A 243,793-nucleotide genomic window follows, 5' to 3' on the forward strand; every position below is an offset into this window, starting at 1 on the left:
CTTTTGTACTCCTAATTTATTTCAGTTTTTGGCATCAGGATCCCCCTGTGTGGCTATCACTGCTTCAGACCCACCATCCCAGCTCCACAGGGCTTTTCCCACCCCTCAGAGTCCATGGGGTTGCATCCAGCCTTTGGTTTCCATCACCACTGTGCCTATCTCCCCCTGCCTGCTCCAGAGGCATTTCACAGCTTCTCCAGAGCCTCCCAGAGCACATTCCCCTCCATCCCCCCTCCCTGTCATCCTTCCACCAGCGCTGGACTTGGAGGGAAAGCCTTTCCCCCCTGTTTTTATCTGCATACCAGTCGTGGCACTCAGCCCTTGTGCTGTCATGCAAAACTGTGAGGAATGAAGAGGGTGATAAAGCAGAGGGAGCCAAAGCATGAAGGCTGTGAACCCCCTGGTTATATTTCGGAGCCATAAATTACACCCTTCAGCCGTGGGTTAAGCAGGTCATTAAAAAAGCAAAAAACACTGGGAAAATGCTCAAAAAGCAGCATGCCTTCAGCTCTCCCCTCCCTCACTGCAAAGGAGGGAGATCTCAGCCCCCTTACCTGTGCTCTGGGATGCAGCTGGCTATGCCAGGTATTTCTGGCATTGCCTCAGCCCTGGCTGTAAATCTTTATTACTCTGGCTGAGCTGACACCCTGCCAGAAAAGTTTGTTATGGGATAAACAGAGTGACCCTGGGGTGGGAATGTGGCAGGGGCTGTGTGTGGCACATTGGCTCGAGCTGGAAAATACCTGTGCAGTCCCAGGTCCATTCCCAGAGTTTTTTCTGAGCTAAGAACTGCCAGACTCAGGGAAGCACTGATCCCTGAGCAGGGATGTGGGAGGAAGAGGTGATGAGCAGAGTTAGCACCGGTAAGGACCAGAAAAGGCTGGTCTGTGGGTACAGCCCGGTACTTTCCAGCAAGTTAGAGCTTATAAATCACTTTGACAAAATAATTAAAGCATGTATATGCTGTGATTTATAACACTGCCTCTCACTGTAATACCCTAGACCAGAGTGATGCTGGATACAGGGATATATCAAACCAAGGGAAAACCAGTCAGAGGTACAGCTCAAAAAGCTGTTCTTGCCCCTGCAAAGGGAAACCCTGAGTCCAGAATGACTCCAGATCAAAGATACTGCCCGAAATCAACATTGCTCTGGGTTGGGTGACTCCACTTCAGCTGAGACCTGCTGAGATCCTTCTCCATCACAAGTCAAAAAGTGGGGCTTGGTTGCCTGGCTGCACCCTCTGTGCTGCCTGAGTGGGAATCCTGAGGGAGACAGAGTAAAAACTGAAGGCACACACAGCCACCTGCTTGAATCCATGTGGCATTAAAGCAGAGAGAAATGCTGTTGCAGAGGCAATTACACAAATGCACGTCGGGGTTGAGAGCTGAGCCTGACCTGCAGCTCTCAGTGATGGGCAGACGTTGTTATTAAAGCTCATCAGGACAGACCCCGTGCTGTGGAGGACAGCTGAAAACATCACAGAGATATTTACTGTTTGACTTTGCTCCACACCTTATAAAAGGGAGGAAAATATAACTGAGCATCAGGACAAGTCCTTTGGGTGGAAGTAGAGCGTTGGCACTGGGGGTTTAATGGGGAGGTGACCCAGATGGTTTGGACAGAAAGGAATGGCTCCTTCTTCATGTGCAGTGATGAAACACATCATGAGGTTTTATTTGTATTGTGGCTAGCCCCAAAAATTAATAATCCATATTTATTGTAGGAGATTATTTTACCAGGGGAGAAAGAAGTATGTGGGATTTAGACAAACTGTCAGATCTTCTCTAAGAGAAAAACATGTAATTTCTCAGCAGCTTAGTCTAGGCCACCCTTTGAGGATCTTGATTTTCAAAGTTTCCCTTTTTTTTTTTTTTTTTTTTGTCTAGGCTTGCAGTTCTGCAACATACACATTCATTTCCCTCTCCCCTTCCAAATCATCTGTTAGTGACTGACATTTCAGTGGAGTGCCATCTTACTGGCATATAAATGAAGCTTTTCAGCATTCTTAGAAGGGGTGGTCGTCTTCTGAGATTCTTGGAATTCAAGTTGAAGATGAAAAAAATAATTTATTTTTTTAAACCTGAAAAACTTGGGGTATTTTTTTTTTCCTAACAGATGCTCTATGCAAATGTTGAAATAAGTATATTAATATCAAGCTCAGCCATCTGCCTAAATAATTTCTCAGGGAAAGAAAAAAAAAATTGCAGCATAAGAACCATGAAAAATTAAAGCTGGGTAGCAGATTTAAACAGGGTGTGTCCTGTCAGGTTGCATGGACTAATGGATGAGGCCGTCAGGGAGAACTGGTGGATTTCCCACATTTTGCACCTCACAGGATCACCCTCTATCCCAGTAGTTTTAATTCCTGCAAGGCCAGGATGCTGCTTAGTCTTCCAGAGTTTAAAGGGGCTGATCCAGCACCCAAGGATCATCAGCTAAGCTGTCTATCTATCTATCTAGCTATTATCTATCTATCTACCTATCTATCTGTCTCTGTAGATGCTTAGAGGATGTGAATCATCTGCCCTGCTTTGGGATGGGCTGAATCACATCCTGGGCCCTTGGGAAGGAGTGGGGAGAAGCTTCAGGGCAAGGGAAGAGCCTCCCAAACATCCCAACCTTTCTGCTGAGCGTGAGGAAGCAGCTCAGAGCCCACCCAGTGGGTGCCATTGCAGTGGCCTGGAGGATCTGAGGGCAAACCTTCTCAGGAGTGAGGCTGTGCCACCTTTCTCTGTGCCAGGGGCCTGCCTTCCTGTAGGGGATCCTCCATCCTCGGGTGGGACATGGCAGTGATCAATCTACACCCTCCAGATTTTATTCCCAAACCAGCTGTGTCCCCAGCTCCTGGTACTGTGGAGACACAGGGTGAGCAGCCCTGCCTGGAGGGAGGGTGTAGAGCACTTCCCACACCAGCAAACCTCTCTAAAAACCATCCTCTGCCCTTCCCAGCTGCGGGGAGCAGAGCTGCTGATGGAAGGAGCCCAGGTGAGGGGATCAGCAGCAGAACCTGGGACTGTGAGCACCCGGGGGCTGCAGATCCCCAGGGCTGCTGCCTGCACTCCACAGGGCACCTTCTTCCCATCCTGTCTGGTGTGGTGTCTCCCCGTGGGAAGGGCTGTAGGAGTGGCATTGCACTCTCCAAGCACCACTTTCCTGTTCCCAGGAATTCCTGCACCCTCTACATCCCAGGGTTTGGCATCAGGCACTTGTCTCAACTCCTCCTCAAAGGGAGGATGGGGAGAAATTTATCAGCCAAGGCAAGGTCCTGCCCACATCTGGCTGACCATCACCTCAGGGAGCCCAAGGGAGATCTCACCCTCCAGAGGGGGGTGGCAGCTCCTCTCTCCCAAAAAGAGCAGAAGCAAAGAGGGTTTGAGGGATGAGAACCCACACAGGGGCCCCAATGCTGTGCCTTCAGATGGAAAATGAGTCCAGCCCTGCATTCCCACCCAGCCACATGTGCTGCCTTCCTGCATTGCATCTGTCCTGCAGAAAGCCCCATCCCACCTTCTTTGCTTGCAGCTGCAGAGCTCTGGGGTGAGACCAGGGCTGAGAAACACCAGAGATCAGAGAGGAGAGAGGAGCAGCTTTTATTTACTGCAAGCACAGGGAGTGGGGAAAGATGAAGCTTTCCTGCCCAAGGAAATTTTTTTATTAATTTTTGGGGGATGTGAGGTGGACGATTAAAGGATTTCCCACTTGGTCTGCAAAGGAGATGAGCACTTATGTCCCACCCTCTGGGCAAATCTCAATGCAGGCAATCACAGTTGCCATTCAAACCCATCCCTGGGGTTTCCCTTGCACCTGGAGCCCCTTCCCTCATCCCAAACCTTTTCTCATTTACCCCAGCATGGATGAGAGTGATTGCTCATGAGATAACAGCATGACCCAAGAGACTCAGGCTCTGTCTGCAAAGCCATGTAAGAAATCTCCCCTGTGCACTGGGGTTGAACCAAATCACCCTGGGCTGAGACAGAACTGGCTTTTATCAAATATTAAGCAAGTGAATATCAATTTTTTACCCCCTCATTTGGGGCTTTCTTGATCTCTGGCCACACAGGTCTGTTTCTCTTCCATCAGGGTAGGGAAGAAGATGCCTAAAATCAGTGGAAAAAGCACCTCCCAGGAGAGAAGTCCTGGGAAGGAGGATTGTTTCAGTGCCAAAGCTGTCACACAGTTTGTCCCACACTCCCCAGATCCTCACTGGGAAGCCCCTGGTGCTGCTCAATGGGTCGGCATTACTCCTAGGAGTCACCTTGACTCCTTTTTCCTGGAGGACAGGCAAGGGCTGCCAGGCTGGAAGCAGGAGAGGACACTCAGCAGCAACAGGACCAAAAATCTCTAACACCATCAGCAGGTGACAGATTTTTGGTTGCAGCCTTTCCTCTTTCTCCATCCCCCCTTTTCCAGCATGGCTCCAGTCCTTTCACTCTGTGTTTCATTGCATGTGGGGTTCCTTTAAAAGCAAAATAAAAAAGCATATTTTACACCACTCCACACATGTAAAAATAGAAAAGGGAGCCTTGAACAGAAGCTGCATTATGTTTGGAGCAGGTTCCTCCTGCCAGGCGTGACGTGATGCTCCTTTCCAAGCCTTGGCATGTTTCAGGAAGGATTCATCCTTCCTGCAGGCACTCAGGGTAGCTGGGGCCAGAAACCTGACAGCTCCACTCACAAATTCCTGTGCAAACCTCGTGGGCAGCCAGCCAGGGCGTGAATCACAACCCAGGTTCAGGCTTCCGGTGGGATTGAGGCTATTTTTGTCCCCTTTTGGCTAATCCAAAAGAGGAGGTGTCCTAGTGCCTCTGGTTTAGCCTCTTGAGGAAAGATCCCTTTGTCCAAAAAGCCTTTAGAGATTCGAATGGATGGTTTCATTATCCCAGTAAAGGATGGATTAAACCAGGCACGTTCAAACCCAGCCCATCACAAGGTGACCATGGAGACCAGAAACAGCATATTTTCTACCTTGGACTCACAGTCCCTAAAGTGCCCAAGTCCTGAGGGGTGTGACAACCTGTCTGGGTCTGACTGTGGACACCTGTGGATGCTCAGTGGGCAAAACCAGGTGTTTCTGGAGGTGTGATCCATCTGGCATCTTTTGGACACCCACCTCTTGGCACTCACTAGAGCTCCACAGCCTGGCAAAGGGAGCTGAGAGGGTGCAATCCCACCCAGGGCATCCCTCCCCCTGTGTCTGGGAGAAGCAGATGGAGGTGACAAGGAGACACCCTGACACCATCTGGAGAGCCTGTTCCCATCCCCGTGCAGAGCTGACTGACCCAGTGACAACACCTTTGCAGAGCCTGGAGCAAAGGAGAAAAGGAGGGAAAGGAGACACAGGCAGCAAAATATCTCAGCAAGCTCTGGACTTTTGAGCTCACGAGCTGTCAGGATATTCCCAAGCACTTGGGTGCATAAATATTAAATAAGCTGCAGTGAGGAGCAGAGATGTCTGTGCTGTTGGCAACCTGGGGCAGGGAGCAGGGATTTGATTCCACACATCCCACCACAGCCTGGGACCAGGCACAGAATGACCCAGGGCAGCACTGAGCATCCCTCGTGGGGCTCTGCTGTCAAACAGCAGCTCCCTGACAGAGGCTGGCCCTGAAGTTCCCTGCTTGTTGTCCGGACTGAGACACTTAGCAAATCCCATGTAGCTAATTACACTCTGGTTCAATGCCTCATAGCCTCTGGTACTGTTTCTTGTGTTAATTAGCAGTACCCAGCAGGGAGAACACATCCCCACCACATCTTGCCTCCCCCTTGGAGGGAGTGAGGGATGGAGAGTGCCGATGGGAGTCCCACAAAGATGACAGAGGGGGACACACTCCACCACACTGCCAGACTTGCTGCTGTCATTTTCTTGTGGCACCAGGAGCAGCCTGTAGAGAATGTCCCTTGTCAGGACCTTGCAACCAGCAGGAAAACTCTTGAGAGAGGATGTGGTGTGGGCTGAAGGAGGAACAGACATCCCTTCTCCTTGGGCCAAGCCTTCTGGCCTCATAGCAGCTTTAGGGACCTGTGTGTGCATTAATTTAGTCCAGATCGATCCTCTCCTGGCCCTGTGAAGGCTGGCAGCATCTGAAGCCCCTTGACAGCACATGAAATCTCAGCAGCACTTATGCAGGCACAGGTGGGGGACAAGCAGCCACCGAGTTTGCTTCAAAACCATTAAATCTTGGCTTGGGAGGAGGAGACTGGAGGCAGACAAATTCCAGCTGGCATGATCCCAGCTGTGCCTTGGCACTGAGCACACAGCTGGTGGCATGGGGAGGGTTTGCACACAACTGCAGCTGTGAAACAGAGGTGCCTGAAGCCCTGGTGGGATGAGGAGACAGCAGAGTGAGAGGGGTCTCAGCTGCAAGCCCACCTGCAGAGGTGTCTCCTGAACGGTCAGAAGGAGTTGGATGCACATCCTGGGGTACCTGCAGCTGACACAGCTCTGCTTTTGGCCAGGAGGTGGTCAGGAACCAGTGTTCAGACCCAGGTCACTGGGCTGATCACCTCAGGCTGCATTTCCAGGGGAGATGATGTGAGGGGAAGTGTGTGGCAATGGTACCTAACCCCAAAAAGGCCTGGGGAGGCAGAGGGGACCTGCAGAGGGCCAGAGTGGGGAGCAGTGCTGCACTGAAAGCTGGAGAGCAGCAGAGCAGAGAGCATTGTCAGGGAGCACTGGTCTGGAGCCCTCCTGTCCTCAGCAGAGCATTCCCCGTGTGTGATCACACAGAAACCTGTGTTTGTCCCCTCGCTGAGCAAAGGCCAGGCACAGTCGTTCCCTCCAGACCACTCTGCAGGGACCTGGCTATTCTATACCTGCTAAAATCCAGCCAAACAGCTCTTGTGGTCCTGCATGGTGAAAAAAAATCCCCAAACTGCAGCCTAAAACCCACTGACACCCCGAGGCACCCGGAACACAGGGAGCTGCTGGGACACCCCCTTGCTGGCAAAGGTGCCAGCTCCTGTGCTGGCTCCCCGTCTGTCTGGCTCAGAAAGCTGCTCTTGCTGCCTCCCTTCACCCCACCCCACCAATTCTTTCCCTTTTCTCCTTGGATTAAACAAACCCCGCGGTGTTTCCAGCATGACTAATTCCATAATGACAGCAATATCCCCTGCCTCCCGTGCAGCCCAGGAAGGTGCCAAGCGCCATTAACGTGCTGGTACACATTGCTATTGCATAATCAGCTGGATCTTCCTGGGGGAAAATGAGCTGAATTAGACACTCTCCTTTGCTGGAATAGCAGGGACCAATGGGGATTTCCACGAGAGAGATGGTTATAAAAGGAAAATCCATATGACGCTGCCTCGAAAAACTGCTGTTGTCTGACAAATGCCAAAAAGGAGCCTGTATCTCTCTCTGACACACATTCACATGGCTGTGAAAGTGAGAGGGCTCCTTTCTTCAGCTCTCCCATGCTCCATACGCTGCTGCTCTCACCCTCTGTGCAGTTCTGTTCATTTCTTCACTCGGGGGCTGAACCTAAGGCTGCAGCAGGGTTTCTCCAACACTGCTTGAACTGAACTGACATGTCCCCCATGCAGGTGTTCCTCAGCCTGGGATGCCAAAGGAAAGCTTGGAACCACACCTGGGGAGGCTGAGCACAGCCCCAGACTCCTGGTGAGATCTCAGCACAGTTCTCTGCCCCTCAGACACCCCAGCCCTGCGAGGAGGGGTGGTGATGTGATTTGATATGTGGCATTTGGTTGTCACATCCCAGAGGAAAGGACTGGCTTAGTCTCCATCCCATTATCCCAGAATGATTTTGGCCAAGCAACCAGGTAAAGAACTGAATTAATTATTCTGCTTTGGCAAGGAAGATGCTGCCCATGAAGTCTCATTACTGATGCATTGCCACGGAAATGTGTGGCAGGAGGGAGGAAATCTCACCTGCAGTACTTCCAATGCAATTCCCTCCTTTGTGCCCGAAATTAAAAGCCAATGACTGGAAATGCAGCCGAGGCAGGCTTTAACTTCCAGCCGTTAAGTGTTGAAAACTGACACACCTGATGATGGATAGTGAAACATCTCTTTAATTTCATTACGCTTGCCAGCAATAACAGCCTTTGTTGGCTCTGATCTCTGGGCTGGCTCTTCTGAATTAGGGGCAGGCAATTCCCCATCCCCTCCTCCAGGGATTCAAGCCTCTGGATGCAGCCCTATGCCAACATTCCCGTGTACCCTTGCAGTCCTTCTTTGCTCATCTGCTAGATTTCCCTGACTTGGAAGCACCAACCCCTGCATGGGATGTAGGAATCTTCCAGCTGACTCTGTTTATTATTAATAAGCTTCTATAAGTGTGTGAAAGTCCCTGCAGCTCCCTGTGAAATGAACCTCCAGAGGCAGATTTTGTACTGCTCCCCTTGGCTGCCTTTCCCCCTCTCTGCAGAGCACAACACAAAGGGATTTTCAGCAGCATGTAAGGGCTGATGAGAAAAGAGGAATGAAATCAGCTTTTGGGACCTTTGTTTGCTCGTGACCAAAGGTGTTTTTTAAGGGATGGCTGAGCAGTGAATTGGGACATTTCCCAATCATGCATTATTTCCTGCCCACCACAGCTATTGGATATAGCCTGGAGAATAGTTTGCTCACCTCAGTTTTGTTTGGGAGATGAATGTTGGTCGGGATATCATCCAAGTCAATCCAACACTCACATTTAATAAGATCATTCTGTGGTTGCCAAATGCTTGTTGAAGAACCCTGCAACAATTGTAAGTGTTATTCACAGAATCATAGAGTCATGGAATGGTTTGGGTTGGAAGGGACCTTAAAGACCATCTAATTCCACTCCCCTGCCATGGGCAGGGACACCTTCCACTATCCCAGGTTTATCCAAGACCTGTCCAGCCTGGCCTTGGGGCTTCATCAGCTTCCTTTGGCAATGTGTTCCAGAGCTTCACCACCCTCATAGGGAATAATTCCTTCCTCACACCCAATTTAAATCTACCCTCTTTCAGCTTAAAGCCATTAATGAATCTCCCCCTCTTACAGAGAGGAGCCAGTGACAGGCAGAACAAGTGGACCTAGCCCAGAACTGGGACCAGAGCTGAAATCACAGCTCCCAGCACGGTGCCTTTCCTGGGGATTAATGTAAAAAGCAGGGGGATGAGAAGGTTTTCAGCTGAATCTTTTGTTTTTCTGGGGAAACAGCAGCCTTCCCAGGTTATCACCAAGGCTTTTATTTTTCATTATGCTTCAGCCTAGCCAGGCTGGATGAATTGTCCTCCAGTGTAAGCACCAATGCTGCCTGTGCTGCTGTGCTGTCAGGCAGCTTTGATCTACAGCCCAGCAGTTACCCAGAAGTAAATAAGTGAAGAGTGCTTTGTTTCCTCTCCCACAAACAAGTTTTCCCCAGGTTTTGGCTTACACACATCCAGAGAGCCATCACCATGTGAGGCTCACAACCTCTGCCCCATGTTCCTGACATTCACTTCCACAGCTCCTGAGCTCGACTTGTCTTGTGGATGTAAAATCCCAGTTGGGTTTGGGTAGGGAGGTTTTACACCCTTACCTGCTGAAGAATGGGATGGTTAATAGGATTGTTGCCTGGACAGTGTCAGGTGGTTCTCACACAGACACACCCCTTCCCTCTCACAAATAGCCCATCACAGGAAATTGGATTGACCTCCACTTTATTTATCATCATCATCCTTTGGTCTGCTTTGTCAGAGACTGATGGCTGCTCCCAGTGTTTGCCATCCAGCCAGACCTCAAGGAACACTATAAGACTCTTTGGAGAGATGCAATCACAGAGCTGTGGGCAGCTGGCCAGATTAATTCCTGATTACAGTGTAGAATATATGGCCAGTGATTTCTCAAATCCCACAATCAGCTGTTTTAGGCAGCCATAAAATATAATACTGCTCGTGTTATGACTAAAATCCATCTACAACACCAGGAGGATTTAGTCCCTTCTCCAAGGGTTGGCTCTCCATTCCTCTGACCTTCCTCACAGACCTGTTCTGCACACTCCTCTGGGTTGAAATCCCCCTCATTCTACCCAGGGGACCCACATGCAGCACTCAGGATGAAAACTTCCAAGCACTCCATGAACATGATGGAAACACTCTCCTGATTTTAAAAGTCAGGGTAAATCCAGGGTTTTCTGGCATGTTTTCCCGTCACCTCTTGCTGCCTTTGTCACACTTTGTGGGCTTGCTTAGATGAGCAATTAATTGGTCGAGGCAGGATTGCCTGGGAAAAGTCAAGTGAGAAATACTTTTCATAGAACATCAGGCTGGATTCAGTATTCAAAATCACAGGAGCAGTGCTGTCACGGGACTTTTTACATGGTAAGACAAAGGAAAAAACAAGTGATGAACACTGAAGTGAACTGGTTTATACTGGCCAGCTCTGATGGTGGGAGAGCTTCACCAGAACCTGAAATGTCAATGCTAGGGCCACTCTGCAACCTGCCCTGTGCTGTTGGATCCCTCAGAGTCCTGAGAGAGTTAAATCCCTAAAATCCCCCTTGCTGACCTGTCCTAGGGGCTCCCTCCAGCAGGCAGACCTGTTCCCAAAGGACTACCTCCTGTATCATTCCCATATCTATCCCAACCCAACAGCTCCCCAGAGCAGGAGCTGTTATTGTTCTGAGCAGCCCATGCTCCTCTCACAGGAGTCCCCCAAAGCCCCTCTCAGCACCCTGGCACTGCCCCATGCCCCCCCTGCAGCCATGGTGGCACCCTGCCCACTATCAGGCATTATGCCCATGTCCCCAGCCTGCTCACTGGGGCACTGGTCCCTTTGTGGCACTTCCAGCAGGTCTGCATTCCATGCCAGTGGCCAGAGAGGCTTTCTGAGGTCTCTCCTTCCCTCTCTGCCCCTCTCTCAGCACGAAGGATGCTCGCAGGGAGAAGGAAGCATATGTGTGGTTTGGAGGGAAGCAGCATGGCACTGCTTTTGGACACCTCCCTTGCCCAACACCTTTCCTACCTTTCCTATCCTTTTATTCCTGTGTGTGGTGGAGAGCAAAAACTCTCTGCAAGCCTGGCTTATTTTTAGAAGGCTGCACAGCCAGAGCCACCCTTTTGCTAGCCAAAGGAAGAGGACACCAAATGGTCCTGACCTTTCTCTCCAAGGCCCCATGTGGGGCCTGAGCATTGAGCAGAGCTCAGGGTGGAAGGAGGCGAGGAAGGAATTTGTGTGTGTTTGCTTGGCCGACTGCCCTCGCCTGGGGCTTGAGTTTATATAAGGAAGATGAGGACACTGCACAGGGATGAAGATTTGTTGGCCATCACAGGGCTCAGAAGCTCAACTGACAAGGTCATGGGCTTGAAAATGCTTTCAAAATCCTCCCTGACAGATCTCTTGGAAATGCTTCTCCTCGTCTCTCCCAGGTGCCAACCTGAACATGCACAGTGACTCTGCCTAGAGCCTGTGATTATTTCCCTGTGTTCTTAGGACACCCCAGTGCTGCAGCAGGAGCTTGATGCAGTTCCTCATGCATCTGAGCCACTATTTGGAAAAAAATAGCAAAATAGCAAGGGGTAGATCCCTGCTTGCAGATGGAAGTCCTGAGAGGCAGAGAAAAGAAGTCCCAGATTTGCTCTGCCTTCTGTAGACCCTCAGATGTCTTTCCCTTTATTTAAATCCAGACTCATCAGGCTCGGTGCTGTGGCCATTTGCCTGGGGAGCCTGTTCCAGGGACCTGGGGATCACCCTCTGGATGAAAATTAGAAGAATCTTTTCCTAATATCCAACCTAAAGCTGCCCCCATTCAGCTTCAGGCTGTTGCCTCAGCTGTCACTGGTCACCAGAGAAGAGATCACTGCCTGCCCCTCCTCTTCTCCTCATCAGGAGACCCTGATGCTTACTGCCACACAAACATTAAAAAAGGGAAACTCTGGCTCCAACAAACCTGCAAGATGATTTTAAGACAGGAGTGAACACACAAGTGCAGATGAGCAGGGTAACAAGATGCCTGGTGAGACTTTTCCCCTGGCTTTGTAACCTCTTAACCCATCACAGCCCAGCAGCAAACACATACCACGGGCACAGCAAAGGGCTCAAACGTGTTCTGCAGCTCAGATAATTGATAGAAACAGCTCTCTCTCAGCCCCAGCCCTGGCTGGGATGTCACAGCCACGCCAAGGAGGCCTTTAACGTGCCTAGAACTGCTGCAGACAATGGGCAGGCTGGATTCCCGGGAGGGCAGCAGGAGAGGAGGAGGAGTTGCTGCTTCATGACCCATCAGCTCTCCAGAGCATAAGGACGCCTTTGTTTGCTTCTCCTTCAGCCTCCTGTTACCCAGAGTGGGAGAGGCAGGAGACGGCAGAAACCTGGGATTTTCAAACATTTTCTGAGTCAGATGCAGTGGGAGAGGAGGAGGAAAGCATTCCCACACCCAGCCAAGCTGAAACAAACAGGCAGCGCCTGGCTTGGCCCAGAGCAGACACCTCGCCTGATAAACACCAATGCCTGTGCAAACCCCAAGGGATTTGGGGGTCTGTTGGGTTATCTCCCCCAAAATCCACCTTGCCTGGAGGCAGCATCACCCACAGCCTCGTGTCAGCGAGGTATTGTGATGGGGGCTGCAGGTTTTCCTCCTCACAGCCAGGGATGTGTGAAATGCTTGGTTTCCACTCGCCCAGGCACAGCCTACCCCAAACCATCCCAAACCACCCCGACCTCAGGGTGCCCCCTGGTCATGCTGTCCCTTCCCCAGCTGGAAGGGTTTTCCAGCCCCAGGTTCTGCTCTGAAACAGAGCCTCCCCAATAGGTTTACTCAGAGGTTTGTCCACTTGGGGATTTTTTCTCAGATCTAAGTTTTAAGTTACAGCATCTGCCCCTCCCTCCTTTTCCTCCTGTGCCATTGTTGTATGGGACTGGAATTACCTGAAGGTTGGGGTTTCATCCAAACATCAGGAGGAAGAAGGCAGAAATGCCATTCATTATCTCCAACTGATTTAATTTATCAGGTATAAAGGAGCTACTGGAAGCTAAACAGACGTGTGGGCAAATAGGTTGAAAGGGGCTGCTATCATTTAATGGGTGAAATGATAAGGAGCTTTAGCATGAGGTGATGCTGGCAGAGAACTCCAGGACTCTTTTCCCAGATCAGAAGGAAAAGCTGAGGACAACTGCACTGACTTTGACTCAACCCAGTCAAATATCACAATGACTGTTTTTAACTTGCAGTCAGCTTGAAGGCAGCAAAAGCAGCTCCAAACCTGAAGGAAAGGATCACATGCCTGAAATCTTGCCTGATTTTTTTTTTCCCAACTATATCATCTAGTCTAATAAAAGACAATAACTCCTCCTCCCAAACTTGCCTTGCTTAGAGCATGAAAACACCAGAGCTCCAACAATTCTCCTGTAACAAAGGGAATGAGTCATTCATCAAAGCATGCGTTTGGGAAAAAAAAATTCTGCATATTCATTTATTCTGGTATTTAGGTAAAAAGATCTGGTTTACCTGTAGAAAATTACATTAAAAAATAATTTTAAAAATTCAACAAAACGCTCAAAAACCTAATCAATGGCTCTTGAAATTCAAAGTCTGTGTGCAAATGGCTAAAAGATATTTTTGGGCACTAATAACATAATTTTCCAGGCATAAGCAGAATAGTGGGAACAAAGGACTTGCTGAAGGATTGCAGCTAGAGCAAGCTCTGGGGAAATCATTTCAACAGACAGATGGATAGAAGGACACCCAAATGTCAGGAAATGGCACCCAAACACTGACAATATCCAGATTTCCTGAGCACCACGGGCCATGAGGAAGCTGCTGCCATTTCATACCACAAATACAGATTGTCTGCATACAAAAAAAGAAAGCCACGTGGCTTGAGACATTTTCTGGAGTGACAGAGATGTGGTGACCACAAGGTGGGCACATTGTCAGCTGCAGAAGTTTAACAACACTCCAAAACCCCTTTAAAAATGGCCTCTACTCTTCAAGACAAGCAGAATCTCTGCTTCAAAGACAATTCCCCGGATCTTCATAATGCTTTTATATTTTTTTTAAGTGAGATCTGTGCAGGTTTGTACCTCTAAACACCAGGAGGTGCTCCCAGGCCCAGCACAGCTTGGAATTGCAGCAGTGCAGAACATCCCTGCAGCAAGCTGAGGCTGCTGCTGTCTGAGTAAGGTGTCTTTGCCCCTGCACCTGAAGAATAGTGGGGTATTGGTAGCTTCAGTGAATCTTAATTGCACCCATCCAAAAGTAGTGACCTCAGCCCTGCCAACCATAAAACACTGCTTGCTGCTTGGGCTTAATGGTGTGTGGCCTGCCAAGGAATCTTTTTTTCTCCCTTTCAGAGACAATCTGTGGGAATTTATTGGCTTTTTAAAGCTGTCTGATCTTTCACTGAAGGAAACTAATGGAATATCAATGACACCAGGTATTTGTCACGAGTATCATTTCTGGAGGAAATATGGGCTTGGCTCAGGAGGGCTCTCCTGCACATGGTTAACCAATTCCACACACAGGTCCAGGCAGCAGCTGGGATCAAACCCAGGCTTCTCTGTGGCTGCAGGCTTATCAGCCACTACCAAACACAGAAAAGCAAAGAGCATTCCTAATTCAGTTGACTAATTCAATTTAAAACCCCGATGAGGACAAGGCAGCTTGAATTTTCATGGGAGCTTGAATTTAGGACGACACCTTTGCAGCTGGAAGGGAGAGCCTTTGGTTGATTTTAAACACCTTTTCAAAATAACAGGTGAAAAAAAATTAAAAAGATGAAAACATTCCTTTTCCTATTTTTTTATTAGCATCTCCATTTTTTTCCCCATCTCTGACTTTTCACTGAGCTACACCCTATTTGGAGAAAGGTCTGCTCTTTTTTCATCCCTTCTTCTGACAGGTTAATAGTTACCTAAAAGAAAATGATGTCTCAGAAGTGTTGTGATAGATGTGAGGCTTCAGTTTTCAACAGCAAAAAAAAAGCTTTATATACAGGCTGCATCCTTTTGGGGTCATCTAACCCTCGTGGAGGACTTGAGCCTGTTGTGTTGAGGTCTCACCCCACAGGGCAGCATCAGAGCTGTGATCAGTTCCCCAATACTGAGATGTGCAAACATCCCACGCTCAAACTCTGGTTTTTGGGACACAAATTTGCTTTCAGCCTTAAATCCAGCTCGGGTTCTCAAGAGCCTGCTAAGGGCTGTGCCCAGTGATGAGTCTTTTTCTGCAACATGGTGGAAAAACTGCTCTTAAAAACATGAAATGTGCCAGAAAGGAACAAGCAACATGGCTCATTCCTCAAATTTTTTGGAACAGGGTTTGAATAACAGAGGGGATGGTGTCAAAGGGAAAAAAGGCCACTTTTGTGCTCAGAGACTGGAGAAATGTTTAAGTACCCGAAGCTTCGTGTTAAATTAGTGCAAAACATGGTGATTTGCTGCAGGGTTTGAATTTCTGCTACTGCAAACCTGTCTCGGGGGAGAAGTGAAAGGGAAAGCGCAGGTCCCGGGTCTGAAAACAGTGAATAAATTAAGCCCGGGATCCTTTAACCCCAGGAGTGTGTCAGGGGAAGGCTCCGTCCGAGTGCAGAGGGAATTTCCCGCAGAGCTTTGACAGCACAATTAGCAGCGGGGCTTGATGGGGCAGGGAATGAGAGCAGGAGCCAGCATAGCCGGGGGGGGGATTGTTTGTCGGCTCATGTGCCACTGATTTCAAAAGCTTCTATTGCCTGTGTTCTCTTAGAGCTCGCTGAAACCGTGGTGCTCTGTCCCCCAAATCCAAGCGCTGGGCTTGTCCGCCTCCAGGGGGAACGGGGCTGGGATGGGAGCAGGGATGTCCCACCACCTCCGAGCCCTCCAGTTCCTCTGCTCCTTCAGTGCTTCTCAGAAATGAGCCGGAGACCCAAATTAGGGTGAAAGGAGGGTTCAGAATGTCATTTTTTTTCAAAAGGTGTGACGGCGTTCTGCAGGTTTTGTGGAGTGATCCCTAAATGTGAGCCCAGCGGTGCTGCAGGTTCTCATCTGAGCTGTCTCTGGGTCTGTGTGCAGAACGTGCTGGCAGCTCCTGGAACACAGAGTGAGAGAGAGGGAGGAAGAGAGAGAGCAAGAGAGAGACGTGCTGCAGATACTTGCACACCAGAACATCACATGAACATGTTTAGTATTTTTCCAGAGGAAAATATCATCCAGGAGGCATAATTATATCTTAGGTTCCCTTTTTTTTTTTTTTTTTTTTTTTTTTAACAGGGCTTTTTAAGCAGTTGTTTTGTTTCATTCTTCTCCTTTTTCTATTTTCGAATTACAGCGTTTGCAGAAACAGGAGGAGGATGACAGCTAACACAAGAGAGGAGCCACGGGTGCTGGAGAGGGAGAGAGATGCTGCTGTTCCTTGCCATCCCTGGAAGTGTTCAAAGCTAGGCTAGATGAGGCTCTGAGCAACCTGGTCTGCTGGAAGATGTCCCTGCTCATGGTAGATGAGTTGGAATGATGTGATCTTTAAGGTTCCTTCAAACCTTAATTGTTCCAGGATTCTGTGACTCAAAAGCAGCTAAATTTAGGCCTTATTCTGCAAGCTGGCTCTCCCATGGTAACTCACAGAGGGATTCTTGCTTGATGATCTCTCAAAGGACAAGACCTTGGGAAGAGGGAACCTCTCTGAGTTCCCACCATCCCACCATGTCCAGAGCTCAAATTTCTCTGGGAACATCCCCAAGAAGGAGGTTGAAGCAGCTCTGCCAAGCTGGATATTTCATACACCTCCATCCTGCCAGGAGAGATGCTCACCCACAGTGATGCTCACCCACTTCCCAGTCATCCCTTGGAATCCTTCTGTGCTGCTCCATTGGCTCAGGGCCACAGCTGGGTGCCAGGGGAGCTGGGAACTCAGCACATTTTCACAAACAGAAGTGCCCAAAGGCATTTGAGACAGCAAACTCACTCCTTCCAGGCTGTCACCACAGTAACAGGGGGCTTCCCAAAAATAATCAACAATACGATTCTGAGCCACCCACTTGTCATCTTGGAATTAGCAGCTAGTCACCATTTTGGCTGAGAAATGAAATACCTGACAGGCATTGGTTAGGAGGTGTTTCAGTGGGGAGTTTTACATGAGGCACACTGTCCTTGGTCACCCGTGGGGATCTGTGGCAGTGGAGGAGAGATCCCTTCCTGACACCAGGATTCTTTCTGTCCTAAAGATGAGAACCATGAGAGCTCTTATGGGTCATAAAGTCACTGAGGTATAAACCCTCTATTTGCTGCTTGAGATCCCAGCACTAGCCATTACCTGCTGTGGCACAGACACCTTCCAAGGAGGAATTTCTCACTGTTGATTCTCCAGGCACGGAGAGGGTGAGGTTTTCGGTGATGTTTTTATTGCTCAGCTAACAGTGTTAACCTCTTCAGTGAGGATGTGCACCCATCTAGCAATTGTAGAGGGGATGTCATTGACTGAAATTAGCTTTGCACTTCAGGATTTGTCAAGTTGCAATTGTACTAAATGCTTTACTGTCTGCAAAGTGACAGTCCTGACACAGCTAATGCCATGACCCTTTGGCCTGAAAGCAGTGTGAGCAGACCCCTTGGTCCCTTCCTCAGGATTTGCATCTCCCGAGATGTAGGTCACAGTCATTTTTGATTTCATTCTTTTAGCAGGATAATTGTTTTTCGCGTGTTCTGAGAATTTCAAGGTGCCCATGGATCACGTTTTCAAAACCTCTTCCATATTTACAAGGCTCAGAAGCCCTTTTTTTTGTCTACACTTATTTACTTCACCAAGCATCAGAGGCAGCACTGAGTTTGGGAGTGGGGAACACAGGACCAGGTATTTCAGGTCCCACAATAAAATCAGGTGAAACAGGGAAAAAGTAATTTTCAGGGCTGCAGCAAGGACAGGGACAAAGGTTTTCTCCTGCTGTTCTGTAGAGGAGAAAGAGCCCAATAAGTGTAGTGGTTTGGGGCCCAGTCCTAGCTGGACTGAGGGCTGAAAGGGCAAGATGCTAGTTGATCCAGAAAATATTTAGTAGAATCAGATCTCCTGGTCCTTCCTGTTCAGGCACCTTGTGCCATCACACAGGATGTGCTCAGTGCTTGGAGAAGCCGCCAGAAAAAAAATCCCACTGATCTTAGCTCAGAAGGTGTTTGATCCTATTCCTAAATCCATATGTCATTGTCAGGCACTGCAAATTGCTGGAAAAACCCAGCCCAGATGCCCAGCAAAGAGGTGCTGTTTTCTTGTACGATGGCAACTGTTCTCTAAGTGGCACCTGTGGGACGTGACACTGCTGAAGCTCACCTGCCTGATGAGCATTTGTGACGAATTAAACCCCCACTGCCCTCCTGTTTTCCCTACAAATGTCCCATTAGGATCCAAGCAACAGCCACAGCCAAGAACGCAAAGACAATTATGCACTGGGATTTAAACAAACCATTAATTACCAAGATGCTCTGGCAGATGATGCCTCCAACAATGCTTATTACAAGAACCTTCGTCAAGTTATCTGCTCTTTCATGTGAGCGGAGGTAACGATCTCCACTGAGATGGGAAAAATAATTAAAAACCATACAACAAGATGTTTTATTAATGACACACACATCTCCATCGCTCTAAGAAAATTGGGCAATCTGTTCCTACACCACAGCTTTCCATCAAGGGTTTATATTTACCATCGCTTTAATAATGGCTTGCTAAAGTGCTATCTAGTTCCCTTGAGTTGGCTTAAAGGAGGAGAGGACAAAAGGAGGATTTTTTTAATGAATGGCACCCATTGAAGAGCAGTTCTATGGCACAAAGTGGAAAAGAAAAGAGGACTTGCAAAGAGAGTCCCTGCTTAACCCATTGGTTTTAAAAGAAGGAGTTCAGCAACGCAGTAACAAAACACAAAGTGCTTGAAAAAACTATCTTTAGGAAAAACACTTCCTCAGACAAAAAAAACCACCTTGTTTTCCCTCTACAAACCTAGATCTGATCTCAGCTGAGCTGTGGTCAAAGGCATTCAGTGGGAGCAGGAGCAGATCCATCAGGGAACTTGCAAGGTTTGGATCACCTGAGTTCAGTGTTGGACCCACAGAGCACAACCCTGGGACATGAAACTTCTTTTCATCACCCTTCATAGAAAGCATGAGGTTGACGTGTCTGAAAATTGAAGGCCTCTCTTGATGTGTGACCAAACCCCCAACAGGACAAGCTTTTCCAGCCTGCTCTGCCAGCTCAGCCCGGTGCTGCCCGAGGACTGCACAAGGAGCATCCATCCGCTCCTCCCGCCCTCGGGCTGGCACCGCCGGCAGAGCCACCAAGGATGTGACTCACCACGGTGCTGAGCGCCTTCCTCTTCCCACTGAGCTCTAATTTACTTAATCACCGCAGATTAAAGCGTGTCTAATTAGGGACAGGCGTTAGATCTGATGGGGACCCGGCTCTTTTCCTGTTCACACACTGTTGGGCTGGGCAAGCCCTGTATCCCTCACCCGGTTTCAGGCTTTCAAACGGAAATGTTTTCTTCCTTTCCCGATGGAAGTTCAAAGTGTACATTTCACCTAAAAGAAGAGGGTGTAGAAGAACCTATACAAAATACTTTAGATCCTAAAAGTATTTTAGAGGAAACTTTTTTCTCTCTGTCACAGGTATTTACATGCGTGGGCTGGCTTCCAGCAGGGACTCTGAAGCTTAGACTGGGCTGAAAAAAGAATAAAATATTGTTTGAGGGATACAGAAGGAAGCTCACTGGCCACAGGCTCACTGCCCAGTATAACCACAGCTCTGCATGGAGACAAGAAAGGATCAGGACCTTCTCTGCAAGGGCTGCTTTGCTCTGCTGAGCTGATCTTTATTGCAGGCACAGCCTCCAGGGTTGAGGCACTGAAATCAGTCCTGCCTCTTCCACACATTGCTGGGTAGCCTGGAGTGAGTCACTCAGCCTCACTCAGATGCACACTGCATGGCTAGGGAGGCATGGATATTCCTTTTTACACCATGGATCTCCATCATTTGGCTGATGAATTGTCAGCTCTCTGTGGTGGCATCCATTGGCTACGAGGTGTGGACACATTTCTGACACTGGAATAAATAATAATAGCAGCATTTGACTTCTCTTAGATACTTAGCACAAGCAGATCTTGAAGTGCTTTCTAGAAGGTGTAAAATGTCATTATTCTTTGTTGGTAAATGGGGCCTTAGCCCTGGCAGGAGTGTCTGGAGCCTGCCAGAGAGCCTTTCATTCATGCTGTCTTTGAAATTCAGTCAGCAACTGAGTTGCCCCACAGGATCACCCACCAGTGGTTCCTGACTCTCATTCATCAGGGCACATTCACAGACATCTCCCTGACCTCCACCAGAGCCATGTGCCTGCTTAGGTTACAAACAGGCTTCAGAAGGCATCTGCTGGGCTGGTTCACTGCAGAAGCTCAAGTTTCGCTTCCCAAAATGACGAAACACTTGCTTAACACTTTTTTAGTTGGATGGTGCCATGAAGTTATTCAACCATGCTGAAGTTTCACTATGAGGAAAGACCAAAATAGTTGAGGACTAGGGCTTTTCTTTGATATTTAAACATAAATAATTGCAACAGAAGAAGCACTTGCCTAACGCTGAAGTGAAGCAGGGCATGCCCAGGAGTGTGCAGCACTGTGATCACCACAGCTGCCCACCCTGACACTGTCACCATGTGCCCAACACCGTGTTGAGGACCTGCAAAGGGCACAACTTGAGGTGCCAAGGGTTTCCCATGGGTCTCACAGCTCCTTCCAGCACAGGTGAGGTTTGTAGGAGGCAGAACAACCAGCAGTGTCATCTTTCTAGTTAGAGAAGAGATGGCTGTGAGGTCAGGCTGGGAAAGAAGGTGCTGCAGCACTGTCTGTGCTGCCAATGCAGCGATGCTGAGGGAGGGAGGAGCGGTCTGGCAGCCAGGGAGAACATGAGCCCAAGGCCAAAAGAAGGGATATCTGCCCAAGAAAAGCAGGAATTCTCTCCCACAGCAGAGCCTGTGGGCTCACAGCCCCCAACAGCTGGTGATGTGGATGATGCAGACGCCTGGTGCCAGCAGTGTCCTGAGCCAGGCACAGGAAGCCACACACAGGGATCACTGCAGATGCAGTGGGGACATTCGGGCTCACCAGGGGTGAAGTGGTGACTTTCACACCTCCCCAAAGGCCATCATCCCTCATGTGCCAGGGAGAGGCCCTGGATCTGTGGGTGCCTCACTGGGATGCCAAGTGCTGCCAGCCCACATCCTTTCAGAGCAGAGAAGGGAACAACAGGGAGTACACATCTGCCTGTGGCCTGAGTGACACGAGGCTGCAGGCACAAATTATACACTTTACAAGTGACATTTGCTGTCATGGGGGGAGGTTAGAATCAAGCTGTTTAAAATTCAACTAAACTCTGGCTGGAAACAGGACAGTAGTGTGGTCTTCTTTTCTTTTTCACCCCCAGGGTAACACTGTGATGTTTCTAGTGAGGAAGTCCCTCTCCTGCTCACAAATTTGGCAGTGGGTTTTGCTCCAGGGGTGGGATTCACATGTTGTGTGGGAATGTCTGGCTGCTTTGCAGGCTCCAGGCCAGAAAATCAGTAAGTACCAGGAACTGATTTACACCATCAGAGGTCTGAGTTTGACCAGGTAGAGCTAGAAAACTCAGGAGATGCTCAGTAGCATCCTACAGCTCCCCTGTGCAGATGGAGAAACTTAGGCACGGCAACTCCATGTTCCACCAGGAGAACTTATAGTAGGATCAAGACCTCTGCAGTGTGACTCTGTCCTTGGAGAAAGTCCTATTTTTTCTCTAGAAATGGTGAAAAAGAACTGAATGTTGTTTCTGTGTAGAGGGTCTAGACCTTGTTGCTGCCATCAATCAAGACGGGTCCACCCCCGAAGAACAGGACTCCTCCCGGTGGGAGGATTCAGAGGACGACACAGAAGTCTAGAGCCCTCCCCTCCTCCCGGAAAGTTCTCTTTGTTATAAGCCGTTATAGGCTGAAAGTTTTAATACCCTCCTCCCTTTCTAGAATGTTCTGTTCCCCCCAGGCTGTTATTGGTTACTAGTCTCGATACCCTCCCCTTTAAAAATTTTATTCGATATTAAGCTATTGGCCCCCATTGGTCCTAGTCTCATGCTCCTGCCCATTTTCCCTTCCCTCAAAACCCTTGGTCGCGGCTGCATCTGCAGGCTCTCTGCCATCCCACCTCATCGCTGTTGAGCTGCTGGCAGAGAAAAAGACCTGGGTTCTCAGTGTGGCAAGAAAAGAGAGCTTTATTATTTTGATTCCAATCTATATAGACTTTTCAGAGGTCACCCAGATTGGTCAGTCAGAAACCTCCCCCTAGGCCTGATTGGCCAGGCCTGAACTGTCCAAATCTCGAGACACTGTTTTCATAACATCCAAACTTTATCTTTGTTTATAAAACACAGGAGAAAGTTCTCATGGGAAAGACCTGTGCTAGCCACACCACCTCACCGACCTGATCCCTGTACCCTCGTTATTAAAGAGATTGCCAGGGAGATCCCCTCCTGCAACCTTTTGCCAAAGCGCAAAACCTTTTGCTGTCTTTCTCCCTTGTTATTTTCGTTTTTCCAAGCGCTGTGGGTGGATGTTCTTTTGCAACAGGGAAAAAGAGAATATGGGGGGAAAAACTTGCAAAAGAACAGCAGGACTTTTATGTTCTGGTTAAAAATTTCCTTTTAGAAAGTAAGTTCCCATTTTCTAAAGCTCTCTTGAAAAAAATTTGTTCAGTGGATTTTTAAAGAATATCCTAACACTACCACTGATGAAGTTTCCTCACCTCAGTTCTGGCAAAAAAATCATAATCGAATGACATTTCTACAAACAAAAGGTGATAAATCAGTTGAACAACTCTTTGCAATTCTTAATTTGATACTGAGTGTGAAGAAACCGAAAAAGAAAAGAGAGAAAACCCCAGTCTCGCCCTCCCCCTCGTCCCTATCCCGCCTTTCCCATTCCCCAGAACCTTCGAGAGGCAACAGAGGCAGTGTAGCAAGCCTGTGGGCACAGGGCTGTCATCTAACTGGCACTCCCTCTGCCTCTTCTAACCCCGCTCAGAAGTGACCTGGCCAGTCCTCCCCGAGCACTCCTAATCTATCTTCCCTCCGTCCCTCTACCCCAGTTACTAAACCCAAGGCTGAATCCCCTTGCAATCCCCCTGAAAAACCATTGTTCCCCATCTCCTAAACCTAAAATAACCCACCAAAAGTCACTTTCAAAAGTCCCCACGCCTCCCCTAACCTACCCCAAATGCCACAAAAGTCTCACGCTCCTCCCCATTTTCCCTTCCCTCAAAACCCTTCATCGCGGCTGCTCCCGTGGCCTCTCTCCCATCCCACCTCACCGACCCGATCCCCTCACCGACCCGTACCCTCGTTATTAAAGAGATTGCAAGGGAGATCCCCTCTGAAACCCTCTGCCTCCGTGCTGTTTCCTCCGTGCCGTGCGCTCTCTCAGCCCGAGGGATCCACGCAACCTCAGCAGTGCCTGCCGGCAGCCAAAGCCTGCAGCGGCACTCCCGGGTTTGCCAGCCGACTACATTTCTGAATTCACAGCTCCATTTCCCAGATAACTCAAGACACTCAAGACACGAAAGTAAAATGAATTGTTGCTCTCCTTCTCTCCATGTTTTCAGCAAATCCTAACAGCATTCGTGTGACTACATCCATTGGATAATCTCTCTCCAGCGTTCTGGTCTTTCTGACTTTCTTTTGACACACATACCTTGATATACTGTTGAACTCTCCCATTCACAAGTTGCTTGCATGTAGCTTTGCCTTGATTTGTCACAGATGGCTGTACCATGATGATGCTATTAAATCAGTTATCTCATAACATGGAATTACTTAATAATTTGCTCCATTTGTCCTCATTGACGGAAACAATGTGCTCAACCATATCTTATCTCAGTTCTCAAGGATTTTAAGCAATCCGTCAAAGCCTTGAGCAGCTCCAGCTCTTCATTTTATCAATGGGAAGATCAGAATATGTGACTCACTGCAGTACTGAAGGATCCTTCAATCTGCTGAAGAGAGGCAGGACATAAACTGAGCCGGGCAAATTCAGATGAGACAATTACCAGTCACAAGGAATATCTATCAAAGGAATTGGTGGACTGTCTGTGTCCTGAAGATGCAATTCTTCTGATTGATGTCTGTATCCACAGGGAAAAGCCAACACTGACTCCTGTCTTGCTGTGCACATGTAGAGATCTAGTCTATGGTCAGGAGAACCAAGGGATTATTATTATCTTTCTAGGGGACACTTCTAAAATTGGACAGATGAATCAAGCCCTTGAAATTCACATTTCCTACCACCTAAGGTAAAAGGAGCTGGGAGTGGCTACATTAGATATATCATAAATGTGGAGTTAGGAGAGGTAAACTCCAATTTTGGTGCTCAGCTCAGTTTCTAAACTGAGTGCCCAGTGCTCTTTGGATGTGCTGGGTATTTGCACACATATGTGCTGGCAGACATGATAAAAGACCTTTGGAGACCTTCATCTCTCTGGAATTTGATGTCATCCAGACTTTTGAGTCCTTTGCCATGTCTGCCACTGCAGATGCCAGAGGCATCCATGGTATGTGCTGTCTGGGACAGGCTGGAGCATCTCACAAATTAAAAGATGCCAATGGTTAGAAAATTGAGAGCCTCCTAATGCAGCCAACAGCACTGTTCTTCTGGCTGATAGAATCACTCCCTGGGGTCCATGGACTGGATCAACAGGCACCCCTTGCTCAAGTGGACACCATCCTGCAGACACTGTGATTCAGCTGTCTCCATCTCTGAGCTGAACTCTACCCTTTGTATCACACAGGGAGCTCAGCTCTGCTGCCAACACATTGCTATCTCACACTCCTTGAGGGTCTGGGGGCTATCTTGCTCAGCTTTCAGCAACTGCTCCAAGAGAGATGGAGCCTATAGGTCTGTATCATTTCCTGCCAGATTTGTGTGGATGCCTCAGATTCTCACAGCATCCCAAAAAACCCTATACACCTCCATGCAGACAAATGAGCAGTGCCCTGTATGTTTTCCAGGAACACACACACTACTCAAGAATGCATTGCTGGATACATTGCACAAATACAGGGGTGAGTTTTGTGGCGTGTATACACAAGTGCTCAGACTCAAAGAAGATTTTTTCTGGCCATAAAATTTCTAAATGGTCCTTACTTATTGTCTAGGATGTTTGCTTTGCTCAGTTCATTAGTGTAGGCAAGACACTTTTCCTGTGCTTTATCACCGGATCTCAAAGGGTAAATGATTTATATGAATACCAATGTTTATTCTATCAATGGGAACCCTCAGTGAGGTTAAAATACAATCAAACAAGATGCACTAGGACAGCAAACCACAAGCTGCGTTTCATGCATGGCCATAAACAAGCTCAGCTTATCAGAAAAACAGGTCCAAATGTGTCAGGAGCCAGAGAAAGCTCTTGATTACACAGCATCGAGCCCGTGGCCAATGTGACTGTTGGCCTCTTTTCAGAGGAGCAAGTTATAATCTATGTTGGCATGTGTGAAATAAGGAATTGGCGGCACTCATTAAGAAAGAAAAGAAACGGAAAACCGTGAAAAGGAAAGTAGCTTTACCAGTATTTCCAGTGTTGAATCATTGGCATTCAGGGCTGTGGCCTGGTTAGGGCGAGATGGCTTCTAATTTGGGTGCCCAACACTGACAAATCCTGCTAGGGAAAAATGCTAACCCTCTTCCCCTGGAAGCAGAGAGGGAGGAGGGTTAGAGCTCTGCTGCTGCTGCTGCAAGGGATTCCTTTTCTCCACTCTCCCCAGGAAAGTCATCCCCTTTTTGAGCTCCTCACTCCACCCTGGCCAGATCCAGCACTCTGTTCCCAGACCCACAGGCTGTCTTCAGCCCTATCCACAAAGACTCAACTCCTCGTTTCCCAGCAGAGAGGGAAAATCCTGGTTCCTTGAACACCAATGGCAATATTCTCAGAGAATGCAGGGAAAGCAGAAGAAGGCTTCAGTATTTTCACCATCTTCTGAGCTCTTACTGGTGCAGACAGGGAGCAAACCCTGGTCCCTCTCACCAACAATGCTTTCCCTATAAAAATAGGAGTTTCCAACAGAACAAGTTTTCCCTAATCATTCCTGGCAGGCATTTCACCGTCAGCCTCTCCGTGGGCAAACCTGCTACTGGTCCTTCCACTAAAACCACAGCAAACGAGGTCTGGAGAACAAAACTCGAGATGACAGGGAGAGACTTAAATAAAAAGGAAGGAAGAACAAAACCTACAGCATGTACATAATCAAGGGAACCAAAGGGCTTGTCCAAGCTACCAACAGCTGGGTGACAAATCTGCCCGTCTGTGATGCAAGAGCAGAGAAAGTGGCTCAGCAAACCATGTAGGAGCTGAATGTCAGCACCCCACAATGAGTCACTGGGGCCAGGACTTGAATTTTGGGTGTCTGGGAGTGAAGAGGACAACCCAGTGCTGCCTGGAGCACTGAGTTCTCCAGGGAGATGCCTGTCTCCCAGCTGGTCCAGCACTAGAGGGTAACAGTGAGTCAGGCTGCTGGGCCAGTTGTTGGCATAAGTCTTGTTGATAGAGATGGAAGGGTTGGAAGTGGTGATTCCAGGGAGGTCAGAGCAGGCAAGAGCAAATGAAGGGGTGGTTGAACTCCCCTCATTGCCCTTGTCTGGGGGCTTGTGGGGCTGGGCTGCCCCAAGGACAGAGCAGTGAGGGTGCTGGGAGGGGGAGAAGTGCACTGGTGGGAGAAGAAATGAGGTGGCATCAGAAATGGGTAACTGAGCATTGAGGGAGCACAGGGCCGTGGGGTGGAAGCCTAGGGAAGGGGATAAGGAGCCTGGTGGAAGGTGCTTTCTGCCCTCACAGGATGGTTTTGAGCCAGGAGGCAACTCACTGCTCTGCTTCTGCATTCAGAGCAGGAGATGCACTCACTGAACTCCATGTTTTACTCTCAAAGCCCTGCTTGCTCATCTTTAGCAGCTAAAATGCTTTTGAGCACATAACACAACCAAAGCCTAGTGCAAGGTGTAAACCCACAGCTTGCTGCCACTTCAGTTCAGGACCTCATCTTCTGGACATGGACAAGCAGAGCCCTGGCAGCCACCTGGGCTGTCTGTGACAGCAGGAGCCAGACCTGTGTCCGTGTCTGCTGGCACTGAGCCTGGGACCTCATGTGTATGCAGAGCATCGAGCAGAGCAGCTCTCCTTAAACAGTGCTTGTATTCCCAGAGGGGCTCTGCCCAGTCACACATCACTTGGTCAAGTTGTAGTGAATTATTTTTCCTTTAAAGCTTCAATACTTTTTGAATCTTTAATCAAAATTGTAAAGCCTAAGAGCAGGTGCTCTAGCAATTGAGGTAGGTATCTAGTGGTTAGAAAGGACCAGCAGTCAGGACTCCAGGGTCCCATTTTCAAATCTCCCACTGACTCTTTGAGCGACCTTGAAGAAGTCAATTAATTTCTGTGTCATTTTCCAGACAGGTAAAAATGAGGAAATAATTCTTCCCTAGTTCACTGGGGGATTTTGAGTGTTAATTGTTTGCAGGGCACTTTTCTCTCCCCAGATGAGAGGTAAAGGACTTTTACCACAGCATGGCTTCAGAAAGGCTGAAGCTTGGCATGGCAAGCCATGAACACTTCAGGACCACACTGCAGTGCTCAGAGGGCACATCTGGCTTTGCTGCAGGGAGGAGGAATGCTTGACCCTACATTCCATGCCCTGTTCACATGGATAGAAACCTTCCAGCAGTGCTCTGCACCCAGGGTCCAGCTCTCCCCACCACCTGCCCCAGCCTCGCATCAGCTCTGGAGGGTGATGTCTCCTTGCAGTTGTGTTCTGGAGGCAGAGGCAATGAGAGGGAACCATCTGTCTCCATCCAGAGCCTCTCACACGTGTCCATCTCTCATCCCCCCCAGGCTCCCAGCCCTGGCACGTTTGCTGATCCTCACCAATGACATGCTGATACCTCACCAACAGGGATGCATCACCAGCTGGCAGGCTCTCAGCAACCAACCACAGCTATGAATTCCCATCTGGGCTATCAGCTGCTTCGTGGAGCCTACCAAAAATCCTTTGGGGACTTGGCTTCATTCTAAAGTGGAATATTTTCACATCTAGAATGAGGTGATCTTTTTTCTGGGGTGCTCTGTTGAGGCCAGTGGAGCTGCGTCAGGCCACACCAGCCTGCCCTGGGGTGTAAATGACTCCTGCAGGGAAGGATCTCTGAGTTTATAAATGTGGAAGTTTATTTTTGCCTTGAAGGGATGCTTGTCACTGCCCTGTCTGCAGAGCTGATCACTGCACAGGTTTCCCCGGGCAGAAGAGAGGACGAGGAGCTGCCACCCGGGAACCCCATCCAAATTAACCTACTTACCAGGCTGCTCTGCTGGCTGCTCCAGGAGAGGGCTGTTTGTTTGCTTTAGGCCATTTCTGTGCAAGCAGTAACCAGAGATGAGCAAAATTCGGAAAATTTCCACTCCCATGGGAAATTTCAGCCTTTCAGAGGTGGTTTGCATCCCAAATCAGGCCAGTTCAGCAAAATGAAATTCTGGTTCAACTCATGCAGAGCAGTTGGATTCTCCCTGGTGAAGAAGTGCAATCTGGAGAAAGAAGGGAGGGGAGGAATGGGGGAGATTTTCTTTTACTTACAGGAAACTTCCCTTTATGAAAAATTGTATTTTTTCACTTGTTCCAGTCCCAAACTGCTCCAGAACTAATGCCAGGAATTCCCTCATCTATTTATATTGTTTTGCTGTCTGGGTCTTATTGTACCTGGCATTTGCTGTGACATATGAGTGTGTTGCAAAGAATACCAGGAACATTTACCTTGTGGAAGTATCATGGTGGGAAAGCATCCAAGGGCCCTCTGTCAGCCTGCTGTCACCAACCTGCAGGGATCATCCCAGCCCTGCCAGCAAGGGTCCAAAGCCCTGTGGATTTTAGAGCACTGCAGCTGCAACAGTGTGGGCGTGTTTTGTGGGGGATAAATGCTTTTTCTGGTGAAAGAAAGCAGCAACACTGTGGATTTCTGTCAGTTTTGCCAAGTGAATTCATTTAGAGTTAAAAAACATAAGTTGCTTGAGACAGATTTCACTATGAAATGTGTCTTTGTTCAGAGATTTCCTTTCGCTCTGTTTTTCTTCTTAACGTGAAAAATCCTTAAAGAGCGAACTGAAATGTTTTCTCTGGGATGGAGTGAAACTTTTTTATTAGATCAGGAACAATACAGACGTGTGTAATTATCTTTCAGCATCGCCAGCAAACCAAAACATCTCTTACTCACCTCGTTGTAATTGAAAGCGTCGTGGGACACCCTGTTAAAACTGAAGCCGCTCACAATTGGCTTGAATCCAAACAAATAACTCTTAACTGAAACTCTTGTTTTTACAAAAGGAGCCATGAAAACATTGCCATAATGAAGATCTGTCAGAGCTTACTTTGGGGGACAACTGCCAAGTGGTGGCTCTGTATCTAATCTCATCAACACTGCTGTAATTACAAGCAAAATCAGGTCTGTGGATTGCTGTTTTCTTGGTATTAAGTTAATGTCAGTGTGAGACAGAGCAGATCCGGGATGGAGTTTGGCTGATTGCATGTAAATGTCTAAATTTGAGTTCCTTTCACAGTCACAGAAATCTAGTTATGACAGTCCATGGTGTCTAGGGAACAACTCACTAAAGCAGGTGTCTAAAACAGTTTGGCTAAACCCTACCTTGAACAAACTTATGTCACTGCTGCAAAAACAGCCCAGCTCTGATGGAGGCAGAGGGTGTAGGTGTGCAGGAAGGAATACAGGTGCCTAAATACAGGGATTTCAAGCCCTGTGGGATGCCCTGGTGTATCTCACCTGGCTTCTGGTTGCCTCTCTAGAAGGACACAGGTCTCACACAGGTCCCATCTCCTACCTGAGGGCCTTGTGACTCTGCTAACATGGGGCATCCATGATCACTGATTCATCCCCCTGAAGTTGCATGAGGTGAAAACCATTCCCAGAGTCCTCAGGTCAACAGGACCTGGAAATGCACCATTTGGAAGCGCTCCTGATGTGCCTGGATTTCCAAAGATGGATCATGTAGCAGCAGTCTGCAGCGTGACAGCCCTGCCCAGAATTTCGGGAGGTTGCCCAGCTGAGCAGTCGGTCTCTTGTTACCTTGCATAAGGCACATGACGAGGGAGGAATTGCTGCGCAGACTGCATGGTGCTTTCTTGGAAAGCCCCTGCATTAACTTCCAACCTTTTGTCACCTCCTGTAGAACTGCTTCCATGATTTTCCTGCTGACAAGTCACACCTCTTGCTTTGTGGGGGGCAGGGCTGTGCCAAACTGCCCCCAATCCTTGCAGAGGCAGAGCTTGCTTGCATCACGTTAGGAAGCAGGAGATTTACACCAGTGGGATTGCACAATCACCCCAGATAAGGGGAATGTAACATGTCAGCAGTGTCCATGTCTTTATCTCTGCAGGAAAGACATACAGGAGCACTCAGATCTCTGCGGCATTGATAGAAAAAATACCCTTCCCCCGCATTTCATCTGAACATGAGCAGTGAAGAGTGAGCAGCACTGTTTGACCAACAGCCCCAGTGCTGCTTATCTGCTGCGAAACCAGAGCTGGCACTGCTTTAAATCACGCATTTCCCTTTCCCTGTCATTTATAATCAATGGAGATATTTTATGTTTATGCAGTTTCTTTCATCCTGAGGATCCCACAGTGTGTTTTGAGGCATGATCCAGATGCTGCCCTCCTGTTCTGCAAGTACATTGATTCATGAGGACATCACAGAATGGTTTGGGTTGGAAAAGACCTTAAAGATCATCTCTTTCCAACCCCTGCCATGGGCAGGGACACCTTCCACTATCCCAGGCTGCTCCAAGCCCTGTCCAGCCTGGTCTTGAACACTTCCAGGGATCCAGGAGCAGCCACAGCTTCTCTGGGAAACCTGTGTCAGGGCCTTCCCACCCTCACAGGGAAGAATTCCTTCCCAATACCTCCCCTAAACTTGACCTCTGCCAGTTTAAAGATATTCCCCCTTGTCCTATCAATGAATGCCCTGCCAAAAGCCCCTCTTACAGGGGTCTCTTGTAAGTTTAAGTAGTGGGGAAACCCATCTGGGCTTTCTGTCCTGGTGGCTTCTTTGCTCATGGATGTACTAGTCAGTGGTGGTGTCCCAAGCAATACTGGAATGAAGCAGAGCCATCCCATTTATATTTCCCAGTTACAAAATAAATCCTAGAGAATGGTTGGAAGGACAGGTGTGCCCCAGGGCAAGAAACTTGTGAAATCATGACTTCTGCAAAAGGCCATATGTGCAGGCCTTTCAGGGACTGAGTTCACATCATATCTTTGAAAGAGGGCAAATCCATCTCCAAAGGTGACTTACTGAAGAGAAAGTAGACTGGACAGAGGTTTGATTTTAAAATCCTGAGTTCCAGTAAAAACCAGACTGTGAATCTGAGGCTCTCTAACCAAATGTGAATACCTCAGCTGTAGATGTCTGTCTCTGAGCTTATCTGCTACACCCCACTAGAGTCCAGGAAGACAACCAAGTGTTTTTAGGGCATACCCCAACAAGGCATGTCTTGCAAATGACTTCTGGAGAATGAGGTACACTGCTGGATTGTAGAGGAAGTCCAGGATGACTATTCAGTCCACATTGCAGATGTCTGAAGTTAAGAGAGATGAATCTTACCTTGCAGCAGCATCTGTGAGCCCAAAATTACACAAGGGACCTAACCAGACAACAGGAGTCCTTCTTTCATCTTGGCCAACACCTTTGTGTTCTCTGCCCTACATGTTTCAGAGAAATGGAGAAGAGCACTGGGCTGTTTGTTGTTTTGGATCCAGGTGACAAGGCAGTGAAACAGGCCTTGCCAGAAAATCCTCTAAAGAAACTTTCTTAGTTTAGCCAAAAACTTGCTTAGTTTAATTACCAAGGCCAGAAGGGGGTATAGAAATCAGCGAGGGCAGAGTGAGGGAGTCACACCCAGAAATAACAGCCTTGATATTTAGTCCACTGAAATAAACAGAGTGGGCTGGAGGTGGGATGAGAAACGATAATCTTTAAAACCCATTTTAATGTTTCTCTGGAGATCATAATGAGAACTGTGGAATTACAGGTTGAGATGAAAGTTTCCTATTTAGCAAATTAAAGAGAGGTTTTGAGGCTTTCCAAGACCTTCACCCAGCTTCAAAACTAAGCATCAGCCAGACTAACCACAGTTCTGGTCAGAAGAGCAGATCCAAGAATACTCCGTCTGAGCACCTGAGTCACAGTTGGTGGGAGTCTTTCCACTGACTTCCCTGGGTTTTGGGCACATATGGAGCTTTTTCCCCTTAGACAGACGATCTTAGACCCTTGCCTAAAGCTGCTAATAGAGGCAGTGTTTGCCTGTCTGCATTCCAGAGCTAATGCACATTCCAGCCCTTGCGGAGGACTTTGCCTCACCTCCGATGCACAAGGTCACTTCACCTTTGATCCTCTGCGTTGGTGTCAGGCTATCCGAGGAGGGCTGAGCAATGACTCAGCAGCTCACCGCCCGCTCTGCTTCTCCCTTTAACCGGATTTTTTGCTCCAGTGGAGCTGTTCCCAGCCTGGCTGAAGCTCACATGCCCGATCTTGAAGTGAGCGAGAGCGCAATTATCCAGCAGGTGTAAAGCCAGCTAACGCCAGCACAGCACGGCTCGGGAGTGCGTCAGGCACGATGAGGTGGCAAATCCTCGCTGGCGTTGCCACGGGGACAACAACACAGGAGAAGAGCATCAGGTAACAACAAACCGTCACATGCCAGCAGGGCATCCACCTTCACCTGCTCCACCTCAGCAGGAGGAAGGGACAGTGAGCTGGGAACACTGGGGATGTGTGGGAGAAGTCTGATGAGTCCTATTTGTGTTGCTAAACTCCAGCAGTGACTGGTGCTCCTGAGATCACGAGATATGTACCAGAAACTTAAGATGGTCACAAGCCACAAGAGAAGCGACCAGTGGAATGACAGATTGAGGGTAAGGCTTAAGAAGTAGCACACAGACCAGGTTTGCCAGCTGCTTCCTGGCTTCCCAGTGCCCCTTGTGGGAAGGGGTCTGGCCTTCTGTTTTAGAATCACAGAATGGTTTGGGCTAGAAGGGACCTTAAAGACCATCTAAGTCCACCCCCCTGCCATGGGCAGGGACACCTTCCATTAGACCAGATTGCTCAAAGCCCTGTCCAAAGTGGCCTCAAACACTTCCTGGGGTGGGGAATTCATAGTTTCTCTGTGCCAGTACCTCACCACGCTCAGAGGGAAGAATTTCTTCCTAACAATTAAATCTCTCTTGGTTAAATTTAAAACACGCATGAGTCAACTCACAACTTGACAGCCCTAGGTGGTCCATGATAGAGAGTTTAGTAGGAATCTTGCCTGGACTCCTGCCTAGTTTTGCTTCACTCCATTTCACTGGCACTACCTCAATCACAACTCGCAAAGTGCCACCGATCACTGCCCCACATCCCATCACATCCCACTGCTCAATTCAAAGCCCTTTAGGACCTGGCTCTGAAGACACCACAAGTATCCCCAACACACCTGCTGCTGAAATTCTCCCTGAATTTCAGCCATCATTTATGTACACTAATTAGTACCGTTTGGAGCCCTTGAGAAAAGCATGGATAAATACTAAAAAACTACTTAATGCCCCAAAGCCTGAAATATCTTCGCTTCAGCTAGTTTATGCTGTATCATAGTATCCAACTTGCAGCACAGGGCACAAAAATAACTTCCAATGATATTATCACTTTGTTCTAATGGGCTAAATTCAGCCCTGCGGGGCTGTAGAAATTAATGGGGTTTGGCCCAACATGTAGTTAATGAGGATGGTCTATTTCAAACCCATAAGGTACCACATTCTGCCACTACAGATTGGCTGGGAATAACTCACCTCTTCAGAGACACTGTATTCACTTGCAGCCCTGGCTATGTTTGCTCTAAATAGAGGCAGCAAAAATAGACATCAAAACCAAAAACATTTCTTTCAGACTCCAAATGCCTCTGGCTCTGATTTTGATCTTGCATGCAGTAGAAGCTCAAGTGAGTGGAGAGGTTTATTTCTCATTTGTGTCAGTAAAAATTAAATGGGTCCACTATGTTTAACACTGGCTTAAGATGCAGAACATTTAAGACAGTATCTAACGACTTAGAAATTGTTCATCTTGGTTCAACAGGGCTAACCTGTACTTCTTCCAGTTTCTTCCTTTGGATGATCTCTTTGCATCTTTTGATTTCTGTACCCACTTAGTTTCTAACTTCCCTGCCCATACAGCCAGATTCACCTTGCTAGAAGTCCCTTCTCAGAAGCTTCAGAATCAAACTCATTCAGCATCAGATTTCCAGTTCTGCATAACTTTGTCCTCATCTCTGCAAAGCTTGTTCATCAAGCCAGACCAATATGTGTTTACCTGTTAGAAGAGGTGCATAAGGATGAATTCTTGTAGTGCTGCTCCCTCCTTTTGCATCTCAGTCTTAGCCCCCAGCTTGAACTTGACCTTTAAGTCTTTGCTGCTGTTTGTTTGTTTTGAAACAGGGCACAACCACAGAAGTTCAAAATATACCCTCAATTCCTGTATCCCAACTCTCCATCATGCCTTGTATTTTCCACAAACATTCTAAAAGAAGCAGAATGCTCCAGAAAGTACTAAACTGAAACTCAAGTGGTGTCAGATCTTCCAAAAAAAATGTCATTTTTAATGTGGATGATTTGTGTAAGAAATCTCCCATCTTCCTTCCCTTCTTACATCCTATCCCAGCTGTTCAAAGCTGAAGAGGAAACTGAGAAAGGATCTCCCTTTAATGTCTGTTTTGGCTTCCTCTTGGACTGGACTAGATTGGACCAAGGGACATTTTATGGTCCAGAAGCCAACTGCCACAGTCCATTTGTGTCCTTACTGTCCAAGTCCTCTAGCCTCCAGAAAAGAGTGACTCCATCCAAACTGCCTATGGGGAAAGATCCTTCATCCATATGAACTTCCAAACACTGACTGGAGACTGTTTGGGACAGCACTAGGCGGCCTGGGACAAAAATTGTGCCAGGGATAATTCTTACAATAGAAGTCAAATTCTAGGGGTTCAAAACCCTTTCATCACTGTAGATGTATACTTTAAAACCTTCCTATCAATATTAAAAAAAAACAAAAACAAAAAAACCAAAACTGTATCTCTTTTTTTTCCTGGATTACTTATTTTTATCTTAGGAGCTTTTCTCCTTTCCCCAGAAATAAAAAGAAGTGTTTACTGCTGATAAAAGCTGAGCTGAAGAGGAGCACATCCACCTCTTTCCTTTGGGGTAAGCTCCTGATTTCATTCCTATAGCTCATAAACTTTAAGTCCCCAAACTTGTTGACTTTCAGCAAGACAGACAAGGGTGGGACTTGGGACTTTGAGTGAGGGCTCACGTAGACTACAGCTTTGGAGTTGAGGACTTTGCAAGGAGGAGAAAGAACTCAGTGCCCTTCCAGCCCGAAGGCTCTACGTGGTTCTCCCCTGCTACAGACAGCACCTCCCGACACCACTCCACATTCCAGCAAAGATGAATGGGGTGATAACCAATTTATTATGTTTGGTCTTTTACCACATCCAAACATAGTCCATTAATTACTTGGATCTCAAAAAATAAAGAGCTGATTTGAGATTCTCTTCTACTTAGTCATTTGTTAACTTCTGATAAAACTGAGCTTTGTCTTCTTATCTCTCTTTGCCAAACAAAGAGGCCAAGGCCAGCAAGTGAACCTCATCTTTCACACTACCCTCCTGATTCAATCAGTCACATATTGTAGTTGATCATTACATTTTCAAGATAACTACTTGCCTTCTGTTCTAGGTTGTAAAAAATGTTTGGTGCACTAACCAGCTAATGGGAAAGAGGAGGAAATACAAAGCTCCACTGATATCAGATCTTTGTTATCAATTTATTTGGTGCAAAACTGGCAGTAATCTCACCATTTATTTGGTCCCTAATCAGATGGAATTGCTTGTCTCTCTGGAATGAAAACAGTCTTTATCCTCAATATACATTCATTAGACCTCAATCCCCAGGGACCATCATAATACAAGTTTCTCAACAAACAAACTTCCCCATCTCATCTTTTATCATTATGATTTCTGAATCATCAAAATATGAAGTTACTCTTTCTTCAGGGACTTCTGACCCCACTTACTCCATTTCACAGCACATGCTTAAGGTTTAGCCCTTACTCATGGATGCTCTGTCTTTCTTGGGAACTCTCAAATACAAGCATCATCAGGTCCATTTTCCTGGCTAGTGTATCTGCTCACATCTGTCAGGCCTCTCCTTTGGAAGATACTGGGACTTTCTTGGGAACAAGATGACATCTCTAGCCTTCACTCTTTAAAATCACAATTCCTAATTTGTCACCACATCTAGGGGAAAATGGGGATTTTGAAAATTTGGACTATCAGCTTTAGAAACTTCACCATCCATTCTAAAAAATCTCAGCTTTGGGCTAATGCCACCATGGTGGAAAGACCTGAGTTCATCTGAGTTCAGTGATAAAATTCTGCTCTCATTTTGATCAGTGTAATTCTGAAGGGGATTTAGTAATTCCCTACAACCTTTTCGTTTGGCTAAGCGTAGATTTACACATATGCAACAGATCATGACCTTTCTCCCACGTACCCCAAAGCTTTGGCACCATGTGTGTTTATGGCTTTGTGCACACAGCAATCACCCTGCAAGACAGGAAGGCAACTCTGGAGAGCGAGTTGCTGCCAATAGCAAAGATCTGGTTAGTTAAAAGGCTGGTTAATGTTCTGAAATGCTGAGTGGTTAACAACACGTCAAGTGGCTGTTGAGAGAATGCTCATATTTACTCAGAGGTCAATTATTCACTCATAAATTTATTGGTTCAATTTCCTTGTAGTCTATTTCCTCTATTACATATTCATAATCATCTTCTCATAAGTTCTCCTCCTACAGCTACTAATTATTCTCTATGTTCACCACACACCCTTTTGTGCCATATAGATGGGGAATATTAATTTCCATAGAGCTGAATTTTTTTAATTAAAGCAATGTTCTTTAGAAATAAATGCAACAGCCATCAATTAAATTCAACAAATAAGGAAAAGTCATTACACAAAAATGCCAATCAAGATGCTGAGCTGAAATTCAAATGACATCAATCACACTTCTGTTGTTCCAAAACGCTGATTTAATCAATGCAAAGTCCATGGGGTTTTAGTAAGGGAACCATTCTCACACATTACTTTTTATTTCTCTGGAAGATGCAGTCACCAGCTCTGTACTTAGGGCAATCAAACATCATCTCAGCTACTCTGGAAAAAGGTGTGCAGAAGGTCTGCTTCATGCTCTGGGCTTCTGAGAAATCAACACAGGGCACATCTCAGACTCTGTATTGTGTCTCACTCCTCTATGTGAACAAGAGCAGGTACAAGTAACCAAAGTATTTGAAATATTACACTGAAAATAAGGGCTTACATTCTCTGGGGACTCAGAACTATTTACTTCTATGGGAGACAATCAAGTATCACTGCTTTTTCAATAAGGATCTTCCAAGATGCATGAGCCTTTTAAGGTCTGCAAGGGAGTGTTTCTGCATCAACACTTCTCTGTTGTGTTTAATCAAAATAGTAAAGAGAGAAGAACATGGTCACCGAGAAACTAAAACTAGATTTGGAAAAGTAATCTGGTGGGTCTTAAAAAATTCAAGGGAACAGGGTAAGAAACTTGCAATTCAGTAACTGGTTATCATCAAGTATTTCTTTAACACAGCTATATGTTACATAGGACGGAGCAGTTACACACGGTCATTCATACCGTAGTTACACAGAACAACAAAAAAAACCCTAATGTGCTTCTTGCCAATTGTGTTTGGCCCCAAGCTAGAAAAACTTCTGCAGTAGAGCAGCCTCTTGGTCCAGAGCTTGGATTGTGTCCTGGAGCTATCTCATAGATCTGTTTTCCAGAATCGCGGCCAGACGCACACAACTCCCATTAAAGTAATTGATTGCTTTGTGAGCTTAATACTTCAATATCCCGGGATCTATAGATTACAGCACAATGCCTGCCTCGTAATATATGGCAAATTGCACTGAAGGCAGTTGGCACTGGCTAAGCAAAGCCCAAAGAGAAGATGGATATTAGAGTCCAGGAAGAGGCACGAGGGATATGTTAGAAGGCAGTAGCCAGCTGTGCAGACTTTAACCTGTCTACGATATTTCTGTGTGGGCTGCAAGCAGAAAATCCCATCCCATTATCTCCTGAGAGGGAAGAAGGATCGTGAAGAGAGAAGGGTGAATTATTAAAGGATAGGCCAAGTATGACTGAGAGCTTATTAAAAAGGGAGGAGGATGGGTAAGCAGAGAAACAGCTTGCTAGGCTGGTTCTATTAAAATCTAAGGCCAGATCCTCTGTGTAAATTAGCATAGCTCCATTGACTCGGGTCGACTGGTTGACTTCTCTGGCTTTATGGCAGTTTACCAGCTGACATTTTAGCCCATTAACTTGAAGCATTGCATGTTTTCCTGGGAGCTTGGTCTTTGTTCTGTCCCCCATTCCTTTTTTTTCTGCCAGAACTGACAAAATTCTTCAGCTGAAACATCTGAGGAGCGACATCTCATCAAAGATGGACGTTTCCATGGAAATATCTGTTTCAGATGAAATTTTTTGAGTCTTTCACAGATAAAATATAAATAACTGGTTGGACAAGTTTTCAATAAATCAAAATAGAAACTTTGCTGGAGAAGCTGAAATGTTGTTTGGGTTGCATTTTTCCTCTGTTTTCTCTAATAAAGAACATACAACGCCTGAAGAAAAGAAATGGCCAAAATGAAAATTTGCTGAAAACTTCTGAGAGGAGACAAAACCCTGTATTGGGTTATTCCCCCCACAGATGCCTACATTTATACCCCTGAGGGCAGAAAGAGATGATGAAGAGCTGATGGCAGTGAATGCAAGGCAGAGGAGGGAGAAGGAGAGATAAGCACTCTTGGTTTTTCTCTGGATGAGAGCCTTTTCTTTTTTCTGCCTCTTTTTCCTGCTCCTTCCCTTCCCACTCCTTGCAGCTAGTGCATCAAAACATAATCTGGTAGAAAAAAAAGCCCAGAGCAAGCTCTGCCTCCCCTGCACCAGACACTGCTGATAGAGAGATCCTCTGACATGGATCCAGAGGGTTTTTTCTTCCTCATTTTGAACCCTGATTTACCCACACAAAAGGACCAACACTCAATCATATGGGGAAATACATTCCAGGGGTGAAACTGCTGTGGTTGTTCCCCAGAATATGATCCCAAGGAAGAAGAACTGGTTATGGAAGATTATGCCCTGAAAACCATTTTAAAAATGTGTATGTAAAATAAAATAAAGAGCTCTGTTCAAACACACAAAGGAGTCTGACCACAATGGAAGTTGGTAACTACATCCTTGAGAGTCTCATGGGAGTTTCATCCTAAGAATATAAGAGGATTAAGAATGCATCAAGTATCCTGGACACATCCTAACACCTCCACATCTGCTGGTAGTCCCACACCACAAAACAGCACTGGGGAACCATTCTTGGGGTCTTACCTGATATGTGCAGTGACAGCCAAGGCTGTGCTCTACAATGCCAAGAGATTATTGGAGATACAAGACTCAGTTGAGTAGTTCTATGGCTTTACCTTACATCAACTGCCCAGAAAGCTCCCATTAATGGAGATTAATGAAATCATAGAGTCATAGAATCACAGAATGGTTTGGGTGGGAAGGGATCTTAAAGATAATATCATTCCAACCCCCTGCCATGGGCAGGGACACCTTCCACTATCCCAGGTTGCTCCAAGCCCTGTCCAGCCTGCCCTTGGACACTTGCAAGGATCCAGGGGCAGCCACAGCTTCTCTGGGCAACCAGGGCCTCCCCACCCTCACAGGGAAGAATTTTTTCCCAGTATCTAAACCTGTTCTCTTTTAGTTTCAAACCATTTCCCCTTGCCCCATCACTATCTGCCCATGTTAAAAATGTTCCAACTTGATCAATCCCTGGTTCTGGAAATGAAGTCCCATCTTCCTTGTTCAGAATTCCAAAAAAATTAAGAAGCCTCCTACGACTGGGGAAGAGAGCTTGAGCTACCAGCTGCTTTGAACATTTGTAGAGGAATACTTGGGTACTGGGTTGCAAATACACTGCTATATTCCACTTTGCAGCAGCCTGAAGTATGTTTGGCAATACACAGGACAACTGCTGTTGGTGTGAAACACCAACCAGGACAGGGCCTAATCCTACACATGGATGAATATGGCCATGCCATTTTACTGCTGTGCATTAGGTCCCATAAAGAATATGTCACTCGACTTACTTTTCCCTCATAAAGAACAAAAGATATGTTTAAGCCAGTGCTTAGCTTTAGGCAGAGCTTAGCTGCTGACCAGCATGGAAATCCCATCTGGAGAAGACATGAAGATTTGTCATCACTGCCAAAGTGTTTTTTTCTACAGCAAGTGCTAATGCAAAATGAGACAAGAACTACTTATTTTGGTGCAGACAAACTCCAGTTTTTTCCGTAAGCCTGTTAGGTGAGGTCAGCCAGATTTAAAAAAAAAAAAAAAAAAAAAAAAAAAGTAGTTTGCTAAACTCTAAATGCAATTAAAACCAAAGAGGGTGCACTGGGGGTAGGTGTTATTCAGAGTGTTTGAGGGGGTGCCAGAATCTGGCTCTGAATAGTTTTGATTAACAAACCTGGGTCTGAATTGCTAGAGAACTGTTCATTTCGTTAAGCCATTATTCATGGCCTGTGACTGGTCATAAGTAATGTTCTGCATCCTGATGAGAGGATTGAAGCTTACAGTGGCATGATGAATGCCTGACAGCAGATAATGAATAGTGTACTTCCCTCACAATTCACAAATGCTCCGGGGTTTCTGAATTGTAAACTACCAGGCCAACTCACTGAACAAGTACTTTGAAATAACTTTCCCAAAAGCAGCAGGATTTCAGCTCTTTCTCTATGGGGTAGAGTTTAATTTCCTTAAATCAAAGCAGTACAGGTCAAGCAGGTGTCCTAGAGCTGCTTGTTGGTTTTGTCTCGGGCCCAGGCATTCTGCAAATACAACCCAACCCTTGAGCCACAAATCCCTCCTAAGGGAGAGAGCAGGGGGTTCCCCACCAGGTCAAAACCCAACTCTCCCAAAAAGTACCATCCCTCCAGGACTCCACCACTTCCACTTGTAGCTGGAGCTGTTTAAATACTTGCAAACAACAACCCACATGGGCACATAAATAGCAGCCAACGGAAGCCCAAGTAATTCATTTATCAGTATCTTGGCCAACGGACTGTCTTAATTATTTAACTATTCTGGTAAAAGCTAATGCATAAAGAACTTAAATAGTGTGTGGATCTTGCACAGGGCCTTCAGCCAAGGGGAAAATTCAGGCTGTTCAAAGTCTTTCCTGCATGCAAATGGGATGGAGAATGTTCCTGCTGCATGGAGCTGCAGGATGACTGGCCAGAGGCAAAACATTACTTGGACCAACATAGTGCCATACTGTTTTCCAGTAGTCATAGTTTATCATTGTCTCTAAATACTAGTTTGGCTTGTACCCAGTCATAAATATATCCCCATCTGAGCTTAACAGAAGCATGCAAGGAAAATATTTCATTTACTGACCCAAGGGAAAGTGAAATGTAGGATAGCTGTCCAGTGAAGCCTGGAGAAAATCACCTGGGAACATCAAAATGCAGGTGCTGCAGCTGAACACTTGACAGACAACCACATGTAGAACACTTTACCCACAGCGGACAAGGAAAAAATTGTTTGGCTTGAGATATTTGTACTTCACAGGCTGATCTCTCAACCAAGCCGAAGAAGCAATTAATTGAATTAACAGGGCATATCAGTCTCTGGAGCACTTGACACTCTGTTGCTGTGGCAGTCCTGCTGCCCACACGTCTTCATCTGAGAGTGCTGCACCTCTTTGCTTCCGCTCCAGCCACGTCTTTGCTGTGCGTGACAGCCATGGCACTCATTAAGCTGGTGGCTTCAAGCGGGACAGGCTTCAAGTTGGGAATGGATTCTGTGAGAATCTCGGTTCAGCAGGATCCTGCTGGGATGGCGAATCCAAAAATAAACAAGCGGAGGCTTCCCACTGACCCACTGACCCAGCATCGGTTACATTTTCACACTTGGCACCTTTTTAACAAACGATTGCTCTGGGGTTGCATGAGGCGATCGTGCACGCTCCGTGAGCCCTTTGTGTCTGCTCACAGGGCTGAGCTCCCACATCCCACTGATCCACATGGGGCTTCTCTTCCTGATGGGTGGGGGATAGGACTGGGAAGCATGAACATTGCCTGTCTTCCAGGAGGAGAACACAATTCGTCACACCGAAGCCCTTCCTGTGTCTTCACCAGGTTGATTTTCAAGCTCTTAAAGTGCAGCTTCAACCTCAGACTGGAGAGGGAGCAGCCTGGGTAGTCCCAACCCTGCCAGAAATTGCCTCTGTAATTGCAGTTGAATTGCTCTTTCTATGCTTCAGTTTTCCACAGGAAATTATATTTCCTTTGACACTTAAAACTGTAGATCTTTATGCTGTGGGTCACTTCCTACTACTTTTTGTACAGAACCCAGCACAATGAGACTAGTTTTGACAAGATTACTGAATTATCTTGATCTCACAATCAAATATTTTTATTAAGCTCAGTTTCATCCTGGTTGTCCTACATAAGTGCTTCTTCCTGATGCTTAGACACTTCTGTTATTTGTAGATATTTATCAGGGAACATTTTCCATGACCTTTTTACTGGAATACAAATTCTGCAGTGAAAAGTGGAGGATATTACTCCAAATGGTGGGTGGCCAGTTTTGGGAATCATCAAGAACCAGTCAAGCCACAACACCTCCATAGCTTTACATATTCAGGAAAGCAAAGTTATATGGAGCTCCTGGTGTATTCAGAACCAGAATCTTTTTTATTACACACACAGCAAAAGAGACAATTTGAGAAAAGAAAAATACTTTTGCCAAGCACAGCCACAGAATGCCTTTAAATCATCTCTGCTTTTCCAATATCTAAAGCTCCTTTTTCCCAGCAAAGGTCACCAAGTTTCTTTGCAGCTCTCCAGCAACCAGGTACTGATGATCACCCCATAATTGAAATTCTGAGGGGAAAGGCACTAGGATTGAAATGTCAAGAGTTGTTAGGAACTTTTCTTCAAGGATTTCCTACTTCCTACCCTTTCTGTGGTCCATTTTCCTTTCCTCTGCCTCACCATTTCCTTCATCTACTCTTCCCCCTCATAATATGTGTACAGAATTCATGGGTGCCTTTTGTAAATCTATCCTCTTTCCCTCACACAAACCCCCTCACTTTGATTTCTCTACTTCTAGCCACATGGACCACACCACACCATGAGAAATGCTCTTTCACATTCCTCAGGTTCCACTAGCAGCTGTGTGAAAGAAATTTCAATCGAACGAATGGTCCGAGTGGAAGCATCATAGCTCCAAAGGCTTCAAAGAGTGCTTGTGGTTTCCATGCCAGCATTTTTTGTGGTAGTCACTCACTGCTAGCTGGGTCTAGTATCATCCTTAACCAACCAAGCCACTTCACTTTCCAAAGCCAGCCCATAATTAAAAAAGGCCAATAGACTCTCGATGATGATGCAATGATGTGTTCTCAGGTGCTTCTCCAGGCACGAGGCCAAAAGCTAAGTTACCATTTATGCAATTTGAAATGAAAGGAACAGAATTAGGCAGTGACTAGAATTTCTCATTGCAATTCTTAATCGTTTTGACTTTGTTTTTCTAACAGTCAGCAGGTTTTTCCTGTGAAGAGTCTTCTAAAAAATAAATTAGATGGCTACTTACCATGACTATCAGTTGACTCAGATGACAGGACATTGCACTTACAAGACCTTTTGTGTTCCTTGCTGCTCCTTTTCTGTTTCTCAATTAGGCCAGATTCTACTGCTTTTATTCATGCTATTGCTTTATTCCATAGCTCATACTAATGATTTCAGCAGTGACTCCTGGAATAAATTACCACTCCCGTGTGCCAAGATGACCTGAAGCCCTTGCTGAGGGCTGTTTCAGGCCTTTGTCATGACTTTCTTATCCCGTTTCATCCTCCACAAAGCCAGGACTTTCACACAGCTCATCAGCTGGTTCCCCCAGAATTGGTAGACAAATACCTTCCCATGTTTATGGTGCTTAGTGGGAAACCACAACTGTGTCACTAACGTGGCATGTATCGACTATTCCTCCTATTAACTCAGCAAACCCATCACATTCCTATCAGTAAGAAGGTGTTTGTTGTCCTGTTTTATATGTAACAATGGTTGTGTTGGTCGATGCCTCACTGAATCAGGTATTACGTTAACATTTCCCACATTTGGGGAATAAAACACACACTTTTAAGAATGGGCATCCACATTTGAAATAAGTCTGAACATTAACAAGCATTTTAGAAAATGAACCTCTAAGACTTATCAAAACATCATGGACCTATCCTATTTCCCTCCAGTGAAAGTCCAGCCAATCCCTTTCAAGTGCTGTGAAACCCTCACTGGAGCTGATGCACCAGGTAGAGCTTAGTTATGGAGCCTCTTGCAAACCAGTTGGAATCTTTGTAAGTATAAATCATAGAGCAAAATCAATTGCTTGCTAATCATGCCTCAGAAGGAATTACCAAGAGCAGGCACGATGTCAAATCCCCAAAAGATAAGGAATGCCAGAGTCAAGATGCTCATGACCTAGTCTGGAAAGGACAAGCTCTACGCTTGATGCTACGTAGCCTCAGGGGAATGTGCAGTAACTGGTTACCCCAGTGCCCTATAAAACCTACTCTCAGGCTTTCCACGGCTGCTATTAATAGGAGTTATAAACAGCCACGGAACCATAACACGAGATTAGCTGTCGTTATATCTGTTTCACAGATAAACTCTCCGACAACCAGTGAAACTGAAATGGAAACCAAGCCTCTAGAGCCATGTTGGCAGGAATGCTGCAGCAGGATACCGGAGAACAGAGTGCTCACAATGGGTAACCAGATAAGGGCAAAGCCAAGTTTTATCCTGTTCCACTCTTGTACTCAAGTGAAACAGCAGAACAATCAAAAGTGAAGCCCTGCTACTGTTCACATGTCCCACCTCTCATCTCTCACCAGCATCAAAAAGGTTGTAGAGTCATAGCATGGTTTGGGCTGCAAGAGATCTTTAAAAGTCACCTAGTCCAACCCACCTGCCATGGGCAGGGACATCTTCAACCGGATCAGGTTGCTCAGAGCCTCATCCAACCTGACCTGGAATGTTTCCAGGGATGGGGCATCCACCACCTCTCTGTAGCATGGATATGGTCTAAGGCTGCAGATAAACAAGCAATTGTACTGCTTGAAGTTGCTGTTGCCTCCTAAGTGGTTGGGTTTGGGCCCTGTGCTATTGCTTCTGGAGTTTGGAAGATTCAGAGTAAGCCCTGATCTGGTCCAGGACAAATTATTTGGGCTAAAGAATTTAACTAGTTGCCTTCAGTCCCTTGGGTTTGACTGAGAGGGAGCTTTCTTACAAAGGTCTCTGACAGCTGAATTCTGGCAGCAGCTTCCCTCCAGAGCTCTAAGATGTTGAGGAGCATCTTAGGGCAGCAGCAGACTCTTTAAACTTGACCAGATGAAGCAGAGGATGCAACAAGCACATGAATGGGAGATTTCACCAGTCTTTGGAAAGGCTGGAATGCGATTTAGTTGCTTGATTAAAAAAAAAAAAAAAAAAAAAAAAAAAAAAAAAAAAAAAAAAAAAAAAGAGCTGGCTGTCTTGCAAAGGTGCAGCATTTGCAGTTAGGGAGAACTGGATATGTCACTTGTAGGTCACCAAGTGATGAGCCCTCAGAGCCTTCCCACCATGGGTCACCAGCTAAATTCAACCCAGAACCAAAATTATGGCCAGGCATTTTAATGACATGTTTGCTTCACTCTGGGTCAAACACTTTTCAGGCATCATTTCTCATGTGGGTATCTGACATCAGACACAATCAGGCCTCAACTTAGTTGGGTTCCATAATCAAAATTACTGGATTAGGAGTCTACAGAAATCTGGAGTAAAAAATAGATTGTTATTGTTAGTAAAAAACCCATTCACCTTGTCTTCAGCACTGATTTAACCCAAGGTAAGGACCTACATTTTCTATAATGTGCACAGTAAAAATCCCAGAAAAATAAAAAACCAACAAGAACTCATAATTTGCAATATTACTTTTTCCCCAAAACCCTTTACTGGGGAGAAAGAAGAGAGACAAATTCTGTTATAGTGCTTGAAAGCCAGCTTCATGACTCTTTCTCAGATTGACAGTAATACTGATTTCACCCAAACAGCTGAGCCTGAAACAGACAACTCATAATGTTAAAGTTCGGGACAGTTACAGTTGACTGAAAAAGGGACTCAGAATGGAAATTGTTGTACAACTGCTATGTTATGACTTGCTGCCAGATCTGGAGATAAAACTAAAAGCAGCCATTTTCTCCTGATTGATTTGGTTCTCTCTTATCCTTCTGTGGAATGACAATAGTAACATCTAAATGATAGCACTGCTTGAAGTTTTCTCATTTTCTTTGCACAGGAATAAATACATCATATTCAAAGGCACAAAATCTTTGGAATTCACAGCACTCAGTGAAACCAAAAGTGATCAAACAAGCACTAGTTTAATAAATTCTGATATGCACATATATTCCGAGAGGGAATACACTGTGTTTTACTTGGGTAAAAGCAGAGTCCCAACACACTTAATGCTCAACTGTTTTCTCATCAGAATCTCTTCTGTATCATAGCAAATAGGTCACTACGTGGAAATCACAGCCACAGTTTGAGTAGATTGAGTTAACTTTATGAATGCATCATAAAATGGGAACTTCATAACTCCCTATTGACACTGTTTTACTGTTGCAATTTACTATTCTAATGGCACTATTTAGGAAACAATGACTGAACTGCAATGAGATAATTAAGGAATAATGTCTATTACTTCAAAGTATACAAAGCAGTAAACAGCTGCCAAAAGTGATTAATAGCTGAGGTGAAGTTAAGACATTTAATCAATCTAATAAACCATTTATTGCAAGAATATAGCCGCTTACACTAACTATGAGACATTTATCTTACTGATACAAACTGCAGTATTTTCCTTTCTTTAGGATGTAATATCACGAGACCTTGATTGTTCTCCCATTAAAGTCAAGGATAAAACTCCCATTGTGGGCCCAGGGTCAGGACTTCACAGAGCTGATACCAATGAAAATAAATGCTTCCTTTTAATGTAGAACAGTTCTGCTAAAAACACCTCCCCCCCCACACTATTATAAAACATCCTGTGGCATTGAGAGGGGGACACATTTTAGTAGCAAGGACAAATGTCAAAAGTCATGATGAAAACCTGGATCTCCTATTAGCTGGTATTGCAATTCCCTGCTAAGTATTGCTTTGTCTGTGCTTCCACCTCTGATCTGTGACACGGAGATGAAACCATTCCCTTGTTCCGTGGGATTATTTAGGATTTACCTCATGTAGCATACAAAGAAACATAGATAGAAGATACTGCACACACTTCAGAGTGTTCCTGAAGTTAAAATAAAAAGGATACAACATGGATTGCTCTTGATTCTCTAACATCTATCTCATAACTGGCACAGGAATGGGAGAGGCTGATCCAATGCCCAGGGAAGGGACCTGTTTCCGAGGTTACAACAGTGCTGCCAGGACAAGAACAGCTGGGCTGCCTCAACTTCCATTCTGCTTCCTGCTGCCCTGCAGGAGCATGGGCTTTCTACAGCTCCTCATTTGCAATCAGTGTCCTGCTTTTTTGCTCTCCACCTTAGGCTGGAGGGGTGATGAAGCTGCATGGCAGCAGCAAAGGGACAAGCACCAGGAGAGACAGTCCCGCCTGGCACATTCTCTCAGCCTTCTTCCCCCTTATATATCACCACAAATAGCTGTTCCCCCTTAAACTGAAGCAAACACCAAATTCCTGACTAAGATGAACACACAGTGAGCTGTTTGACCGGAGTTTTACCACATAAGTAGCAGAAACAATCTTAGCAACATTAAAATCATACGTACAACATTGGCTGGAGGTGAACATTGGATTTGTCAAGCCTTGCAAAACGTGCTTTTTATCAGACAAGACGTTTCCATCTCCTCATTCCTGCATAGAAAAGAGACATTGGAACTCATGTTCTCAAACCACATTACAATTTCCCTTTCCCTCCAAAGAAGTGGAAGGTGTTCTTTAGTGCTGGATGACTCCTGAACTTGCTCTGAAGCAGTTCTTTTGTCTTAATGGTAGCAGGAAGCTTCTTTGGTTTTACCAAAATATAAATATTGATACAGAAACTCATACCAGATAATAACAGAGGTATGAATTTATTGTTTCAGCAAAAGCTCCTATGCAAATTAACCCTCAGATAATTAAAAATGCCTCCAGTGCCTGGGCGGGTAAAAGATCAAGCACTTGCTGGGTTACAACACAACCAGTGCTGTGATAAAGCTGCATAATAGCTCAGGAGCAGGAGCTCCCAGCCTTCACAGGCAGCAGGGCTAATTCCATCAGCCAACATGTACCAACTCCTGCTCATCTGTGCCCGATCCAGCCTGCAAGGGACTGTTTGCAACTGCAAGACTCTTGTCTGGAGAAGCCAAAGCCACGGAGCAGGTTGGAACTTGCACAGTTGGATGCACTGCAAGCAGTGGCATCGCGCTCACTCCCCGTGCGAGTGTTTGTCATAAGAGTAGGACGGGAAAACCTAAAATACGAGTCCCAGGAACCTGCAATACAGGTATCTCCGCCTGTGCTGCTCTTTAGGGAGTGTTAGTTTTGGAGACAGAAAGCATAGGTAGATTTGGAATGACTTTTTCTACATTGAAAAAAATGCAGTGATTTGAAGACTCACAGCAAAATGTTTCAATCTGTTGACTGCAGGAACGAAACAAGGCCCCTGAGCTTTTAAGTAATTTTCTTCAGAAACTGGATGTGGCACTGCTGCAGAGCAGAAATTCCTCGAGGCTGGGCTCAGAGCTTTCCTTCATGGTGAGGAAGAGCTGCAACAAGAGCAGCTGCTTAAATTGCTGCATTTAAACACAATGGTCATTTCTGCAGCCCAGCTTGGCAGCTGAAATGAATCCCAGAATCCCAGAATGGCTTGGGTTGGAAGGAACCTTAAAGATCATCCAGTTCCAGCCCCTGCCATGGGCAGGGACACCTTCCACTCTGCCAGGGTGCTCCAAGCCCCATCCAGCCTGGCCTTGGACACTTGCAGGGTTGGGGAGTCAATGCCATGGTTTTATTACTGTTACATAAAACTATTCACTGATAAATTTATATTTTTTTAATGCAAATGGCCAATGGTTTCCACTTTTAGTGCACAAAGAAGATAGTTCTAACCAATATTACTAAAATTCATGTTGCCTGGGTATGTGCCAGCTACAGAAAAATTTTCTCCATTTATTTAATTAAATTTTAAATTATATCTATCCTTAGCATAGCAAGGTTACAATAGAGGCTTGAATATACATTAGAATTTTTTTCTAGGAGACAAAGGAGGTTACAATCCCTTATTTATGTTAAACACATCACCATGCTTTTTTAAAGGTTTTCCCTTGGTTTTACACACTAACATGCCCACAAAAGAGCCACAATTTGGGGTGGGTTTCCCACATATTTCCCCCAGCATCAGGCCCAAGGCCCTGGCTAATGGCAGGTACTGAGGAGGGAGGGAGGAGGACAGCCACAACACAGTTTATCTCCTCATGCACCAGCAAACAGCAGCACTGGGAATTCCTGGAGAGCCAGACATGCCTTTTAGGAAAAAGACAGAGGGTATTTGCTCTGAGAGATGCAGACAAGCCTGCCCTTGGTACCTTTGCAGGACAAGAGGGACATGGAGCTCCTGGAGTAAATCCAGTGGAGGTGACAAAGTTGATCAAGGGACTGGGACATTTCTCTTAGGAGGAAAGGCTGAAGAAGCTGGAGCTGTTTGGGCTGGAGAGGAGGCACTGAGAGGGTCCCCATCCCTGTCTGTCCCTGTCTGCAGGGAGGGTCACAGCAGGGCCCAGGCTCTGCTCCAGGAGCCCAGCTATGGAATGGGCAGGAACTGAGCCCAGAAAATGCCACCTGAACATGAGGAAGAACTTCTTTCCTGTGCAGCACCTGAGCCCTGAACAGATTGCCCAGAGAGGGTGTGGAGTCTGCCTTGCAGGGGATATTCCAGAACCCGCAGACACAATCCTGTGCCCTGTGCTCTGCGATGGCCCTGCTGGAACAGGGATGTGGGACCAGCTGAGACTCACTGTGCTCCCTTCCAACCTGAAGGATTCTGCAATTTGAGCTATGCACTTGCTTCTGAAAAAAAAAAGACACCATACAGTCTCCTGTTAAAATATTTTACTCCACACATCTTCAAATCAGACGGTTTATACCTGTTTGTGAACACATTGAGATTCAGGTCCAGAGAAGGCCAGCAGAGCTGGGGAAGGGTCTGGAATACCAGGAGGGGCTGAGGGAGCTGGGGAGGCTCAGCCTGGAGCAAAGGAGGCTCAGGGGAACCTTGTGGCTCTCCAGACCTCCCTTAAAGGAGGGGACAGCCCAGGGGGGTCTGGCTCTGCTCCCAGGGAACAGGGACAGGAGGAGAGGGAGCGACTTCACGTTGAGCCAGGGAAGCTTATGTTGGACATCAGGAAAAGTTTCTTCACAGAAAAGCTGATTAGACATTAGATATTAGAAATGATATGCGCCAGGGAGGTGGCAGAGTCACCGTGCCTGGAGGTGTTTAAGGAAAGCCTACACGTGGCGCTCCGTGGTTGGCACGGTGGGGCAGGGCTCGAACTCGCCGATCCCAGAGCTCTTTTCCCACCTAAACAATCCCGGCTCCGTGATTTAATTTTTCCCGCGCAGCCCGAGGCGGGAAATGGCGGCCGAGCCCGCCCCGCGCCCTCACGGCCCCGCCAGCCCCGCCTCCTCTGCAAACCCCGCCCCCCCGCCATAGCCCCGCCCCCTCGTGCCGTGCGCGCTGCCCACCGCCCCGCCCCGCGCTGGCCCCGCCCCGCCCGGCCCCGCCCCGTTGTTTACCGCGCACCGCCGGGCGCTGCCGCTCCCGCCCCTCGCTCCGGACCCGGCGCGGCGCGGGGCGGGCCGGGCGCGCTCACGGGCTCCGGGCGCGGCGGCGGCGGCGGCGGCGGCGGCGGCGGCGGCGGCGGCGGGCGGGTTGTGGCGCAGCGCGGGGAGCGGCTCGGCCCCTTTCCCCTCCCTTCCTCCCCTCGCGCCGCGCTTCCCTCCTCGCCCGCGACCCGGGAACGGGGGGAGGAGGAGGAGGAGGTGGAGGGGGCGGCCCGGCGTCGCTCCGCCGAGCGCTGCCCGCGGGAGGAAGGGGGGCGCGGGGATGAGATAAGCGCGGGGGCGGGCGGCGGGGGGGGGCATGCAGGGGCGGCTCAGGTGGATGCGGGGGGCGGCGTGAGGCCGCGGGGGGAGGCGCGGAGCGGAGCGGAGGGACGGGGGCTCTTCCCCCGCCTCGGGAGGCGGCGGCGGCGGGGGCTCGGGGGGAAGCGCTCGGAGGGCTTCCCGGAAGGGGGAATTGGATTAATTCGCTTTTTTTTAAAGGGGGGGGGCTGCGCTCCTTCCCCCCCCCTCCGCCGTGAAGAATTGGCGCCGGTAAGAGGCGGCGGTACCGGCGGGGTGTTCACTCTTCTCCCCCCCTTCCCTTCGCTTTCGCTCCTGGACGAGTTGGTTGTTGAGGTTTTGGTCGCTTCGGGTTTTTTGATTTTTTTTTTTTTTAAATACTTTTAATTTTTTTTTCTTCAAATACGAACCTGAGTCTTGATTTTTAAACAAACAAACAAACCCGCCGCCCCCCCACCAACCCCCCCCGCACACAAGCCTGCCTCTGAGAGGGAAATAGCCAAGTGGAATCTCACTCTGTTTCCATGGACAACCCGTCCATTATCACCCAGGTGACTAACCCCAAAGAGGAGGAGATCCTGTCCTGCACTCAGGATAAAGGTAAGCTGCTTTCTCCATGATTTCTTTTTTTTTTTTTTTTCGCTGTTTAAAAATGCACGTAGTAACAACTCACATTCTTCAGTGAGCTTATAATCCTCTCCAGGTTGCTGGAAATAGAGGAGGGCTTGTTGGGTTTGGGTTGGCTTTTTCTGTTTTTTTTTTTTTGGTGGGATGAAGGTATTTGCGTGAAGATCTCTGAGACGGCTTGCTGGATACAGCTGAGAACTTGTTAAAAGTGTTTAAATACCGAATTTAATCAGTCATTTAAATAAAATACTCTCGTTCCCCAGGATTCGGGGAGGTAACTTTGTAAGGTGGTCACTGTGCAGTGAGTGCCCTGCTCCAGGGAAGGGATACCTGTGCTGGGTGTGTTGGAAGGTTTTGAAATATTTGCTGGAAAGATTTAAAATTTTCGTCCTCCTGTTCTTTTTTTCCTTCTTTGTTTTTTCAAACTATTTCCAGTTTCTTTCCTATATTCCTCCCGCCTCCCATTTCAGAATCTGTGCAGCTTTCCAGGTTTGTTGGAGGTTACTTGTGCTTCTCAGAAAGAGACACAGGCTGCTTGTAAAAGCGGGCTCTATTTACTGCCTAGATAAATAGTTGTTGCTTGCGTAAGGCATCACGCCTGGATTGGGTTTTACTCCCAAATAAGATGAATCCAGGCTGGCCAGAGGAGCTGCTTCCCTCCAAAGTCTGGCTGTTGACGAGAGCCCTTGTTTGCTTTCGGAGGCTTGGAGCAGTCCTGGAGCTGTAAGTGGTTGTGTCCTTGTGTCTGGTGGTGAGCAGGAGGGTTCGGGTTCTGGGGGCTTCTTCGCGGTTTTAGGAATTTATTTGGATGTCAGTTTCATGTTTTGTTATGGGCAGTGCTGGTAAATAAGGGAGAAAGGGCAGAAATTAGAAATGAAGAGTATGTCCATGTTCCCTGGTAGGTACAGTCAGACCTCTGAGTGGTCATCTGAAATGGTAGATTGGTTTATCTCCCCCTGAAATGGTTGGGTTTATTGCCCAAAAAGCTTCCATTTTTGTGTGGCTCATCTTGGAAATGGTGAGGGGTCCCAGCTTGTTGGAGAAGTTGCTCCCAGTTACTTTTGACTGTGAGGCCATACCTGAAATCTCTGTCTTCTCAGCTCGCCAGTGCTGGCTGCCGAAGTGTGGAGGTAGATTTAAAACAAACCAAAAAAAGCCATCAGGTTTGGAGGGAGGGCGTTTGAACAAGAAATTATTTATTTTCACCATGGGAATGTTCATGTAACTCTTTAATTGATATTGCTTGTGAGGTGATACTTCCATCACAGGCCTGGTTTGGCTCGAGAGATATCAGAAGCTTTCCTCTGATTTGGCAATGTGGAGCATCTACAGTAAATAAGGAGCTGTGCCTACCATGTCTCCTAAGACCTGGTTTGGGGTAGACTTTGGTGCTTAGATGTTGTGGTTTTAATGGCCTATGTTATTGTATATGTTGGAAGGACTTCATTAATATCAGTAGCAGCTGGTTGAAATTTTAGAGTAAAAAAGCCAGTTGAGGCAAGCAGAGGAAGATCTGACAGCTCGGAATAAGAGCAGGCATCTGCATCAAACAAGTGGCTTCGGAGTCCTCGGCAGAGCGAGTGAAAATATGCATCTAACTTGCATAACTCTGCAGTAACTTGCATAATGTGCATTGTGTTCTTGCTATTGGTTTGTCTTTGGCACAAAATCATGATGGTCTTCATTGCAGAGAAGGAGCTTTTCAGGCTTCGTGTTAGCAGGGCTGGGCTGGGCGAGAGGGGAAGGAGGGGAGCTGCACTTGGAGATGAGGAAGCTCCAGCGTCATCTTCAAACAGGAGGTGAATTATCCCTTTTTCGGGGTTTGGGTGGGGTTTTTTTTAAGTGTGGTCACAGTGCATGCGTTGGATTGCCGGTGAGCTCTGTGGCGAGACTTTCAAATCACTCCAGAGCAACTTTGGCAGCAGGAGAACTGCAGGTCTGTCTGCGCTGGGCTCTGGAAGGAGACTGCTGAATGCTCCAACCTCCTCCACTACAGGTTTTCCCAGTGCTCGAGGTACGGAGCTCGTGAAAACCTTGCTCTGCCTTCCTCCCTGGCGTGGCTGCACATGGAGGCACCCAGGTTTCTGTCAGGTTTCTGAGCGGTTTGAGCAGAGCCTTGAGGTCCGCTGAGCTCAGAGGGAGAGAGCCCCGAGCAGAGATAGGGAATCCAGATAAGGTTCCTAGCAGGAGGCTGCTGGTGCTAAGTGAGTCCTCCCTGCTAGCTCAGGTTGAGCTCAGTGTATTGGTACAAAATGGCTCACAAATATGTTAAGGCATAATGAATTAACTCTTTGTTGCGTGGAATCCAGAATGAGCTGAGCCTGAATGCTGGAATTTTGGGATACAGTGAAATACAGCGGTGCTGTGCTGTGTGAGCCAAGGCTGTCCAGTTTAACGAAAACCTGCCTTTTTTTCTTTTTTTCTCTGAGTTTAGCATTTGGCTGCAGAAATAAATTCCAAGGTACTAAGTGGCGTGTGGTGGCATTTGGGAATCAGGGTTTTCTTAGGCTTTTTGGGACCGTGTGTTGGTGTTTCATGGGGGGAAAAAAAATTATTTTCCTGTTAAGCAGGAGAGAGGCAGTTCCACTGTAACTGAGCAGCTGCTAAATAATGCATGTGTATACCTTCAAGGTTTTGATTTTTCCTCAAGATTTTTTTTTAAGCTTTTAATCAGATGTGAGACCAGCATTTAGCCTGATTTATTTATTTTTTTAAAATGTATTTATGTTTTAAAAGGAATTCGATGTGCAGTGTAGGCTTATGCCAGATTTCTTCTGTGCGAGGGAGAGAGGTTGGCAGGAAACTGAGCTGGTTCTCTGGTCCTGGGGCAGTTATGTTTTTAGGTAAATACTCTGCTTTACAAATAAAAAAAGCTCAAGCGTTTTCTTGCTAGTCCAGATGTATTAAAAAATAGCTTTTGAGGTAAGGGAAGCTGTGGCAACTTTTAAAGGGGGAGCTTAGAAACACTTAATACGGATTTGTTAACGTTTCTTTTTTAACAAATAGCAAAAAATTTCGAAGGTGGAAAAAACCAGGTCTTGGTATGTGAACCATTCCCTAATATGTTGCCACATGGTGGTGCACTGGATTTAGTTGTCTGTCAAAATGAAAGCTGAGCATGGAAGGTTTGCTACAATCATATTTTATTATTGTTATTATTGTAATGTTCTCAAATGCCTGTGGTGCTCGTGCTGCTGGAGGATTTTGGTCCTTCTCTATGTTGTTAAATTAGTTCTGGGAAATAGAAACTGAAGTTCTCCCAACTGGAAGTGCTATGTAGGTGCCTGGAAATGTTTTGAACTCTAAATTCGTGGAGAATTCAATTCCCCTTTAGTTTTTTAAGTAACAGAAATAGTAATTCTTCACAGAAATATTTTATATTGTGGTCGTCTGGCACTTCTCAAAATTGGGAACATTAACAAACTTGAAACTAAAACGTAGGCCTAAGGATGTGAAAAGAGGTTTGTTTTATCAGGGGCAAATGGAAGCAACTAAGAAAAATATAAATAAAAAATACGAAGAAAAACGGAAAGTCTGGATCTCTGTAAGTCAGTACAGATAAAATCAACTGGTTAGCTTTTGTTTTTATTAATTCTTATTACTTAGAGACCTCTAATGTAAAATCTATATGGTTAAGTGTATAGAAAACTGAGAGTGCTGACAGAGCTGCTCTGAGTGTCAGCACGGTCACGGATGGGCAACAGGCATTCAGGCCAAAGAAGTGAATTTCCCTTTTTTACCTACCTGCATTAATTTGATCCTCATAAATGATGCAAATTCTTGGCTGTTTCCATGTGCCAAGTTAAATAGTAGTGAAAAATAGTCCAGTCCTTCAGGTACCTCCTTCAGGCTGTGGTGTTTTGTTTTTTTTCTCTTCAGATACATCTTTCCTGACTTTTATAAAACTTGCTGTCACTTGAGTGTCTGTTTTCAGTTATTCAGAGTAACAAAATGTTTTAGTTTTCCTACAGATGTGTATTGTCTTCTGCAGTAAATGATATGAAGAAGGTTCATAGTGGAACCTGAACCATTAGAGTTTTTTTTAAATCAGAGTGTGAGTCCCTGAGGACATTTTCACAAACTTTTTTGCCTTCGTTTCTTTCAAATAGAATTGGAAAAAACAGCAATGGGACCAGTGCTAATTATAATTTTAAATAAGGAGTTCTGAAGATTTCAAGTTAAAAGCCAAAATAAGTGTCTTTAATTGTGTCTTCAGTAAAAGAAACATTTTGAATATAGCTGAAAATACTTTGAATGTACTTTTTTGCCATTACATCACCAGGATTCAGAAGACTCAAACACTTGAACATATGTTAATGATCCTGAGACATTGTCTCAACAGATTTTTATAATATTGACTTCAGAATTGTAATGCTAAAGTAGCATTTAAAGGAGAAAAAAACAAAGTGGAAAGCACTCCAGTGGAATGCGAATTGCTCGCAGAGGGTAAAATTTTAAATCATTAACTAATGACATAGTTGTTATATGAAACCAGAGTAGCCATACAGTAGGTTTTATGTTCCAGGGAGACTGTAGTAACCTGTAGTAACCCAAGATTTGATTTAGGGTCGCAGCTAACAGGCTGAAGTGCTCTGGCAGTAATGGGGATGATAATTTGCCTGAATATCAAATACTCAGTGTCTGTAACCTGCAGTGGGATCATTTTTTCAGTGCTTGTTGTCACCTCAAATTCATATTGGTTTCAATGCAGCGATTTAACTGAAGTGTTCAGAAGTTTAACGTGCCTTAAAAAAAAAAAATAAACCCAACAAAGTTGACCTACATTTTGTTAATTCAGTATTCAGAAATGCAAATAGCATTTTCTGACATAATCAGTAAAATGCAGCGTGATCGATGCCACGCTTCAGCTTTCAGAGTTTTAGGCTGAGCATTGCAAATAAGCCTCTGGATAACAGGTCCCTTTTTGTTTCTTTAAAGGAATAGAAACTGAAATGCTGAGAAGGCAAAAGGCCAAGAGAAATGAAACTCCCTGACTTGGTCAGTGATGGGTACGGATGTTCCTGTTGGCCTGATGGATAGGTTTAAGAGTGGGAAGAGCATTTTCCCATCATGGAACACTTAACTTATGAGTTTTGCTGTCATGTAAAAGTTAGCATTCCGACATGAAAATGGTTGCAATTTCGATTTAGCTCACAATTTTTGTATATATGTCAAATCTTGGATATTCCCTCTGTCAGCAAGTGCACTTCTGTTTTCTGCAGAATTTTGAGTTGTTGGCAGTGACCACTGTGACTGGGACTCAATATTACATTTTCAATTAAAAATCCAGTTTCAGGCAATCCTAGATATGGAAATGATAACTTGGGGGTGAATTTGTCCATTACTCGTGTGCCCAGGCAACAGAGAATTAGAGAATTGTATTTGAAGTGTTTCTGTCCACTAGAGTTAACATTTTCTTTAAAAAAAAAAATTGGGAAAAGCGAAGGCAGGTCTAATTATCTACATTCTTCCTTAGGTTTTGCCCACTATGTGAATCAGTCAGGGAAAATGTGGCTCATCCCTCTTTCTCCTTCCTGCCTGGGGGATATATCTTGCTGGGAGAGCAGTGAGGAATGTGGATATATGTAGGACCAGGAAGGAGCAGAGAGCTGCCAGAGTGCTCCAGCCTGTTTGGGGGACAGCAGAGTATGAAATCCTGGCTCTTGAGGCTGTTGAGCCCAGGCAGAGGCTGGTGTGGGACAGCGAATAGTTTTGGGTCTGTGATGAGCTCCCAACCTGCCCTGACCATTCCTGGGCAGGGGGTGCTCCTGTGATGGATTCAGAGGGTCTCTGCCCACCCATTTGGGTGGTTTTGTGAGTTCCTTTATCCCAGCTCGGATGTATTTCCAGTAAAGAGGAGGAATCCTCCAAGCTGAAACAAGAGAAGGGCTGATAGAACTACAATGAGCCAAGCCTGTTTAGATGTGTAAAGATCACATCTGGATTGCTGGTAAGGATTGTAAACCATCCCATGCCTCTCAGCAGTGGAAGCCTGGCTGGAAAAATCTCCCAGAAATATTCAGCAACATCTCCTAAGTCTCCATGAGTTGTTTCTAGTGGATGTTGCTGATCCAAGCTGTATTTCTCATCTCAAACAGGGTGACATCTCACTGGGTTTAAATTCTCTGCCGAACTCCCAGAGCTGCAGGCAGGCACAGAGGAAAGAATTGTGCTGTAATGTCATCACAGACACTTCTAAGAGTTTCATGTTGGAAATGTTAATCTTCTATAAATTCTGCTTTTGCTGGAGTTTGATGGGAGCTTGCTTTATTTTTGCTTGGAGAGGTTGAGGCGTAAAATGGACATGGAGGGGACAGATATGGAAAGCATAAATAGTATCTAAATAGATCAGAGTAAAAATACGTTCCACGTGGTCTGCTGTGGTATCATTTCTGCCTTTTTTGTATTTCTAGAGTGTTTGCTGTAAGACAAGAAAAAAAAAATCCAAGAGAGTCTTATACAGTCCAGTCTTTTCAGTGCCAGCTGCTGCTGTGTGACACAGATATTAGCAGTAAAACATCAGCTTTAACCAAATGAGCAGGGAAAGTCCTGTTCCAAAGCGTGTAGCCTTTTTTCAGCTTGTTATCAAAATGATCACTTGCAAAGTGCCACTTCTTGTTTTCTTTGTACAAGATAATAAAGTATGATTTGTAAAAAGAAGAACCCAATTATTAGAAGTGATTGGCTGCACTAGAAATGAGAATTCTATTATCTAGAAAATTTATTGCGAGTTAAATCTGAGTAAATACATGGTAGACTTGGATTCTAAGGGTGTCAGGGGGTTTGAAATGAGATTTTTTTTTTTCCTTATTTATTTTTTCAAGAAACTATTCCTCTCTTCTGAATGTTTATTAATAAATTTAAAGCCTGACAGATGGGAAAGTAAGACACTGCAGAGCCTATTTTGTACAGGAGAGCAGCCCCAAACGATGGATGCCTGCTCTGTCAAAACCTAATGTGTGTGTATCTTTTGAAATGGTTCTAAAATTTCGGGACAGCTTTGTAGGAAACAAATATTTCATGAACCTCAGCCTGCAGTTACAGTTTGCATATTGATAATATTGTTTAAAGTCAAGTCCTCTCTGCTGTGTAGCTGGCCAGTTGTTTGCTGCCACTGCTGCAAACCTTATTTTCTTGGTAGCAAGGGAAGTATTGATTTTTATTCACTGCCATGCTCTCCCCCACCCCCGCAGCTCTCTGCTTCCTGACTTGTCCTCCAGGATTCCCAGCGGAATTGGCAGTAAAACTAATCTTGCTGTTTCCTGGCCTGCTGCAATCAGCAGTAAAATTCGAAACTTTCTTGTTTATTTGATGATTTGCAAAGCTTGGCCATCCCCTTGCAGTGTGGAACTCCTCCCCTGGCCTCCGGGAGCCAGAGGGAGAAATATGCTTCCAGCTATTGAGGATGAGCTCCTGCTCTTGAGAACACTTTGGAGTAGATAAATCAGTTTCTACCCTCATAATTATCAGGGAGGAATTCTGCCACAGCAGTGCTATTACAGTGGACAAATGTTTTTTCTGAAGTAATGTTAATAAATAATTTTTTTAAAGATAGGAATTGTATACAAAGTTGTTCTGAGAGTACATTTAACAATTGGCAGACAGCGCTGCTTTATTTCTGTCCACAAAAGCTGTCTTGTAGTTTTATGCCTGAATATTTACATACTTGCATTTGTTACCCACAGTGCACGTACATGTGGTTACCAGGGATCTGATTACAGAAAGCTTTCACAGGATCACAGAATGGTTTGGGTTGAAAGGAACTTTAAAAATCATCCAGCTCCACCCCTGCCATGGGCAGGGACACCTTCCACTGTCCCAGGTTGCTCCAAGCCCTGTCCAGCCTGGCCTTGGACACTTCCATGGATCCAGGGGCAGCCACAGCTTCTCTGGGCAGCCTGTGCCAAGGCCTCAGCACCCTCACAGGGAAGAATTTCTTCTTTATTTCCCATCTAACCCTGCCCTCTCTCAGTTTAAAGCCATTCCCCCTTGTCCTGTCATTCCACCCCTTGTCCAAAGTCCCTCCCCAGCTCTCCTAGAGTCCCTTTAGGCACTGGCAGGGGATCTCAGGTCTTCCTAGAGCCTTCTCCTGGCTGAACACCCCCAGCCTTTTGTCTGTCTCTGTACCAGACATTCTCTAGCTCTCAGAGCTTTTTCGTGGCCTCCTGGTGTTGCTGCAACAGATCCACCTTGGTAAAGCTCAAAAAGGTGGGTGTAGATTTTGAAGCTGGTTTGCAATGTGAGATTTGCCAGTTTTTCCTAGTGATAGTCAAATAGAGGCATTCTGCAGAGGAGAGGTCAGCAGTGACACATTCCTAGAAAATATTTCATCATTTATATACTTGCTTCAGCCAAGCACAAAGAAAGGTCTAACATTTACCACTTGGAGAGAAAGGTATAATTATAAAGTATCTCATTAAACCTTCACAAAACCCTTAAATTTTTTTTAAATGGGCTTTTTGGACTTATTTCAACTAAAATTGGTTAAGATACACATTAACAGTTTGATGAATGCAGTGTAAAGTGAAGCATTTCAGGGAGAACACAAGTATGTCTTTCACAGGGTTTTTTGGAATTAATCTTTGACCTTTTGGACTTTTTAAAAATTCTCTCCCTTGCCTTGTTTTGCTTTCTTAGCTTTTTATCTTCTCATCAGAAATTCTGGGCTGCAAGAGCTGCCTCTCTGTGGTGTGATGCTGTTGAAGCTCAGGGGACTTTGAGATGTTTGGCACTGCTGGCTGTGTCCAGGGGATCATTCTGGTGTGTCAGTGCTGGATTTATGGTTGGATTCTATCTCAGAGGTCTTTTCCAAGCTGTGTGATTCTGTGAGAAGCTGTAGTGGGTGTTTGGAGCTGAGGTGGTGCAGTGGTGAGGAATCCTGGACAATATTGTGTGGACAGATTGTCTCCTGGCAAGTTGGCCAGGGTGGGGTAGGAGCTGTCTTACGAGGAGAGATGTTCTGTGTGCTGAAATTTAGGAGAATAAAGGTCTGTTATCACCTCCAGTGAAGGCTGTGCTGTATTTAAAGAGAGGAGATCAATGAAAAATTAAAAAAAAAAAAAAAGTTAAGTGTGCCAGGGCTCTTCCCAGGGTACAGTGTGGCTTCAGAGTGAAAGGCAGACTATCTCATTTGGGTTAAAGGAAGTGTTTGCTCGTGCATCATGCAGGTGACCTGCATAACCCTGGAAGAAATGGTTTCCAGAATTGTTTATCAGGGAATTCCTAAACAGGATTAACTGGCAGCAATTTGCATTTGTTATAACTGATGTAATCTTATAAAGGTACTGAAAACCAGTATTATAAAGGTACGGATTGCATTTCAGCATATGAGTTGTATGTCATGAGTCACAGAATGATAGGTTGGTTTGGGCTGTAAATGACATTAAAGATCATCCAGTTCCAATCACCTCCATGGGCAGGGACACCTTCCACTGTCCCAGGTTGCTCCAAGCCCCATCCAGCCTGGCCTTGGGCACTTCCAGGGATGCAGGGGCAGTAGAGGAAGGAAGGGTAAAATTTCAGTACAGTGACTAAGTGAACATGTCAGGTGTTTGTGCTCATGTTTGTGCTGAACTGGGTTATGTGTGCTGGGAGATGATTACCTTTGCCAAGTCATTTGTTGGCCAGCTGCCAGTTCTCATTACTTTTTATGATGTGAAGCTGATTTTGTTGAGAATCCTCAAGTTGAAAGTGATTTTGAGAGTTTTGGAAGTGGAGGTGGGGAAGGTTATGTTAGTTGGAGAATTAAGAAAAGGAAAAGAATACTGAATGCAATCTGCAGAGCGATTCATTTGCTAATTACACATTGACATAAATTGGAAAGTCCCAGAAGGAGGGGGGTTTACAACATAACTGGAAAACAATTTGCATCTGTGTAGAGGTCCGTGCTTATCCACAAAGGAATGAGATTTTAACTGGATTTGTTTAATCGGGTTTATCGTGAGTGCATAGTTGTGGGATTCCTTTTTCCTCACATTGCAAAATCTCCTGTCTTTCTGGAAGATTCCCTCTTGTGTTGAGATTAAATATGTCAAAGAGGGATGTATGGTGAAGTTTAATGGAGACTCAGAGTGGAACCTGAGAAAAACCAGGAAATGTCCTTCTGAATTTTAGAGTGGATTGAAGACTCGAATGTTTCTGGCTCCAGATTACCATGATAAAACTGACAGCTTAATGCAAACTCTGCCCTGAAATTCAAATGCCTTTTTTTTTCCTGCCCTGTAAGAAATCTGAAACACTCCAGCAAACTCTTGCTGTCTCTACTGGGAAGGTTGCTAACAACTAATTGTACACACTAATTACATGCTAACTAGTATTGCTTCAAAGAGCATTCAGTGTTGGTATTATCATAGTTCGGGGATTTTTTCCCATAAATCTTTGAGACTTGTTGGTGCCCAGCATGTTACCCTGCAGTTGCCTCCACTTTCCCTTTGGTAAATATGTCATGATGGAAAAAAAGACAAAAATTCCACCAAAACTAGAAATCAAACTTGATGGTTTTGAAATAGGAATCTGTTCAGGTCTCATGCCTGTATTTACTTGTGCTGTTGCTGCTGCACATCATTATAAATTACCTGTTTAGCATCCTTCTGGCAGGCAAGGGAGCTGTGAGAGCAGAATGTTTTTTAAAATGTCGCTTGTGGCAGTGATGGATTCTTTTCCGTACCTTTTAATCAATCAGTTGTTTATCTTAAACATAAGAGCTAAATACTGTTACTATCTCATGTTACAAAACTGTAATGATATTAAAAGGAGAAAAATGAGCTTTCAGACCAAGCCTGCCCCAGATATAGATTCCTAAGGACCAGGTGTCCCTGGATCCCTCAGTCAGGTGCCATTTCCATGGGATGCAGAGTAGCATTCGGTGACTAAAAACAAGAGATCAGAAAGAGGTTTTGCTTTAGAATTTCTCTTCAAGGTAAAAGTCTTAAATAGAATGAAACTCCACCATTTCATTTTGCTGGATTGAGCCCTGAAGTGGAAAACTGTATGTTGACCTTGGGCTGTCGGGGTTCTGTTCAAATGCTGTTTCCACAGTGGTGAATCCCTGATGCCCCAGATGGTTCTGGTTCTTCCCTTTGTCACCCAACTCTCCTCAAATAACATGTGCAGTCTTCTTAAATGGTAAATATAAAAATATTGATTAGAGCTTTGCAACATTAAAAAAAAAATTGCCTGTCCTCCTAAAACGAAGAAAACAAAAAAACCCAACGCACACACCTCCCCAAGAACAAAATCAAGCAAACCAAAATGAAGCAAACAAAAAATTCATAGTAATATTTGCATGGATAGAAGCTGTAAGCATGGAACTGCTCATGGAAATCTCGAAGGTGACCTTGTGGTGGTGACCAGGAGGACACAGCAGTACAATTTTTAGCAAGGTGACTTGGCACTCAGCCTGTACAAACCACTCTCCAGCCCCTTGAGGAAGGGGCATGTTGGTGTACAAGGGTGTGCATTTGTTTGAGTAATGTTTGTACTAAAACATAGAAGTAACCCTGGTTTTGTTTTGGAAATGCCTTCAATGGGCACTAAAAGACAGATAAAAGTCTTTAAGTCTGGGCTGACTCGTTGCAGAATGTGCTGAGATAATCCTGAATTCCTGTTAATGTTAATATCTGTTTAGTTTAGCCTTTGTTTATCCTTGTGCTGTGGATAGGGGATGGTGGAATTCACTTGAAATAATTTTAGATATTCGTAGGTAAAATTCTTTATTTTCTCAGCAAACAATAATGCACATAGCAATTACCAAAAAACCCCCTGTTTTTTTCTGTTGCTGATGGGGAAAGGTTGAAGTAAAATGTTTTTACTGGCTTTAAATACCATTTGGAGTTAGGTGGAAAACAAAAATGTATGGTGCTGTTTTTAAACTGTTTTCCAGTAATTGCCAGTGCAATACATGGTGCTCTTTGAAAAAAAAAATATATATATACTCTGCAATTTTTGTTGTGAAGATGATTTCTTAAGTCCCACTGTAGGTGGTCTCTGTATGAAAGCCTTCAAGTAACAAATGGCTTTATCTTCTCTTCTGCTAATAAGGTCGGTAAAGGTTTCTCTTTCGGATAATAACAACACAGTTCCAAAGGCGTAAGAATCCCGAGTGGAAAGCAGGTTCACAGTTATCACCTTTTTAATAGCTGCTCAGCTGATTGGCAGCTGCTGCTGCTGCTAGGAAGTGTTTTACAGGAGTAAACTGGTTTTCTTGCTTTAATTGAGACCATGAGTGTATAGCAACTGTGATTGTCTGGGAAGCTGCATCCTGTATTTTCAGTTGAATAGCTGATAAAATGATGTAGTTGTGGAAATGAGTACCAAGTCCAGTGGGCAGATGTCTTTGAAAACAGTTTTGGTTTTGCTTTCTGTTTAGTCAGTCGAAGCAATCAAACATGGATTGAGGTTTGATGGTCTTGTGCTGTAACAAAACAAATACTGAATATTTTCCTAAGCTGATAAAGTAACTGTTTGGATCCAGTATCCAAAAACACATTTAAAAAACCCACCAAATTCCAAGTTTACTAAGCAACAAAACGCCTGTAAATTGTTTTCTTTGCAAAGTCTGCATGGAATAACTTCTGTGTAATCAGCCATGTGTTATAATATGGTAAATAATAGCAAAACATGTATTGAACATGTTAAATTCTTGATTTGTGTCCTTGTGAAAGGGAATATCAAGTATTTTCTAGAGAAGTCACTTTTTAATTCTTCTAGAAACAATCAAAACCTGTCAGCTGAAGGGAGGACTTGGATGCGTGACCTAAAGGTATTTCTTTGGCAACATTTGGGTAAAACTGACCACTAACACCCTTCCTTTTGCAAAACATCTCATCTATTTATATCACTTCCCAGAGGTTAAATGCAGTCCTTGGAACAGTCACAGGAAAAAATACAAATGTGCTTCTAAACCATGATCTGCCTTTCGGTCCATGTGGCCAAATATGCCACTTTTCTTGATTACTGAGGTGACCACATGTCATTATTCCTGCTCTGTGTGGAGCTGGCAGGTGCCAGGAGATGTCCCAGGGCACTCCCTGCCCATCTCTAACTCCCCTCTCTGCTGGCTGGTTTTTTTTTTTTTTTGGTTGGTTTGTTTTGGGCTCTTTTCTGTGTTTATTCACAAACATGACTGTGTATCCATTTCAGCCTTTTTGAGGAGAAGCTGAGCCAGATGTTCTGCTGTCCCTCAGCTGTGGATGTGTGACTGAAAGAGGCAGTGTCCTGCTCATCTCTGATCCTCTTAATTTGCCAATAATTGTCTTCTAAACAAGAAGACATCTTTCTGCCATTGTTGCTATTTTCAGTTCAGTCATTTGCCTTGCTTGGAGGGGTCCTAAATAATGCAGTACTTCAAAATCTGGTAGGACTTTTTCAGTCAAGTGCTTGAGGTGTTGCTGGAACTTTGAAAAAATGAAACATTGCTGTGCCTGTTCTTTACCAGGTGCTCAGGAGCAGGGGAATTTTCCTTTGGTTGAGAAAGTTTGAGGTCAGGGCATCTTCCATTTTGAATAGTTTTCAATTTGAGGATTTGGATGGGTTTTTTGATAAAATAATACTTGATAATAAAAACTAACGTGTGGCTTTGTCATGTGTGCACAAAAATGAAGTGGATTTGTCTTAAAAGCTGGTGGAGGAAACAGAGGTGCTGTAGGATGCAGTTGATCCCAATGTTGTCTGCCTTTAGGATGACGTGAACCTTGGAGACTCCATTAACAGCAAAGAAGCCTGTACAGATTTTTCACTGGCTTCTGTGCAAAGATAAGTTAAATGGAGTTCAAAATCCCAATTTGACAGCTTTGTCACCAGCTTTGTCACGCTGTGTGTCAGCACTGGGGTTTGGCTCCATCGCAGTGTAACCAGGGATACGGACTTGCAGAGTGCCACCATTTAGCTCCTCTTTGCAGGAGAAGGAGAAGAAGAGGGGAAAACTTGGCAGAAGAAATTCGGTGGTTGGTGGTGGTGTTCTGCTTCTCTAAGTTTAGCAGCCTTGGGGGTGGTTGTTAAAACAGGCTCTCGGATTTTGAAATTTTTCTGTATTGGGAGCAGCATTAGGTAATGTGGTGCTTCAGTGCGCTGGAAGTCCATCAGTGCTACCAAAGCCCCAACACCTGGGTCAATTTAACCAGTAATTCAATAAAAATGGAACAGATTTAAAAGCTCTCCCTGTTGAAGGCAAGAACTGTCGTTTGCTCATGGATAAACTCAAGGCAGAACGTTTAAATTGCGTTCTGTGGAAGTTTCATGTCACACTGAAGTCCCGTCGCTCTACTCCACAGAAGCAAACCTGATCTCAGCATCAGCAGGGACTTGTTTTGCCACTGTAGAGAAACTTCTTGTGTCTGTTACGCAGCCAGGAGAACAATATAGAGGGTTATGGAAAGGCTGCATTATTCCAGGGGCCTTTTGGATGGTTTTCAGGGTTTCTATAGGATGTTAGCAAATCGCCCATTGAAAAAAGCTGCGAGTGAATTCGGTAAAATATCACCTCTCCTAATTCTTTCTCTGATGGATTTTGTCAGCTGCCTTCCTGAGTGAGTACCACCAGCTTTTTTTTTAATGTTTATCCTTCAGCATCGCCACAAAACCTGTCTTAATTGCCTGTTTCTGAATTAAATAATTTTTTTTTGCAAGATCAGGATCCTTTGCATGATTGTTCAGAAAATATGTTTGTAAGAAACTTCTCATTTGCTACTTTTTTGAAGGAAGAGCATTTCCTGCTCTTTTTCTCCTGCACTGAAGGGAAATCAATACTCAGTTCTGGAAAGGGAAGGGGATTCATCTGGGATAATCACTTAACACTGGCTGTGGAGGGAAATGGGGTGCTGTTGTGAAGTGAGGGAAGAGATCACGTGAACGTTGAGTGTTTTTAGTGGGTTCTGACTGGATTTATCTTCTATGCATTTTGATAGTCCAGGGAGCTGCTAAGGGAAAATAAAAAAGTCCAAATTTGGCATCCCACTGGAAAAATTCTATACTGCACTAGTATAGCACATATAGTCCTTTTAACATATCCAGGACGCATAAATTTGCTGTGCTCACAGTAAAATTGAGTTTTCATAGCTGTTTGGAACTAAGACTTTATATTGTTTTTAATTAATTTCATTGAACTTTCAGTGATTTCAGTCTTCAAGGTGCTCTTGTCAATGGAGAGAAAGGTATAGCAATTGGCAGAGCTGTTCCCATGGCTTTTTTCTCCCTCATATCCATCCTTCTCCTCTGGGGAACTTCAAGCTATGATATTTTGGAATCTTGCCTCATGCTGCAGGTATTTGTGCCTGGGCCCTTGCACAGGACTTGGTGTGAGGTTAGCTCTGGTTCAAGGGGAGGCATTAACCCAGGTATTTGTGTTTTGGGCTGGGAGGGGGTTGAATTGACAGCCAGCTTTAAACTCCTGCCCTGAAATTCTCCCTTTGGACCAGATGAAATCATTGTGCAGACTCAGCTGTGAGCTCAGTGGTGTGATTTTTAGTGGGGCTGGTCTGTGGCACTAAGGATAACATTTAGCTCACTGCTGGAGCTTGACAGGGTGAGATTCATGATCAAGGTTTGCAATTTAGGAAATATTTACAGGGCATTTAGCAGTCAGTGAAACTCTAATGCTGTTCACCCTTTTTCTGTGATCACTGATTAGCAAAGTGGTATTTTAGTTCCTCTGGCAGACTATGAGATTACTTACTCTGCCTCTACTATTAATGTCCTTAATTAATTAATGGGAAGGAATTTGAAGGAATGAGGATTCCTAAATAGTTAGGATCTGGAAAAAGAAGATAGGCCAATATTTCTACAGTGAATAAGAACTAAGGAAAAGGAGAGTAAGGTAGCTAACAGAAAACTGGAGGAAAGCTTTTAAAGAATTCAGTGTGTTGTAAATGTCAGGTTTTTTTAAAAATCACCTTTCAGGTGTCACACGAGCCTTTTTTAGGGTTTCTTACTTGGCAGTATAGGTTTTCAAGATAAAAATACTATGCTTTAATTTTCTGCTGCAGAAAAGAATTTATAAGAAAAGGCTTATTGTTCATACAAGGCTGGCAGACTAATGTTAAAAATGGATTTTTTTTTAAAAGCAGTGAGTTTTTTTAACGCGTTAATGTTATTTCAGCCATTGCAAATACCTGTGTATCATTCTTTAAGTAACTGAGGGTTCCAGTAGACATGTGGAACAACTATAATTAAATAGCTGTTGCTCACCTTTGGGTTTGTTTTTGTGAGAGGAGGTTCCAGGCTCATGGCACTGTCCAGGAATTCAGGTTGGAAGGGACTTGTGGAGGTCCTTGCTCAAAGCAGGGCTGAGGATGCTCTGAGCATTCTTCAGTCAAGTTTTGAGTACCTCCAAGGATAGAGATTGCACTGCCATTCTGGAACCCTGTTTTGGTGTTTGACCACAGTAATTTCTATTTAGGAAGAATTTATCCTGCTGCAACTTGGATCTGTTGCCTCTTCTACTTTTGTACCTCCAAAAGTTTTATTTCATGTTCTCTGTAACCTTCTCAGTAGCTGTGTCTGCTTGAAATGTTAACCTGGATGTGCAAAGGAGTAATAAAATGTTTATTTGGCCAGTGTTTCCCTCTTATTTAGGCAGTTCTCTGTTCACTTAAATATAATTCAGCTGCAAAGATCCTTCTCTTCTACTGTTTGTAAAGATTTTCAGTTTAAAGCTGGTGCTTCATTCTGTCCTCATGCTTGCCTTGGCTGTATTTGTTTCCTGAAGACAGGAAGATATCATGGCTATAGATTCCTCTTTAAAAAATAATAATTTTGTCATGCTCTGATCTACTCTCCTAAGCCAATTTTTTTGGTTTAGCATAATCAGCTGTTGAAAGTACTTACCCTATTGTGCATGCACAGCTTTTAAAGTTTTCTAAAGTAAATAAAAATCCCACTTTCAACAAATTTATTTAGCATGTCAAAACCCCCTCAGAATTTTTCATTTGAAAGGGATGTTCCTCTTTTCCAGCACTCCCCTGATAAAGATTTAATGTGCTGGTTCTTGAGACACTGTACTCAAGCTACTGAGTGTATTTGTGTGAAGGTACTAGTGGTAGCAGCTCACATTTTCAAACATTGAAAGGGTGTGGTGGTTTTGATTGGCCCAAAACATCAGTGAAGTGTTTTTAACATCTAGGAGAAATTTAGACCCCTCAAAAGCTGTTCTAGTAAGCCTAGGGAGGTGTCTGAGGGGTGGGGTGTGGCACAAAGATGGCTCCTAATTAATGAGATGGAAGCAGCCTGGCCTCAGCTTGAGAGAGTCTGCACAGCACCCTGTGGACAAGAAGACTCATGTTGCAGCAGAATTTCGGGCGGGATGTTGCTCGTGAGATTAGACCCACGCCAAAGAAGTTCTCAGAGGACTGTCTCTCGTGAGAAAGACCCCTGGCTAAGTAGAGAACCTCTTTTCCTGATTGAACTAACCAGAGGACCCCTCAACCTGCCCCTGTCTGTGTTGCTAGTTTAGAAAGAGGGAAGGGGGGGGTGAGTGCAGAGACTGCTTCTTAAGAGAGTGAGAGTGAGAGCAGAAAACTGTCTGGAGAGAGAGAGAGAAACAAGTAGAAATAGAGTATTTGTAGTTGAAGAATTCTAGTAATAAATAAATTTGAGAATCTGCTCTGTAGACTAAAAAAAAAACCCCACACCCTGCCCCCCCCACCTAGCTTGTAGATTGTAAAAAAAGAAAGGGAGTGAATACTATAAGTTCATAAGAGAGAGGGGGGAGTGAACAAAATTATGTATAAAAAGTTTATTTTTGCCTTGCATTTATCCTCCAATTCTGTTAAGTAATTAAATCACCTTTTGCAACTTTAAGCTTGAAGCCTGTTTGCCCTTTTTCGTGCGTCCTCCTGGCAAAGGTCCTGTCTCAAACCCACGACAAAGGGAAATCACGAAATGATGTTGTTGTTATTATTATTAAATTCTGTGTGATTTCCAGTCCTTGACAGATGTGTGCTCTACGCAGTGCTCCTGAGTAGTTTGCTGTCATTAAACAGTGTATATTCATACTCAAATCTTGAATTCAGCTGAAGTTTGGATTTAAAATTTAGATGAGATTCTTTACTTCTGAAATTCTACTTTCTCTGCTTTAAAATTCACCACTTCTTAATATCCCGCAGCCATTTTGTGTGGCACTTTGATGTATTTTCTGTAAAGCACACAGAATCTGAGTCTTTATAATTTCAGTAAGGATGAGATGGGCTCTAATATATTGTGGAATGAATGTGAGGAAGCTTTGGGCAAAAGAGTTTCTGCTCTTCAGAAAATCAGAGTGAGGACTTTGATGGTATGAGATGGTTATGGACTCCTCCAGAAATGAGATGATGATCCACGAACAGCTCAGTGTTCCTGACCAAGAAGCCTAAATTATTTCTTCTAAATAAATTGACATCTGAGGACTTATTACATTTTTTTTAATGTGGGGTGTTTTTTTTTCCCTAAATGTATAATGATTTAAAATAGAATTGGAGGTTATGCTGTAAGGTTGTGCCTGTGGGGGTTTCATGTGGAGAAGGTTGGGTTTTGAGGGAATGGCAGCATAGAAGACCTTGGTGCTTTGGGTTTGGGGAGCATTTTCAACCCTATTCTTGTTCCTGTTCATATTTGCTGTGCCAGTCCCATCTTCCTTCTGAGGCTGAAAAAAACAACCCTTAAGTCAAAGTAGGGAATTTTTTGGTGATGTTAGTTCTGGGGGCTCTTTGTATTTCTTCTCCTTTTTTACAACAATATTCCAGGTACTACTTTTCACCCTAACTTCTTATTTTACCACAGGACCTGCAGAAATAAAATAATTTAATGCTTCATAAAACCTGCTGTTCACGCAGCCTCAAGAATAATTTATATACATTATTATTATTATTGTTTCATCAGAATACCATGAACATTAATTTTCAGTGCAGAAGATTCAAAAAAATTATGGGCTAGATACCCCTGTAGAAAATCTGTACCTCATTTAAAAAATCCCTGTGAATCCTGTCTTCAAAGAAAAAACACATATATAAAATTCCCTTTGTATCTCTCAATGAAATTCTGACATCTCCTTTTTTTAGCTTCAGCTTTACATTTTGCAGTGCCCTTTGCTGTAACACCAGCTAGTCCATAAGAAGCCAACTCTAAACTGCATCATGATAGCAGGTTGCTTATATTCTTTTAATTCTCTGAAATAAAACAATTCGTGTTAATTACTGCTTGGATTTCTCACATTATTTGGGCAAACAGCTTTGTTACACTCAATAGCACATTTTCTGATTGTTTGTTTGTTTGTTTGGGGAGAGTATTAGTGTTTCCTTTCAGTGTTTGGCTTTTAAGATTAACATATCATTAAGCTGCATAATAAGACACAGTCTATTCTCGTGCAGTGAAATGGCAGGGGAAGGCAGGGCATAGTTTTGCAGTTTATTCAAGAGATGTAAAAAGAAAAAAAATTTAAAAATCTCTGAAAGTGGATTAGTCATTGACTTGGGGCTCTCAGTTATGGGATAGCAAGGCCCAAATTGAAGCATCTAAAGTAAAACTCTTGTTTATCAAGGTGGATAATTAATCTATTTTTGCCAAAAGTTTCATAACATGGGAAAAGTACCAAATTAATCCATGTAGCCAGTTTTTGCGTAATTTGGGGAAAAGTACTTTCTGATTTATCAACACTATTTGATATATTTTATAATTTATTGTGCTCTATGTATGTCTCAGGTATGGATTAATCAAGGTCTCTATAATAACTGCACTTTGGGAGATTACCAGTTAAAAGAGTCTTCACATTTGGAGGCAAGAAGTTAATCTTCGGCAGTGCATTTTTGACATGTTACTGGAAATCATTCTGTGCACTCACTCTGCTGCTATTTCCAGCATTTGTTGAGGGGCTCTTTTCAGCAAAACTGCTGCCGGTGAAGCCTCATGTAGCAAAAAAAAAAACCCAGCAGCTGATCCATGTGTGTTGTATCCATGCAGTTAAGCATCTCACCTAAGTGGAATAAAGAATTGAATACAAAAAAATCGTTTTAATGGGGTGCTGCACCTTGAATCCTGTGTTCAGTTTTGGGTCTGTTGATGCAAGAAACACTTTGAGGGGCTGGAGTGTGTCCAGAGAAGGGCAGTGGAGCTGGGGAAGGGTCTGGAACACCAGGAGCAGCTGGGGGGGGCTCAGCCTGGGGCAGAGGAGGCTCAGGGGGCATTTTCTTCCTCTCTGGCTATACCATAGAGAGGATGCAGCAAGGTGCTGTTGGCCTGTTCTCCCAGGGAAAAAGTGACAGGACCAAAAGAAACGGCCTCAAGTTGCACCAGGGAAAGTTGAAATTGGATATTAGGAGAAACTCCTTCACCAAAAGGGTATCAGGCATTAGAACAGGCTGCCCAGGGCAGTGGTGGAGTCACCAGCCCTGGAGGGATTTAAAAGATGTGTGGATGTGGCCCTTGGGGACAGGGTTTAGTGGTGGCCTTGGCCATGCTGGGTTAATGGTTGGACTTGGTGATCTTGGAGGGCTTTTCCAACCAAAATGATTCTGTGATGTGACAGCCTCCTGCAACCTCATCTGTTCCTTCATGTGTGTTTGGCTCTTTCCAACCCAAATTGAAATAGGAGTTGTGTTAGGTGGAAGAATGTTGTAGACGCCGAGCGGCCCACTGGAAGGGGGCAAGAGGCAGAGGAGGGCAGGCAGCGGAAGAATGCATGGCAGGCAGTTTGTGGTCATCCACTAATTTATTTAGGTTCACAGGTGAGGGTCCGGGGAAGGCAAAGCAGGCTGGAGAGAAGGGGACAGGTGAAGGGTCTGGATGTCCAGAGGCTGCAAGCCCCGAACAACCAGTTGCACAGGTTTATATGGGGAGGGAAATGGGGGGTGGTTTGGCTCACAGAACCAACCGGGACAGTCAGAGGGGAGAGGGACAGGGATACAGATCAATAATAACATAACAGGGGAGGGTACAAAATTCAGATGAACCAATGATATACAACTCAAGGGGGAACACAGGAGAAGTCTCTAGAAATCAGTCCATAAGGGAGACAAGGCGGGGGAGAGCTCCGGGCGCATGATCTTCTTTGCTGGTGCACAATCTGCTGCAGGGGCTCACTGTCTGCTCCTCTTGTCACCGTGACCGAGACAGCACAGGCTGTTTAACCCCCCTGCAGTCGGCCCCGTAGCTACTGTAACTTGCAGGCATAGCCTGCCATATCTCCCCCCATTTTTATTTATTAACGAAAAAGAAAGGGACAAACAAACCCATAACAATCAACAAGCAATTTGAACATTTTACTCTGAAATCTCAGTTTTTAAATGTAAATGCCAATTACGAAAGAAAACTGCACAATATGTGCTTAAAGCAATTTACAGGGTTTCAGAGTAAAAGTTCGGCAGCTCTTAATAAATGAAATAATACAAACACAACCAATTTTATTGATCTGGATCTCTGGGGGTAAGCATTGATTGGGGGGGGTTTAACTTAAAGAACACAAGATTTCAAAGTCTTTATTTCATGGCAAGAGTGTCTCTGTCCATCAGCAGACTTTTCTTGAGGTAGATTGTTTTCGGTGCTGTACAGTTTCAAAGGTTGCTGCTTTCCTGGGGAGACACTACTTAACACTTGATTAGTTTGAATGGTGGTTGGCAGTGCTAGATGTTTCAGGGGGCTGGAAGTGGCACTGGGGGAAGGGATAGCATAACGCAGGGGAAAGAGGGTCTAAAAGGTGGGAAAGGAGAGCAGGAGGCAGGAAAGGCAAGGGATTGGGGGAAGGAGAAGCCGCTCCAGGAACCCGGGCACGCCATTTTAAGATGTTAAAGCTGTCTCCCACCACCATTTCGGAGACTTTTTTATCTTTACGAGAGAGGGGATTGGAAAAGGGGTGAGGACAGAGGGTTCCCTTGCCGTCGGCTGAGATAGGCAGATGTCATTTTCACAAAGCATGAGAGAGAAGTCAGTCAACCATCTTAGATTTGATTTTTTGTGTATATCTCAGTCAAAGGCAACAGGTTAGGGTAAGAATTTTGTTACTGTTGGCCGAGACAGTCAATCAGTACCTCAGTCAAGGGCTGCTAGTTTACTGTAGGCTGAGATAGGACATCAATGTCCCAGTCAAGGGCAACAGATTAGGAGCCTAAGTGGGGCGCAGAAAACGGAAACTTATCTAAGGGGGAAACATGCAAACCCTACCTAGACAATGGGACTCTCTAAGCGAGATGCCAAGGCAGGCTCCCAGTAAGGGGTTCTGGGAGCAAGAAGTCATGATGGCACTCTCTGACAGAGGGGGGCAAAGGGGCTAGCAAGAAGCTCAAGGCCATCTGCTGACTACCCTTTGTCAGGGGTAGAAGGGGGAGAGGGATGAAGGGAAAAGGAGAGTGGGAAAAGGGGAAGTTATAAATGGGGGTAAACTAAATATAATCAAAACTAAGGGAAAACAGGCTTGGAGAGGAGACTGTGAGAAGCACTTTCACTAAATAAACGACTTCTGTTAACTTCCTTTGGTTTAAGTAACAAAAATGCATGTACTTTTTGAGCTCTTCGATGCTGACCTAACAGACTATCTCCCAGCTCTGCAAGACACGCTTAAAATAACTTTTAAGTTGAAAAGGAAGGGGGTAACCAACAACAACAATGAACCTATCTTTCTCTTAACAGTCTCTTAAAAATTTAAATCATAAGCAAAAAGAAAGAGGGACTTTTCTAAATCAAACAAAAAGGGGAGTTAAAGTGCATTCTTTGGTATGTGCAGGCAGAGCATTCTTTGGGATGTGCAGGCAGAGGAGCCAATTAGGCTTCCAAATGCTGCAAATCCCCTAACCGTCCATGGGGGTTGGGGTTTTACTGGGGAGGGGAAAAGGGATTTCTGCCTCACCAACAAAGGGCTCCACACTGTGATGTTCCTTGGCGACGAGATCGGAGGCAGCCCAACCCGGCAGGCAGCTTGGCTTGGCTCAGTCCAGTTGCTGGTCCTGGTGCAGAGGAGCTGGAGAGAAGCCTGGGAGTAGGTGACAGCCTGGCATCTTCGTGGATGGGTTGCAATTCTCCAGCTATCCCACCTCCGTCCAGTCCGGTCTTCATTTCTGCACGATGATGGCTGAGTTGAGGTGACTCCAGCTTGCCAACTTCTCGGGAGCACCACCTTTCGCAAGGCGTGCTACAACCGGAAGATCTGTGGGACTTAGAGCCTCCAAGTTGGTGTGCCAATTGTTGTAGACACCTTCCAGCCCGGTGGAAGGGGGCAAGAGGCAGAGGAGAGCAGGCAGCGAGAGACTGCGTGGCAGGCAGTCTGCGGTCATCCAGTGATGTATTTAGGTTCAAGGGTGAAGGTCCAGGGAAGGCGAAGCAGGTCGGAGAAGAGGGGACAGGTGAGGGGTCTGGATGTCCGGAGGCTGCAAGCCCCGAACAGCCAGTTGCACAGGTTTATATGGGGAGGGAAATGGGCAGTGGTTTGGCTTACAGAACCAACCGGTACAGTGAGAGGGAAGAGGGACAGGGATACAGACCAACAGTAACATAATAGGGGAGGGTACAAATTCAAATGAACCAATGATATACAACTCAAGGGGGAACACAGGAGAAGTCTCTAGAAATCAGTCCATATAAGGGAGAAAACGTGGGGGAGAGCTCCAGGCTAATGATCTTCTTTGCTGGTGCATAATCTGCCACAGGTGCTCACTGTCTGCTCCTCTTGTCACTGTGGCCCCTTAGCAGTTGGCCCCTTAGCTACTGTAACTTGCAGGCATAGCCTGCCACAGAAGAAAGAACAACCTAAACCATACTACCTTTCTTTTTTTCTTTATGCTTCATAGGATTTTTCCTTTAAAATATGATTCCACGTGGAATCAGGGTTGTTCCTCTTCCAGCCTTTCATCAGTGGTGGATTCTCTTCAATTCCTGTATTGACTAGTACCAAAAATGGTAGGACACTGGGCTATCTACTAGCAATGATCCACATAAAGTTTAACGTAAAAAGCATTTGGAAATTTTAAAGCTTAAAGAAGGGGTCATCAGGCTGGCAGTTTATCAAGTCTGACCTCTTCACCATCATCTTTGCAATTGACATTGGTTTTCCTTAGGATTCATCCTTTTCTCCTCACTCTCTTGTTGACTTCACAACCCACCTGTAGAGCCAAGTGTGCCAAACAGGCTGTTAATTGTTGTGGTTGCTTAGCTGGAGTCTATAATAAGACATCTCATGATGGAAAGGTGGTTGCTCATGTTGAAAATCTGATAGATGAACATGTCACCAACGACACAGAGCATGACAAATGTGCCTCCAGTCATTTCATTCATCACTACCAATGTGATTCTCTTTATCTGCTTGGCATGAATAGATATGCAGAGCAGATTGGAGCATTCCTATGTCAAGTGATAGTGTAGATTGAGTGTAGTGGTAGAAACATTTGTTGTTACAAGAGCCCCTTTAAAATTTGGGGACCTCCTTTGGCAGCTCTGCTGTGTGGTGGCAGTGGTGTCGCTCTGAGTTAGCATCATTGGTCTTCAACCTTGTTTCTTCTTTATTTGCACTCATTGAATTCTGCACATCTTAATTTTTTAATGTTACGAACAGTTGAACATACACAATGCTCATCAGAAAAGCTGTGTTAAAAAAAGTTAGCCAGGGACATCCACAATATAACTTTTATCTGTTCTTCAGAGGGTGTTCAATGTTGATTAAAATGTTGGTGGCCAGTTTATCCTTCCTATAATGAAAACTTTAAGGAAGTGCATAGGTGTTGTACAGACCTGTGTATTTTACCAATGCACCACATTGTCTTCAAAAATTCTTTTAGAAACAGCACAAAATTGGACGAAGTTTGCTGTTTGTTGTTGTTACTGGGGTTTTTTTAATAATCTCTCACAGGCATTTGAGTTAGAATTAATTTTAAAAATGCTTAAACCAGCAAAAAAAGCTCTAAAACAACACCCACCAAACAAAACTAGTTGGGTTTGGTGTGGTTAGTCCCACAAGGGGAGCCTTGATCCCAATGACAGCTTTCTTGAAAGCAGCTGGGCAGAAGTGGCTGTGGTCAGGCCCATGTTGGATCAGAGGGGAAATACACCCTGTCAGGAAGTGCTTTTATGGGCACCTGAGCTGAATTGCAGATCACTGTTGTGTGCTGCTGCCTCTCTGGCAATTCTGAAACTCTGGAAATAAAACCTAAAGTTGTCTTGGTAGGAAAGTAAGATTCATCCCCTAAGGATTAATAAGCCCCTCTCAAAATGACTTTCCTATTTCATCTGGATATGAAGATTTGTTACAGCACTTTTTTTTTTTTTTTAATATCTGAGTTGTGCATTGGTGAGGAAGGATCAGTGTGAGCCACATGCTGTGGCAGATGTGGTAGAAGCTGTGGTTGTGAAAGGAGGGGATCTGCCAAGGGCAGGAACATGCAGGGTTTGTCACAGGAGGGGATTTCAGTGTGGACAGTGTCCTTCATCTGGGACAGATGACATCTCTTTAATCACAGACTCTCAGAACGGTTTGGGTTGAAAGGGACCTTGCAGACTATCCAGTTCCACCCCAGCCATGGGCAGGGACACCTTCCACTGTCCCAGGTTGCTCCAAGCCCTGTCCAGCCTGGCCTTGGACACTGCCAGGGATCCAGGGGCAGCCACAGCTTCTCTGGGCACCCTGTGCCAGGGCCTCTCCACCCTCACAGGGAAGAATTTCGTATTTATATTCCATTTAACCCTGCCCTCTGTCAGTTTGAAGCTATTCCCTATGTCCTGTCTCTCCATCCCTTGTCCAAAGTCCTTCTCCAGCTATCTTGGAGCCCCTTTAGGCACTGGAAGGGCTCTGAGGTCTTCACAGAACCTTTTCTTCCCCAGCTCTCCCAGCCTGTCTCTAGAGCAGAGGGGCTCCAGCCCTTGGAGCATCTTTGTAGCCTCTTCTGAACTCACTCCAAGGGGTTCTTGCCCTTCTTACATTGTTGATGTTTAAGCCACATAAGAACTTTGGAGATGCTGGAAGGTGCAGGAAGAGAGAGTCTGGTCTGTGCTCAGACTCCATGGGTGTGTTGTGGGGTGAACTGAGGTGTGCTTGGCAAGAATTGGAGCAGTGGTGATGATCCAGAGTGCATCAGTAACATTTGTGTTGGCTCTCTGAAGGCTGCTGCCCTAGTGCTGTCAGGACTGTGCTCTTGTTAAGCACTGGGGCACCCAGCAGCCCTGTGAAGGTCTCTGTGACACAGTAATTAACATTTGAACTTCATTAATGAAGTTATCAAGAGAGGAAGATTGAGATGAAATGTTACAAATACCAAAACTGACTGTAAAGTGGCAGCACCAGGAAGCTGCTGCAGTGGGCAAGTTTCATTAAAGCTCGTGTGTCCCTGCAGAACAGGTTGTAAAGTGAGCACTGCTGGTGTCAGCACAGTCACAGTGCAGTGGAGAGTTTTCCTTGGGAAACCTTACAAACCCTCGCTGTGCTTTCACTCAAGTACTTGCCCTTAGCATGTGCCCTGTGTTGGGTGAGTGCTGCAGGGATTCAAACCACAAAAAGTAATGGTGAGGTGATTTTTTTTGCAATAGACACTTGGGAAAGGAGTACAGCAGGGCATGATGTCCAGCACATCCTTCTCATGTTCCAGCAGGCTTTGATGCAGGAAAGGCAGCTCAGAGAGTTCCCTAAAGGCATTACAGGTAAGGAGACACCAGTGGTACAAAAGTGGAAGGTGGCTCAGAAAGGGTGGCTGAAATGGTGGCATTTATCTGAGGTTCAGAGAGAGAAAGAGCAAAAACATTAAAATCAGTGAGCTACAGGGAGGCAAACTTCAGTAAGCTCTGAGGAGCTGGAGACATGACTCAGTTCCTTCAGATGCTAACTGTAAAGAAAAAGAGGTTTTAAGATGATGTAGCAGTTTAACAGAATTTTTTATTGTGGAGACAGGCACAGGCTGTCCCAGTTCAAATGAAGCATAGAAAATATAGTAGTTCACTAACTTGATAAGTTTTTCCAGCACAAGAGGAAGGAAGGAAGGAAGGAAGGAAGGAAGGAAGCCTGCAAAAAGTCTGCCCTAGTTTCCAATAGGGATGGTTTGAGCAAGAATATTTTTGCTTCCCTGATATTTTTGGATGTTGTTTTAAATTTTTTTTAATTAATTTTTTGTGTTCTCTGTCTTGTGCTTGCCAGAACATGCACCTGGCAGTGGCTGTGGGGAAGGCAAAGGATTGGCAAAGTATTGTAGTAATGAAAGGAAGACAAAGGATTTGGTTTGGTGCTCAGCAGGAAGGGGAAGTCACCAACTTCATGCACTAAAATATTGTATTAAATTGGGGGAAGGGAAGCTTGTATCAGTTTTTGGCTAAGACTTTAATTGGGAGCAGATGGCAAATTAAATCACTGGATGCCTAGTGGCTGGTGTGAAACTGTACAACTTCAGAACTGTGAGCTGTTACCTTTGACACCTTGGGAAGAGTAAACAAGCTTCTAAAAAAACCCCATAAGAACTAAAATAGTGCTTAGGCTGCCTTATTCATAATTTCCAATTTCAGTTTTCAGAAAGGAACACGGAAACTTGAGAAATATTGCAAGAAACCAAGGAAGCCAATAATACCCAGCAGATTTTTCTTCTCAAAAATAAACCATGTCACAGAGACTGAACTTATTTCTGTAACTTGGTAACATGGAGAGGAAAAACTAGTAGATTGCCACGAGCTGAAAAGAAGCTTTTTAAGAATAAACTAGAAAGATGCGGTCTGCATGTAAGCTGCTATAAAATGGATGCAGAAATCTTTGCTGATGTATCAATAGTCCAGGGCATTCAGAGGAATGTGACAGTGTCCAGGTCTGGCACTGGTCAGTCATTAATGACCTGGGTGATGCAGAGGACACTCTGAATCTGCAGGTACTGAAACAGGAGCCGTACTTGGTGTTTCCACTAAAAATAGGAAGGGACTGGATGAGCGAAACATAAATCCTGTGTTTTTCTTAATGCTTAATCAGACTATTTCAAGATTTTGTGGAATAAATCACTGCAAAAACTGAGAAGAAAAGACAACTGGTGGTGTTGCTAGACCTTAGAAAATCGTGAGGTATTTGTAGTAGTCAGATCTGACACGTAGCAGTAAGAAAAAAAAGGAGATATATGTCTGTTTACACATTCCAGCGTGACAGCTGATTTGTAGGAATGGTGAAGTTGTCCTGCTGTACCCTGTTTTGGAAAGACTTCTCCTTCTCTGAGCTGCTGTGTAAAGCTTTGTCCTCTGGATTTGGTGTTGAGAGCTTTCCAAGGAGCTGGGAGAAAGCAGAGTAAAAAAGCTGACCTATAATAAAAGGCTGAACAAACTGAGAACTGGTTGGGTTTTTTTGTTGTTGTTGTTTTTTATCCTGGGGAAGGGTATCCTGATTTTTATTTATTTATATATCTGCCCCTGATTTCTGTGAGTGATGTGACCACAGCATTTCAACAGTGAGCCTGTCAGTAGAAATCACAGTAGTGCTGATAGTGGCATACAGGTTTTCATATAAAAAAGGTGTGTTGGTGTGGTTAATTCTGCACATAGTTAATCCATGTATGGTCACTTCTTTTCCTTTATTCCCACCTCTTGTTAGTATTGCATTATAAACCATTACATCTGTAGTTGAACACCAAACAAAGAATGAGTGTTTAAAACCATCAGGTTCATTCTTACCATTGGAAGCACCTTGAGTCAGCAAGTGAAATAAATCACTCCAGCTGGTGCTTTAAGCAGTGACCCTTCTTCCCTCCCTTTTCAGAAAGCACCTTTTCTCCTGGCCGTAATAAATGCTTTGTAAACAGCAATTTGCTGCTGTACATCTTAAATATTATGAAATTATTTAGTATAAATCCTGTAAAAGTTATGATGGAGTTGGCTGCTGATCCCAGTCAGCAGTTGAAGGAACAATGAGTCTGGGATCTGGGCAATCCTGCCCTTCCAAAGTGCCATGGATGCATTTAAGCAAATTGTAGATGTCACTCTGTGTGGTGTAGGAGTTTTTACCCACAGTCAGTAATTGAGGAAGCGCCAGAATAATTGGAAAGGATGACAGGAAGGGTTTTTGCTCTATTTTAGGCCACGAGGTTCAGGAAGAAGGAATTGAGGAAGCTGCTGGGAGGGGACACACACACACAAATAACATTACAAAATGCTGTGTTTCAGTATATGATGCTTTGTTAGTTAGGTTTTTTCCCCCTGGAATATACTGAAGTGGTCCTGGCAATCTTGTAGAGGCCAAGAGACAGGAAAAGAAGGTTCACCCTTTTAGGTTGAGAAGGAAACAGATTGTTCAGAGGTTGGAAGGGGCTGATGGTGCAGTCCAGAGGCTGGCATGGAGCGAGCCAGCAGAGAAACTTAACAGCTTTCAGAGCAAAAGGAGATGAATTAGAGTTGTAGACAATTCCTTCCTCATTTTACTTCCTTGATCTGATGCTCTGAGTTCCCAGGCTGCTGTGGCCAAGCTCAATCTTCTTTCAGCCACATCTTCCCTGTCTTCATCCCCAAATCCCCCAAGTGCTGTCCCTGCTGCTTCCCCAGCCCCACAGGAGCCAGTGAGAGTGCCTGATGTGTAACACTGAAACCTGTGAATAAAGATCTCGGGACATTCTGGGTTTTCTGGCCATGGTGGTGTTGCAGGGTTTGTTTGTACCTTTTAGATTTGGATTATCTGCTCTCTGTCTTGATGAATAATGTTCAGTGTGTTTGTTCAGCTGCAGGAATTCGTTAATCTTCCCTTCAGTTTTCTCGCAGAAAAAAAAAAAGAAAAAAACCAGAAATAATCTCACCGTGGAGAAGTTTAGCAGAGATTGGATTGCGAGAGCTTTCCATGCCTTTTTTTTTTTTTTTCTTTTTTTCTTTTTTCTGGGAGAGTACATTTGTAGTGGTAGCTGGAAGAGCAGAGAACTGAATGTGCAGGATTAAGCTTGAGGCCCCAGCTTCCTGTATAAGGGGAGAGGAGCTTGCAAAGCCAAGGCAGCAGCCAAAAGGAAAAGGGTAATGGACAAACATAGGCTGTGTGGATCAGGGTGCTGCCTGTCAGCTGCTGCTGGGGAGACTTCCTGCCCTGGGACACAGGGGACACTGGGGACAGTCACTGTCAGTGCAGAGCTGAGCGCAGGAGCTGGCTGGGGGAGCTCCTCATGGGTTTTACAGCTCAGAAGGCAAAAGGAAGTTATTTCTGAGAGAGTTTAGATGCAAGAGCTCCTCATGAATTTTGTGTTTAAGACTACAGAGAAGCAGAGAAGTAGGAAAATAGAAGTTCTTGGGAAAAAAGGAACATGAGGAATTTGCCGGTCTGTAGTAGAAGTGTCTCTTCTACACTTTGGTTTGTAGGAGCTTTTTCATGGACGCTGCAAAGCCAAGCAGCTTCACTGTGCCAATTCCAAACCTTGCTGGGAATTCACTTCCCTTTGAAAGATGGATTAAAAATGTGTTTGTGACAGGGTTTACAGCTCGATTCCACAGTCTGTGATCTGGGAACAGATCAACAAAATGTAGATAGTTCTCTATCTACTCTATCAGGCATGAGAGAGTCTCTGATTCTCATGTCTTGCACCTTAAATTTGCTTTTCTTTGGGGAATATGAAGAGCCTCCTAGAAGTCCAACCCAGAGTGAAATCTTTGAATGCTAATAACTTAATGATGATTTTAAAAGGATTTGTAATAAATTAGGTAAATAGAAAACTGTTTCTCACTGTCTTGCTGCACTAATGAGCAGAGTATCCCAGCTGATGCGGAGCATGATACCTTAAAGAGGCATGAGAATTTATTTTGAAAGGGTCATTGGGCTGATGGCTGAAACTCGTAGTTGCAGCCATACAGTCAAGTTCGCAACATTACTTCCAGCCATCTTAATAAAACTACTCTTTCACCCTTTATTCCTCTCTCATTTGCTCATCCTTCCACCAGAGGAAGTGCATGGAAATTCTGGAATCATTTAGGCTGGAAAAAAACCTTTAGGATCATTGAATCCCGGCATTAGTCCCTCTCTGTGCTGAGGCTGCACTGCTGACCCAGCCCTGAGCAGCAAAGGCAAAGGCTGTGTTGGTTATATTTGTCCTTCATGCTGCAGACTGCGTGCTCCTTTTTCAGAGGACACCTTGTCCAGTTCCTCAAAATGTCATGAACTTGCTGGTGGCTTCCTGGAGAAGATGCTTGAAGCCTCCAGGGAGCTGAGCCCCGGCGGTGCCGCATCCCAACACGCCAGACGCAAACACTTAAAAATACCTCTCCCAGAGCAGCACAATTGGACTCTTGCTTTCTGATTTCTGAAACATCTGGGTTTGTGCTCTGCAGTTTGTTTATTTTTGTGCAAGGCTGAGAAGGGATCAGAAGCCTGAGGGTGTGGTGGAGCCTTCAGCCTGCATGGTCAGGGCTTGAACAAGTGGCACAGGATCGATGGGACTGCTGTTCTTAGAAGGACTCTCCTCTTCCTAGAAGTTTTCATCCTTTCACCAGGCACTTACTTCCTTCCCTCTCCTCCCTTACATCATTTTTGCAGCTGTTTTTTCTTGTGGGTTTGGGTTTTATTTACATCTGCTGGTAGTAACGTGGACTATAGATGCCTCCTTGAAATTAGGATTGTCCTCTGTGTGAATAAACCGAGTTTTGTGAATGGCTGAAAAAGATCTGTTCCACTTCAGATTGTAACACTGGGTTATGGAACAAAAATGTCTTTCACTCCTTATTGTGGATACGGTAAGGGATTATCTTTTTTAATGGCAGTTACAAAGCTATACAGAATTGTTTCAGAATTGGTCTGATAAATGGTGAAATATTTTGTTGCAGCTTAATTATGGAGAACAGGAGCTTATGGTTTACCCTTATTTAAATATGTACATGAATCTCTTCAAAGTAATAGAGCAAATATAGTACTGTTTCTGGAGGCTTAAAAAGAAGATTTGTGCTCTAATATTAAATTTTTAATGTATTATTCATGAGGAAAGCCAAGCTGAAAGCTTTTTTTTTCCTCCCCTCAGTGGAAATGAGCTTGAAGCATACATTATCTACATAGAAAAAAGAAAGAACGTAAAGGATTCTAGCTCTTGCTAATAGTGGTGTGGTGCATGCAAGTACTGCTGGAATTTCCTCAGGGAAAAGAAAACAGAATTTGGTTGAAAATAAGCTGATACAATCATTGAATAATTCGTTCAACATTACTGGAATTCAACTCTTAAAATAAGTCAGGGTAATTCCACTTAGAATGTGCCTTTTAGAATGATGGAGTGATTGTTTATTGAAGTTGCTTTAAACTCCATGTCTAAGAATGATTGCCTCTGGTTTGGATACAGGGCTGGGCTGCATATTTTTGTTACTCCTGCCACCTTCAACCTGGCTTTATGCAGATGTGTGCATGTGCACACCATGTATTCCTGCAGATCTGGAGGTACTTTTGGGTTGTTAAGGCAGGAAAAACGTGTGTGAGCTTTGGAATTTGGAGAAACTGTATAGTATTATGTAATACAATGCATCTTTTCAATATGGGATATTTTATACCTGGTGCAAGCTGATGTTTATAATTATATTTCCTGCTGTGGTATCACTATAAACAAGATGTATGAGCCAAGTGACATCATTTATAGTGATATTTTTCCTTTGTACTTTCTCATTCCTAGATCATGCTTGGTTTTGTTGCCTGAAATGACTCCAGGAAAAAAAATAGCTAGTTGCATGTTTAGACAAGAGCTCCAGAGATAGATTTTTCCATTGCTTTACTAGAATCTTACACAACAATTAGGTTATGAATAAGAAAACTATCAGTAATTAGTAGTAGCCAAACACCACAATTATATTTTCTGGAAGGCATAACTTAAATTGTTACTTAAATGTTAAGACCTCACCTAACAGGATTTCCTAGATACAGCTAATGTAGTTTCTAGACATTGGATAAAACAGGAATATTTGCTACCTGTGATAAGGGAATAAAGCTAGGCTGTAACAAGTTAAATACTCCCCTAGAACCTAGTATTAAATTATATGAGCACCTCTCAATTTTTAATATATATTCAGCCCCCAGGTCCTACTGAAAGGCTGTGTCTGTGCCTTACCTAAGAATAAAACTGAAGCAGGAAATACTCTGCAGTTGGTTTTTATGCTGGGTTTAAAGAACGATTTTTATGGACAAGGAGCTGTTGCAGAAAACTCAGAAGCTTGTCAAAAAATGGAAATTTGGAGTGGAGCAGAAAAGTGGATCAGGTTCTCTTTAGGCTTGGACTTGTTTTCATGGGTGGGGTTGACCTTTTTCCCTGTGCTCTGCAGTACATACATCTTATTAAGAGTACAATGCAGTGTTTTATTTTGTCATTTGACCTAGAGTTTAGGAAACCCCAATTCCCTGTCCCCTGTTGTCGTTTGGAACACTTACTACCTTCTGTCATTTTTGTATTGTGTTTCCTTTTGATGGGAGTATCCAAAACTTGGGGCTGCTAGAGAAAATACCTTTTTGATATATCCTTGGCGCCACATTCCTTCATATTTGCCATGAAACTTCCAGTGGCATAAATCACAAACTGTTACAGGAGTTTGTACCATAAACAGAAGAACAGGACGAATGTTTCAGATTTATAGAACTTGCCATTTTTAATGTTATTCATTAGTACAGTTATATTGAAGAAGATGTGAGATAGTGGTGGGAAACTTAAAACCTGTGAGCAGAGAGCCAGTACAAAAGGTACAAACATCCCAGGAGTGTTATAATCACCTTGGGGTGTTATCAGGTGGTGGTGGAAGCATGTTTTGGCATGTGACTTTGTCACAGGTATTTGGAAATTATGCTTTATTAAAGGAAGGGCTGAAACAGCCTCTTTAGTGCTTGGGCTCAGCTCTATGCTGTACCAGCTGATTAAATAAGGCCTTTAAACAATTGAATTTCCTAAAATGAGAGAGGAAAAAAACCCAAGTTTTGTGGATAATATGTTTGCTTAAGTGCTCTGTGGCCAGGGCATCCTCTGCCTGAGAAAACTTTCCACTTTCACCTCTGGGCGAAAGGAGGAAGGAAGAGTGTTAAAAAAAAAACTGCTGTGAAAGGCCATCCAGAAGCTTTGCCCTGTTTGTGTAAGTCTTTCCCTTGGGAATTGTGTTGTGGACTTCCAGCTGGTACACAAAATATCTGGAGCAAATAGTCTTCTGTTAAATGTTCTGCCGTCAGAATTTTCTGTACGGTGGCATTTTCCTTGCAGCACCTCATGGAGAGCTCAGAGGATTCCCCAGGAATCCTGGAATTTGGGGTACACCTGAGAGGTGCAGGAGGCTGTGTTTGGTGTCCAGAATTCCCAGTTCAGCCTTGCTGAGGAACCTCATGTTAAACCCTAGTCTTATGTTTTGTTTTCCTTACGAACAACATTTTCCATTTGTGTTTTGGAGATGCAGATCAGTAGCGTGGAGTGGTCAGGAAATAGTAGCATTGGGTAGAGAAGCAGAAGAATTAAATGAAGGGGTTATTTTGCAGCATTTTTAGGATAAGCACGTTTTGCTGGACTGTTCCTGGTCTTGGCCAACTCCAGTGACTTACAGGAAGGACCAAAGCAGTGATGTGGGGGATGGTGATCTTTCCCTTAACTGTAAATGTTTGCAATCTAAACAGCTGAGCTGTTCATCAGGGGTTCCCAGGGGAGGGAAGAAAAACAATATTGGCATATTTAGGGTGGGTTCTAGCGTAGACAAATCAGATGCATTGTGTCCTACAAGTGCTTATCAGCTTGGCTTTGTGAGCTCTGCTGTGGTCAGCTGGGCTGGTGGCCGAGCTGCCAAGAGGGTGAGGAGAATCTCCACAGAAACTACTTGGGAGCCATAATGATGTGGTTAAAACAAGAAAATAAAACCCTTTTTTTTCACTGTTGGGACCCATTACTACCCAGAGACTTCCCCCCACCAGCTGGCTAGGTCTTGGCTGGAGGTTTTTGGCAGTGACTGTCTTAAACACTCTGGACCTTACTTTGTTTATTTTGTAGAGCTGAAATTCCTTGCGTGTGTGAGGACCGTGGGAGGGAGCTCAGGCCTTGGTTTGTGCTCATGTGTCACTGGAATACAGTTCTTCAGCAGAAAGGAGAATGTCCCTGCAGCATTGCAGGAGTTACATTCAGATTTGTACTCTTGATCTTTGTTGAATTTTGGTCTGGGAAATTCCCGGTGGGTTATGGATTTCACAGAGTCACAGAATGGTTTAGTTGGAAGGGATCTTAAAGAGGATCCAGCTCCACCTCACATGCCATGGGCAGGGACACCTCCCATTAGACCTGGTTGCTCCAAGGTCCATCCAACACTTCCAGGGCCTTGGACACTTCCATGCCTTGGACACTTCCATGCCTTGGACACTTCCATTCCTCGGACACTTCCAGGGATGCATTCACTTCTTCCTTGGGCAACCTATTCCAGTGTCTCGCTTGTCATGTTTTTCTATGTCACCAGGAGAAATAAGATCTAAGACAGGCCCTAATGAAGCCAATAATGCAGCTATTTGTCCTCCTTTTGGTTATGTAGGAGCGGGAGAGGTGCCAGATATTTATCTTGCTTTGCAGCAGGCGTGCCAGTGCATACAGAGCTTTCCTGCTGCAGCTTTGGGAGATCAATTCAAATGCAGAGTCTGTTTAGATTTTGAGTAATTCATTGAATGTGCTGGGGCTGGGCAGAAGGAGCCAAGTGGGCTCTGCCCAAACTGATAGCACTCAGCCAGTAGCTAGAAAAAAGCCTTTCAAATTGCTTGTGCCTTGGTATGGTGCAGAACATAACACTCATTATTTGGGCCAAAAGGGATTTTTAAAGCTATCAGGATAAAGAACCCACCCAGCTGGGCAGGTGTGGCTGTCTCAGGCGCTGCTTTTCTCAGTGCAGGTTTGCTGCACACAGCTGGCGGGTCCTGGAGGCACACCGAGGGTTTGCAGTTAGAAATTGTTGTTTCTGTGCCCCTCTTCCCCCCAGCCTGAGCTGCAGCCCACATGGCAGGGGGTTGTTGTGTGAACACCTGCTTGTGGGGTCAGGGCTGACACCTGAAGGGCACAGGGCAGAGGCTGAGGGGGTGAAGTACAGGGAGCAGGAAGAAGCTGAAGAAGAGCAGTGCTGGCTGGGGCTCCCTCAGCTTGGAGCTTCTTATTGCTGGGGAATAGAAGGGGCAAAACTCAGGATGGCTCTCTGAGTGCTTGAGTACATACGTAAGTATGGATTTAATATGATTTAGCATTTATGGGTCCTCATGCCTGGGGTTTCCCATCTGAGCTGAGTGCAGTGGATGTGCTGGATCTGTCATCTGGGCAGGGCTCCTGCCTGAGCTCCTCGGCTGCTCCTCTGTCCTGAGCCAAAGTGGGACCTCTGCTATTAAATCTGCTGGTGGTGAGGCAAGGCTCCTGCCTCCCTAGGAGATGAAAAGTGCCCTGAAAAACCTGATTTCTGGTACCTCTGAGAATAACAGGACTCTAAGGTCTCTCACCCCATCCTGGCAGTGTCCAAGGCCAGGTTGGATGGGGCTTGAAGCAACCTGGGGTAGTGGAAGGTGTCCCTGCCTATGTCCTGATCTTTAATGTTCCTTCTATTATCTGTTTAATGTAAATAGTGAAAATCTGGCTCTTTTATGCCAAGTAGAAAAAGGATGCAAAGCAGTGGGGATAGTATTGCATCATTATGTACTAAGTACACAGCTCACCCTTGCCACTCTATCAGTGCTGGAGGAAAACAGCTTTTTTTTTTTTTTTTTTTCTGCCAGATTGGTCAGAGACCAGCTGATCTGAAGTGTTCTGCATAAACAGCTTGGGCAGGAATGTAGGCTAAGAGAGGCTGGAGCTTGGGCAAGATGCAAAATTAGAATGATTTCTCTTGCCTCATGCTTGGGTTCTCTCTTAAAATTAGCACAAAGGCACATCGTGAAGAAGTAAGCTAGGGAAGAGTTTCAGTTTTGTTAATGGGCTCAGGTGCTACTTTTTTTTACCTCCTTTTAGTCTACCTTTGATAAGGTCAATATGTGGCCTTTCTTTGGGGATAACAGGAGTGGGGTTAGTAGATTGTATCCACATAGTTAAAATTACCACTATTTTTGCTCCAGTAAGCAACAAAAGATTACTGTACTGGTTTTGTTGGCGTTTTTTTTCCTGTAATATAATTAAGGAAAAAGTTTATTTTTAATGCTTCTAAACTTGTAGTCCCAAAGACACTGGTTATTTAATATCCCCAGTTATTCATGCTTTCTCATGACTCCTCTGTGAAATAGCAAGTGGGCTGCTCTCAGCATTCCAGGATTGTCAGGAGGTGAAGCATGAGCATTGAATCTTGTGCATTCCTTCAGTACAAAGTTTAGGATATTTCAAATAGGTCAGAAGTACTCGATGTTGTGGGTATTTGGAGAGGCAATTAAACGTGTCTGCAGCTGTTCCAACCTGCAGCTGAATTGTCAGCTTGGTGGAGGCATCTGACTGCTTGTTTAAGACACCAAAATGCTTTTTTAAAAATCACCTCCTGTTGATAATAATAAAAAAAAAATCTTATTAGCTGAATTTCTCAACGGGCAATAAACTGTGCCTTTGTTCTAGAAGGGAATTGCTGGAAGTTCATCAAGTTTCTCTGCCTTTTTTTCTTGTCAGAGCTGTAGTCACTTTATCATACAAAGCTTGCAGTTTCCTGTATCTTTTGTTTCATTCTTAATCTAGTTTTAGCTTTCTAAATATCATATTTCCAGGTGGGAATGTGCTGCTTTTAATGGTCTGGGAATGCTGAATGGATGAAATAGTCATGGCTCCAAAGTGCAAGGTCAGAAGAGCTGGGACTGAACATTTTCCAGCTTATTTCTTGGGATCAGTTGAAAACACAGTTAATATTAAAAAAAAGAAGGAGTTTGAAAAGGCAAGGAGAGATGCAGCACCAGGGCAATGCGAGGTATTTTAGCAAATTATTAATGAGACTTTGCAATGCACTTCTGTGGGGGATTTTTGCTCACTTCTTTACTTAGTGTGTAACAATAGATGCTCTGTTACAGCTTCAATTTTTTGTCAGAGATACCTGGCAGAGCTGCTGTTCTGCAGGTGACACTTCAATTGAACTGAAAACCCACAGTGGTTGATATTGTAATTACTTTAGATCTAAAATAGTTACAGAAGATGTGTAGGTTTTACTGAAAACGTAAATTGATCAAAATGCTTTCCAGCTTAACTGCTGAGGGTAGATTCAACAGCTTGGAGAAGAGAGCAGCAAATAAAATTACATTTTTCTCTCTGTAATAGGCATTTCTATTACATGTCTATAAATATTGTAATTGTTTTTTTAAAAGAATTTATGAAGAGTAATCCAAGATTGGGTAAAATCTGCTGCATGAAAGCTAAAGCTGGAGAAGAAATTGCCTTGGCAACAGTATTTCCAAGTGAGATTCTATCCCAGCAGATACACTCCAGTGTAACCCAGACCTCTTCTTGAGAAATTGAGAAATCCCTGCAATAAATAAGTTTGTAATCAAAATCTGATGTTTTTATTTTGCTCCCAGAAGGGCTGGATTCAAGGAACCTGCTAAGTAATACTGGCTGTATGATGCCTGTAAATTGATTTTATAAGAGCATTTTTAGTTGCTAGAAACAGCTGTTACTTTTAGATTGTATTAATAACTGAAGCACAGATAATACAGTGATGGAGAGAAAGTTTCCTCTTCCAAATGAGTGAGATTCCCTGTTTTTCCTTTGTATGTGGGTTTCATAATATAGAGGAATTTGAGGAGGGACAGGGAGGAATGGGCAAAAACAATAATCACACCAAATAACTACATCTCTGTTAAAGTCAGCGTATCTTGAAGCTAACCCACCTCTATTTTTCTTCCAGAGAAACAAGATAAATATTTCATAAATGGTCACACATTGTTCCCTACTCCATTAAGAATCTTCTCCAGAACTTACATGAAGTAAATGGCTTTGGTTCTGTAAAACATGTTTTACAGAAACAGAAGCAGCATCGTTTTGGATGTGGGTTTTCTCACAGGGTGAATGTTTTATGAGAAATGCATTCAATATCCACAAAGATATCCACAAAGATATCCACAAAGATATCCACAAAAATATCCACAAAATGCCAATGGGTTGGGAGAAATAAATGGGGTTTAGAAAGAGAAATCAAAGGAACTGCAGAAAAGAAGGTGCCCCAGTTTGATTTTTTGCTATTAGGGATGTATCTTCTGGGGAGCAAACTTTGGATGAGTGAATTTCCCTGGCAGGAGTTAGACTTGTAGCCTGTCCCAAAAATATCCCCAGGGAATGGATGAAAAATTCATAAGGCGAAATGGAGAAACAAAACTTTTCCTTGCAGAGGAGCACCCTTTAACATATTTTTTGCAAGATGAATTTGTTAGAGAAGAGCTGTTCCTAGGAAAGAGAGGAGAAAGCTTGCAAAAATAGACTAATGCTTGGGATTTGATGTCTTGCTGAAGTATTTGCTGCAAAAAGTACCGTAGGGAATGTTGCTGTCTCTATGGGAACATCTTTGGGCTATATTTAGGAAAATTAAATTAAGCTTATTCTCTCCAGATAAGCAAGGTTTTGGTAAGGCTTTGGTTGGAGGTGTAGTGGTATTTTTGGGGGGAAAGAGTAGAGGAGTTTCTTCTACCTTTGGGTTTGGTGAACCACTTGTCTCACACTTTTCAAGTCAAAAAAAAACCCCTTAAACTGTCACCTGTGTTTGAGTCAACTTGTGTGCAGCAAGAGGCAAGAAGAAGCACAGCCTAATTTTGCCAGCTCAGGTTGTGAGTTTAGTCATGGATGGGGGTAAGAAGACCCTATCAAAACCCTTAAAAAACCTGTTTATTAAACTGAACAATCTTGGTAAGGAAATGAGCTGATTATAGGTGTGGTGTTCAGCAATATTCTTTGGGTTTCTACTTCTCTTCGTCTTTAAAAACCAATGTATTGGGTAAATGCTGTGTGGCAGGTCAGTAGCTTGATGTTTTACACGCAGTGTGGTGCCTGTGGAGCACAGAAAAAGAGGTTTTTAGAGCTCTTCACTAACTTCATACTGATTTCATGGCATAACTTCTTCAGGAAAATGTGACCTGGGGCTACAGAGGCTGTGTGTGTGTCCATGCCACATGTGAGTGTCCGTCCGTCCGTCCGTCCGTCTGTTCACACCATGGGCAACAAGAAAACACTCCCAAAGGGCTTTCTCCAGCTTGTGTATCCCTCTTTCTTGTTCCATCAGCATTGGCTCCAAGACTTTTTTAAACGTTATTATGCCAGCTGTGAGTTCAATGAACGTGTGGGGGTAGCAGTTAGTGCCTGGGTTGTGTGACGGCTCCAGGTGCCGCCTTGTTCCTGCTGTTTCCCTGGCTTTGAGCTGCTGGGGATGGAGCAAGTTGTTCTTCCCTGCCTTTCCCACCATGTCCCATGTAAGCAGAACGTGGAGCAGAACGGATGCTGTACATATTTCTGCTCTATAAACACGTGCTTGTTTACATTTGCTTCGCTGCCGTTCTGACTCGGATCAGCCCTGACTGACAAACGCGGAGATCCGGCCATTCTGACCCCTTGTGCTCCCATTTGTTTGTTTCTCCTTTGTCTTCCTTCCCAAGTATTTAATGAATCATTATTAAATATTCTCCAGAGTTGTTTTTCTCAAAGAGGCCAACCTTGGAGCGATTCGAAATCAAGTCGAGATACGCAAACATCTGATCTTGTTGCTGCGTGTTGCTGATGGTGGAAAACAAACTCAAGTGCTGAGTAAAATGGAAATAAAACAATCCCCTGTATTGTAAGCTGCTGCTAGTATTTGGCAAACCCTTCTCAAGAGAAACCTTCTCTGCCATGGGTGCAGCAGCTCATGGAACCTCAGCAGTGCAGATTTTGCAGCTTTAAAACTTGCAGGTCTTTGCTGAACCAGCTTCACCAAACCGTGACATTACACCAACATTGCAAATACATCGAATTCTTTTTATCAGCAGAAAAGGCCGGGTTGGATTCACGGGGCACATCTGCTGGTGAACTTTGTGCAGTGTATTTTTTTTTTTTTTCATTCCCCTCTCTTTTACTAGAAGAAAGGTTTGTTTGTTGGCGGCTGCTCGGGGCGGGACAGGAATGTAATGCATGCACAGACTGCGCAGTATTTCCTGTTCAACTGCCGCCCCAAACCTCGGCGCTGGGAAAATATCCAGATCCAGCAGCTCCGGCAGCAGAGAAACGCTGCAGAGTCTGAAATGCTTTGTTTTTTACAGAAAATACCATTTTTAAAGGGAGCTGTCATGGTGTGCCTGTACTGTAAATGTATCAGTCTATGGCTGTTGCTCTGTAATATTTATAGATTATTGGGCTGAGATGAAACACTTGAAGTACTACAGGGGCAGGGAGATGGCTCCATAATGCCACTGCAGAAAGTTAATGTTTATTTTGTATCATAATACATCTCCATAGCATTGCTTGCATACTTCAGTTAGCTTGGTTTACCACCCAGTTACAGACCATGGCAATCTTGTGGCACTGGGGCCACTTTCTGATTATTTGCTGTATTTTATTTTGCCCTTAAACTGGTTTGAAGCATCGCTTTTGCATTGCATGAATTTTGTTCCAAGAGTGAAATATTTCAAGGGCAAAAAACCTTGGAGCTGAATCACTTCTGCCAAAACCAGCCCTGAACTCCAGTGCTGCAAACCTGGCCTCAAGTATAGTGTGAAAGTGAGATGAGGGAGTTACTTCTTTCAATTTTTTATCTTTTTTTTTCTTTTTCCCCAAGTGGTTCTTGTCCTTTGTACATGTTTCAGACTATCAGCTGATGGGAGGATGATTGTGGGGCGTGGCTGCATACTTATTTACTTCTTTTATTTAATCATTTACTTTTTTTTTAAGCAGATGTATGTTTTGAGCATGTGCATTCTCAGGCTCCCTTGGAACCTATGAACTGCTATCACTCTTCTCAAAAAAAAGTAAAAATGCAAGTACTAGGAGAAGATTTGACTGTGAATATGTGTATATGTGCATATATGCATTAAGAAATGTGTATCCTTTTAGCACCTTTTTAGTTCAGTAGTTATTTAACCCTGTGTGAAAAGGAAGTGAGTGTGCACAGGTCAGCCTTGAGGACTGGGGCACATCCAACCTGGATGCTCCAAGGAGAGCCCAGGCAAGGCTGGATGGGCACATTCAGCTTCTCTTCAAAAACTGTCCTCCTGTTTAAGTAGAAGGCAAAGATACAGCAGCTCCCTGGCTCATCTTGCTGGAAGAGTCACTGGAGGTGAGCATCTCCTGACTTCTCCTTGGTATTCTCATCCATCTTCTGTCCCAGTGGCAAGCAATACAGGCACAAAAATGAAAGTGCTGCTTGTTAATTAGTTCCTTCCTGGATTACAGGAGCCCTACTTTTGAGTCCTTTGGAGATACAGATCTACACGTGCTGCTTCTTGAAATTGGAAGTGGTCTCAGTGTAGCCCTGTCAGCTTGTCAGGCACTGGAGCAGGGGAGGAGGCAGCCAAAGTCTGTGCTGTTTAATTTGAGCTTGAAGGTATTTCACTCAGAACATGGTTCAGCAGGTTAATTGGGTTTTTAAAACAGTATTTAACTTTCCAGCTTCGCTCTGAAATGTAGATGCCCCTGGAGCCGTGGATCTGCCTTCAGTCTTTGGCTGAATAAATGCCAGAGTTGGGCTCTGACAGATGCATTTATTTTTACATGATCTTGCCTGCTAGCAGCCCTCCTCACTTGTGGAATACTGCAAAAGATGTTTAAATCATGGCTTAAATGAGAAGCTGACACACATGAAGGTTATACCATCATATATATGTGTCCAGCCAAGCCACAGTGTGCAGGCTGAAGTGTAGCAACAGCTTTAAGGTTTTGGAATTTGCCTTGAGATCCATCAGGTTCTTGTGCTGTTTTGAGCCTTTTCGTGGTTTCTTACCCTTCCTTGTCATTTAAGAGGCTTCTGTGTGCAGTTGGTGTTTTTAACATTTACTGGCTGCATTTCATGAAGCATCACAGCCTGTGCAGAGACAGCAGTGCTGAGTTCTCAGCCGTGTCTTTTACAAGTGACTTTAGAATTTCACTACCTTTGATCCTTAAAATATGAGCAGCCAATAACCAACAGCAGATACTTAATCCACCCAGATTTGAGGACTGTAATAAATAATTGACGTAGGGCAAAATAAGGGGTTTTTTTAGCTTTAAGCTGCTGCAACAGAAACACTTCCAAAGCTTGCTTTGGTTAGGTAGAGGTCTTTTTTCTTCTTAGGGCTTTAGCTATCTTGAATTAACATCCATCCCCATGGTTTTTGTCCTAGGTACTACGTGAAATTGTATTTTTAGAGGACCTTTGGAGGTATGGAAGAGAAGCTGTAGTGTTCTGATATCCACTGGATAGCTTCTGTTAGAATTAGCAGATACAAGGATAAGTTATAGGAAAACTATTTAATCATAGCGTACCGGTGTAACTCATGAGCTTGTTTTCCAAAACATCATGGAATGGTTTAATAAGAGTAATGTTTGGTTTTTCCTAAAATTCCCTAAAAGCTCCTAAATCATACTGACATTTTTTCAGATCCAAGTGCACTGACCTAAAGAAATTATTTCAGAAATCAAAAGAAGTTATTCAGTTATTTTTCCCTCATGTCCCCACCTGTCTTATGTACTCAAGCTTTTTTTCTTGCCCATAACTATGCAATCAGCTCCATCCAGAGCAAACTACTGATGGAATGCCTGGGAAACAAGTTGGTGGAGAGGGAGAGTTAAATGTTTGGGAAAATTTTTATTTCACTAAACTAGTCTGGGATCCTTCCCTTCAAAGTAATAATTTCAGTGGAAAACCCAAAACCTTACTTTTGCTTAATTATGCTGCTGGGGGGAGAAGGGCTGCCAGTTTCAGTAGAAATTAGGGTAATTCTGGGGTATATCATGCTGAATTGAAGCAGAGCAATTTGCTTGGGCTGTACGTGTTTGAAGGTTAAACCAGTTGTGGTTGGTTGTTTCAGGTGTGTGACAGTGATTTCATTGCTATATTTTCTGCAAAGTTTACATGGGGGATTAAACCTTTCAATGATAAACTGCAAGTGGTGTTTAAAACCAAAGTTATGAGAGCATCACATGCAGATTTGGCATCAAATGTTGTAAAACAATTTCTGTCCTGGTCAATACATCACAAAAAGAAGAGCTGTATCAGCAAGTTGATGGTTTTCTACTTAAATGTTTCTATCTTGAGGCATGTGGGGTATAAAATTTCATTTTTCTGATAAGAACAGATGCAGCCTCTTAAGAAGTTTGAGAAATTAGGCATTTCTAATCCTGTCTAGATTTTAAAACCTCTTCCTTTGAAGAAAGGCTTTGTTTAATATCGCTTAATTCTGACTCGTCTTTTTCCATCTTGTGTTATAAACAAACCTTTTTATGGTGAGAGCTCACCATACCCAGATGTTCATGTTATTGCATTTAGCAAGTTCATCTGTAACTGGAGAAGTCTCTTCATTACTCAGTTTATATTATTCGGGAGAACTGGATATTGCATTCATTTAATTAGGAAAAATTCAGCGGTAATTAGCTCAGTCCTGGCTGCAGAGGAGTTTGGAGCTTTCCTGTCATCCCGAGGTGGCTTCCTGCAGCAGCAAGGGCTTTGTGGTACTGTGGCTGTGCAGTAATCTGCTTTTGTAATTTCACACCACTACAGCAGAATCTGGTGGGGGAACCCCTCAACTAAACTTCTTTAGAGTACAGGGCACGAGGGGAAAATCTTTTTCTTTACTGTGGAACTTGTGCTGCTGCTGGAATTGTTCTGGTGGGAGAGCAGCACAACCAGAGGATGCTTTGTGAGAAAGGAGGGTGGAGATGGTGCTGTAGATTACTTCTGTTAGCATCTCTTGTATTAATTTCTATTACAACATTTGAGTTATTATACCTGTGTGTGTTAATACTTGGGGTTTGTTATTTTTTTTCTCCCTGTTCTCTTGTAAACCACCCAGTACGGCTCCGTACCTCCCTTTTAAGCTTGTGTGATTGCAGTAATTTATTTTAAAGCTTGCCTTTATCTTTCCTTGAAGCCCTCCCCAGTGCTGTGGGTTTGTTGGGACTTGCAGAAGACTTCCATGAGCACAGTTCTTGGACTGTCTTTGGATTCCAGACAAATCAGGGATTAACATTGCCTCCAACAGTGGGTGGCACACAGGTCATGAGCAGTGAGGCTTTTCCTTAGAAATGTCATCTAGAAATTACAGGTGAGACCCTAAACTGGGGGAAATCTGTGCCAGAGTTGCTTCCTTTCTAGACAGGAAGAAGTGTGCTCCTGTTTCTGACGCTGGCTGCAAATAATATTTTACAAATTTAGGTAATTTGACAAAGTGCTTCACTGAAGGCTCTTGCAGACCTCCAGGACTTCCTTGGTGAAGCAGTGGGGGAATCTCTGCACTCTGCTTTTCAGAGTGCCCTTAAACCATGTGGAAACAGAATAAGGTGATCAAGATTTGTGAGGGGAAAGGTTATTTATTTGTTAGTGCATGTATATAGATGTGTGTGTATATATGTGCATCTGTATATAGATTTAATACCCAACTGTGAAAAGTGGTAGGAAGGCAGCATGACTTTGAATGACTGGCCTTTAAAATAGCAGATGGAATTAAATGTAGATACATGTGACATTTTCTGCATGGGAAGATATAAGAATTCTTGATTTATATTTGCAGTGATGCCTGAAATCCCTACTAATGAAGAGATCTTTCTTGGTGGTGTTATAATCAGAGCTGAAAAATAACATTAGCCCAATGCTCACTCGGTGTAAAACTCAAGTCAGATATTAGGAATTATTAGAAAAGCAAGAGAACAAAGCATTGTGTGGGTGTGTAGGTTCATGGTGCTTTCCTTTCATCCTGAATATTGTGTGTGCTTCCAGCTCCTCTCTTCCTGCTCAAAAATATGAATTAGGGACTGTAGAAAGGTAAGGAACAAGGATGCTCAGAATTCTGAAGCAGCTGAACTCTTGGCTGAGCCGTGGACCTTCCACAGGATACTTTGGGCTCTACAAGTGGCTGTAGGTACAAAATGTGGTGGGGCAAAGCTGAGAAAGAGGAATTTGTTCTGGATTATTACCCACAGTTGGTGTGTTCAGGCGAGGAGGTCCTTAAACTGCACTTGGAGTGAACCTGGGGTGGTGGGAGGGGAAAGCATCTCTCCAGCCTCACCCTGCTCCTTTCTTCACCCCTCCTGCAGACACCTGCTGCTCTCAGTCTCCTCTGCTTTCACAGATAACATATTTTCATGTTGGGAAGTGGCTCTGCCTGGGCTTTTTTGGGACGCAGTGTTGACACGTTCCATGTGCAGAGTTTGAGATGTAACACGTCACTGGAAGTGTCCTCAGCGTTCAGTGTGGTGGGGTGGTGATGGTCTAGTGTGTCTGTGGAGGGTGTGGGAAATCAGCTCCAGAAATTCAGGTTGTAACTTCTAAAAGATGGAGGGGAGGGGGAAGAAAATGTCCCCTAAATTCCATATGCTGGATGCTGCTCAGACTTGGAGTTTAGACAACTCAGTTTACCCTTCAGTATCATTACTGCCTGTTCTCACCTATGAGCTTTTAAGAAGAAACAGGTTTTGTCCTCAGCAGTTTTTCTGTTTAAAATTTGCTGCCATCCAGAATACCTAAATTTGTGTTAGTCGTTCCACATTAATACTTCTTTGCACCTTTATGGTTGTTCTGTTTGTTCTGTCACTGCTTCAGGAAAAGCAAATCCAGCAAAGAGCGCTGGGATTGCAGGTGGCTCAGTGTAACTAAGGAAGGAGAAACTATTTTCCATGATGCACAACACTGTCAGGGTTGCTAAAAATGAGATGTGGTGCAAATATTTTCTGTGTGTGCAGTACTTGTATGCAGTACTTGTAGTTTAATGTAGCACAGCACATAAAGCCACTTGAGAACTTCTGTTCCTCGCTGCATCCAAAATTACCATTTATTAAGTTACTGTAAAGCCTCTATAATAAATTATTTTTAAAAATCCCTTTAAAATAACATCTAAATTAGTGGACAGACCTGTTTGAAACACCCCTGTGTTATGAATGGCAAAACTGTCAAGACTAAAAACCAACATCAAGGATTATTTTTCCTAGAAAAATGTTTCAGTAAGTGGAAGGGAGTGGCCAGATTTCAAATGGGTGATTGGATCCAAGTATTCTTAGAAGGTTTGGACCAATCAGTATTTTTTGTCTAGAGATTTTTGAATGTTTATTTAGACAGTTTACTGTCTCTTTCCATAGTAAGTGGAGCAGATACAAGCATTAGTTCTGAAATGGTTTTGGTGTTCCCATTGATCTGCAGTACCTCTGAGGCTGTAAGTTAGGAATTGAAACACCCTGCTGTAATTGATACCTGCATTCAAATGAGATCATTTGCCCTCATATTTTTCAGTAGAGGCTGAAAACAAACCAGAAATTATTAGGAGGGTTTCTGTGGCAGGAGCTGTAGGCAGCAGGACACACAGCATTGTTCTTCCCGTTCTAATTTCAGCATATTTCAATTTTTAATGTCGGAAAGGAGTTCTCCTTGCCAGGATTAGATTGCAACTAACTTGCTTGTGCTAGCAATACCATTTTTTCTGAGAAAATGTCCTTGCCAGCTGCCCAGGTGTCCTTTGGGGATTTCTAAAACCATGTTGCTGCAAACAGAATGTGACATTTTGAGAATGAGTCTTTTACTGTAACCTGTAGCACTGGTGGCCAGAGTTCAGCTCATGTTTTCTGCATAACTGGGGTATTGATAAGTGGTGCTAGATTCGTTTCAGTTTGCAGATGTCTTCCAAAGTAATGAAACTCTTCCTTAAGCAACAAATCTCTGCACAGTTCTGACTTTAATCTGTTACCTGAGCACTTTTTAAATTGGTGAAAGTCCATAAAACTCACTTAGTTTTTGATACTGGTATGCTTTGCTCTTAATAGAAATTCATAACTGAACCTGGGTGTTGCTCATTGCCTTAAAGTGAAAAAGTATTTTGGCAAATATGAAAATGACAGAATCCTAAAATATTTTAGGTTGGAAGGGACCTTAAAGCTCATCCAGTTCCACCCCTGCCATGGCAGGGACACCTTCCACTGTCCCAGGTTGCTCCAAACCCCGTCCAACCTGGCCTTGGACACTTCCAGGGATCTAAGGGCATTCCCTGCTTTTCTGTCCTTGTTGTCAAAGCACATGTGGGGACCTGCACACCTTCAGACTGTGATGGAATCCCTCAGGTTTTGCAGGGAGATCTGTTCCATTCCATACATAGCTCTTCTTCCACTGAATTTTTCTTTATCTATTAATAATAGTGTTATTTGTATTTCTGTGGCTGATTTCCTTGGTTGCACTGGATACATTTGTACTGCCAGGAGGAAGGTGGATGCATGTGGAAGTTCCCTAATAATCTGTGAGGGGAAGAAAGATGGGGAATTACATTTCGATGTGTGTGATGGGACTTACTAAGAATTTCACTTACCCTCTGGCTTTGGGATGGGGGACAATTTGGTTTCCTACCTGATGTGAGAAACAAATACTTCTAAGTATTATCTAGAACTATGATAATAGATCATTAAAATATTTGGTGAACAAATCAAGTATTACTTAAAATATTCTAAAACTTTTCTCCAGCTCTTTTATTTTATTCTCTTTTATTTTAATGTGTGTTTAAGATTTTTTTCTGAGGGAAGTCCCTAGATGTCACATGTGCATTTCTTTTCTCTAAACTATTGCTTTTAACTACAATTTTCAGTCTTTAAAAATGCTGCACTTGCTTTCATTCAGCTGTATGTAATATTTTTACCACTTAGGGATTTTTTTTTATCCTGGTAGACCAGCAAGTTGAAAATCAAGGCCAGAGCTCTTGTTTCTTTAGTATCACCCTTGTTCCTGCAGCCTCTGTGTCTTTTGTCCTCCAGCAAAGCTGTCAAACACTAGCAGAGGAAACATCTCAGAGCTTTTCCTGACCCTTGCAGGACTTTTAAATGTTCCACATGTGGTTGTGTAGTTGTCTAGAAACACCACAGTAGGCATTTAGTGTGTCTCTTTTGGTTCAGATCAGTCCTCTCTGCTTCCTCAGTCCAGGGACACATTTTAGCAGAGAGGTATTTTGTATAATTACATATCCACTTTGGATATTACCTTAAAAACTCTCTGTGCTGTCTGGGTGTGATTATGCAGAGTTCCAGGTTGGTTCCAAGATGTCACTGTATGAGTCTGACAAGGGAGAAAATGTGTTGAAACAGAAGAAAGGGCTCTCAATATGCTGGAAAAATCTCTGTAATCTTAAGACTTGATAAAGACTTCTGGGTATAACAACCATATATCTTCAGTTGAGTTATTGTGGTCTAGAAAACCAGGTCTGTGCTGCATGAATTTATTTTCCTGCTATTTGTTTTTTTTTTCCAGTGTCCCAATGTAATATCAGCTTGAAGAAGCAGAGGAGTCGAAGTATCTTTAGCACCTTATTCTGCTGCTTTCGTGACTACAATGTCGAGCCACCATCTACCAACAGCACCAGTGCTCTGCCTCCTTTGGTGGAGGAGAATGGAGGACTTCAGAAGGTCAGGATTTTCTCTTATTTTGCTGTTGTGTGCGTCTTTTGTAGGCAAGGCTTAATTCTGCTTCCAAAGTTTTGCCTTAACAGGTTTTCTTCAAGGGGAACAGCTGTGAGTTACAGGAAAAATTACTGGTTTGGTGGTGGATTGCTAATAACTGTCTATTCATCTGTAATATAAAGCTAATATTTCTGTTGAGGGTGTTGGCACTACACATTTTATAAGGAACCAGCATTTAAAATCTGACTAAGACACTAAAAAAAATGTAGACTTCTCATAAAATTTCAGCTGCTGAGTTGTCTCCAGCTTTGGTTCCCTTTCCTGTTTACAGGAAGGGTAAAATGTGTCCACTAGACCATAGTGGAACCTTCTGAATATCACTTTAAAGGGTTTTTGGTGACGTAAAAACAAATCAAAAGCACCATTATTATTTGGACCTTGTTTTTCTAAGCAATTCACTTATATTTAATACATTCTGAGCCCAGAGATTGCAGCTTTTGGCCATTTTTCCAGGTTATCAAGTTTTATTTAATGAGTCAGATGAATGGATAGACATTTTAGATGCAAATACAGATAGAATACATACATTGCAACACAAATTTATATATTCTTTTTACATCTGATAACACTGTGATCATTTGTGTTACAAACTGAAGAATTTCAGTTCAATATGGCAAACATAGGAATGGCATCTTTACCCTACAGTTTCCAGAGCTTTGAGATTGCAAGCACAGGTGAATCCATGGTGGGGAATAATAGCAGAAATGGAGATGTCTCTGTGGGTTTTTTTACCCTTCTGCTTTTCACCTAGTTTTTCTCGTCTGATGCAGCTGATTCCTTATTTACCTTGTCCAGTCCATTCTGTTCTGGTTTGAATGTTGCTGGTTGTGTTTGAATTCTGAAAGGCTCAGAGGAAAGAGCAAGGAGCTGTTTGGTGGGAGAGAGGGAGGGAAAGCAGATGAAAGTGATGGAGATTCAGAGTACATGTGGAGGTAAAGTCTGAACTGTAACAGCTCCTGCTGAAACTGCTCACACAGAGGTAAAATGCACTGAAAATCCTGCCAGGAGGAGGGATTGTACATGTATTTTTAGACTTCTTCTGCTAGCCAAGGTACATTTCGAGTGAAATGAGGGAAATCTAGCCTGGATGTGCTGAAGGGGAAGCTGAGGAGTGTGTAGCATGTGTGCACACATTCGTCTGAGAAACCAAAGGAAGCTACTAAAATTTCCTTTCCACTATGCTGGGGAATGGAAAAGAGGCAGAAGTGAGGCTAACTGGCAGAACTACAGCTGAGAGAAAATGGGAGTTCATGAGAAAGAAAGATCTATAGCAAAGATGGTTTTCTCTGTAGAAAAACATGAGTTAAAATGGTCTGGAGTCAGTGGTTTCCAGACTGCATTTTGCAAAACAATTATTTTCTAAATCAATCTTAAGCCTTGAGAGATTGCATGTGTGTTCACCCAAGTTTTCATCCTCACCCTGTGCTGCCTTAGTGAGCAGCTCTGGAGTTGTGCAATACTTGTACACAAGACCAGGACACAAATCACAGCATTCCTAAAACTACCAGATCAAAACTTAGGAGACTAAAAAAATTCAAAGAATATGTTGAAGGGAATTTAATTAAAGAGTGTGTTTTCTTCAATTGAATGAAAGGCACTCAGATATTCAGATCTTTGTAGAAGAAATCACTATAGCTAAACTTCTAGGTGGTTCTTGAGGTCAAATAAGTCTGTGACATTGCTATTTTACATGCAGTGTTAAAGACTAATAAACTTTATATGTGTTTCTTTATGCTGTTTTTATTTTGAGTGTTAGCATGCAAAGTAGAAAATTCTTTTTAAGAAATAAAAAGAGCATTGAAGACTTGGATATGTTTGAATAATGTTTCACTGCCAGGCTGGTGATTTTTACCAGGAGAGCTGTTTCAGAGCTGTGCAGGCTGCTTGAATTTGGTGGAGTTACACTGAGCATCTTGTCTAGATGCAGAAATAAGTAAGGTAGGGGAAGCAACAGTGGGCCTTGGATTCTAAATTGCTGAAATGAAATGTCCAGGAATGACAAAATTGCCTCTCAGGAAAGAAAATAAAACCTGACAACCCACTGCTTAAATTCCTCTGCTGTTTCAATAAAGCTCTTTTTTTGCATTAGTCTCACTGCCAGGTTAGAATTGTTAAAATTCTGTTAGGCTGCTGCTCAGATGGTCACTTAGTTAAATCTGCTCTCTCTTTTATGTTTTGTTAATTATTTATCACATCACAGTTCACTTCTGGCCAGGCCCAGTCAGTCCATGTGTTGTGACCCTTCCCTTAAAAATGGACAAGGAAAATTGCACAATAATGTCAGCAATTTACCACTAGAAATGAGTATAAAATGGCTTGGATGTACTTTCTTTATGTCTTTACTGTTCAGTGGAGTTGGTACATGAAAACTGGTGATAAAGACTTCAGAGGAAGGAAAGGAATGGGGGAAGCTTCTGCTGGTTTTACTGGAATTCAGTGTTCTGTGCTGCTTCTGGCATATTCTGAAGCTGATGTAATGAGCCAACTTCCTTCTAATTAGCAATCTTGATTTTTTAAAATGCTGATCTGTTCAAAAGGAGGGAACGTGGGGGAGAGTATTTTATAAAGTAATTGAGAACACAGTACTTAAATTTTGTTCAGAGTTACTGTGATGTGTGATGCAATTTTTATTGTTATTATTATTTGGCTCTATCAGAAAAACATGAAATTAGTGCTTCAGATTAATCAGTGCTTCATGATGTGACTTGATGATGTCAAGTGTCAAGTGATGATGACATGTCAAGTGTTCTGTCACTTCTTCATGGGATTGGAAGAAACACCAAACTGAGCATGGTTTTGATTAAACAGGTTTTTTTCAGTGCTGAATTCTATCCTGTAAGTGGGGGGGGAGGTGGTAAGCCCAAAAACTTCTTTAAAGTATTGAGTTCACTTTTACACCTTCTACTCACAGCAGCTGCTTGTCCAAGTGTGACTCTAATACTGGTAATGAATGGTCCATTCTGTCTCTTAAAGTTTCAATACAACATTTTTTTCAGTAATAACTTGTATTTACTGAAACTGTGGCTTGTTTGTTTTCCTTCAAATGCAGCAGCTATTCAGCACAGCATGAAGATGCATTGTAAGGTGTGATATCTGTGATAAATGGGTATATCAGCCTGCCTGCAGCTCGGATGCTGAGCCAGATGTGGCACTGGGAGCACACAGTGTTCATCCCTATTAAATCCTTGGGAATTTTTTCCTGCCTCCTCAGCAGCAGGCAGCTCCCCAACACCTTCCAGCCACTTTTTTGCTTAGGGTGTTGGGAGAGGAAGTTGTGCTTTGGTTTCTTCGGGATAAATTCTAATCTCAATTTCCGTTCTTCAGTTAGCAGCTCGACTCAATTTGTGTGTATTCTGGATGTAAGTTTTCTCTTTTGGGTAATTTTGTTACCTGTCTTTTGAGGTGTTTGTGGATATATATTTCATTCATACAAGGAGAGGTCTAGATAGAGAAAGGTGAGAAAATCTGGATGCAAACTTCACTCTTTTTTCCCTTTGCTTTCAGTCCTGGTGGGTGAAGGAGTTCTGACAAGTCTGTGGGCACTTTGCCATTTCACTCCCAAACCCACTTCCACTGGAGTCATCCTTGCTTTTGTTTCCCAGTGAGATCCAGAGCAGGCAGATGGCTCCTGTTAATGAGGTGAAGCATGAATAAGGAAAGGGATTTTGATACTTGCTGGGTTGTAGGAGAAGCTCTTGATCCACACTCAACAGGGAAGGAGACAGAATTAGGAGGAGTTTTTTTCTGGGGGCTGCAGCTGCTCCCTCTGCTTTCCCTGTCACTGAATTTCCACCTTATCCATCCTAACCACTACAAAATTTAGGGCTCCTCCCCACTGCATGATGCTATCATCTCCCAGGTGATGCTAGAAGGCTGTGTAGATGACCTGTGGTTGTGTCTGCAAAACTCTTGTCTGCATCAGGGATCTCTCTTTATAACACAGCACAGCAAAAAGGATCTTCTCTCTATCCCACATGAATATGGTCCAGCAAAATGAGAAAAACAGCTTTCAGGGAGCACGTTCTTGAGGTCAAAGTGGCATCTGCTTCGTGCTGGAGACCTGGAGGAGCAGCAGGAGCGTGGGCTCTTTGATGAGGACACCATTAGTGACAGGCTTTCTGAGCAGACATGGAAATCACTCTCACTCTCTCCAGTGTGGAGGAAGATAATTGAGATAAATGTAAATCACTGTGCTTTTTCTCCTGCTTAACCTTTGCTGATCAGAGCAAGAAAATTCCACGTTTTGTTTTGTTGGTCAACACCAGCATGTGATATGGAAGGTCTTCTTAGAAAATAAAACCCCCTCTCCGTAGTTATGTTTGTTGTCTCTTTGCTCACTCATTCTGACCCTCTTTGCCTCCCAAAAAGTCTTCTTTATTAAAAGACAAAGCTTGAGGGTTTGTTGAATCAGTGAAGAGTCAAATAATAACTGTACTACTGTTTTTAAAGAACCTGTCATGGTCTAGAATTAAGCTTTGTGCTGGCAAAGAAACTAATAGGATAAATCTGTTATTTTGATCAGCTGCTTCTCTAAAATGAAATAGCTCCTTATCTTTGAATACAGACTGTTCTGCAAAAAAAGCAAAATAGTGTGGCCTGTCACTTGGTGCTTATTGAGCCCACACATGACCACAGACAGTGCTAATGAACAGCACAGTGCTGGAAATGTTGTGTTTCAAACCAAAATTATGTAGCTGAAGGAAAAGATAGGATTTATCATTCCATCTGTATATAGTGTACCATGGAAAAAAAAAACTGATTTCAATGGCTGGACAAAAAAAACTGATTTCAATGGCTGGACAAATCAGTTCCTGGGTTGTCTTAGTGATACAATAGGGAAATTTTGGCATTCTAGGAACAGCTTTGTTCTGTGACCAACATCAGGAGCTCGTGGAAAGCCTTCAACAAATGCGCTCATCCGTCATCTCTTTCAAACCATGCCGGTATGACCCACTTCCCTTCCTGTTCCAAGGCAGTAGGAAATGAGGCAGGACACTTGGAAGAAGTTTCCCAGAGCAGGCTTGTTTTTTACAAAGCATTTGCCTGTTCATGAGCACTTTTGCTTTCCCTGCAGAATCTCACAGTTCTTTCTGCTTGTTTTTCCTGTTCTCATCATTACTGTTTGGATTTTTGCATAGGTACTTCTAGGGTTCCTCTTAAGAAATTTGCTTATGTGCCCTTTTTTTTTTTTAATTTAAGGAATTCTGTGAGAAAAATAAAGCAAATAGTAATGCAAGTCCTTTAGCAACTTTGGGTTTGGGTTCCTTTGAAAGTCAGTTCCACTAACGGGACATTAACATACTGAATTATATTTTTTTTCTCTTATTGCTATTACCCTGAGGAAAACTTGGATTCCTACTAGCTTTTGTGTGTGTATGTGTTTTTCTAGAAATCAGGTACTTTTTACTAGCACCAAGATTTTTTAAAAGTTCATGGTAGTTGCTGCTCTCTAGTTGCTCCTTCAGCTTCTCAGGATTCTGGTCAGACTTCAGTAAAAGTTTTTGCTGAGCAGCATTAAAAAAGAGCACTTTAAAAATAATACTGAATCATTTCTGTTTGTCAGTGATGTGTCAACACTGGTAGACTTGAGAACAAATAAGCAGGAGGTTTGTTCAGCTAGAAGAGGCTATTCTGGTGTTGAAAACAACTCTTTCAGTAGTTCCTCTGCTGGAGATCAGAGCCTGTGTTGTCCAAATATTAAAGAATAAAGTCATCTACCCAAGCAACATCTCTGGTAGAAGGATCAGCTTCCCCTTTTTATGTGCTCTGCCCACCAGAAAACAAAGTTGGTTTTGAAGGATTAGAAAGATGAGAAAATAGAGTTCCTGCTACAAAAATCTCAGACACATTTCAGTGGCCCTGTGGCCAGGCTTTGTCCATTTTGGAGCTGTCCTTGTTTCTGCATGTCTGAGGATGAGAAGGAAAGGTCAAGCTGGCCAAGACTTTTCTGCCTTCTCCCAAATGCAGTGCAAAAGTGAGACCATGGGAGCAGCACTGGTACTGCTGCTTCTTTCTTGGTGAAAAAAGTGGGATTCCTTGGATTAGTTTATCATCTTTATGTCCTTCTCAGACATTTTGCTGCTGCCTAAGTGAAAGTGCTGATTTTTCAAGTCAGTTGTCTCAAATGAAGTCGAGTTCAAGGAGTGAGGTTCTGCCCTGCTGCCAGGGTCTGGCTCAGCCTCTTGTTGCTGCAGTGAAAGAGGACAAATATACCCATTAGTAGATCTTAAAGCTGAAAAAGTTCCAGTAAATACAAGTACTTTCTTATTGCCATCTCTTATTAATCATAGCATGGGTTGTATCAGTCCAGTCTCCTAAAAATCATAAATGCCAGTATACTAACAGATCATTTCAGCAACTAAAATGCAAAATCCTGTTTTTATTTTTTTTTTACCCTGGTTTCTTGAATACTTTGAACTTTTGGTTTAAAATGTTTGAGTGCTACATTTACTGCTCCAGACCTTTGTTCTACCCTTTAAAAGCCATTACCCTTACAGTGATTTTTTGTTTTTCTTTTTCCCCAGGGTGACCAGATGCAGGTCATGCCTATACCAAGTGTATGTATTTTTATCCCTTTTTCTTTTAATAATTTTCATGACTTTTGCTTTGATTCATTTCATGTTGCAGTCTAACAGGTCTGTTTTGTGTTGCATGTTAACAAAAGGATTTTATGTTCTGTCTGTAATGTTGTATCCCCAGAGGTGAACTGAACTGCATGTGTTCTACAGGCACTGAAAGAAGAGTTTGGGTTTTTTCTGGGTTTCATCTGAATTTTTAGCATTTTGAAAACACATGAAGTAGTCTGAAATTTGCTTATTTCAAAGAGGCAAAAGGTGACTCATCATCACCATGTGAGACACAGTTACAAAGACCTTTTCCTCTCATTTTCCCCTGTATTCCAGTTCAAAAGAAGAGTTGGAAACGGCATAATTTATTTGAAATAAGTCACATTAAGAAAACAGTACACTGACTATTGCTCATTACTGCACTTGTTTGACATGATGCTCTTGGTATCAGCTGCTGCTTTATGGGCCTTGATATTTCTGTTTATCTTCCCTGGATTAAACTTGGAATGCTGTTTGGCATCTGAATTATTTTTCAAAGCTAAATAAAAGGAAGAAAAAAAAAAGAAGTCCTTCAAACTGAAGCTTTTAATTTAATTAGTTTTAACCTTTTTTGGTCAAAAAGCTGCCTTTTTTTTTTTTTTTTTTTTTACAAGGATGGAAGGCTTAGGCTTTGTAAAGCTGAAAATACTACTTTTTTTTAGCTCCTTTGCTGTTTACAATACTTTATCATCGCGGAGTTTCCCAGAAAACAGCAGTGCTGATGTGTGGAGATACTGACCCAGCCCTCTTGTTTGAGATATTTGGTAGCCTTTAAAGACCTGGATATTCCCTTAGATGCCATTCTTTTTCCTCTTTCCCTTCCTTCTCACGTAGCCCAGCATTACAAAACCTCCTGTCGGAAAACCCCTGCCTGTGCTGCAGTGCAACAGTGCCAGGAGATCACTGTGACTGTGCAGATCTTCCTTTTCCAACAGCTTTTCTTGCATTTAGGAACTGTTGGAAATTCCTCTTTATTGCTTCCCTGTGATTTCTGCTATGGCTCATGCATGTGTGTATGCAGACAGGCATGGACATGCATGTGATTTGGGTATATGCAAGTGTAGGAATAGAAAACCTCCGATGTAAATCAGAAAAATACTGATTTTCCAAACTACTTTTCTTTTTTACATACCTGCCAAATTCTATTAGGTGGCTGTAGTTGCTCCACTAGGAATTATTTGAACATGAAACGTGTTCTGGCTGTGCTCTGACCTGGAATAAAAAATCTTTCCCAAGAGTGGCTGTAGGTATTAACAGAATAAGAATTCAAAAGGAACAAAATTTTGGAAGGATAAATGAGTACAGCTTTGACAGGTACAGAAATGAAATGAGGTGCTTTGTTAGAACACTGTCTTTGCAATGTTAAAGCAGTGCTCTGCTAGATTTGGGTGGTTGTAGGAAAATGAATGATTCAAGAAGGGATACTTTTTTTTTCTCTTTTAAAGCTCAGCTGTAATTTTGCAGACATACATTCCCAGCACTAACAAGGCAGTAAAATTAACTTATCCCTGCCATCATGACAGAGAGTTCCCAGCAGGCAGGTGACTTTAAACACTCTCCTTCCCTTCTCCAGTGCCATCTGATGCTGCTTCTTGCAGCAGGACAGGGCAGTGTTGTCAGGCAACCACTGCCTGCAGGCACTGGGCTGACATTTACTGCCCAGTATCAAAGTGCTGCTGGCTCTGAGAAACCCGCCAGCAGCACTGTGTCATCATCTAAATAAAGGCACCAGGGAGCTGCCCATGCAGAGAGTGCTAGGAAAGAAAATGCAGCGTTCTGTTAGGAAAAACACCTAAAATTCAAGTGTTGCTCTGCCAGTCTTACGAGGGGTGTTGGTCCTGAGTGCTGGAGCCCAAAGGTTTGCTCCAGGACAGCTCTGAGCTGTGTTTCAGACCCATTAAAGCAGAAATTCCTGTTGCTCTGCTAAATAGGGAGGAGAACTGGGCTGTTTGAACTGCAGGTCTTGTACAAACCAGGAGAAAAATCTTCTAGGCAGACACAGAGTGAGCTTGGTCACAATTAAGCAGACATTTACTTTTCACAGAGCTCGTTGCAAATGTCATCACTTCAAGTGTTTGAGGAATTCCTAAGTGACTAAAAAGAGCTCTGCTCGTTCCCCACTTTCAAATTGAAGCCTCCAGTCAAAATATGAGGATTTCTGGGGCTTTCTCGTGTTTTTTTATCGTGTGTTAAACCTGGCAGTCTGCTGAGGTCACCTGTTTGAAAAGTTCCATTGCTTTCTGTGCGTTGTGCATTGCTTTTATTTGCATTTATGTGTGCAATTCAGTGAAATGGATCTGCTGCTCAATTGGATTTGTCCTGTATTAATTGCACTTAATTTAAAAGCTTGACTTAATATGAGTTTTCACTTGGTTATTGATAAAGTTGACTGCTAAATAAGAAATATTCCAGCTTCAAGTTAGGCTCTTCAGAAAACAGAGACAGCATTACTTTGTTTTTCAGATTTGAACTTTATCATGTTTGTAGCTCATATTTTGAAACTATTTCCAGATAAGGCATAGATTAAGCAACAGCATAATTGATTGTTTTCCTAATACTGGAAAATTATTTATTTTTAGCGCTGAAATAAACACAAAATTTAAAAAAAAAAAAAAAAACCAAAACATTACCAGCTGACACACTGTGATAGACCTAATTAAAAATCTGTTAAATGTAACTCAGGATGCCTGATTTTTCATTGATTTTTCTCAGATTTGTTTGGAAAGGAGTATGGTAGAGAAATCATAGAATCATACAATGGTTTGGGTTGGAATGAACTTTAAAAGATGATCTCATTCCAACCCCCAAATCAGAGTAGTCCCATAGCAACATCATTATTTTTTTATTCTTTTGAATAGGTAGATTGAAATACAAAGCCTCTCTCATTCAACATCTTAAATGAGATGTTGTTAAACTTCTCCTACTCTTTAATGAGTTGGAGTGTCCATTTATTTTATTCAGTTTAAAATTCCACTATTAACAAGTGGTATCAAAATTAACCCTCAGAATCCCTGCAGAAGTTAAATCTTAGCTCAGGGATATTGGGGTTTTTCCCCTTGTCCTCACCTACATTAGGTAATTCCTTGTTATAACTTTTTCTAGAAGAAATTTTGGCAACTGCCTGTAACACGAGAGGAGCTGGCATCTTCTGGCAGCTGTGCTTTAAGTAGGAATCATTCATCTCTGGAAGAGGATTTCTGCACATAACTGCTGGGAGAAGCTGTTAGCTCTGCAGAGTGCAGCCCATAGTGTGAGCTGAGGAGAACACGAACACTAAATTAATGTGCTGCACTTAGGCTTGACAACATTGCCAGTAGAGAGAGAAAAAAAAAGTGCTTATTAATTCTGATAACTTGTCTCTGTGGGAAATACAAGCCTACAGGGAGGAAAGCTGATAATTGTTCTATACAGTGATTTTCTGAAAGATTTGTGTTGACCAGCTGTTTATGCTTCAACCAAAAGTCCTGTTCTCTTGCCGCCACCATCCCCTTTTTTTTTTTTTTTTTCTTAGGGAATATACTATTTCCACGGGACTGAAGCAGTGCAGCAGTCGTTTCACTACAAGGTCTGTTGAGCTGAACAGCCACGAGACCTGGCTGGAATGCTTAAATCCCAAACAGTGACTAGTTTAACTTGTATGCAGTCTGTGTCTTGTTGCAATGGAAGACCAAGCCAGTGAGCAACCACGTGTTATTTTTCTGCTGAGTTCTGTGGAAGTCTGCAGCTTTTCGGGGAGTGTTGCATAGTAAATATGAGTTGCTGTTAGCCACAATTAAATATCCTTAACCATCTCAGATATCTTTAAAGCTGATATGTGTAAAAAGTAAAAGATACTATTGAAGTTCCATAACTATTCACTATTAACTGTGATGGAAATCTGGTATTTAGAACTCTTCTTGGGTATGTCTCTTCTAGTGAGAAAATTAAAGTACAATGTTGAGTAATGCTTGTTTCTGCCTAAAAGCTTTGCTACCCTTGACAGGTGGAAATTGCTTTGGATCAGAAAGCTTGAACAGCAAAACAAATGGGCTGATACTTTGCATACAAATGCTTTCAAGTTCCTAAAAGCCTCAAAAATGCCACCCTTGTTCCAAAGTCCTACACCAGCTATTTAGAAGCCTCACAACTTGTAGTGACTTCAGCTTCAGAACAATTTCCTTACCCCTGTTACGTTACCAGAGGGTGAATGTGTTTTCACAGTTGAGGGCAACAGAATTGCATGCTGTGAAATGAAAAATTCATTTATTCTGATCTCTAAACGTGTGAACTTCAGGAAACAAGATCAGATTGAACTCAGGATGCCAAAGCTTGTAGGAGGATTGGTGGTGCCCTTGTTAGATAAAGTTAGGTCAGTGATTGCACATGATCTCCTCAAGCAATCCTGAAAAGGGAGAGAAACTCTAGCAGTACCAAACATCTCTGTGTAGATCCACAGGTAAGCTTGTGCCTCTCCCAGCCACTGCTTTTGAGCAAGCAGAGGTGCAGGTGGGTGAAAAAAGTAGTCACAAGTTGCCTCGCTGTGCAGTCAAGGAATTTGGGTTCTTAGAGATGAAAATTCTTGCATTTTGTAGTCCTTGGTGAGTGTCCATCCTTTTCTTGATGACAAATGCAACAGTTTCCAGCTAAAAAACTAAAGATATCTGTGGTAAGACTGCTCATATTTTTCATATGCATATTTTATATGGAAAAATATCTGCTTCCATATATTTTTCATTTAGATATTTTCAGTTTGATAAAGAATTCACATAGCAGAAGGAATTTCTGGCTTTGAACTGCTTGTGCAGATTAATGGAGTCAAAAATTCAAACGAGATAAGAGTTTTCAGTACAACAATAAACTGAATTATTATTTTTTTTCTAAAGTATGTTTAAGGTTTCTTGGGATGTTCTTACCTATTTTTTTATCTTCAGACAAGAAGTATTGCAACATGTGTTCTGAAGCTTATTGTCTTTAAATGGGTTGGATTTTTCCTTCAATAAGCTTTTAGTTCGTTTAGGTTGCAAGTTTGGATCCTTCTTAATATGAAAAACTGAGGTGGGGTGCTAAATACCCTTTAGGCTTTGAATAAGAAACCAAAATCCCTTAGGTTTGGTCCCAGCTGCCAACAGGCAGAGTTGGAGCTGAAGCAGCTGTGGGAATGTCCATAACCTAGACAGGGTTTTGTATAAATTTCAGCCTGGTTGGGTGGCTGTGATGGAAGGAGCCTTTGCAGGCATTAGGCAGAAGCTGTTAGAATTTGAAGGTCATTTTTAGATGTGTGCTTAGAGGAAATGAGACAAGTGCTTTGTAGGCAGGGCAGCTTCCAGTTTGGTGGCTGAGGGAGCTGTTGTCAATGTTAATTGTAAGGAACTAAATCAATTTCAGTGAACACTCCTAAAAATGCCCCAAGAACTTGCACTTTAGCTAAAGACACTTAAATTAAGTCCAGAATCTCATTTGTTAGGTGCTTAAATTAAACAAGAGCTCATTAGGCCTCACTGGCCAATATATATCAAGTGATGCCTCCTTACCACAGCAACAGTGAACAGATAGAGATGGGAAAAGAATGAAGTTAGAGTTCTGTATCCAATTCTAAATTTATTTAAGTTCCTCTCAGTCTTGAGCTTTCCCTTACTGATGCTCTTCTCTAAAGCTAATCTTCTTCCTTCATCAAAAAATCCCTCTCTGAGTGGCAGCAGTGTTCCAGCTCCAAATGGAAGCATTCTCTCCCATTTCTGTTATTTCAGAAAATATCCAGTACCAAAATCTAAAGTAACATACTTTTATTGCAAACTGGGCTGTTGGAGTGGGAAATGATCTGAAGAATATGAGACTGTCTGCATTGCTTTCAGAAAAATTGTCAGTTCATGGAATTGGTGCCATTTTTAGCAAGGGCAGTGAGCTAGAAGAGCCCAGTTTAGGTTCTTCACTGCAGTTCTGATACCTTGACTGGGAGCATAATTCAAATGGAAGTTGATCACCACCCTCCTAAGTGGTAAAAACAAGAGTGAAGACATGTCCTGGGAGATAAAATTAGTAATGTTGTTTTCCATCAGGATGGATTGCTCCATTTCAGCATTTTTCATGGCAAGCAGAAATAATGATTTGTGTAAATGTCCATCAGCCTGATATGGCTGAAAATGGCATTGACTGGAAGTAGGATAACAACAGCAACCCAAACCTGGCATTAGGGAAAGGGCCACTGGGAAAACGTATTGTTGTATCAAATATCCTGGTTTTCTCTGCTTTTTTTTTAGCCAGTGGTGGTCTTCTACCATTTCAATTTCCAGTGCTTTTGGAGGTCATTCTAAACAAGTCTCTCTTCTAGAAAACAATTTAAAAAAGAAAAGTCGGTATGGGTATTGCAATTGCATGAGCCATTAATATCCATACATGCACTTGGGATGAGCCCAGCAAAGCATTTGATTTCAAGTCAAGTATTCCAACTCCCAGTAATTACTAGAATAGTAATGTTGACAGAAGGGTGCCCCTTCCATAGAGATTTTACTTTTTTTTGTTGTCTTCCTCTTTTCTTTATTTATAGCCACCAGCTAAATACCTCCTGCCAGAACTGACAGCATCAGACTATGGGAAGAAGTGTGTGGTCATTGATTTAGATGAGACTTTAGTGCACAGTTCATTTAAGGTAAGTAAATTCAAAAGGGATCTCTTGCAGCTTGAATCTGTCAGTGAATGCTGGAGGAACTGTTAAGCCTCTTAACACTTGAACTCCTCTTAGAGGCTCTCCCAGGATGCCTGGGAGTCCTCATGGCCTCTCCTGTGATTATTCATCCTAATTTAGCTCTCAGGGGAGTAACACCAGAGATGGCTGGGCTTTTTTATTTCATTTTTTTGAAAAAAATCATTCTGGCTGCTACAAGGCGTGCAATAGGTATTGACTTCATGGCTTTAAATATTCCAGCAAGGACATGTATTTTTAACAAGTACAAAATTTGTTGCTTTGTAAATAGGGCTTTGTTTTTGCAGTGTAAATGATGCCATAGTTCCTCTAGGAGATTGGAAAATGAGCACAGCTTTATGTTAGGTTAGATGTACCTTAAACCAGGAGATTTTGGGCACCAATGGTGGCTCTTCTCTCTTGCTGGAGAGTTGTTTTTGCTGGTCAGGTTTCTGCCCTGATCACAGCAAGTGTTCTTGAGTGTTTAGTTTTCAGAGCAGGAAAGCAAATACCATTTAGTTGCTGATGATGAGTCAGTCATCTTCAAGAAGCAGCTTCTGTAACCCTCCAGAGTTCAGCATGAGGTGAAAGTACTGGTATTTTTTTTATTGTGTAAGTACAGCTGAACTTAGGAGACTTCAGAAATACAAATAGTCTAAATTGGCTCAGCGTACTGATAGCATTTCTAATTAGCAAATCTGATGCATCATAAAGTGTCTGCTGGCTTTACACATTGATGGGAGAATTTATTAGAATTAATAATGTTACCTTACTACTACCAAACCAGATTAACCACCTTTGTAGTCTTCTAGGTGCTTGCACTCCATTTTTCACTGCAAGCATCAACTCCACTTTATAATCCTTCGCTTGTTAGTTGCCAGAATTAAAAATGCAAACTGCAATTCGTGTTGTGGTTAGAATTTGGCAGCAGCCTCTCTTTGTTGACTTAAAGCAAACCTTATATGGAGATATTAGGACAAATATCTCTGTGCCTCGAACTGAAATGAAGATTTATTTTTTTTCTCTCTGTCTTTATTGTGCCTGATGGTATAGAACAATTTATGGTGGTGTACGGGAACCTCTCAGCCTCAGTGCAAGATTCATCTCCTGTACCCAGACTGAGCTTGCACTGGAGAACTTTTCAGGGAGATAAAAACCACAGCTGGTTTGGGAAGGGAGGAGCCATGCCTTCCTACTTAAACAAAAGTCAAAAGTAGGATGGGAAAGCTGAACTTAAAAATCTAATTGTATATAATAAAATAGAAGTATCAGGCTTAGTGTCACCTGAAAGGTAAAAACACAAGTTTGCTTTCTGACTCCTGTGGGCAATGTTCTACTGTGATTTTTTTATTCCTGGTTTTTGAGACAAAATGAGATTTAATTTAGGTGGTTATTGATTCTTTTTTAGCCATTTAAAAGAAGTGCATGTTTAATGGTTGACACAGTTGTAAATCTCCCTTGTAGGACTGAGTGTTGCTTAGGGGGCTCCTTTTAATCCTTCCATTCATTCAAATGATATTTAATGGGTATTTAAATGATGTCAAGTAGATAATTAAGGAAAACCAGAAGATTATTCTACTTCATGACGAGCAGTGAATAATGTTTTGTTTGAGAGAAAGAAAACTGGTCCTTTTTTTGTGTAAGGTCAATAGAGCTGGGCAAATGTTGGACTTACTGCAGTATTTCAGTCTTAGGGCTACAGAGATATTATTTCAATATGAAACCCTTTGATTGGGGATGTGTAACAGAAAACAAAATGTTGGAGGAAATTAATTTAGTTGTCTGGTGGCTGGCACTGTCCAGTGGTGCTGTTTGGGTTTTGTTTCAGGAAGGGAAATTCTTCAGCTGAATTAAGATCATTGTCATCAAAAACAATGATACATTCCAGCAGAGCAGGGGTTTGAACACCTGTGTGCACCCTGCTCTGCCTGGATAGTCAAGTTACTTCTGCAGTTTCTTTTATTTTAGGGGTATTTTGGGGATTTTTCTTCCATTAAAACATGTCTGCTCTAACCAGGCAGGTTCCCCACTTAAAAGCTGGAAAAGCATCCATGAATTTGAGAGTTTCAGTACAAAAGGCTTTATTTAAAACACCTGATATTTTAGAATTCATAATTCTGTTATGAAATAGGCCTCATATTTCAAATGCAGATTACATGTTTTTTTGACACAACCGGAGAGGCAGAATATTTAAAGTGCTCTTTATGAAGGCAGCAACATCTGAAGGAGGGTAATTCTCATCTTTTTATGCCCCTGCATATTTGTGAAGCTTTAAGGAGGTACCAGTCTTTCATGTTAGATGCATATTAAAGGAATAAAGTTTGGGGTTCTTTGGCAAGGTAAAAAAGGAATAGATAGACGGGATAGTTATCATTCCCATCATAAAACAATAATAGAAGCAAAAAATAATAAATTATTAAATCAAGGAGATGTAAACATGGTTTTGTATAAAATTTATCAAACCACATGCAAGCGTGGAATGTAGTCCTATTCAAAACTGGCAGTGAAACACTTTTAAAACATTTTAAATGCTGAAGTTTTTTGTTTTTTTTTTTTTTTTAATTAACTAGAAACAGCTCTAACTGAACTGAAGGTTTTCAATGGAAATGCATGGCCTTCTCTCAGGCTCTGTCTCTGTGGTTCCCACTGGAGACACAGACATGCTTCATGTGCACAGCCCACCAACCTTTAGCCTGAAAATTGCTGCAGACTTTCCCCCTCTTTTCCCTCCCTGAGGAGCACAGAACCCCCAGTCCATGCTCCTTTCCTTATCTCTTGTGCCAGCAAGAAAGCAGTAGAATAGCTGAAGTGGGGGAAGAAAAAGTGTAGTTGGGAGTAGTTTGGTCAGTGTTAAAAACTCTGAGTTTTATTTGTTAGAAAAAAACAAAGTTGCTTAGACAGAATGTGGTTTTCTCTGGCTTCTGGTTGATGCTGCTGCTGGTAGGATTAAATTCTGTAAAAGCTGTAGTTTTATCAGTGGATTTCAAAACCTCAGCAGCTTGCAGTGACCTATTCTTTTTCTGCTGCTGCTGCAGAGTATTTCTCTTGCTGAAGGGAGTCATGCATATATATAAATCCTTCAAGTGTGTGCAAGCCTCTTCAAAGTCTGCAGGGAGCTGGCACCCACTGCAAAACTGGTGGCTGAGGCTTCTTCACAATTCATTTGGGTTTCTTTTTAAGGTGAAGCATCAGAACATTTTTGTGTACCTCTTCTGAGGCTGTTAGAGCTGCAGAGTGTCCTCTCTGTGTGAGGGGCTTCATGCATGGATCAGGTGGGAGCATCCCCTTTGTCTTTTTCCAAAGCAGAAAGGGGAGATTGCTCAGTGTCAGATAAGAAAAATCTAGATTGATCTGTGTGTGTTTGAGGAATTCTTCAGATCATACCAGCACAGGGGTCATCAAGAGAATGGAATTGTCCATCACCAGCTGCTCTTGGAGGTCTGGTTTCCAATCCTGGTTGGTCAGGAGGAGAGGATTCCTCTCCTGTGCCCTCAGATGCATCACCTGCAGGTGTCAGATCAAACCATCTTCCTTATTTCTTTGCTCCTGAGAGAGGGTGTTTCCCTCCACAGAAATTCTTGCAGTCATTTTGCTCTGCTGGCAGGAAGGTTGGTTGTCAGTGGAATTAGAATCTGGTTTCTCCAGGGAATGGGATCAAAGGGATCCTAGCAGGTTTATACTGCAGGATCCTCTTTTCCCACCATTTCTCACAGAGCACCTGTTTAGACTCACCAGTTTGTGATTTGCTTCTTGAGTCTCTATCATAGCTGCTTCTCTGCTTTTGTGGCACCCCTTTGACCTCCTGAATGGGCTTGAAGTCTGTTTCCAGTTCCACAGAGAATTCAGGGGCATCTTCTTGGTGGTTGCTGAGATCAGCCTGTTGACTGATCCAGAAAACCAGGTGGGAAAATCTAACAGAGCTGAATGAAGATGTTTTCCAGCCTTAGCTTGGCAATCCCAGTTACAGATTGCTCCCAGCCTTCATTCTAGGCTCTTACCCATGAAGGATACTGCCTGTTGAGCAGTCATGTTAAAACTGAATTTGGCAGCTGTGTCTCAGCCATTTCCAGGCTGCAGATGATGGAATGAGTTACAAGCTTCATCCAGGCATGTTTCCATGATTGCTTTTTTAGAATGGACATAGTGCATGAGCAATACCTAAGTGTGGTGTCCCCTTGAACCAGTAAACACTGTCAGCAGCCTGTTCCCAGCCACCACTGCTGGCCAGCCAGGTTTAGATTATGTACTCCTGAATGGTCTACAAGGACACTGTCCTGCTTTCCAAAGCAATTTTGCTTGACCAACAGTTTTTCACAGTAAATCTTGAGAATTAAGTTGTGTTTGACAAGCTGGAAGAATGGATTCAAGGACTTGGGCAGAGTGTGCCTGCTCTTCCCTTTGGAATTAAAATGCAATTTTACACGATTAAATTGATTGGTATTGGCATCTCTAGAACCCTTTAGCTATACAGCTTAAGTCTTGTTGCAGCTGCTGATTCAAATATGACCACTATGTGTTACTTTTACAACTGTACTTATTTTTAATTAATCACTAATTGATGACCCTGAGTAGAATATGTGGAGTGCAGAGCTGCTTTTCTTGATGGGCATGTATCCACAAAGACTTGATGGCAGAGTTAATCCAAAGAGATGTTTTCCTGGTGAGCACACTCAGTGGTAGTGGGGGTTATTCAAGCATTGTATGAAGCTTAAAAATAGGAGAGAAGAGGGAAGTGCAGCATGTGGAATTATAGCTGTGAGGCTTCTGACCTGTGTGTCTAAGAGCAGACACAGAAAGGATCTGTGTAGTCAGTAATGATTATTGATTATTAACTTGTTCCTCAGAAATAGGTACTTTTCCCTTTCATGCCCCCGAAATTTTCCCTCTAATAATCTTATTTTTAATGCTGATTATTTCCTTGTCATTCTTTCCAGCCAATTAGCAATGCTGATTTCATCGTTCCTGTTGAAATTGATGGAACCATACATCAGGTAAGTTCTGGTTTTCCTTCAGCATTGTGTCCTCCTGAGTGTCTCAGAACATTCCTTCATTTGCTGCTTTATATCCAATAATTTCTCCTTTTGCAAAACATGGAGCTGTGTATTCTGCAATGCAGACATCCCTGTGTGATCAGGTAGAATCTCTCTCTCAAGACTTCAATACTCTTTGTCAATTTTAAAACACTTTCAAACAGGAAATGATGTAAGGATAGGATTTCAAACATTGCTGGGCTCAGAAAAATCTGCTTGAATACTGCATTTCTCATTCCCTCCAGGATAAACAGGACATAAGGTGGCATCAATGTCTGTTGGCAGCTCATATGCTAAAGCTCATTTATGTTCTATAAAAGTATAAAGGAAGAATAGACATTTCTTCAGGTTTTGTGGCAATTTATGTTTCATTTCTGTCCTCTTTTATTCCTGTAAGTAATTCAAGTTCCTCTGATAGGCGATTTTATATACTTCAGCATATTTGAAAGGTCTGCACAGAATTGTGAGGAGACTAATTTCTATGTTCTATTCTTTGCAAACTTCACTTAAGGCTCTGAGAAATGGTTTTGAGTAAATGCAAAACGCCCATCATTTGAAAATCAGTCCCCTTCATGTATCTTAGCTTGATGTCTTTAATCAGCAGTCATTTCTGAAGGGTTGAATATAATAAATTACAGTGCTGTAACTTTTCAGACAGACATTGAAGTTCTTGCTGGAGATGAGTTAAACAGGTTAATGGGAAGTTGAGCCTTTCTGATACCTGAACTTTGCAAATTGTTTGAAACATCTTCTGTTGGATTTTGGATGTTGCAGTTACTGAGGAGCAAATCTTCCCTAGGTGTGATTTAACAGAGATTTTAAATAGTTTAAATTCTGAAATGTTATATGTGTTATTTTTATGGATTATTTTTACTTGGACAAAGAGGTTTGTGTTTTAATCTTGTATTAACTGGTGGATCATAAAGTTGATTTCCTGTGATGGAAACTATCCATGTGTTTGTCACTCTTAAAATGATTACTGAATATATCAGTCAGTGGACTGAAATGTGCTTTAAAGAAATAGATGTTTCGATAATTTCTGCACTGTGCCTGTTTTATGTAGAAAAATTCAATACCTAGGGTACTTCCACCTGTAATGTTCACCAGAGCTGATGGTTAAAAAATCTAAGTAATGTTTTGGGAGATTTGTGATTTTCAGTCCTGATTTGATGTGAGCTTTAGCTGTGTTTGATGCTGTAGAACAGACAGATTCTCTCTCCTAAAACTTTGCAGAATGCTTTTGAAAGTGAATTTTTTGAATGGCTTGGAGCTGTGATCACTTAGCTTGTCAAGATGACATATTTACATTTGGAAACAAATCCCAGTAGAAGACTATTGGGGCCTTATAGTCAAACACTTCCAAAGCCTGTTGCTTTTTCATTCCCTGCTGAAAACTCTCAGATCCTTCACCAAAAATGACGCAGTTTGGCACCTGAGATGACTCCATGTGGGGGAAAAGAGAAAACAACAACAACAACAAAAAACCCCAAAAAAACAGCAACAAAAAAACCAAAAACAAAAAAACCCCCAGCAAACCAAAAACCCCACAGCTGGGTCCAAAGGGAGTGGATTTGTGCATCTCCTTCTCCTTTGGCAGAGGTGGTCAAGTGGAATTGGTCTCTGTGCTTTGCTGGAGACTCCCTGCATAATTTTTAAGGAAATTGCTTAACCTCTAAAATAGGTAAATACCTCAGTCACAAAATGAAGGTAATTGTAAGGAATTCGTGATTCTTGAAATAAAGGTGATTTGAGTGGCACACAGAATAGGCAAAGCCTGTGTGTGTAATATCTCTGTAATATTGCTGACATTCAGGAATCTTTTTTTTTTTTATTTTACACTGTGATAAAGGGCAAAAATGGATATTCTGGCTGAGTGTGATGTGCATTAGCACAGGCTGTAGAGCTTTGACAACCTGTTCCCACTTCAAACCTGTAATTCAGTAGTCACTTAGAGCATAAATGAACTGATATGAGCAATTTCTGTCATTTATCAGAACTTGTCATCTGTATAATGCTTGTCCATTTTCTTAAGCAGTTTATACACTCCAAGATTAATCACTGACATTGGGAAATACTTCCACCTGTGCAAAATATCCCAGGATATGGGAAATGTTGTGGAACCACACTGTCCATAGTGCATATCCCTGCTCTACCAGTGAGCCTGGAACCTTATCAGGCAGGAGGTTGACAGATTTTTATTGTCCTTGAACTCTGCCTTAGGCAGAACCTCAGTGGAAACAAACTGAGAAACACCATTTTAGAAGTTCCCATTCACAGAGAAATTTGATTGTTCAGATCTCATATACCAAAAAATACAAGTTGTGGCAAATTGAATTGCTGTACTGCTGAAAGAGCTTTGAGATTGACTTACCAAAGAAGTTTTTTTCATGGTAAATGCTGTACTTTTTTTTTTCTTTGCTGTTCAGCAGAGGTCTTAAAAAAAATAATGTCTTTAGTTTGGGGAATTTGCTTTCCCTTATATAATTTATAATCCAAAGGTCAGAGAGACTCTTGGGGTTGTTTTTTTTTTATAGGGAGGACAATTCATCATCTTAAAGGGTGCTTGGGTAAACGAGCTTCCCTAGATTAAAAACCAGCTTTTCTTAACATCCCTTTCCCCTCTCCCATCTTTCTTTCTGCAGCCTAAATTACCTTATCTTGTGAAAGGATTTGTCATTTTATTTTAAGAAGGAAATAAATCAAGTGTGAAGGAACCTCCCTGTCTCTCTGCTGTGGCTCTTTGGAGGCCTGCAGAGGCTGTGGCCATCCAAGGGCAGCAGAAGTTTCAGGGAAGAATTGCACTCTTTGTGCTGGGAATGATGGCCCAGATGAAAAAGGAGGGTTCTGGTGCAAGCTGACCATTCTGGACACTTCTCTCATTTTCCTCTGGATGAAAGGAAATCAGAGCTGCTCTCCTGCTCTCCCAAATCACAAGGGAGAAACTGTGGGAAATCCAGTGAAATGTGTTGGAATTCAGAGGAAGCTCATTGAGGGTGAAATTAGCAGCTGGAGGAAGATGTTCAACCTGTTTGGCGCCTTGGTGTCACTTCTGCAGGGACACATCCTCTCCCTGGGGCCACTGAACAAGTGCAGAGTGACCACAGCCCCCAGGTCACAAACAAATACATCAAACACACTTTAATCCCCAATGAGTGAAGGCTTTTAGGGAATGGTTGTCCTTCATCTTTCATCCTGATTGACTTCCAGTGGCTTTGTGCCCTGCTCTTGATGTCGCAGGGTGAAGAGGGCAGCCAGGAAGAATTTGATTTGGTGTTGTGAGACACCAATCTGATTCTTATTTTTGCCTCAGCATATGCTATACATGAGGTAAAGAAGAGCTTCCTTAGGGTACATTCTGGAAGCTCTGCCCCCTGAGAGGCTTTGCCTGGCAGCCAGTCAGGAGAGAGAAAGCTTCCCCTGCTGATTTGCAGGCAACCCTCCTCCCCTTGCTGGTGGGACAGATCCCCGGATGCCCGGGAAAAAAGCGCGCGGAAAACTGAGCAGGAAAGCACGCTATTGGACAGCCAAGTGCGGGAAAGCACACTATTGGACAGCCAAGCGCACAAAAGCAGCTAGCTGCGTCACAACGCGGCCATTTTCTTTAGGTTTTTCGGAGGGAGCAGGGGTTCGACCGGAGGCTCAGCTCTGTCCCCCTCGCCCCCATCGCGTTTTTCTCCCTGCAATCCGCTCTCTCCCTGGCTGCTGTTGTGTGCCTGTGTCCTGCTTTGCTTTGCTGCTTGCCCGAGGCAGCTCCGTCACCGGAGGAACCTCATGCTCGCTGTTGCTCCGTGGACGGAACTGCTTGCCTGCACCCAGCCCAGAGCCACTGCTGCCTGCACCCTGCCTGCACCCAGCCCGGAGCCGCCGCCGCCTCTAGCCCTGTTCCTGCTCTCCGCCCGGGAGCCGCGGAGACTCTCGCCGCGCACACTCCATCTGCCAAACACCGACGGGACGGCCGATGTACAGCGGGAGCGATTTGTCCGGTATTCTCTGTGTCTCTCTCTGTCTCTCTTTCCCTCTTTGTTCCTTTTCCTGTCCCCCTTGGGTCGGAACGCTTACCCTTTCTTTATCGATAAACAGTTTTCGGATATAATATTGCCGCCTTGGCGCTTCATTTTTTTGTCCGAGAAATCCATTAAAAGAATCCTTCCCGAGTCCCCCTTTTAGAGTGGAACGGGACATTAAATTGGCGTCAGAAGTGGGTTTTCTCGGACAAGGAAATAATATATCTGCTCTAAACTGTTGGTTGTGTGTATTTTAGGGAGAGATTTACTTGGGCTTTGAAAAGAAAAAAAAAAAAAACGTTGACCGTCCCTAAATTCTAGTGCCTGTAACTGGTTCACAGTGTGTTCTCTCAGAGAGTGCTTTTGGCGTTGTTGGAGAATTGTGCGGTGTGACCCTCTCTTAGACTCCTTTTATATCCCTTTCTGCAGTTCTTTGTGTAATTACCTTCGTGGCTCACGGTGTGTTCTCTCGGGTGGTGCTTTCGGGGCGCTTGGGAGACTTTACAGTGGGACCCCACTCGAGAAGCGTTTTGCCTCCTTTTTGCAGTGCATTAAGTCGCGTCTGACCGTGTGTTCTCTTGGGGTGTGTTTCGGGGCAATCGGAGATCTCGTAGTGAGACCCTCCTCAAGAGTTGTTTTCCCCTTCTCGCAGTGTGCTGAGCTGCTTTTTGCAGAGTGTCAGGCTGGTTCTTGCAGCGTTTTTCCCCGAGGGTGAAGCAGTGTTACCTCTCCGGGCGGTGGTGCGCCGTTAAGTAGAATCGTTTGTGTGTGTTTACAGAGTGCGTGGTTCGGACATTGAGTGTGACACCTCCCAAAGGTTTTCTGCCTGAGGGGCAGTAAACAGTGGCAATGGATATCGTTGCCCACCAAGAGAAAGGGAGCGGAGATCCGTCCGCCCCCTTGCTTGAGTTTTTAGACGCTTTCAGAGGTAGATGCTCAGTCCCCGAATTGGAGTGGGCTGCAGAGCACTGGCACGGCGTGCAGGGCGTGGTAGATCGTATCTCGGCTTTGCGATGGAAGGCAAAATGTAAACCGAGGGAAGGCGAGGCGGTTGTCTGTGCTGTGTTGGGCGCGGCGCTCGCTTCAGCCGTGCGAGAGCGAGCTGCCCGGAGCCGAATTAGATTTTGCAGACACAGGTTCGGTCCCTGCAAACCCAAGTAAGAAACCTAGAGGGGCAGTTAGAACAGGAGGGGGCTCAGAGCAGCAGTTTGATACAAGTGTTGCAAAAGATGCTAGTCGGAGAGCCCGCGGTGCCGGCTGCTGGCGGGGCGCGGCCGGGGTCCCTGTGGCAGAGGCCGGGAGGGAGCAGCAAGGCTCGCAGAGCAGGGCTGACGGCGCGGTGCTGACGAAAATTGAGTTTTTGTATGAAAATGATCAGGAGCAAGCGCCCGTCATTACAACCAAAGAAGTCCCTTTTATTGCTACCGAATTAGCCAAGTTAAAAAGAGATTTTAGCCGACACCCCCGGGAATGTGAAACAGAATTTGTTTGGAGAGTCCCTTTGAGTGGAGGGGATCAAATCCTTCTTAGTGAAAAGGAAGCTCAAGGGTACTGGGGTCCCGGAGTTGTCCTTACTACTGGAGACCACCGGGCCCCATGGTCCCTAACCCAGAGAGCAGCTTTCTGGGCTGGAAGTTTAAATCCTTTGGATTTAAACCCTTTAATAGAGAGTGTCCAAAAGGCAGCTATGCATATGAAACAGAATGCACTAAAAATATCTCGGGGTGGACAAGGGAACTATATTAGTTACAGTAGGGTACCCCTTGAGAAGACTACTCCGGTAGTACAATGTGTTTGTTAAAGTGGGTTTGTTGCAATACTGTTAGTTTACTTACAGTTCCCTGAAATGTTGTCTTTCTTCTTTTAGCAGAAGCTTGATTTGCACTCACATGCTAAGGGGACTGTTTAAAGTAATAAGGCCAGTTTTAACAGGGACACCTCCCCCTGATGGGGCAGCCCAAAGAGCTTTAGTTAGGAAGTGGTATGTGCAAATAGAACATTATTGTAACATCTTCAAAGTGACAGAAGGAACCACTAAGTTAGCAACTATTCAAGAACAAAGCACCTCAGATCTAAAGAGTGGCACACTTTTCTCTCATTCTCTCCCATAGTGAAACATGAACACATGTCCTCTCCTGTCTTCATCTAATACTGATTTCTTTGCAGGGCTACACTGAAGGGCTTCTGTTCTGGGAACAGAATGAGTGGGAGGTCAGTGGGATTGCAGGGTAGCTGTTTCAGCCTGTGCAAAATGTTGAGTTCGACTTAAGAGAAACCCCTTAGAAGAGGCTCCACTGTATCTGAGAAAAGATGAGGATTATGAGAGACTTGGCAAGTTCGTCATATTGGACCCTTTAGGAGACCAGAAGGGAAAACAGTATGTGTTAGTAGGGGTGGAAATAATTCCAGGTGGATTATTCCTTCATTCTGATGTCATAGTTCTGTTTCCTGGCTCCAAAAGGACCAAGAACTCATTTGTTCATATTACAGAATAACTGTAGGCAGCATTAAGAATAGTTATTGTTGTTACTACTCTTGTGTTCTAGAAGTGAAACAGCTTACTAGACTAAAGTGTAAAGTCAATCCCTTGTATGGGTCTAGAGTTATCTGTGAATTGTGTAGTTCTGTTGTTACCCAGTGTTGAATATGTTAAGGAATTTAAGTTGTTCAGATGCCCCCATCTTTTCCCTCTCTGTCCCTCTGTCTTTCTTTTTCTCTGTCTTGCCCCTTTCTTCTGCCTCTGTCATTATCACTGTATGAACAATGTTGAGTCACGGGGTTGTGGGAGAGACCAATCTGATTCTTATTTATGTGTTAACGTAAGTTATATGTGAGGTAAAGAAGAGTTCCCTTAGGGTACATTCTAGAAGCTCTGCCCCCTGAGAGGCTTTGCCTGGCAGCCAGTCAGGAGAGAGAAAGCTTCCACTGCTGGTCTGCAGGCAACCCTCCTCCCCTCGCTGGTGGGGCAGATCCCCGCATGCCCGGGAAAAAAGCGCGCGGAAAAGTGCGCGGCAAGGCATGCGATAGTACTGCCAAGTGCATGAAAACAGCTAGCTGCGTCACAACGCGGCCATTTTCTTTAGGTTTTTCGGAGGGAGCAGGGGTTTGCCCGGAGGGTTAGCTCTGTCCCCCTTGCCCCCATCGCGTTTTTCTCCCTGCAGTCTTCTCTTTCCCTGGCTGTCGTGTGTGCCTGTGTCCTGCTTTGCTTTGCTGCTTGCCCGAGGCAGCTCCGTCACCGGAGTAACCTCATGCTCGCTGTTACTCCGAGAACGGAGCTGCCTTCTGCACCCAGCCCAGAGCCACTGCCGCCTGCACCCTGCCTGCACCCTGCCTGCACCCAGCCCAGAGCCACTGCTGCCTGCACCCTGCCTGCACCCAGCCCCGAGCTGCCGCCGCCTGCACCCTGTTTGCATGCAGTCCCGAGTTGCCTCTGCCTGCACCCAGCTCGGCGCTGCCTGCAACCACCGTGCTCCGACTCTGACCGCCTTGAGTCCCGTTCCTGCTCTCTGCCCCGGGAGCCACACAGACTCACAGCTCGCCGCGCACACTCTATCTGCCAAATGCTCACCGACGGGGCGCGCGGTGTTCGGCGGGAGAGATTTGTCCGGTATTCTGTCTCTCTTTCCCTCTTTGTTCCTTTTCCTGTCCCCCTTGGGTGTTCCTACACTTACCCTTTCTTTACCAATAAACAGTTTTCAGATATAATATTGTCGCCTTGGCACTTCATTTTTTTGTCCGAGAAATCCATTAAAAGAATCCTTCCCGAGTCCCCATTTAAGTGCGGAACAGGACAGGTGTTACTTTGAATTTAACTTTTAAATGTTACTTCTTATTGAGTAGAACTAGTTTCTAAGTGTTTGTTTGGGGTGAGGGAGAGTTAATTCAATTAATTGCTTATTTTAGTTGTTGCAAGCTGAAGGAACTTTTGGCATGTGTACTTTAAACATCATATGTAAAACGTTGGGGATTTTTAACAGTGGGGGGCAAAACACTGTTCAAATAACAAACTTCCTTCCTATAAAGCATAAAATTAATGGATTTTCTTGCAGAAGGCTGTGGCTTGGTTCAAGTAATCCAGGATAGGCTGTATCCATTCTAACTGGCCTATTCTTGGTTACTTGCACTGGGACACAGCCACAGCTGTGTGACCAGGACCACGAGGCTTCAGGACACGTGGGATTTTCTGCTCACTGCTCAGAAGAAGCACTCAACCCACGAAACAGGTGATTGCAGGAGTTGGAGTTGCCATGGGCAGATGTTTTTGGTCATTACTTGCAGATTTCCTCATTGTAAAGCTGGTTTTGAAGGCCAATTCTTTGTGTCCTGTTTAACTGATTGAAAATAAGCTGGGTTTGTCTTTTGGTTTCACGAATACTGAGTCTCTATAGGTTGAGGCTGCTTTTGAGGTATAGAAAATTCATGTGGAAGTACGAAATGCTGGAGAACAATTAAAGATAATTGCTTGGGTTCTGCCATTAGCAGCTGTAGGAATCTTGTGGAAACATGCCTAGTGCCTGATTTGTGCTTAAAATGTTGAGTGGTGTTCATTTTAAATAACAAAAAAAAGACTATATTTCTCTAAATTCTTGCTGTGATAAGGAAAAAATTAGTGAGATACAATTAAAAAAAAAAGATGGATTTTTTTTTTAAATGCCCTGAAGACAGTATATAAATCTCAGAAAAATGCCAGGAGCCAGTTAGTCTAGAGATCTAAACTGAAGACATCAGGCAATGGGGGAAAAAGCCAAGCCACAAATAACCATGCAGCATTGAGATTCAAGTCCAGCCACTAACAAAGTAAAGGGGAAAAAATTCCAAATGAGAAGGAAGAGGAGAAAAGAGCTGCACTGTCAGCTGAAGAAAGCTTTTTATGTGAACTAAACCAAAGAGATTTTGTAGCCCAGGATACCAGTACATTTTGGAGTTGCTTTCAGGGTCTAAGTAGGACTTCTCAAAGAAAACTTCAAGGAGAATAACTATCCAGAGTATTGAGATATGTTGTTCTGCCAAAAAAAAAAAGAGGCAAAGGAATTGGGGCTTTCTACAGAGGGAAATAATTAAGGGAAAAATTTGGTGAGACTTCTTCCTGAGAGATGACATTTATTATTAATTAGGCATTTAACATGAGAAGCAAATCTGTTGGCCAGATCCCAGCAGGGAAGATTTAAGGCAAAACAGCAAGGGAAGCTCAAGTGGAGGAGGTTGTAAGTGCTCTGTGGTGGATCAGGAGCCCTAACCTAGAGAAGGGAGACCATCCACCTTCAAATTCTATGTATTCACAGTTAATCCAGAATTAGGTGCAGAATTAGGGGCCCTAAAAACAGCCAAAAGAGTGTTTATTGCAAAGACTGGCAAATGCAGCCCAAGGCTGTGGCTCAGAGCTCTGGGGCTGTAGTTCCAGGGTTGATTTACTGTGTGTTCCTGATGGAGGAGGTGGGTTATGTTGCAAGCAGCAAAGTTCAGATCCTTGGCAGGGAGTTTGTAATTACATTCCAAGTGGAAATACTTCACCGACATGGGCAGAGATAGGGATGGAGAGCAGAGAGCAGACTTCTGCTGTGGCTGGGAATACTGGGCTTTAAAAGGGAAATTAATATTAAATTCCAGCTCTTACTCTACAAGTATGATGTTAAAACTCTGGGGTGCTCCTTTTGTGCCCTCAAAAATAAGTGTAGGAATAAAACTTAAGGCTAAGAGTCAATAACTTAATAATTAACTTGGATCCTGCTCTTTTTCCTCTTAATATCTGGGAAGCTGGATAGTCTCTGGATACCCAAATGCAGAGGGGCTGCAGCTGTCTTTATGTCTTTTAAAAAAAATCAAAGATGGAATTTGGAGAGGAAACACTACAGCAGAACTCCATGTAGTAAGAATTAAGTGGAAAATTAATTGTTGTAGGAGAGGAAATGACTTGGTTTATGCCTGGTGAAATACAGGAAACACTGCTTTAATTATCTGGAGAGTGGTGTTGAAGTACATCTGTTAACTGTCTCTAATCCATAAAATGTCACAATTATTTGATGGGTTAGGTGCTGCTGTGGTTGTTTAAAAAAAAATCTGGGTTATAAATTGTTATCAGTATCAAAGTTTGAATGTAGTGTTTATGGGGCTAGAAAGAGTTTAGATAAATTTCATAGAAATAACTTAAAAGAGATAAAGACTTCATGGTATGATCTGTATGCTGCATAAAGGGGAAAATTAACATTTCTGCTCTAGTCATTAAGGTGCAGCTCCATCATACATGTTTTTTAAAAAACTGCTTTCAAATTTAGGTTTTCAATTTCAATTACACAGCTTCTTTTTTCCTCCTTTTGCTGAAGGCTTGAATTGTTACACTTGAGTTCAAGCTGCTGTTTCCATATTTTTCTCCTTCAGGCTTTTTCTCTGGGTACCTTGATTTTTTTTTTTTACTTATATTAATATGGCTCTGGTAAAATACATACAATTAATCTAGTTTTACATATCAAAGAGTGAAATTCCTGAAATAGCATCAGTCTTGCAATTCCTCCTGAACTCAGCTCTGTGCCAGACTTCTCCACTTGAAATTTCCAGTATTAGGGATTATTTGCCAAACAAAAGAAGATAAAATGCTGCCAATGTTTTCTCTCAAACTTTTAATCTAACTGCAAACAAGACAGATAAATACTTTTCATGCAGACTCCCCTCTTCAGCTTTCCAGTATATTGTGAGCTGTTTCCAAGTTTTCTGAGCAGCAGTTGCCTTGTTTTGGGATCTCTGTGAACACAAAATCATCTTGTGTGCTCTGAAAAGAGCAGGGAGGTTTTAATATCTGCTAATCAGGTTGTTGAAAGTAGGCAGCCAAGCCAGGGCAAAAAGGGAGTAGAGCACTGAAGGCAGGATGCTGGAGAGGAGAGAAGTCCTGGGAATTTGCCATCTTTAGGGCAAGGTCCTTGTTAGAAGATGCTGTAGACTCCATCAGCAAGTTTCAAAACCAGCATTTTTAGACATTTTGCATGGTGCTGTGAAGATTTTTGTTGAGAAAAGCTCTCTGCAGAGCTGGAGGACTTTATCATTCATCATAGTGAGTTATGGTACTTAGCACCTGGAATTGAAGAAATGAAAGAATCAGCCACAGAACGAAAACAGGTCCCTATTGTGCAATTCCTGTCGTCATGGAGGCTTCATCAGATTTATTCATTCCTTCTGTGGAGCTCTTCAGCACTGAAGGCACCAGCACCAGGATGGGTTTGGTGGAGAGATCTGAATACTCACTTCTTGAGAAGCCCTCCTGTCTCCCTTTGCCTTTAATGAGATTTTTCAAGCAGCACCACTCCAGATGATGCTCAGTGTTTGCAGTTGCATAACCAGCAGGGGCTTGGCAGCCTGTGCATGCCAGTCTCATTATTGGATGTCTACTTTTATCTTGTATAGTTTCCTTTTTCCCCAGCATTTCATTTGAACTGCTTCCCTGTTAACTTTTGTTTCAGGTGCTGCGATTGCAGGAGTAGTTTGGTTTGTTGTTTTTTTTGTTTTTCTTTGCTGGACCACCATCTGACCTAAATGCCATTGTCGTTCCAGGTTTATGTATTGAAACGACCACATGTGGACGAGTTTCTTCAGAGGATGGGAGAGCTCTTTGAATGTGTACTCTTCACAGCCAGTCTAGCCAAGGTTAGTTCCTCCCTTCATCTCTTTAACCCTTTTGGTGCTGGTCAGTGGACTTTTGGTTGGGTTTTCTATGGATGATTATTTCCACAGTTGGTACTATCTTAATTTTTCCCCTTCTTTTCTGCTTCTTTGTCTGACAGTGTGTACTTTGTCTGCTAGTGTGTGGGTAAGTGTTTCCATGGTAACACCATCACATATGGGCTTGTCTCATAATGTAGCCTCCATGCATTGCTCATGATGCCAATATGAAAGGCTCCCAAGTTACCATGGTTATAGTGAGAAATTAGAACAAATAGCGTGCGAGTGAAGCAGCACTTTAAAGCTGGGCATGAAATAAAACACACCCAATCAAACCCTGGCTACACCATCAACCAGTGACTCAGAAACTCACTGGGAACTGGCAAACCACGGCTCTTGCCCTGTCAAGGTGCAATTGCAACCTGGAGGTAGAAAATGAGGCCTTTTTTGCAAAGCTTGAAACGTCCCCAGGAATATTTTGTGCCCTCTGGTCTGCAGTAGCAGTAGTGGCTCGTAGGTAGTTTTTGTGGTAGATGTTACAGTAGTAGACTGAACTTGAATTCTTCACTTCTTTCCGTGTATTGTATTTGTGATGTCTTGTTTGTAAAATGATATTGGTTATTTCTAAATAGTGCTCTAGCATGGCAAGCTTTTGCTCCAGCCTAGTGTAGAGATGGTGGAAGGGGGAAGGACCCTGATCTTCTGTAATGCCTTTTTCTCTGCATTCTCTTTACCACATACTGTTTGGTCATGTTGAAAAAACCCTAAATACTGCCCCAATTTCATTATGAGGTTAGGTGCCTTTATTTCATGAGCAACAGGTGATTGATTTCAACATCAATTTTGTTTCTCAGCTTAAAATACAGGAAAATGGTAACTCCTGTCATGCAATAATAAGGTATAACTACCATTTTCAAGTATGTGGTTATTGATGTTTGAGTTTATTTGGATACTTCTTGGTCAGTTTATATAAATAGTTGGATTCTAAGCTGTGCCTCACTTAAAGTATCATCTTACGTGTAAAATAAGAATTTCCCTGGTATTGTTCATAGGTGTTTTTATTGATAACATCACTGGCTAATCTTTCATGGCCCAGTTATGCAATTTGGTAATCTTAAGAGTCTTGCTAACCCAGTTGCTCCAAGGACATCATGTGGAAGAGCCATGTCAGGCTCAGATGTGTTCACTGCAGTTTATCTTTAGAGGCACATGGAAACAAATCAGCTGGGAAATGCTTGGTATTGATTTTCTATTAGCTTTGGCTGGTTTTATGGTAATGGTAGGTGAGATCTCTGGATCCATCAACCTCTAGAAAACTCTCAGGGTATCTCTGTGTTGGCCCTGAGAATAAAACCTAATCAATAAATCACAGAAAACATTAGACTACAAGTTAGCCTTCTATAGAAAGCTTATTGTCCTACTTTTGCCCTGTCTCTTTATTAATCACTTCAGGTTTGCAGGCGAGTGAGTTAATTAACAAGGAGCAGGGAAGAAAATGCAGAAAGGACTTTCTAGCTGAAATTCTTTGGTGTCCCTCCTTTGTGTGGCTCTGTGAATTAGCCTTACCTGCACGTTGCTAACTTGGTGTTTCTGCCTTCTATTTTTAAGTATGCAGACCCAGTAGCCGACTTACTGGATCGCTGGGGTGTGTTCAGGGCAAGGCTCTTTAGAGAATCCTGTGTTTTCCACCGAGGGAATTACGTGAAGGATCTGAGTCGACTGGGCCGCGAGCTGAGTAAAGTTATTATAGTAGATAATTCTCCTGCATCTTACATCTTCCATCCTGAAAATGCAGTAAGTATTCGAAGTACTCGAGCGTGACTTAATCCCTCTGGCCCTTGCCCAGGTTTTGTGAATCAGAAAATAGAGCTTTCAGAGGGCTGGCTTGTATCAGTTCAGGTGTTTTCTTAGGCTGCAGGTAGGTTCTGGGAGTCACTGCCAAATGGTGAAGGACATGGGCAAACTGATCCTGACAGCGTGTCAAAGCCATGAGTGCTCAGGTGCTGTCAGCTTGAGCTTTTGGCATGAGGTGCAGCAGTTTTGAGAAATGCCAAGTGGTGTGGAACCTGAATAACCAACCCAGCTCTAAGAAACAAAGCTGCCCTGCAGCACAGGTTTTGTTCTTTGGAGTAGTGATTGCAGAAAGAATGGTTTGCTTGAGCTTCTTTAGCTGCTCCCATCTTTTTTTTTTGATTGTGTGAGTGACAGTATTTTATTAGACAAGATAATGAATGCTTTACTGGTTGCTACTGAGGTCTGCATTTGCGGGTAAGGGAAAGAAAAAATGAAGATCCTACTGTGTTGTTATGCTTCTCCCTCAAGTATTTTTGTGATAATTCCATAATTAGAACTGCTAGTCAACAATTTCACCAAGGTTTAGGAATAAGGATAAAGGGCAGGCAGCAGTTCTTGGGGTGAGAATGATGGGGGAGCAATGTGCATTTTCCCTGGGTGTTTGAATCAGCTTCAGAAACTCTGATGGAGAGGACTGGGGTGCTCCATCCATGTTTGCAGCCAGTACAGATGCTCACATCTGCTTTAGCTGCCAGGGTAGAAGCTGGAACTCCTTAGATCTACTGACTTCTAGACAGCCAGGCTGTGCACTTTTCCTTTGATGTTTTAAGGCTGTCTTCTTTGTGAACTGTTAAAATCAGTGTAGGAAATCTTTTATTAAGAACATTGCTTTGCACAGTCCTGCCTCTCCAGAATAGCTTTTATTTTTTTTGTAACATGAGCTATTTATCTTCCAGCAGTCAGCTTTTAAGCTCAGATCCTAATATTGTGATGCCCTAAGTGATGTGGTGAAAACATTCTTCTGGTTGGTGCCACACATGGTTTAAAGCTGCCATTTATAATAACCAGGACCTCTAGCTCTAATTTATGTTCGTGGTTAAAATTAAAAACCTGATCCAGATCATCATTTGGTATCTCAGAAATCAGTGCCAAGAAAATAATGAGCTGTAGAAATTTGGGAGATGAAATTAAAGGCCTTGTCAGAGTGGTTTAATCATGTATAGAAAAGTGCTGCTGGCTGAGTGATACTCGAGTCTCTGCAGAAACCAGAGCTTGTAACAAGATCCAAGATAGTCTTGAAAGGACCTCAGTGCACTCCCGTAGTGAAGATAAACAGAACACCTTCCCCAAATCCAGCCCACATATTTAAGAGGCTTATTACATGCATTACTTTCTGAACTCACTCAAGATCTAACATTTTAACCTGAGCACTGTTCTGCACTCGCTGTTAAATGTTTCCTCCAAACCCCATGCCAGAAGGGGTTGTTGCTGCCTGCCTGTGCCTGGTGACTCACTCTGATCATTCTTAGAGGAAAAAAAAAAAAGATTTGCCTGTAAATAAAGCATTAGTGCAGCTTCATAACCTGTGTCCTCCTTCCAGTGAGTTCTGGGTATCAGGGAGGCAGAGCAAGGTGAGCTGCCCAGTGTGGGGTCACACCCAGGCATGCAGGTGAAGGTCAGCTGTCACTGGGTTTGGGGTTGAACCTGCTGCTCCACCTGAATGCTAATGAGTAGCTAATTGCCTTGACGATGATGATGATGATGATGGTGGTGGTTACAGAACACTCACACAGACAAAACTGACATGTCTCTTACATCATGAAACCCTCAGTGTCTGTTGGTTGCTTTGTTTCAGGTGCCTGTGCAGTCCTGGTTTGATGACATGACAGACACAGAGCTGCTAGATCTTATTCCTTTCTTTGAAGGACTAAGCAAAGAGGAAGAAGTTTACAGTATGCTTCATAAACTCTGCAACAGGTAGCCCTTAACTCTGACTTGACTCCTGCTCCTAGATTGCAGTTGCTAGAGGCTGTCTCCATCTCTTTCAGCTCTTTCAAGTAAGCTTTGGGGAGGTCACCCCTGTCAGAAGTGCTACTCTTGATCTTCCTGTTACATTGGACACGAAGGACAATCATGAGTGATGCTATTAAGCCTTCAGAAGCCTGACTCTTAAGGTCATGTGTTCAGACTACTTTTTTAAAGGAAAAAAAAAAACAAAAAAAAGAAGCTATTTTAAATGGGACTCTTTTAATTAATTTCATAAATGGACATCTTTTACTGGATCAGCTTTTCTTAAAACATGCCAAAAAAAGAAGCTTGTATTTCAGCAGTTGAATTTCTCTCCCTTTCTTCCCCTCCCACTATGCAGACAGTTTTACCCCCCTGCTTAGAGCAGTTGACCTGACTCTGAATTTTTTCTTACAGAATGAAGTGCCTTTTTGAATGTTATTTTAAGATAAAAAAGAAAATTCATTTTTGTATAAGACATATTTCCAGACATCTTTTAGTCTTGTATTGTCTAAATGCTTTAAAAGGAAAAAGGAAAAAAAATTTTATAGAGCACTGTAATATATAACAAAGGAAAAAGTTGAAACCAAGATGCTGGGTTCCTGTCTCCACGATGACATTGAGTTGTGTCACACTTTGTCATGCTCAGAAGGTTCAGGCAGTCGTGGGAGGGGTGAATTGGGTTCATTACATGGTTGTTTCACTGATGATGATGATTTTGGGCACAGTTTTTAAAAACATATCTGCAGTTGTTTGAGCATTTAGGGAGTGATGATGGAGTTGAGAACACAAGGTGGCTGATAGACCTAAAGCACCTTTAATTCTAGACAGATGAAGTTCTGCTGTCTCTGCTTACGCACAACTGCCATGCCTCTTCTTTTTTGGAAAATCATTATCTTGGGAGAACGGTGAGGAGATCTATTTATTAGTTTGAGATTCTTTCCTTAAAACAGCCCATCTGGGTAAGCTGGATCTGTAATTGAGGTGTTTGGAGTACTTTTTTTTTCTTTTAATTGCTGCTACTGTATACTCACCAAATGGAGTTGACCATCGGCTGTTATACTGTTTTTGCCACTGTGCCTGTGCTATGAGACATTTTCTGTAAGCTGCAAACTTGGGCAATAAATAAAAATGCAGGCTTCATAACCCCACCCCCATGGATTAATCCATTGGTATCTAATATACCAGAGAACCCAGTTAAAGGTGACCTGTAAAAAGGATTTTTTTTTTTCTCAATTAGGATGAAGCCCTCTCCTTTCTTTGATCTATCAAAATGCAGAAAGTATTTTGCCCGCACCTTTGATTTGTATTTCTTTTTTCCCAAGGTGTAAGGTGCAGATTAGGAGCTATCAAGTCTTGCTAGAAGGGCAGAAGTTACTAGCCTAGACTAAAGTCAGTCCTCTGGCTTTGGAGTTGATTTAGGCTCATCTCTGAATCTGAGAACCTGCTTAACATCTTCTGCACTGCCATGGGTATCCCTCCAGATGAATAATTTTTTAATATTTCATGCCTTTGAAGAACAAGGCACAGCTTTTTTTTTTCCCCCCTTTCCAGTGTCACCTTTCAGTTATTGTCCACAGCACAAATCTGCAAACATAAAAAATGCAGCTGTGTTTGGCTGTCATCAGAGAAGACTAAATGGAGTATTTGGTGCTTCTAATTAGCCTCGTGCTAAATTCTGAATTGTAGACCCCCTTTGCCTTTTCTCTTTTTCTCAAAAAGTCCTGATGACTTGGGGAAAAAAAAACAAACCAACAAATTTCTTTGCAATGGACTTGGCTTGTGCTCCTTGTCTCCAAAACATTGGTGAAGCAGCTTAAGAAATCCATCAGAGAAGGGCAGGCCAGTCTACACAGGCAGCGAGTGGGTTGTCGTGGGTGCAGTGTCAACCTGAGCCCCCCTTGCAGTGCAGCTGTGCTCCAGCTGTGCTCCAGCTGTGGCTGGGCCCAGGGGTGCTGCAGGCAGTCCTGTCACACCCGTCAGTCTGTCACACCATCACCCTTTTGTTTCCTAACCAGCTGGCATTACCTTAGTACTGTATGAATCTGTGCCACAACAAAAAGACAAACCGTCGAGTTTAGCATTTAAAAATCATTAAAAAATAAATAAATAAAAGCCTACTTTGTTTAAAAATATAAAGAAAAAGCAACAAAAAAAAAAAAAGGACGTATGGATTCTGGTTAGTCCATTAACGTTTACTTCCAGTTTAAGATTGTTTAATTTTGTATTTCACTCCAGAGTAATGAAACTGTAAGCTGCCAAAAAAAAAAAAGTTGTTCTCTGAGCAGTATTTTCAACTGTGCCTGTGGCTCCTGGGCCCCAGATGCAGTTTGCAGGGAAGTATTCAGGTTGTAGTTAGTCGTGCAGGTATGAGAGGAATGGCTGAGGAAATTCAAAGACTTTTTCTCGTTAGCATTAGACCAAACAATCAGACAATGAATAACCCACCGAGACAGGGCCGGGTGACAGCTGGGACCTGTTGGACGTGAGACAAACCATGTCACCAGTTTGCATCTCTGAAAGCAGCGTTTTCATGAACCAGTTGCCTTAAGTCTGTGAATGAATGTTGATTATATTATTAAAGTGTCTTGTATTGTTTTCAAATCCACATAGAATGGGCAACTGAACTTCTGCACCAGCCTCTGGAGGAACTGTTCTGATGATGTTCTGTACAACCATACTTGTATTATTTTGGCTCTTAAAATCCCCAAATCAAAAAAAAAAAAACCTGCTGTAACTTAGTACAGCATTAAAATGACACTTGGTGACAATACAAAGACAAAAAACTTAGCACAGCTTTGATCTCTGTTAGTATGAAGAGTATTTTCTATAAGTTCTGATCAATTCTATTTTTTTTAACTCACACATCTCCTAAGAAAGAAAACTTAAAAGTGCTCTGCAATCAGGTTTGGACTCCCCTGGGTATTCAGATTTGGCCAAAGGGATCAAACTGTCACTTTTTAAACTGGTTGTTTATTTTGACACTATCATCATACTTGAAGTTTCAAGTGTTGAGTTTGCGTGGATATACATACGCTATATGTATTTAGAGTTTCTAGATTCTAACAAAGCAATAGAGTTCTGTCCATAAAGTCGGAGAACGAGTGGAATGTTTGTAAAATTTGCAATACGGGTATTTGATTGTATTTTAAATACGAGATTTTTTAAAAATTCAAATAGGGAAAAAAAAAAAAATACTTGTTTCCTAAATCACTTGCATATTTTGAAGTGCAGTTAGTGCATGCAGGTCACCAGGGCTGTTAAAAACCCTGGGTTTCAATTCTATTTCTGGATACTACAGAAGTACTAAAAAGCCTTTCCCAGTTGGTCATTCTGAAGAGATGCTGCCTGGCCTGAAGTTCTGTTGCCCTTTTTATGTTGGGTTTAAAAAACGGTTTTTTGCCTGTATAGGTATTTTTCAATTAAGCTGTAAGGCAGAATGCCTTAGACCCTTGAAATCCAACTGAAGTGTTAACAATGAAATTGCCATTTGTAACCTTAGGGCTGTGCGCAGAATCCTTGCTCACCACCAGGAAGCGTGGCAGGCTCGGGATGGGAGATGGTAGCAAAATGTACAATATTGCTGTGTTCATTTAGGTAGCTTTGGAAGAATATTTTGTCTCTCTGTTTTGCCCTTTTTGATCTTTATTGAAACAGCAGAAGTTATACGTGGAAGAAACTCAACACCTGGAGATGTTTTGGTTGTTGGTGTACGCAGTCACTTTTCTTACAGCATGATTTTGATTAGACTGGTTGGGGACAATAAAGTATCTAAATGACACTGGTGTGTGCTGATGTTGCAGCTTTTGAAATTTCAGTGTTTTAAAAAAAAAAAACCAAGAGAAAGAATCTGTAGCTCTCTGACTTCTGAAGGAGTAACCCTCTGTTGGACAGATTGTTTTTAACCTAATAAACCACAGTTCCGCACAGCCCTATTTGTAAAACAAAAACAAGTTTGTGCCTCTGATTCCAAGGTGCTGTGATGATTTTTTTTTTTTGCCTTTGTGGGGAGAGGAGGGGCAGGTGAGACTGGCGTGGGGCAATTGCTTCAAAATCTCTGGGCTAACTATGCAAAACCAGCTGTCAGTTTTCTGTTTCACATGATGTTGTAAAGTCCCAGCTGACTCTCTTCTTTCTTGTTAAAGATCTATTGGGAACTCCTCAACAGAGAAGTAAGCAATGGAAATGTTTCTTTATTTTTTTTTTCTCCTTATAATGGAGCTGTTTACACTTTGATGCAATGAACAATCCAGCAATACTTGAGAAACACTACAGATACCATATGAGTGTTTGCAGGAGAGAGAAGTGTTGTCAATCAGGTATTGAATGGTTTCTTTACTGTCACAAATAAAAAAAATTTAACAGTATAGTTACTTGTGCATGTAATACTTCTCTGGGAAAAAGCATTTCTGCACTTCTCCTTCAGTAAGAGGCACTGCCCTAATTCAGCAGGGACTTCACTCCTGCTTATGCACATCCATGGTGGAGGATAAAAATCACCCATCTCTGTCCCACCCTCCTCCCCTTCTCCTCCTTTTTAGTCATGTGCAGGACTCCTCAGTGGCTGCCCTGGCACCTGCTTGTGCAAACAGAGCTGATGAACTACTGATGAACTCTGCTAAATAAATTGGTGGCGACTCTTGCAGATGTTCCAGCTATTTAGATCTCTTGGATGAGATCATACAATAATTTGTTCAAGTCTCAAAGCTGTGTGGCTTCTTTTGAAGGGCTTACTTCAGCTACTTGAATAGCTGTTCTTAACATCACTGCCATATCCACATGAATATCTGAATAAAACACTTTATTTGGTTGGAAAAATCTATTTTGGGACTTTTTATCTGACACAGTAAGACTTAGGCAGAGCCTTCCTTTCTAGGAAAAGGCACATATTATTGATGCTTTATGAGCAGAAAACCTCAGGCCTGTTGGAATAAGCAGCTGGCTGAAGATAGCACATTAGTTGCAATTAAAATTTTTTTTTAGTTAGTCCTATGATCATTTGGAATGACCTGGACTGCCTTTACTTTGTGCTGGTGGGTCAGGTTCTTGAGTTTCTTGATTTTTTTTTTTCTGTTTTTAGAAGTTTGGTTATGTTTTGTTTTTATTTTTAGTTTTACCAATCTCCTTAGCTGCTACTTAGGATAAAGATGCCTTTCTTTTTTTTTTTTCATTTGCTAAAACAAGTGTTTCAAAATACATAAAACAGCTCATTTATAGTGATGAGAAAGATCCTGTTGTTCTGTCCTGACAGAAACCAAGTGCGTGCAGAACTGAATACACAATAGTCTATACACCTATCGGCTTTCCAATGTTTTCTTCCCCCTTTTTTGTTGTCTCTTGACTCAGAAGGAAAGCCAACCACTGTGAAAATCCCCTGCAGGATGGGATGGGGCTGTTCCAGGTGGGATGCAGCCTCCAGCAGTTTTCCTGGAGGAAAAACTCATCACCATCCAGCCTTCCCAGCAGCCCAGCCACGCTGGGAGTTGCCCAGGCAAAGTTCTGAACTCCTCTGGTTGGAGCTGCTGGAGAATAACTGAGCTGTGGGTAACCCACTGGTTTGGACAGGTTGGCAAACAGCCTTGGAAAGCTTCCAGGTTGTTGGGAAGGAGCTGTGCTGGGAGCAGGGTGTCTGTGATCAGTAGTGGATTTTTGGGGCATTTCTGAGGCACAGCACACACCGGGATCAGTGTGGCTCTGCAGGTTTGGTTTGCCTGTGCTATGACACCCCAGTGTGAAAAGGTGAGGTTTGGTCATGGCTAAAACCAGCAGCAAACTGAATTTGGGAGGTGGTGGCTGTGTTTGTGTCCCCCGTGGTGCCTCCCAGTGCTCCTCAGGAAGCAGTGCTGCTCCCACCTTTGGATTTAAAGCCCTGGACACCCCTGGTGGGGATGGAATTTGCAGGAAAAGCTGGACAGAGCAGCACAGCACAGCTGCACCCATCAGCACCTCGGGCTGGACTCCAGCAAGGACAAGGCTGCTGCTGCCCAAACAGGAGTCACCACACGTGTCACCCCCTCAGGGAACCTCTGTCCCTCCCCACAACGAGGGGTGATCCTTTTGTCCCTACAAATGCAATGTCGCCACCTCTGCATTCCCAGCCTTTCAATAAATGTTGCACTCGAAAGCTCGGGGGTTGCTGGGGGAGTTGCTGGCTGACAATGGGTTGTTCTCTTTGATTTTAATGAGCTTTTGTGATGAAAACCAAATTTCTTTACAGTGTAACCTTGTAATTTTTTTTTTCCATGCTTTGATTCAGTTTGACAATAAACTATCTGTGTTATTTTTTTCATTCTCTTCATGTCTGATAATGCAAGTAGTTTAGGTCTGTTCCCAGAAATCCCCCTCTCTCCCCCCACATGCCATTCTCCATGGGGGGAAACATTGGGAGGGGGAAGCAAAGACTTCAGAGAATCAGGCCAGAAAGTTCATTCTTTTCCTCTCACAGCTCTTTGGAGTTGCTGGGCTTTTAATAAAGATGAAAGCCTTGACTGCTGAGCACCAAGGCCTCCTTCCTCTGGCAGCATATTTGGCAGAGGGGTTCAGCTCCCTATTCTTTTTGGTTAACCTGCTGAGGTTTGGATAAATCCATCTGGCTGCTTTCCAAAGCCACTGAAGCCTGTAAGCTGGAGCTGAGAAAGGACTGAGATCCTGGATTGTGGGATGGGGTAAGGGGGCAGGAGGAAATGTCGTGGCTTGTGGGGTTTCTGTACAAACCCTGTTCAGTCCCTGCATGCAGCACCCCTTGTGTGACATTCCCAGCACCCCTGAAGTTGTTTGATTCCTCACCTGCCTATTCCAGGCTTTTAGGGATGAACAGGGTGGGTTGGGATCACTGCCTTTCTCCCAGGCTGCAGTGTCACCTCTCTGTGCCTGTTGTGGGTGCTGACAGACCTGGCACAACCCCAAACATTGATCCCAAAGGAGCAGGAGAGGCTGGGAGAGCTGCTTTCTGCCCAGGCTGGGTTGGTGCAAGGTGCTCATGGGAAGCAGTTTCTCACCTGGGACATATCTCTGAGTTAGGTCTGCATGGAGGGATGAGCCTGAAGAAGGTGGTTGCAAGTTAAGGATTTGCTGGAAGACAAAACCCACAGAAAGATGAAAGTCTGACATTTTCATGTGTGTTTTTAATAGGAAAATAATTTTATAAATGCTGTTAGGATTTTTTTTCTAATCTCTACCTAATCCCCTGGTTAATACCTGCTCTACCTTCAGAGACTGAGAACCAGAGATTTGTGTAAAATTTATCAGTGGGTGTTTTTTATGCACCTGAAATGGGCTGTATTTTTCCTTCACAGTAAAATGCATTTAGAAGAGGGGAAGGAAGATTTTTGCTGAGACCTCAGCCCACTTAATCACAGAATTACAGAATCGTTTTTGTTGGGGAAAAAAGTGAGAGCTGAGAGGGACCAGGTGCTGTGTAGGAGTAGGGCTGAGGCTGAGCACATACAGGTCCTGCCCTTGGCTCTGCATCACAGGGCTGGAGCTCTGCAACCCTTAACTTTCCTCCTAATATTTCCTCTAAATAGGGACTGGAGCCTTGGTCTCACTGCAATCTTCTGTAACACATCTTAGTAACTCCAGAGCAGGTTCAGAGGAATAATCACCCCCTGGCCTGATCCCTAATCTGCTGGATAGATCTTGGAATAACAACCAGAGGGATCAGGCAAATACTTGGGATGGTGATGGCTGGAAAACATTTGGACTGCTGCATCCCGTAAAGGAGGATGAGGGGAGGAGGTCTGGAGGGGCTTTGTGGCTCTGGATTTTGGTGGTCCGGGCTGTGGCACGGTCTGGCACTGGGTGCTCTTGGATTTGCTGATGGAAACCTTGGAAAAACGAGGATTTTAAAGGCTCTGTCCATGCAGGGCTCGGTGACACCACGAGATGGTGCAGCCGCGCAGGGCTGCCTTTTAAAGGCACCGCAGAGGAAATTTAAAAGACATTATCACCACTGAAAGCATCACCACAGCTTTGAATGTCTGAGTCCCCTGACAGAATTGTGCTCCACACGTCCATGGATAACATCTTGCTTCAGGTAAAAAAATCTCTTTTGGTATTTCACAAGCAATTTCTTCGTTTGCCCAATGAATGCTGAATTTCCTTTGAGAAACAAACCGGTGGCTCCACACCTGAATTCAGGATAAGTACTCATGATCATTTTAGTCACTGATTATTTTTTTCTTCCATGAAAATGCACAAACATATGATCAGCACAGGCAAATGAAAGAGGGAGATCAGCATTTCTCAAATAGCTGAGTTCTAAATTGTGTCCTTACACCTCCCCTAGTGTGCTAAGCCTTTTCTTCTTCCAAAAGCTTTGCTGCTCGCCTTTTTTTTTTTTTTTTTTTTTTAAAGCACCATCATTTTAAATCGGGATTTGGTGAAGTACACGAGGAGAACTGTGGACAAATGTTGAGTCTCCAGGAGGGGGAGGGAAAAAAGAAGAAATCCATGCCGTGCCAAGCTGGCAGGTGTGTGACAAGGCACATTCCCTGTGCCAGTTCCGCTCCCTGCATGTCCAGTGTGTGGGGGCGAGGGGACAGGGCAGCCAGGGGACAGGGCAGCCTGGGGACAGGGCAGCCAGGGGGACAGGGAAAGAGGACCAGGCTGGACCAGGATTGGACCTTTCCAGGGAATGCACCCCACATCTGCAGGGCTGCCTCTCCCTGGTTGCACATTCCCAACACTTGGGAGTTTTTGGGAGACACTGGGGTTTCCAAGCCATCAGCCCATCTCCTTGGCTTTCTGCTCTCCTTCTGTGCTTCTCCCACCTGGAAGCTCTTGCCCTGTGATGAATTCTGGAGCAGTTCAGTCCCTGCTGCCTGGAGGTGAGAAGGCTCAGGAGTCTCTGATCACAGCATCCCAGAGCTGAGAAGGTGCCACAAAGAGGATGGAGGATCTCTCTACACACAGAGTCATGGAGAAAACAACAGGCAATGGGTACAAAGTGCCCCAGAAGAGGTTTTATCTTGACACAATAAACTTTTATAGTGAGAATCATGGAATCAACTTCCCCAGGGACACAGTGGAGTCCCCAGGCTGGAGGATTTCAAGGTGTGACTGGACAGTGATGGACAACCTCATCTATACTCCCTTTCTGTGACAGCCTGGAGCAGATGGTCTGTCAAGATCTCTTTCCACCTGGGCTGATCTTTGGTTCTGGGATTCCCATGTATCCTCCTCCACCTCCTGGCTGGCTGTCCCAGGAATGGGGGTAAAGCAGGAATGCTCTGCAGCTCCAGCAGCTGAGGAGGAGCCACCCAGCCTTGACCATTTCCTTCTGGCTTGGTTGGTCACCCCTCTTTTGCCTCTCTTCATTCATGAGGGGAAGACTGCCTTAAAGCTGAAATCCCATCTGGTATCCCTGCCTGGGTCCAATTCCTGCCTTTTCTAGGTGACAGCTTTGCCCATCACAGGCAGCTCCAGCCCACAAGGCCCTGGGGTGCTGGAGATGAAGGGAAGCTGCTGCAGGTAACACCTGCATCTCTGCTGGAAAACAAAGACATTCTCAGCTGCAAAAATCAGATTATCTGCAAATCCGTATTCCCCACGGGATGCAGGATGAAGGTGTAACTGGATTACTGTAACCCAGCCAATATGGAGAATTTAAATTAAAAGGGGAAAAATTCCTTGACAGGCATCTCCCAGCCTTTACAGTGTGCCAGGGAAAAGGTCAGGCTCCAGTTAATGACTTGATGTTAAATGTGGGTCTGATCTCTCCAAAATCCAGTTTCTCATTGAATTCTTTCAGTTCCTTGGATGCTATTGGGGATCAGGTACTTCTCACCTTCACTCCTGTGAAAGGGAAGGAAATTATCTACACCTCATTGTCCAAAGGCTAAAACCATTCCACAAATAATATATTATCTTATAAATTCTGTAAAGGTTGTGGCCTCATCTCACTTGATTCCACCTCACTCTGGTTCTCCTGAAAATTTTTGGGAGCTGGGGAATAAATGCTTTTTATCTGCCTGAGATGAGTCAGCTACAGGCAGCAAAGGGAACCAGATTTTCTGACTGCTTTAGATTTTCTAAATTTCAACTTTGCAGAAAAATCAAGTTCTTCTTTTAACTTCTTCATAACCAGGTTGTCAGCTGTGACACTTTGTTGTGATGTTTTTTAAAATAATGAATTTGATGTGCTTGCTGACAGGCTGGATCACATAGGCACTGGGTTTCTATGCTGTCACCCATTTTTAGGGATCTCACCACCAAAATAGGTATCAGCTCCATCCTGGAGACAGTTAGAAATGTCTCAGCAGAGCCACTAATTAGTCATAATGGTGGGTTCTTTTCCCTAATATCATTTTGAGCTTTGGAGCAGGTACCTCCTGAGAACTCACGTGTAATTATCAGTGAGGCAGAAATTAGATCATTAAGAACTTCTGTAAATAAAGAGAGTGGCAGCTCATCCTCCAGCAAGAGGAGCACATCCTGGGCTGCATCACAGGAATTGGGAGCAGCAGGTCGAAGAGAAGATTCAGATTGGATATTAGAATGAAATTCTTCCCTGATGGGGTGGGGAGGCTCTGGCACAGGGTGCCCAGAGAAGCTGTGGCTGCCCCTGGATCCCTGGAAGTCTCCAAGGCCAGGCTGGACAGGGCTTGGAGCAACCTGGGATAGTGGAAGGTGTCCCTGCCATGGCAGGGGGTGACACTGGATGATCTTTAATGTCCCTTCCATCCCAAACCATTCTGGGATTCTAACAGACTCCACCTGCTGAGAATGACAGCAATTAGAGGTGGGTGAAAGTGCTCTGAGTTGCTTTTTTAAATGCCAGTATTTTATCAAAGCAAACCTCAACACTGTTGATTCCTACAAACTCTCTGCTCCCCTCTCCTGCTCTATGGCAGCTCTGGAACAATGAAAAAAAATGTCATTTTTTCAACAGCATTTTCAAAATTCAGAACAGTTCTGTGATTATTATTTTATTTCCTTTTTTTTTTCCTTAAATGAGCAGCAGCTACAGCTTTACTGCTTCTATCAACTAACAGCCTTGAGGCTGTCATAAAAAAGCTGCGCTGCTGTAATGAAAGAAACAGAGAGCTGGGAAAACTAAGGCTGCTACAGTACCAGTGAGCTCTGTGTGGCCTCTGAACACTCAATTTTAGCTCACAGGTAGCCTAAACCACTATTCAAGGAAGCGAAGTGGAGAGAGAGGCTGAATTCTAAATGCTCTCAGTCCAGGTTTGTAAACTGTGTGAAGGCACAGCCCTGTTTTCCTGAATGCCTGCTCAGAGCTTACCCTGATGCTCTATTTAAAATTGCACAGAGCAGGGTGGGAGGGGAGAATGACTGTGTCAGGCTGAGGTAGGAGGGAGGATGGGAAGCACAAGCTGTCAGGTGCTGGAGCTGCGCTCAGATCTACAGCCCAGGCTGAGCTTCAAAGCACTTCATCAAACCTCGGCTGTCGGAGCTGGGAAACATGCAGGAGTGGGGAAAATAACATCAGGTGCCTGTTTGCTGGGGAAAACAGAGGTGGGAGAAGCTTTTTTCGTCTCAGGTCAGCCCGAGGTGGAAATGGCCAAAAGGTCATTCCTAGAATCACGGAATGGTTTGGGCTGGAAGGAACCTTAAAGACCATCCAGTTCCACCCCCTGTGAAAGGCAGGGACATCTCCCACCAGGCAGGTTGAGGTCAGTGCTTTCCTTGCTGTTACCTGCTCCAGAGGATGTCTGTCTCCATCACAGGTTTCTAAAGGAGTTTTGCTCCTCCTTCAGCTCCCCCAGCCCAATCAGAAGTGCCTCTTAGAGGAAATCTGAGCAAAAATGCTTCAGTCGTGCCCAAAGCCCCATGGAAAGAGCTAAACCCTCCTGTCTCAAGCTCAGCTGCTTAAGCTGGGTGGACTTGGAGGAGATTTCCAAGCATCATTTCTGAATTCATTTTCCTCAGGGAGAGAGCCCTTTCCTGAGTGGATTTGGTCACTGCCTGGTGTGAACTGAATTGTGATGCTGGGGGGAGATGAAAACAAGGCACTGTGGTAAACACTGCTGCTGTTTTAGGGATGCTCCATGCAAAATCACACTGCTGTCAGTGGGTCTGTGGATTCAGCCACACCTGACTGATGCTCCCCCAGCCAGAGCAGGGATGGCTCTGAAGCTCTGAAGCCATGGAAGGACAATCTGCAGTTCAAATTCCAGGAGAAGCAGAGGAGAGTTTTCCCTGGGGATGACTGAAATCAGAGATTCGAGCAGGGAGATCTCTTGGAGTGATAAATCTCCTTGAGTGATAAATCCAAGCAGATCAAATACATGAATAGAGAGCAGGGAGATAAAAGGAGGAGGTAATGAAGTGGGAGTCAGTCTCTTCTCCCAGGTAAGAAACCATAGGACAAGAGGAAATGGCCTCAGGTTGTGCCAGGGGAGGTTTAGTTTGGATATTAGGAAAATTTCCACACTGGAAGGGTGGTCAGGCATTGGAACAGACTGCCCAGGGCAGTGGCGGAGTCACTACCCCTGGAAATGTTCCAAAAACTTGTGGATGTGGCATTTGGGGATGTCAGTGGTGGGCTTGGCAGTGCTGAGTTAATGGATGGACACATAGATCTTAGAGCTCTTTTCCAAATTTAAAGATTGAATGATCCTATGCAATCAATGACAAGTCTGGATCACCTATGCTCTGCTTCAGAAGGAAAAACAACCACAAGTTTAAAAAAAACAAACCATTACCAAAAAATCCCCATCTCATTTGAGGAATATATTTTCAAAAGAGGAGTTATACAAAAACTGGGAAACAAGTGCTGCTGCTCTGCCGGATGCCAGAGAGGCTTCAACCAGAGTTGTGCTCAGTGCCAGTAGGCCCTGGGGCAAAAATTAGAGATAAATTGGGCTAGGAGTGCCATGGAATGGAGAGTGTGGAAAGCACTGCGGTGGGAAAACAGCACAGAGACTCTCCCTTCTCTGGTGACCCTGCCTATGGCAGGGGTCTGGGACTGGACAATCTTTAAGGTCCTTTCCAATCCAAACCACTGTAGGATTCCAGAAGAGGAAGGAAGTTGTTACCAGGATAAATGCCTGGCTTTCAGCAGGATGTGTGATTTGTGTCATATCAAAAAGAAGTATTAATTTTCAACACAAAAATAAGATTTCAGCAATGTATAAGGACAGCCATACAGCTACATCCTTGCTGCAAGGGCACATGAAGCAGTTGGAGGGGATGATTCCTGTAGATCCTTTCCAAATGAAAACTTCTCTTCTTCTCTTCTCTTCTCTTCTCTTCTCTTCTCTTCTCTTCTCTTCTCTTCTCCTCTCTTCTCCTCTCTTCTCCTCTCTTCTCCTCTCTTCTCCTCTCTTCTCCTCTCTTCTCTCTTCTCTCTTCTCTCTTCTCCTCTCTTCTCTCTTCTCTCTCCTGTCTCCTGTCTCCTGTCTCCTGTCTCCTGTCTCCTGTCTCCTGTCTCCTGTCTCCTGTCTCCTGTCTCCTCTCTCCTCTCTTCTCTCTTCTCTCTTTTCTCTCCTTTATCTTTTGTCCTCTATTCTCTTATCTCTTTCAGGGAGTGTGAGGTGCAAAACACCCCAGTGAAGAGCGTTAGAGGAAACTTTGGGAAGTGTAATCCAGCTGGGAAGGCTGATTGAGGAGAGAAGAAAAAGGATATAAGGAAATAACTTCAAGCCTGTGTCATCAGAGATTTGAAGCAGTTTGGATTTTGGCTGAAATGGTTGAGAGCTGGGGCGTGGGGTTTTATTGAATAATCACCACTTTCTGGGTAAAGTGCAGAAACGTTCCTGACAAATCTGATTTTTCAGTTGTTCAGAGTATGCACTCCCTGCGTGTAAAGTGTGGTCCTTCAGAAATGTCAGTTCCTGTGCTCCCTGGGCAGCATTTCTGAGCAGCAAGCAATCCCTGTGCTCCCTGCAGATCCCGCGGGGAAGCAAAGCTACAGCTGCCAGGACCTGCAGAGATGTGCAAACACACTCAGTGCTCAGTGCTAACTGCTCTCCTCACTTCCCTCAACTGCCTGAAACCTGGAAACCAGTCCAGCCTGTTCCAGTCCCCTCCCTCGGCTGGTTCCTGGCCTTCAGTGCATCAGAGATGGGCTCTTTCCTTGTGGGGCTGGAAAATGATTCATCCAGCAGCACAGGAATGCAACCCTGGAGGCATCGTTTGCTGGCCTCTCCCAAAATCCTCTTCTGGAGCTGGATTTCTGTGCAGAAGGAATGTGGTCTGGAAAAGTCCTCCCCAGCAAATCTTGGAGCAAAGAGGAGTCGAGTTCCAGTGTCATTCTGATCCTCTGTCTCATCCAGATCCTTGTGGGTGCTGTGGATCGAGCTGGTGTCCTTCTGTTCTGCTGGATAATGAGTTTAATCCTAATTAGCCCAGCCCTGGGCGTGAAGGGAGGTAAATTCTGCCCTTCTGATGCTTTGCCCTCATACCAAAAATAGGTGAGATAACCCTGCCCTGTGCAGGGCAAGCTCTTTGTGAGAGTGCTGCTGTTCAGAAAAGCCTGGAAAAGTAGGAAGGAGAAACAAGAAACAAGAAACCAATTCCTGCCGGGGTGTGGCCAGGGATGCCCCAAGCACAGCCTCTCGCTTGTATTAGAAAGAGTCCCAACCCACAAGGGAGTAACGTGAGTTTCTTGTTCGGTGTTCAAACGCAGTAACCAGAACTTCCTGGGAAAAGGCTCTCTGAGCTCGGAGCCAGCGCTGGGCAGTGCCAGTCTTCTCAGGAATAATCCCCAAAATTCCCCTTCTGGGAAGCACTGGGTGTATCAGCCTCATGGCAGTGTTCTACCTGAAAATTAGAGGGTTTCAGGCAGCAGTGCTGCTCCTCACCAGCCTGTCATGCACAGATTGGTGGTGGCTGGGGGACACCATTGCTTGGTGGCACCCAAGAGTGTGGCTGGGTTTTTGGCTTCAGGCTCAGCAGTGTGACCCAGAGGCGACAGGGAATACTGGGGCCTGGGGGCTCAGCTCTGGCTTGGGATCTCTGGAGATAATTTCAGATAAAGCAGCTGAACTCTACAGACTGTGATGTTGCCTTAAAAATGGCTGCTTGAATTCTTCACTCACTGAAAAGCTATGATAATTCAAATAATTTCCCTCAAATTGCCCTTGATCTTGGGGGTATGGTTTAGTGGTGAACACAGCAGTGCTGGTTTAATGTTGGACTTGATCCTAGAACTCTTTTCCAGCCTTTAACTATTCTGTCTTCACTTTTGAGAAGTTCTGTGGGTCCCAGCTGATCCAGCTTGCTCCAGCCCACCCAGTTTGTGATCCTTGAGCTGCTCCACAAGAAGGAGGTGGAGATGGCATGCAGAACTCCATGGAGAGGTGTGTGCAGCACCCAGGGAAGTGCCTGGTGCTCCTCCATCAGCTGAAGCCAGGCTGGGATGGGATCATCACCCCCCTGGTGCTTGCAGCAGTGCTGTCAGAGCTCTTCCAGCAGCCTGATGTGACCAACACCTGATCTGGGGGGTAATGGACCAAGGAAGGACATCAGGCACAGACAGTGACTGCACCCTTTGGGGACCGTGCACAGCAGGGAGGGGTGGCACTTTCCCAGCCTTTAGGGTGGTGGATTTTTGTTGCTCCTTCCTGGTTGGCACAGGCAGGGCTGCATTCCTGCAGACAATAGCTTGGCTGGGGTGGCCCCAGCGCTGGCCACCCGCTGTACCCTGGCCATGCAGGCACAACCTTGGCTCTTCCTGTAGCTTCCCAGGCTCAGGAGCTTGCAGGGTTTGTCCTCACACTCCTGCATCTCCCCAGAGTTGGATTCATGAGCTCTGTTTGGTGGGAACAACAGGAGATGGTGAACTCAACTCTGCTACCAGACCACCTGTCCTGGGGAAATCTTTGCTCTGTTTTGGGGAACAAACTCAAAAGTCCCAAATTAAAATGCAAATTCTCTCCCAGCGCACAATTCCCACCTGACACAGGAGAAGGACATCCCCTAAGCTCTTCATGTTGGGCACCACAGACTGGCAGCTGCCCTGATCCTAACAATTTCATGGGAGAGGCTGGTGGTGAGGGCAAAGCTTCAGGATTTCACCTCCCACCCCATCCCTGAGCACAGGGTGACTTTCTGCACTCACACGTGCAGCTTGGCCACTGAAATGAGACAGGTTAAGAATTCAGTTTGTAAGGGAGGGTGGAGTTATTTTGTGGGCACTGGGGTTTGGTCACCAACACGAGCAACCAGGTTTCCCACAGCTGTGAAAACCTCTAAAAAATGAAATAAACAGTGAGGGTGAGAGCTCCAGCTGCCTTCACCAATAAAACCATGTTTCACAGCTACCTCAGCATCCAGGGATCCTGACCCACAGTAGAACCATTGGGATTAAAACCCAGTTGGATTACTGAGTGCTAAAGGATCAGCCTTGTACCCTGCAGGAGAGAAACCCAGGCTACCTCTCCTGCAGGGTGGGGGTGAGCTGGGGGGAAACTGAGTCAACTTTCTGGTTCCTGCATGGACATCCCACGTTACCTTGTCCAAAAGGCATAAATAACCTCTGTTTGCCTCACACATGAGAAAAAGGCATTAATCCCTCACTCTGCTTTCTCGTGGTGTGAATCCCATGAAAGGACAGTCCCAAGGTCCCTGGGCTCCAGAGGGTGTCACCACCATGGCACAAGTGAGTTCCTCCTGCACGGGATGCCATGGGATGACCCCTGTCAGCTCACACACCCATTAACCAGCGCTGGGGCTGAGCCTCCCCTGCCTGGGGAATATCTCCTTTCTGCTGCATTCAGCTGAAGCTGGAAATGGCAGAGGCTCTGCTTGATGACCCTGACCAAAGCATGCTGGAATTTGCTGGGTTCCATAAGGTTTTCATTAGGGCTGTGAGAGAGCCCCTGAGGTTTTGTGAAACTCTTAAACCATGCGTACAGCGATTTGCAAACCTCTTTGCAGGGGTGTTCATTTTTACTGATCCTCTCTGCTGATTTTTCTTCCTCTCCTCACTGTCTCCCTCTTCAAGGTGCACATGTTGCTCTGTCTAAGGGAAACACCTCTCCATACTGTGGCTGACAGGCTGATCAGGCACTGGAACAGGCTGTCCAGGGAAGTGGTGGAGTCACCATCCCTGGAAGTGTTCCAAACCACGTAGATGTGGCACTTGTGGACATGGGTTAGTGGCAGACCTGGCAGTGTTGGGTGAATGGCTGAGCTCAGTGATCTGAGAGCTCTTTTCCAACCTTGACTCTGTGGCTGAGGCACAGGGTGGTGACAGGATGCTCAGGAGGAGGTTGGTTGCCATTACCAAGCTGCCAGGCTCGTGCTTGGGTGATTTGGGTTTATTTTTTGCCTTTATTACCCAGTTCCTGACAGTGATCCTGGCTGGGAAACCTCTGTGTGTATCCTGTGCTCCCTCCCTGCTCTCAGCCCTGTAAGAGCAACCAAAAATCCCTGCAACCTTCTTAAAACAGACATGAGACAGGAAAACATCTCAGTGCAAGGCTCCCACAATGCCTTACCCGGGATTAAATCTGAATCAGGATTTAAGATCTCTAGAAGGTGTTAATTTAATATCAGGGATGAGCAGCTGAAAGTCCAAGTGGCTCAGCTGGTTGTGGCTTGTGTGAAACAGAGAAAAACACTCAGGAACAGGAACACCACAGCTTTGTTTTCCTGCACATTGTTCCCCCATGGTTACTCTGTGAAGCTGCCATGAAATTCACCCCATTAGTCTCCATCTCTTTCCCTAAAAGTCAGCTCCTGCTGAGTCTTCACTGCCACTGAGCACTTCCCCAAATCTTCTCAGCATTCTGGAAAAAAAAGCTCATTTTCTGCAGCAGCAAACCTAAGTTATTCCAGCACAAACCTCATCCATCCTCACAGATAGTGAGTCAATAACCCAGAGAACATCCTGAGCCCATCAGGAGGAGGGTTTGGCAGCAACAAGGGGGTGACAACAAGGGGATTTGGGTGCTTCTGGAAGCTTCCCCAGATAAAACAACGGTCTGAACGCATCCAGATCTGCCCTGGGGCCTCTGTGCTGCATTCCTCCTGTGGCTGGAAGGCAGCCAGGGCTGCCTCGTCACTGTCCCACCTGGGCTATCCTGTTTTCTCAGTGCACCTGCTAACCCTTGGCAGCGGCAGGGAGAGGTGCAGAGGAGTCTACACCCACAGTGCACACAGGCACAGCCACCTGCCCCTCCTCTGTCACCTCCCCTGCACCCAGCCAGGTGCAGATTTACCTCCTGGAAGGGGAGGGCAGCTCTGCTGCTCCAAGGCAGGAGTTGTTCACCAGCAGTAGTCTGGAATAAACCTCCTCCCCGAGGGCTGGGAGAATGTAATTCTCCCAAATGTAATTTTGGAAAACACCCTGCCGTATATCCCTCTGCAAAAGCTGCAGCCAGAGCTCACACAGACAGACTGAGGGACATGGCAGGGCCATTGCCTGTGTCCCATCACTAGTCAGGGCAGTTGTACTCACTGATGTACTTCTCCTGGCTAGCAGAGACTTAGAGTTGTGCATCTCACCTTCATGGATGGATTATAGACACTTCAGGATGTAGAAGAGAGTTCAAGACTGACCAGAAGCCCTGCCAGACCTTGTCATGCTGCAAGATGTCATCACCTCTGGCCCTCTCTCATTTTCCTTGGCAGGGGAGTTCTTCTGCCCACAAACCTGAGGAAACACAAGCCTCACATCCCCAGTCCACAGCCCAACACAACTGGCTTAAAATGGGGTTTGGACCAACATTGCCAAGCAATACATTGGAGCAACAGGTCCAGGTTTGATCAGCCTCAGCGTTGTAACCCTCGTGTCAGAGACTGCTCCTGTCCTAATCTGTGAGCTGCTGGCTCTGGGAGGGTGAATTGCATCTCCAGAGCTCCTGCCAAAGCTACTCCTGCCCCAAAACAGCATTTACCCTCCTGCCCTCGGCTTGCCAAGGCCACACCTTTCCTCAGAACAGGGTCTGTCCTGCCTCTGCCTCTGCAGAATCTGCAGTTTCCAGGGCTCTGAGCACAGAGATGCCCCAGAGCTGTGCTGGGAAGGCTCCTTGGGAGGATTTGGGGTTTTCTGTGTGCAGGGAGCCACTGACTGACAGGAGCTGAGCAGAGGAGGATGCAATGACTCCTCATGGCTCAGGAGTGTGCCTGTGACAGAGCACAGCCAGGCTCCTCACCTGAATGCCCAGGCACCTTCTCCTGCCCCAAGACATTCCATCTGCTGTTAACCATTAACCATTGCCCTGCTGCCTGTCAGAGGCAGCTCTGTTCTGCCCTGTCAGCTGCTGCCCACAGAGCTCTAGAGCAGAATCACTGAACCATTTGGGTTGGAAAACACCCATAAAATCAAGTCCAGCTATAAATCCAGCACTGCACTAAACCCTGTCCCCAAATGCCACATCTACATGTCTTTTAAATCCCTCCAGGGATGGTGACTCCACCACTTCCCTGGGCAGCCTGTTCCAATGCCTGATAATGTGGTTAAGCAATTTTTCCTAATACCCAACCTAAACCTCCCTTAGTGCAACCTCAGGCCATTTCCTCTTTTCTTTTGTCACCTGGGAGAACAGACCAACCCCCACTTCCTTTCAGGTAGACAGTGATAAGGTCTCATCTGAGAGATGATCTTGCAGTCAACACACAAGCATTTGTATTGCCTTCTCAACTCTTCCCCCACACCCAGGAGCACAGCAGGTGAGGCAGCAGTGGGTTATAACCCAGTCCTCCTCTATCAGATCAGTAGTTACATACACTCTATGTAGATTTTCATTTGGACATCGTGAATTTTTAGGGCACAGAAGCTCCTGAGTGAGGCTCTGTGAGTTATTCAGTGAAATGTCACATGCTTGGGTTGTGGGTCAAGGAAAGCTCTCCTGAAAGCTTCCCAGAAATTCATGCAGTGCTTTGGCTGTTACAAATGAGGATCTTTAACCTCACACTTATGGGTCAAACATAAGTATCTTGAACAGCTTGTGGGTTTTTTTAACTCCTTCCCTTGCATTTCCAAGGCATGAGGCCCCTGCTGTGTTATCTCATCTTCAGGGTTTGGCCCTTCCCTCCTCCTCCCGGAGCTCCATACCCAAAAGCAGGGTGGAAATACCTTTGGAATGTGTCATTTTGCAAACACATCCTTGGCAGAGCCTGTTCCTCCATGCACAATGTCAACCTTGTCCACAGGCATGTGGGATTGTCAGGGCTGAGGCAGATGTTGGGCCATTCTGCTGCCAAAACTTGAGTTTGCAGCTCTGCACTCTTCCTCCCAGCAGCTTCTGATTTACCCCAGCATGGAGCTGTGACAATGTCTTCAGTGTCTTGGGCTCGCACTGGGACACTGAAAACAGCCTCATCTGCCACCTGGATGCATGGAAAGAATCTCAAACCACAAGATCTCTGAGCTCTGGGAATACCAGGTCAAGGCTTAGGACCAGGATATGAGCTGGACAGGAACATCTCAGATTGTGTTTCACTTCTGAAAGTCAGGCTATGCTGTTTTCCACCACTACTGAGTTAAACTGCTCGGAAATAATGTTTTCTGCTCTATAACCCCATGGCATGACCAGAATTAGCAGGAAGCAAAAGTGCCTACAGCTCAGCACTAAATGAGCCCATGTTTTCTGACAAACATCTTATTTTCCCTTGGCATTGACTGCTCTGAACTGCTTTACATGTATTTCTACAGAGCTGGGCTCCTTAAAAGCTCAACAGGATAATTTACTGCTTTTTTACTGTGGCACTAATGGAAGGGAGGAGAGGACTGGCAGCTCAGGCATCACCTGTGTGTGAGCCTGAAGTGCATTAGCAAAGATGTGGATATAGGAATGACAGGCTTCATCCCAGAGCTCAATTCCATGTAGCCACAGCCATGGAAGTGGCTTGATTTACATCAGCACCAAAAAGTATCTGGACACACAGCAGCTATTGATTAAACCCTGGGTGCTGGGGATAATGAGTTCATGTGGCAAAAGGGGAATGGGAATACACGATTTGGTGATGATCCTCTGAGATTCCAAGTGTCCTCATGCCACCTTCCAATGCCTCCCACCAGATCTGCTGGGCTGTGACCCTCACTGCTGGACCAGCAGTAGGCTTGGGGTGGATCTCCAAGGTGTTGCAGATCCCAATCATCTGTGGACTGGAGGAAAACCAAAACATGCTTCTTCTTTCCCCTGCAACAGAAGAAGACTCTCAGCATGGTGAAATGAGAAGAACAAAATGAAAAGGATGAAAGCTGAAGGCTGCTATGGGTTTATGAGCTGTAGCCTGCAGACATTAAGGGAGAAATCACTTGCTAAGAGTCACTTTTGCATCTTTAACCGTGAAACTCAGCTCTCTGCAGTGATCCTCTCAGAAATGGGCACACCCAGGCTGAACAAGCAGGTCCAGCCCTGGTTTGCAGCTCTCTGTGGTTAGTGGCACACCGGGCTGTAGGACACGTCACTGGTATTTTGGGCACTCTTCCCATGACAGGTCCCTGAGGTCTAAGTGTGGTCAGTGGATGAGACCTGTGGGGAACTGTGGTTTAAACCTATTCAGCCACCTGGTTTAGCTGGTGAGCTGATTCATATTTATTTCCAGCTCGTGGGGGCTAATCTAGAAAATTAAGGAAGTGACGAGAAAAATGTGTCTGAAGGGAAGGCTGTGGATGGTTCCTGAGACTTCCTTGGAAGTCCTGAGAGGCTGTGTAGTCTCCATCCTCAGAGATGTGCAAAACACAGCTGGACACAGCCCTGGGTCCCCAAAAGAGAGCTGGTGGCTGATGACAAGGTACCAAGAGGTGCTTTGCATCCAGAGAGGGATGTTCCCTGTGTTAGCAGTGAGCAGCACCATGCACAGGCCAGGCAGGAACAGCTGGGAATGCCAGGAGATGCTTTATCCTCTGGTTATCCACAGCCAGCCATCCATCCATCCATCCATCCATCCATCTATCCATCCATCAGTGGCCACAATACTACAGCCATCCTTCACAGGTAACTTTTTCTCAGCAGTAGGTGTCCACAGACACAGCTTTCTGCTGCTGAAGGTGACTCAGCAAGCACTGCTGGGGCTGTCTGGTTTATCATTACTCTTCTCCTGGCAGGACAGCCCAGTTAAACACTCCAGTGCTCTGTTACATCCCCATTCCAGTCACTAATCCTGAAGGCAATCCCCCCCCTGCTCCTCATCCTGTGAGCACAGGGAGACCCAGCTCAGCCTTGCAGGGAGCAGAGGTCTTCCCCGAACACTCTTCCCCTTGGAACAGCTTTGCCAAAATTCGGGACAGCCTGGAACTCTTTGGCCTCAAGAGTTAACTGAGCACAGGGCAGCACCACACCTTGCTTTGTCCAGCAGACACCGAGAAAAGGGAGGGAAAAAAATCCCTCCTGCGCCCTTTTAAACCTGGGCAAAACAGGTTTTTAATGAAAGCAACACTTAATCATTATTCTGTGAATTCAGCCCGGTGGATATTTGATGCAAGCAGAGAGTTGGTTGGAACTCTCCCGTACCGGCTCCCTCTTTGTCCCTCCTGAGCCTGGGAATGGGTGTGATCTCCGGGTAGGAGTGTCTCTGCGGTTAAGTAGAGGATTGAATTACCGAACACTGCTGTTCCCGAGCTGACAAGGTGCAGAACAGTGAGCAAAAGTGCCTTGAAACTCGGCGAAGAGGAGAGAAGGCGCTGGGCTTGGTGGAGAAAGGACAACCTGCGAGGACACCGTGCACTTTCCAGCCAGGTAAGCACCCTCCCTGCTTGTCCTCATAAGGCCAGGACTGATTAATGACTTTTGTTCTGTGGGATAGTAAGAAACAAACAAAAAATTAATCTGTTTCATGCTTTACAAAATTTTCTTTCCTGGTGTAAGGCGGGATATCTCTACTGAAATGAGCCCACCCTGATTTCCATCGTTTGGGGCTGGAACAAGCAGCTCTCAGCTTGCCAGGAACCCGTCCGAGCTCCATATCAGCTCCGAGGACACATCTTTTCCTTCAGCTCTCTGCACAGCCTGGCTTTGATTTCGTGCAGCGACCAATTAAGAGTGTTTGTTTGGGCCTGGATTGTTTTCTGTTTCGCTGCCGTGGGGATTTGGCAAAATCTCGCCTGCCTTTGGGACGCAGATATGTGTCCAGGCAGCCTCAGAAAGTCTTTGGAACTTCTCATCGATAGGTTTTACTGTCATCTGATCGACAGATTGCTAATAGCTGGGCTGCTGGGCTGCTCTGCTCTGTAAATAGGATGTTTTCTCATCCTCCTCGTTTGAGATGCGAGCTGCACGGAGGTAAAATCGAGTTATAATGGAGTTGAGCTGCAGGCTCACTTGCCAGTATTTTTCTTAGGCGTGCCTATTAGGAACATAAATATTTAACACAAAGGAGAGCTGATATGAATTAGCATCTGTGGGAGGTTCACGCTCATTCAAGGCTGCCCTAACGCAGATGTAAACAAGTGTTAGAGCAGCTGAAGCAAACTGGCCCCGCCAGAGCAGCACTTAGATGGTGAATCACCCAGGTGCTTTTCACACACCGCAGCTAAATGGGCTGATTAGAGCCTGCGAAGCAGAGATTAGACGATCACAGGACACTTGGCTTTCCTCTTCCGCGGGGTTTTACCGTTCCCCGGGGATGCCAGGTGGAAGGCAATGCGAGGACGGGCAGATCAGAAAAAAAAACCCATAACCGCCTTGCCTCACCTTCCTCCTGGCAGAGCCAGGTGAGCTTCCCCTCCCCTCCTCCTCCCTGCACAAACAGGATGCCTTTATCCTCCTCCAGCTCCCTTCTCACCGGCAGACACGGAGGTCTCATGATGTTTTTTTCCCAGGCAGGACTTTGAGGCAGCAGTTGCCAAGGTCTCCTGGATGGGAGCAAAGGTTTTGTGCCATGGCTGCAGTCGGTGTCACTCTGATCTCCTGCCTTCTCCTGTATCTTGGGGCTCCTGGTTAGGCTGAGTCAATAAATCCCTGCTCTTGCATGGCCAGGGATGCTGAAGATGTCTTCACAGTGTCTCCTGGTCTTTTCCATGGAGCTGTGTGAGTTTTTCTGGACTTTGAGCATGGAAGTTGTTACCTTTTCTGTTAGAACCCCGGGGGAGGTGTGGGACACAGGGGAGATGCCCCATGGGCTCTGTGCCTTCAGGCTGGCTCTGTCTGCAGCCTGGTTCTGCAGAGCCACCCATCCTGTGCTGATCCATCCCCAGCTGAGGAGGATGGCTCAGACACCTGCCCCATGCTTGGGGAGATGCTGGGCTCTGCTCTGTGCTGCACACATCCTGCTGGACCAAAAGCCTTCCCTGGGTTTCCACACAGTTAAATACATGTTGGCCCCACTTGGGAGCCTGAAATGCCCAGTGCAGTGGAGGACCTCACGGCACAGCCAAAGCCTTGTTGTTCCTGCCCCAGCTGCATTTTTGTCACCCCTGGGGAACACATGTGGCACCACTGACCCTCCTCAAGGTCCCTCCTCCATCCCACTTTCGTGTCAGCCTTCTGAGATTTGCTTTGGGCTGGCAGAAGCCACAGGCTGGGCTTTCCATGTGTGAAAGGTCCATGTGCACGAGGAAGGACTCCAGTGTGGCCACACCACACCCAAATATCTCTGCTCCAGCTCTGTTTATTCACGTGTGTTCTTCAGCTTCTGTTGTACCCTCAGAGGGACAATCCTCTGTCACAAGGGGAAACATTCTCCCATAACTCATTAAAACCTCTCCTCTCATGAGCTCTCTCTCCATTTAATACAACCCTGGAAATGGGCCTAATTATGGTTTATCCTTGATGATTATACATTTCTACTGTATTTCCACCCATTCTGGATGCAAAAGGAATGCAGAAAGGGGTGAATATTGTCACTTTAAGTCTTTGGCATCTTTCAATCTGACAAGTCCAGGCATCAGGTGATGTGCATCCAATTCAGTTGCCTTGATTTCCAAGGATTTCTGCTTGTAACAGAAACCCTGCCATTTGTTATCTGTCTCTATCTGAGCCTCTTCAGGCTTATCTGAGGCAGTGCAGAGTAGAGTAACAGTGGAAGTTGTTATTGCCTTATATCCACGTCAAAGATGTGGCACGTGGGGATGTTAAATTGCATGGTTGGGCTCCATCCTGGGCAGTTCCTGTGGAAGGAGCTATTCAGGGCAGTCAACCTCTTCTACCTAAAAATGTCCTGTTGCCATGCCCTGGGATAAAAGAATAGGTTTGTGCCTGGCCCTTTATTTAAAACTGCTCTTACAAACACAGCTGCACAGGGAGGGAAACAGGCAGTGCTAGAAATGGTGCTCTTTTTTGGGTTAGAGAGACTCTCTGGGTACCCATCTTTCCTTTGGGAGTGTGCTAGAGCCTGAATTACTGTCCTTTGTTGCTATCCCACCCATCCCAGCCTTTCAGATCCCTGGTTCCTTTCTTGGTGCTCAGACAAAACTGCTGTTGGCAGCTCCAGGTGAAAAAGTTTGTCCACAGTCAGTGACTCTCTGAAGCTGTTTTTTGCAGTGTTTTCAGGGATGTTTTATTCCTTGGGCTTTGTGCAGGTGATGTGCTGCTCTCTCTGCTTTCACTCCCTCCTGCTGGCTTTCATTTCTGCCCAGAGAAGCTGAGTGGCACCTCCAGAGTCCCAGGAGAGCCCAGAGCAGCCTCACATCCCTCTGGGGTGGGAAGGGCTGGGTGACACAGTGACAAACACACCACGAGTGTGGTGTGAGCACAAGCCTGGAGGATAACACTTGTATGGTGAGAAAGGTGTGTGGTGCTGCTGTTCCATGCAGAGATCCTGGGAAAGGCTGGCTGTGTTTCCAGAACCTTAAAGCTCAGAAAAGGTCAACTCCTAGCTCAGAAAAGCTCAAACTCCCAGCTTGGCTCAGCACCCATCCCAGTGGGAGCTCAGACTGGGTTGGTTGGTCCCTGTTTGTTTTGACACAGGTCAGGTGTCTTTCATGAGAGTTGTGACAGCCAACACTCAACAAGGGGTGAGCTTCCCTTTGCTGCTGGAGAAACAAAACCTCCCCGTGAATAACCTGTTTACACCTCACTGGGCCAGAGATGGAAGTGCAGAGTCACCCACAGAGCACCTGCTTAGGTCCAGGGCTCTTCATTTGCAATCCAAAATGCAAACCTGCTGGATTTTGGTGTTTTACAGAAGTCCTGGGTTTCTCTTCCCGAGTTTAATGTCGTTCTTGCAGGTCTGAACTGGGACAAAACTGAAACTGTCCCTTCCTTCTGCTAATTAATATTAATCTTGCCACTTTCCCCTGGGAAGCCAATGCTCTGGAACCAGTCAGTTCTCCAGCTGGTCTGAGTGGAGGCAGAGCAGCATCCCTGCTCCATCACCACAAAAAAAAATCAACTTATTCAACTGCACTCATTACATTTGGCACCAGGGAAAAGCTGCTCTTTATCTTGCACACATATGCATGTCTGAATTCTTGCAATAAATATAAAACTGTTTCGTGCAGCAGCAAAAATCACAACTCTCAGACTTGTTTTCTGAGAAGGATGGGCCAGGTGGGCACTGGCACTTGGGTTCAGTGGAGGTTTTCTTTGTGGAAATGCAGAGCTGGCAGGCAGGATCTTGGGGCACAGTGGGTGGGACTGAGCCCCCACACTCTGGGAGAGTTGGAGGGAAGTGAAGCAAACTGGGATTCCCATCCAGGAGTTTTCCTGTTAGGCTGAGGGGAAAGCAAGTCCTTCCTGTCCAAGAGTCACTGGATCCACCCTAGAGCAAACATCAGGATGAGGGGAAGCACCCCAAGGAAGCTCTCCTCAGACTTGTGCACCTGAAACTGAGACACCCAAGGGAAGGTGGATAAATCCCAACCTCTAACCCTCTCTCCTACACTTCCTCCAGGCTCTGCACAGGAAGCTGTGGTTTTTTCCCTCAGTTTCAGCTGGAAAAATGCATTTTTTGAGGTTTTTCTCCTTCCTTTAAGCTTTTGAAGAGCAGGTGCTCCCTAGGGCTCAGGAAGCTCTTGTACAGGTGAACAAACACATGTATTGTCCTTCCTGATGTCTTAGCTCTGGTTTTACTTAACCTGCAGCCATGAGGATTAAATAATGCTCTGTTAAAATGCTGATGGGGGAGAGGATGGTAGCTTTTTTCTTGGAAGTGGTGAGTAATTAGATGTTAGAACCTGAACCACTTCCCTGGAAGCCAGGAAGAGGAATTAAAATGGCTTCAGCTCTGTTTTCTTTCTGTATGTATCTCCTGCCCCTCCTGTGGCACAAAGCCCTGCCTTTGGATGCAGTGCTGGTCCTGAGCCAGGAATCTCTCCCTTTCACCAGGGAAGAAAGAGCTGAAAGAATGGAAAGATTTGTTCCTGGTGAATTGGCAAGCTACCTGCTCACCTTCCCCTTGGGAAGGCTCCGTGCTGTTGGTGACTCCAAAACCACACTGAGAGGAGCCAGAGGTGCAATGGATACTTCTGAAGTAGGTGTGCACCAAGCTGAAATTTATTATTTGACAAAAATGTACTGTGGGTTTGCACAGCAAGAGTTTGTTATCGGTCACAGGGGCTGATCTCAGGGAGAGGTTCCTGCAGCTCAACCTCTGCTGCTGCTTGGGAAAGATTTGGGTCTTTTAGAGCTGCCCTCACTCTGCAGAGACCCTGCCTGCCTGGAAGAGCCTCCTGCTTTCAAAGACATCCTGGGGAAGAAGGATTTCCTGGGAAAAATTCATTCAGGAGCTGCGTGGGTGCTCTGACCTTCTCTGTAGGACACCAAGGCAAGGTCTGCCAGCCCCACCTTCAGTCTCTGCCGAGCTCTGGCTCCTCATCCAGCCCAGTGAGGAATGTGGAAACTCAGCCAGCATGACTTGGGAGCTGTGGCTGAAGTTAAAGTTCTGATTTAATTGTCTTACATTGTTCTTACATTGTGGGAAGTTCGCTGGGACAATGCAGCTCCACCGTTCCCAGGACAAGTAGGCAGCTGGTAAAATTTTAGAGGGAGGACTCAGAAATAGCAGCAGTTTGGGGAAGAAAAAACACCAATCTGCTCTTACAAATCAGTTTCCCAAGACCATCTGCTCAAAGATCAGGCTGCTGGAATACTCCCCAGCAGTGAGATAAACCGAGGGGGACAAGGGGGATCGTGAAGAGAGGTGTGGAGAGATGAGCAGCATTCCCTGGATGGAGCAAGGTGTTGAGCTGGAATTTGAGTTGGGTGGAAACACAGCTGCAGGGAATGGTCAGAGTCACAGGAGATAAATCATCCCTTCGAAATCAGATGTCCTCTGAGGAATCTGAAGAGGCAGATGAGATACAGATTGAGGGCTGTTGTAACTGGGAAGGTGGTTATTTCCCAGTAACCTGGTATTTCCTTGGGCTCTTTGCTTTTATGTGAGGAACAATGGAAGGATTGGAGGATTAGTGCAAAGTCCATCTTCACAAGGAGCTGAAAGGTAAAGCTCACAGCTTCAGTGATTTCCTGGGAATGACCAAGTATCAGCTACAGTCAGAGGTGCCAGAAATGGCCAGGAGGTAAAGGTACAGGTTACAAGAAGTCACACCAAGCCAGAGGTCTGTTTCTTGTAATGCCTAGGATGGTGGTTGGAGATGGGGTAAATTTCCAGGGTTTGAGAGACAGAGCAGCTGGGTCCAGGGAACACTGGTCAGCTTTCTTCAGACAGGGAGAAAGGGTTATTGCTCTTTCAGAGCCTGAGAAATTGCTTGGCTAGGTGAATCTAGGTTTCTGCATCCTTTGAATTTACTGACTAGGGAATTCCAACCTCTCCCGGGCTGTAGAGCACTTACAGTTTGAGAGGCCATCATTAACATTAAACCATCTCTTCATCCCAGGCTCTTTTATCTTCACTCACATTAACCCTGAACAGACTCAGCATGCTCAGCACCCCAGCCCGTGAGCAAAGAACAGAAAACACCTGTGATGTCAGGTGGCTCTTGGTGTGGTGATCCCTGGCAGCCATTCATGGAAAAAGGGAAAACCTGCCCCTCTGAAAGGAGTGAAATCCCCTGTTATCTCCAGAGCCATTGACCCTGAGGAGATGAGCTCCATCTGAGTTCATCCCATCCAGTGCCCCTTCTCAGGTTTTGATCCAGCACTGCTTAAATCTGAAAAAGCCCTTCAAACCATGTCATGATCCATCCTGATGATTTTGAAGCATGGACAGGGGATCTTTTCAGACAGGAGGAGGTGGCTGAAGCACAAATGCCAGTCCATGTTTTTGCCTTGCTGCCAAACCCATGGGAAGGAGCATCTTGCTGGAAGTGCAGCACCTGAGCTCATGGCCCCAGAGCCCGAGGAGCTGAGCCCAGAGAGCACCTCCCAGCCATTCACCCATCTAATTTCACAGACATTGAGTAAAGCTGAGCCTGCCAGCTTCCCTAATAAGCTGTTCCAATGTTTAATTGCCCACCGTGATCTGAAATAGCATCTTATTTCAGGGCCTGCTTTACGTAATTTTAGCTGCCAGGCAACAGCTCTTTCCAAGAAGGCTGAAGTGCTCTCTGTGGTCACCCAGGCGTGTCTGGGCAGAGTCCTGTCCTTGGCTTGCTGGCCATGCTGGACCTGGACCTCACAGGACTTGGAGCAGGAGCAAGAGCTGAGCTGTGCTTTTTGCTCCTTTCCCATCCCCACAACACATATCCCATTCCCTGCCTCATCACCATCTAGCACAACCAGCATGGGTTGGAGGAAGGTCTTGTGGCTCTGAATGTGAGACAAGTCCCGTGGCTGGCCCTTCCCATCATTTTCCTGTGGGATAAAAGCTGCTTTTTTTCCTCTTGCAACAGAGAAATGAAAACCAGTCTACACAGGTTGAGTGCTGTACTTCTGGAGTCACTCACTAGAGACAGTCACTGATCCTGAGCTGCAGCTGATGAACCACACAAAGAAACTCCAACAAAGAATTCCATTCCTCTGGGCAAAACAAGAGTTAACCACTGTTGTCTCTGCAAACACAAAATGGCACCTACTTGGGCCCAGATGCCCAACTATGGCGCAGACAATGAAAGCAATTCAACAGCCCCTGGTTTACCTCATCTAATGCCAGTCCAAGTATTCCCAATAATTAGGCCTTTCAACCTGGAAAGGCTGGAGCCACAGCTGCTTCCTATTTTCCCAAAGCTGTACAGAGCATTAGTCATTTCGCTGGGGTTTTTTTATTACCGCGACTACAGCCCAGCGAGTGAGCGCCAAAGCCCAGACGAGCCAAAGCAGCCTGGATTCAGAGCGTGCTTCAGGAGTTTGAAATGTTCCCCTGTCCCCCTTCTGAGCCCTGCTTTTCCCTCCCCACCCAAACAGCCCAAGACTGCCTGGAGAAATGTCTTGCTACGTCTGGGCTCCCGACATGGACCAGGCTGACCAAAAGGGAGCAGTGATTGCTGGCACTTCCACCCCAGCTATTAATCATTAACCAGCCTTGGGAGTGACCTTGACACTTAATTAGTCATGTAGTCCTTCCTGAAGGCGAAGCTTTCCCCATGCTGTGCTGGTTGGAGAGGGGATGAGGGTTGGATTTAGCAAGCAAGAGCTCTGCTGTGATTTTGGCAGTGCAAGGGAGACCCATCTGCCTTCACCCACCAGCTTTGTTGCCTGGATTGTGACAGGGAAAGTTTGCTTGTAGCTCTGGAGGCTCCAGGTGTCCCTGGCTGACACATCCAGACAAGGGCCAGCCGTGTTAAGTTTCCAGGTTTTCTGCCCTCAGCCGACCCCAGCATTTGTTCTTTGCAATTTAATTTATAGCACCTTAACCAAGTGGTGATGACCCAGCAGAGCAGCTCCGAGCCAGAAATTCCCTTTGCTGTGCAGGGGTCACCTCTCAGCCCACATCCATGGGGGAACTTTTCTCCTCTTGCCATGGAGAGAATCCTTGGCAATGGTGGCAATAGGATAGCTGGTCCTGGAGGTGGAAATTGAGCATTACTAATGTGAGGGCAAAGAGACCAGCTAGAGCTGCTTCTCTCCTCCCTTCCCAGGTAAAGCTGTGTCTGTGCTCAAGGAGGCAAAAGTCCATCCCCATAACCAGTGATTTTCTCTGGTGAATTCCTGCCCCAGAGGCACTTGACTCACACTTTTTGCCAATTTGCATTTCACCTAATGCTGAGCAAAACTGGTTTGACTGAGATAAGGACTGCCCCAGACACTGCTGTTGAAACCCCACAGTGAACCCTCCAAGATTCTTAATATCCCCTTTTTTTCTTCTTCTTCTTCTTCTTCTTCTTCTTTTTAAATTATAGAAGTTTCTGCCCTTCATGCCTTCAACACAGATGGGAAGATTTCACTCCATAAATACTGGATTTCATGTCTGGACAGGAGCTGAATTATGGGATCATCTGATTAAAACCCCCACATTAAATCATTAATGAAATGAGCTGTCTGATTATATAAGCCATATTCCTATTATTTCTAGCTTGGCCACCAGCCGAAAGACGCTGGAAAGTCCAAAGAAAGAGCCAACCTTTTCTGTGATTCACACTCCCCCAGCTAAATCACTTAGGAGGAAGGGAGGGACACCATTTCTCAGAAAAGTGTGGGTTCAGCACTCATTGTGAGGTTTCAGATGGAGAAAGAACTCCCGGGAGCAGAGGAGATCCAAGATCCTCATTTTGAGTCAAGTAGGTTTGACTGGGAAGCTGTAGAGCACTGCTGGCTCTCAGAGGGTTTTGTCCAACATGACTGCCTGTGGTCAGAGGAATCTCAGCATCCTTTGGGTTAACTTTTCTGGGAGAGGTTGGGGTGCTGGGAGAAGCAGGGATCCATCCAGCTGTGTCTCACAGCTGGCCAGCTGCTGGTTTCCTGAGCTGTGAGCAGGAGAGCAAAACTGCTGCCTTCCTCGGGGAGAAGTGTCAGTGGTGCTAAAAAACTTCACTGCCCTCAAATAGAAATGTCTTTACTGGGGTTGTTTCCAGGTTTTTCCTGTTTTGGTGCTGGACTGAAAAACCCTAAATAAATTAAAAAGGTGGCTATGGGGAGGAGCTTCACTTGGGTTTTTCTTTGATAGGGAGGTTTTAAATGTGACATTAGAAGAAAGGAGAGATCTTTTGGTTAAATATCTGAACTGGGACTATGTTTTTGTATTCAGTTCTGATAGTCCTGTACTCCAGGGCTGTATGTGGGTCAGGATGCCATTTAGAACAGTGTCTGTCTCCTCTGTGGACACTGAAATACCCTCCTGGACCTTGCTTTTAATCTGTGTGGGTGTGAATCACTTTTATGGGAATTGAGGTGAAAAATGTCTTTTTTTTTTTTTTTTTTGTCTCTGCTGTTTGTCTTCTTGCCTGGAAACTCTCTGGAGGACCTGAGAGGGAGCTGAAGGTCACTGAGTGTACTCCTGAGGCCACATGGACTCAGTGTCCAACAGTCCCTCAGATCTGTCTGTGTTTAGGGAAGCATGAGCACGTCTGACTCCTGTGCTGAGCACTGCTCAGGTAGCAGATAGGTGATGGGGCTGTGCTCAAAGCACCCGTAGGAACACCTGCATCTCCCTCCTGCCTGTGCAAGGAGCCTGGGTCTGGCAGCTCTGGGCTGTGGGAGATCTGGATGGACCAATGTTCCTGTCTGTGGCAGCATTTTTTGTGCTCTTAGTGTACAAACTCTTGTACCTTATAAGTTCATGGTGCCACGTGCAGTTCATCCCACCTAACTGTCAACAGCAGCGAGACAAAGAGAGTTCAAAGTGTGTATTATCTGTATTAAACCTGCACTGATGATAACAGGAGCCCAGCTGACCAGCACACTCACTGATTATATAATTATTCTGGGTTTTCTTCTTCCTTTGCCTTCTAGCTCAGACTGCAGGATGACAGACGGTGACACAAACCTCCCAACCATCGAGAGAAAGCTGGGACTGCAGATATGGGGCATAGAGGTATGACAAGAGTGATGGCACATGTCCCCTGCACATCTATGTGTGTTTATGTTTGAAGAAAGATGAATTCTTGCAGCAATCTGTGTGGGAAAAGAGGGTCCTACAGATAAGATACAGTGGGAAACAGACTCAGTGTCTCCCCATGCAGCTTTCAACGTGTTATTGTTTTGGTTTCCTGCTCTGTAAAGCAGAGATGATAATATTTACTAAGGAAACAGGAATGTGGTGGGACTGAAACTGTCCCTCCAGCACTGGAGGCACTGGTTCCCCCTTTTGGAACCAGCACAAGGCTGCTTAACACACCAGAAATTCCCTGTTTCACCAAGATGAGTTATCCATAGGTAGCTCTAGTCCTACACCAGCAGCTGCCATGGGGAAGACACCTATTTTTGCAGCAAAGGCATTCCATGAAGTCTATTTGTATTTTTTCCTTGCTTTTCCTACTCTGTGTCACTGCAAGGAGAGATCCTGCAGCCTGTGAGGTCACCTTCTGCTGCTGGTGGTATCTGATTTTGGATTGGAGCCAAGCTGTGCTCAGTTCTGCCTTTTTCTGGCCCAATTCACCAGGAGCATTCCCCTGCAATGAGAGTGGTTTAGACTAAGGTGCAGAATCCTCTCAGCAGTGGGAAGGGGCTCCAACACGTCTCCAAGTGATATTCTTCAGGTCACAGCTCTGTTCCAAATCTCACAGGGTCTTCACCTTTCTGTTTCTCTCCAAAGCACTGCACTGAGCTGCACTGCAGAGGATCTGTAATTAGAGCTCTGTGGGTTCACAGGGGTCAAGCTGGTATGCTGGGAAACTAGTCAGGCCAGCAGAAGAATGCATGTCTCTAATTTCAGGGAACCACAGAGCCAGCTCCAGCCCAGGAGCTGCCTGTGGACTGGTGGGTGGCACATCCAGGCACCTGTGCTGGTTAATTATGCACTTTTGCCAGAGGAAGTCTGCAATTAGGGTCTGGGGTGAGGGACCCATCAGTATCCTCAGCTCTGTTTTTTCTCAGCTCTGTTTTTTGCCCTGAACCCCTGGCAGAGTGGATATCCTAACAAAGACCTGAAAGTTATCCTGAACTCATGGGCACTGAGTGAAAACTGTGCCCAAAACTAAACCTAGGGTGAGATGTGCTCACTTTCCTGGAAAATTCCCAACAAATGCAAGCTCTGGAGACTTCAGCCTGACTCCCAGGTCTAGATCTGCAGGATTGCAGAAAAGCAAGGAGTCTAAAACATCCTTGTCAGTCTGTCCAAGCAGCAGCATCATTTTCCCCTTCTCACCCCTTAGTATTTTGGAGATTCCCTCCAGAAGTGGCTTTTCCCAGCTCACAAACTCGGCCCTGATTCTTCCTTCTCCAAACCCTGATTGTCACCTCAGGGTTTTGTGCACCCCAGCTTGTCCTGTTTCATACACACCACCTTCTGGCTCTTTAGTTTTAGCAATGACCCAAACTCTGATTTCTTTACAGAATATGAAGATGGTTCCTGTACCTGAAAAAGCATATGGGACTTTTTTTGAAGGAGACTGTTACATCATTTTACATGTAAGTGAGACTAACAAAGACAGAACTAACAAAGACAAAACTAGCAAAGACAAAACTAACAAGACACACTGGTGTGTGTTGGGCAGCTGTTTCAACCCTTTTTATTTAGATCTGACTTGGTTCCTAGGTACCCTGTGCTGGGGAAAAAGCACTGTTAAAGTGGTTGTGCACGTGTGCTCACCATCTAATCGAGGATCTGAACTTCACGTGGCTGTTGCAGCAACACTGTCTGTATAGTCAATCAGAAGTTCAGAGAGACCATTAACTTAGTAATTCATTGAAAGTGTTTATCTTCCAGCCAACTGAGTCATGCCCAGGCATGGCAAAATGGCCAGTGCATACCTGGAAAACCCAGTCAAGGCCCACATTTAAATGATTTATGAGAGTCCTTGGGGGATGTGGGATGTGACCAGCTGGAGGGTCTCGTTTGTAGCAGGTGATGTGGGATATGAAGATGTCGTGTGTCACGTAAGCAGCAGAGGCTCTGCAGCCCAGCCCATGTCCTCATCAGGACACTCCATCAGCCCCACCCAAATTGGTCCAGACTGCCTGCAAGCAGCTGAACCCAGGCTGGCCAGAAGCATGAGGGACTGCTGGGAACCAGCTCTGCTCTGTGCAAGCTGCCTTGTGTTCCCCTCAAATCACTCCTGAACTCACCTCCTAAAATCCCTTCCGAATCTCTTCACTGCACAGAGCAACCCAGATCCCATTGTGCCAAAAACCATCCATGTGGTGGAAACCAGGAGCAATTCCCACTTCCTGGGTCAGACTGTGCCTCCTGCAAACATCTCTGTCAGTGGAGAGGCAGCAATGCCTCCACTGCCCCACAATAACCAAATGCTCATCTGCCACACTCCAGGATGGGAAAGCAGGTTGGAATAGCACACAGGTTGTGTCCTCTGCTCAAATTCACCACACACGTGCCTTTAGGATACCTTTTGAGTGCTGAAAGCCCACAAACACATGCTTGGAGCAGAATACTGGTGTTCTTGCAGGGAGCTGACAGTGTAAATATGGATTTTGATGCTCACAGGCTCAGCTTCTGCTGCAACAAGTTCCCCAGGCAGAAGAGCCCTTAATCAGCCCACAGCTCTCCTTTTCCCTGGAAGACAGGAGGGTAAAAACACTCATCTTTGCATTCTGCTTTTCACTGGAGTATATCCAAGTAAAGATTGTCCGTGGAACAATGGGACTTTGATGATCTTCAATAGCAATGTATTAAATTGAGCGATTTTTTCCACAAATTAATTATCTGTGCCTGAGGAGCTGAGCTGTATTTTATTCAACTCCTTCTGCTGTGTTCCTCTGTGGTGTCACTGCACAAAGCAAATAAACAGAACTTAGTGTCAAATCCAGCTTATAAAATGAGCTTTTATTACCTTTCCCAGGTGTCCACGATGGGATTTAACACAGTGGGCGCTGAAAAATAACTGGCACAGCTCACATAACTCTAAGCACACCTTCTTCTCAGCCTGCTTGCATCCTTTTTCTAGGCTGGTGGGGTTTTCTGTAATAAGATGAATCCCAGCATGCACACACTGGCTCAGCTTCATTTGGAGCTATGTCTGTTTTGCAAGTCGGCAGGAATTCCTAGGCAGTTCGTGCTGCTGTGTCATGTGGTATGAGAAAGACAAGGGGAAAGAAAGGGAAGCATCTCCAGGCAAATAAATAGCAGTGTGCATTGCATTTCAAAAGGTGGTCTACGAGAAGAATCTGCTTTAAAAGTCTTAATATCGAAATCTACAAGAGCAGGACAAGTTGAATACATTAATTTTTGTAATTGCACAGGTGCTCAGTTTTCCTTGAAAGCAGGAGTTATAAAAGAATACCGGACAGAAACATCCTTCAGCTCAGTTTTTAAGATCCATAAACGCTCTCCTGAATAAGGAGAGCTCCCAGGGAGTACCTGAGGCTCCATCCTCTCTCCCATTGCCCAGGAGAAAGGCAGAACCAGGGAAGGACCCAGTGGTCACTTGGTTTTGAGACACAAACACGAGCTGTGTCCTCATCCTGCCTTGTCCTTCCCACCTCTTCTAGGCCAAAAGGACCTCCCGTGGCTCGGCTGTGGATCTGCACTACTGGATTGGCAGGGATTCCTCCCAGGACGAGCAGGGTGCTGCGGCCATGTATGTCACCCAGCTGGACACGGCGCTGGGGGGCAGCCCGGTGCAGCACCGCGAGGTGCAGGGACACGAGTCCGAGACCTTCCAGAGCTACTTCCGCAACGGCATCATGTGAGTAGCTCACAGTGTCCTCCTGGAGGATCTTCCTGGGTGATAAACAGCCTGAGTGCCATGATTTTAAATGTTATCCAAGCAGTTTTCAGAGGAAAACCCTTTCCGACCCATCCTGGGTCAGCGCTGATGTTTCTCAGCACTGCTGGTTGCCCTGAACCCCTGGCAGAGTGGTTATCCTAACAAAGACCTGAAAGTTGTCCTGAACTTTCAGGATAGAAAAGAATTTCAGAGCGAAGAGTTCCCATTTTGAAGGAATTATTTATAGCCGTGGCATTGTGTTCCACCGGTCATTTTCCCAGATATTTGCAGTAATTGCATCTTAACCTTCATTTTGGTCACCTCAGGGTCTTCCTTCCTCTCCTCCACAGGCTTTTAAGTGCCCATTCAGGGCACTTCAGACTAATATCCACCTTGAAGTGAAGTGCTGATTTGGCTCATACTGGGAGTAATATTCCTGTAGTGGAAGGAAAGTTTGACTGAACTTCCGTCATCTAAAAGATACTGTTGAATATATAATATATTGATGTATTGAATCCAATCCTGAAGTCTTTGCTCACTCTGGGGTTTTGGGAAGGATTCCAATCACTGTCCTCCAGGAGGATATTCCTTGACAATAAACAGCCTGAGTGCCATGATTTTAAACAGCTGAAGAAAACTCAGATGAAAAGCCATCCTGGGTCAAACCCTCCATCCCAGTCTGGCTGGACATCTCTGTCTTGTCATGTCTACAATCTCTCATGAATATCCCCAGAATTTTTCTGAGACACAAAAGTGCTTTTAGCCTCATCTTAAAGATGGGTCGGGGACAATGAAGGACTGAAAATCAGACCTTCAAAACCAGTCTGTTAAGAAACCTATCTACCTCTGAAATGAGCATGAATTAGGATTCATCTTGGTCTAAACCACATCCCCATGGTCAGTCAGGAAGTCTGAGGCAGAATGAGAAGTTAAAGCAAGCTCTTGCCACATCTTGGCAAGTGGAATGATCACCAGAGCATCTTTCTGTGGATATCTTACACCAGGCCAAACAAGTCTAAAGTGCTGTGAATCACATTTCTGACCACTTTAGCCAGTACCTCTCCAGCTACAAAAAAATACATCTATTACCCACATGGCAAAAACTATAATCAATAATTGTCTCTTTTTTTCCCCTAAATGACAATTACCTTGTGTCAATTATTACTGCAGTATGAACAATGGTTCTGTTTTCTGAGATGGTCTAGGGACATGTAGGAGTGGGTTGCACTTGCCCAAAACACATTAAAAGGGCTCTGGGACTTCTGCAGGGGGTTGTGTCCTCTCCTGATGTGATTGTGCAAAAAACACAAAAAAGGAGGGGATGGCATTGTGGCATGAGGTGATAACAGTGCTGACAGTGGCTACTGCAAGGAATATGTTCAAGGATGGAAGAAAACAATTGTGAGGTAAAATCTGAAAGATATTATCCTGTACCTGTTTACAATTTTGTTCTACTTCTGAAGACAGTTCCCTGTCTAAGATACTTTTAATAGAATAACTGTTTTGAAGAAAACAAAATTTTAGCAAGAAGGTTTTTTTCTGCCAAGTCTGCTTCATATTTTAATTGAATACTTCTGGATTATTTCAACTGTGAGATGCCACTGCCAGGGTTAAATGGGATTTTCAGGTTGGCTGTGTTATACTTCCACTGCCATCCCAGACCTGCCTGTTCATCTTCTCCCAGGATGTTTAATGGCTGGAATTGATGATCTTTAAAGTCTTGTCTGACCTAAAGGGTTTTATGACTCTGTAACTGTGTGCACAGCAGCAGCACAACACCCATAAGAAGCAGACAGACACCATGACAAGGACCATGAACAGCACAGTGAGGCAACTCAGCATTTAACTTTGCATTTTTAAGGCTTTGAGGTTATTTTGCCTCTAGTTTTTTTAGTTGTCACCCAAAGCTTGGGACGTTCTCACAGGACAGAGGGGAAGGTATTTTCTAACCAGCTCTAACCCTTTACTCTCAGCTACAAGAAGGGAGGAGTGGCTTCAGGATTTAAGCACGTGGAGACCAACATGTACAACATCAAGCGTCTTCTTCATGTCAAGGGCAAGAAGCACGTGTCAGCCACAGAGGTAAGAGCAGCACCCTGCTTTTCTATGCCTCACCTCCCCTCTCCTCCTCTGCTCCTTTTTGAGCAGATTTGCCTGCTGGGTGTCTCATTGCTGCCCAAGGACTTCTATTTCAGTTTTCAAGTCCTCACTTGGGGGTTTGGTATTACTGTGAGAGAAGCCACTGAGCTCAGTGAAGAGAATGAGCAGTCACTGCAAACCTGTTCTTCCATCCCCAGGGACAGGTTTGCCATGGCTGTGACTTGTCACCTGCAGCTCTCCTCGTCCTCCCCACTTTGCCAAACTCTCTCACTCCCCTGTGACAGGTAGCGCTTTCCTGGGACAGTTTCAATAAGGGTGATGTTTTCTTGCTGGACCTTGGTAAAGTGCTGATCCAGTGGAATGGACCCAGCTGCAGCATTGCTGAGAAATCCAGGGTGAGTACAGGTGGAAGCTATTTGGTTTAAGGTGGTATTTTTTGATGCCTGGGGAAAAAAAAATATAACCACACAGTGTCTGCACAGTGAAAATCTGAAGAGCAACAACACAGAGATGAGCAGGGTAAATAATGATAAATTTTCTGCTTGCCCATCTGCTGGTTTCAGAGGCTCATGGAAGTGCTTTGCTCCAGTTCAGACCTGGCCTCAGGTTGGTTTTCACAGGCAACCAAGGGCACATCCCTAGTTCCAGCCCCAGAAAGTCATCCAGCTCCCTCTGGAGCTCATCTCCCCTCTGTGCCCTGTGGTTTGCATGGCATAGGATTAGAAAGTCAGCAGCTCCAGTAGGTTTAGCTGCATTAACCACCCCAGGGTAGATTAATTTTAATTTTTTGTTTACAGCATCAACAGGGAATTCCAGCTTGGGCAGTATGAGACAAACAGGAATACAGAACCCAGGTGCTGATAGGTCATATCTGTAGCTCTTAAGGCACTTGGCAAAGGGATCATTATCCTTATTCTACGGATAGGGGAACCAAGATACAGAGATATAATAAAGCAAGATACAGCAATGGGTCAGCAGCAAAGCTGGTGGCCAAGCTCGTGGTCATTATAATACTAATATTAAATATAATATTAAAATAATGCTAAATGATACTAAATTATATTTAATTGATAATTTATATTCAATTAATATTTTTATTTAATTAATTAATATGTTGACATTAAATATGATATTAAAAAGCAGGTGGGTCTGCTCTGTGCATGGTGTCCCCTGATGAGCTGGGAGAGGGGGAATGCCATTCTCCACAGGGAAAGCCATTTTCAGAGCACAGTGGAGATCCTGTAGATAATGAAGAAGACATAAAGCAATCCTCAGCACAGGAGGGGGAGCAAGTTTGTGGCTGCTGGGTTCATCTCAGGCCTCAGGCACTTCATTCCCTATGTCTAATAAAGAGAGAAATCTTCCAAAGCTGTTGCAGTAAGAGTTGGGGGCGGGGGGGGGGAGAAAAAATCCAATGGAAAACAGAGATTTCAGCCTAATTAGCTGCTTGACATTTCACGCTGCTTTTTTCACAGAAGACATCCACAGTTTTTGGGCACTTGAAACATTTAAATGTAAAATGCCACCGTGGGGCAGCTGGGGTCTCACAGCTCGGCTGCATCCTGCCTCGATGGCCTCAGCATGAGTGCATCTCTCCCCCAGACCATCCCAGAGAGCCCTGCACTGCCTTGGGGAGAGTCACACACAGTGCCTGCTGTGGCTCCCACATGCCTGTGCCCTGCAGGAGCAGCACCAGCAGCAGTGCAATTAACAATATTTCCTTACCAGTTAGTTAATACTCAGGCGTTACAGACAAATCTTTTTTAATAGCTAGATTTGGAGGACATGGGAAGCTTCAGTGGTGATGTGACTGGGCTGCTGGTGCTCGGTCACTGCTCGGGGTCTGGGGATTTGTTGTGGATGTCAGGACTCACCCTGCGGGTCATTCTGCAGGGTCTGGCTCTGGCTCGGAGCATCAGGGACAGCGAGAGGGGCGGCCGTGCCCAGATTGGCATCATTGACAGCGAGAGGGACTCGCCAGACCTGATGCAGATCATGAGGATGGTGCTGGGCGAGAGGTGCGGCGAGCTGCGCGACGCCATCCCCGACACCAAGGCGGACGAGCTGCAGAAAGCCAACGTCCGGCTCTACCAGTGAGTGCAGGGCTGTGCTCCTCACCCCAGCCCTTCTCTCAGCCTCTCTGGGGTCTGACTCAGCTCTCTGGCTCTGTCTTGCAGTGTCTACGAGAAGGACAATGACCTGGTGGTGCAGGAGGTCGCCACCCGGCCCCTGACGCAGGATCTGCTCCAGCACGAGGTGAGGCAAAGCCCCAGTGGCCTTTCCAGGGAGCAAAGGAGGCTGTGGCTCACTTTGTTTTCAGCTGAGCACCTGTTTCCTGAACATTATCAGGCCTTCCATCACTAGGACAGCCTAGCCCTGCTGTTAGGTTAGCACAGCTTAGCCCTGCTCCAATCTCAGCAGCCGGAGGTAGGTGGTGTGTTGAAGCTGTTCCAAGAAGAGATGGCAAATTGATGCTCTCAGCCAAGGATTATATTAGCTTGGCAATCACAGTGAGGGAGAGCTGCATACCAGGAATAAATTCCAGATGGAATGAAGGCTTCTTAATACCTGATGTTCAGGGGTAGCCTTCCCTCTGCTGACTCCAGAGCAAATAAATACCCTGCTCACGAAACCAGGGAGATTTGTTTTCCTGCTGTAGCAAGTGGCTGGTCTCAGTGACCCACCCTGGAAGGAGATTTCCTCACAGACCCTCTGTGCAAAGCCTTTTAGAAAACAGAGGCTTTTCTTCTGACTGAAATCTGGCAGAGAATTGCTCATCCTTAATTCTCTGCAGTGCAAACCAGCCTATTCCAAAGCAGCATTGTGCCGCAAGGCTCCTGCTCCCCTTTTCATCCTGATGGCAGCCTTGTTAAAACCTCAGCCTCCCTTTGCAGACATATGAAGCCTTTGTTTTTCCTTTCATAGATCAGTTTGAAAAGCAAGGAGCCTTTGCTCCTACAGTGTGTTTGGAGCTCTCTGTAGTGGGGATGGGCTCAGCACACACCTCATCCCCTTTGGATTTGGGATCCTGCTGCAATCAAAGCAATGCAACATTTCCGGCTCTGGATCAGGGATTGAAATGGGGACAAAATAATCATGCAGAAGATGTCTAACTTGGGCTTTTCCTGCTCCTTCAGTAGCAGATTTGGGCATAAATGAGCACCACCAGCAGCAGGCTCAGAGTGATATTTCAGCATACACTTCTCCTGGTCCCATTTAGAGCTAGTGGTGGTTTTGGTTTGAGAACGTCTACTATGAGATGGTAATAACCAGTTTTGAGCAATGCCTAAGAAAAACACATTAATTAATTACAATTAAAACTCAGCTGCCTGGGCCAGGTGTGCTCACAAAGCCAGAGTACCTGTGAACCCCTGCCCTGTAGGGTTGGTGGTTGTACTCTATTTATGAACCATGATAAATTCATCCTCTGTTAGCTCTGATAAAGGTTGCACCAGGGCTAGAGCTCTGCAAGGCAGAGAAATGAGCTAGATATACCTCTAACCTAAATCTTCAAGAAGGATCCCAGCTGATTAGGCTGCAAATGATGATCTTTGCCTGCACAGAGCTTTTCACATCTGTTTTTTTCTGTTTCCTGTTTTTTCCCTTTCATCTCAGGACTGCTACATTTTAGACCAAGGTGGCTTCAAAATTTATGTCTGGAGAGGAAAAGCCTCCAGCCCAGAAGAGAAAAAAGCAGCATTCACTCGGGCTGTGGTGAGTTGTAATATAATGCAAACAATGTCGTGGGCGGTTGATATGTGCTGATCTGACCACTAATTACAATTAAGTGTGGGTCCTGGGGAGCTGACCTGTGTAATAATAGAGAGAGAATCTGAATGTCTAGGGGAGGCATGATGACATAAACACAAAATTGTTAGTCATCAAATTGTGCTAGAACTAAGACCTGCCACTAAAAATAAGAAAAAAAAAATCGTTAAAGAAAATAAAGTGTAAAAGGAAATACTTTGGTACATGGTAAATAGTGGACTTCTGGAATTTGTTGGTTCAAGGGATGGTGGAGTCAGAGAAGATCAGCAGAGTCAAGATGGGATTAGACAAATTCATGGTCAAAAGGGTGCATAGACAGATATTAAAGGGGCTCTTACATCCATGTGTTATTTTCTGTCAGAGCATTCCTCAGCTCTTCCCCTCAGAAAAAAATAGCTACAAGGGAGCCTGAGCAAGTAAGGCATTTGGTATTTTTTACAAGTTGGCATGTTGAAGTGAAGGCTATGGGGGAACATAGTTTTGATTAGCCATTTACTTATGAGAAGACCATAAATTACTTCACCTTCCATGAGATCTAACGAGGAGGTATGAACTTCAGTGGTTCTACCTCCACTAGGGTCCCACCTGGAGACACTCAGCTTCAATAGGATTGCAACTATTGCCTCATAGAAGGAAAGTTAAAAAACTTCACCTTAAAACTTTACTCACTGTCCTCTGTGCTCCTTTCAAGAGCTTGATTCAGGCTCATTTTAGCAGGCAATCATCTCTGCAAATTCTGGCCCTGAGCTACACATGTAGAACAAAAGATACGTCTCTCTTTCAGTGTGGCAGGTGGGAGGGATGGGAGGACCATCTGCTCTGCTTTTCCCTGGGGACAGTGTGTGGCTGCAGTTTTTACAGCACAAGTTGGATGCTCAGAAAGCCACAATCAGGCGCCTTGCCTGAACCACGGCTGCCAGCACTGCACCTCGGGTCATCCTGGAGTGGAGCCTGCTGAGATAAACACAGCAGCAGCTCCCAAAACTGAGCCAGGATTTTGGCATTGTGGCAGAACAAGTTTTCTTCCCACTCGTATTGTATCAAGCACCTGTGTTGAAGTAGTCTTTTAACTCAATAGTAGCACTATTGCAAAGAAATAATGTGAGTTTAGGGGGGAAAAAAGGAACAAAAAAAGATTTGTGAGAATTTAGTCCCTTCAGAACACACCTCATGTTCTGGGTAGCTGAGCTGCCTCCACCCCTTCACTCCTGTGCATTCTGCCAGGCTACAGGCAGGACAGTCTTCCTGGCTTAGAGGGGGACAAAAAATTTGGAAAAAAGTTGGAGAAAATGAGTAGGGATATGGTTCAGTCCCCTAAACACAGAAATAAACATGGATGCTACAGCAAGAATTTGCTGTCATCTCTGTTAGTCTGAATGCAAGTCTTGGGGTGAATCCAGCCCTGTGTTCAGTTAGGGACACTCACTCTTCACACTGGTTCAGGTCCACATCCCTCTCCTCATGTCTGTAAAAAGCTCAGTGTCCCCACTAATCACCTTTCTGAACCCCACCAGGGTTTCATCCAAGCCAAAGGTTATCCTTCATCCACCAACGTTGAGGTGATCAATGATGGAGCAGAGTCAGCCATGTTCAAACAGCTCTTCCAGAGGTGGACAGAAAAGAATGAAACCCAAGGGCTGGGCAAAGTCTACACTACTGGCAAAATTGGTGAGCAGCTCGGTCCTGGGTTTGTCTTTCCTGCCTGTGCTAAGCAGCAGCTGAGGGAACATCATTCACATCAACCATCTCCTGCCTTCAGGATCTTGAAAATCCAATGCACAATCTCCTAGTGCCTTGTATTTTCCATCTTCTTCTGTAGATGGAAAGGATTTGTGAAGTCAGTAACACTCAGATCTGCTGAGGCTTCTTCTATGAACCAAACTGCCACTTACTCTAAATGTAAATGTAGGCAGAGAGTCACTCTCCTCTGAGCAATTGTATGCAAAATTTCTCACTTGCAGAACTTCCAGATTTTCTTTATAAAGGGCTGATGCTGAGCCTGATAAGGAATTCTGCTTTCATGTACACTGGCATCCATCCAACCCCCTCCTGACGTCAGTGGAATGATGCTGTATTTACACCAGGTATAAATGGTGTATTTATCATGCTGCTGAAGGGAATATTACAATGCATTAACCCCAAAGAGTAAACAATTCCAAGGAGGGAGAACTTGTTGATGAGTGATGGGAAGATGACAGAGATGCTGAATGTCTCCATCAATAACAGCTTGAGAGCCACAAATCTCTTTCCCTTGCAAGTTCTCTCTTTTCTTTCCACCTCTGTTTCTCCCTGTGCTGTCCATAAATACTCTCTTTCTTTGTCATGAGCTGGAGAAATGTAGGCACTTTATTTCTGAAACCAACATTTCAAAAGGAGGGAAATATTTACAGATTTGGAGAACAACTTTGAACTTTCAGTCAGGAAACTACTAATATTTTTACCAGCCAGCCACCACTGGAACATGCTGTATGGCCAGTTCCAGCCTGTAACAGGTCAGCACTGAAGTGTCTGAGCTCTTGCATATTCCAGAATGAACACTGATTTTCTGGGAGCTGGAGTGGCTTCTTGCAAACCCAGACCAGGTTTTTTCTTGCATGCACAATGCTGGTGTGTGAGGGTGGTGGGAAGGGCTTGTGTGTTGTTGTGCATTCACTGGGTTCTTGTTTTTGTTCTGCTGGCACGTGCAGCCAAGGTGGAGCAGGTGAAGTTTGACACCACCCAGCTCCATGCCAGACCAGAGCTTGCAGCTGAGCAGAGGATGGTCGACGATGCCTCTGGGGAGATCGAGGTGAGAGAGCTCCTTTGGCTGACAGAGGGTGCAGTAATCAGCATGTTTCCAAACATTGGTTTGTTCAGCCTGGAGGAGACCAAAGACAGACCTCCTGGTAGTTTACAGCTTCTTCATGAAGGGAAGTGGAGGGGCAGGCACTGACCTCTTCCCTCTGGTGACCAGGGACAGGAGCTGAGGGGACACCTGAAGCTTCAGTGGTGTGTTAGCAGAAGGGCTGTGCTCTGTCCTCACCTGGACTCCACTGCTGCTCACCTCACCAAGGTGTTTCTTTCCCTAGGTGTGGAGGATTGAGGACTTGCAGATGCAGCCGGTGAACCCCAGGACATATGGGCAGTTCTATGGGGGTGATTGCTACCTGGTCCTGTACACCTACCTCAGGTCAGGCAGACCCCACTACATCATCTACATGTGGCAGGTAGGTCAAAATGGAGCAGAAGGGACTGTGCTGTGTCTGCTGTACAAGCCTAAAGCTGAAGGAAGCAGCTACACCCAAAAATCCCAACCCAAACATCCAGAAAGACTCCGATTTTGCTCATCAAATATCCCAAGCTGTCCTTTGTAGGCAGCATGGACACTAATCCCAAACTGGCATCAGACTGAGCACCAGCAAAATCAGACAGAAAGAGTGAAAGATGATGATGCTTATTCTGCTCAGGTCAAATTCTGGAGTCAGACTGCCCCTTAAAGCCTCAGTTCCTTCAGTTTTGTGGGTATATGAACATCTCTGCTTTCCTTTTTAAAGTATATTTTCCTGCAGAGAGAAGCTTCAAAAATGGGACTCTGTGGCTAGCACAGGTCTTTCCCATGAGAATTCCTTTTGTGTTTTATAAATAAAGATAAAGTTTGGATGTTATTAAAAACAGTGTCCCAAGATCTGGACGGTGCAGGCCTGGCCAATCAGGCCTAGGGGGAGGTTTCTGACTGACCAATCTGGGTGACTTTTGAAAACTATATATATATGATGAAATCAAAACAATAAAGGTCTTTTTCCTTCTTGCCACTGAGAACTGGGTTCCTTTCTCTGCTAGCGGCTCAACAGCGACAGGACCCTAAAGTGTACAAAACCAGAATGCCAGTGAAATTTAAATATCTGGAAGCTTTAAGTCTGATCTCACGATATTACACCCCCGGGATTGGCAAGATGTTGAATTGTGCAGAGGTTTGTACCCTCGCTCTCATCACACTGTGTGTGTCACCTCTCTGTCCCCCAGGGCCTCCATGCCTCCGTGGATGAAATCACTGCCTGTGCCCTCAATGCCATTGAGCTGGACAAGAAGTATGGGGACGAGGCTGTGCAGGTGCGAGTGACAATGGGCAAGGAGCCCAGGCACTTCCTGGCCATCTTCAAGGGCAAGCTGGTCATCTACAAGGTAAGGTGGCTTTGGGAGGTGGGAGCAGCAATGATGGCTTGGCAGCTGCAGTGGAAATAGTCCAACAAGAATGGGCTGATATTCAGGGAAGGAGCTTGCCAGCTCTGCACGGGCTGGCAGAGAGGACATTTCTAGTACTTCCCAAGCAGTCTGAACAGTGTTTGTGTAAACACAACCCTGGACTGACCCAACTCAATTGTCTACCACTGCAGTCCAGCAGTGATGTGTGAGGTTCATTCCAACTCCATCCCAAAACATTTTTGCAGAGTTAGAATAAGGCAGTCATCCTGTGAATTGCCAGTGCTGCTGTCCAGAGAGGGTCCTCCAGAATATCCTACAAAAATGATTACAATTGTCCTTGCCTGAATTACTTCACTTAACTACCAACCCACTTCCCTTTCTGCCGTGGCTGCTGACATCTGTGGTGGAGATATTCCAAATGGCTATGGGAGAAGGGGATTGCCCTCAGCTCTCAGTGTTGGTCCCACCACTAAGTTGCCGTGCCAGATGTTCAGCTGAGCTGAGCACAGCTGGAAATTGGGGTCCAGCTGCATTGCAAATCCAGTTTGCATGGCAAATCCTTTATGAACACCAAGATGTGCTCACATGATCTTGAGGATCTTGACAGGAGCTGGTCAAGACTCAGTAATCAGGGAGCAATGTGGGAGTTGTGCCATGTGGGTTTCATTCTGACCTGGAAACAGCAGGTAATTCGATTTCCTCACCTGCTCAGTGCTGAGCCATGGTCCATCATCGCAGGAGTGGGGAGGGTTGCAAGCCCCAAAGCCTTCCTCAAATCAGTCACACCCTGGATCTGAGTGTCCTCCTCACCTGCCATTGCCACCTTTCCCTCTGTCCTTGCAGGGCGGCACGAGCCGGGCTCAGAACAGCACACCCGAGCCAGCCATCCGCCTCTTCCAGGTGAGGGGCACGGATGAGGTGAACACAAAGGCCACAGAGGTGCCAGCCCGAGCCTCCTCCCTCAACTCCAACGATGTCTTCCTGCTGACCACCAGCCAAGTCTGCTACCTGTGGTGTGGGAAGGTGAGTCTGCAGTGAGACGTGGGGAGACAGCCGAAGGAATCTGGAATTCTTGATGTGGGGCTTGAGTCTCCCACCTGCACTGAGTCATGGAGGTGAATCCTTGTGCAAATGGGTCATTAATTCAGTGAAGAAATGGCCTCAAGTTGCACCAGGAAAAGTTAATATTAAATATTAGGAAAAATTTTTTCACAGAAAGGCTTGTGAAGCATTGGAACAGGTTGCCCAGGGTAACAGTGGAGTCACCATCCCTGAAAGTCTGCAAAAACTGTGTGGATATGGGACTTGATGACGTGGTTTAATGGTGCTGGATTGATGGTTGGACTTCATGGTCTTAAAGGTCTTTTCCAGCCTTAATGATTTTGTGAGAAAAGTGCACCCAGGACAAGGCTCTGTCCGTGGAGGGTCAGCAGTAACAGCTCTCTCCACAAAGGTAACCCATGTTGGGGTTCCTCTCATCTCATCACAGATGTTCACACAGCTTTCAGATGAGTAACCCTCCCCAGATTTTCCAGCTGTAAGAAACCAGCCAGGGTGAGAGCAAATTCATTTGTTTCACTCCTGTGTGTCAGGATGAGGTGGTAGATCAAACAAAAGCAGAGAAGCTGTGGATGCCCATCCCTGGAAGTGTTCAAGGCCTGATTGGATGGGGCTTGGAGCACCCTGGTTGAGTGCAAGGTGTTCCTGATGATCTTTAAAATCCCTCCTAACCCAAATCATTCTGCCATTCTGTGAGTTTTGCTCTAGATGCCATTGGCTGCACTGAATGTCCCATCAAGGAGTAGAAATGGATTCTGAGTGATCAGCTCAGCAGCAATCAAGCTCTCCAGGGGACTTCTCCCCACAGATAAGTTTTCCCAGTCTGTCCCTGACTCCACCTCAATCTTTTATCCTGAACACAGGGATGCAGTGGAGATGAGAGGGAGATGGCAAAAATGGTGGCTGACATTGTTTCCAGACGGGACAGACAGACCATTCTGGAAGGGCAGGAGCCAGCAGAGTTCTGGGAAGCTCTGGGAGGCAAAGCACCTTATGCCAGTGAAAAGAGGTAATGGTGACCTGCTCGTTCCTCTGGGCCTGGCCAGGGGACATTAGGCAAGGGATCAGAACTTTTCCAGAAAGTGAATACTTTATATTGTATCCTCACTAAATGGAGCACGAGGCCAGAATATCACCAAAACTTTGGTCAGAAACCACACTGAGATGTCTCTTTCCAAGGTTTTGGGTCAGGTGCTCTGTGAAGGAGGAGCTACAGGTCCAAATGCTGCAGACCAGGGACAATCCTCCTTTTCCCCCAGTAAACCCATCCCATAGCTCATCCCAAAGGCTGCAGGAACCACATGCTCCATTTGCAGCCATTATCATCCTCAGCCCCAGAAGAATCATCACACTAAACCTGTAATTCAACAACATGGATTTCTCCATCCCTCTGGGCAGCTGATGAGTTCCTTTGCAAACAGGTGATCTGGTGTGGCTTTCACCTGACATCAGGCTCATCTCCACAATAAGAGAAAGGTTCCTCTTTTGCCCTCTTTGGGTGGAGAAAGAATTACCTGTAAAAACCACTTAAAGGGTCTGAGAATCCCCTGAAACCTGACATTGCTGACTTTCAGGCCTTTAGAAGAGCATTGCAATGTTCCACCTCTCCCTTCAAGGCCACAGCAAGTAACTTCAGGACTCTGCAGTAATCCAGGAGGGAAAGATTCCCACCTTTCTTGCTTTTTCCTCCCCTGCCATGCATGAGGCAGGTTCCAGGAGCAGATCACACACTACCAGCCTCGTCTCTTTGAGTGCTCCAACCAGACGGGTCGGTTCATCATGACGGAGGTGGTGGGCTTCTGCCAGGAGGACCTGGATGAAGATGATGTCATGCTGTTGGACACATGGGAGGAGGTGAGCAAAAGCCTCCTCTCCTTCTCCCCAGACATATTTTCAAACAGGCCGTGGCTTTAATTGGTGTTTATTGAGTTGGATCTCAGCCCATGACTGGCTTTAGATGCCTTGAAACGTGCAAGAGCTGTTACATGAAATATTTATTCTTTATGCCTGTCTCAAAAGCAAAGTCTTCCTTGGCTGGGGGTAAATCAGGGCTCAGAATCATGGAGCACAACTGAGAGAACACATTCCCAATTTATCCGTGCTCCCATTGGCAGGGAAGAACAAACAGCCATGTCTGCACAGCTCCTAATGACTCACTGATCTCCAACACCTTCTCTTCTCCCCTTGCAGATTTTCCTTTGGGTTGGCAAAGCCTCCAACGCACAGGAGAGGAACGAGGCAATCGCCTCTGCTAAGGAGTATCTCAAGACCCATCCGGCTGGGAGGGACTTAGCAACTCCCATAATCCTGGTGAAGCAGGGATATGAACCTCTCAACTTCACGGGGTGGTTCAACGCTTGGGATCCCTACAAATGGAGTGTAAGTTGGGGGAAAAGCCCCACGGTGTGCTCGTGTTCTCAGTGGTGCCTAGAGGGTGGTGTTGGTTGTAAATTTATGATGCATGGAGTGAAACATCACTAGGACATATCCTGAGCTTCACAGCATGGCTTGGGTTGGAATGACCTTAAAGATCATCCAGTTCCAACCCCCTGCCATGTGCCATGTGCCATGTTGAGTTCCTGGTGCTGTCTGAGCAGCTTCTGCTCCTTCACCAATAAAAAGTGCCTGTTTGGTCAAACTGAGGCTTTTGCAAATGTGCTTGAATTCACAATATTCATATTTTTATAAATAGGTTACAAATCAGATTTGTGATTTCAGCCAAAAAGAAATACTGGGGCTATGAGTAGTAAAATCAGCTTCAGAAGGAAAACAGACATCCCATGTCATAAAGGAAAAAAACCCAACCCAAACCAACAATTTTCGTTGTTGAAAATTCAGCCACGGAGACAAATTTATTACCCAGCTCTAAGGGCAAACTGGTGAAATGAAAGATGTGAGCAGACAGGTCTTGCGTTCAGGTGTGTGGAAAGCCCAGCAGAGCCCAGGAGCTCCTGAGCAAGGTCACCTTTGGTCCCTACACACCAGCCTTCAAAAGCAGAGTTAAAATACCAACTCCTGCCCATGTAGAAATGGAAACCTGCCCTAGGAGATGACTGAGAAAGAAAAATTCCTTTATCCCCTCTTTCCCCAGAACTTCTCACTGCAGGAAAGCTCTTACAGAGGTATTTTATTTCCTGGGTCTGGGTTTGCATTGTCTTTCTTCCCAGTCCGTGAGGTGGTAGAGAGCCTGTCTTGACAGCTGGATCTAGACAGATAAGACAGCAACTCGCAATGACCCTTAAAACAATGTTGATGCTTAGCACAAAGGTCAAAACTTGTGGGTTTGTTTTATTTTTTTTTTCTTGAGGAACTGCTGAAAAACAAGGATACAGCTCATAAAATATGTGCCTCTAAAAATATCCCCTGTAGGCAGCTTCAGCAACTACAGACAACCCATCGAAACTGTTGACATCCCAGAAACATCTGGTGTGTGTTCTTTGCTCAGTTTTGGGTCTAAATCTGTTTTCTCTGCAGTCCATGTGTTTATGTTGCTTGTTCTTGTTGGGAAACTTTGTTGGATGATTCTGTTAAGAACTGACATCTCCTGGCTGCTTAGGAAAACACAGTCATGAGCTTTGCCAATTTATCTAGTATATTTCTTTTTTTTTTTTTAATGAGGTATCTGCTAATACATGGTACCTAATTACAAGAAGTCAGGACTTGAGGCTTTGAAAAAATCTGTTGTTTTAGCTAAATGAATCAGGAAAGGGGAAAAAAGGAATATTACTTCAGGCATTGCAAGATTCATCTAAAATGTAAATTACTCAAATCCAGCAGTATTATTTATCTTCATTTGCCTTCTGCTCTAAAGTCTTTAAATTTCCTAGTTTCACCTGTTATTGTACAACTACAAAGGCTGAAGTCCACTTTTTTCTCTTGGTTTTCAAGTGAAAGCTCAGATCCTGACAGTCTCCTGATTCCAGGGGCTGAGGTTTGCAGGAGCTGCCACATCAGTGGGCTTTAAAATTCATGACCTCCTGACCCTGTTAGAGACCAGGGCTGTGGGCTAAAGGCAGCCTGTGGTTCTCACAACTCTTTCCCTTTAGGATGGGAAGTCCTACGAGGAAATGAAGAACAGCCTGGGAGACGTGTCAGCCATCTCTGAGATCAAAGTGGTGAGTTGTGTCTTGGCCTTCTGAGTAGGAAACACCTGGATTCAAACACCATCACTTCCCCCACCTGGTTCGCACAAAGGAGGGTGCAGTGATCCTACAGGATCAGAGCAGGGATGGGAACCTCAGGCTGCCAGGATCAGAGCTCTGCTCCTTTGTGAGACATGATGAATAACCCATAAACACACCCAGACCTCCTGGGCCTTTTCCAGTCCTGCCCAGGGGCATCTGTGAGCAGGACGTTGTCCAGCTGCTTTAATGCAGAACAAATTCAATTTCTGGAGCTCTGAGTGGGTGCAGTTAGTGTTTTGTGAGTAGTTTGCTGTGGTGGAGCCCCTGAGACCTCCAGCAAGGGTCCCCTGGCCAAGAAGGGCACTGCCCAGTGGGGGATCCTCCAAAGCACAGAGGAAATGAGTTCCCAAAAGTCCCAAATGCCATTGTCACACTGGTCAGTTCTGCCCTGGGCAGGGTCAGGGTGAAGGCTGGAAGGAAGTGGCAGGTTTGGATGAAGAGAGGTGGCACATCAGGGAGGGGTGTGCAGGTAATTTAGACATTTTAGACATGGTAGACATCTAACCTCCCCTTCTGTCATCCCACATGTGCCTTCCCCCGATGTTATCTTGAGAAGAATGAGACTCCTGTAAGTATCCTCAGTTATTTGTAAGAGCTCTCATTAGTGTGTGCTTTTAGCAGTCCTAACACCCAGGTGTAGCATTTTTGGAGGCTCTGCACTAACGCTTTAGTTGGGACTTTCCCCTTGCTGCTTTGGAGCTACAGATAATCTGTGCCAGAAATAGTTCCCCACAACCTCAGCAGAACAATCCTGGGATCATCCCCAACTTGCTCTGCCAGAGCATCTCATCTTCAACATGTTTTCCTCCACTTGGCAGGACCTGAACAACCTCAGCCTGAACAAGAGGACCCTCAGCACGTCCAGCCAGGCTGGATCAGGTCCAGCAAGTGCCTCCTCAGAGTACAAATCTCACCTCAGCCACAGTGACAGCAACAGCTACAGCAACAGCAGCAACTACAACAGCAACAACTACAACAGCAACAACTACAACAGCAACAGCCACAGCCACAGCAGCCCTGCCATGGTGCCCAACGGGGAAGGGATTTACTCCCGAGAGGTGCTGATGAACAGGACGGTGGATGAACTTCCAGAAGGCGTGGATCCCACTAAGAAAGAGGTGACAGATAGCTGGTTTGGTGCCTTCCTAGCTTAACCTGGAATTTACTCACTGGCTAAGTGTACTTTAGACTGTTGAGTGCTGCTCAGACTCAAGGGGACACTGGCTGGACACAGAGGTGTCACCAAAAGAAGGAGCTTCATGTGAGAGGAAATTCATAGAACCACAGAATGGGCTGGGTTTGAAGGGACCTTAAAATCATTTTGTTCCAACCCACTGCCATGGACAGGGACACTTTGTGGTAGTTTTACCCTAGTTGAAGTAATTATGGGGGTTTTATGGCAGAAAAAAAAGGATTTAAAGTAGTAATTTTGAAATATTTTTTCTTTTGGTAGTGTTGTGTTGCTCTGCCACCCAATCTCTGTCCTTGGAGGGGCAGGGGCACAAGGTGACACAGCTGAGAACAAAGCCAGAATTTGTGTTTTGCTTGAGCTGTAGGTTAATGTTTTCATTTGAAACTCCTCCCAGAAGGGATTTTTTTTTAATTGTCAGAAAGCTTGCATTTCAGCAATTTCCAGTTTCAGAAGAAATTACACATCCCACATTTCTGATCAGCCCTGGGATTTTTCAATGTCTGCAGCTGAGTCCCATCAAGCTGATGGGAGGGACACAGGGTTGATTCCCTCTGCTCCTGTAACCCATGTTTGACCAATGTCTTGCCCGATGGATCTGGCAAAGGCCAACACCCACAGCCAGAGTCACAATCCACAGCTGGGCTCTATATGAGTTCTTCTACCCAAAATGCCTGGAAAAACTCAACCTCCATTTCCCACAGGGCCTTTCTCAGTATCCCTGACAATCCTGCTCTCTGCAAACCATGTCTTTCCAGCAATGGGAGTGAACATTTCCAGTGAATATTTTAGGGGAAGGGACTGAGGGAGGGGGAGATGCTTTCCAGTGAATCACTACTGAAGGAACCACCCAAAACTCTGGCCAGCAGAGCTTCCCTGGTAGACCATAAATTGTCCTGGCCACAGTATGATTAGCAGAGACTAAATTCCAGCCAGAGCATCTCTTTGGGCTGGTGGGCTTTTATTGCCCTGCTGCTTTGGGAAGTGGGATGAGGAACAGTTGCTGGGACATTCCACTTCCCACCATGAGGACAGGGAGCTGGACAGGAGCTGTTGGCCTGGAGTCAAAGGGCATGGTGAGGAGGGGACACAGCCTGTGGAGGTGTCCCAGGCTCTGCAGAAGCCACAGCTGACCTGTCCTTGCTCTCTCCTCTCTGCAGTGCTATCTCTCTGATGCCGATTTCCACGACATCTTTGGGAAGTCCAAGGATGAGTTCTACCAGATGCCCAAATGGAAGCAGCAGAACGAGAAGAAACAATTTGGACTCTTCTGAGACCTCAGGGGGCATCCACTGACTCTGGGACCAACCCCTGCTCCCTTAGGAGCTGCAGGGAAGAAGTGCATGATCCCAACCCAGCATCTCAATCCAAAGCAGTTATTCCAGCAGCCACTGTTCAGGGGATGGCTCCTTTCTCCTGCAAACCCAGAGCCCCAGGAGGCAAAACCTCTTGCAGGAATAACTTGACAGGATGTTTTTGCCTCTTCCTGACACTTTATTGCTGATAGCCACGAAGATAAGAGTGTGCCACACAACTGTGTTGTAGCCTCATCTTTCCCCTCCCTTTTGCAAATTGCCACGTGCACAAGGCCACGATCTTCCTCTGTTTGTAGAAGTTTAAAATTAGCCAAGACAAAGGCCATTTGCAGCTGCTGTGTAAATTCTGGGTGGGGAGAGGAGGGGGAAGCCCTAAGAGGATGGAGGGGGAGCCTTGAGGTCAGGAAAAAGATAATGGAGTAGCTAGATGCCTGATGGGGTAGTCCTTGGAGTGACACCAGACAGTTCCGCCCCTTCTCTCCTTATAGAAAAAAATACTATTCTAAGAACACCAAGAATCAGTTGTAGATTAATGCATAGCCCAGGGCAGGTAAAACACACGAGAACCTGGTTTTGGGGGAAAAAGCACTTATTATGACCATATTTATTAGCTAATCTATTTCAAGAGCATGATGAGACTAAAGGCTAGACACAAATGTTGATTTTGACTGCCAGACAAGACTCTATCTACATTATTCTCATTCAGACAGCATCTACAAACTCACCCAGCCTCCCTGACCATGATCAGGTGAATGTCAGAGTCCACCTGCCCACAGAGCAGAGGCTGGAGGAAGCCAGGAGGGTTTTGGGTATGACCTGAGGCAGAGACTGTCCTACTGAGGGTTTTTTCAGGGCTCCATCCCTGTGATGTCTGTGGGGCTGAGAGTGCTCCTTCCACACTATGGGATCAGTCTGACTGGGGAGGGCAGTGGGAAGTGTGAGCAATCAGGGATTAAGGGATAAAACTGTAAACTAAAGGAAGAAAGACCTCCTTAAAAACTCAGACAATGTGAGTTTGCAGCTTTACTCCCTTTCTATCCTGATCAGTGATTTCAAATAAATATCCAGCAGCAGCAGCATTGTAAGTGTCCTTGATCACAATGGGGGGTGGGAATGACAGTAGATAAAAGCCCTGCAGGGCCACAGATCCTTCAAACACCTGGTCATCAATGGAATTTTGGATTTTTTTTTTAAAGAAAAGCACAAACTGAGGAGGTGGAGCCCCTTGTGTTCCCAAACTCCACATAGCTAGGACCATTTGTCACCCCATGCCCATGTACCCTGCTCCTGGAGCCCCCATTGCCAATGAGCAGCAGCACCTGTGGTTCAACAGCTGCCCTGACTGCTGCCCTGACTGCCCAGCCCTGCTGCAGGCATGTGGGGATGGAGCTGGGGAGCTCCAGGATGTTGACTGAGGGGCAAAGAGCTCTCACTCAACACTCAGGACCACATTATTGTGCTGAAGTGTCACCATCTGGCTGGGCTGGAGCAGGAACCTCCAGGTGATGGGGTCTTCTGGCCAGAACTTTGTGTTTAAGAACTGGTAGTTAAATAAGCCACATCCCCATTGTTATGTCCACATTCCTGACACCACTTCATCCCATTTCTGCTTGAGGGTCCAGCCCAAAACCTACTGAAACCCCCTGGGCAGATGAAGTTAAGCATCAAGCAGAGACACAAATCAGCTGAATTACCTGTGTGATTGCTCCTGTTGTGCTCACATGAGATGCAATCAGTGCACATTACCCACGTTTCAACCTCTCTTGGCACTGCTGGAATCAGCAATATTTGCCTTGCCCTTCTGGGGAGTGCTCCTGCCAGCTCCCAAATTAATGAATGTGCTCCTCAGTAAGATGCAGGAATGCCACCTACCTGTGGGCCTAACAAGCTTCACACAATCAAATGAAGACCAGCCAAAATACAGATTATGGAGATTAGGCCATTTTGCTACACATTGCTTTAATTCCTGTGGCCACCATGCTCACCAACACGAGTGGAGCACTCAGAAACCAGCCTGGGATTTCACAGACCATGGAGCCTCCTGGTGTTTGGGATTGATGGAAACTGCTGCTGCTCTCTTCTCATGGGAGAGTTGTTTTTACTCCCTGCTTCTGGTTTCTAAAGATTCTCTCCCAGAGCCTCTGTCGTGCCTTTTGCTGTGATGTTGGTGGGCTGTGTCCTGTTTCTGCTGCTCTTATCCCCAGAGCTCTTTCCTCCACTGAGGCTCCAGCACTTCCTAATCCACTCAGAGATGAGGTCACTTATAATATGGACCATGTCCCTTCCTTAAGGGAGAGAGGAGACCTTGCAGCATTGCTCATCATGCTCTGCCCATCCCATCTCCAGCCCAGCTCCTCTCCCACCTGGCTCTAGTAGTTTTCTCCCAACTGTTCCCACCTGATAAGGAATGTTTTCCCATGGATCTTGCCTGCCTTTATTTTAAGTGCTCAACAGGCAGAGGAAAACCCAGCCTCTCTCTGCAATCCATCTAAGCCTGACCCTAGCCTCCCAGTTCTCTAATGCTGGCCACAACAGGCAGGTGAGGGCTTTAGCTCAATGATCCAATTGAAATCAAATCCTGCCACCCCAAAAATGCAAATAATGTGTTCCCAGCCAACCCAGTGGGCTGATCTGACTTCACAGAACAACAGAATCACAGAGGTTTGAGTTGGGAGGAGCCTTAAAGAGCATCCAGTTCCAAACCCCTGTCACAGGCAGGGACACCTTCCATTAGACCAGGGCTGCTCAGAGCCCCAGCCAAAGTGACCCTGAGCATTTCCAAAGATGGGGACATCTGCAGCTTCTCTGGGAAACCTCTTCCAGTGCCTCACTGTCCTCAAAGGGAGGACTTTCTTCCTACCTTGCCCCACAGGAACTGGTGCTGACATTAGGGAGATGGCAGGACCACTTCTGACTCCCTTCACCTATGCTTTTCATCCCATGGCTCCCTAAAACAAAATTCTGAGAGCACAGGGGGAGCAGGGACCAAACTCAGGCTGTCCCTGGGTGGGAGTCAAGGGTGCTCCAGCCCTGGCACTGAAATGTGTCTCCAACGATGTGCCCCACCCCAGAGGTGAGCTGGGAGTACCCATGTCACTGTAGGGCACCCTGTTCTGCCCTGCTGGCCACTCCTGAGCTCTGCCACCCCCTGCTTGTTAATGCAATATCAGCCTTTGAGGTGTGGGTTTAATTCACATTTAATCCAGCAACAGTTTACATCACACAGGATTGTAGTGAAGAGGAAAAACCAATGTGTCCAGCAATGTTTACTGCAGCATAAACTCCAGGGAGGACTGAAAGAAGCCCAGCTTTGCAGTGAGCCCAAGGATCACTAAATCCAGGCTATCTTGGACTGAACAAATAAGCTGACTGGAGTATGTTTAAAAGGACATTAACATCTTTGGTATCAGCCCCTCATCTTCACCACCAGGGATTAAACCCCCAGTAAGCCTGACAATTTAAGAAATTAAGCAGATCTATCTCCAAATTCATGAATGTTGCATTCAAGTAGGACAAGGAAGGAAATAGTGACAATAATTGGACTCCTCAAGAATTTTCTTTAAACTTTTAATAGTCTAACCTACTGTTAGTAACACAGTTGGCACTTCAAAATATATATATTATTTTATTTCAACAACATTCCCTTAACTCTGTAGTTCTACTTGAAGACAGATCACTCGTTGCCATAAATACCATGTTGTTTTCAAAACACTCTTGTGCTGGGTTACCTCTACAGTGCAACTGGCACCTGCTAGCACTTACAACATCCACTTCCCCTCTGTTAAAAAATGACATTTTTCTGTAAAAACACTAAGTTTTACTGTATTTAAAAAAAAGAGAAAAAAAGCCCTACTGTCAGTTGAGTGTGTTTCCACTGTCTTTGGCAAAAGACATTCTCTGAGGTCCCTTTGAGTGGGTTTCACTTTGGGTCAGAGGGAAATCTGCTGCTCGGCAGCCTCTTTCTCCTTCCCAGGATGGGAGCCAGGCTTTGAATGCAAAGTGGCCTGGCTGGGAGCCAGGCACACAGGCGGAGTAGTGTTCATGTATTTTTTATTACAACACAAAAGGAAACTCGGGTTACATAACACGGGCCTTTGTAGTGCAGCTTTCTTTTTTAATCTGTAACAGCAACGAGGGGAATCGTGTCCCCGTTTTCATATGGTGAAAGATGGCTGACACCTGCAGTTGCAAGGAGTCACCTGGCACGTGGCCACTGATTTCAGGGCTGAGGGATACTTTTCCCTGCACAGATGTTGGGTGCTTTGCCCAGATGCCTGACCAAGCCCAACCCAAGAGCTGTACTTCACTAAAAAAGGAGTCCCTGTCCTCTCGCTAAAAGCAACATTAAAAAAACCTAAATAAAGTGAACTAAAACCACAGCTGGATTGGTGGAACAGGTACAAAAGGATTAATCTCAACAGCAGCATTAGGATGTTTCCAGCACGCAGCAGGGAGAAGGTCGATGGCTGTTTCACATCAGGGGTCCTACAGAGCAGCAGTGCTGCTCCAGGGAAGGTGCTGGGGACTGACCCTGGCTTTGGCAGAGTTCACACACTGAATTCCTTCCAGGTCTGCAAGGAGGCTCACCGTGGCCTGGAGGAGCCAGGCTGCTAATCACAGTCCTGGATATTGATGTACACAAAGAGGGTGGAGGAGGAGTACGGGTCTCCGTTCTTGGTCAGGAGATGGATGTGGCGATAACCTGGAAGCACAGACACAGATGGGAAGTGGCCTTTAGTCCAGTTGGAAAAGTGTTTGCTAATGCTTGCCAGGACCCTGCACAAATATCTCCCTGTCCCAGAGCATTCTGCTCCCAGTTTCCCACAGGATCCTGAACAGGCAGGTCCCAGAGGCACAGCTCTGAGCGTGGGGAACATAACCTGCCCAAAGCCTCTGGTGACAAGGGGACCCTCCCCTAGAGACAGTGTAAACAGCTGCCCAAAAAATCCATTCTGACCCAAGTGTGATGGACCAGGACCACTCATCCAGGGCACTGCAGCTTCCCAAGGACTCAGTGACTTACCTTGCTTCAGACTCGTGAAGGGAAGGGTGTATTGCCCAATGAAGTCATTTTTGGTTGACATGTCAAAATCTTCCACCACAAACCGGACCAGGGCAAGTGCAGGGATTTCTATGTCAAATGTAAACTCTTCATTCCAGTTAGGGTTAAAACCTGAAGAGCACAGACAAGGATGGAAGTCAGAGGTGTTGGCAGTAAGAATGGTGGTCTGAGGTGTTTGCAAATGGATGGAGACTTTGCCTGACTGTCAACCTAATGTGACCCAGACCAAGGCTCTCCAGAGGTGCCAACAGCCTTGTTACAAGCTCTGATACTGATTTGCTACCTGGAATTAATAAATATTTCAGCTTGGGCTGATCACTGCAGACCTGGGTCCTAGAAAGGAGTGAGGAGCAGGAGGGAGGAGGAACTCAGCTCTGCTCCACAGGCTCTTGCTGGTACATGGATGTCTTTGGTTGCCATTGGACCAGATGAAAACTTTTACAGCCCTAAACCAGGGAGGGCAGAGAGGAAAGCTGTGCCTTTGTGCTGTGACAGCCTTCTGGGGTCTTAAACATCTCCAACAGCTTGAGATACATCCGTCTAATCACCACTCTGTGCCCCAGTTTCCCTGTCTGCTAGAAAAGTTAATGAGGAGTGTCTGATTACAAAAAGCATCATCAAGTCTGGATAAGAATCATGTGGTCCAGCCTCACAAAGCAAACAGAACTGAGACCAACACACATGAGAGATGTAGAGCAAGCTCAGTGCTCTCTCTCCAGGTCATGGCAGGTACAGTGTCAATAAACCACTCCCCAGAAGCAAACAGGAGAGGACATCCTGCAGGAAACCCTGCTGCTGTGCAGAGCAGAGACCAAGCACAGCACAATGTCACCTGGAGCTCATGGAGGATGTGTGGGTGATTCAGCAGGATTCAGGGATCTTTCATCTGGCCCTGAAGGTGCTGAGATGGGCCTGTGGACTGTGACAGCACAAAATACCTGTGTGGCATTGATGCACTTTATTTGGACTTTTACAAGATTAAACCAACTGCACTGTTCACTGAGCACAATGACTGCCTTCATCCTTGGGAAAAACCGTGTTGCTGATTCCATGGGAGCAGAAATCATGGAAGTTAAGGGAAAGTCATGGGCCCTGGCACAGCAGGTTTCACTGTGCTGGCAGCTGAGAGGGATTCTCAGCCCATCTCAGAGGTGCAGAGCCAGCAGGATCCCACAGCCTCTCCAGCTGTACCATCTGTGACCTGACCTGTGCCACAGCCCCTGCTTCAGTGCCACCAACAGAGAATCACAGAACCATTCAGCTTGGAAAAGAGCCTCAAGTCCATTGAGTCCAACTGTTAAACACCAGACCAGGTGAGCTGCTGGAGCTTTGCCACACATGTGAAACCTCAGCCCATGAAATACAAACCTCTACCTGCAGCTGCCCCTTTCCAACAGGGGTGTTTTCATTGTTTGATTTGCTTTCCACAAGGCAGTGCTTATCACTCCAGCTTCATTCCAGCATTGCTCCAGCTAGGGAAGGGAGCTGGGAGTGCTCAGCAGCCCTGAGGAACAGGTCTGGCAGCTCTGAAATGTTCCCTACACAACTTTCACTTGACAGGCTATAAAAATTATCGTAGGTGACGGAAATGGCCATGAGTTTTAGGAGCCAGGCCAGATTTACTCCAACAGGAAAGAGGAAAAGGGAAACATTGTTAGCAGGCAGGAAAATATGCACCAGCTTTCCAGTGCTTGGCTCTTACTCCACACAGAAAAGCAGAGTGTGTGTGTTTGTGCAGAAGGCCATAATATTCAGAGCCTCCCTGCACAGAGGAAAGCCACAGCCATGTCTGACTGATAAGAAATGGTCCTCCAACTTTTGAGATATTCAGAATTCATCCAGGCAACACCCTGAGCAGCTTGAGTAAACTTTGTATGACCCTACTTTAGGCAGAGGCTAGAATAGACACTTCAGAAGTTCCCTGCAACCTCAATTTTTTTGTGAGTTTATGACACTTTCAGGATACAATCAGCCCCACAAGAAGCTTCCTCTGGGAAGATCCTGGTGAGAACCTCTGCACCCCAGGTCAAATCCAACAGCATGGAGGTAAAGAGCACTTCCAGAGCTCTAGTTCTGCAAATCTGGCAGCCAGCCCCAAACAACTCATGTGGCTGACGCTGTTTCACAGGGAATTTCTGTCTCAAACAAAAGAACACCTCATGTATCTGCTTAGTGTGGGCAGGCTTGGGTGCTCTGGGCAGGTCTGGCCACAGGACATCAGTCTTGCCAAGGAAGAGAAAAGGGTTCCTGCTGATGGAGCATAGCTTGTAGGAAACCCCCTCACCATTGTTTTCGATGACTTTGGTCTGCTTCTTGTTGTTGTCCTGCTGGACACCATGGATCTCTATTGTTACCTTGGGGTCCACAATGGAGTTTTTGCTTTTGTTCACCTTTGGCAGCTGCTGACCAGAGATTATCTGTGGAGGAAACAGAGGGAGAGGTCAGGACATCACTAGGAGATGGAAAATTCCCTCTCCTTCCCCAGGAGTGCAGGATCTGCTGTGAGAGGCTGGTGCTGCCCTTTCAGAGCTGCTGCTGTGACATCCTTCAGGAGAAGCTGTCATGAGCTAAAGCCCCTAGGGAACCCTGCTCCAGCCCAGGCAGCTTCTCTGACTGTCCCCACAGTGGTCAGGAGATACTTGGGAACACCAGAGGTGACTGCTGATTGCTGTCTGCCTGTGCAGTTCTGGAATGACAGCAAACATTGCCATTAACCTATTTGCCAACATTAAACATGTGAGTAGATCCCTGGAGGATCCAAGTCCATGAGAGACCCCAAATGTGAGAAATCAGTAGGGTTAGGGCAGCACTGAAGGTGGGACCAGAGGAAGGAGAAGGTACAACCTACACACCCCCCTGAAGGTAGATGTTACTGAGATGTTTTCCAACTTCTGTTCTTACTTTAAGCAGGAGCTTCTTCTTTGTCCCCCATGTTCCTTCTGTGATGGATTTTGGATTGAATTTGGTTTGCTCATCCCGGAGGAATTCTGGCTTTAAGACATACCCAGAAAACCCATTGTCCTGGAACCGACCCTGGTACACATCCATTTCTGTGCCTGCTGTCTGGAAATTTAGGGCAACTGCAACATAAATAAATAACTTCAGTCACTCAGATAAATCAATAGGAATCTTTTCATGCTAATTCTGTTCACATGAAACTGCACTTCATGGACATAAACATTGGCTTTTCCACGCTTCAAAGAGCAGTGGTAAACTCTGACCCTCACAGCCTGCTAGCCCTGAGGACTTCTTGCATTCAGAGATGACAGAGACAGGAGGAGCCATTAAAGCCATCCTGCTTTCCACAGGATCAAAAATTGTCCTGCATGGAATTTATGCTACCTAGAGCAACTGCATCTTTCAGATAAACCTTCATTTCTATGCTGAAGGAGTTCTCTCCTGCAGTGAAGCCAGCAAATCCCTCTCAGATAATTTCTCTGGCTACTTAGCCTCATTACAAAACCTCCTTTTCAGCCCAGATCTGCCTGTTTTCATTTGCCATCCCCAGGAGCATCGATGCCTCTGTTGTTTGGACTAGAGAGCTCCTCATTGTCTGAACTCCTCAGGTGGGAGCTGAGGAGAAGCTGTGATCAAATCACCTCTCTATTGTCTGTTGCCCAAAATAGATCAAGCATTGCTGGTGTCCTAACACCAGGCACATTCCTTGTATTCTTCCCAATTTGTCGATATCTTTTTTAAAAGCTCTGATGTTAAACCTGGAACAGTCTCTGAACAGCTTTGCTGGTACCACACAGGGAGTGCACATGGATCCCAGCAGCTCCTCAGTGCTCCCTTGGTTTCCTCAAGGATGATTTTAATCTCTTTAGCAACGTTCTAAGACATCTCTTAAGACACAGAAATTTATCCTGGTCCTCAGTCCTTCATACCCTGTCATACTTGAAGGCAGAGAGCATTTTAAGGCACTCCCCTATTTTTGCACCTGCAGCAAGACTTTGGTAACTGCAGTACACTGGTTTAACTGGGAGCTGCAAGTACTCAGGGCTTCTGAAAAATCCTATTTTGGATCCAATACTGAATTCAGGTCAAATAAGGCATGCAGGTCTGGCCTTTCTGTACCCCAAGGGAACTGATGCTGCCTCCCAAGGATTGTCCGGAGGTCTGACAGGGCAAGAGGTGCTACCGTGGGGGCTGCAGGACCCATGGAGTTCATGCTCCTTCCTCCTTTGTTAAATGGCAATAACTCTGCTGACAGTGAAATTGCAGGGATTTACACATTAATGTGCAGAAAAGCCTCTCCTAATGGATTTGTGGTGAGCCAGAAAATGGCCCATGAAAAGTCACTGGGCATTGGTTGGAAAGGTGGTTTCTCCCAGCGACTGCTGAGCCTCTGGCTGCAAAAGGCTTGAGATTGCACATCTACCTCAGCTGAAGCCCCACCAGAGCCAGGTCAGGTGTGACCCAGAAAGGTGACACCCAGTGACACCCACCAATCTGGCAGCCAACGTTCCACAAGTCCACAGGGCTGTAGTTGGAAGAATCTGTCCTCCAGCCGGCAGGGTAGATCCGGCTCAGGTGCCTGATGTTGTGGTGAATAAAACTGGTTCCTGCAGAGAAAGGAAAAAACAGGAGAAAATGGACTTTCAGTGATGGGGCTACTCTGATCTCTTCTTGCTGCTGCTGTGTGTTCCCCTCTGCCTGGCAGAATGGGAACTACCTCCAAAAATTCCCTTCTTGCTAACAGCCTTGAGGATATTCATTTCTTCCCACTGTTTCTCGGTGACATGCTTGACCACAGAGGTCATAACCCACATCTTTGGGGTGCCTTTTCCACCAGCAGCTGTCCCTTTTTGGGGAACAGGGACAGAGGAGGGCAGAACACACATACCAGACTCCTGGGCCAGCTTCAGAGCTTTGCTCTCCGAGAACGATGACATCTCGTAGAAGGCTCGAGGATGGTTGGGGTCATCAAAGCCTTCAAAGTGGACACTCTTGCAGTAGACAACTGTGTCTGACAGCTCCTTGGCCAGCTTCAAGGTGTCACTCTAAAAACAGGAGAGTGAGAGGTTTGTGGGGAGTTTTTGCAGTGGTGCTCAAAAGTGATTGTGTTTTCTCTAGGAGCCCTGGGGCTTCTCTTCTCCTCCTTTTCCCATGGAAAGGATGGCTTTGCCATCAGTGGGGTGAATGTGTCACCTGTGAACCCACTCTGTGAGGGATATGGGCTTCACAAGGACCTGCATGCTGGAAAAATCCACTTCCTCACATGATGGGGCTAAAAATTTGTGTATGGCCAACCTCTTCCTCCCAGAAATCATCATACAAATTGCTTTAGTAACTGGCCACCCCTTCCCCATAGATCATCCCTCCTTCCTCCAGGTCAGAAACAAACAGCCAGTGAGGGTGCAGGGCATCCCAAAATATCCCCAGCTGAGTAGCTGAAACCTAAACTGAGACCTGTCTTGGCTGGGAACACATGAAAAATTGTATTTCAACTGCTTTTCTTTTTTTATTTCTTTAGGCATGGTACAAAACCCACCTAAAAAGTGGCTTCCCAGTGGTTGCTTCTTTAACTTACCTTCCCCTTCTGCTCTACTTCAGTCTTCACAGATTCATCTTCAATTTCAGCTGCTTCATCTTCATCGGAGACATCCTCAGCCTCCAGGTTGTTGTTCCCATTTGTTGGGTCCTCCTGCCTGCTCAGCTTCTTGCCTTTCACCAGGATCTTCCCTTTCAATTGCTGCACAAGGAAAAGTGGACAAAATACCTGGTGGTTAGGAGAGGTTCTGGCCCACCCTGAAGAAGCTCCTCTGTGGCAATCAGGGCTTTTACAATGGCATCAGTGACTGGTTATATGCCATAGATACAGGTAAAATAAGTCTGTTTTTACACTGAGGCCCTGCCCTGCCTCTGAGATCACACACCACGAGTCTGAAAACCCCAGAAAACTCACTGATTCCCCTCTGCTATAAAGCTCTCCATCCCCTCACTCAGACAACTTAAACAGTTGTGCTGTTAAAAACTATTAAAATACACTTTCTTCTTTTTCCAAGACTGAAATGTGGCTCAGCAAACAAGACCAAGCAATGGAAGAAATTTGTGGCACCGTTTTTGCCTCTCTGTGTGGATTGTTACTTAACCCACCCCCTCTCTGCAATGTGTGGTTATAAACACTTGCAAACTCAGGAAACTCTGTGAGATCCAAGCAGGGACTGAAGCAGTGCAGCCTCTGCTCCACAGACATTTCAATGAGGAGAGAGGCTCACTAAGGTGCTTCATGCAGACATGGAATTTTATTATATTAATTAGCAGACGTGGAATTTTAATATGTAAGAGATTTTGCAGGTGAAGCCTTAGGGTGCTGACAGCCTCAGGAGGAGCTCCCAGACCCCTTTCCAAAGACACCTCCTCTTCTGGGAACAGCTTCTTCTGCCACAGCCCTGATGATACAACTCTGACCACAACCAGCAGCATGCGCCAGTGTAACACAGCTGAGTGCAGAGGGAATCAGGAGCACATTCCTTGTGATGAATCTGGTCTCTCCAGCCTCTTTCAAGGTTCACAGAAAACCCCTCAGCACTGATGTATCCCTTGTGCAAGCCCTGGCTGTGGGAGGAAGGCTGGAGCCTGCAGAGGGATGACTTTGAGCCCAAACAAGGCAGCAGCAATGCTGGGAATAGGGAGAAGTACAGAGAAAGGTGACTGGGGGCAATCTCAAGTGAGTGGGTTATGCCTTAAAATCAGGAGCACCATTAGACCTGGCAGCTTCCAAGAAGAGATTTGCTGCCACCTGGATGTGTTTGGTACTCCTGGCTTTGGAGGGTACGAGTTATTCCAGAAAAATGCCATTTTGGGATTAGTATAACCCCTCAGTCTGTGTAGCACATTCCCCTTTCCTCAGCAACACCCTGTATTTGCCTTTTTTGCAAAAGCAAAATCAACAAAACCCCACCACATTCAAATGACAGGACTGTGGAAAACCCATGAATCTTTTATAAAGCAACACAGGCATTTTCAAATGACACGATTTCCCCTTTGCACCCTTTGTGGGTTCAAGCAAATTGCATCACATCTTTACAGAGAGCAGCCCAAGTCCTCACCACCTGGCAAAGCTGTGGATGAAGCTGGGTGAGCAGAAATCCAACACTGGCACCTGAGGCAGCAGCCAAGAGCATTTTTATTCAGCTACCAGAAAGGATCTCTTTACAGTGGGGCACCTTCCCTGCCATTGAAAGAAGCAGTCAGAGCACATCAATATCCTCCTCCCCATCCCCAGAGCATCCTGCCAGCCCTCAGCTCTCTTCCTAGCAGAGCTGTGCTCTGCTTCTTCACACCCATGGCTGAGAGATGAGCCGGCTCATCTTCAGAGTCTCACTTCAGTCTGCTGCTCTCATGTCCCTTCCCACCCTCCTGCCTCAACATCCAGCTCTACACTCTTCTTGCACCTCAAAATCCAGTTCTGTGGGAGTTTTTAGGCTCTGGACAGCACTTGGGATGGACAAGCCTGGAAGGACTGCATTGGGGACAGTGAGGAGAGGCTGAGAGCAGCCTCTCTTGTCCTTTGCAGCCTGCAGATACCATCCTGGTATTTAATATATTATCTGCCTCTGCTTTCTAATGCCCCTAAGAAATGTTGCTGCCTCACCTCACAGCTCAGCAGTGGAGAGCTAAGGATAAGGTATTTGGGGCAGACTGCTTGATTCTTAATTACCAGCAGGTAATTAAGCTTCTTAAGCTTCTCCCATTCAGCCTGCCCAGCAAGTGGGAGGTACAATTCCTGGCACAGACAAATCCTTCATGGCTGAAGAACATCATCAGGGAAAGCACAACAACACAGCCTCCACTGTGTCTCCCCACCACAACCTGTTCCAGGGCTGCCAGCAGGCTCTCAGTACTGCTGTTATCCTGTCTAGCCTGTGGTTCCTCTGGGAAGCCTTGGGTATGGTGCAGATGCTCCCCATGGACACAGGACACTGCTCCTGTGCCCATGGTATCCCCCTGTGCCTACAAGGGACTGCCCTTGTGCCACCTAACTCAGAGGAGAACCATTTACTTATTGGTCCACAGCAAGGAGTGAGATTGACCCCAAACAATGCATTTTCATTCCCATGTCCTGTAAAAGATGTTATCCTATAGCAGCATTGCAGTGAATCCAGCCTGCAGAAGAAACAGAGTCCTAAATCTGAGAGTTTATCTTCTTTAGCCATGTTTTAAATAAGCTGCTAGGCTCAGACACAAACACACACATGCCCTTGTTCCATCTCTCTTGGTTCCACTCCATGTGATATTAAGTATTTCTAGCCTGAGGCAAAAGACACTCAGCTCATCAGTTCAGCTCTGTTGAGCAGATCCCTTGTCTTAGGAGGAAGCAATAGCTGAAATAATAAATATTCTCCAAGTAGACCATAAAGCCATTCCAACTGTCTGTGGCAAGCCCAAGGTGAAGTACAACCTCAGGAAAGGCTACAAGGACACTGAACTCCACTGAGAACACAGACTGGAGTCTGCTGGAATAGATGCAGCTCTTGCCCTTCCTCACATGCCCTACAAATGGCATTCCTTATCCCCCAGATGTACAGCTCCTCTGCTCTCCCACTTTTTCCACTGCACACTGAACAAGCTCAGCTCTGCAGGTGAAATGGTTCTGACACACTGGGACATGGAAACCACCCTAAAGGAAGGCATTCTGATTTTACCAGAAGCAGTAGAGCTGCAATGAGCAGAGGATTTTAAAACATCTGCATACACAGGTTTATCCTACCTGAAAGCTTCCTTCCCCTAAGAGCAACCTGAAAGCCAAGGCAAGGTCTGAATTCCAGTTTTCATCTCAGTGGGAATGAAAGATTTGTAAAGTGATCCACCTCAACAAACTTTCTGTGGCTTCAACACCTCCTTTAGAGTCAACAGAGAGAAGTAAACACTCCCAGGGTGTGATTCCTCCTCTATTTGGACAAACACTAAGAAAGAGGTGAACCACACCTCCAGCTCCTCTGACTGTTTCTCCTAAGGAGCTCACAGACATGGATATACAGGGTCAGAGCACTGCCACCTGACATCCCCCTCTCAGGATGTGGATATCTACCTCTCCAGGCTCCTGAGAAGCTGTGAGCAGCAAAATGTTCACATTCATGAGGAGATGTGCAGATCAGATGCACTAATTGATGTCACATCTCCCTCTCTGTGTGTCCTTCAGCTGCAAACCAAAGTGCTGCACCAGCAAAGAGTGGCACCAGAAAAAGGGGAGAAACACATTACTGCAGGAGCTTTGGGAGGATTGAAGGAAACTCAGCTCAAGAACCTCAGGCAAGAAGAAGGGGCCCTGGCAGACCCCTGTGCTGATCAGGGATGGGGCAGAAGGGCATCAGCAGCAGAGACTGGATCAGCTCTGCCCAGCAATCCTGGTGCTCCCTGGAGCTTTCATGTGGCTTTTGGACTTTCATCCTGCAGCTTTTAATTTACTATTGGGACCTAAAGACAGCAGCTTGGGGGAGATATTTAGATCATCTGTGCAGCCCAACACTGTTCCTGAATGGAGCCTAATAAATCAGATTCCTGCCCCGGGCTGTGGTATGAATCGTTAGCACAAATCCAAAGCGTATCAATCTTCATTTAATTACTGACGTTGCCCTGCTGACACAATCAGCAGCAATCCTTCGACTGTTTGTATTTACAGCCTTCAGCCCTTTTTCCCAGTGGCAGATCCCACCCTTTTCCTGATATAAAAAACTCCTTGTTGTCCTGGGCTTCCTCATGTCAACGTCACAAGGGAGTGGAAAAGCCAAGAGGTTCCTGGTTTGTTTGTTTGTTTGTTTTTCCTTCATGTTTCAGTTTCAATGCCTTTTACATCCAGAAAAAACAGCATTTCAGCCCTTTGCCCTCCCCTACTTCCCATAGCAGGAAAAGTACCAGAAGGAAAAGGACAGGTCTTGCAACATTGGCAATTTTTTTTCTGTTTAAACTAAATGGTTCAATCCCTCCAATGGAGCAGATCAGCCCAAATCCATTCCCTAAGGTAGATCTGAGCACTGTGCTCAGCTGGGGCCTTGTGTCTGTTTGGGCAATCAGAGCAGGAGGTTAGATGAGCACAGGAATGGAAAAAAACCAGCTTTTGGAAGTTGGGGTGATTCCCTTTCATACACAAATCACACATTGCTTTGCTTGGTGTTTCTCCTTTCTGTCATCATATCACTGCCATCAGCTGAAAAGCCATCAGCACTTTTCCTGATCCTGCACCAGGATAAACAGCAAGTCAGGAGGGGACATTAAAGACATATTTTTCCAACTCAGTAAGAGCTTGCAAAGACTGATCTCTGTGCTGGGTGTATCCTCACCCTGGGAGAGTCACTTCTCCCAGTGGAGGCACCTTGTCTATGCCAGAGCCAAGGTCCTGCTGAAGCAGCAGCAGTAAAATCACAATTCATGCTAATTTATTGCCCTGGCACTTAGGGACCAACCCAGAGCAGCCTCCCTCTGTGCTAGGCATTGTATCAAACGAGGCATGAGACTCCCAAATAACAGGGGAAAGTCAGAAAGGGAAAGGAGATAAAGGAAGAGGGAGAGCAAATATAGAAGGTATTTTGGGTGGATCGTTTTCCTCTCCTTTCTCCCCTGCTGACTGCCAGCTTTATCTCACTCACAAACTCCTTCCAGCTCTGACTAGGCATGTTCATCCAATTTTTAGTGAATGATTTTTCTAGCAAAGAAATGCAATTTAAAGGGAGCTGCAGCTATCCACCAACCCAGGCCATCCCCAATGTCCACCCAACGCCATTCTCAATGGGAGGACACTTTGAATTTATTTTACTTTCAGGCTGCTTGCAGTGGTTTTCCCCTTGAGTTTTGAGCTTTGCACTCAGCAAGAAGAAAAACTTCCCTCTTGTCCCACCCTTAAAAGGCAAAAAGTGTCCTTGCTTACCTCTGGGGATGGGAACTGGGATTTGTTTCCATCGACTGGGGCAACCAAGAGCATGTCCTGCAGGATGGTGGTCATGTGCTGAGCCATGACCTTCTGCTGGTCCACGCTGCAGTGATTCTCCAGGGAGATGATGACAGGGTATGGTGAGGTCTGGAACAAGACAGCAACACACAGCATCAGTGAACTCTGCACTATCACCAGCCTGGAGAAATTGGTGTAAACCCCAGTGCTGTTTTCTCTGGAAATGAGTGTGTCAACAGCAGCGTCTGATATTCTCCTAAAGCGAGGATTTAAAAATGGACAAATTTAATTTTACTCAGATCTGTGCTGATGATCTGATGATGATGATGCAATGGACAGAGCACCAGGATGGGTCAGGATGCCTCTCACAGACTTTCTGGGGCACTCCCTGTGCCTCCATTCTCCACCTGCACTGTGGTCAGAGCACCTTCTTACCCACCTTGAAGGGCTTTGAAGGGGCTTTGAAATCACAGTGTTTGCTCAAATCCTCAAGGGGTATCAATCCTTCCTGTATTCCTGCAGAGGCCTGATCTGGTTCCCTGTGCCCCCCCAGGTAACTCTGTGTGCTGAGGGCATTGCCATTATGGTCACTGTCACTTCTTTATGGCCCAAAAGGAAACTTGGCACCAGCTCCCAAGTGCACTGAAGGAAAACAGCACAAAGTGCAGTAAGTCTGGACAGACCCATGGTTTTTGTGAATTCTGCTGCTATACAAGACTCTAGCCCTGCTCATCCCTTTTAAAGCAGAATAGAAGCAGTCCTTCACAAGCAAAACAAGCACACAGGATCCTCTAAACTATAAACAGACCCTGAGACATAAATAATGGGCTTGTTGGTGTTTCCCACCAGGTATGCTCAAGATACTGGGCATCATTTTCACTGCAGTTGGGTCCAGGATGCAGCTGTGCTAGCACAGGTTCAAACTCATCCTCAGATGGTGCTCTCCCTGCCCAGCAACTCCCAGGAATGGATCTCTGCAGGAAGCAGAGCGTGGATGCTCAGACAGAGGGACACATCTTGTCCCCATGAGAAATGCTAAGGTGAAGCCTTCATTGCTTATGCTCTCTGCTGGGTGGGAAGAGATCTACTGTCAGTCCTGTGTGGTGCTACATGAGGAAAGTTCCCTCATCCTTACTTTGAATGCATAGTTCTTGATGGCCTTAATGACATCACTGAAGAGGATCTTGGAGGTGAGAGTGTAGCCGTGATAAATGACAGGCTCTGAGTTGGGGCCATCCCAGCAATCCAGCTCCACGCAGCGGCAGCCTTTGGTGAGGGCTCTGGAAACAAAGAAGGGACCTGGTTGGGTTCCACACCTTCTGCTTCACCTCCAAATGAGAGTACATCAGGCACAGGTGCTGCCTGGAAAGACTGACAGGAAGTTTTCAGGGAGCAAGGGAGAAGAAAGGGGCTTGGAAAAACAGGAAAGCAGATAAAGGATGGGATCAGGTGAGCTCAGTGTCAGCAAAGAGAGCTCAAGGTTGAGCAAGGAAAGCACAGAAGGATCTGAGAAATAAGGTAGTGAAAGTCCAAGGTATAATTATCCAAAGAATAAGACATAGTGAGTGCCAGATGAGAAAGGACACTCATGATTGTGCCCCAAGTCTTTCCCCAAAGACGGTGAAGAGAAAAGAAAATCAAGAGTGGCTGCACTGGAAGAATGACAGTCAGCCTTAGAAGACAGGTCACAAAGCTTGGATGATTTCTTCATCTAGATCTGATATGACATGAGAGATGAATCCTCAGAGCTGGAAGGAAGGGAGGGAGGGAGGGAGGGAGGGAGCTGTGGGAACTCCACCACAGCTAGGGAGACTGCTGAGTGCCAGTTTCCCAAACTGAGACTGAATTTCCACATGAAATTCCCACCTATACATATCCATACTTCCAATTTAACTTACTTTAAAATGTAGATTCCCCCCTTATCTGTCTGGAAGGTGATCTTGTCTTTTTTACAGTAATTCCCCTAAACATTTCCAATTACACAACTCCTTTAACTCATTGCAATAGAATCATAGAATCACAGAATGGTTTGGGTTGGAAGGGACCTTAAAGCTCATCCAGTTCCAACCCCTGCCATAGGCAGGGACACCTTCCATGAGACCAGGGTGCTCCAAGCCCTGTCCAACCTGGCCTAGGACACTTCCAGGGATGGGGCATCCATAGAATCTCTGGGAAGCCTATGCCAGAATCATGGGACTTATTTTTTAACAACCAAAACATACATCTATAATTTTAAGACACTGTAAGAGGAGTTCAAAATGCTACTGAAAAGCAATTTGTGCCAGATTTCACTCTCCACACTTTTGACCTTGTGACTCTAGACAGTCATTGTTCCTGAGAATAAGACAAGACATAAACAAAGACAGAATTGCAGTCATTGACTGGCTCATAAGGAAACACTGTCTCACCTGATGAAAACAAGGAGTAATGTAAGGAAGTTGTGTAAATTACTAAAGGTCACTGCACCCGTCTGGCCATGAGACATCAGACTTTGTTAAAGGCAGACACAGGCAACACCTAATGCTCTGTGCAGAAGTGCTGTGGCAATATCTGAGATGCTGAAGAGGGACTAGGTGTAAGTCTCCTGATCACTCAGCCTGCTCCATCAGCTCACACTCTATCTCTTTTTTTGAGATTGCTCCAAATAGGTCTCTCCAAAACAAACTCCAGCATGGTTGTAGGGACAGTCTCTGCCAAGGGCTACTCCCAAAAGGCAGTACAGAGCACAAGCATCATGACACTGTGCATCATTTTGGCTCCTTCCAGTCCCTATCCAGACCTGCAGCTCTATCCCAGGAATCTTTGCATCTTGCAAGCTCCTTGCACTCTCTTGTGCCTCATTTTGGGGAATGCAACACCTCCTCAGCATCATGCTTTTAAACACTGGGTTAGAGGGCTGCAATCCAGCCTCCATGTGACTGCAGATATTTTACACTGCTTCCAAATGATTATACACCTTATGTAGTGATTATACATCTTACACTCAGGTGAACACCAGATGAGACTCAGGTTGAAGTGCTGTGAAAAACAGGGCACAGCCAACCTGGTTTAGAAACAGCTCACCCTGAGAACCTGGGCCAGCCCATATTACCTGGTCTGGTGGAAGATTGCTTCTTGATCCTCTTGCATCCATCAGCACAGACAATTATGTCCTCTGAAAAAAAAGCAGGTTAAGCTCCCAAACACACACAAAGACACACATATTTACCTGATATAGGCCTCTGTGCTGCTTGGCCCTGTGATCTGGTCTTCCATGAGATAGGTGTTGTGTGAGGATGACACCAAGTAGTGACTGAGAGGTTGGGTCATGTCCTGGTAAACTTTCCGGTGGGAGGGGTTGAAGATGTTCCCCTCATCCGACAGCAGGTACATCAGGAAACCATCCTTGGTCATGGCATTGCCCCTCTTGGCTGCCAGGTAAACAGACAGAAAAGCCCACACTGAAAATGGGACACCACCATCACCTTCACCACAGTGCCTCTGCTCTCCTGGGGATCTCAGAGGCAAAACATGCTCCCCAGGCATTCAGTAATAGCAAAGACATCGATGCTCTGCAGACAAGGATGACACCTTCAGCTGCCTGAAAATGCTTTTAAAGCCTCTTCACTTTTTATGACACTTACCATCCTTGATAACATCTTAAAAGTGTCAGACAGTCCTTACCTCATCTGTCTCTAGAGATTTACAGCATAAAAATCTCCATCTGAGCATTTCAAGGTTTCTTTATGCCAACCCAGAGAAGCTGTCAGATGTCTAAACACAGCCAGAAAAATCCTGTCTAGATTATCCAATGAAATACATGATTTGCAAAGAGGAAACACAAAATTATCCCCAGCTTAGGGGAGAAATTGATTCTTCCCCATTTTGAGGGACTGAGCTAGAGCTCAGTCTAATCCTAAAGTCTGACAGTTGCAAAACCCTGTCCCTCTCCTGAAGCAATACCAGGACAGTGCAAAACCAGCCCATGATCCTGGGTTGGTTCCCTGAACACTCCAAGGTGCTCCAGACTAGTGATTCACCTACATTCTGAGCAGACAGACAGTTCTGGGATTGTCCTCCCAAACAGCTGTCACTTCCTTGGCCTCTGCTCAGAGATCTCATCACCTGATGGCTTTACAGGTGCCCACCATCAACATCTGCCTCCACTTCAGCTTCTGGAGAACACAAATATTGCTACATTCTTGACCTCAAAAAGCCACATGAGGTCTTGGCATTTGAAGAACCCATCTGAGTCTTTCCCTCAGGATTTTCATCATGCTCTAGCCAACCCTGTATCAGCCCCTCTCCCGCTGTTCCATGCACCCAAAATAAAACTGGAGAGAGATTTCCAGGCTCTCCTCTGCCCTCCTCTCCTAGAGCTGCTAATGTTCCCCTAGGAGAGTGGTGTTTTAGAAGCAGCTGTGGGGAGAAAATAATACACAGGACTGCAGAAAAAAAACCAGCAGCAAGGCAATTCATAGTTCATCAAAAAAGTAAGATTTTGAACCAAACCAGCCACGGTTTTCAACCTACCTCTTTCATTGGGCTCATATCTCTGAATTAAGGCAGGGGCAGCAACAACAGCATCTTCTTCCTGCTGCATCTCATAGAGAAACCTCACCAGGTTCTGGCAGGACATGAACCCTTCTGGGTCTGAGTACTTTTGGAAGATGCTGTCTATTTCCTTCCTCTCTGTCAGAATCTTGTAAAATTCCTCTATCTCATCATCCTCCAGAGCCTCTGTTTTGGACTTGTCACAGTGCTGTAAACGTAGAGGGGAGAAGGAGTGAAAACCTTCTTTCCTTCTGGCATAGGCCAGCCGTAATCTGCACCAGGGCTACACAACGCAGAACACAAAATAATTGGAAAGAGTTACTGGCCAGTGAGTGAGAAGCACTTGGTCAATGACAATGGTTCTCATTGACAAGGCCAATAGTCATAGAACAGTTACAATTATTAGTATTTTTATATTATCAGTGTGCTCAGAAGCACCAGGCATGGCCTTGAGTTCCACCTCTTGGTAGGCTTCAGTCAGGACAGCTCAAAATAATCTAAGCACAAATCAAGATTGAAAAGAAATGTAACCCTTGTTATCTCTGATTACATTACTGAAATGTAATCTCAGGAGGAATAAAGGGAAATAATTAACTCTTTTAAATAATGATAGATACTGAAGCCTAAAATCCAGTGAGTAAAGTGAAAAGAACCCTCCCCTTGGTGGCTCAGACCACAAGAGGCTGTCAAGACTCACAGTAGGTCTGTTTGTAAAGATGGCATCAAAACCAACTTTAAAAACCCACAACTGCTAAACATGTGCATGTTTAGGTATGAAAAAATCCACCTCTCTGTGGAAATTTTCCATTCTCATCCAAAACCTGCCAAGTAACAAAATCCCCACAGATTTCAAATCAGATCTAATCTTCTCAAGGAGCTGTAATTCAGAATCTCCATCTTCCTCTGGGGTTTGAACTTTTCCAGTAGATACCATCTTTGACAGAGCACCACAGCCAAGGACTTGATTGACCATGAAAGATTAGGAGCTTGAGATCTGCATGTTAATGTCTCCATGAAGGACAACAGCTTTTCCAATAACAAGTATTTCCAGTTTACTTAAAATACTCCCAGGTTCAATTTTTCATCAGAAACGTTTTCTTTTCCTGTAGCAAATCCCGATATTAATTTTGTTGTTTGTTCCTAGCAGAATTCTTCAACTTGTCAAACCAGAGGAATTAAATTGCTTTCCGTCTTTGATCCCTTGTGACAGATAGAGCTATTTTCCTGGCTTTTATGATGAAAATGCATGTCTTAGTTCAACCAGTCATACTAATCATCACACTAATCTCAACCTAGCTCTGCCAGTGATCTCAGTGATGGCCACGGTGGCTTTGGCAGTGTCCCAAGCAAGGTGATAATGAGGGATTTTCATCCCCTGCAAATCCTTCCCTATCTGCTTATGGAGCTCATATAAAACAAAGAACATTCTCATGATGCCCAGCGTTTCACAAACTGAAGCGACAGAAAAAAAGAGTTCAGCTTGTCCTGACTTCAGAATCTGCTGGGTAGAAGCTTTGGGTTCATCCTAGGGATGGGACAACCTGTGACATGCTCAGTACTACAAACACCTCCAAATTAGCTTTGGGAGTCCAGGATCTGCCTTTTCCTTGCTGCCTTCCATGCCCATGATCCTGCGCTGTGTCTCTGGCAGATCCCTCAAGCTAAGCTGAGCATGATGCTTAGCAGTAGCAAAAGGAATATAAAGAGGGAAAGCAGCTGGTGGAGACGGCAGGGATGTCATGAATTACAAATGTTCTTTTCTTTAAGACATGACAGGGAAAATGACATGATATTACTTCTGGAGAACTGGCATTTTAAGTGATGTGCCTCAGGAAATTTATTCATTAGTTGCCATTAAAGGCTGTGATGAAAACAGGACAATGGCACTGGCACCAAACTCCAGGACAGATCAGATGCACGGTATAAAAGTGAGTTCCTTCTGCTTTGGCTACAAGAGCTGCAAATTAGAAAGAGAATCTCAACCTAAAATCCCACGTTTTACCTCCCATGTATGTATCACAAATTGTGAGTCCTGGATGACCCTTGGCCTGTCAGGAAAAGCACCTTTCTGATGCCCCAGAATGAATATTCAGGTTGAAATGAAGTGAGCAATGAGAGGAGCTTTGCATAATTTCTGGCTGCATTGCACACATTTTACTCAGGTGTCTCAAACTTAAATGTGGACAGAGTCATGTGATGAAAGGCAAGAATAATGTGAGAATGTGCCCTGCAGCCCCTTCTTGAACCCCTGATCACCCTTCCTTCCTGTGACTAAATGAAGAAAAACTCACTGAGACAGAAAAGATCACCCTTTAATAGGTTGCAATGCCCCAGTCCATCTAAGCTGAGGCAGGATGCAAACTGAAAATGTAATTGCTTTAGGAGCAAGACAGAGCCTTCCTGGAGGCAAATCAGCCCTCAAGAGATCTGAATTAACCTCCAAAGAGCCTCTCTTTCCAGTGGCTATACAGGAAACTTAACAATTAACTTGCCTAATGATGGTACTTCAACTAATTCCCTGCATTTCCATGGGTTGAATCAAGGTTTAGCAATTACTCGAAGTCCTTAAGCAAAAAGGATTAACTTCATCAGGTTTCCTCTCCTAGAGCTCCCTTGTAACTATTGAGACAGCAAAAGAGGTCCATGAAATGGGAGGAGACTGTGCCTCTTAAAAAAAAAAGTTATAATATTAAAAAAAAATTAAAAAATAAACAAAGCAAGGGTGATTTCTTCAGGTTGTTGTTGTCTGAAGATGTAGGAGTGGTTAATCTCCTATATGTGAAATGTATCCTTTAGCATGAGGAGATTCACACCCTGCTCCCTATTGGCTTCACCTGCACAGACTGCAAAGGAAGTGTTGGCAACTTCTTCCCATGGAGACATACAACTCCATCAGTGGATTCCCAGCCTTATTTCCATTCCTCCAGGGTCTTCCTGGAAGGGAATAAAGGATGGGACACACCAGCCAGAGCAGGCAGTAGAACTGGAATATTTTGCAAGCTGAAATCCTTTAAGATCTGCTGATGATCTTCTCCCCAATTCTTGCAGTTACCAGTGAGATGTATATAAAGCAATGATTAGGAAACTTGGACCTCCTTTGGGAAAGGCTGCCTGCTCACAGGGAGGAGCAGGAGAACTCCTTCCCAGTGCCCAAAACCACCCACATTGTTTACCACTGATCTGAAAAAAACATTTCTGAAACTGCACACCCATTAATTCAAATCCTCCTTCAGACAGGATGGAAGTTTGGAAATTATCCAGATGTTTTATCTCACCTCAGCAGGATGGATTCTCTAGAGAGAAAGCAAAAGCTTAACAACTAAGAAATTTTCATTCCTTTCTTATCTTCTGATAGGCTTATCCAGCAAGCTGAATCTTTAGAATTTAGAAGTGTACATCCCTGACCAGATTAAATATGCCTTGGGAGTATTAAATCAATCAGACTAGTCCAGGCTTGGGTGCAATGTTATGTATCTATCGTGAATCTGGAAAGGTCTTTTTCTTAATTTGCACTTTATTTTTTCTTGTTTGTTTGTTTATCCCTGTCACCTGGCACCCTCCTCCTCTGAGAAGGCATCAAAATTGTAACCAAACAAATTTCAGCCAGACTCAGGCATTGACATGCAGTTGTGGCACACAAAACTCCTGAAACACCTGGGACTTGAGCTTTGCTTCCCTTTTTCTTGCATTATCCATATTTGCATCTCATTTTCTGCTTCATGGCAAAATTAGGCATCGATTATGAAGAAAGATCTTAACACATTCTCATCAAAAGCATTGTGCTGGCCCAACTTAGTGGGAATCTGCTGAGCACCAAAAACTGAGAGTCCATCTTTGGTCCAAGAAAAGAAGCCAGGAGCTCATCTTAGGTGAGCTCTCCATCCCAAGCTGAAAGCTGTGGCAGACCTTGACCTCAGTCAACAGCAAACCCTTTTTCTGCTTGCTCCCATTACCTGGAAAATCTTCTTGGCATGATAGTCATCGACTTCAATATTCACTTCTTTCAGGAAGTCTTTGAGCTCTTTCAGGCTCATCTTGTTGTCTTTGTTTTTATCAGCTTTCCGCAGGCAGGTGTGGATCCAGCTGCAGGGTGATGTAAGGAAATCTTTCCAGGTCAGTGCTTAGCCTAAACACCTAAATACCTTCTGGTGCACGTGGTGGGGGGGAAATCCTCTTCTAAAGGCTCTGATCCACCTCTCCAGCTGCTGTAAATCAGCGTGAGCCCCCTGAACAGCTGAGACCATCTCACCTTCTGCTCCCACAGAGCAAAATGGTGCTTTGGCAGAAGGGAAATGTGCTGTGATACAACTGATCATGACCCAGGAGAAGCTTTTCACCATCTGGCCAAGGCTGGAGCAGCTCTCTTTACCCTGTAGGAGTTTCTGGCCGCAGCCAGAAACAGTTTGATTTCTCTTTTATGACAGAAAGTACATTCTGCTCCAGATGGTGAAAAGGGGATAAAGGAAAAAATGAAAAGCACTCCCGAGAGAAGCTTGGTAAACTCATTGTCATGGATTTGTTCAATATTCAGGGCATCACAATGAACACTGAACTCCAAAAGAAGCACCAATAATAATTTTTGAACTCCCTTTCAGCATATTTTTAGGGATTTCTACCTACGTGTCCTAAGAACTTTGTTGTGAGCAGAATCAAACCAAACTTTGTGGGTCTTGGCCTCCCCTGATGAAATGCACAGGGTCTGTTACTGTGTTGTACTGTGTTCATATTTCATAAGAGCTTGGTTTTTAATCACTTTAGTATATCTATGGATCTGGAGTAATTGCTATGAGCTTTTTAATGTGATATCAGATAATTTGAACAGGGTCTCCCAATTTCTTTCAGCCTCTTGGGAAAATAAAGTTAGATATTTGAGACACACTGCAGTTTTAAAGACCAAAAACACCCCATGCTTTTTGCATCATGGAACTGACTAATTTGCTTTACTGTCAAATAAGAAAGGTCATCCAGAAAAAGATCTACTTTTCAATAGAAAAAAAAATGATCAAAGTAAGAATTTGATCTCCAAGAATAACCTTCCATGTCTCACATAGGAAACAATGCTTGAAACTCATTCCAGAAAAACTTTAAAAAAATGCCCAATTTGAATGTTAATCAGAGTAAAGCTCAGGATTAGCAAATACCATCTGAGGCATATAGTGCTGTAACATTTAAACTGGGCCTTTCAGAATGACCCCAAAAAAGGGCATTGACAGCCTTAGGGGTTGTAGACATAACCCTGAAACAGTGTTCACCAGAGCTACCCCTGCATTGAAATATTTCCTAGGGATGGAGATATGTGTAAACTGTTTGTGAGTATTGTTTGTCTCATGGAAAGTTGAACTTTCTGACTTTAAAAATCTTGGCAGGTGCTAAGCAATGACCTCACCCCACATCCGTCTCAGCCTGGTAATATTAATATTCCCCTTCTTTAGACATGGAAACCAAAATAAAGAGAGGCTGCATTTCCCAAGGACGCTCCAGAGCCATCAACCAAGGTCTGGCTTGGACTGATTCTTCCCAGAAAATCAAGTTTGAGTCATGAGGCTGCCATGAGCAGAGGATGCTGTGTTGGGAGCACATCAAACCCACCCTGGAGTGCAGAACATCCCCTCCAGCAGCTCTGCTCCAGAGAGCTCTGCTCAGACTGTCACCCTGGTGCCACCCATTCACACCTGACCCTGCACCTCTGCTCCCCTTCACAGCTTTCCCCAAAAACAAGAGGCAGGAGCAACACCCAACTCTGGTGAGCCAAGAGGAAATCTAATCTGCCACAGCCAGAGCCAAGCAATAGGGGTGGATAAAAATTACTCTTTTGTGCATAGAAACTATTGGGTTTGTGCTAACCACTGCAAAAAAACCGCATTTTTTTAAGTGTCTGCATCATTTCCTCTGATAATGAGCACCCAGAGGTCATGCACATACCCAGAGTCCTCTCTGGAAGGCAAAATGTGGGCAGTAAATGCATCTGCAAAAGAAGATGCCCAGGTCCTGTCTGTGAATGGAGAATGCTTTTCTTTTAGATCCCTTCCCAGGAGGGAAATCAGAGAGCCCAGGAAGAGTTCAGACACACACAGTGAGTCCTCTTGCTGCAAGGGCAACTGAGAGCTCAGCCTCTTGTTTCAGCAGTATTCTGACCCAAAAAAATCCAATCTCCCCATCCATCTGGATGCCCTCAGCTTTGGGAGAGCTTAGAGGATGAACTAAGCACTTCAACTGGAAGTACCCTCACCTGGTACAAACACCATTTCTCAGTCCTGCCTGCTGGTCTCCCTTTCACCTCATGCCCCTCTGTGGGCCTGGGTGGACTAGGAAAAAGCTGTTCCCATTTCTGTATACATCCAGGGAGCGCCTGCTTCCTGCCTCTTGTTTTTAAAGGATATGCCAGCTCCAGGGCTACCAGCCCTCTATTAGAAACCAAAGAGGAATGACTGAAACTGCCTGGCAGATATCCCATGAATGTGCTCAGAACAGAAATGCTGCAGAACTTCTGGTGAGTGCTTTCAAACCAGAAGAAAAGCTCACACATAAACCCCAGAACCAAAGCAGACGGTGCCACCTTGCTCAAATGAAAAGTCCTCTGTATTTCCTGGTTTAAAGTCTTCCCTGCACACATACCTGCAATATTTGCTAAACAACCTATGCCAGCTTGCTGCAAGGTTCAATCTGAGGCTTATTAAAGCAGAACTGTGTGTATAAGAACATCAGAAACGCTCATCAAGCATGTGGGAGTTTTATCAGTGTAGGAATATTGGACTGGAAAAATACATAAGACACTGAATCCAGTCCCTTTCTACCACAGGCAATTCCATTGTGCTACAAACTGAACAAGCCCCATCTGAAACTAACAGGGTTTTTGCTTTCAATCCTTGTTTTCAAAAATTTGCACATTCCTTACTTGTTTTGCAAGGCTTTGGGAGGCTGGAAAAGATACCCTGCAAGGCAATTCTGCAGTCAGGGGGGACAGGCAGGGGACACAACATTTCTCATCTCCTGACTCTTCCCCTTCTGTGCTCACAGATGCAGAGAGCACTCCTGAGGTTTAAGGAAGATCTGAGTAAGCCCACGCTGCCAAGCAAACCCAGTGAAGGCAGACTAAATTTAAAATCCCAGGCTTTAATTAAACATCATCAAATTTCAAATGAGAAATCATGCTGTTCTGTAATTCCAGGTTACGTTAAATGGCCTGAGACAAGCCCAGATTGGAAGCCAGCACTGCACAGTAATTACTCTTCCAGAAATATGGTTTGCCTACCCACCCTATTTAGCTTCGATTCTGCTTTCCAAAGACAGAGAGGCACTTTTCCATGCTGGAAATTTACAGCCTTCTTCCCTTGCAAATGTCATTGTTATTTTTCCCCCCTTAACAATCTTGCCTCTTCTTATGGGCAAGTTTTCCAGCAATATATTTAACTTGATATGCTCCAGGGACAATTTCTGTAGCCCAGATTTTCCCCTACACACTGTGGGGTGGCTGAGGAGTGACCTTACAGCCCAGAGCTTGAAAAACCACCCAAAAAAGACACTCAGAGTGCAGGAGATAAAAACAGGACATCCCAGGCACTCAGAACTAATGCAGCCTGGTTCCTTTTAAGTGAACAGCACTGTGGCTGTGAAAGTGCTTCTCAGACTTCAGAGAATCCACAGCAAAATAAAGCCTGATGAAAGCTCAGCATTTATGCACCATCTCCTTCTCTATCAGTACATCATTACCCAGCAGAGAACCCCCAGGGAATGAAGCCTTAGCTGAGGGCAAGAATTCCTGGTGCTCTCTCAGCCTCCAGCTTTGTGGTTTTCTCCAGCCGAGGATTTTGTCTCTCCTCTCTGATGTTGGGTGTCAAACAAGCCATGAAGCCCACCCAGCCTTCTCTCCCTGAGAGTGGTATCTGCTTTCCTTTCTGATAGCTGAATATCTACCTTTGGGAAGCTTAAAGGAACTTAATATTTCACTACTGCTGTGGCTCTGTGAATCAGGGTGAAGTCAGCCAACAGGTTCAGATGTCATGGTCAGAGTCTCAGACATACAGGAGCTGAAGAAAATCCCTCCAAAACTGCACCCACAGATATTTGCTCTTCATATACATGAAATCTCTGTTTGCAAAGCAACTTATTGAGTGAAATGAAGCCCCAGGGAAAACGCCCTGTGAATTCAGCAGAGCCAGGATTTCACCCAATACCCAATCCCTCTCCATTTCACAGTGAATTCTCCTTTCCTGCTCTGCTCCTTTTCCTTTCTGATCTCTGCATTGCCACTAGAGCAACTGCAAATTTTTTCAGGGCAAAACTTCCTCCCATGCTGAGGTAAATAAGGAGTAATTTCACTCAAGTCAGTGCAGCTACCCTGGAGTAAATTTGGCAGTGAGGAGAATCAGTTCCCTCTCCTTGTATTACCGAGAAACACAGTAAACAGTATGGGCTTTTCATGCCTTGCCAAGAAGTGTCTGTCCTGGAGTTTACTGCAATGCAAGTGAAACAGACCCCTGAAGAACACAAAAAAATAATGATTGTTTTATCTGGAGCTCCATGAAAGAGGGAATTCTTTGCTTAAGGAGCTACATTAATCCTGACTCCACTCTTGCTGGTATCATTGTAAAACAGGGAGAAAAAGCTCTGGAAACCAGGGAGTTTGCCTGGGTGCAAAATCAGTGCAAGAGAAAACCCAGTGCTCAGGGCCAATAGGGAAAAAAGGAGGTTAGTCTACTATCCCCACCCACAGGGAAAGACAAGTGCATCTTTGTCTGTGATTAATCACTTTATAAGGCAAAGGATACTGTTGGAGTTTCTGTTTCTGGTTCATGGAGTTGCTGTGGGCTATGATTTTCCCAAGGCCAGCGATCCAGTGGTTGGCATCATCCTCTGAACTCGCAATGAGGTCCAGGTTTTTCCGCTGGTCTTTGAAGATGATGGAAAAGCAGCGATACTCTGGGACATCCTTGGCGTATTTTTCCATACCTTCTGTTTTATGGCCTGACCTCACATCCCGAATATCTTCAATGGAGACTGTGGAAAGAAAGCAGAGCCTGCTGTCAGCATGGGTTCAGCCAGCCTTATCTCTTCTTGGTGAGGGATAAAAAAAAATTATCTTTCTATTTTCCCTGAAACCTCTGGAGGGTCCCCTTCGCTTTCCCCCCTTCCCTAAGCTTTGGTACTAAAGAAAACTCAAAAGCACAGAAAGAGCAAGAAATTTTAAAGGGAAAACCTCTTTCCCCACGTTCTTTACTTAACAAAGAAGCAGAATATGCCGTAGGTGCCATACTGTGATGTCCTGTTTATGAGACACAAATCACTGCCAAGAGTTTGGTTCCAAGTCCTTGGAGCATCTCTGACTTGAGCATCCCTTGACTCATCCCCCTGAGAATGGGGAGAGAGGAGCTGTGCCTCCCTGTGAACAACACCCCACAGGAAAATCCTAAAACCATAGAATGGTTTGGGTTGGAAGGGACCTTAAATATCATCCAGTTCCAGCCCCCTGCTGTGGGCAGGGACACCTTCCACTGTCCCAGGTTGCTCCAAGCCACATCCAGGTGGCCTTGAACAATTCCAGGGATGAGAAGTCCATAGTCTCTCCAAACAAAATGAGAGGTAATGTCAGTAAGAGGTGGGTAGGGAACAAAAGTGTCCTTCTTCAGGTTGTAAAAAAAAGTGAGAAGGTAAAATTTAAGATCCCCTCTGTTCCTCTCAGTCATGGTAGTGCAAATTAAGGAGACAATGATTAAACTTCAGAGCAGTCTGGTGTCACCCATACTCCATCCTAACCCCTGTCAAGGGTAGACTTTATCCTCTCTGCTGTAAGAAAGCAAAACGCTCTTTTCAAGACCATCCTTCCCTATTTCCATCTCTGCTCTTCAGCAGGTTGAAATGAACCCTGAAGTTGCTCCAGGTTTGCAAAATGTGCACACAAAGCAATCCAGAAAGGAAAGTGTATTAAGAGATTTTACTAAACAAATAAAAGTAACGGAGACAACCCTAAAATGCCCTTGAGAGCAGTCAGTGCCCTCCAACTGGGCTGAAATCAGGCAAGCTCCCAGCAGCACCCACAGCCTCTTTTTGTCTTTCATGGGTCACTTAATACATCTACAAAACACTGCGACAAGTTTCCCTGGGCAGCTGTGGACGCCAAATCCCTGGAAATACTCAAGGCCAGGTTGGATAGGGCTTGGAGCAACCTGGTGTGGAGCTTTATTGAAAAGCAGTGCATGAGTATAAAATATCTCCATGGTTTGTCTGAATAGGAGAAACATGCCTTTAAACATCCATTTCACTGTTAAAGCACCCAGTTCATTCAAAGTCAACACTGTAGAAAAACCCAGCTCAGTATCCACCTGCACATTTTTGGCATGGCTGCACTGGGATCATCCAAAATTCATGAGATGTTCATTAGAGTCTGAAAACTTTCCTTTTTTTTTCCCAGAGCAGTCATGATAATGCTAATCTGCTGGGGAAAAAAACAAACAGAAAACCACACAAAATTTCGGTCTTCAAAAATCAGCGACTCTCCAAAAGCAACACTTAACATCTGCTTCTCACCAGATGCTGGGGTGGTCAAACACCCTCCACAGCACTTTGCTGGTTTGGGTCTTAGAGAAGAACTCACCACGAGGAGCTCCCTGGAGCTGGCAAAGCTCCTCCCTGACAATGATGAGTCTTTATCTTTGTGTGGTCTTTGATTATCACTTCGCAGAGGCCAAGAGTTGATCAGCTGAAGGGAGGGGAGGAAAAGGTTGGATTGGGATGGGCTGCTGTGGAATTATGTTATCTGGCCAATTTACCTTTGAGTGAAAGTTTATGGGTTTGAGTGCTAAAAGCAGCTTGGAAAGAAAAGGGATTAAATTCCCTTACAGCTGGACCTTGCTGGTGATTTTGCCCTTTAACTAAGACATTAATCACATTATAGTGGTTGTGCCTCAGGTGGGACTTCACCTTTAATGTAAAGCATTCTATGGTGTTTGGCCAGATTCAATTCAATCAAAAAACCTAAAGTTTAGTTAGCCTTCTTTTATAGCCAGTGGGGGAAAAAAGCAGCTTTTGGAACATAAATGTTCAGCCATATTTAAACAAAAACTTCAGGGTAAGGTAAGTCATACCCTTAATCCATGGCTACAGTGGACCCTTGACCAGAAAGGAAGTGCAGGCTGAGCATCTCAGATGCTGATGTGTCCCTAAGTAGGGAAATCTCCTCCACTCTGGGTCTCTTCTGCTTATGGCAGTGAAGTGGAAGGATCATCCTGTTATTCCTCACCACCTGCCAACTGCTCACCACTGCTTGGCTCACAAGAGTTATTGTCCTTCAGAATGGCTAGTTAGTCTGCTTGTGCAATCAGTCCTAAACTTTGGGTTGGCAATGGCCTCATTTTCCAAGACCAGAAAATCTGATGTTAAATATTGGAAATTTAGAATGGATTCTTTGGAAACCATTACGTGGCTGCATGAATCCACTGGAAAAGAGAGCTGTGTGGGAGGGAAAAAAGATTGAAAACCTGTGTCTGGAAGGGCTGCCTTGATCTCTTCAGGGTGTGCTGAGAAGAGGATGATGGAGATAAAAGAGCTCCTCGATACAGAAAAGGTACAAGGAAGGCTGAAGAGCAGGACTGGTGTCTATTGTAGTCACACAAGAGACAAGGAGAGAAACTATCACCACAGGAGCTGTTAAAAAAGCAGGGCAAGGAAGGACACTTTTTATAGTGTTCCATAGCTTGGTTGTGTGTACTGTTTTCATCTATCAATAAAAAAGCTGAAGCCAAAGGACTCAGCCCAAGCCATCTGCTAAAGTTATCTCTTTTCTGGAAAATCTTAACCCACCATGAGTACTTTATCAGCTGCTCCCAGGCAGCGAGTGCACTCTATTAGCAGTCCCAAACTAACTGTGTGTTCAGCTGAGCTATCTGCAAGGAGAAATCAAAAACAACAGGGGGACAGGGACGTTTCACAGCAGAGGAACACTCACAGCAAACACCCATCAATCACATCTCCCTGCAGCCTCCCTGTTCCTTCCCCATCACGCCACAGCAGGGAGATAACCACAAGCAGAAGAGAATCTGGAAAGTTTGCATCTACTTCGGAGTGTTTGCGTCTGCTGAGGAGGTGGTTTGTACAGAGCCCAAAACATGACGCACAGCACAAGGAAGCCTGTGTGCCTCCTGGCCTCCAGACACGACTCACACAGGTTACATCCTGGTCAGCCTTCCTGGCTGCTGGGGATGCTGCTCGGACAGCCAAAGGCTCCCCACTGACACAGACATACAGCAGTGATATCCCTCCTGTCTGAACTACTCTCAGGGAGATGTTGAGAACTTTCTTTCTGACCCTCCTTTCAGTTTTCATCACTGGATGCTGCTCTTGTGCTTCTCCCTTGCTGATTTTCAGCCCAGTGCCCTTTTCCTCTTTCACCCACGGCATAGCAGGCAGGGATGACTCAGGCCCTCAGGATTCATGAGGCCACTTTGGACAGCTATGATGTTTTCAAGCAACCAAATGTATCTTTTGGGTGTCTCTTTTGATTTGGATTTCTCTCTTCACGGCTTTCAAGGAGCTTGCTGTTACACTCACAAGCTCATCTCCACATGCAGAAGGAACACTTCTTAAAGGAAATTAACTGGATGATCTTTAAGGTCTCTTCCAACCCAAGCCACTCTATGATTCTGGTGTAGAAGAGCCAAAAGGATGAGCCTGACAACATTCCCAATGATGAGAGCACTTGTCTGAGAGGAGAGCCCTGGCATCTCCTCTCTCATCACCGCTCCACAACTGACATGTCCAGACTGCGCTGGGAGTATGAACAGTAAACTCTTTAGTAATCCCAAAGAATACAGGGAAAGGAAGAACAGAGGCAGAGCACAATCCCTTTGTTTTCCTCCTGTTTGATAGGCAGCCCTTTGAGATGAGACATTTTGTCAAGAGTATTTGTCAAGAGAGAAAATAAGAAACTGAGCCTGCACCTCTTACAAAGTACTGAGCATGTGAAGGACAAGGACTGACAGGTGTTTCTCTTTCCTTGTGCCTTTGCTGATGGAGTGGGAGAGAAGGGTCACTGTATGGGCACTGCCAAAACAGCCTTCCTCGAGTAACTCATTAGGGAAGGGGGGCAGCTTTTCATTCTGGGGGAAGAACTCCTCAGATCCTTTCCTTATCCTACCCCCCGTCATTAGCAGGCGATCTGTGCAATGTGGCATTCAGTCACACTGAATTACTCCATCCCACTCTAATTGGCTCAGTAAGTCACTTCTGTTTACTGTCAAGAAATGCAGATGAGAAACGTGCTCAGCCATACAGAGCTTGCACACCATCCTGCATGTCTGCAGAGACGCCAGACCCTCACCAGCTGTACCTCAGCTCAGCATCTTGTCAGGAACAGATGAAAGCTGCTACCTGACCCCAGGACCATCCTGCAGAGACACGACACGGATTTCACAACACACTGAGCGTGCCCCGTGTGCTGCTTCTCGTTTTGGTTTCACCCCAGGAAGAGCCATTCAGCTGATTTCGGTTTCACAGGGGTGGCTGATGCTAATGGCCAAACGCAGTTGGGATCAGGACCTGTGTAATCAGCGGGAGCTGGAGCACTGTCAGCTCCCTGGGCTGGGAATACCAAAGGCTATCCATCACCCTCGTCCCTGAGGGATACTTGAACATAATGACTCACGAGTGGGTTCAGCATGAGCCCCGCTGTGCTGTGCCTCCTTAGCCCTGCCGGCTCTGCTCTTTCATCTCCCTGGGTGTGAATTACAGCAGGTCCCAGCTGCTGATTCCTCACCCATTCTCCTCTCCACTCCCCCTCCACCGACATGCTCAGCAGGTTGTTCTAACTCGAGATCTGCAGCACAGCACTCTGCCCTCATTGCCAGCGTGTGTTCACCAGCTGACAACCAGTGATACAATGCACATGCAATTTTACAGGTTGTTTGGAAATACCTTTTAATATAAAGTATTAAAACCTTTCAGTCTACCCATCACGGCTTGGGGCATCGATGCAAGTAGAGTGATCTCTATTTACATTCCTTCCACACAACCAGGGCCCTGCAAACTATTTTGGCGACCAGTTCCTACTTCTCCTGCCATCACAGCACCACTAAATTTGGATCTGAGGCTCTCAACACTTCTGCCTTTGCATTTAACATATGCTATGGAGAATAGGGTCAATATTTGTCAGCGCGCTGCCTGTGATGAAAACTGTCCCAGCAACGCCCGCGGTGGCCTGATTGAAAACTCAATCGAAGAAACAGGCAGCCCTGCAGATGAAATGACGTGTTTTATGGCTTGAGTGATTTTGATAAAAACTAACGAGACCCACAGACAGACGGTTTTGTTTTCACAGCTGACGGCCACCTTGCATAACGCATTCACATCAGCAAATATTTTTCCAGGGATAAATACATGTCTGACCACGAAAGCAATGATTCCTAAAGAAACTGCAGAAGGAAGCTGTTGGTGCAGCCAGCTACCTGCTGTGTGCACACAGGTTGCTGAGAGTTTCTGTTGACTTAAGACACTTATCAGGAACAATTTCAAGCTTTCACTTCTTGACTCGAGCAAGCGCAGAGCAATATTACATCCTTCCTGTTCTTCTGCAAGCAAGTTCAGGACAATAATTCAATGGAGACAATAATTTATTCTTCCACAATAGTGGTATGGTATGTTCATTGAATGCTGTTTTAAGGACAATCATAAATTTCACAGCAAGCCAAAAGCAAAGGAGAACGTTTTTTGCTGAACACTGGTACTAGGCTATAAACATCAAGCTTTTGTACTATGTTTAAACCAAACAAAAATATCCTACAACTGTGCCAGAAGTCAGAGGAGCTGGAACAAATTCTGTGCATCTTTAATAGTGAGAATAACTAATCATCAGATCAAAATATCAATTTCATGACTTTAAGTAATAATATAATCATCACTTGCAACACTCAGTAGTGCAACTGAATTTAGCTCGCCTCCCAAAACTGATCATTTGAATCAAAATACACTTAAAAAAAAATCCAACAATAGTAGTTTTACGTAAAGCTTTTGGCCAGAAATGGAAATATTTCAGCTACAACTCCTGAAGTTCTCTCTTGACTTCACTGCTAGTGACTCAACAACGCAGCCCCAGTGAGTCATCCCTGGCTTGGTGTGTGAAGCTCCTTCACAGCTGTCATGGAAAACGTCACTCCCTGAGCCTCTGGGAGAGGCAGAGTGCAGGAGGTACCAAAGCATCATCTCTGGGGCCCCACTGTAGCACCCCTAAACCTAATTGAATCGTTCAGCCTTTTCCTTCTGCCTTTGAATATTCTGTTTCTCCACCAACTGCTCAAAAGGATGATTCACTAGAAGGTTTTCAACCATTTCTACAAATCCCCAAGTTGAAAGAGTTTTTAAAGGGATTGATTCTGGCTTAAGTGAGCTCACACCAGGGATTACAGCTGGTTTAAGAAAATACTTTCAAAAATCAATTTCACTGAAAGCAGAAAATGCCTTTTTGCTCTTTTCTTTCACCTAGATGAGATCTGATATTTGACCACAGCTAAATGAGACAGTGCTACTGCCAGGCTGCTGCTCCTGCAACCCAGTCCCTCTGCCCTCTCTAGCCCTCCTCCCTCACACCACAGTGATGCTCAGCAGCGAACTGCCTCAGAATGAACTATTTTCCAGCTCCCTTGCACAAATCTTTTCTTGACCCCAAAACCATTAATCCTGCCACTTTAACTCTGATTTTGGAGCCCACGGAGAAAGTGCTGCAAAAGCCTCATGGGCCAAAGAAGCATCCAGCCTCTCATGGCCCTACACATCAGTTAAGACAATGAAAGCAGCAGTGTGTTTGTGGACCTGGTTGTAGCTCAGACACAGGGTGGAGCAGGCTGTGGTGAAAAACTGATTTTTAAAGGTGCTTTTGTGCAGCCCCTGGTGCCCAGCACCTCTGTGTTTCTGCTGGAGGCAACCAGAGTACACATAGGGCAGAACATGCTTGTTGGAAAACTGACTCAAGATGCTTCAAGGGCTTTTGAGGAAAAAAAAACATGTTCCCTTGGGCCTAAATGGAACATACTGAAAAATAAGGAATTACTGACAGTAAGGAAAAAATGGATTATGTTCTATCTGCGTAGAAACTATTTTAGAAGGACAGCTTATCCCCAAAGCCCTGTGGGTAATACAGCTATGACGAAAGCATCCAATCTAAACCCTCAGTTGTTTAAAATAAAGACAACAGAGGAAGGTACTGGTTGTATCCTGTGTATCTGATCCAGGCAACATCTGTTCCTGTGACAACCCTGATATGTGGGTTTTTTTGAACTTCAAACATCTGAGATTCTCCTGTCTAACCCTGGCAGTCTCAAGTTTTATCTACTAGGCTCCACCACACAATGGTTTACAAATAGCTTTTCCACATGGTCATAAGAACACCAACAGGAATAACAAGAAACTATCCAAACAAAAACATAACCCTTAGACTACCCAGACTTTGCTCCTTTGAGGTGCATCCATCGCTGTCAGCAATGCTGCAGATAAAGATTAGACCTGCTGCTAAACCTCCCAGTTTCCATTCTGTTCATTCTTTTTTCCATCCTCCAAAGGGAGTTTATCTGCAGCTTTAGAAAGGCTTTGTCCTGGAGAGCAAAGTTAGTGTCTGTTAACAAGGCAGGGTGACCCTTTGGAGAGACACGCCCTGAAGTCCCTGATTTTGGGTCTCAAATCATGACCCTGCACTCTCCCTCTGACAGCCTTCACACTGGAGCACAGAGAAGGCAGCTGTGGTGACAGAGCCTGCCAGAGGACACAACATGAGCCAGGGGTAGTCCTGTACCTGGACCCGAAGCAGCCTGGTGAAGTTAAAAGCTCCAGAATGAAACTCAAACACAGCAATCACTCTGAAAACTAGGGAATGGAAGGACTCAGAGGATCAATAAAAAAGAAAGACAAGCAGCACCTGTTGAAAGCAGCACCTGGTGTCCATCCAACCCTCCCAAGAGCTTGGCACCACAAGTGCAGGCACAGGCTCACATCTTCCCCAGAGCATGTGGGACACAGCCTGTCCCAGCAGCAGGCAGTTCCCACAGCCACACAGGTGTGCAGGTGCAAAGCCAGAGCCTGGCCAGAGTTTGCTTTCACAGAGCTGCAAGGACAAAGTCTGCCTCCATTTCTCGTCTCCATTGCTGTTATCCTGATGACAAAAACAAAAAAAAAAAAAATTCTTTCTCTGGTAAAGGTGTGCCTGCATGGAGTGTCCCAGGGCATGCACGTGCCTGTGATCCATGAGGCAAGATTATTCCCTCCCCACTGTCACTGAGGACACTCCCAGGGCACAGCAGGTTCTCCTGCCCACAGTGGCACTGCCAGTCTCCAGCAGTGTGGCAATGCTGGCTGTAAATCCATACCCACACAGACACACCCCCAGCCTGTGCCCAGTGCCCAGCTCAAAGCATTTCATCTCACTCTTTTTTATAAAATACTCACTGTTTTTTTTAAACAGTCACATTTATTTTTATCAAATAGCACCCCCTCTCCATGCCACTGCCACAGCCATGGAGCCACCAGGGCTCCTCCAGGCAAACATCAGGGTCCCTGGAGCCACAGTACAAGGATCCCTTCCCATTTACTTCCGAGCACTAGGCAGGGTCAGGACTGTTGCTGTAGGTGCTCTCAGACTCCATAATTTAGAAACTGCTGGCTCAGAGCACAGGAAAGGAAGCTCTGAAAGTCATTCTTCTCAACTCACGTTCTTATTTGTTTTAGAGCAAGATATATGACCAAGATATATTATATATAGCAAGATATATATTATATGGGAAAGGACTTGGGTTTTATTTGGGACAGAGCTCAGCAGAGCAGGCGTTCCCAGGGAGCAAACATTCACTGAGGACTCTGTGTTTGTTGTTGCTATGATGGGTTGTTGCACTGGGACACCTGAAGAGCCCAGCTGAGCTCAGACCCCCCCAGGCTGGGCATCCAAACACCCAGGAAAGCCTCCAACCCAAAGGCTCAATGGAGGTCTCACTGCAGCCTTCCCCTTTGATAAGGGGGCTTGTAAAAAAGGAGGGAGAGGGACTTTTTACATGGGCAGGTGGTGATAGACAAGGGGGAACAGTTTTAAACTAAAAAAGGAGATATTTAAATTAGATGTTAGAAAGATTTTTTTCACTCAGAGGGTGGCAAGACACTGGCAAAGGTTGCCTAGGGAAGCTGTGGATGCCCCATTCCTGGAAGTGTTCAAGGCCAGGCTGGATGGGGCTTGGAGCAACCTAGTGGAAGGTGTCCCTGTTCATGGCAGGGAGTAGGAACTGGATGATCTTTAATGACCCTTTCAGCCCAAACCATTTTATGATTCTACTATTCAAAGCCTTTTGTAGTTAGAGAAGAAAGAAAAGTGAAGGATGAACAAAGATGTGTGGAGAAGGATGAACAAAGAGATTAAATGAGGTGCCCAAGGTCATCTGAGAAGAGTGTGGCTGCCAGGGTTACAAAACAAACATATTTTACCCTTCTACTTTACTCCTCCTACTGAAAAACTTATCACTGCTTGTGGGAGGGGGAGCAGTAACTTGGAAGACACGCCCTTCATTTAGTTAATTGTGATCATTACCAAAGAAAAATTGTGTCATTAACACATTTCAACATGCCATAAAACATATTCCATGTTACTAATTTATCTCCTGGACTTATAAGACCATAATGATCAGTGAAAAAATGTCAGAAAAATACAAAATGAGAAGAAATAACAGATATAAACAGACACACCCTGCCTGATCTCATTTTGAGTGCACAATTGATTCAATTGGGGTCCCAATTACGGTGCCAAGCTGAGTGCTGCTGGCACAGAATGCTTTTTCCTGTGCCATATAATGGCGATTGTAATATCTGGAATTTTTGCAATAGGGCAGATCCTGGGTTTCCAAGATAAGGATGAGAACAGGCTTTCCTTCCCAGAGACATCTCCTGTCAGCCCTTGGATTTCCAGATCTCTGCAGTTCCCTTGGGAGGCTCAAATGCCAGTTTTCCCAGGGGCTGCAGGCAGGAAAGGAGCAACAGCCACACACCACACCACAGCTGCTCACACCATGTCTCACACCGAGTGACCTGAACAATTTGTGGAGGAAACAAGCCAGAAAAGGCTGCAGAGACCAGCACAGCCCACCCCACAACCATCTGAGGCAGCAGCTTGGGCAATGTGGCCATTCCTGACACGGCAGATTCCTCATGGTTGTCCCCAAGCTGACAGCATCACTCAGTCTGTGTGTCACAGCAGGTATGAAGGACCTGCTCTCTAATGATCCTGGTTCACTCCAGACACCTCTGATGAAGCAAACTCTACTCACAGATCTGTGACTCTGGAGATCTCAGCATCTTCTTTGACTCCTGCCATATGGTCTTGCAGTCTTCCTGGAGCTTATAGAAGCGCTCCTTTCTCCAGGAGTTTGACTTCACTTTCAGCAGGTGGCTGCCTTTCAGGAGGAACTTCAGGTCCTTGTCATCTTTGAGGCCTGTGGAGAAACAGAAGTGGTAATGTTTTAAGAGACAGCTGAGGAAATGATGCTCAAAGAGTTTTCCCTTCCACAGGACAAGAGTTACAGACAACTGCAGAGCAGACAGGTCTGGGGAGGAGAGGAGAGCAGAGCAGAGAGACCCAGAAATCCTCCACGCCACTTCATGATCACAGAAGAGGCTGAAGCCTTGTGTGTTTCTTAGACTGAGTCTGAAGACTTTGTGTCATAATTCTCAGGTGTTTCACAAAGATAAAATATCTCCTTCCCAGCAAATACACTCTACTGTTAGGATTCAAAAACTACAACAAAACCAACAATAGAACAGTAAAAGCAGAGAAAGGAAAGTTGCATAACTTGTAACTAGAATGCTGTCAGGAACTTTTGAGTGATTTCAAATTTATTCTGCAACAAAATTTCCTTTGAGGAAACAGGAATACACAAATATATCTCTCATCAACCTCTGGCAAGCAGTGCCTTCTTATGTACATGGGAATTTTGCAGAACAGAGGAAGCTTAGGAGAGATAAGTTTGGTGACAGGCAGCAGCAGCAGTAAGGCAGCAGTAAGCAGCAGCCATCTTCTCCTCATTGCTCAACCATCCAAAGGGTCTTTGTCTTCCTTACACTATGAGCCCAAAGCAATGTCAAGTAATAACAACCAGACCTTCTGGTTGTGGGAACTTCAGATTTCACAACTTAGCCTAGATTCAGGAAGGCATTTATGACATCTAGAGAGGCAACAGAATCTGCCAAATCTGTGTTTGAAAACCCAGATTTGGCATTCTACATGGTTTTGAGCATCTCAGCAATGCATGCCTTCCACATACCTAAACACCTTGGAGAATCTGTCCCTCAAACCAAGCATTAATTACAGATCTGAAGCGTGTGGGCTGAGGAGGGTGAGAGCAGGAAACATGAGAAACACATGCTGGGCTTTCTGTAATAGGCACCTTGCAGCTCTGTGACACTGCAAGAGCGGCTGGTTTGGAGCTGGTGAATAAGCTTTTAATTCTGCAGTGCTGACCATACACATCCCAGCTCAGAAGAAATTTTTCTAACCTTGACAAGGCAGGTAACCACTTGGCCACCTGCAGCTACTTGACATTCACCTCCAGGGAAACTCCTCAGTACCACACAGACATAACGTGGGGTCTCACAAATAACATTTTTATTGCAGTGTGCCCCGTGACAATGGGTTGATTCTTCTCTGGGAGACATTTGAATCATTGGCTTTTAAACAAGAAAAGACAACAAACTACCAAGCATCACTTCAAGCCTGCTTGAAAAACAAAACCATGAGATCCCAGTGGCCACATTCCCAGTCTCCTGACATTCCATGCAGGAAACTGAAGCACCAGTTGCAGGAAAGCACCAAGGTGGGTCATGGTGGCAGCAGCAAAGACCAGCACTGTGAGTTTGTAACTGGGATACACTGGCCTAAAGAGAGCATTTTAGGTTGCCAAAGCCTAAGATTTACATCACAGATAAATATTAGGGGTGTCCAGTTCCCACTTTGTGAGCCACTCACACCGTTTAGCAGTTTTGCAGATGCCAAGGAACATGCCCAGAGCTGAGCTGGGCTGAAACATCCAGAATTGAAAGCATCAGAGTGGAAGCTGGAGATCCTACAAGGGTGGCTTTGGCCTCTCTCTTTCCTCAACATTAAATTAGCTATCTTGTTAATTGCTTTTCCCTGCTACAGTACCCCCTGGGCTTCTCAGCTCATGACCAGCCTGGAGGTCCCCAAGAGGGGAATCTGAATGCCTCCCCACTGAAAACCTCAGGAAAAAAATGATGGAGAGAAGAAAAGAAGCTGTCTCCTGCAAAGTACAAAAGGGTGAAAGGTTGAACCCAGCTGTGGGACGTGGGACAGCATTCCCAGGGGTTGACAAGAGACCAGATCATCTGGAGGAAGGACAGACACCACAACAGCTTCACAGGTTCTTGGTCTCCTGAGCTGTGCTGAGTTGGCTTCTACTCTGAGGCAAAGGTGCTCCAAGTGCAGAGAAGAAAGCACAGACTCCAGCTTCACTAACATCCCTGGGGCTCTCCTCGAGGTTCCTGGAGAGGAAACCAACCTCTCCCTTCTCCCTGTACACCCACATTTGTATTCCAGCTCCCAGCCTCATTCCTTCTTTTTCTTCAGATCCCAACCACTTAAGGCATCATTACAGGACTAGGAGGAGGAGAAGTCATCCTAGGGTGACATGAGGAGGAAAGCAGGAAAACCATCAAATCCTTTGGATGCCTATGTCCATAAATGTGGAATGAGAAATCCATTTAACCAGGGCATGTTTTGCTCCTCAGACCCTGCATGCAGCATCTGTAATGTACTCTGCTACCAGGACATCCCAAAGAGCTGCACCAATGTGATAAAGACAAATCTGGCTGAGCACAAGTGGTGGCCAAGGATGGATTCCTCTCCTCCAGGCTTGGACTACACAGGTCAGACACAAGCTGGAGCTCAGAGCTCTTCATCCTGTCACCAGCACAGCCCAGTCAGTGTATTAGCATGGGTAAAAACTCCCCTTCTTCTTCCCAGGATCTAACTATGGGGTGGGAGCAGCCTTCCCATTCATGCTTGGCCACTGTGCCTGAGGACCAGGAAAGGCTAAATGATCAGCAAAGGAGGGCACTGGACTTTGTTAGAGCAGGAGGGAAGGGTGAAGATGGACAGGAGCACAGTGAAGGCATGGCAAAGATAAAAAATGGGAGGGCAGTGACAGAAACCAGGGAGGGGACAGAGACAAGCTTCCCTCTAGGAGACAGCAGGTTTGGCCAGGAAAAGGCAAGAGAGCCAATCATGAGCGTCTAACAGCTCTGACATCCCTTTGATGTGGGGTCCTTTAGACAGAGAGTCACCCAGAGACGACCTGTGTCAGTGGTGACCCCAAGTCCTGCCTGAAGCACCCAGAGGAAGGAGAGGCATCCTTTACCAGGGTGGGCACAGCCTATCAGGCTGCTCTGGGTCTGTCTGGCAGCACCTCAAGCTCACACAGCTAAACTGGACAGGGAAGAGGGCCAGTGCTTCAGGCTCTGCCTCCTTTGCCCAACCAAGCACCAGCACAGACTCTTTTCTTTGGTGAGTCACTTAGCTTCTGTATTCCTACCTGAAACAGCATTTTGTGAAGCCAGAAATGCAGCATAAGACACTCTGATCTGCTGATACAGGAACCACAAACACACCCCTGATGTGTCACTGGGACATTACTCTTGGCTGGTTATTTGAACTGCTTTCCAGAAAAAAACGTCACCCTCTCCCAGCATAAACCTGAGGATTTCTGCCTAACAACCCCATGGAGAATCATGGAATGGTTTGGTTTGGAAGGAACCTTACAGGTCATCCCATTCCCCCCCCCTGCCATGGACAGGGACACCTTCCAACTGGACCAGATTGCTCAAAGCCTGAAGCTGAGGAAGTTTGTGATCCAGAGCTCTATCTCATAGCAATGAAAACTCACATCAAAGAAACCAGAGTCATTGTACATGTGTATCATTTAAAAGTTAAAAAGCACTGTGCAGCAGGACAAGGATATTGATTCCCAACTATATAACAACATCAAGCATGAGAAGCATAATCACTGCACTGAAATAGATGTGCAAATCCTGCCTGAAACATGTGGCAAGAACATGTCTTGCTTAGCATCTTCTGTGAAATACCAAATACACACTTAGCATGCAAAATTCCAGAGTGGCTTTCCAGGGTCAGGACCCTCCTCCTTACAAAACATCAATCACACACTTTCTGAACAGAACACATTCAGCATGCAGTGATGTTCAGACAGAAAATCATGTTTGGCCAAGGTAGGAGTGCCTCAAGCACACACAGCACTGCAATAACCATCACGTTAATACACTGCACTAGGAAGCTTTAAGTCACTGACACACAAGAAATGTTAACCTTTGGCTTATCTAGCTCAGGTTTACAGCAAGCAGGAAGCACAATAAAACAATAGCTGTCACCATAGAAGCTGGGCTTTGAATTCACTGAGGAGATAGTCAGGCTGGCAGTGATAATCCATATTGCTGCACAGTTCACTCATAAATCTGCTGATCTGATAGAACTTAATTACAGTTGCTATAAAACAAGTCTCCTCCCGCCCATTCTCCCCCTCCCACCTGCTTACAGAGCAGGCATAACCCAGGTTTGCTGGTTGAAAAGGGCAGAAAGTCTTTCTGATAAAATCTAAAGAACTCAGGTGGGTAAATGGCTATTTCCCACTTCCATCCACCCTGTGTGTCCACAGGAATCGAGGAGCTCGCATCCACTTGGGCTGTGTCTCCAGAGAGCAGGAACCAGCAATGAGTTCATAGCACGGCACACAAGTTATGAAACTCCCCGGGTTTCCTCTTTCTCATCAGCAACCTCTGCGTGGTTCCTGGGCTCTTACAGCAACAGGCACCACCGAACAGCGCTAAAACTGGGCAGGAGGAGGGCACTGCCCGCCCCAGACACCCTCAATCAGAGGCAGTTCAGAAAGCCCAGCAAGAGATTTGGGAACAGATCCTTTACCCACACTCTTTGATGCCTCCAACGAAGCGGTTCACACATCTGGCGTGTGGTTACAGGCAAACGAGAGGCAAGAAAACCTCGGGGATTTAAAAATAACCCTGGAGCTTAGGGCGGAGCACTGCCTCTGTGCCGGGAAAAGAGAAAGGAAGCGGCTGCCAGCGCCGAGGGTCTGCCCAAGCTGTCCCTTACCCAGCCTGATGCCATTCAACGCGGCCACTCTACGGCTCTGCTCCAGTAGGATGTTTTCCTGGGACACGCTGCGCTTGGGCTGCCTTCGGATGCACTGCATGATCCAGCGTGGGGCTCGGGGAGAGGCTCGGGCCGTCGGGAGGGCTGGGGGGCCACGCCACCCCTGCAGGGATCCCTGCTCATCCAGGAGCCTCCGGCGGGCGCGGTGACAAACGGGGCTCCGAGCAGCGAGCGCGGGCGGGGGGACAGCGGCAGCAGAGGAAGGCAGGGGAGGGCAGAGTCCTGCTGGGGGTGGGACTGGGGGAAGGCTCTCCTGCTTCACACGCTGGATGCAGAATTAAGGCGAGGAGCCTGCCGGCAGCTGCCCAGGTAGAAGGAGCGAGTTTTCCACCAGCGGGATTTTACGCATCGTTTCCAGAGGCTGGAGAAGTCCCAGATATTGTTTGTGGCTCCTAATCAGTGCTTTGGGCTTGTCACTTTATCCTGGATCGCAGCGAGCTTGGCTCCACCCTTTCTCTTCTGTGCAGCGCTGCTCCGTGCTGTTCCCACTGACAGGCAACGAAGACGGTGCCTAAAAAACCTCTTAGCCTGGGCAGATGTGGCCCAAAAGATGCTCGGAAACTGTGTTTTAATGCTCTTCCTTTTCCACCAACAGAAGAATATTTTCCTAAGAGTCCGGAGAGTGTCTTCTCTGCCACCGATTTCCTGTGTGACTTGGGTGAGTCACTGACCCCGCATTTCTGCATAGCTTTGGGTTTATTCTTGTAATTCAGATTTACCTGCACTCTGGTACAAGAATAAGCCCCTTCAGGGGTTTAACAAGTCACTGATTACACAGAATCACAGAACAATTCAGGTTGGAATGAACCTCTGGGGCTCTCTTGTTCAATCACCCATTCAAAGTGAAGAGTCACCTTCAAAGGTAGATCTGATTGCCTGCAGCCTTGTCCAGGTAACTTTGGATATCTCTAAGGACAGAGACTCCAAAGCCAATTTGGATCCCTGTACAAGAGCTTAGATGTTCTCAGTGAAGAATTTATTTGTTACGACCCATATAAATTTCCTTTGCTGAAACTCATGGCCATTCCCTATTGTCCTGACAATGGCTGGGACTAAAATCCATCTCTTCCCTAGCCATGACCTTTTCTGAAGGGAAAAACAGCAGTTATATACACACCTTGTCACAAACTTCTTTCTTTTTTTGTCATTGCCTTTGCAAGTGGCTGCCCTGCCAGGCAAGACAAGGGTGAAGGTACTGCATGGACACAGGTCAAACTGGGGTGAATGTCCCTTACAGCAGAATCAGCATATGCCCAAGAAACTTGACATCAAACCACACATCACTGTTTTATTTACAGACCTACATGAAGGCTCTCCATCACCAGCCCCTCATCATATTCAACACAGGTTTCACAACCATTATCTCTGTTTCCATACAGACAGCTTCCCCTTCTCTCTCTGTAGTTTGAAGGAAACCCTACCAACCCTCACAGGGAAGCACAGAGGACTGGGTTGTTTGACCAGCACAAAGACAGGGTCAGAGACATTAATACACTGCAGGTAAGAAACTCTCTGGGGACAAGGCAAAGCCATTGCATGGCCTTGAACAGCAATACATCTTATAATGCTTTATTTACACATGGCCATTGCAGATCATGTTAGCCAGGCAGTCTGTGGGTGTTTGGGGAAACACCTCCAGCCTTTCTGGACCCCTGCACAGACAAGGGCTGTATGTCAGAGCTGTAATCTCCACAGCATTCCCCTGGGAGCTAGGAGCTTTGTTTTTGCCCTGGTGAGGAGGTAAGCACCATGATGTAATGGTTGGATATTTATTAGCTATCAGTCTCAGAGCACTTCCTATATTTCACATTGTGCTGGAGAGGATTGATCTAATTAAAGGAGTGGGGAAGTCTCCCGTAATTGCCTTAGCAAAACAATTTGCTTCTGCACATCAGCTCTCCTGTCCAGTAGCAATCAGAGTTCCATAGGGATTGATCTGGGAACACACAGAGCCCCCGTGCTTCATTTTCTCATTAATTCCTAATAGCAGTGCCAGTCACAGCTCTGCTCAAAGCTTTCCAGGCCCTTGCAGAACATGTTACTGTACTTAGCCCTGAAGTTTCCTCACACACAAAGCACAGGGACAGCAGTCAATGAGTTTAGATACCTCTCCAAAAGAGCAATGTGTGAGTTTTGCTGTCATGAGGTTTTCAGAGATGTAAAGCAGTTCAAATCCATTTGTTTTTAACATGAAGATGAAACAAACAGGCCAGAAATTCCCTGCTTTGGGAAACAGCTGAGCTGGATGTATTGTGGTCTTGAGGTCATTTAAAGACAATGTCACAACTCACAGGAGAAGCCTGACAGGTGACACTGGGTTTTGATGTCACACGCGGGAATGGGAGGAAGTGATTCCTGCAAATGGCTCACAGGAAAATTCTCCAGGCCTTATTCACTGCAGGTAACTGCACCTCATTGGGCTGTGCAATTTTCCTCATGTGACCAATCCCAATTAAATAAATGGCCCTGGTCACATGAGTGAAGTTATCCACATCCCCGTGGCCAGGATCGGGGCTGTGCTAATCACCCTGTCGATTCCAGCTAGATTACTCACAGAGCAAATGGAAATCAATGGGAATGAGGATGTCAAAACATCCCAAAGTTAGCAAAGTGCTCGAATATCCAGGAAACAGGCACTTGGAGATGGAGTGGCTGTAGAGTCTGGTAGGAAATGGGCTATGTGGGAACACTGCAATGCACAGGCTGCTCTTCAGATGATTTTCCAAAATTAATTAATCTCCATCACATCCTTACACAAAGGAGCTAAGGAAGCACTAGTACCACTTCACACTGGGAGAAGCAGGTTGGCTTCTGAGTTCTTTAAGGCTGCACCCGTTCTCCCATCACCATCATATTTAGGCAACACCAAAAGTGGTGCAACCCTAATTCTGATCACAGCCTCTTTAGAGCTCACTGACAAAAATGATGTGACAAAACTCAGCTGCTGATTTGCCCAGACTTGTTATAATTTAGGAGCAGAATTAAAATACCTGTGCTGCTGAAGACCTCACCACTTCCCCATCACATTATGCACGTGATGCAAATTATAACTAGTAATGCCTATGGGAACTACACAACAAATAATTAAATGTCATGTTTAGGGGAGATTTTCCCACTAAAGAGGCCAAGGGCTGTGCCTTGCTCTATTTGTTAACAAGGAGAAAAAAAACAGGTCTGTTTTACATAATGCCATTCTTCCTACTGAAGAATGTGACAGAAAGGTGCCTTCCACATCTGCAGGGTCCCACCTGCCCTGTCTTTCCCTCTGGAGTCCTTTCCTCACTTCATCCATGCCCTCCCATATCCCACCTGTAGAAACCTCCCTCTTTCCTCCTTTGCTGCCTCCAGGACCCACTCACTGCTCTCGACTTATTCTCTGCAGTGACACCTCACATCCTCTAAGGACCAGGCCTTGCTGTTGGCACAGCTCCTCACCTCCAACAAACAAGGCCTGTGGATCCTCTACCCCTTCTTGCTCCCTGAGGGGAAGTGGGGATAAGGAAGTGGGTGCCAAGTCCACGTGCATGGGGCATCCCTGGCCAGGGATGCTGCTGCTTGTTCACAGTGGGTGCCTCTTCGGAGCATGTGGTATGTACCAAGTTCCACCTTGTGGTCACACTGAGAACGGGCTTCTCCAGCAGCAAACCTCCTCCTCTTCCTTACAGTGGCTTTTCTTGCCCTCTCCCCTCCCAGGGTGCTTGAGAGGTCCTGCTGAGCTGGGGCAGAAACCATATATATTAAACCTTAAAATTTCATACAGGAGGAGTTCTCCCAAGTCTCATGTTCTGTTGTCCTCCAAATCACTGCCTAAAGCCTCCCTCTGGCCAGAAGCCATGTGATGGGATCAGCACCATCACCCTGCCCAGCATTTCTCAGCCCCACTTTCTCTCTGCATCCTTTGGCCATCTCACCTTGTCTGAAAGATCTCTGGGAGGAGAATTATCCCTTCTCCAGCTCTGAGAAATCCACACAGCCCATTTTTCCCCCAGACATTCTGGTTATATCCAGAATGCCCACTGGGAAGAGCTGCAGGCCCATCACCCAGATCATGCCATCTGTCAACTTGCTGTGGACAAAAACCAGGCTGGGGAATGTGCTGGCAGTGGAACAGTGGTTTATAAACTGGTTTATAAATGAAGCCAGGCTGCCTGCTCAGACATTTCACAGACAGCCCAAATCACGACCTTTATTTATGAAAAACCTTCATACATCTTTCTGCCAGTCCAGGTCCCTCCCAGGGAGCTTGGATCAGTGCAGGGAACAGGTTATGACCCATCAAAAGCTACTGCCCTGTGGTCTTGATGAAATCCAGGTAAAACAAAACACCCAACAAAAGTCAATCACACTTGGGAACCCAAAACAGGACTGAAGGTTTGGTTTGCTCCTTCCACAGGCCATTTTATCACAGTGCACAGAGATTTGGCTGCAGAGAGAGAGGCACTGAAATGAAAACTAGCTTGAAATAAATTACAGCTTTTTCAGTAGCTGGTGTGGAAAGAAAGTAACTGAAAAGAAGGATATCAACTTGATGGATAGGACCAGGATAAACAGCTAGGAGCACTCGAGCAGCTCAGTTGCCCAAGTCATTTTCTGGGAACATGCTGATGGAGTAGTTCTCTTCATAAATCCAAACTCAGCTCTAGGTGGGTCCCAGCCTCATTTTTTGTAAGGCCACTTAGGTTTTCTCAGTATTTTCTTCAGGAGCTGAAATTTCTTCCACAGGCAATACACAGGCCATTCTCAACATTCTGTAGCAGGGCAAAATTTGTGCAATAATTAAATTGCACAACAGAATTATGCAAAACTAGGGAAAAATATTTTTTTTATTCCCCTGGAATTTCTGTAACTCTAGCCAAAACCAACCATTGAGACTTGTTGGGTGGTACCTCAATTCAGGGCTCTAAAAGGTACCATGTGAGGGGCAGCCTGAGGTGTGAGAATTTCCCCACACACAGTGTCTAAGCTGGCTCATCTAAAATGTGGAAGGATTTGAGTTTAGAAGAAACTGTGTCAAAATCTTCTCCACCTGCATAGAGAAAAAAATAAACCTCTGTGTTTGACCAAGGTCTGCAGCCTGGTGGGATTGGCTCAGTGAGGACTGAGACTCTCAATCCACAGGAAGGACCTCAGAGACACATGGCTGGGGTTCAGTGCTGCATTATTTAGATATCTACAGTGCCAACAAGGGCTCAGGAGAAAACAGGATACAATCCTCCTGTCCAGATCCCTATGAGCCTAAAATTTCCTGCAGATACCTGCACTGACCCAGCTGAATCCCACCCAGGGTGATCAAATTACCAAGTGTTTATCTGCAGCTTTCCTTCTAAAATACCTGTTAAAATATCTTGATGTCCCTGCAAAGGAGACTATACTTTGCTCCCAAATCACTGACACCTTTGGCTCCCAGTGCTGCCTATCCAGGCAGATGAGTTTCCCATCCTGCACAAACTATTTCTTCCCCACACACCTCTCCCTCATGCTTTCCCTGTAGTTGGCTGGATCTTTTAATCTCTACTACCTGCAGCACTTTCCCAAGTGACTGAATTTCCTTCTTTCTTTTTAATTTCCTCATTAAAATCTGTTTTCCCCAAGCATCTTCTTGCCCTGTCTTTGCTACTTTTGGACCTGATGGGGCATTACACACTGGCAACAATCTCAGAACCAACTGTGGGCTTTAGTTTTACTAAAAGACATTGCTCAGATTGGAAATTGAGCAGCTTCTGTGTCAAAATAAAAAAGACCCAAAGTGAATGTTACTTGCCCTGTCTGAAAAAGGGACAAGTTGACTGTTTAGTGTACTGGGATTTGTCAGTATCCCAAATTCCCCTGAAATACAAGGAACACCATGGTTTATAAAACTCCCACATAGAGCATCAAGCACAACCTGCATCAAAGGTGTGTGCTGGGAGCATTTTGTTGCTAGGAAAGGAAATCAAAGTCACCAGCTGCTCCAGAGCAGATCCCAGTTGATCCCAAGTTGTGTTATCTCCACTCATGGAGCTTGAAGTCCAGAAGGAACCTCCTTAGTGCTCCCAGCTCACAAGGGCGGGTGGAGATGATTCATTTCAAAATTTCAATATAGATGTTAATCCTGAGGACTTGCTGACTGAGGAAACAAGGAAATGGCCTGTCTTGTAGGATTTTACAAGCTGATTCTCACCCTGGACTATGGCAGAGGGCATTCCCATCATGGGGCTGTGGCATTCCCCTCACAATATACACAGTGTCTTGGCTGAAAAAGTCAGTGTATAAGAATAAGGCATAGTACAAATTAGCTCTTCTACAATCTAGAAGCACAAGGGCTCCCAGTTCAGAAACAAACCAACTTCACAAGGCAAGAGAAAGAGTATTAATAGCCCACATTAATTCTGACATGGTAAATACAGCTGTTGTTGTATCTATACTGGGGAAAAAAAATAAAAAAAGAGAGAGAGAGAAACTGGAAGAAAGAACCTGAGTTTCAACATAGAGCCAGGGACAAAACATATCCACAACCTACAGTATCAGAAATTTCTGACAAAATACACAGCACAAGTCTGATCCTGCTAAGAAGTCCACATATGAGCAACTCCTCTTGTCTAAGTAGTCTGGCATTTGGAGTGACTTTGGCACTTGTGTGTGTGTTACGTGTCAAGGAATTTCAGTAAATACTTCTTTTAATTCTTGGCTCATTCAATATTTGTGTATTTTTCTGCTTCAGACAAGAAAATAGACTACCAGCCACTGAATTCTTTTTGGTCCCTAAACCCAGAGGACAAAATAATATTCACTGAAAAATAACCCACAGGCCAAAATGGGAAATCTTTTAACAGTTCCAGATGTGTTTCTTAGCTTTCTTCCCCCAGTGGCTGCATAATGAATGAGATACCTACAAAAAGTATAACATTAACCTCTGGTTCACCCTCCTGTAGGATTTCTACCATCTGGGAAAATCAGAGTGAAGATTTCATCAGCCTGGGGGAATCTGCATTTCCGCTGGTAACGCTAAAATGATTATGTTTATGACCAATCACTTATTGCTCTATCAGTTTATTTTTGTTTATAGCTCATCTGTAGTAAGAAAGCGCCTATCTCATGAAATAAAAGAAGTACTGAAGGCTGTTCCTCTTTTTGGCAGATAAAAATATCCCATTTCAACCTGTAGCTATCACAGCCCTGAGTTGTTTCTGCTCATCAGAGTAAGTAAAAGACAATGAAGGGGTAAAAAAGCAAATCACAGTCAGATGAGGGAATAAGGGGGGATAGTTCATTACCCTGTCTATCAGACAAGCCTCCCAGACTTGGTACCAATAGAACTTCTTAGATCTCACGTGCTGCAAGGGCAGAGAAAACTTCTTCTTTTTAGAAACATTACTTATTTTGTAGTTAATATTTGTTAATACCCAGGCCCTGCTGTCTCCTCCAGAGCTCACCGAGGTCACTCAGCAGAGCACCCATCCCGCTCTGGTTCACCAGAAAGGGGAGGAGATTAAATCCACTTTCCTGAACTTGCAGACTCTTCCCCAGCCAAGACACCCATCCTACAAACACAACTAAACCCATTAACAGAGAAAAATCTGTCATCTCTCTCTGTAACAGCAATAAAATGCTCTATTACTTCCAAATGAGAGAAAATAGGGAAGTGGAGAAGGGAGGAGAAGAGAGGAGTTAAAAAAGCTCTTGGACAAGAAGATAAGAGAGCTGAAACACAAGAACACTTCCCCAGACTTACTGTTGCAGGCGAGGAATGTGCCATTGGATTCCATGGCCGAGCGGCAGCAGGGAGAGCTCCGGCAAAGAGCCGTGCCCCGAGTCAGCGCTGCTGCGGGGCGGCAGCCAGAGCCGCCAGGCTCCCCCTGCTCCCCGCTCCAGCAATCCCTGCTGGCAGCTCCCCTCGGAGGGCCTGCTCCTTGCCCTTGGCTGCAATCGCCTCCTCGCTATGACTCCTCATTTATCTCTCCCGCATCCGCACGCCGCCGCCTGCCCAGCGCACCGACTGCGGCCAAGCGCCGCTCCGGCCCTGGCTCCTCCCTGCTCGAATTTGGCGTCTTCGCCGCTGGCCCAGCCTCCTCCTGCCGCTGCTGCTGTGCTGCTGGAGCTTCTCAGCGATGCTTCTTTTCCTGTGCCTGCCACATGTCGTTTTCCAGCAGACGCCGAGTGCTCTGGATCCATCCTTGGTGGTCCGCAAATCGAGGAAAGGGTCTTAAGCAGATGCCATAGACCAGATTTTAAGGCTAACGAGCTTTTAGATGCTGGTGGAGGTATGATTGTTTTCACAAGTTAAAAAAACACAAAACAGTACACTGTCAGAACTTGGCAGTGTAGAAATAGAAACTGTAACCACAAACGCTGGCAAAGGCATGAGCTTAGGGCAGAAGAAAAGTTATGAGCTTTGAATTTGAGACAGTGAGACAGAAAAACTGCACTGTCCTGAGCTTTAACTGAGTGGAACTGATTTCTTTCACTCTGTTCCCTCCTCCTGAATTAGGTATTTTTTTAGGGTAGAAAGATGATGACAGTAAATAGTGTGAGGGAAAGAAAAGGAATCCAGTGTGGGCAAATAAAGTTTCCCCCTACTTGAATGTTTTTTTAGTAATTGGTTTGTTGTTGTTTGTTCACATTTCTGGTTATTTCGGTTAACCTGGTGCAAACACTTGCTGGAGTTATTGGCAAACTCTCACTCCTCAGCAGCTCCACTGACAGAAGGGAGAAGTCCCTCTCTGATGGTGACGGATCTATAAAACATGTGGTGAAAAATACTTTGGGACAGTTTGTCCCTCCCTGGCAGGAACTGGGCTGCTCCTCTGAGAGCCCAGACCTTGCTCGCAGAGAGTTTTACAGTGTACAAACACCAGGCTGCTGCCACCACCCAAGGAAAACTGCCCTAATATAGCAAAACTCCTTGTGCTAGGACAGAGCTAACAAAACCAAAGTGGAGCAAAAAAAGAGCAGAGATTTCACCCCATGACTCCTCCCAAGTCCACTCTTCTACGTCACAGTCACCAGCTTGGCATGGGAAGGGCTCATCTCCCCCTAGACACTTTCCAAAGGACCCAGGAAGGAACATTCCTTTTTCAAACCCACAGACATTGATTTAGATGGAGCAAACTGGCAGCAAGGTCAGCTGCTGGAAGGACAGCAGGACAACAGCTGGAAGCACCCAGGAGATTCCTGGTACAGCCTCAAAAGCCTTGAGGCAGGGGGATTTTGGGAGGACACTTCACAACCTGTCACCCTTTCAGCTGATGGGGAAGAGAACTGGAGGGAGTGTACAGGAAGGCTGCTGGAGGAGCCAGCCAGACTGGAAACTCCAGTAAAGCTGAGGTGGTGAGGACATGATGGTTTTCGCAAGAGAGGAAAAGCAGAACAGTTTGAAAGTGGTGGCAAAGTGACACTGTAGCAACTCCTTCCCTGCGTTCTCTGTATCACATCCCATTGTGTCCTCACTCTGCCTGGCACAAGCCCTGACTTAGGGATGGACTGTTCAGTGTCCCTGTGCCCTCTGTGGCAAAGGGGGCAGTGTAAGAGAGCTCCCAGGAATTATTCCCAGGAATATTCTTCCCAGGAATGATGTGGACCATCCTGTGATTAGAACCTCTTCACAGCAGCATGGGTTACACATCACTCTCCTATGAACACAACCATCATCACCTCAGGGTAGACAGGCCATCACCAAGAAAACACAATTCAACTTCTCTGCTATCATCCCTTGAGACTTGAAGATGATCCCCTGCATTTACCCCTTCATGATAGCCCACTGTATCTCCTTGTGCTTCCTT

The 243,793-nt window shown here is 45.1% G+C and overlaps 3 protein-coding genes and 2 long non-coding RNA genes across 12 annotated transcripts; 3 read left to right on the forward strand and 2 right to left on the reverse strand.

The window, feature by feature from the left end:
* Nucleotides 1-23,439: 23,439 nt before the first annotated feature.
* Nucleotides 23,440-49,136, reverse strand: LOC146440731 (uncharacterized). Its single transcript, XR_014850362.1, has 4 exons — nucleotides 48,805-49,136; nucleotides 47,975-48,059; nucleotides 28,270-28,495; nucleotides 23,440-23,926 (listed from the first exon to the last, which is right to left on the reverse strand). It is a non-coding gene; the product is annotated as an uncharacterized LOC146440731 (long non-coding RNA).
* On the forward strand, nucleotides 32,426-38,891 carry LOC146440732 (uncharacterized). Of its 2 annotated transcripts, XR_014849652.1 has the most exons (4): nucleotides 32,426-32,655; nucleotides 32,796-32,891; nucleotides 37,163-37,326; nucleotides 38,472-38,891. It is a non-coding gene; the product is annotated as an uncharacterized LOC146440732 (long non-coding RNA). The 2 variants fall into 2 exon arrangements; XR_014849651.1 differs by having other exon boundaries at nucleotides 37,163-38,891.
* Nucleotides 49,137-51,389: 2,253 nt separating the features above from the next.
* CTDSPL (CTD small phosphatase like) lies at nucleotides 51,390-138,907 on the forward strand. 3 transcript variants are annotated; one of them, XM_085050163.1, is made up of 9 exons: nucleotides 51,390-51,905; nucleotides 101,133-101,287; nucleotides 107,866-107,898; nucleotides 111,458-111,511; nucleotides 114,470-114,571; nucleotides 119,539-119,595; nucleotides 131,178-131,270; nucleotides 132,894-133,079; nucleotides 134,935-138,907. In XM_085050163.1, exons 1-9 carry the CDS (start codon nucleotides 51,830-51,832, stop codon nucleotides 135,058-135,060), a joined length of 882 nt encoding a protein of 293 aa, XP_084906289.1. In that variant the 5' UTR covers nucleotides 51,390-51,829; the 3' UTR covers nucleotides 135,061-138,907. The 3 variants fall into 3 exon arrangements, with proteins under 3 accessions (XP_084906289.1, XP_084906291.1, XP_084906290.1); XM_085050164.1 differs by lacking the exon at nucleotides 111,458-111,511 and having other exon boundaries at nucleotides 51,394-51,905; XM_085050165.1 differs by lacking the exons at nucleotides 107,866-107,898; nucleotides 111,458-111,511 and having other exon boundaries at nucleotides 51,392-51,905.
* Nucleotides 138,908-157,144: 18,237 nt separating this feature from the next.
* Nucleotides 157,145-193,149, forward strand: VILL (villin like). 3 transcript variants are annotated; one of them, XR_014849653.1, is made up of 21 exons: nucleotides 157,145-157,684; nucleotides 167,672-167,753; nucleotides 169,214-169,288; nucleotides 171,326-171,522; nucleotides 173,517-173,625; nucleotides 173,928-174,038; nucleotides 175,537-175,736; nucleotides 175,821-175,899; nucleotides 177,259-177,357; nucleotides 178,926-179,079; nucleotides 180,099-180,199; nucleotides 180,480-180,617; nucleotides 181,414-181,572; nucleotides 182,437-182,616; nucleotides 183,516-183,661; nucleotides 184,362-184,506; nucleotides 184,843-185,031; nucleotides 186,699-186,767; nucleotides 187,655-187,954; nucleotides 189,186-189,364; nucleotides 191,881-193,149. XR_014849653.1 is itself a non-coding variant. In XM_085050167.1 (21 exons), the coding sequence occupies exons 2-21, from the start codon at nucleotides 167,685-167,687 to the stop codon at nucleotides 189,297-189,299; spliced, it is 2,604 nt and encodes an 867-aa protein (XP_084906293.1). In that variant the 5' UTR covers nucleotides 157,145-157,684; nucleotides 167,672-167,684; the 3' UTR covers nucleotides 189,300-190,417. The 3 variants fall into 3 exon arrangements, 2 of the variants coding, with proteins under 2 accessions (XP_084906293.1, XP_084906292.1); XM_085050167.1 differs by lacking the exon at nucleotides 191,881-193,149 and having other exon boundaries at nucleotides 187,655-187,779; nucleotides 187,810-187,954; nucleotides 189,186-190,417; XM_085050166.1 differs by lacking the exon at nucleotides 191,881-193,149 and having other exon boundaries at nucleotides 189,186-190,417.
* PLCD1 (phospholipase C delta 1) lies at nucleotides 192,895-242,045 on the reverse strand. Of its 3 annotated transcripts, none has more exons than XM_085050170.1 (15): nucleotides 241,747-242,045; nucleotides 229,108-229,272; nucleotides 218,596-218,824; nucleotides 213,781-213,910; nucleotides 209,807-210,110; nucleotides 208,503-208,704; nucleotides 206,430-206,574; nucleotides 205,274-205,423; nucleotides 199,937-200,098; nucleotides 199,250-199,406; nucleotides 198,852-198,968; nucleotides 197,305-197,483; nucleotides 196,688-196,820; nucleotides 194,365-194,514; nucleotides 192,895-194,043 (listed from the first exon to the last, which is right to left on the reverse strand). In XM_085050170.1, the coding sequence occupies exons 1-15, from the start codon at nucleotides 241,778-241,780 to the stop codon at nucleotides 193,952-193,954; spliced, it is 2,349 nt and encodes a 782-aa protein (XP_084906296.1). In that variant the 5' UTR covers nucleotides 241,781-242,045; the 3' UTR covers nucleotides 192,895-193,951. The 3 variants fall into 3 exon arrangements, with proteins under 3 accessions (XP_084906296.1, XP_084906294.1, XP_084906297.1); XM_085050168.1 differs by lacking the exon at nucleotides 241,747-242,045 and adding an exon at nucleotides 233,976-234,228; XM_085050171.1 differs by lacking the exon at nucleotides 241,747-242,045 and adding an exon at nucleotides 233,976-234,223 and having other exon boundaries at nucleotides 209,807-210,035.
* Between the last annotated feature and the right edge of the window lie 1,748 nt (nucleotides 242,046-243,793).

The sequence above is a fragment of the Lichenostomus cassidix genome, chromosome 2, assembly GCF_008360975.1.
Source record: "Lichenostomus cassidix isolate B80296 chromosome 2, HeHo_3.0, whole genome shotgun sequence".
Lineage (NCBI taxonomy): Eukaryota > Metazoa > Chordata > Aves > Passeriformes > Meliphagidae > Lichenostomus > Lichenostomus cassidix.

Bases quoted from the DNA above. Each gene is read 5' to 3' on its own strand.
- CTDSPL (XM_085050163.1), top strand. From the start codon at position 51,830: ATGGACAACCCGTCCATTATCACCCAGGTGACTAACCCCAAAGAGGAG. The intron at 101,288-107,865 runs GTCAGGATTTTC...CTTTTTCCCCAG, and splicing joins AGAATGGAGGACTTCAGAAG to GGTGACCAGATGCAGGTCAT. The intron at 133,080-134,934 runs GTAAGTATTCGA...GCTTTGTTTCAG, and splicing joins TCTTCCATCCTGAAAATGCA to GTGCCTGTGCAGTCCTGGTT.
- VILL (XM_085050166.1), top strand. From the start codon at position 167,685: ATGACAGACGGTGACACAAACCTCCCAACCATCGAGAGAAAGCTGGGA. The intron at 173,626-173,927 runs GTAAGAGCAGCA...CCCCTGTGACAG, and splicing joins AGCACGTGTCAGCCACAGAG to GTAGCGCTTTCCTGGGACAG. The intron at 179,080-180,098 runs GTGAGCAGCTCG...TGGCACGTGCAG, and splicing joins CTACACTACTGGCAAAATTG to CCAAGGTGGAGCAGGTGAAG.
- PLCD1 (XM_085050168.1), bottom strand. From the start codon at position 234,075: ATGCAGTGCATCCGAAGGCAGCCCAAGCGCAGCGTGTCCCAGGAAAAC. The intron at 208,705-209,806 runs GTAGGTTGAAAA...TTTACCTGGCAG, and splicing joins ATATGAGCCCAATGAAAGAG to CCAAGAGGGGCAATGCCATG. The intron at 206,575-208,502 runs GTAAATATGTGT...CTTTGTTTCCAG, and splicing joins AGCACAGAGGCCTATATCAG to AGCCCTCACCAAAGGCTGCC.